This window comes from Oncorhynchus clarkii, chromosome 2 (genome assembly GCF_045791955.1).
Source record: "Oncorhynchus clarkii lewisi isolate Uvic-CL-2024 chromosome 2, UVic_Ocla_1.0, whole genome shotgun sequence".
In the NCBI taxonomy this organism is placed as follows: domain Eukaryota; kingdom Metazoa; phylum Chordata; class Actinopteri; order Salmoniformes; family Salmonidae; genus Oncorhynchus; species Oncorhynchus clarkii.
The window spans coordinates 35,469,714-35,758,071 of NC_092148.1; the positions used below are offsets into that span (position 1 = coordinate 35,469,714).

The 288,358-nt window shown below is 42.9% G+C and overlaps 7 protein-coding genes and 2 pseudogenes across 11 annotated transcripts; 5 read left to right on the forward strand and 4 right to left on the reverse strand.

Moving 5' to 3' along the window:
* Positions 1–7,251: 7,251 nt before the first annotated feature.
* On the reverse strand, positions 7,252–13,948 carry LOC139381088 (desmin-like). Its single transcript, XM_071124344.1, has 11 exons — positions 13,728–13,948; positions 10,945–11,070; positions 10,275–10,470; positions 9,925–10,044; positions 9,731–9,826; positions 9,099–9,233; positions 8,888–8,998; positions 8,599–8,709; positions 8,304–8,428; positions 7,613–8,152; positions 7,252–7,427 (listed from the first exon to the last, which is right to left on the reverse strand). Exons 1-11 carry the CDS (start codon positions 13,946–13,948, stop codon positions 7,334–7,336), a joined length of 1,875 nt encoding a protein of 624 aa, XP_070980445.1. The 3' UTR covers positions 7,252–7,333.
* Positions 13,949–26,611: 12,663 nt separating this feature from the next.
* On the forward strand, positions 26,612–67,911 carry LOC139367146 (ubiquitin carboxyl-terminal hydrolase 45-like). 2 transcript variants are annotated; one of them, XM_071105252.1, is made up of 18 exons: positions 26,612–26,901; positions 27,969–28,077; positions 28,347–28,516; positions 28,722–28,822; positions 29,124–29,224; positions 51,048–51,199; positions 52,733–52,828; positions 53,136–53,266; positions 59,237–59,324; positions 61,797–61,878; positions 62,105–62,196; positions 62,617–62,673; positions 62,809–62,934; positions 63,018–63,639; positions 64,607–64,704; positions 64,930–65,016; positions 65,238–65,385; positions 66,481–67,911. In XM_071105252.1, exons 2-18 carry the CDS (start codon positions 27,975–27,977, stop codon positions 66,609–66,611), a joined length of 2,385 nt encoding a protein of 794 aa, XP_070961353.1. In that variant the 5' UTR covers positions 26,612–26,901; positions 27,969–27,974; the 3' UTR covers positions 66,612–67,911. The 2 variants fall into 2 exon arrangements, with proteins under 2 accessions (XP_070961353.1, XP_070961342.1); XM_071105241.1 differs by having other exon boundaries at positions 26,627–26,901; positions 63,015–63,639.
* Positions 67,912–77,831: 9,920 nt separating this feature from the next.
* On the forward strand, positions 77,832–91,228 carry LOC139367150 (arginine/serine-rich protein PNISR-like). 4 transcript variants are annotated; one of them, XM_071105263.1, is made up of 12 exons: positions 77,832–77,901; positions 78,866–78,983; positions 79,093–79,275; positions 79,650–79,897; positions 83,481–83,643; positions 83,845–84,104; positions 84,298–84,450; positions 87,575–87,674; positions 88,319–88,372; positions 88,879–89,064; positions 89,153–90,428; positions 90,893–91,228. In XM_071105263.1, the coding sequence occupies exons 2-12, from the start codon at positions 78,896–78,898 to the stop codon at positions 90,921–90,923; spliced, it is 2,742 nt and encodes a 913-aa protein (XP_070961364.1). In that variant the 5' UTR covers positions 77,832–77,901; positions 78,866–78,895; the 3' UTR covers positions 90,924–91,228. The 4 variants fall into 4 exon arrangements, with proteins under 4 accessions (XP_070961364.1, XP_070961381.1, XP_070961372.1 ...); XM_071105280.1 differs by having other exon boundaries at positions 89,156–90,428; XM_071105271.1 differs by having other exon boundaries at positions 77,859–78,136.
* Positions 91,229–101,739: 10,511 nt separating this feature from the next.
* On the forward strand, positions 101,740–129,250 carry LOC139367166 (ubiquinone biosynthesis O-methyltransferase, mitochondrial-like). The gene is made up of 6 exons (XM_071105303.1): positions 101,740–101,997; positions 117,225–117,362; positions 124,056–124,155; positions 126,039–126,290; positions 126,997–127,156; positions 127,491–129,250. Exons 1-6 carry the CDS (start codon positions 101,825–101,827, stop codon positions 127,685–127,687), a joined length of 1,020 nt encoding a protein of 339 aa, XP_070961404.1. The 5' UTR covers positions 101,740–101,824; the 3' UTR covers positions 127,688–129,250.
* Positions 129,251–130,144: 894 nt separating this feature from the next.
* On the forward strand, positions 130,145–153,399 carry LOC139381094 (failed axon connections homolog). The gene is made up of 6 exons (XM_071124358.1): positions 130,145–130,608; positions 134,138–134,273; positions 134,507–134,703; positions 142,325–142,542; positions 149,800–149,916; positions 150,401–153,399. The coding sequence occupies exons 1-6, from the start codon at positions 130,349–130,351 to the stop codon at positions 150,751–150,753; spliced, it is 1,281 nt and encodes a 426-aa protein (XP_070980459.1). The 5' UTR covers positions 130,145–130,348; the 3' UTR covers positions 150,754–153,399.
* A 20,280-nt stretch (positions 153,400–173,679) lies between these two features.
* LOC139367177 (F-box/LRR-repeat protein 4-like) lies at positions 173,680–192,182 on the forward strand. The gene is made up of 9 exons (XM_071105315.1): positions 173,680–173,829; positions 178,311–178,590; positions 178,765–179,107; positions 181,263–181,599; positions 182,751–182,995; positions 183,418–183,631; positions 189,497–189,568; positions 189,715–190,027; positions 190,268–192,182. Exons 2-9 carry the CDS (start codon positions 178,437–178,439, stop codon positions 190,429–190,431), a joined length of 1,842 nt encoding a protein of 613 aa, XP_070961416.1. The 5' UTR covers positions 173,680–173,829; positions 178,311–178,436; the 3' UTR covers positions 190,432–192,182.
* Positions 192,183–194,972: 2,790 nt separating this feature from the next.
* On the reverse strand, positions 194,973–196,131 carry LOC139381097 (serpin B6-like; annotated as a pseudogene).
* A 25,262-nt stretch (positions 196,132–221,393) lies between these two features.
* LOC139381102 (POU domain, class 3, transcription factor 2-like) lies at positions 221,394–222,540 on the reverse strand. The gene has a single exon (XM_071124386.1). It carries the CDS (start codon positions 222,523–222,525, stop codon positions 221,395–221,397), a length of 1,131 nt encoding a protein of 376 aa, XP_070980487.1. The 5' UTR covers positions 222,526–222,540; the 3' UTR covers position 221,394.
* Positions 222,541–237,656: 15,116 nt separating this feature from the next.
* LOC139377300 (PC3-like endoprotease variant B) overlaps positions 237,657–288,358 on the reverse strand; it is a 139,241-nt pseudogene continuing 88,539 nt past the window's right edge.

Here is a 288,358-nt window from a genome sequence, read left to right on the forward strand (position 1 = left end):
AGGGCGAGATAGTGAGAACAATAACCTGTGGGCGATAAATTCAGGCCATGAACATGTCCTGCTAACCTCTGCCCTGGCGACTCTGGGATGACACTGCGCCATAATTGAGGGGGGTGGAGATGGGGTCTCTCTCTAGCCACGTAAAGGTATCCCACTGCTCCATTCTGTAAGGCTTCTCTTCTCCCAGCTTCACGATTCAACGAGCGTGAACGACACGCGAACAATTTCATCAATAGGCGTATGCAAAGTCCGGCTGTGCAGAGGGTTATTTATTAATGTTGCCATTTGTGACTGGTTCCCATCCACCCGGGAATAACGGGTTCGGCCTCCAAATCTCTCACACCAGTCGGGCCGATTCTCATTCGCATCCTGTGGCTCAATGTCGAAGTTCTCAAAGTGAAATTAATTATTCTCAGAGGGGGAACGGGAGACATTTCCTTTCTGTTTGCTAACCCTCGAAAAGTAAGGGTGAATCCCATTCCAATGCGCGCACTGAAGCACAGTGAACAGTCAAAGGCGAGGTGTCAGAAGTGAAAGCAGTGTTCGAAACAAATGAGATGGAAAATTAAATGAAATTAAATACCTTGACAGCCGGCATTGTCCTCCTCTTTTTAAACGACACATTAATTACATGGTCTCAGCTTTATTCGAGAACAGTATTGCGGAGTCAATCACAATAATCCACAAAACCTTACTCTCTTAACGAATTTCGCATCTCTTTAATGATTTCAAATAACGACCACTGAATAATTGGAACTTGAGCGGAGGAAGACGTTTTTATAGGAGTTGGCCTATTTCGCTTTGCCCGGGACCTCCAGATTAGAGTGCCAGCACTTCAATTTGACAATCCCATGGTAATGTGGGGTTTTGATTTAACAGGTTGGCCCTTAATGAGCCATGAATGTAGAGGGACAACCAGTGTTTAAAGCAGCGCAGTTACGGGGACCAATGCCCCACCAGGGAACTCAATTCATGCTCCTTAACTTCCCGAGAGTGCCAAGGGTTCAACACACATTCTCCTGGACCGGTTACAATACCATTTCAGTCCCACCTGACTCCCTGGAAAAATAAGTAGACCATACACTTAGTTCAGGCCTTTTCAAATAACCAAATCATTGTTCCATTTAAACTTAGCCTGGTAGGTAATTTTTCCCATGTATAATCAATCATGTGTTGGGTAGAGGGGGTAGCATTGCATCTTATGCACAATGATTATTATATTTTCTTACTTAACCTTCATTTAGATTGTCTCTTTGATGCTTATTGCTTTAACTTTAGCATGTTCAGTGTGATGAAGTGCAAAGACGAGACAAAGTTTCATACTTCATACCATCATCAGTGTCACATTATTGGCCCCATGTTCGGCTAACTGACATAATGACATTTTGTGAAATATCATGTCATTCTGGTACTTTTCCTCCACAATCACCTGACCTCAACCAAATTGAGATGGTTTGGGATGAGTTGGACCGCAGAGTGAAGGAAAAGCATCCAACAAGTGCTCAGCATATGTGGGAACTCCCTCACGACTGTTGGAAAAGCATTCCAGGCGAAGCTGGTTGAGAGAATGCCAAGAGTGTGCAAAGCTATCATCAAGGCAAAGGGTGGCTACTTTGAATAATCTAAAATATATTTTGATTTGTTTAACACCTTTTTGGTTACTACATGATTCCATATGTGTTATTTTATAGTTTTGATGTCTTTACTATTTATTTGCAATGTAGAAGAAATAGTAAAAATAAAGAAAAACCCTTGAATGAGTAGATGAGTAGTTGTGTCCAGACTTTTGACTGGTAATGTAATATATATATATATATATATATATATATATATATATATATATTTATTTATTTATTTGTTTGTTTATTTATTTATGTATTTATTTGTAATGTTTAAACAGGACAAATCTGAGGGGGCACGTGCCCCTGTGTCCCCTATGGGAGGACACCAATGGCATGGACTATAGCCAGGTCCACTGGGGGAACAAGTGCATTTTCATAAAGAGCATGCTTTAAAGAATGAGAGCAACGTATTTTCCTTTAATAATTTCACACTTCAGACATAGCCTATCCCTTTTAATGACAATATTACCATGATTATGTTTTTCACTTTTAGGAAATTCCACAGGCTTTATTTAAATGTACTTTTCCATCTAAAACGTGGAAAATGTATGCTGCACAAAGGGTGGACAAGTTGCTTTGCAGATAGGTGATGCGGGACATACGGACTCGGATTTGAACCCAGACTAATATTCAAAATCGCATTAAAGAGTGGCGAAATAAGTGGCAACTGATTCGACGCTGTTCATGCGTGCTCTCATTGTAAAACGCTCCCTTTTTAGAGGAGGGCTGCTCCATTTCAGCATTCAAAATCCTCCAATAAGTTTTCGCCGGGTTTTGAACCACATTTCCCTGACTTTAACTCACTTGTCTCGGTTGAGGAGACCCGGATAATGGGGTGTAAAGTTGTTTGAATTGAAAATTTGTTTCGGTGTACCTTATAAATTCATACCTTTTCTCACTCGACCGCCTCAGAATGAAACTGTCACTCTATTCGATTTTCTCTGCTGTTGAGCGCATTTAAGCACGAGCTCTATTTGTGAAGTTCATTCCTAGGCAAATGTATTCAGGGAGCGTTCGAGATGAATAGCGCGGCGTGTTAATTGGGATTAAGGCACTTAAAACAACCAAGAAGTGACAGAAATTCGCAGGTTTCAAAGAAGTCAAACGCTTGTCCTTCCAGCGCACTCAGAGCTTTATGTTTAGGCAATAATTATGAAATATTATGGCATTTTTAAAATGTTTTGTGTGGAATAGCCTATGCACGTTTTTCGCAGGATGCATGATGTGTAATGTGTGTTTTAGCCTTCTTGCTTCTCGTATGCACTATATGTAAATCATTTGAATTAGACATTGGCTGCTTATCAAAGGTAGGACTAAAACACATTCAACAAAAAAAGTTGCACTCACTTGCTGCTGTCTGCTCATTTAAAAAAAGATCACCACAAATTATATTAGGAAAATCAAATGTTTCCATGTATATATTTTCAAGATTTCCTTATTGCGGAAATACTATTGATCTCAATGAAGGTATAGAGGAAGTGAAAATAATATCATATATTCTTGGAATTGTAAATCAACAAGGAACGTGCATTTCAGTAGCCTACATATATTATATGTTATTATTATATTCTCATAGGTCTAATTGTTAGTTTAGTTTGCATAGGCCTACATTTGATTGATTTGACTGACATTAATTTCTTAATTTATCGTACAGGACTATTAACAACCGTTTTAATGTTGTGTCTGGCAAGTTTATAGCCTAAATTAATTAATCAATAGAAAAATCCATGAAGTCAATTGTTAAGGCATCATTTGGGGAGAAATATGAGTATTTACACAAATATAAGTGGGATCTTTATTTTTCATTCACAATGAGGACGATCTTCCTTGCTCGAGTAACAACTTCAAGTAACAACTGATAAACGTCAACATAGCTTACCTTTTCTCTATTAAATGCATTAGGCCTACATGGAATATTATATATTTCAGTTGAACATGCACGTGTCAATATAAGGGATGTAACAAGGCCTAATTTTAGGATACTCAAGTATTTTGTCTACTTCAGAGAAATTCGATAAATGTCAAAGTGCTTTTGCTTTTATTTGTCTATTTTTCAGACATTTCTCAAAGCCGGTCAAATTCGGGGGACTTTATTCCAATAGCATGATTTATAGGCCTATAACAAAGTTAGTGCAGGAACTTTGCATATGTATAAGCTACTTCAATTGACTAGATTTAGTCTACGTTTTCATTGCCGTTCTACACAATAACTGCTTGTTAGTGGACTAATATTTATGTTATGCTATTTATACTGAAAAAAGCTATGAAAGCAACATGCAACAATGTAAAAGATTTTACTGAGTTACAGTTCATATAAGGAAATCAGTCCATTTAAATAAAATCATTAGGCCTTAATCTATGGATTTCACATGAATGGGAAACCTTAAAAAAGGTAGGGGCATGGATCAGAAAACCAGTCAGTATCTGGTGTGCCCACCATTTGCCTCATGCAGTGCTACACAGCTCCTTCGCATAGAGTTGATCAGATTGTTGATTATTGCCTGTGGAATGTTGTCAAATTCCTCTTCAATAGTTGTGCGAAGTTGCTACATATTGGCGGGCACTGGAACAGGTTGTCTTAAACGTCAATCCAGAGCATCTCAAACATGCTCAGTGGGTGACCTGCCTGGTGAGTATGCAGGCCATGGAAGAACTGGGACATTTTCAGCTTCGAGGAATTGTGTTCAGATCCTTGCACCATGCGGCCGTGCATTATCATGGTGAAACATATGAGGTGATGGAGATGGATGAATGGCACGACATTGGGCTTCGGGATCTCGTCAGGGTATCTCTGTGCATTCAAATAGCCATCGATACAATGCAATTGTGTTCGTTGTCCGTAGTTTATGCCTGCCCATACCATATTCCCACCGCCTTTGACATCATCAAACGCTCTCCCACACGTCGCCATATTTATTTAAACATTTTTATTTTACCTTTATTTAACTAGGCAAGTCAGTTAAGAACAAATTATTATTTTATACACGTGATCTGTGGTTGTGAGGCGGGTTGTATGTACTGCCAAATTCTCTAAAACGAAGTTGGCTTATGGTAGAGAAATGAACATTCAATTCTCTGGCAAAAACTCTGGTGGACATTCCTACAGTCAGCATGCCAAGCACACTCCCTCAAATGTTGAGGCATCTGTGGCATCGTGCACATTTTAGAGTGGCCTTTTATTGTCCCCAGCACAAGGTGGACCTGTGTAATGATCAGCTTCTTGATATGCCACACCTATCAGGTGGATGGATTATCTTGGCAAACGAGAAATGCTCACTAACATAAATAAACATATTTGTGCACAACATTTTGGAGAAATAAGCTTTTTGTGCATATGGAACATATTTTATTTCAGCTCATAAAACATGGGACCAACACTATACATGTTGAGTTTATATTTTTGTTTAATATATATTCTGCCTGTGTATGTTCGATTTTGAGCAGACGATGGAATGTGCTTGACAGAACCATGGCTAGCTCCGGTTTGTGCCTGCGCCACATCAACGCATCTTGACGCAGAGGTCACTCGCAGGCCTCTGGCTCCTTCTTATGTCTTAATTATATTGATAATACATTGCATCCCATCATTTTGATGAAGGCTATTGTTCGCTGTTTTTCTATTTCGCAAGTCGTCCTACAAGATCCGAGTCTCCTTTAGGTTGGATGCACATTAAGTAGCGAACAAAATAGAATCTAATGACATGAATCAAGGCCAATCAAAGTCGAGAGAACGTCTGTCTGGCTCTTCCTCATTAGAGCGCGGGATTGACAGTTCTAGGTTCAAATAATCTCCTGTTCGCTTCTACATAGAAACAACAAGAGAGTGAGAGTCCTGTATACTGGATATTAATTGCGCCTGTGTTTCGATGGGATGAGTTTGTGGAAATGATGATCCAGGGACATAGGCGGCTATTGATTAATTCGATATATGCCTACACTATCTCGTGCATGATCCTGAATCATCCTGATAATTGCTGCATTAAAATGATTTGAGCTGGATTAGAACCTATAGCCTACACATATCCTACATTCGTATTTTACAAATGCATTTGCATTTTACTGTAGACCCAGCAGGTTTTTCTTTGCGCTTGGCTACATATGAAGTAACATACCCCCAACTCTGAAATTGTATTTACAACAATATAAATACAATTAGACCCGCCCCTAAATGATCCAAAAATGCTACATATTTTCGTTCATGATTACAAGTCACTACATTCACAAACGGCGTAATAAAATACACATTGAGAGAACAAAGCTGAGTATAAAATAAAATCCCATCGAGAGAACAAAGCTGAGTATCGACCTCAGCTACCACAGGCCTTGCTCTTCAGATAATTGGTATATTTTTATCTAATGTATATTTTTCTTTAGAGAAACAGAATGAGAGAGATGCATTGAGAGGTAAACACCATATATTATAGATTTTCTTCTATACCCATAGGCCTGAAAACCTTTTCACCTTCTCAAAAATCTTCAACATTTGAATTAGATTTCTCTTTTGTATTAAATACAAATTGACCTAAATTCATGGCAAAATACTCCTTATTATCCACAAACAGCAGCAAGTGTTTCTTTTCCTTCACTCCCACATTTATATTTTATGGGTTTTGAGGAATGGCAATGTCAAAACACTCCCTGCCTGTAGCCAAACCAGCAATGGGTCTCAGTTTATCTTGAACACAACTAGGTGAGGGAGGTCTCCCAGATCCACTGACGCTACAATTCAATTCAATAACACAAGAGCGCAGGTGCATTCGCATATATGACTAGAATCATGATACTATTCTGATATAGTACAACCTGTATTCTAATCTCAGTTGTGTTGTATTTGCGTGGATTGGTGTTGCATGACCTTTAGATGCTCCGATCTGCCTCATGTCCTCTGTGCTGTTGGTCCTCTCCATCATGGGACGTAGACTGTGTTTGGCATGTGCTGACGAGACCCAATCACTCCCGATCAGTGGTAGATAGAAAAGGTGTGGATATGGATGGAATGGGGACATGGGACGCCTGTGTGCCTTCGCTTCGCTGCAAGACCGAAGCTGTATGATGGCCCCTCGAGAGGATGTCAAGGGTGAAGGACCCCTCAGGTGACTCTCTTTCTTTACTCATTCCTCACGTTACCTCTACTTCACTCTCTTTTTGCTCTATTGCACCCTACCTCTCCACACGCTCATACAACCTGTAGGCCTAGTGTGCAGCGCAAGGACCACCTCATATATTCAATGTGAGTGGGAGAACGAGTGTGAATTTGTGTAACATGGAATGTGTGTAATTTAACCTCTCCACGGTACCATATTGATTGTGGTTTTCATTGTGCCTTAGGGGGATGTCACAAAAGCTTATATGGAAATGTGTTTCAGGGTAACATTTTCTATGATTCATCGTGCACAAAAACATTATGTAGCCTAATAACTAAACCAAACTAGACATAATGTAATGAATGAAACAGCAGACACAACAGGAATTGATTGCTGAGAGCTTTATTTGCTGCTTGTTGAGTAGCTGTGTAATGCACACAGAGGTTCTGAATATGTGGTTCAAAGGCACATCACAAGAGCCAAAAGGGTACTACTTGACTAGGTTGCAGGGTCATTCATGGTCTCATGTCTTGGTCAAAGGTCAGAGACCAGACATGAGCCATCAGTGCAAAGCTCCAGGGGCGTGAGGGGTTAAGGGGTGAGAGAAGGTTACATGGTCATTCACGCCTATTCCTCGTCGGAGTCATCGGCAGCGCCAGAGATTATGTAGGTTTGCTCCGTTGTGTCGCTTTCCAGTGTCTCATCCTCTGATTTAACTGTTCTAAGGGAAGTAAAAAAAAATGAACTGGTTGAATAAGTTTCTTTACAAAGACACAATGTGAAGAAAATGTTTTCTACTGTGTTAAACTGTGTTAAACATTCTGACCTAACAATGTTCTGTCCTAACAATGGTCAATGATAAGCCTACATTACTCTCATTATTGTTTAAGTGCAGGTTACTTTTACCTGATGAGCACCGTCCTCCTCTCCGTCATCTCCACTGCCTGCTCCTCGTGGGAGTACTCCATGGAGGCGCCGTACCCATATTCACCTGCACCATTTCCCATGCCTCCTCCATTGCCTCCAGGACCCATGGCTCCAGCACCCATGCCTTTAGCACCATTGCCTATAGCACCAATTCCTCCACCATCCATGCCTCCACCCATTCCTCCAGCACCTGTGCTTCCAGCTCCTAGGCCTCTAGCACCCACGCCTCCAGCACCCACGCCTTTGGCTCCAATTCCTCCAGCTCCCATTCCTCCACCACCCATGATTCCAGCTCCAACCCTGCCTCCAGGGCCATGGCCTCCTGCACCCATGCCTCCTGCACCCATCCCTCCACCTAAGCCTCCAGCTCCACCCATTCCTCCACCACTGCCTCCAGGTCCAATGCCTCTAGCCATGCCCACACTCATCCCAGTGCTCATGGAGCCTGAGCTGCTACTCATTATGGACATGGTCCCAACCATGGTTGTGAGTCGCAAGTCCTCACCCTCAATCAGCTTCCTATGAAAACAGAGAAAAGCCGTATCAATGGATCAGAATCAAGAATATGACATTACCACAAATTCACTCTTCTAAAGGTTATTTACATGCTCTATATGATCCTATCTAAATCCATTGCACTAAACCTGGCACCACCTGAGTGGTACCTCACCTGTAAGTTGTGATCTCAATCTCCAGAGCCATCTTCATGTTCAGAAGGTCCTGGTATTCACGCAGGTGCAGAGCGATTTTCGACTTGGTGGATTTCAGCTCCTCCTTCAGGGCCTCAATTCTTGCCTGTGATGTCAAAAGAGCCAGCTTGAGTTTGCACCTTAGTAGGCTACAGATGAAAGGTTCAACACCAACCATACATATGCAGCCTACTTGGATTTGAACTGTGTACAATCAATTCAGATATATTTAATGGTTGAGTTCTGTAGTAAACCGGACTGATCGAACATGCTCACCTGAAGATCCTCCAGCTCTCTCTTGTACTTTTCCTGTGCTTCACGAACTTGTGCCTCCAGAGCCTCATTCTTGGTCTTCAGAGCTTCTAGGCCACGCTCTTTGTTTAGGATCTTCAAAAGGTTAGGAAAAATACAATAAAAAATGCATTTTTCATTCACATTTTGATTGAGGAAAAATGTCCATTGCCATAGGCTACAACTCTTATTTAGATTTAGCCTCAGTAATAATAGTTAATTGGTCACATTTTACAACCATGTAGGAATATCTTCATCAAACAGCCTAACTTACATCCTTCTTGGCGCCAGAAACTTCTTCCCTGACACTTCGAACCATATCCACATGTTTTGTCGTCTTGTTGTTCAGGTCTTCAAATTTACTTTTATACCAGGAATCCATTTCCTAGAACATTTAGGGGCCATGAAACACATATTCTGGGGTCACACCTTGAAATGAATGACTGCTGTATGTATACCGTCCAGTTAATTATAAATAGGCCTACCTGTAGATTTTTTGCCGCAATTTCGTCATACTGAGCTTGGATTTGTTTGAGAGCGCCTGAGAGGTCGGGGAGGTCATAAGCGCTCTGGGCTGAGGAATGGGCAGCATATATCATTTTCAGTAGCTCTTCAATTTCCTGAGAAAGAAAAAAGGTTCAATTAAGTCCAGTGTAATACTATTTTGGGGTTTATATGGTCCCACCACCAGTGTTGTGTGGAGTTAAAACAACACTAATTGGAGTAAATATCCAACTCTCATAGTTGCTTAAATTGAATTCCACATATTGAAAAACACATACTGAAACAATATAAAAAAATCTACCTGCAACAGAGCATGCTGGGAAATATGACAGCGGCCCCTCCCACATATGTGGATAACTCCATAGATTTAACTGCCTGTCTCTGGTTACTCTTAATGGAGTTAAAAGTACTCCATCCCAATGAACTCCAGTTATCAACACAGGAAGAATATCACTCTCTTGAGGGTTAAGATAACTCCTAAGAGTGAATTTAACCCACATTTTTTTAAACACTGATTACAACTATCCTTGATTTACTGTTTAGCATTTCGTCCATTAGCTAGAGTTTGTACAGGTCGTTCCAAATCAATCAGTGCACGCTATACGGGACCTACCGCTTTGTGCACCCTCTGAAGGAATTCAATCTCCACCTTCAACTGCTCGAGCTGTTTCTCCAGGGCGATGCGCTGAGAGGTGGCTCTGTCCACATCCTGAATACCACATAGCGGCACACAATGGCGTCAAAGGCACTTTAATGTTTATTAGGCCATTTTGGCTAAGATTATACAGTGATTAAACAACCTCTCACCGGACGGAATGCTTCTATCTCCATCTCGACCCGCCTTCTCAGCTCAACTGCCTCCTCGTATTTGACTTTGGTTATCTCCAGTTGACCTGCCATGGCCTCTTTACCGGCTAAAGCTTGGTCCTGTAAACCAAAACACAGGTGAACCTTTATTGGGGTATAAAGGTAACAAGCCGATAATAAATGATAGGCTGTGTCAGCCATGTCACCATATTGGACACATTCTAATTGTCGCTCTCTTCCATTCTTTCTCCCTCTCCTCCTGTGTGTGTGTGTGTGATTTCTGTTTTCTGCAAGGTAAACAAGAAAAACAGGGATAGTGATGACGTGTGGATTAAGCCATTCCATCTCACCCGCTGCCTTCTCATCTGATCTGCAATCCTCTTCAGATCTCTCAGCTGATCCTCATAGAGTTTGCGCAGGCCCGACGGCTTCACGAACCGGTTCTGGATGCCGTCAATCTCCATCTCCAACAGCTTGTTCTGCTGCTCCAGGGACCGAACCTTTTTTAAGAGAATGACAATGGCAGGGTATGAATTATCATCAAGTTCGCCAGGGCCCCCCACTTGAATATGCTCGCTGCCCAAATAAGTGGGAATAATGAGCGCCTCTGTCTCCACAGCCAGAAGGCGCGTTTCTCCACTGCAGGCCTGTATGGCACACTCAAGCAAGCGTAGTCTAATCAGACAAATTCCATCAAATAAACATTGTTCCCCTACGTTAAGGGCGGCAGAATATCGCACAGATGTTAAAGAATATTGGCAGTGGCACTGATGCAATGTATCCGGCCAGAATCTACACACAATAGCACATGCATGTGTGAAGAACAGATATGTGTAGGCTATAGCTTACTAGAAAGTGGTCTCTCTCTCTAATTAGAAAAGGCACTAAACAACAAGTGCATCCCCATATGTTGCGTGAAGTAGTCTGTGCGCGCACACCTATTCAATAAGCTGTTTGTGTGCACTAGCCTTGGCGCCTTGTGTGTGAGCAAGCCTGGTGAGTGCTTACCTTCTCAATGTAAACAGCATCTCCTGCCGCTCACCACTGCGCGTGCTGAGGAATTCTTTGTTCTCGGCAGCAGATGCGTCCAGGTCCACCGGGGCCCCGTTGCCATAGCCCACACATGCCATGGTTCCCACATTCCCGCTAAAATGACAAACAGTTCAACACTCACCGCTTGACCTGGAGATAACTGACGTCACTTTGTTATTCTGTGAACATCAAGGCATAACGTAAACATTCAACGTTTTAAAGGTTATTGTCACTTGCACGTCATATCACAGCCACATGGTTGATCGATGGCCTGTCAAATAATATTTTATTCATTTCCAGGTGCCACATTTGTTCCTACTCTGATGTCAGATGCAAAAAAAATGTTTTGGCTGCGCTGAAGAAGTCTATATCCGTCCGCTAATACAGGACTAGTAAAGGCCAGTACTTCTGTGATAAAAAAAAGAAAATACTAAATGTATTTGTATTTGAGTGTTTAATAGCATTTATAACTTGAGTCTGATAATTATCTAACAATCTGATAGCCTAATACTTGCTTGATATAAAGTATGGTTTGCAGTTTCTTGAAATACTTTGCAAATGCAACCTACTTCTACGTGAAAATTGAAATGGTCCATTCATTCATTTTACTAGTCACGCTTATCCAGAGAAACTTACTGTAGTGAGTGCATACCTAGTGCATACCTATTCATACTTTTTTTGCACTGGTCCCCCGTGGAAATCAAAACCACAACCCTAGCATTGCAAGAACATGCTGTACCATCTGAGCCACATCATCACAAACCACTTGATGTCTCAGTGTACTCAATTACTGTATTGTGCATTGTTTTCCTTCATGGTGATGGAAAGTCTACATGTACAAACCTAGATGACCAGCCAATGCAGTAATGTACATTGACATTAACTGGTTTGTAAGGATGCTAATTTAATACTTCTCAAAAAGTGGTTGTTTTCCATGTTATTTGATCAAGAAAAATATGTAATTTGATGTGGATGTTTTGTGTCTTTGCCCATAACTTTTCACCTTTTGATGTAAATGTTTGAGGACAGGGTTTTGTTCTTTATTGATTCAATTGGAATGACAATCACAGAGAAAGGGAGAGGGCAGCAACTCTTACAATTCCAACTGTTGAATCCTTCAAAATACTGTTCTTAATTATATGACACTATTTTAAATAATTTTTTATACAAAGCATCATTTATATATATTTTTTTAAAATTCTGACTTTTCACCATAAATCCCGCAGCTATGGCCCACTGCTGTTACAAATTAAAATAATACATTTTAATAAAATAACTTTTTTTCTCATGGATATGAGCTATTTGCTATTTTGCGGTTTTTGAAATGTATTGAATTTAGTCTCTTACAATGTTTAGGCCTACCTACTTGTTTATTTATTGATACCTACAATTTATTGATACCTACAACCTACAATTCACAATAATATAAAGAGTTGTAAATGGTTTAGATGCTAGGCCTGTAGGCTAAGCTTTATGTAGAAAATTGACATAGGCCTTACTTTTTTGACAACTAATAGTTTCTCTATTAGTTTTAATCAATTGATGCCTTTGAATTGCATCAAATATACCTTTAGAAATAGGCTAAAGCTGCACAATAAGAAACAATTAAAACTGTGGTTTGTGTAAAAGAGGGGGAGGTGGTGGATTATACATTGTCTATGGTTCCACTATCTATAGCCTCAGAAGAGCAGTAAGGGCAGGGGAGGTACATACACTGTTGACAGCAACATATCATCTATATTGTACTGTAATAATTGCATGTATTTTGATGGTAATGTAACACGAGTAGTTTTCTGTAAATTCACAAATAGAATACTTGTGGTGTATCAGCAGTGTGTAATCTCACATTATCTATTTAAGATGTTACCTATGTTTTATCAACTGTATCTATATAACCTCCATTACCCACTACTATGCCAAACCGAACCATACTGTGCCGTACTGGGCTTGAACATTTGAGTATAGCCGCAGATGGAACAATGAACCGGATATTTCACTGGTTGTATAAATGTGTAGCATCCAGTTAGCGTTTCCACTCACTACCAAATATGGTGATGAAAGGGAAAGGGGAATACCTAGTCAGTTGTCCGCATTTAACCTAACCCCATTGAATCAGAGAGGTGCGGGGGGGCGCTGCCTTAATCGACATCTACGGCGCCCAGAGAACAGTGGGTTAACTGCCTTGCTCAGGGGCAGAACGACAGATTTTTACCTTGTCAGCTCGAGGATTCGATCCAGCAACCTTTCTGTTACTGGCCCAACACTCTAACCACTAGGCTACCTGGGAGAAGATGGAGAGATGGATTTGGGCAGACATTCCGCACATTTTCTCCTCGATGAAACATTTGATCTTAATACAGTTTTCTGTTTCCAAAACTAGAATCTGTAACAAACAGAGTGGACCACGTTTGGTAGACTTTATCTTTTGCCAAAGTTTCTAAAAAATGGCATTGTTTAGAAGGAGTGCAAGGGCCAATTTAGTTATTACACATAGGGACTTCAGAGAGTAGGCGTTCCCCAACTGAAATAAATGCTCAAATGCACCAGTAGGATCTCGCTAGCTCATGCTTGTTCTGTCCACTATAATAAATTTGCTCCCGTTGGAAACGGCAGGCGGTGGTCTATCTTGGGTTAGTTATAAAGATCTTTAGTATAGCCCTTGCAACTATGGTGGAGGCAGAACCAGGCCAGCTCAGTACAGCTCAGCTTGGCTTAGTTGTGTGAAAAGGCTGTTAGTGTACTAGGTGTACAGGGTGGAGTGAGCGTCTTACCCAGCCATGCGGGCGTTACGTGAGGTGGAGACGGTCCTTCTGCCCATGGTCTGGGCCTGCATTCTGCTGGCTCCGGCACTGGGCGAGTAGTTGGCTGACTGGTGGCGGTTAACTCTCAGGGTTGGGGATGGGCTGGACACCCTAACCTGGTAGGAGGAGGAGCTGCTGATGTCCTCAAAGTGGCGTCGGTAGGACGAAATCCTCTCAGGGCTGTGACTCATGTTGGCGGCTGCTCGGGTTTGCCTATGTATGGGTTTTCTGGAGGTGGTCAGTCTTCACCTATGGGACCTCTGCTGCTTTTGTTGTACACTAGCTCCATCGCCAAGGCTTTTTATACTCCACACGGCCTGGCTTAGCCCAACCCAAAAGCATGGCCTGGCCCAACCCAACTCATGAGCCAAGAACTCTGGAATCTCTAACCTCAGCACTACACTGGGCCAGACCTGCCACGACATTCAGACATCTGCCAGCAACCTGAGAGGATCTGAATAGGGGCTATGGAACAGAAAGGTAGATAGAACAGAGGCAGCACTAGCAGGGCCCATTAGGCAGTAGGCACGCGCAGCAGCAGTCACGGATGTAATCTGCTCTGATGTGGCAGGGGGCTTTAATTGCACGCAGAGCACAGGGGGTGACCCGATGAGGTCAGGCTGGCTTCAGAGGGACAAGGGGCTGCCTGAGATTTTACATAAATTAGTACTTATTACTCTGGTCTGTTTTTTACATTAAATAAAGGATATGCAGAATTATTTTTTGAATTAACTGCTTGAGAGAGAACCAGGGAAAATGAAGAAGCAGGGGGGTTTATCTGAAGTTCACGCTTGATGTGGCAGAAGGATGTGAATGGAATAAACGGTAGTCTGGTCTGGCCAGGGAGTAGCTCCTACTACAACACCTACAGTGCCTTGCGAAAGTATTCGGCCCCCTTGAACTTTGCGACCTTTTGCCACATTTCAGGCTTCAAACATAAAGATATAAAACTGTATTTTTTTGTGAAGAATCAACAACAAGTGGGACACAATCATGAAGTGGAACGACATTTATTGGATATTTCAAACTTTTTTAACAAATCAAAAACTGAAAAATTGGGCGTGCAAAATTATTCAGCCCCTTTACTTTCAGTGCAGCAAACTCTCTTCAGAAGTTCAGTGAGGATCTCTGAATGATCCAATGTTGACCTAAATGACTAATGATGATAAATACAATCCACCTGTGTGTAATCAAGTCTCCGTATAAATGCACCTGCACTGTGATAGTCTCAGAGGTCCGTCAAAAGCGCAGAGAGCATCATGAAGAACAAGGAACACACCAGGCAAGTCCGAGATACTGTTGTGAAGAAGTTTAAAGCCGGATTTGGATACAAAAAGATTTCCCAAGCTTTAAACATCCCAAGGAGCACTGTGCAAGCGATAATATTGAAATGGAAGGAGTATCAGACCACTGCAAATCTAAATTTGGGCGTGCAAAATTATTCAGCCCTCTTAAGTTAATACTTTGTAGCGCCACCTTTTGGGGTATGTCTCTATCAGTTTTGCACATCGAGAGACTGAATTTTTTTTTTTCTAAAAATTCAGTCTTAGGTCAGTTAGGATCACCACTTTATGTTAAGAATGTGAAATGTCAGAATAATAGTAGAGAGAATTATTTATTTCAGCTTTTATTTCTTTCATCACATTCCCAGTGGGTCAGACGTATACCTACATATTTGGTAGCATTGCCTTTAAATTGTTTAACTTGGGTCAAACATTTTGTGTAGCCTTCCACAAGCTTCCCACAATAAGTTGGGTGAAATTTGGCCCATTCCTCCTGACAGAGCTGGTGTAGCTGAGTCAGGTTTGTAGGCCTCCTTCTGCCCACAAATTGTCTATAAGATTGAGGTCAGGGCTTTGAGATGGCCACTCCAATACCTTGACTTTGTTGTCCTTAAGCCATTTTGCCACAACTTTGGAAGTAGGCTTGGGGTCATTGTCCATTTGGATGACCCATTTGCGACCAAGCTTTAACTTCCTGACTGATGTCTTGAGATGTTGCTTCAATATATCCACATACTTCTCTGTCCTCATGATGCCATCTATTTTGTGAAGTGCACCAGTCCCTCCTTCAGCAAAGCACCCCCACAACATGTTGCCACCCTCGTGCTTCACGGTAGGGATGGTGTTCCTCGGCTTACAAGCCTCCCCCTTTTTCCTCCAAACATAACGATGGTCATTTTGGCCAAACAGTTCTATTTTTTTTCATCAGACCAGAGGACATTTCTCCAAAAAGTACGGTCTTTGTCCCCATGTGCAGTTGCAAACCGTAGTCTGGCTTTTTTATGGTGGTTTTGGAGCAGTGGCTTCTTCCTTGCTGAGCAGCCTTTCAGGTTATGTCGATATAGGACTCGTTTCACTGTGGATATAGATACATTTGTACCTGTTTCCTCCAGCATCTTCACAAGGTCATTTTCTGTTGTTCTGTGATTGATATGCACTTTTTGCACCAAAGTACATTCATCTCTAGGAGACAGAACGCATCTCCTTCCTGAGCAGTATGACAGCTGCGTGGTCCCATGGTGTTTATACTTGCGTACTATTGTTTGTACAGATGAACGTGGTACCTTCAGGCGTTTGTAAATTGCTCCCAAGGATGAACCAGACTTGTGGAGGTCTACAATCTTTTTTCTGAGGTCTTGGCTGATTTCTTTGGATTTTTCATGATGTCAAGCCAAGAGGCACTGATGTCAATTAGCCCATCAGAAGCTTCTAAAGCCATGACATCATTTTCTGTAATTTTCCAAGCTGTTTAAAGGCACAGTCAACTTCGTGTATGTAAACTTCTGACGCACTGGAATTGTGATACAATTAATTATAAGTGAAATAATATGTCTGTAAACAATTGTTGGAAAAATTACTTGTGTCATGCACAAAGTAGATGTCCTAACCAACTTGCCAAAACTGTAGTTTGTTAACAAGAAATTTGTGGAGTGGTTGAAAAACGAGTTTTCATGGCTCCATCCTAAGTGTATGTAAACTTCCGACTTCAACTGTACATACAGCATCAATATATGTGTTCCCTATTACAACCTATGCACCACTGAAGTCAGGCTTCTCGAATGAGCTACACTTGGCCAGCACTGTATATAGAAGATAGCAAACCTTCTGCTGGCCTGCGTACTATACTCAGGATTTCATGGTTCCCACTCATTATTTTCTTGAGTCACTGCCAAAGTAATAAAACTGTCAAAGATGGTGACACTTTATTTTACAGTGATATTTCTACAATAATTATTGTACATACAGTGTAGGTAATGAATACTCAATGTTATACTGTACGTATAGCAGTAAAACGATTCACAATAAAGACCATCTCACAGCTGTTTACAAAAACAGTGGCGTAGTGTAGGCTTTGTTGTTGTTTGAACTGCAGATTACCCCTTTAAGTACAGCAAAACAATGGCTATTGATTGACACGAATAATCACATATTAAAGTGTTACCTCAAATACAGTACATTGGACTCCTGTCCTATAGGCCTTATGCCTGATCTGACAAACTGCAACATTGTAACATTGTAACACTTTTACGAGAGATTCACAGAGTTTTTGTTGGTAAGATTCTTTCCATTTAACTCAGAGCTTGCAGGCGTGTGGGATGTGGAGGAGTCTGCTCTGCATATCTCAGTGATGAGAACAGAAGCTAAGTATGCCCACAAGCGCAGTTCAACAACTAATCTAACTATGACATCACTCATCCATAACATATTCGCTCCATTGCACAAGGGTGCACTGTGCCCGGAGCCATATATAGAGAGATATACAGTACCTTCAGAAAGTATTCACACCCCTTTACTTTTTCCACTTTTTTTTGTGTTACAGTCTGAATTTTAAATGGACTACATTTAGATTTTGTGTCACTGGCATACATACACACAATACCCCATAGTGTCAAAGTGGAATTATGTGAAGAAAATTTTCCAAATTCATTTAAAATGAAAAGCTGAAATGTCTTGAGTCAATAGGTATTCAACTCCTTATTTATGGCAAGCCTAAATAAGTTCAGGAGTACACATTTGATTAACAATAACATAATAAGTATCATGGGAGCACTCTGTGGGGAAAAAATAGTGTTTAGTATAATTGTTTAATGACTACCTCATCTCTGTACTCCACACATATAATTATCTGCAAGGTCCCTCAGTGGAGCAGTGAATTTCAAACACAGATTCAATCACAAAGACCAGGGAGGTTTTTCAAAGCAGACATTGAATATCTCTGAGCATGGTGAAGTTCTTAATTACACTTTGGATGGTATCAATACACCCGGTCACTACAAAGACACAGGCGTCCTTCCTAAGGAAACCACTCAGGGATGAGGCTAATGGTGAGGCCAATGGTGACTTTAAAACAGTTTAATGGCTGTGATAGGAGAAAACTAAGGATGGATCAACAACATTGTAGTTATTCCACAATACTAACCTAAATTACAGAGTGAAAAGAAGGAAGCCTGTACAGAGTACAAGTATTACAAAACATAAAACATGCATCCTGTTTGCAATAAGGCACTAAAGGGAAACTCCAAAAAAATGGGCAAATATTTTTTGTTGTTGTCTTGAATACAAAGTGTTATGTTTGGGGCAATTCCAACACAACACATCACTGAGTACCACTCTTCATATTTTCAAGCATGGTGGTGGCTGCATCATGTTATGGGTATGCATGTCATCGACAAGGACTGGGGAATTATTTTTTAGGATAAAGAGAAACGGGAGAGAGCTAAGCACAGGCAAAATCCTAGAGGAAAACCGTGTCCCGTCTGCTTTCCAACAGACACTAGGAGACAAATTCACCTTTCAGCAAGACAATGAACTAAAACACAAGGCCAAAAACACTGGAGATGCTGACCAAGATAACATTGAATGTTCCCGAGTGGTCTGGTTACAGTTTTGACTTAAATCTGCTTGAAGATCTATGGCAAGACTTGAAAATGGCTGTCTAGCAATGATCAACAACCAACTTGACAGCGCTTGAAGAATTTTAAAAAGAATAATGTGCAAATATTGTACAATCCAGGTGTGCAAAGCTCTTAGAGACTAACCAAGAAAGACTCACGGCTGTAATCGCTGCCAAAGGTGATTCTAACATGCATTGACTCAAGGGTTTGAATACTTATGTAAATAGGATATTTCTGTATTTCATTCTCAATAAATTTGCTAAAATTCTAAAAACATGTTTTCACTTTGTCATTATGGCATATTGTGTCTAGATGTGGGAGAAAAAAAATAATTTAATCAATTTTTAATTAAGGCTGTAATACTAGACAACGGTTACTAATACTTTCTGAAGGCACTGTAAATTACTATGGCTCTGCATTGTCCTAGAGAAGACGTCAATTTGTCCAAAGATATTTCTTACTTTCTGTTTTTGGCTACGTACCCTTTCATGAACAGGGTTTGGGTCAATTCCATTTATATTCAGGAAGTAAACAGAAATTCCTATTCCAATTTGCCTCAATGGATCTCTATGCGAAAAACATGTAATTGGAATGACAAGTTACCTCCTGAAATGGTATTGGCCCCAACCCTGGTGATAAATTAGTTCAAGATGGCAATTCAATTAAACAGAGAATGCTGAGCCAGGAAAATTAAGAAGACACAGACATTGTTGCTTCTGAAGCAATTCTAAATGATCTGCCTCTCATTATTGGACCTGAATTGTGTTTATGGTGGGTTTTTAGTTGGATGAAGTGGAGAACCACTAGGTGAATAGATGCCCACGGCTATGTATTTGTGTACAAGGACTGATGAATTTGGCAACAAACTTGACACATCTGTCATTGATGACAAAGGAACTAGTGAATGCCTTCTGGAGGTTGTGTGGCAAATTCATATAGAGAGGTATTTGTTATTTGAAGTGGTTATTACATACAGTATAGCACCAGCTTTCTACATGGTAGGGATTAAGTTTCCAATACCTTTTTTCATAGCAGACAAATATCCTAATTTAATTCAGTTATATAGCATTTTATATGGTCATGTCTGTTATTTAATGAGAACATGTATTTCCCTAGTAAATAATGTTCTTTGCACCTTCTATAGATTTTGCCTAGTTTCCATTGCTCGATCCTCAGAAAACCTTTTTGACAATAAAAAGACACCGGTAAATCAATGTGTTTATTTCATTTCATTCAAAGCTAAATAAAATAGTTTATTTGATCAGTATATGCAGCACCAACCTACCTACCTACCTATATTATATCCAATAAATTAGCCTTCAACGCATGTTGTATTCACCAATGCTCATATTTACATCACAGGAGAGACCTGGGCGACGTTGAGTAGGCAAACATTATGGAATGTTACAGATAGAAATGTCACGAATGGATGTAATTCAATATTTTCCATGTCAATCAAGTTCATTGTATAAAGCCCTTTTTACAACAGCAGTTGTGTCACGTTCTGACCTTAGTTATTTTATTATGTCTTTGTTTTAGTATGGTCAGGGCGTGAGTTGGGTGGGTTGTCTATGTTCATTTTTTTCTATGTTGTGTTTTGCGTTTGGCCTGGTATGGTTCTCAATCAGAGGCAGGTGTCGTTAGTTGTCTCTGATTGAGAATCATACTTAGGTAGCCCTTTTTTACCTGTGTTTCGTGCGTGATTATTTTCTGTTCTGTGTTTTATGTATGCACCGTACAGGACTGTTTCGGTTTCATTTAGTTCTCTTTGTTGTTTTATTATTTAGTGTTCTGAGTTATAAATAAATATAATGAACACTTACCACGCTGCGCATTGGTCCTCCGATCCTTCTTACTACTCCTCCTCAGAAGAGGAGGACGAGAATCGTTACAAGTTGTCACACAGTGCTTTACCAGTTACTTGCCTAAATCCCAAAAAGCAAGCAAAGCAGAAGCGAATCACAGTGGCCAGGACTCCCTAGACAGAAAAAACCTAGAGAAAAATCCAGCTCAGGGGGTTGGCCCATCCTCTTCTGGCTGTACCGGGTAGAGATTTATAGTAAAGGCATTTAAGACCTGATTGTTTTTCAGTTCATAGTGTTTGTCAGACAGATGGATAAACAGACAGAGAATCATGTCTATCCTACACAATATATTTCTATCTGCACGTGTCACAATGTTGTGCACTGCTGAACGCAGCCCAGATACAATCTGAAGCCAAAACATATCGCCAGATTACCATATCAGCTACCTACAGTACCCTGCACAAAGTACAACATTAACAGTGACATACTCCACCAATTAAAACACTAATTTGGAGTTGATGATTAACTTTATACAACAGGTGGGTCTAATCCTGGATTGAGATCAGTTAAAACTGCATTCCAGCCGGTGTCTATTCCACAAGTTACCAGCGGCTAAATCTATGACGTTGAAAAGCCTATTTACTCTGTTCCATCTGACTGTGCAATCCACTGTATCATCAGCCCAGCCACACAATGTATACACTAGATCTACACTGTAAAAAGCATCTAGACATCATCTCCCATTTCTTTTAGACTAACAATTGGTTTTTAACAGTGGATATTTGTATTAACCTTGCTGTCTCTCCAACATTTGCAACATTATTTCAATATTGAAATTCAATCTCCAGCTATCCCATAGTAATGAACGTGTCGGGAGTAAGGACGAGACAAAGGCTGGCCGCTTTTCTCAGCCAGTCGAAATCACAAATCAGCATCATTTTTGATGGATATATACAAAGAAATGTCAATAGAAAAAAACTAAATGGAGCTGGTTTGCCGTCATTGCAGCTTCAGTTTGAAGTGAATGTTAGTTGGCTAACGTTTCACAGCCATCTCTTCTGAATAGTGGCCTGGCGAGAGAGCAAATACATTACATGACCAAATAGTATGTGAACACCTGCTCGTCGAACATCTCATTCCAAAATCATGGGTATCAATATGGAGTTGGTCCCCCCTTTGCTGCTATAACAGCATCCACTCTTCTTGAAAGGCTTTCCACTAGATGTTGGAACATTGCTGAGGGGACTTGCTTCCATTCAGCCACAAGACTATTCGTGAGGTCGGGCATTGATGTTGGGCGATTAGGCCTGGCTGGCAGTCGGTGTTCCAATTCATCCTAAAGGTGTTCGATGGGTTGAGGTCAGGGCTCTGTGCAGGCCAGTCAAGTTCTTCCACACCGATCTCGACAAACCATTTCTGAATGGACCTCGCTTTGTGCACGGGGGCATTGTCCTGCTGAAACAGGAAAGGCCCTTCCCCAAACTGTTGCCACAAAAATGGAAGCACCGAATTGTCTAGACTGTCATTGTATGCTGTAGTGTTAAGATTTCCCTTCACTGGAACTAAGGGGCTTAGCTCAAACTATGAAAAACAGCCTGAGACCATTATTCCTCCTTCAAACTTTCCAGTTGGCACAATGCATTTGAGCAGGTAGCGTTGTCCTGGCATTTGCCCAACCCAGATTCGTCTGTCAGACTGCCAGATGGTGAAGCGTGATTCATCACTCCAGAGAACGTGTTTACACCACTCCAGACGACGCATGGCATTGCGATCTTAGGCTTGTGTGCAGCTGCTCGCCCATGGAAACCCATTTCGCGAAATGCTTGTGCATCTAGTTCCGACCATGCAGTAATATCTAACAAGTAATCTAACCTAACAATTTTACAACAACTACCTTATACTCACAAGTGTAAAGGAATGAATAAGAATATGTACATAAAAATATATGAATGATCGATGGCTGAACGACATAGGCAAGATGCAGTAGATGGTATAAAGTACAGTATATACATATGAGATGAGTAATGTAGGGTATGTAAACATTATATAAAGTGGCATTGTTTAAAGTTGCTAGTGATACATTTATTACATTAAAAAAAATCATTATTAAAGTGGCTAAGATGAGTCAGTATGTTGGCAGCAGCCACTCAATGTTGGTGATGGCTGTTTAACAGTCTGATAGCCTTGAGATAGAAGCTGTTTTTCAGTCTCTCGGTCCCAGCTTTGTTGCACTTGTACTGACCTCACCTTCTGGATGATAGCGGGGTGAACAGGCAGTGGCTCGGGTGGTTGTTGTCCTTGATGATATTTTTGGCCTTCCTGTGACATCGGGTGGCCTAGGTGTCCTGCAGGGCAGATAGTTTGCACAACGAACAGTTCTTGTGCTGATGTTGTTTCCAGAGGCAGTTTGGAACTCAGTAGTGAGTGTTGCAACTGGGGACAAGCGGTTTTTACGCGCTACGTTTTTCAGCACACGTCAGTCCCGTTCTGTGAGCTTGTGTGGCCTACCACTTCGGTGGGGGAACCGTTGTTGCTCCTAGACGTTTCCACTTCACAACAGTTGACTGGGGCAGCTCTAGCAGCTCAGAACTTTTACAAACTGACTTGTTGGAAAGGTGGCATCCTATGACGGTGCCATGTTGAAAGTCACTGAGCTCTTAAGCAGTCATGGCAACGGAACATTTAGAATGAACGTCCATAGACAAAAGGACTTAACGACTGGGTCGATACTCTGGCAACCGAACTGAAAGAACAAACGACCAGCCGACTTGGGTAGTAACCCTAGATTTGTGTCGGGACTATATCTCGTGGAATAATTAAATAGTATGAATAAATTCATCAAAATAATGTTTCATGAAAATATGTCAATCATTATTTGAACATGTTGGTAACCCATTGTATACAAATGATAATGCCCTCGAAGCCGGTGTTTGGAGGATATATTAGCATGGTTTACTAATAATACCCGTGGCAATATATCCTCCAAACACTGGCTTCTCTGGCATTATCAGTTAATTAAAATGAGTACCCAATGTATTTGACAGTGCTCTTCTTGAGGCTGGAATGACATTTGGGTTTGCTAAAATCCATGTAATCGCTGCAGCAAGCCTCGAACATGCTTTCTGAGCCATGTCAATTTTCACCCATTAACTAAATCAAAGGTTTCAAAACGGCACTAGCGTATTGTTAAGCGTGTTCACTGCTCCAGCACGGTCGTTTTCTTCTTCTTCTTCTTTTGGTTTTATGACGAACTACACACTCAAAAGATGTGTTGTCGCCACCAACTGGGCGGGGGTAAAACATTTACAAAATAAAATTCAACCCCTCATCTCAGCCTCCAGTATTTATGCTGCAGTAGTTTATGTGTCGGGGGGCTAGGGTCAGTCTGTTATATCTGGAGTATTTCTCCTGTCTTATCCGGTGTTCTGTGTGAATTTAAGTATGCTCTCTCTAATTCTCTCTCTATCTCTCTCTCTCTTTCTTTCTTTCTCTCTCTCTGAGGCCTGATGACGACTTGCTGTCCCCAGTCCACCTGGCCATGCTGCTGCTCCAGTTTCAACTGTTCTGCCTGCGGCTATGGAACCCTGACATGTTCAACGGACATGCTACCTGTCCCAGACCTGCTGTTTTCAACTCTCTTGAGACAGCAGGAGCGGTAAAGACACACTGAATGATCGGCTATGAAAAGCCAACTGACATTTACTCCTGAGGTGCTGACCTGTTGCACCCTCGACAACCACTGTGATTATTATTATTTGACCCTGCTGGTCATCTATGAACATTTGAACATCTTGGCCATGTTCTGTTATAATCTCCACCCGGTACAGCCAGAAGAGGACTGGCCACCCCTCAGAGCCTGGTTCCTCTCTAGGTTTCTTCCTAGAAGCCTTCTGGAACCTTCTGGTTCTGGTATTTCTAGGGAGTTTTTCCTAGCCACGTTGCTTCTACACCTGCATTGCTTGCTGTTTGAGGTTTTAGGTTGGGTTTCTGTACAGCACTTTGAGATATCAGCTGATAGAAATAAATTTGATTTGATTTGAACTCTAAGCGGGAACCGAAAATTTACATAAATCCACACGCACTTCAACAAAAAAAGTAACAAACATATATACATTCCCGTCCCTTCAGTCTTTCAAAAACTAAAATACCCTACTCAGGCAAAGAAAGTATGGGTAGGTACATACTTGGAGTGTGTCTGAAAGTGGGCGTTGCATAAAAAAGTGGGTGGATCAACAGCCATGGGTGTAACATCAGTCGGTGGATCAACAGTGATGGGTGTAACATCAGCACTCCATTATTGGTTAGACCACCCATAGCCAGGTGCACCGTGGCTTAATGTCAACCGGAGAGAGCGGACCACCGGGGAGTGCCATCACTTACCCCTGGTTCTAGGGCTCCTTGTGTGCTTGCTTTCTTCTTAAGTTGTTCTTCCTCCCTTCTGCAGATCCAGAACCAGTCCCAACACCAATCCAGATCTATTGGCCGGTCCCAGCACCAGACCACGAGGTGCGGAGGAGGGAACAAACACCCGACCTTCACCCAGAGCAAGTGGACCACAGGGGAGTGCCACAATTGACCTCCAGGTCTAGGGCTCCCTTGTGTCTGCTTGCTCTTCAGGTTGTCTTTCCTCCCCTCTACAGATCCCGACCCAGCCCCAGGTTCCTGTTTTCTCAGAGGCCCACAGTCCAAGCACCAACCCCTGGTTTTCCAGCCCTGTTACAACCACAATTTCTAACCTGGCCCCAACACCAACCCAGCACCAACCCTGGACACAGCACTGACCAACCAGAACTGTCACCTTCATCCAGCAATTGCCAGCTCAACCCTTCCCCTCCCCAAAGACACATTGTGGACTGACTGACCTTTTTTTATTTAATGATTCCTTCTTTACTTTTGTTTGTTTGGATGACCATTTGGTTGGATTAATTTTAATTGATTACTTATAGTTTGAATTGTTGATTATTTTGAATTTTGAATTAATGTTGGACTGAATTTTTACTTGTTGAACATTTTAAACTGTAAATCATTTTGGAATAACTCTTGCTGCTGGCGATTCTCTTATCCACCTCTAAGCAGACAACACCATTCTGTATTCTTCTGGCCCTTCTTTGGACACTGTGTTAACAAACCTCCAGACGAGCTTCAATGCCATACAACTCTCCTTCCGTGGCCTCCAACTGCTCTTAAATGCAAGTAAAACTAAATGCATGCTCTTCAACCGATCGCTGCCTGTACCTGCCTGCCCGTCTAGCATCACTACTATGGGCGGTTCTGATTTAGAATATGTGGACAACTACCAATACCTAAGTGTCTGGATAGACTGTAAACTCTCCTTCCAGACTCACATTTAGCTTCCTATTTAGCAACAAAGCATCCTTCACTCATGCTGCCAAACATACCCTCAATAAAACTGACTATCCTACCAATCCTTGACTTCAGGGAAGTCACCCAACTAACTCATCCCCATATTGTTTTTTTTCTTCCCCTTTGCACCCCAGTATCTCTACTTGCACATTAATCTTCTGCGCATCTATGACTCCAGTGTCAAATTGTAATTTGCCTATGTGTGGCCTATTTATTGCCTTACCTCCCCAATCTTACTTCATTTGCACACACTGTATATATACTTTTCTATTGTGTTATTGACTGTTTTTTTATTCCACGTGTTTGTGTCGCACTGCTTTGCTTTATCTTGGCCAGGTCGCCGTTGTAAATGAGAACTTGTTCTCAACCTCTACCTGGTTAAATAAAAATGTTTACATAGCAGGTTAAGATAACTAATGTAGCAGGTTATGAGAATGAACGTAGCTGGTTATGATAATTAACGTGGCAGGTTAGGATAATGAGTATACGTTAGGAAAATGGTTAGGGTTAGGTTTAGCTAAACGTAGCTCTTCAGATGCAAAATCGTTCACTCCCAGAAAGTGTTCAACTGCAAAACAATCAAGTACCGTCCTTCTGACTAACACGTGTGCACGTGTGCAAAAGACAGAAAAGCGCACTTCTCAAATCAAATATGTAGTATGTTTACACAAGCATACGCTGATCATACATATTTTCTTAAGAATATAGCTCTATATTTTACTTTCCTTCCATCACAACTTCGCCTTTCCTGCTAGCTGTGTTTAACCTGAACGAGCCACCGTATTGCGTCACATGTTGACTTCAGCAATTTGACCATGTGACTTTTTGTGGGTTCAGATGCTAGATTTTGATGTTCCCGACAGTTTTAGAAAGTCAAGATTATAACTGAAACTGTATTTTGCGTTTTGGACACTAGCTACAAGTATTATATGGACTCCATTCGAGTTTCTTGTCGTGTATGACCTACAATAAAGTTATTAATCGTTTGAAATAAGCTACGACGCTACAGTGTGTTGACATATTAGCTAGCTAGCTAACCTGCTAGCTCATTGGCCAGTTTAAGGGCAAAATCAAAGAGGTGAGTTGTTTCATGTTAGCAACATCATATTTTTTAAATCTTCATATGCATTGTGGCATGCCAGCTAAGTAGCTAGTAGTAAAAAGCTTTAAAAACCGCGAACTCCCAAGTTAACTTGGCCAGCTAACGTTACAGTCTATATGGCGACCAATTTGACAGTACTAGTAGCTGTCACGTTAGTTAACTTGTCATGCACTGCGTTAGCTAAACGTCACCGTGGCTTGACTTGGTTTTATATTGTTATATTAAGTGTAACCCAGTTAAAATAGATTTGGAAACCTAATTAAACGTGTTGTTTTCTGTTTTTGTAGCTATGGCCTTCTACAAAATAGAGCTGTGTCATAATGCTTTTACATCATGTTGAAATTGATGACTTTATAAATTAGTTGAATGAACCATTGTCGACATCTTTACAGAACAAAGCAGATTTCAGCTATTGTCGTTTAGATTATTGTGTGTGACTGTGCCCTCCTAACGTTAGTTCAGACCAGGCATCATCAGTCTGGCCACTTTACAGCTTTTACCCACACTAGATTCAACTAATTCTAATTTTGGTGGCAATTCAAGACCATGACTATGTGATTCTTTGAATCTGGTGGTGTGTTGGGGCTGGGCTGAAACAAAAGCCTGCACATACAGCAGCCCATCAATGCCAGAGATGCCCAGTAAGTAAGTAACCTTGCACAAGTTAAAATATAGATATCCTGTTTCTGTAGCTTGAGGCAGGTTGTTGAACACGTATATCCCCTGGACATGACGCTAGTCTATCGCAGGTCCTTACCCCCAATCTATCTACTTAATGTGGGGTGCCAAGCAGAGACACACTGGGTCCCATTTTTACTGGCTTTGGTATGACTCGGTCAGGGATCGAAATCCCAACCTTCCAATCTCAGGCGGACACTCAAACCACAAGGTCACTGAATTGGTTAGAGTTGCCCAGCCCTATACTAAATCATGCAGCAAAGCTCTTAGATTTGCCTTCAATGTTTTCTCTTGGCCGGGTCAGTTTTGGGCACTGCTTAAAACCCAGAGTAGTATTGATATTCCTATGTTTCTCCAATCTACAGCTACAGATGCGGCTAAAGGATCCCTTCTCCTTGAAAGCTGCCGACATGACTAAGCGGACTAACAAGCCGAGGAAGCCTCGAGATGAGGAGTCGTCGGACGAAGTTAGCGGTAAGATCATGGGAAGCTCATGCTGGCTGTTGTGATGAAAAAAACATATGTTTCTATATAGGCTGCCTAAAGTTTAATTGACCCATTAAGTCTTCCGCATGTTCTGCTCTAGTAATGGCTAGTCCAATCATGTCTGATTCATTCTATGGCAGGGGATTCGTGTAGTTCAGATTATGCCTTTATTTGACATCTATTGTAAATCATGGTCATTAAGGGATTTGTAGATGCTGGGTTAGCGAGCAAAATCAATGTGACTTTGTGCTCCTCAGGGCTGACCTGCCAGCATGTCAGCAAGGCGGTAGACCTGAACTCAGTCAAGAAGGCAGTGACCTCGAGCATGTGGTCGATGTGTTCAGATTGCCTGAGGGAAAGGACTATGATAGATGGAGAGCCAGCCAGTGGCCACGACATCCTCGTATGCCTCAAGTGCGGCTTCCAGGTGAGCTTGGACTTTGAACGCTTTTATCTAAGGTGGGAGGATGAAGGTTTTGTCAGTATTTTGATGTATGAATTGCTGCACTTGACATGTGATCCAGAAATTAAACCCTGTTTGTTTCATTTGTAACAATCTGACCGGCAAAGTGTATGGATGGTGGTAGCCTATCTAAGAAATGGTGATCCAGTGATCTTTACCCCTTTCACAGGGCTGTAGCCAGTCAGAGAGCCAGCACTCCACCAAGCACCACCAAACCCTCCACCCTGAGTCCCATTGTATCACCATCAGCCTCGGCACCTGGAAGGCCTGGTGAGGACCCTACAGCAATACATGGAACATACAGATTATAACAGGACAACACATTTTTTTTTACAGCCATTCTGCCGTTCCAAATAGGCTGATATAGCACTATTCCTGTCCCTTTGTGTTCATTGTAGGCAGAGGATCTTGAACTGAAAAGTTATTTGAATATTAACGTTATGCCTCAGAATATTTCCAGTAAATGTTGTGAGCAGTAGTTATTCACACCACCTCAAAGGAATGACAATTCAGGATCAGTAAGCTGATGGCTTTGTTTGCTGCTCTCTCTATCTCTCCAATTCCTTCACAGGTGTTTTGAATGTAATGAAGAGCTCTCCACTCACTGCAATAAGAAGGCTTTGGCCCAGACCCTGGACTTCCTACAAAAGCACTCTGTCAAGGCAGCCTCAGGTAACACATTCAACACACCTGACAAGGCCACGGGTTGCCAGCCACTCAATGAAAGGTGATCAATTTTAGGTATATTTATGTGTAGACTAAGAGAACAGCAGGCTACCACCTGAAATGAAAAGGGGTGGGTAAACAGTGCTATACCGCACAAGGTGCTGCTACAACTCCCACTTCTTTTTAAATTGAAATATTGATGTTTCTTGGCTTTGACAAAAGCGCTGGACTGAATGAAGAATTTAATAAATGAGAACCGCTATCAAAAAAAAGCATTTTATCATTCTAGGCTAGAGCCTAGATTTCCAAGAAGCCACTTCAGCTTCCTTTCACTTCCATGTATTTTGAGTGCAATTACTATTGGTTTTCACAATATGTGCTAATACATAGAGATACAGGTTATTACTGAATGCAGAAACCCTCTGTGGAGACTCTTCTCCTCTACAAACTTACATTGGTGCCTGTAACTCCATTGATGTTCACCTGAAGATGTGGAGTTGATTGCAACACACCAACTCCCCCTGGTGGCCAAGGCCTTTTGGATTCCAAAATCTAGACACCTTTTTCTTTGCAGCTGTGGCCAATAACATTGTTAACTAAGGAAGTGCATCACTTCTTTCATGAATGATTTGATACACATCTAACTGCATGGGCTCTGATATGATACAGGAACGATGCGTTTTAGTTAGAAACGATTCGGTTTGATTAGGGGTGCAAATTAATGTGAAGCGATTCGATGCACTAAAATGTAATTGCATTTCTATTAGAATTAATTTCTGCTGCTGAAGGGAGCCCCATAACTGGATCTGTCTGAGGTTACTTCTCTAAGCTGAGTGACCCCCTCTCTCTCTCTCTCTCTCTCTCTGTGTGTGTGTGTCCATGGTGTGTGTGTGAATGTCCATGGTGTGTATAGGCAGCTGAGCCCAGACTGAGCATCTACCACCCCACTATCAGATTAGGGGTGGTGGAAATGTATACTTTTTGTCCCCCAACTTTTTATCTGAAATCACCATCACCAACTAATAAACTTGTCATTTTTACAGATTCCAAATGTTTTGAGCTAGTACTTTGTCAATATTTATATTTAGAAATTAGCATGGCATTTAGCCAATTAATATTATGCAGCTTTGGATTTTACTCTGTCTCGAGAGCGAATGGTTTAGACAAGGTTCGTCAACTAGGTTATATCTCGGGCCAATTTCTTTCCTGAGCTAATAGTCTGCGGGCCAGAACATAATTAGTATATAAGTATATTAGCACAATTAGTTGGTCTACACTACAAATTGAACAACATTTTTAACACATCTGATTAGTACATAATAAATTCAGTGACAATAACATAATAATTTTGATCTGATCACGCTCATAAAATACCCATGCCGCTATTCAATTATTATTTTTGTCTTTCTCTGTGTGTTGATTGGTGGGGGAAAATTGGTCTACGTAGCCTACTGTAGGCTACACTACTTTTCCTAATGTCAACATTTGTTCAGAACAATTAGCTTGATAGCAAGAGAAAATGTCGCTCTCAAAAAGTATCAAAAGAAAAGTGGATAATGAAAATGGAAGTTTCAGGGAAGAATGAACAGAGAGATGCGTTCATCTTACCATATTTTCCCAATGCCAAGCCAGTGTGTCTTAGTTGGAATGAAAATGTCGCTGTTTGCAAAGAATTCGATCTCCGACATCATTATGAATCTCAGCATAGAACTTTCAAAGTGGCCTTCCCGCCCCAGACAGAGGCCAGACACAAACATTGAAGCCTTAACTGCAAGTTACGCACACTGCTTTTTGGGCTGACGTATTCTGTCACTTAAACCGGTTAAATCTGTGGTTACAAGGAAGAGGGAAAACTGTTGTGGAAAAACTTGAGGCCTTTACTTCGAAGTTTGAGTTGTTCGATTTGGACTTGTCATCTGGAAGGCTACTGCACTTCAGCACACTGAAGAAACGACTGCACGCCGCAGTATTGTCACAGAGGTGGTGGAAGATTTCATCAAGCACCTGAGGGACAACTTCTCCACCAGATTTGAAGTCTACAGCAAGCCCAAAGATATCATTGCGTTAGTATGTGATCCTTTCACAGTCCGCCCAGGTGGAGACTTCTCCTCCCTTGCTAAGAAAACGATACTCTCGCTGGATGAGGCCTCAATTCAAACTGAGCTGATTGAATTCCAGACATCGAGCCAAATCAGGGATGCACTCAGTAGTGCTGAGTCCATGTGTGTTTTGGGTGGGATGCTCAGAGAAATACAGCACAATGAAGAAACTTGCATTTTATGTGCTAACAATGTTTGGATCGACCTATAATAGTACTCATTTTCCTCTATGTACGCAATATAGACTCACGACAGGGCACCGGCTTTCACATAAGTCAATCGAGGTCAAAATCACATCCATCTCACCCGACATCCACAAGATCGTGACCGAGGGAAAATACTTTTCCGATTGAGTAAGTAGCTTAGTGACCTATATGACTGTATTTAGTAAATACTAACATTATCGTGAGTGCTTATCCAGGGATATTTAGGTCTCAAGCTGACAGTATTTTCTGTTTGTTCTGTCGTTACGGGAACAGGCTATCCCGATACAGACATTCAGACGTTGCCTTTTTTTCTTTAAATTATTGTTTTTATTTATGCTACATTTTTGTCCTGTTAGGCCATATTTTTTGTTGTTGTTGTGAAAGATGCTGTTAAGCGTCATAGTCTAAGCCTACCTCAGCCATTTGTTATTTTACATAGGCATAGGCTCGGAAGAAATAGACTCCAATTAAGCCCCCTTGTTGTTTGTGAAGTCAAATTAAAATGAAGATTATTATTTAAATGAATTACTCGACTGGTGTAGTTTTTCTCTGTATGTTGCTGTGCAACACTTGTTATGCAAGTTAGCAATATTTTCAGCACCAGGCGCTGTTCACCTTCTATTGATTGCACTGCGGTTGCAGTTTTACGTTTCAGCAGCACAACAAAATGTCCTCATGAATTAGGTTCAAATGTAACTTTTTCATTATTTAGGTTGGGTAACTTCCTTCTTGGGACATTGCATTTGGGAGGTTTTGCATCTCGGGTGCGAGATTTAAAAAAAAATATATATATATATTATATATATTATTATTATTATTTTTTTTTTTATGAAAAAAATATTCATAATTAATTTGGGGGCCAGTTGGGGAACCCTGGTTTAGACCGTTCGGAATTTAAGCTCTGACCAATGAATGCCAAATGATTGCTGTCCTTTATGAAGTTACGCTGTTCATGTAAAAATGACCATATACACTGACACTTTAAAGCAGAACTATTTCTTATGATGAACCTGAACAATCTAAATCAAATCTGAATGATTGAAAACCCCAATTGGCAGTTGGATCGGAGTTGCTGCTTCCACTCCCGTAGGCTACACAACTCCAGTAAAACATGCAGTACAATTGTCTACAGCGCATTTGGTAACAATGACCTCTAACAATTTACATTGGTTGTCACTCAACTAAAACAGCACTGTGTACACAGTTGTTATCTGACAGTTGTATGTTGTATGAGAGGACGCAACAGATTTTTAAAAATTGTTTTTTAAATTTTTGTTATAAAACAATATGAGTAAAACACATCATTAGTGAAGGCGATTCTTAACATTTGAATGCGTTTTCTGACCGATGCATGCGTAATTTGGATCGGTTTGTACTGCAACAGATGCATTCATATCTTACGCATCAGTCCCCGGTTCAAATGTTTATTGGTGAGTCATTACATCCCTATTGTTAACCATCATGTTCCGTGTAGGTCAATAATCCTCTGAGAATGTTGCATGTAATAACAGAGGTATTACTGTGCAAATATGTCAACTAATAATTTGCCGTGGTTGCATCAGGTTCAAGAATGTTCAAAGCTTTGTTACAGCATATTTCTGCATTAAAATATGCACTGAGGTGTGTTTTTAAGTTGATGAAAGCTGTGATGACCTCCCCATTCATGTTGGTCAGGGCCACAGTATGGCATAACTGCTGACATCACTGAAATGAAAAGCTGCTGTTTGGAGGCCACACAGGTGGCAACAATTGAAAACTTGTGAAGTTGATTCATTGTACAGCTTTTTCTCCTATTGAAATGATATGTAATACGCAATTTGGTAAATTCTTTTCTGAAGGGGCTTGTACAGGATTCATTTCCTTGGAAATGTCTGTATTCTGTCTTTTCTGCACTCACCATGACTGTTTCATGATTCTACCTCTTCACAAAAGTGGTTTTGTAGCCTAGCCATGCGTATCCCAAACTGTACAGACCAAGCCAATTCCACCTTATCCCAGCCAGCTGAGCCATCCTCACCCAGGCCACCACATTCTCCTAGACCCCCGCCCCCATCTCCCATATGGTAGATTCACCTTCCTTGTGATGCCCTGTTTATTAAAGTTCCCTGGCCTAAACACTACCAACTGCCCTTACTGAGCTGCCCTATGGATGTTTCCTGCCTGTCCTGAGCCTCCTAGCTCTGCTGCTCCTCCTCCCGCCTGCCCCATGTTCATGTCCAAGCTTAGGCTGGTCCACCACAGTCAGTCAGGCAGGCTGTAGTGTTGCGGGAGTGACGCTCCAGTTCCCCGCCTGTGCCGCATGGCCACACTCATTAGTGACATTATTCGCTTGAGCGACGCTCCCCGGCTGGGTTCCCTGAAGAACAAGAGCAGCTGGGTGGGGTCCGGCCACTGAGCCCCCCCCCCCCCCCCCCCCCCCCCCCCCTCTCCCACAGTCCCTCCCACCTCACTGTGCCCCCTGTCCAACGCTGCATGTCTCAGCACCTCTGGGAAGGGCCTGTGGGGCATGCTTGTGGGAGCCAGGGTCCAACAACGACGACTCCAAAGTGCTGGAGATTAACAGCTGCAGCGCATTCCCAGGGATGAATACACTCAATGACTGTGCACACACACACACACACACACACACAAATTCCTTCAATTGACAAGCATTTCGCTATACCCACAATAATATCTGCTAAACACGTGTATGTGACAAATCAATTTTGATTTGTTTAGAATTGTATAGAATGTGTGAATAGGTACATTATGTATTTTTTTGGTATCTGAGTATGTGTTGGGCTTTACAAGTCTCTTCCTGTGTCTTTGAAATCACAGAATGGTGCTGTACCTCCAGTATTATTTCCCCAGCTTCAAGGGCACTGCGGTTTGAACATACCAGTATCCAATTAGATTCTCCAGTCCTCCTCTCACTTGCCTTAACAAAGCGTACAGGACTACACAGAACTGAAATTCCATATTGTTCCCTCATAAATTACTTTCACTCTGGTTGTGATGGCAGAGCTGGGCATTCCTTTTCAAGAAACATGGTGTTCTCTCTAGATAATTTCCTGTTACCCATCTACTCACTCAGTGGAATAGACAAACCCTGCGCGATGCATCAGTCACATGTCAATGTCCCTGATCCTTTGTTTTTTGATCAGGACCTTTGAGTCTGTGGGGGTGGCAGGGGTCCAGTGTTGAGGGGTCACAGTGGGTGAACACTGCGGGCGCCAACATCCCTTCCCCTTTACCTCTACATTACCTGTTACCTTTCTTCCCACCTGATTGTTCCACACCGGCTGGGAGAGAAAACAGGCGGCCATTGTTGCGGTGAAAATGGACTGCTGCTGTCAGATGGGGAGCTGGTGAAATTGCATTTCTGCTTGAAGGCCAGGTTTTAGGCAGAGTCTGTTTTTGTATTCTCCTTTTACCATAGACCCCAGGCACAAAAGAGCCCCAGCAAGAATTTTTCTAAATCCATAATAGTTTTGTACAACAACAGCTCAGGGAAGAAAGAAAATCTATTAACTGTACTCTCTCACCAACAAGGCCTTCAGCTCAAGTACCAGAGTCCCACTAAAAGGAGACATGACCTCAGGGAGCTAGTCTTCGGCTTGTAACACAGCTGGGGTGTCTTTGTGGAGGAAATTAAAATGTTTCCTTTGAATAGGCATCAGAGCTTGGTGCTCGCTGCGTTTTGCCCATTATTTTCTGCTAGTGAGAAATGTTTCCCCCTCTCTTTGTTATTAGTGTACTTGCAACAGCAAGGACACACACAATTGTATGGAATCTTTACTTATTACTATTATACTATTATATTTTTCTTCCACATGCCTCTCCTACATATACCAAAACCGATGGCTATACGTTTAATAGATTGCTTGTGCTTTTTGAGCTGATACATTTTAATTACATTTCTAAGACCAGCGTACACTCTCATAACGTCTCTATGACCACAATATTTCTGTATTTTATGGTCAATAGAATTTTTAGAAGTACAAGAACCACAGCTCGATTTCTAAAGCTGATGACATAGAAATGGGGATTCTTCAATACCAAACAAGAGAACCCATGTCAACTTTGTTAAAGGGGCAGTGCAGTCAATAACATGATTTTCCTGTTTTCTTAATGATATTTCACCACTATGAGGTTGAAATAACCTATGATAATGCCATTTTACTAGTGTAAGAGCTTTTTGTATTTGAATTTCAGCATGTTTAGGTGGGATGGAGTTTTTGGCCCCAGCATGACATCACAATCTGATCTGATTATTCTGACAAATAACCAGTCATCATTTATTTGCATAATGTATCCTCCTACTTTGAAGGGGTAAGCGGGGTAGAGTCTCTAAAAAACTCTAGATTAGAGTCTAGTTGATCCTATCTGCCAATCAGGGCTGTGTATGTAGAAATGTTGAAATTTGTATCGAACATACCGACGCGATCAGTGTGACGACCCTCCCACTCTGTCTGCCGAATTCTTTCTCTTTGCTCTTGTTTTCCTTAATAGGATGTCGGTGGGCGGAGCATGGAGGGACCTCAGAGAAATGGGACACACCTGGGCTCGGGTGTGTCCCAGGAAAATTCCCCCATTCGTTGGGGGAGACTCTCTCCATGCAGACACCTTTATAGATTTTGTTGTGGTATTTTTTTGTGGCCTTTTGGTTGTTTGCTTTGGCACCTTTCAACACGCACTTTATCACATTTATGCATGCAAAACACTCACTTACATTACTGATTACACACACTATTGTTAATAGTATTTAATTTACTTTATTTAATAAATATATTTTGTTATTCCTTGTCTCCACGTTGTCTCCCTTTTGTTACGAACTTTGAGCCGGTTCGTGACAAGTGGGGGCTCATCCAGGTTAATAAGGTTGGTTCCTAGACATTTTTGGCGTATAGCATTTTGTTGCATTATGAAGGACTAATACTAGTGTCGTTTGGCTTACTAGTATGTGTGTTGTATTTGGGAGAAAATGTGGAGTTAATGTTACATTCTGTAGGTGCTTTGTTTGCATCTTTTGTTCGTTTTTGAGTTTGGTGCCAAGTACTGGTTGTTTGTTTTTGGTTAGCTTGCCACTGCGGTGGATAGTTTGTGCTGCGTTGGAGTGAGTACATTGGTTAGTTTCCAGGCCCCTGTCCAGCCTGGAAACTCTTGCTCTACTCACTGTTGGGACATCGGTCTGAGGTGAGTACAATCGGCTGTGTACCTCAGCGGGAGATTTGGATAGGGTAGTGATACTCGCTACCCGGAGCTGTAGCCTTTTTCCCCTGTTAGGCTTAGCGACGTGTTTCATTTTGGAATACGTTGGGCATGGTTATTTTGTTTTATTTTTGTGTGGTGTCTGTGGACTGAGCAGTTGTCTCGGGGACACATCCGTGGCTTGGGGGAATCTGCCAGAATGCTAGGTGGTTTATTTCCTTGCCAGTGGGCTACAGTGCGTAATTACCCACCGCAAATCTGCACAAAGACTAGGGTTGAGTTATTGTAGGTTTTGGGGAAGGTCTCTCTTCTGTGGTGCCCAGTGTGATTGTCACTTCTCTTGTGGTCTGGTGTGTTCAGCAGAGGGGAAGAGCGAGATGATAGAGATATATATATATATATATATTTTTTTTTACATCTGACTATGGCTTTCCATCAGAGGAACTGTTAGAATTATGTACTTAAGAACAGCTGTTGAAGATTGCTGAACACTAGAAGGTTGAAATTAGTGATAAACGTCTAAAATATTCTATTAGGTTAATATTAAAGGCCAATTTGATGGAGAGTGGTATTCTTGAAGTTACCACTGGGGCAGCCTCTGCTGAGGACTTGCCGTCTCCCCGTAACGTTACAATGGCCGCTCCATCTGTTAGTCCTAGTAGTCTTCTACTAGGAAGACTAGAGTATGACCTTGAAAAATATGTAAAGGAATTGGAATTTAAACAGGATTTGGAGCGTGCTAAAATCAAGCTGCAACAAGAGTGGCTAGAGCTGGTTAGGGAAGGTAAGCTCTCAGGGGAGAGTTTGCTCTGGGAAGGCGACCCAGATTTACCTAGGGGTCGTTCCTATTTTGGTCGTGCCCCGGACACATTTGATATCGTTGGGAACTTACGGTTGTTGCCTAAATTTAATGAGAAGGAACCTGAGACATTATTTTTGTTATTTGAGGAGTTGGCCTGATTCTGACCCCACTTTAATGTTGCAGTGTGTGTTGACTGGTGAAGCGCAGGAAGCATATTCAGCTCTTGGTGTCGCTGACAGTGTCAGTTATGATAAGGTTAAAATGGCTGTGTTACAGATTTATGAATTGGTCCCTGAGGCTTACCGCCAACGATTTCGAACTTTAAAAAGGGATAATAAACAGACTCATGTTGAGTTTGCGCGAGAGTTACAGTTTAATCGCTGGTGTTCCACCTCTGCAGTTATGACTTTCCAAGGGCTGTGTGATCTGATTATGCTAGAGCAATTTAAGGACACAATCCCTGATCATATAGCCACGTACATTAACGAACGGAAAGTAAAAGACTACCGCTGCGGTTTTGGCGAACGAGTATGTTTTGACTCACAAAAGTGTCTTTGCAGAGCCCCATATTTGGAGTGAGTGGGGGCGTTTGGAGAGATTTGGGCCTCGTTCACAGAGATACTTTGGTTCACGGGCAGAGTTTCATTCAACTAGGGTTCAGCCTGACTCCCGTGGTAAATTTGACTTTGGTCAAGAGTGTCACTACTGTCAAGGTTCAGGTCATTGGAAAAACGGATGTCCTGTTTGCAGGGCTGGGGGTAAATTCAGTATGTGTGCTTACGTTAAATCTAAGCCTACGGCGTTGGCTGTGCCTGTTCCACATCAGTTCACTCCTGACATATTGTCTCGTGCTCAAGGTGATGTGAAAGTCCATATTGGCCCAGACTATTTACCTTTCATTACGGAGGGTTTTGTGTCTATGTTAGGGAGTAAGGCTCTAGTGCCAGTTAAGATCCTGAGAGACACAGGTGTCTCTAAATCGTTTGTGTTGGAGTCTGTGTTACCCTTCTCTGCTGAGACTGACTTGGAGGAATAGTGTTCTAATCAGGGGAATAGGTTTGAACACTCTGTCAGTCACATTGCTTAAACTGATGTTGGATTGTGGAGTGGTGAAAGGTGAGGTTGTTGTGGGGGGTGCATCCTTCATTGCCTATTGAGGGTATCAACATTATCCTTGGGAATAACTTGGCTGGTGAGCGTGTATGGCCTGTCGTTTATCCATCTCTAGTGGTTTCCACTAAGCCGTCATTTGTAGGGATTCCTGATGAGTGTGCAGAGTTTCCCAGAGGTGTTCTCTGCGTGTGCAGTGACACGTTCTATGAGCCGTGGTGACCTGGTTGCTGCTCCGGCTAACGAGAATACCACAAAGAAATCTGTCACTACTTTCCCTGTTATCCCGTTATCTGTACCCCGCTCTGGTCTAATCAAGGCGCAACGGACTGACCCCACATTAGAAGAGTTGCGTGACCAAATTGTGCTTAGGGAACAGTTGGGAGATGTCGCCCATGGCTATTTTCTGCAAGAGGATGTCCTGATGAGAAAGTGGGTGTCTCATGGTAGTTGTTTTCTGGGGGAGGTGATTAGTCAGGTTGTTGTACCAGTTAAGTTGGTTTTGACAACATCCCACAATGACGTTGCTGGACATATGGGTGTGAGGAAAACCTACAATCGCATATTAATAATTTTTTGGGGCCTTGATTGAAGAGGGATGTTGCTAAGTTCATCCAAACTTGTCACACCTGTCAATTAACTGGTAAACCTAATCAAGCTATTAAGCCGGTACCACTGTGTCCTATTCCTGAACTCAGCCAACCTTTTTGAGTATCTGATTGTTGACTGTGTTGGTCCTCTGCCTCGTTCTTTACAGGGTAGTACTTACCTGTTCACTGATGTGTCAGACCACTAGGTTTCCTGCTGCCTATTTTCTCTGGCCTATCACGACTAAGTCTGTGCTAAAAGCTTTGACTCAGGGATTCTAAACAGTGAGAGAAACTAAGGTCATTCAGAGTGATCAAGGATCTAATTTTACCTCTAATCTGTTTGGTCAGGTTCTCCCAACAGCTCCATATTAAACACAATTTGTCTAGCGCCTATCACGCGCAAAGTCGAGGAGCGCTGGAACGTTTCCATCAAACACTTAAGTCTTTGTTGAGAGCTTATTGTACTGAGATGGATTGGGAGGAGGGGTTGCCTTGGTTACTGTTAGCCGCTAGGGAGGTTTCACAGGAGAGCACGGGGTTCAGTCCAAGTGACCTTGTGTTTGGACATGGGGTTGCATGGACTTTTATCTGTTCTCCAGGATGACTGGAAGTCTCCCGAGCCACCTCAGTCCCTGTTATCTTATGTGTGTGATTTCCGGCGACGCCTGTACACCGCTGGTGAAATGGCTAAAGAGATGCTATCATCTTCACAGGAGAGGATGAAAGGCCTATTTGATCGGCGAACTGAGCCTTGTCACTTTAGTCCAGGTGACCAGGTTCTTGCTCTGCTGCCAATTTTTGGATCTTCTTTTCAAGCCAAGTTTCAAGGTCCATATATGGTTGTGCGCCTGTGCACTGAGCATTTAAATGGCAAAAGGTGGCTCAGGGAAATAAATGATAAAAATATACATTTTGAGTTATTTTAATGAAAAACACAGTGATGATTTAAAAATAAAATGAAAACGACTGCGTACAGGCTTTAATATGGCTGCTCCCACCTCAATCTTGCCATTCATACAAAATATATTGGTTACTCTACTATTGTTTCAGCGAAAACTTTAGCTTTCTAGTTACTGGTGTTATGTATTTTTTGTATTTAGAAAGTTGCTTGCCACAGTGGAACAGAATGTTGTACCTGGTGAAAGCTAATGTTTTTTTTCTCTTGACAAATAAACACAATTTGTACTATATAAATATTTCCCTCCCAGAAGAGACAAATACCATATCGTGCAATGCATTCCATTTATATAATGGAGCTAGACACTCTTTCTCTTTTTGACATTTTGGTTTTATGTGTTCAGCCCTTTTCATCTAGGACCTTCAACCCTGAGAAAACAATGTATTTATTCTCTGTGCCCATATACATGGCATCTCTCAAAGGATACAACTCAACTCTTACCATGTGACATGTTGGAGAACCCTGTAGTGTTACAAGTTGGCTAGATTTTCTGTTTTTGGGGTCCCTGGTCAACCCATAAGAACCTTGTTTAAATCCAGGGTTCCTGTTCTACATGTGATGTAGTGTTGGTCTACAGTCAGTCCAGTGGGCAATGTCCATAAGAAAAAATATTTGACCCTGGTGGTCCCTTTTTATGAAGCTAATCAAGGGTGCTTCTGTAGTTTTTCCCACCACTGCCCACTAATGTAGGCAAGCAATGTGGCCAGCAACAGCTTGGAAGGTGTGTGTGTGTGTATTTGCGTGTGTGTTTTGCATGTGTAGGTTTAACATGGCAGTGGGCTCTTTTGGCCTCAGATGGCAAGAAAGCAGGCTTTTCATGCCCTGCAGTCACAACAAATGTACAAATTAATAAGACATTTGGTGTTGCTCAGCCTTCCCCTTGACTGCCTGTTTACTGCTGAGTGACGAGAGCTGTCCTTGGCTCTCCACTACGGTCCCATTCTAAATGGTGAAAGGAATCAAACAAGTCTCTCTGATTCAATGTTTTAATGTGAAGACACTGCTTCATAGGCTTTTGAGGGAGTATGTCAAATGAGAGGTCATTTAGCTTGTCTGTTGATAAGTTAGGTTTTGGATATACATTTTTCTTTAGCCTAGCCCTATGCTGTGGCTGGTGTATTCAAGTTTTCAACCATAGTTACAATACTCTGCTCTAGACTAATAGCTACTGTAGTGATTATTTTATATGTCAACATCCCGAATATGTTTCATACAGCGCGTCAATCCAGTGAGTCTTGTAAATTCTATTTATAGTTCAAAATAGTTTGTGGTGTAATGGCGGTATATTTGATCATATGAATAATCTCTATCGTCTTGACAAGATTTGCAATTTATTTTGTGAACAATTGTTTTTTTTAGATTACACAGGCATTACAACAACAAAAAAAATAGCATTTTCCTCATTTTTAACCCCGCCACCCTAATCCCTAGCAACGCATACTATAAAAAATGTGACTCCAACGTAACCACGTCCTGAAAACAAGCCAACCATTTCCTTATATGAAGGTCATGTGGTGGCAACCAGTGCTGAACACGTTTTTTTTTTGGCAGCAGTCAGCCAAATCTTGCACTGTTTGTTATTCAGCTGCATACCTGATCCGTCATTAACAGAGGAATTTGTTCAAGGGGTACAGTTTTATCAATCGTGTCAGAGGGAATACCGTCCTCCAGAATTAATCAGGACAATCCCATGTCATATGTTTATAGTCTGTTTTGGAGTCTGTTTTGCATGAAATCTTACAAGTGTTGTGAAGTATGACCAATGAGCTTCAAATGTATTAACTGATCGTTTGGGTTCTTTGAGTGAAATATATTCTCCTAGACATTCTCCCAATCAACAGCCTCATCAGTAGTCATATCCTAAAACCCACGCTTTAACAATTGAAAGATCTTTCTGCTTTAGTAATTGAAGATGAGAGCAATTAACTGACACATCAGAGTGAATTTTTACATTCCCGTCCAATCACAGGAAGCCTTCCCAAACGCATACCCCATGGAGCAGATGCTAAGCTACAGGACTGTTTTGTTAGAACGGACTGGAATATGTTCCGGGATTCCTCCGATGGCATTGAGGAGTACACCACATCAGTCATTGGCGTCATCAATAAGTGGATCGACGACGTCGTCCCCACAGTGACCGTACGTACATAAGCCATGGATTACAAGCAACATCCGCACTGAGCTAAAGGCTAGAGCTGCCGCTTTCAAGGAGCGGGACTCTAACCCGGAGGCTTATAAGAAATCCCGCTATGCCCTCCGATGAACCATCAAACAGGGAAAGTGTCAATACAGGACTAAGATCGAATCGTACTACACCGGCTCTGACGCTCGTCGGATGTGGCAGTGCTTGCAAACCATTACAGACTAGAAGGGGAAGCACAGCCAAGAGCTGCCCAGTGACACGAGCCTACCAGACGAACTAAACTACTTCTATGCTCGCTTCGAGGCAAATGACACTGAAACATGCATGAGAACAGCTGTTCCGGAAGACTGTGTGATCACGCTCTCCGCAGCTGATGTGAGTAAGACCTTTAAACAGGTCAACATTCACAAGGTCGCAGGTCCAGACGGATTACCAGGACGTGTACTGTGACCAACTGGCAAGTGTCTAAACTGATATTTTCAACGTCTCCCTGTCTGAGTCTGTAATACCAACATGTTTTAAGCAGACCACCATAGTGCCTGTGCCCATGAACACTAAAGTAACCTGCCTAATTGACTACTGACCCTTAGCACTCACGTCTGTAGCCATGAAGTGCTTTGAAAGTCTGATAATGGCTCACATCAACAACATTATCCAAGAATCCGTAGACACACTCCAATTTGCATACCACCCCAACAGATCAACAGATGATGCAGTCTCTATTGCACTCCATACTTCCCTTTCCCACCTGGACAAAAGGAACACCTATGTAAAAATGCTATTCATAGACTACAGTTCAGCGTTCAACACCATAGTGCCATCAAAGCTCATCAATAAGCTAAGGACCCTGGGACTGAACAGCTCCCTCTGCAACTGGATCCTGGACTTCCTGATGGGCTGCCCCCAGGTGGCAAGGGTAGGTAACAACACATCTGCAACGCTGATTCTCAACACAGGGGCCCCTCCTGTGCTCCCTGTTCACTCATGACTGCACGGCCAGGCATAACTCCAACACCATCAATAAGTTTGGCAATGACACAACAGGGGTAGAACTGATCACCGACAATGACGAGACCGCATATAGGCAGGAGGTCAGAGACCTGGCCATGTGGTGCAAGGAAAGGACAACAACCTCTCCCTCAACGTGATCAAGATAAAGGAGATGATTGTGGACTACAGCAAAAAATGGATCAAGCACGCCCCCATTCTCATCGACGGGGCTGTAGTGGAGCAGGTGGGAGCTTCAAGTTCCTTGGTGTCCACATCACCAACAAACTAACATGGTCCAAGCACACCAAGACAGTCGTGAAGAGGGCACGACAAAACCTATTCCCCCTCAGGAGATTGAAAATATTTGGCATGGGTCCTCAGATCCTCAAAAGGTTCTACAGCTGCACCATCGAGAGCATCTTGACCAATTGCATCACCGCCTAGTATGGCAACTGCTCGGCATCTGACCATAAGGCACTACAGAGGGTAGTACGAACTGCCCAATACATCACTGGGGCCAAGCTTCCTGCCATCCAGGACCTTTATACCGGTGTCAGAGGAAGGCCCTAAAAATTGTGAAAGACTAGAAAGACCACCCTAGTCATAGACTGTTCTCTCTGCTACTGCATGGCAAGCAGTACCGGAGCACCAAGTCTAGGACCAAGAGGCTTCTAACCCAAAGCCATAAGACTCCTGAACACCTAATCAAATGGCTACCCAGACTATTTGCATTGCCCCTCTCCCCTCTCCACACCACTGCCACTCTGTTGTCATCTATGCATAGTCACTTTAATAACTCTACCTACATGTACATATTACCTCAACTAACCGGTGCCCCCGTACATTGATCCTGTACCGGTACCACCCTGTGTATAGTCTCGCTATTGTTATTTTACTGCTGCTCTTTAATTACTTGTTACTTTTATTTCTTATTCTTATCTGTATTTTTTAAAACTGCATTGTTGTTAGGGGCTCGTAAGTAAGCATTGTACTGTAAGGTCTTCTGTTGTATTCGGCGCTTGTGACTAATAAGATTTGATTTGAGTTTCAATACATGTATTTCCCCTAGATTATCGACCCCTTTTGCAGACCAGACTTGACTCAAATGCTTCAGTACCGGAAGTAACAGCCTGGTTATGCCACAGAGGAGTATGGATATGCCTCTTCCAGTTACCACCTATTCACTTCTCAACCCTCCTAAAATTATATTTTGTATTGAAGATAATGAGACCATAATATAACATGCATTTCTTGATAGTTATACCAGAAAATAACACATAAAATAACATATTGTAATCTAATAGGAAAAACGAGTACCTCCTCAATAGTTCTCCAAGAGACTGATGTAGACTGATCGAACCATGATCTAAGTCGGCGTAACTGGAAAAACGGTTGGTTATGCAAGTCCCCCATTTCCCTTCGGTCGTTGTAGTACCTCAAACAGGATATTTGGATGTTTGGAATGACAAAGGTATTTACGTACAGGTTTATCAATCCTTACCCAATAACCTAGTGGTGGAAAGAGAGGGATCATCATTGTTTAGGAAATGAATACTCATCTTTATGGAAGAAAACCCTTGTTTGTAAGGAAGCAGGCAACTTCTCCCAAATGTTTAGATCTTGTTCAACCTCTTTTGTAAATTTTCTCATAATTAAACTTCACCAAACCATGCAGAGATGTTTTGTGTATTAAAGATGCACTATGCAGAAATTGCTCCGCCATTTCTTGGTTGCTAAAATTCTAATAGTTTGCCTAATTTCAGTTTATGTGACAAAACAAGCAAGTATAGTGTAGAGGATTATTGTACCATCTAAACCACTGTGAAATATATTTTCCAATCACCAAAAATATTGTACGATCCAAAAATCGCGTACGATCCACGGACCATATCCATAAAATGCTTTCCCAAACCAAATTTCCTTAAATCCGCCAACAATACTGCCATTTGAGCCTGTCAAAAGCCCTTTTGGCATCTAGTGACAGCACAGCGCACGGTGTGTCCAACTGTTGTTTCATGTATTCCGTGCATTAAATTATGGACTTAGATTTGCGCTATTGAATTATTGCGATAGTAGCTTGTGTCCACAAATTCCGATATAAATGAAACCTTAATATGAATGCAACATTCAGGCTTGCCTGCTTTCTGGTCCAATTCCTTTAAGGTTTTTGGAGATGTTTAAAAAATATATTTTTTCATAAAGAAAGCAAACAATAGCAATTTTTTTTTCTCTCACTTGTGTGAAAAATAGCTGGGAGTTGAGGAGGACGTCAGCAGGAGGGGGGCAGACAGGGATCGTGATCGTTTAGTCTGCCCTGGGGACAAGCTCCACAGTGTCACTGCTGCCCATATTCGGTGGCTGAGCAAGGAGGGCCAGGTGGTGGTTCCCGAGCACGGCACAGTCAAGCGTGGGCACAGTCAAGCGTGGACACAGCGCATGCTGACATTTTGCCTTCCCCGACTGCTGCAGGGGGAGGAAAAATCTGCTTTTCCATATGCTTGTGCTCGTTGCACCCCTTTCCCGGGTCCCTGGCAGATGGCTCCCTGAACATTGTTTACCTTCAGTGGCAGTCCCAGATGAAGAGTGTATCCATTGGCATTCCCATTCTGTCCAGTTTTCCCCTGTCTTCTTAGCCAAGGAGCCGGTCGGAATACTCTCTCACACACACACACACACTTGTATAAACAGGTACATTCTCACAAAGCTACATACCCATCTCGTCACATATTCCCCATCGCTTACAGATTCCAGAAAAAAACGTATCGTATTTCTCTAACTTGTTCTCTCATTCTACCAGAAACTACCCTGTCCACACTTGTTTGCAGTGTGTTGTGTAGTGTGACCATATGGGCCCCTCCCTGATGTCTGTTTAGTTCCAGACAGACAGACCTCCAGATGTTTCCAGTGTGGCGGCTGGAGGGACAGATGCTTTTGGCTGGACTGGGTTGGACCAACACTCCATTCAATGGTCCCAAGGCGGAACCCCGCCCCACTTGGTCACCGAGACCATCACAGTGCCAGGCAAAGAACATCCATCTGCCATAAATCCGAGTAATTATCATCAATATTGGATGTTTGACATTCCCAGTCGACGTTTTAGCTGGATCACAAACTGATTCTGTGGTGGCAGAGTTGATCTAGGGGGGAGGGTAGGGGGGGACCATCCACATCCTCAGCCTGCCATAGTTACACACTTTTCCTGATCTCTGTTATGGGTTTACAAACTGGGTCATACTCAATGGTAGTGATTGGGGGGGGAGAGAATGATGATATTATATTGATATTTGACTAAATATACATTTGTAAAATATATTTATACTTGGTAGCGGTAGCTAGCGCTAGTCAGCTGTACTTGCACCAAAATGTTTCATCCTATAGCTTGTTCTTCATCTTTTTAAAGTGAGCCAACATGTTTTCAGTACTTATATTCTTGACTGATCAAAACTAATTTTCTCATGGTCTCTTGTCCCTCTGCAGCAGACATATTCTGTATAGTGAGCAATATGTTTGGAGCATCAAATCGCAATAAAATCACAGTATCGAATCACAATACATATAGAATCATGAGAATCGCAGGGAGAATTTCTTCAGGGAGCATGTGCAAGGCCTATGTGGGGGTTTTTTGAGGAGAGAAATGGTGGGCAGGAGGGTCGGTTGTTTTCACAATGAAAACTTTGGGTTAAGGGTCATGTCGTCCATGTCTCTCTCACCTTTCCCTTGTCATGCTGGGTGAGAGCTGGCTTGGGGAGCAGGGCAGCAGCAAGGGGTCCACTGCTAACTGAGCCGTCTGTCTGGAAGTGCTGCTGACAGATACCAGAATACATGGTCCTGAGACCTCAAGGTAGCTTAACCTCCTCTAACCAAGCACATGCTGGTTGGGTTTACTCATGGTACATGCAGCTATGGCAATCTCCATTTGATACCATTTATATGGTGAAATAGGTAGGTACTGCAGGTAGCCCCGTATCCTGTCATCCAAATAATAACAATGTCATATAATTATGGTCATAAAGATAATGTCACATACTGACATTGAGCACCTAAGATGATCACATTTCTCATGTCTTCCCATTTAGAAAATTTCAAATCAACAGAGAGAGACTGACAAAGGCATGGCCACCCACCTTTTCCTGTCTCTGGTAGTCTTGTAACACTGATTAAGGTACACATGAGAAGTGTGCGTTAATTCACTGTTAAGCAGCTTGCTGTCTCCCGGAGCATGAAAGAAAATGGATAAATTGTGTAAGTGGTGTGTGTTATGGGTTGGGGGAGGGGCAGGAAGGCAAACGGGCACAAAGGGTGCTTTCTCATCTCAACAGCCTTGGGTCCTCTCACTTGTTTTGTTGATTAATGCCTAATGTGACGGAACAGCACTTGTCTCTCCCTCCACAAATGACACTGATGACAACAGAATAAGAAAGGATGGCCTGTAACGTTTGGACTAGGTCCTAGCATGACAGGTATATAAAATCAAGCACACAGCCATGCAATCTCCATAGACAAACATTGGCAGTAGAACGGCCTTCCCTGAAGAGCTCAGTTACTTTCAACGCCGCACCGTCATATGATTTCACCTTTCCAATAAGTCAATTCGGCAAATTTCTGCCCTGCTAGAGCTGTCAACTGTAAGGGCTGTTGTTGAGAAGTGGAAACTTACAGGAGCAGCAACGGCTCAGCCGCGAATCTGTAGGCCTCACAAGCTGACAGAACGAGACCGCCGAATGCAGAAGAGCGTAGTGCGTCTGTCCTCTGTTTCAACACTCACTACCAAGTTCCAAACTGCCTCTGAAAGCAATGTCTGCACAAGAACAGTTCATTGGGAGCTTCATGAATTGAGTTTCCATGGCCGAGCAGCCACACACCATGCGCAATGCGAAGCGTTACCTGGAGTGGTGTAAAGCTTGCTGCCATTGGATGCCAGGAAAACGCTACCTGCATGCATGGTGCCAACTGTAAAGTTTGGTGGAGGGGACAATGGTCTGGCGCTGTTCTTCATGGTTCGGGCTAGGCTCCTTAGTTCCATTGATGGGAAATATTTATGCTTCAGCATAAAATTACATCATAGATGATTATGTGCATCCAACTTTGTGGCAACAGTTTGGGGAAGGCCCTTTGCTGTTTTAGCATGACAATGTCCCCATGCATAAAGCGAAGTCCGTACAGAAATGGTTAGTCAAGATCGGTGTGGAAGAACTTGATTGACTTGCAGAGCCCTGACCTCAACTCCATCGAACACCTTTGGGATGAATTGGAATGCCGACTTCGAGCCAGACCTAATCCCCAACATCAGTTTTCAAACTCACTAATGGTCTTTTGGCTGAATGAAAGCAAGTCCCCTCAGCATCTAGTGAAACACCTTCCCAGAAGAGTGTTATATCAGCAAAGGGGCGCCCAACTACATATTAACGCCCATGATTTTAGAATGAGATGTTTAACGAGCAGGTATCCACATACACTACATGACCAAAAGTATCTTCTGCGTGTGTTTTTGTGTTTGATTTCATCAAGACAACCATGTATACTTAATGATGTCAGATGTGTCAAGAAGAAGTACCTTATCACTCTTTCGCCTCTTAGGGGCCCGATTTGCCCTGTGTTTCAGTGAGAAAGGTTTCTGACTTTCCTAAAGTGTTTCTTAGCATTACATCCCCCTCGTTTTGTAGATAAGAATTTTGTAGAGAGATGTACTTAGTTTGTCTCAGCCAGCCATACCCCATGCTTTGAGTGTTAGACTAGTGCACAGAGCTGTCAGCCTCCTGACTACTCCCCAACTATAATCCCCCAGTCCCTGCTGGCCTGCTCTGCACTGACGACTGCCTCCCTCCTTGCTGAGTTGGGACGGTCATGGAGGAGTAACAGCTGGACCAGAGAGCCGTCTCTCCCTAAACAGCGGAAACTTCTCCAGCTGTCATCTGCTCTCTCCCACATGACCCATCTCTCCTTCCAGCTGCAGCCCTGGCCTGCCGCACTTTAACCCACTTCCACTGCAGAAGACCATGTTTGCAGTTTGCTCCGGTGTGTGTGTGTGTGTGTGTTTCTGTGTGCTGCTTGGAACGGGACTGGCCCCCACTAAGAAGCTACCCCAGCACATAATGGGTTAAATGCAACCCCTGGCTCCCTAAACATACTATTAGGCTCTGGTCTCACAGGAGATTGAGAGACACTTTAGGTGTTGTTTTTTCTCTGGCGACCTCAAAGAACTTGGTTCGTACGTAAAGTTTCAAAATGCCTTTGCTGCACCAAGCTACATCGATATGGACAAACTCTTTTGCAAGGTGACGCCATGCGAAGAAGAAAAAAAACGTGACACATTTTCACTGCACTTGACATACTAAACGAACAGTAAGTGTATCTTAGCTCAAACGTTTGTCAGTGCATATACAGTGCATTCGGAAAGTATTCAGACCCCTTGACTTTTTCCACATTTTGTTACGTTACAGCCTTATTTAATTATTTTTATTTTATAAAATCCCTCAGGAAAAAAAACAAAGCCATGAGGTTGAAGGAATTGTTCGTAGAGCTCCGAGACAGGCTTGTGTCAAGGAACAGATCTACGGAAGGGTAACAAAAAAATGTCTGCAGCATTGAAGGTGCCCAAGAACACAGTGGCCTCCATCATTCTTAAATGCAAGAAGTTTGGAACCACCAAGACTCTTCCTAGAGCTGGCCTCTCCACCAAACTGAGCAATCGGGGGAGAAGGGCCCTGGTCAGGGAGGTGACCAAGAAGCCGATGGTCACTCTGACAGAGCTCCAGAGTTCGTCTGTGGAGATGGGAGAACTTTCCAGAAGGACAACCATCTCTGCAGCAATCTACCAATCAGGCCTTTTATGGTAGAGTGGCCAGATGGAAGCCACTCCTCAGTACAAGGCACATGACAGCACGCTTTGAGTTTGCCAAAAGGCAGCTAAAGGACCATGAGAAACCAGATTTTCTGGTCTGATGAAACCAAGATTGAACTCTTTGGCCTAAATGCCAAACCTGTTACCATCCCTACGGTGAACTATGGTGGTGTCAACATCATACAAAGTACAGAGAGATCCTTGATGAAAACCTACTCCAGAATTCTCAGGACCTCAGACTGGGGCGAAGGTTCACCTTCCAATTGGACAGTGACCCTAACCACACAGCCAAGACAACGCAGGAGTGGCTTCGGGGCAAGTCTCTGAATGTCCTTGAGTGCCCCAGCCAGAGCTCGGCCTTTAACCCGATTTGAACATCTCTGTGTAGCTGTGTAGCGACGCTACCCATCCAACCTGACAGAGCTTGAGAGAATCTGTAGAGGAGAATGGGAGAAACTCCCCAAATACTGGTATGAAAAAACTTGTAGCGTCATACCCAAGAAGACTTGAGGCTGTAATCGCTGCCAAAGGTGCTTCAACAAAGTACTGAGTAAAGGGTCTGAATACTAATGTAAATGTGACATTTGCAAACATTTCTGAAAACCCGTTTTTGATTTGTCATTATGGGGTATTGTGTAGATTGATGAGGGGAAAACTGTAATCAATTTTAGAATAAGGCTGTAATGTAACAAAATGTGGAAAAAGTCAAGGGGTCTGAATACTTTCCGAATGCACTGTACATTTCACCTGCCTAATACTTGCATTTGAAAACGTCAAGTACTCATTAGTAATCGAATACAAACCATGAATCGAGTGCTCGCGTCCAACTCTAATCTACTGTTGAAAATGACAAAAACCTTGTATATAGGAGTAAAATAGCTTCCTTTTTGTGCCTTGCAGGAACAACATCGAAAATGATCAAGCTTAGAGAGGAGCCCAGCGACTATGCAGACCAGTCAAGAGGGAAGAGTCCGGTCAACAACAGCACACTGGTCCCGGTCAAAGGCATCAACAACCTAGGAAACACCTGCTTCTTTAACGCAGTTATGCAGGTGTGGTCATTATGAGATTGGTTTGTATGCCGTAAACATTGATGAGGCTGCTTATGAAATGCAACCGTATGGATAAGGTCATGTCCAAGAGAGTCTTTACCACGGGTGTACTAAAGGTCATTGCATACCTTAGATAACTATTTTTAACTTGTCAGTAATGTTCAGATCAACTAGCCCATGTCAGCGGACATTTTTTTGCGGAATTTGTTAGCCCATAGATATTTTTGTCATGTTTGAGTCACTCAAATATCACATGAATAAACCTTAGACATGGCAAAATGTATAGAATTGCAAGAGAATTTGCTTTAAAACTGCAAAATGTTCTCTGCACCCCATGACAAAATGTATAGAATTGCTGGAAACCTGCAACATTTTCTCTCCCTCAACAACCCTGGTCTAGGGAACAGTGTACTGTAAACATGGTGGCGGCTGGTCAAACTGGCATGTTGGGTGCTGCTCCTCCCGATAGTAAAATACCATAGCATACCAGCCTTGGGCTCCCGAGTGGCGCAGCATCTCAGTGCTTGAGGCGTCACTACAGACACCCTGGTTCGAATCCAGGCTGTTTCACAACAGGCCGTGATTGAGAGTCCCATAGGGCAGCGCACAATTGGCCCAGCGTCGTCAAGGGTTTGGCCGGTGTAGGCCATCGTTGTAAATAAGAATTTGTTCTTAAACTCGAGAACACATGAAAGGCTTGTATAAATGTCTTTAAAATACAGCAGTATAGGCAAGAACAAGTTATGCATATATAGTACAAGGGTATTTTATATGCGTATGTGTGACTCATCTATCCACGGGAGAATAGGACTGGTATGGAACACGTTCTCTATGTTCCAGTGTGTGTTGGCTGTCTAGTCTTGGGGAATTGAAACTTTCCTTCCCTTCCCCTTTTCCGCCATTTTGTTAATCACCTGGAGCTCTCTCGTGATTGAAACCAGACCGAACATTCTTCCTTTACATGTTTTTTTTCCCTCTCTCTTTCTATCCTCATTGTCTCCTTCAAAATTGCAATTTTGCTGGTGAAACAACATAATTGTCAGAGAAAAAGCTCACCCTGCTGATGCCATTGTGTCTTTTCCATAGCAACTGTCTTCATTGCCAGGATGTGACAAAACAACTGTCGTTTGAAAGGGAAGAAAGAGATGCTGCAGTAATATGATGGGACAATGGTGGCTCTGGGCAATCCCTTCTGTGTTTCAGTCACAGCTCATCGTTTCTTTGGAAAGGGCTTTTTTAGCATAATGATATTTAGGCTAACACCCGCCAGTTTCTCAGAATTAATAGAGATTTTTTCAATTGTAGACTCTCCAGTTTTACCATTCATTTTTTTTTTGCATTTGTAATTTTTAAAAATGTTTTATTCTTTTTTTGTGAAGGGATGATGAAATAGAAAGGAAGGAGTGCAGTAAGATGTTAATGCATGATTCTTGTAACTGATAAGAAATGATTCTGTCCTGTCCATGCAGGTGAAAAACTATGATGACTAAATTAATGGTAATGGATTAATAGTGGCTGATTTCTGTCCATCAGAATCTGTCCCAGACTCACATGCTGAACGATCTGATACAGGATGTGAAGGAGAAGGGACACAAGCTGAAGATCTGCCCCCCTGCCGAGTCAAATGTGGTACGTTCCACGCTCATGTGCTTGGTATAGTCCAGTCCACCACTATAGTATTATACTGTACATGGCACAGGAAGACACATTATTACTGTCTATATGGGTGGTTATTTTTTATATTAGCATAATAGGCTAATGTAAATAACCCTTGACTCATTGTAGCCCACCCCCCACGTCTCCAGTCATCTGTAGAATGCAGTCAAGCCCCTTCAGGCTTTCCATGGTAGTGCAACACTCTGTATGAAATGCATGCCTTGTCTAACATTCGTATGTTCTCTCGCTCACTCTCTCCTTTCCTGGGGTTGTCCTTCAGGGGGCGTTGATGGTGACTCTGCCCAGCCCAGAGCCCCTGACCTCGGCCATGTTCCTCTTCCTACACAGCATGAAGGAGTCCGGGAAGGGCCCTGTCAACCCCAAGACCCTTTTCAACCAGCTCTGCCAGAAGTAAGAAGCTATGTTCTGCATTCATCTTTATTTTATGTGTTGGCCGTCTTACAGCATTAGTGTTGATGGTGCCGGAACCCAGTATAGGCTATTGTATAGGCATGGGTGTTGACTTAACCTGCTTCCTGTGCTGGTCCATGCTAAAAGATTTTTAATGAAAAGAGCATATGAGTGCTTCCCTGTAGGGTGCAAGAGGAGGCACTACAGACCTGTAAAAGGTTGGCTAAAGCTTTCATAATTATATTCTCTTTCCTTGTGTACTAATGACAAACTTTATCACCAAGAGATATCAATAGTTTTTGTTACCATCAATTCTTCCTTCCCACTGCACAACATTGTAGAAACATTGTGCTGTGGTTGCGGCGTCGGCGAGGCATCAATGTTAGACACACAGCCTCATATGCAGACAAGCTGCCCTGCTCCCAAGTTTAGAGGTCAGTGTGCCCCAACTGGTCTGGCACTTCTCCATTGCTGTGACAACAGTCAATCAAACGGTACAGGCAGAGGCCACAGCTCTTACCTGCCCTGTTGTCAAGCTGCCATGGCGACCACTTCAGAGAAGAGGTTGTCTCAACCTGCTGGACCCTACCAGCACCTGGTCCATCCAGTCTTCAGTCCACCTTGCTCCCCAACGCTGTTCAACACTAAACCATTAACACCAACGCACTCCACACAGAACGAACAGTAGACCTCACTGCACAAAATGGCTCTGATGCAATCTGCTTCCATCTGCAATCAAAACAGCATGGCATGTCCTTGTTCTCTTTAACACGCTGCACCACCTGTGTTCGTGTTTGAACTTGAGGATAGTAAACCGTCTGAGTGGCCCGGCCAGCCCTCCCAGTTTCACATTGAACGCTTATGAACACGGTCACCTTTGAACATGCTGAACGGTTGGTTAGGTCTCTCTTTGAACGTGTGGTGAATGGTTGGTTGGCTCTTGTTGTTGGAACATGGTGAACGGCTGGTTTGGCCCAGGCTGGCCGTAGTGTGTGGGGCCTGTTGGGTTAGGTAGGACCAGGCTCTGTACAGTCGGCTCTGTCTGGGTGGGATGGGGAACGTTCGGGTGGCTGGAGCGTGGAGACGGTCGGCCGCCTGGGTGACTCTGGTGTGTCCCGGTACCCGGGCTTTCATCTGACCAGGTGTGTGTGTGTGTGAGAGCAATGACACCCCTCACCTGGTACCACCTCACCCTGCAGTGCATATGCACTCAGCCGGGCATACACATAGGCACAACACGCACGCATGCACGTACACGACACACATTCACCCAGTAGACCTCATTTCATGCCCTTCCTCATGCTCACTTGCGCATTACACGGACCCATGCCTTTATTCAAACCCTTCTTCCATGCAGACATTCACTCGACACCTACAAATGCACGTGCTACACACCTCATCCCGTGTTTCTACGCACACATATGATTTGCCATCGCTCTCCCGTCCTTCGCAAACAAACTCTACATCTCTCTCCTCATTCTGTCTGTAACTGCATGTCAGTGGGGCAGGGTCAAGAGTGGCTCCTCTATACAGGAACATTCTCCTGATGCTGATAATGATATTTCTCCTGCCGCGTGTTGACCTTCGGGATGGCTAAAGCCATATACACACTAGGCTGTGTGCGTGTCCAATCCTCGTCTTTATTTCCCGAGGTCTCCTAGCTCAGTGGCGTGTTGCCGGCCCTGACCTGAGAATGTGCACCCTAGTGCTTAACAACACACTGGTTGGTTAAACTGGCTACTTGTGTAGGACCCCAGTGTGTGTGTGTGTGTGTGTGTGTGTGTGTGTTCCATTGGTATTTAAGACAGATTGAGCCTAGTGTGTTGTTGTGTTCACCCTTGACCAGCTGAGTCACTCCCTGTCTGGCCTGCTCTTCTGGCTGCCCCACTATACCCAACGCCAGGCCCCCTGTGCCAGCTGGACGGGTCAGGCTCGGACCAGCGCCAGGCCCAGTGGTTTGGAGGGTCAACACCACACACACTGTTTCTGGTGCCAGTGAGAGACTCGGCTTTTACCCAGACCCACCACTAGGCCTATGCTGCTGTGGTGGGGGATGTGTGTATGGCGCACGAGGAAAAAGCTCTACAATTTATTCTGATAAAAAATGTTTAAAAAATTGTTATTTAAGTTTAATCTAGAGAATCTTGCCTATGCTTACACAGGAACACTTTTACCTCCCTTTTTCCTTACAATAGTGTTCAGTTATGAAATAATACACGCACACACTTGCACAAACGCACTCTGCGAACGCGCGTACACACTGACTGACTTTCTTTCATGACTTGTAGGCAATTTTTTAAAAACTAACCTGTGTGTAAGTCCAACCGCAGTAGGAAAATAGCAGGGTTCAACAATGAGCAGGCGGCCACACAAAGGCACATGGCCACACAGGTCTGAACATGCATGGAAGATCTCCTGCAGCTGAAGCGTTGAAGAGCAGGCATTCTCTCAAGGAAGGTCACATTCAGCTGGTCTCACAATGCCTGATATAAATCATGTCCACAGACCTTCAGCTGCCTATGCAAAGGCATTCATTATATTTCTGATGTTACTTTTGTCTGTCCCTGTGAGGAATAGTCTATATGTGCATCAAAGCTGAGATCGAGAGAATGAGAAACGGCTTCCATCTCAAGGCCATCAGACTGCTAAACAGCAATCGCTAACTCAGAGAGGCTGCGCTGCCTACATTGAGACCCAATCACTGGTCACTTCAAGAAATGGATCACTAGTCACTTTAAACAATGCCACTTTAAGTAATGCCACATTTGAATATTGTTTACAAATCTTACATTACTCATATAGCATGTATATACTGTATTTTATACCGTCTATTGCACCTTGCCTATGCCGCTCGGCCTTCGCTCATCCATATACTTATATGTACATATTCTCATTCACCCCTTTTAGACTTGTCTGTATTAGGTAGTTGTTGGGGAATTGTTAGATTACTTGTTAGATTTGTGTGTATTAGGTAGTTGTTGGGGAATTGTTAGATTTGTGTATATTAGGTTGTTGTTGAGAATGGTTAGATTACTTCTTAGATATTACTGCACTGTTGGAACTAGAAGCACAAAGCATTTCGCTGCGCTCGCATTAACATCTACTCGCCATGTGTATGTGACCAATAAAATGTGATTTGATTTGAAAAGATTCAATACGCTCATAAATGTAGGAGGGGGGGGGGGGAGCTGCATTCGATAATGTGGGTACGACAGAAGAGAAATAGACCTACACTTATTGAAAGGAATGTCGTTCATAATTGATTGCATGTGGCACTGTGACCCTGTGAATGTGATTTACATATGAGGCAGGGTGTTCTATGAGTCAGATAAGTGTTGATTTTTTTATGTTATAGATGTTTGTTTTTTTACATGCATGATAATGAGTGTTTTTACATGCTTATGCTGGATAGATACAGTAAGTGGCTTTTATTATGTAAATGTGTGTGTCAATGTGAAAGCGACTCAATGTATATGATTTATATGTTGTATTGAAAGTGTGTGTGTGTGTGTGTGCGCGCCCCTCTGCCTGTCGAGGTGGTGCAACGTGCCGGGGTTGCCTTGCGTCTGGTACTAACTCATCCGCTGTTAATTGTGTTAGCACCGCAGCTGTCTGCATTGGTCAGGGCCAGATTGGGAGCAGCGCTACAGGGCCCTTCTGCCTCTCTTCCACTGGGATGAGCTTCCAGACGGCGCCGTTCCCACTGATCCCATTGGAGCTGCTCGTCTGCCTCTCACCCGTCGCTGCTCTGTGTTCCGTTCCCGGAACAAAATACCCCAAGACTGCCTCTGTCTGTCTGTCTTTTAATCCCGACTATCACTGTGTGCCGACCAGATACTGTACCAGTCCGACCCGCTTTGTGTTTGAGCTGTTAGATAAGCAGAGTTGGGGATGAGTGTGTTTGGCATGAATACAAGACACGATTTGCTTGATAAAAAGCCATATTCCTACTGTAATCCCCATTGTAATGTCCATGTTTCATATAAGAAAACATGCTTTAAAACACTCATTTTGTACACGTTTGAAGGAAGATATTCCATTATGTTTTGGCATCTTTAAAGGGGATGAAATGAGGGACACGTGATTTTCCCCCCTCCCTCTGCCGCCCTTGCGTGTGGCAGAGAGAGGGCAAAGGGACAGAGGTAGAGAAGGGGGGCTGAGTTGGTCCTCTAGACCTCCTGCTCATGACCTGTGTTGGGGGCAGGTGGTCATTCGTCTCTCCCCCAGCTCCAGTCACCCATTCTGGGGCTTGAAGTCAACATCCATCAGCACATGGCAGAGATGATCCAGACTGTAGGCCCATCCACTCTGCTGCCAGTTAGAGGATGAGTACCTCTGTTCTGATTGGGTCTGGGAGCTCGCCAGGAAGAATGGTTCACCAGTTCAAAGGGGTAAATCGTTTGGTTTCATTTGCATTGCAGGCCAATCTGAACGGGTCATTGGCCTGTATGTAGAGATGATATGACATCAGATCAGGATGCTATACCTGGGACAATGAAGCCCCTACAATGGCTTTTAGGAGGTCCCATTTCTCTGTGGAGAGCTGCTCAGGAGCGTTATAAAATAGGACATACAAAAATGTAGGCTGACGCCCTTAGAACAAGTACCAGTATTCCGGTTATCCAGTGATCAAGACGTTTATCATTGTTATAGATGGTCAGATGCTAAACTGGTATCTAAGAGGCAACGAATGTACTTGCCCTCCTCTATGACCCTGTGCACTCAGAGAGCATTGGGTTAGGAGTGGTCAGTGGTTCTCTCAGGTCAGCTGCATGTTGTCCTGCCAGCCTGTCAGGCCAACCTGTTCTGTGGCTGACGCTGCCCAACAGGTTGTGGTGGTGGCTCTTGCCCTGGCTGCACATCTGTCTCTACATCTGTCCCTACATCTGTCCTGCTGTGGCCAGGGACAGGTTCAAGGAGAGCCCCCTCTACGAGCGCTGGGGCATGAACACGCAGGATGTCCACTGGCACAATCACCATACGTTTTCTCCCGTAGTTACATGTACTGCTGGGGAATGATAATGATGGGAGATATGTGTACTCTAGACAGTAAAGTGCTTTCTATTGAAGAAATACAGAATTGGCTTGCACAGTAGGCTGTTGATAAGCCCTACAGCCATTTTCACCTGCAATGTCAAATTTAATTTGCAAATACTTGCACAGGTCTTAAAGTTAGCTACGAAATGAAAGAAATTCCATCAAATAATCAATGTGTCATTGTTATAAGAGACGCCTTTAACAAAATCTTCTTTACTTGGAATCTTGCTTAACACATGAAGCCGGAAGAAGGTCGTGTGTGTGTGTGTGTGTGTGTGTGTGTGTGTGTGTGTGTGTGTGTGTGTGTGTGTGTGTGTGTGTGTGTGTGTGTGTGTGTGTGTGTGTGTGTGTGTGTGTGTGTGTGTGTGTGTGTGTGTGTGTGTGTGTGTGTGTGTGTGTGTGTGTGTGTGTGTGTGTGTGTGTGTGTGTGTGTGTGTGAGACCCTAACTGGTTTAATGAAAGCTGTGGGAATGAAACAATAGCTTCCTTTAAGCTGCAGAGAGGAAATTGAATGGATGAACCAACGAAAAGTCCTTGAAAAAAAAGAATGTGGCCTTTCTCCACTCTCATTGATGTCTCTGTATGCACTATTGATACATCTGATTGCTTTATGCATGTGGTTGATTGCTTTGTGCATGCTTGTTTGAGTGTGTGGGTGGGTGTTTGTGTACCAATGATTTGTGTTTGCCTGTCCTAGATTTACTCATTTTATCAACTATAAACAACGCACATGTGACTGGTCTAGCTTAGCGATAGAGCTGCCAGCTTCGGTCTGCTGTCCACCTCTAACTTTCATCCCTCTCAACTCGCTCCCTCTCTCAAGATCTCTGTAAAAAAAAAAAAAACTGAATTACGTTTACACGAGTGTGTGCGTATGTGTACACATTTAACATGGTTACTATGTGAGTGTATGTGTTCTGTCCGTCTCACCAGGGCTCCACGCTTTAAGGGCTACCAGCAGCAGGACAGCCAGGAGCTGCTCCATTACCTACTGGACTCCATGAGAGTAGAGGAGACTAAGGTGAGACTATAGACCCACGTTACAAACACCACATCCTTCTTCCACTCAGCCTAGTACCATGGCTCCGTCTCTGTGCCAGTGGCTGTGTTTGAGATCCAGACTGACCGATCTACAAATCGTAAAGAGTAGTTATTTAGGAAGCCTTTAAAAAAAAAATATATATATATATATATATATATATATATAAAAATATACTAATATATATATAAAAATATACTAATATATATAAAAATATACTAATATATTTTTCATGTAGATCAGTCAAGTGACTGAGTATGAGTATGATGACATAAAGCCATTAGTCTCTCTGTCAACGGTGTCTATGATAGCTGTAGCCAAGCTACATGTAGGGTGGTGACCATGCTAGTAAGAGTACGCAAAGAACAGGCAATGTTTTGATTGCAATTGAGGAGCAGGCTGTAAGCTTGTGGATGACATTGTGCAGGGTTTGGTCTTCGCCTTTGCTTCTCGGCCAGCCATTGTCTTTTAACCTTATGGTACCATATTTTCTGGCAAGTGCAGACTGCCCCCCCCTTCAGCAATTAGGGGGAGCCCAGGCCCGGCCCAGGGCTGAGTCAGTTGGCCCCTCAGCCCCACCAGCGACTCAGCAGCCCCAAAAAGAGAGGAGAGTAGCGGGTGTGGAGTGGAGTGGTCAGCCCGGGGCCTGGGACAGGGGGACAAGGGTACAGGCTGGGACTCCCCCCCCCCCCTGGTTCTTTTTAAACTTGTGAACACTGACAGTTGTGCCACTTACAGGACTTGCAAGTGGCACGACGGGCGTCATTGTGTGATCTGGGAAGCACGCAGCTGTGGGTCGCGCCATTGTGCTGGAGGGTCACCCCCCCCCCCCCCCCCCCCCCCGCGCTCCAATCAGGGAGTCACACGCACATACGCTTATATGCATTTGACATCTACTGTCTGAGGCAAAAATGTGTAATGGGTTCGCACTCAAACAGATTATTTTCACTGCATCAGGGATGGCGTAGACTGCATCAGGGATGGCGTACACAGACGTTTCACTGCATCATGCATTCATTATACATGCGCTGAAACGTAAACACACGCACATACGCTTATATGCATTTGACATCTACTGTCTGATGAATTTACAATACATTTACCTGCAAAAATGTGTAATGGGTTCGCACTCAAACAGATTATTTTCACTGCATCAGGGATGGCGTACACAGACGTTTCACTGCATCAGGGATGGCGTACACAGACGTTTCACTGCATCAGGGATGGCGTACACAGACGTTTCACTGCATCAGGGATGGCGTACACAGACGTTTCGGCTTTACAGCCTTCAGTGTGTAGATACAAATGCTGTTTTGAATTAAAATAAAATTGTAAAGAACTGCCGATGAGCAGCAGTTGCGTCTAATCAGGTTTGCCACTCATCTGCCATAAATTTACCTGCACAGCATACACAACCCAACAAATATTGTATACTCATCATTTTTTCGGTCTATGACACTTACACATTTTATTTACTCAAAACAGAATTGTAGATACACTCATCGTGTTTAGCTTGCACCAACTTAAATGTCCTCACCTGCATGGAATCAGCCCAAACAAACGTGCAATAAAACACACACACATACACTGAGTGACTGGCCATTTCTCCCATAGCCTGTCACCACCAACCTAGGAGGCCCAAGTGTTTGTTTTGATTGGCCATTTAGTATCAGAAGTCTAAATACACACAGTCAATTATCACCAATTAGCTGAGACGTTAGGTACAGTAATGCTCCCACTCAGGGCATGGCCTGTGCTTCTTGGCCCATCTTAATTTAGTTTACACCCCTCCAACCTTCCCTTCCTCACCCGCTTCTCTTACCCTGAGCCTACACACTACACGTTGGGGGATCCTGATGGGGATTAATTAGTGTGGGGCTCAGCAGTGTCTGACTAGGGAGAGGAGGGCAGGGGGGGCTGCAGAGCTGGGATTAACCAGGCTTTTGACCTAAATAGCCAGTCCAGTGCATGGGTCCGGGGACAATGGGGGCGACTAGTCGGTTACACAGACCACGGCCAATTATCTATTGATTGGTGCTTTACTGCGTCGGTGCCTCTTCTTCTACTAGCCGACACACTCAGTGACCATGTCACCTTCAATCACTGCCCACGGCCACGCCACCGAGACTGTCAGAGACGGCTGGCTGACACACTCCACACCAGCACATGCGCAGTGTACACACACAAACACACACAGGAGAAGTACACACACACACAGAGAGAGAGCGAGATACAAGTGCACATTCAGATGCTCTGGAAGAAGTTTGTATTTGTTTACTAATGTGTATTCACAAACACACTCATTTTTGTAATGGTTTCAGTTCCTTGGCTTCCCATGGTAGCTGTTATATGAATCACCCTTTGTTGTATAAAACCACCATTTTGTAGTCCTGCATTTTTCCATCTACTTAAGTTGCATTCATATGAGATCAATGTAGTGTTTGACATTCCCAGCGGATCAAAGCGGGCATTCTGAAATCCTTCAACAACCCCACGGAGAAGACTGCAGATGATGAGACCAAACGCCAAGTCAAAGGTTCCTGTTCCATTCTGACACTCAGTAGTTTTGACCTAAATCAATAGCGCCATCTTGTGGCAGCGTTATGTACTGTTCAATGGCTTACTATGGAAAAATACCTCAACCACAGGAGGCATGTTTCATGATTAAACATAAGGATTGATTAAAGTAAATTTATTCTGAATGATTGTAGCTGAATGTTGTTGTTTTTAGTTGCCTAACCTTTATTTCCTCCTTATCTCAGCATACGGGAAGGAGGGTGTGAAGATGAACTTTGTGGATCGCATCTTTGTGGGGGAGTTGACCAACACCATCATGTGTGAGGAGTGTGAGCATGTAAGTGATTCTTTGCCTGTCTATTCTGTTTATGGTTACTGGAATCTGGGTGTGTGTGTGTGGTCAACCACTGAACAGTTTGGCTGTATTCCTTAATACTTAAGGATTAATTATACAACTACAGTTATATTAATAAGATATGCAATTTAGCAGATGCGTTTATCCTAAGTGACTTACAATCATGCTAAATACATTTTATGTACGGGTGACCCTGTGAATCGAAAGCACAATCCTGGTGTTGTAAGTGCCATGCTCGACTGAGCCGTATGTTTTGTGTGTGTCATACACAGTTAAACCATTTTAAACCACTTCTCAATGAGCAGTGTTCATATTTCAGTAAGACTATAGTTGTTCCCAGCTGAAAGCCATGCCGTACTTTGATTGTGAGTGTTATGGGTGCCTGTCCTCTGTCTCCCACAGATCTCCACAGTGAAGGAAGCCTTCATTGACATCTCCCTGCCCATCATTGAGGAGCGGGTGAGCATATCTTTGCATTAGCTTTGCAATAGTGTCTAGTCCAGAATACTGCTTCTGCCATGTTGATTATATGTGATACGTGTACAGTATGTTGGTTTTATCTCTGTCTTTGTGTCATGTCCTGTTGCTGTTCAGATGTCCAAGCCGTCCAACCCGGGCAGGACTGGGAAGAGCAGTCGGGAGCAAGAAGCTCACGTCTCCCACGGTGACGAGATGCTTTCCGCAGCGCTCAATAAGAACAGCAGGAAACTTAGCGGACAGGTGTGTTCTTTGTGTCTGTGTGTAAGTGTAGTTTGAGTCAGTTGGTGAGTGTGTTTTGCTGACTGTGTGTGCCTCAAAAGCAGCAGCTGGGCCATAAGTCTCCTGGCTCTGTGGAAGAGAAGGGGGCAGACAGCCCCTCGGACCACCCCGAGGAAGAGTCCCCCTCCGTAATGGCCCGTGCTGCAGGAGTTTCCAAAATGGCCGCCACCAGCAGCCTATCTGATGGCAGTGAGAAAGACTCGGGCCCCCAGGACAGCAGCAATGACGCCGACAGCGAGGCCTCGGAGAGCGAGGGGACCCCACGGCACTCCTCGGGCCACAGCCATGGTGGCAGAGGGTCCACCCCTACCCAGTCTCCCACCCTGTCCGCCCTCTCCCCCAGGACCCAGCATGGTAGTGCTGTGGAGCAGCTGGTCAGTGCAGTGCATAAGTTTAACCTGGGACCTGATTCAGCGGACTCACCCTCTACACACTGTTCTGAGGACCAGGTGGAGCCCCAGCATCCTCAACAGTCTCCTCACTCCCACCACCAGGGGGCATTCCAGGCCCTGTCCCACAGCTATACGCCCTGCTCCAAGGAGTGCTCCATTCAGTCCTGCCTTCACCAGTTCACCTCGGTGGAGCTTCTGATGGGCAACAACAAGCTGTTGTGCGAGAGCTGCACGGACCGCCGGCAGAAACAACTGCGGAAGAGCACCTCAGCAGGTTAGTTAGAACACATACACCGTTTGATAGAGAACTTGTGCTGGTTTGAATTTTTATATTTGACCTATATTTGACCTTTATCAGTCAGTTAAGAACAAATTCTTATTTACAATGACGGCCTACCCCGGCCAAACCTGGACGATACTGGGCCAATTGTGCTATGCGACTCAATTGTGTTATGCGACCATTCACGGCCGGATGTGATACAGCCTGGATTTGAACCAGGGACTGGAGTGACGCCTCTTGCATTGAGATGCAGTGCCTAAGACCGCTGTGCCACTCAGGAGCGCTCGATAACCACTGTTGTTAAAGACAATTTGTTGAGATTCTGACCTGATAGTGACAGCAGTAGGTGATACGGAAATGTGTGGCTATTCGGCACCTATCCATGTCATGCATTTACACAGATATTCAAATGCAGACATTTAGGGTACGCTGACTTGTATCAGGCAGAGCAATCATGTATTTGAAAAATTCTCATTCACAAAGTGACATTGTGGTGTCTGTATGTGCTTACAGACAGTGGTGTAAAGTAATTAAGGAAAAGTACTTTAAAGCACTTTAAGTCGTTTTTTTTTTATGGAATCTGAACTTTACTTAACTATTTAGGTTTTAGACTACTTTTACTCCACTACATGCCTGAAGAAAATAATGTATTTTTTACTCCATACATTTTCCCTGACACCCAAAAGTACTCATTACATTTCCAATGCTTTGCAGGACTGGAAATGGTTAATATAAAGAATGTGAAATGATTTATACTTTTACTTTTGATACTTAAGTATATTTTAGCAATTATATTTACTTTTGATACTTAAGTATGTTTAAAACCAAATACTTTTAGACTTTTACTGAAGTAGTATTTTACTGTGTGACAGTCACTTTTACTTCAGTAATTTCTTATTAAGGTATCTCTTAGTTTTACCCAAGTATGACAATTGTGTACTTTTTGCACCACTGCATACAGAGAAGAAGTCTGACAAGGTGTACACCAGCGCTCGCAAACAGATGCTGATCTCTTCGCTGCCCCCGGTGGTCACTCTGCACCTCAAACGCTTCCATCAGGTTAGCATATTATTTCATGCATTATTGTACACATCTTTACGTTATTGTATAATGATATATCATGTTCATGTGAATAACGTTGTGTTCTCCTGTTTATCTAAATTGTTGTTGTGGTCATGGTGTAGGCTATTACTGTGTCTTATTGTGTGTTGATATCTTTGGGGTTGATTTGTGATTGTGTGTGTGTGTGTGTGTGTGTGTGTGTGTGTGCGTGTGTGTGTGAAGGCAGGGATGAACCTACGAAAAGTCAACCGTCACGTCAACTTCCCTCTCATCCTGGACCTGGCTCCGTTCTGCTCGGCATCCTGCAAGGTACTAACTCTTCTTCACGTGAAAACAGGGACAATATCTTTACTAAAAACCTTGAAATGAACTGAAATAAATATGGGTCCTCGGACACTGTAGCTCAAGTACTTATCAGTATTTGTGCTTGTAATGAATAGTTGAAAAGATAGCAATAGCTCAGATGCTCCTGTATCTGTCTGAGCTCTTGGCACTGCTGACTGTCTCATCCTGAGTTCCATTTTGGGCAGAACCTGGTGGCGGGGGAGCGTGTGCTGTACAGCCTGTATGGCATCGTGGAACACAGCGGGTCGATGCGCGGGGGCCACTACACAGCGTATGTAAAGGTCCGCTCGCCCCAGAGGAGAACCGAGCAGCCACAGCGCAGAAACCTGGCAGGTATAAACGGTCTCTTTGTCTGTCCATAAAATACTCTCTATTCCTTTACCGATTTTGTGTTAAGAGTCTATGTCAATACGTTTACTTAAAAAAAGATGTATATATCGACCAAAGCATCGAATTGTATGATTGTAAAAAGTATGTGTCTCCTGTACATACAAACTCACTGTATTTGTGTGAAGGCCTCACTCCGCGTAACCTTGAAGGCGGCATTTATGAGAGAAAAATAGTGTAGTGTATATAGATGTCCAGTGTTATATAGATGTATTTTCTCCTGTCCTTGCTCAAGGAGAGCGCCTGCCATTCAGCGACGCTCAACTGTAATGAAAATGTCTTTGTGACAGAGGTCTGTGTGAGTAGTTGTCCTCGCTGGTAATTAACTAGTATAGAACTTGAGGTGACATTGTCTCGGCAGCATTGGTGAGCCACCATAGAGGGGTCAAAAGGACCTCGATAACCACCGCTGTCGTCCACCATCCATCTCCTCATGTCAACACATCCCTTCTTACAAACGCTCTTCTTTTTTTCCTTTCATTTTCTTCTCACTGCTTCTCCTTTTCTCTTTCGCTTCAATACATGTTTTCCTCACCCTGCTGTTAACCTTCCGTCAGGTAACGGCTGAAATGCACTACGCGACTTTTGTCCTGTCTACGGGCTCTAACCATCAGAGAACCTCTGACATTTAACAATTGAGTTGTCGGGACACCGTAAGTGCCCTTGAGAGCCAAATCGAGTATGCGCTTATACTTTATGGGCTGTGGCACTATGTTTTACTACAGTTTGCTCCGATTTCCTCCGATTTCCAAAAATGCGCCGGGATCCTGTAGATCAGGTTAAAAACCTAATGTCCGTCCAGTTTAAGTTTAAAATAAGACTTAGCACAAACACTAAGTGTAGTGTTGTTACAATTATGAAATGTGCTTGGCCTAATTTAATTGTCTTACCTACATGCCAGTGTTGCTATGAACGTCTTTGTCCATGCCGCTCCTCACCGTTTCTGTGGTAAGCTAGCCACAGTCATTGGTTTCTCACAGTAATGGCTCCTAGAAAATCTCCATCTCTTCCCATTAACCACAGACCCTTACTGTGTTTCAGGTCCAAGGGAAGCAAGCAGTGCTACACAGGGTCAGTGGGTGTATGTAAGTGACACCAATGTCCAGACGGTGCCAGAATCCAGGGTCCTCAACTCTCAAGCCTACCTGCTGTTCTACGAGGAGATGCTGTGACTGCCAGAGCACGGAGCTACCCAACAATCGTTGGTCTCTCAGAAGACCGGGGAAGAGGGGGGAAAAAAAGAGACAGACCTGCTTTGGGTATACCGCTCTCTAAACTTTGACTCCCAAGAGCATGAAACATGGCAAGCACTACATGATGGGATTTGTAGGCCATCAGGGACATGCATTACATTGATGTATACTGGACTGCTCAGCATTGAAGGGTTACCACACTCTTCGTGTCTCGGTCCACTTACTGAACGTCCCCATACAGTTGCTCATACCTCTGTAGGTGAAAGAGACTGAGTGAGAAAGCGAAAGAGTGGCAGAATAGTATGTTTAATTAGCACAAATTATACAGAAAAAAAATGCTATGTTATTTATATTTTACAGCCTGCTGTGGTGAATACGAATTGTATTTTTTGTAGAACATGCGAATGTGTGACTATCATTAAATGGTGATTGCCAAAGAGTTTTTGGTAAAATAAATAATATAAAATGATGGAAAACATACACAAAAGACTTAAGTGCCAAAAGAATGTGATCTCAAACTATTCCTGAAAGGAGAGGTCCATAATGTGGCAGGCCATCCGAGTGTGTTTCAGACCAATACATTACTGTGTTGGTCGGCACTGTTCTTTTCAATTCTCTCTCTACGTTTGTGCACCGGTGTGCATATTTAAATCTCTAACCACATGTTTTCAAACACATTGCGATGTTTAACAAAGGGACATTACTACATATATGATTGCCAGCTCGCCGGACAATTTCATTAGTCTTTTTATCCCATTACTTTCTGCTGTAGTTAAACTAAAGGCCGTGAATGTGTTGATCAATCTTCAGATTCAAATGTGTCTCACCATTTATGTTAATCGTTCTGCAAATATTTTGGGGGGAATGAAATGGAGATATTTTATCTGTCGGTTGTTGGGACATTCTGGTCAAGTGAAGGATTACTTTAAGTAAAGATACGGTTTGATGAATTTCTTTCAAAACAAATAAATACTCAGTGCCTACACTCTAGGATTATTACGCTTCTGCATGTTAAGAACAAATAATTACGGTGAACACATATTTGCTTACAGACAGCTTGTGTGAAATGTATATGCAAAACCATGAGAATTTGGTGTTTTTTACCACAATACTAAACCCTATATAGATATGGTGCCTCAGGCTACAGTGTTTATCTTCAGGCGTTCTTTTCCTTCTGAAAATGTCATTCGATTTCAATAAGGAACTCGGTACACCGCTGGGTTATGTGAAATCATATATATCGAAGAGAATAAATCTCATTTCTGAAATGGGAAACCAACAAGGCTCAGCTTACATGTTCTTATTTTGGTTGGAATGTTTGAATCCTCTCCCCCCCCCCCCCCCCCCAAAGTACTTGATAGTGGATGAGTACGGCTGTTGTTTTCGCACTGAAATTTGTATCATCCCTCTTTACTGTGTGAAGACGGTGCCGGCCATTAGTCAGGGGCTGTCACAGTGAATCCCATAGTTGCCATATTCACTCTGTCGGTGGCGGCGATGTGCCATGACGGGTGCAAAGCAGCGCTGTTTTGAGAAACATGTCGCGAGCTGGTGAAGAGGAGGTGGGTGTGGAATCAGGAAAAGGGCAACGTCTAAAAGTATCCCATCTTCCACCCTCCTGGTCCCATACACTGTGACATCCCAATCACGCTGTTAAAACATTAAAACAGAGTGTCAAGCCACCCACCAACAACACAGCACTTTTTTTTAAATGTATTTTTAAAAGCAGGGGCCCTCGCTTGGGGACATTCTCTTGAAGGATGAGATATGATTTTAATCTCAGTTAATGAAAGGGCCTCGTCCTCTTTCCTCTGTCACGGTGGGACCGCTGCAGTGTTCATCTCTTACAACAGTACAATACAAAGGGACAGTGCTCAGGCTCAAAGTAACATTTAGTCACTGTCATGGAAGGCCTGCGTGGCAAAAATAGAAGTGTGTCCCCTTCAAGCTTGGAAGTGTATTGCCTTCAGGGCACTGGTCACATGATACCAATAGTTTTGTTTCTGACAACCATGTTCTCTGTAGGCATATGTGTTAGGCGACCTACAGTACATGGGTGTTTATTTTAGTCTATAGCGTTATTGTCTTGACTTGTGTTTCAAATGTTTATTTCCAAGGTTTTAAGACAATCGCAATACTGGACAGGATTCAATCAATTGAAGATAAGGGGTTTTCGGATAGAGCCAATGTGCTCTGTCCCAGACAGTCCACCAGATGGCTGCATGCACTGGATGCAGACAGGTGTTTGCCATTGGAACTGAACAGGACCGCGTGCAGTAGGAAAACATCCATCTTTTTAATAGCCAACCACAAAAATGACAGAAATGACAGGCTACAGATCTTGACTGAGATCAATAAGAAATGACCTGGTCTGGAATGCAATAGCTTAGGCCTACTGAAAGAGGGTAGACACACAGATTGTATAATATGACTTCCATGACTTCTAACCTGGAAGAAAAAACCAAAAAATACTTTCCAGTGGCATTGACTCTCTCGTTGATAAAGATCAGGCCAATAGCCTTATTTGACATCCTGTGTCCACTGGTTCTCACTGGGCTCTTTCCCGCTCTCTCTTTCCCCTCTGGTCATGCTCTCTATTTGGGTGCACTACCGAAACAGGGAACTGAATGGGGAGGTTCAATTCTAACTGTATGTCCATCTATAATTACGATATGAATGTATTTGTATTTCTAGACCCCCTTGTCCCCAGCTGCTTGCTAAATATTGCTAAATAAGTTCAGGTCCGAAAAATATTCATGCAATAATTATTGATAAATTACGTTTTTTTTTATTCCTTTAATGTTCTTGCCAAGCAATGCATGTTTCATCTTACAAACAACTGATGCAATATTTTATCAAAACAGTTCCCCCTGAAAATAGATTACATTACATTGTTTAAAAATATATATAAAATGTTCTAATGCAATGTTTGGACGTTTCAAGTAAAATCAGTTGTTTAGTCCATGAGCCAGACCCCCAAATTTGGACCTTCAGGCTAACTTGGGGTGACGATGTCTCATAGTGATTTACTTGACAGTCTATGGAAATGTGTGATAGCAGTGCAGCAATGGGAGCTTTCTCTGTGTTATCACTCTTTCATCTCGCCATCTTTTCTTTCATTTCTCCACTAAGACAATTCACTGTGTACAAATCTAATGAAAGAAACATGAAAAATAATATTTTCATATCATTCTTTAAAACGATGAGACAATTTGATTTGATTTAACCTTTATTTAACTAGGCAAGCCAGTTAAGAACAAATTCTTATTTACAATGATGGCCTACCAAAAGGCCTCCTGCGGGGACGGGGGCTGGAATTAAAAACACACATCACGACAACACTACATAAAGAGAGACCTAAAACAACATAGCATGACAGCAACACATGACAACACAGCATGGTAGTGACACCACATGACAACAACATGGTAGCAACACAACATTGCAGCAGCAAAACATGGTACAAACATTGTGCACAGACAACAGCACAAAGGCAAGAAGGCAGAGACAACAATACATAACGTGAAGCAGCCTCAACTTTTAGTAAAAGTGTCCATGATTGAGTTTTTGAATAAAGAGATGGAGATAAAACTGTCCAGTTTGAGTGTTTTTTTTGTTGTAGCTTGTTCCAGTCGCTAGCTGCAGCGAACTGAAAAGAGGAGTGACCCAGGGATCGGTGTGCTTGTGGGACCTTTAACAGGATTGGTGGCAAATCTGATAGCCGAATGGCAGAAAAACATTTAAGATTTTACCCTATGACAAACAATGGTTGTATACAAGTTATTGCTCACATATCCCCTTTCATCAGATATCATTGGAAAGCTTAGATTCCCAGCTATCCATCAGACACATTTTCAGAATGTTCAGGTCAACAGAAAGTTGACCTTGAGTCTAGGGTACATATCAGAATTACCTCTCTCGAAATTGCTTTAAAGAATAAATCCTGGTTCATTTCAAAATTAGTCTCAAGTGGTTCTGAAAGATCATGAAATGACCTTTGAAATTATACACTGCTCAAAAAAATAAAGGGAACACTTAAGCAACACAATGTAACTCCAAGTCAATCACACTTCTGTGAAATCAAACTGTCCACTTAGGAAGCAACACTGATTGACAATACATTTCACATGCTGTTGTGCAAATGGCTTAGACAACAGGTGGAAATTATAGGCAATTAGCAAGACACCCCCAATAAAGGAGTGGTTCTGCAGGTGATAACCACAGACCACTTCTCAGTTCCTATGCTTCCTGGCTGAGGTTTTGGTCACTTTTGAATGCTGGCGGTGCTTTCACTCTAGTGGTAGCATGAGACAGAGTCTACAACCCACACAAGTGGCTCAGGTAGTGCAGCTCATCCAGGATGGCACATCAATGCGAGCTGTGGCAAGAAGGTTTGCTGTGTCTGTCAGCGTAGTGTCCAGAGCATGGAGGCGCTACCAGGAGACAGGCCAGTACATCTACATCAGGAGATGTGGAGGAGGCCGTAGGAGGGCAACAACCCAGCAGCAGGACCGCTACCTCTGCCTTTGTGCAAGCAGGAGCAGGAGGAGCACTGCCAGAGCCCTGCAAAATGACCTCCAGCAGGCCACAAATGTGCATGTGTCTTCTCTAACGGTCAGAAACAGACTCCATGAGGGTGGTATGAGTGCCCGACTTCCACAGGTGGGGGTTGTGCTTACAGCCCAACACCGTGCAGGACGTTTGGCATTTGCCAGAGAACACCAAGATTGGCAAATTCGCCACTGGCGCCCTGTGCTCTTCACAGATGAAAGCAGGTTCACACTGAGCACATGTGACAGACATGACAGTCTGGAGACGCGGTGGAGAAAGTTCTGCTGCCTGCAACATCCTCCAGCATGACCGGTTTGGCGGTGGGTCAGTCATGGTGTGGGGTGGCATTTCTTTGGGGGGGCGCACAGCCCTCCATGTGCTCGCCAGAGGTAGCCTGACTGCCATTAGGTACCGAGATGAGATCCTCAGACCCCTTGTGAGACCATATGCTGGTGCGGTTGGCCCTGGGTTCCTCCTAATGCAAGACAATGCTATGTGGCTGGAGTGTGTCAGCAGTTCCTGCAAGAGGAAGGCATTGATGCTATGGACTGGCCCGCCCGTTCTCCAATTGAGCACATCTGGGACATCATGTCTCGCTCCATCCACCAACGCCACGTTGCACCACAGACTGTCCAGGAGTTGGCGGATGCTTTAGTCCAGGTCTGGGAGGAGATCCCTCAGGAGACCATCCGCCACCTCATCAGGAGCATGCCCAGGCGTTGTAGGCAGGTCATACAGGCATGTGGAGGCCACACACACTACTGAGCTTCATTTTGACTTGTTTTAAGGACATTACATCAAAGTTGGATCAGCCTGTAGTGTGGTTTTCCACTTTAATTTTGAGTGTGACTCCAAATCCAGACCTCCATGGGTTGATAAATTTGATTTCCATTGATAATTTTGATGTCAGCACATTCAACTATGTAAAGAAAAAAGTATTTAATAAGAACATTTCATTCATTCAGATCTAGGATGTGTTATTTTAGTGTTCCCTTTATTTTTCGAGCAGTGTATATAATTTAACCAACTTTCAAAGCACCAGCTACAACTATTGTTTAAAAAATTGCCCACATTGACATTAGAACGTTAGAAGCTTAGCCATAGAATTCCATGTAGTGGGGCAGCTGTTTTTGGATTGTAACTTTGGTGATAGATACACCACATTTCACACACACAGCTAGATTTGTAGATACAGGGCCATCATAGGCTCTGACAAGGCTAATGCATGTAGCGTATTGCAGCTCGATATACAAGTACAATCAATGTACAGGACACTATCGCAGGGCCTTGAACATATATTTCACATTGAAATTCAGTCTCAAATCGTCACTTGTTTGGGGTCAGACACTGCTGAACATCTGAGCAAAAAAATCCATGTTCATGTTCTCCTGGCTGGAGTGAACTCAGATGAGAATCCCACTTTTCAGTGTGGCGGTGCATCTGTGTGTGAGTGAGTATTGTCTGTAGCTTGTGAGGTGTGTAGACATATTCCCAGTATTTAGGGAATAGGGTATCATTTTGGATGCAGCCAGAGATTCTTAGTTGTGCACGCTTTTTAGTCCAGGACTAGGGAATATAAAACAGTCACTGTGGTCTTGAGATGACAAGGGTAGGCTATACTGTACCAGTGGAGTTTAGGTTGTTGAGCACCCTGGCAGATGCTCTGAGGAGCATCATCATGGAATGCTCACTACTCTTCAGCTGTTTTGAAGAGAGCACGCATGAAACCACTCTGAGACAAAGAGAATACAGAGACAAATAAGAATGCAAACAAAGAGAAGTGGAGTATAGGTGGAAAAGAGTTGCAATGATTCATTACATAATCAAATATTTTGGTTTTACCTTGGTGTGTGTAAACCCTTTCTCTCCTCTTCTAAGATGCTCCCTCTTTCCCACAGCTCTGTCTCCTTGTACCTATTCTCCGTACCTCTTTTATCCACACAGTTTATCTACACCCTGACTTATTTTCTCCGGTGTTCATTTCAAGTGAATATGTCTTAATCAGGTTCCACCACCATCTCCTCTTTATTGAAGTCCCCCCTTATCTCAGCTTGCTGGTCACCATAGCAGCACCCACCTGTAGCACGCGCTCCAGCAGGTATATCTCTCTGGTCACCCCCAAAACCAATTCTTCCTTTGGCCGCCTCTCCTTCCAGTTCTCTGCTGCCAATGACTGGAACGAACTACAAAAATCTCTGAAACTGGAAACACTTATCTCCCTCACTAGCTTTAAGCACCAGCTGTCAGAGCAGCTCACAGATTACTGCATCTGTACATAGCCCATCTATAATTTAGCCCAAACAACTACCTCTTCCCCGACTGTATTTATTTATTTTGCTCCTTTGTGCCCCATTATTTTTATTTCTACTTTGCACATTCTTCCACTGCAAATCTACCATTCCAGTGTTTTACTTGCTATATTGTATTTACTTTGCCACCATGGCCTTTTTTTTGCCTTTACCTCCCTTATCTCACCTCATTTGCTCACATTGTATATAGACTTATTTTTCTACTGTATTATTGACTGCATGTTTGTTTTACTCCATGTGTAACTCTGTGTTGTTGTATGTGTCGAACTGCTTTGCTTTATCTTGGCCAGGTTGCAATTGTAAATAAGAACTTGTTCTCAACTTGCCTACCTGGTTAAATAAAGGTTAAATAAAAAAATGTACCTATTCCAATACATACCACTATTTCCATCCTGGCCTCAGATGTATATCCTCTTTTCTTCAGTGTTAATTTCAAGGGAATATCTCTTCCAGTGTTGGGGAAGCTACTCTGAAAACATAGTTTACCAAGCTACCAATTACTTCACATTGGAAGAAGTTAGGCTACACTAATGCTACCCTTAAACATATATAAAGTAGTTAGATTTAGCATACCTATATCTGAAATGTCATAGAATACAAATTGCAAGAACCGATCACTCTGGTGTCAGATGTTAACAGAATGTGATATTTAGCCTATTTAACAAAACATGTTTCAATTGAGAATTAGGCAGGTCTGATGCAAAAAAAAGAATGGAAATTCTTGCCTACTTTACCCATATTTTATTTTTGGAAAAAAAAAATGAATGTGTAGTTCCAGTAGTAAGCTACACCACTACATGGCAAAAAAGTTAATACCAATATTAAAATTTTGTTCAATTACTACCAAGCTACAGAAAAATGTAATTAAATTACAAGTTGAACTACGTGTAGTTCACTACTCCCTTGTGATGTATATAAGGATATGAATATATCAATAGTGTGGAAATATTATTTTGGTATTCTATTGGTGTCTTTCCTATATATAACTTGTTTTATTTTTAATTGAATGTATATTATGCTGTTCGTCTTATTACTGTTCTGTACTTTGTCATATATTTGTATATTTTATGTTGATCCCAGGAACAGTAGCTGCTGCATGTGCAGTAGCTAATGGGGATCCTAATAAACTAAACTCCCCAACACTGCCTTCAGACCACCGGTGTGTGTGAAACTCACAATAAGATTCCACCTACTGAGTCCTCTCTCTCCCTGGGTATGCTGCAGTATCAACCTCTTAGTCTTACACATAAAAAGTTGCCCACTAGTTTAGTCTATATCCAATCACTTACTGACAATAACCTCCATGGCTGTGGCCCAAATGCCACCCTATTCCCTGTAGAGACAATGGCTGCGTTTACACAGGCAACCCAACTCTATTTTCTTAATTGGTCTAAAATATCTGATGTGAAAAGATCAAAATCAAATCAAATTGTATGTCACATTCCCTGAATACAACAGTGAAATGCTTACAAGCCCTTAACCGACAAAGCTTTAAGAAGTTAAAAAAAAGTGTTAAGTAAAATACAAAATAAGTAACAAATATTTAAACATCAGTAAAATATCAATATGCACATTTGAAGTCGGAAATTTACATACACCTTAGCCAAGTACATTTAAAAACAGTTTTTCACAATTCCTGACATTTAATCCTAGTAAAAATTCCCTATCTTAGGTCAGTTAGAATCACCACTTTATTTTAAGAATGTGAAATGGCAGAATAATAGTAGAGAGAATGATTTATTTTAGCCTTTATTTATTTCATCACATTGCCAGTGGGTCAGAAGTTTACATACACTCAATTTGTACTTGGTAGCATGGCCTTCAAATTGTTTAACTTGGGTCAAATGTTTCCGGTAGCCTTCCACAAGCTTCCCACAATAAGTTGGGTGAATTTTGGCCCATTCCTCCTGACAGAGCTGGTGTAACTGAGTCAGGTTTATAGGCCTCCTTGCTCGCATACGCTTTTTCAGTTCTGCCCACAAATTTTCTATAGGATTGAGGTCAGGTCTTTGTGATGGCCACTCCAATACCTTGACTTTGTTGTCCTTAAGCCATTTTGCCACAACTTTGGATGTATGCTTGGGGTCATTGTCCGTTTGGAAGACCCATTTGCGACCAAGCTTTAATTGGACTGATGTCTTGAGATGTTGCTTCAATATATACACAACATTTTCCCTCCTCGTGATGCCATCTATTTTGTGAAGTGCTCCAGTCCCTCCTGCAGCCAAGCATCCCCACAACATGATGCTTCCACCCCCATGCTTCACGGTTGGTGATGTTCTTCAGCTTGCAAGCGTCCCCCTTTTTCCTCCAAACATAACGATGGTCATTATGGCCAAACAGTTCTATTTTTGTTTCATCAGACCAGAAGACATTTCACCATAAAGTACGATCTTTGTCCCCATGTGCAGTTGCAAACAGTAGTCTGGCTTTTTTATGCTAGCCTTTCAGGTTATGTCAATATAGGACTTGTTTTACTGTGGATATAAATACTTTTGTATCGGTTTCCTCCAGCATCTTCACAAGGTCCTTTACTGTTGTTTTGGGATTGATTTTCACTTTTCGCACCAATGTACGTTCTTCTCTAGGAGACAGAACGCATCTCCTTCCTGAGCGGTATGACGGCTGCGTGGTCCCATGGGGTTTATACTTGCGCACTATTGTTTGTACAGATGAACGTGGTACCTTCCTGTGGAGGTCTACTTTTTTTTCTGAGGTCTTGGCTGATTTCTTTTGATTTTCCCATGATGTCAAGCAAAGAGGAGCTGAGTTTGAAGGTAGGCCTTGAAATACATGAACAAGTACACCTCCAATTGACTCAAATTATGTAAATTAGCCTATCAGAAGCTTCTAAAGCCATGACATCATTTTCTGGAATTTTCCTAGCTGTTTAAAAGCACAGTCAACTTAGTGCATGTAAACTTCTGACCCGTTGGAATTGTGATACAGTGAATTATAAGTGAAATAATCTGTCTGTAAACATTGGAAAAATTACTTGCGTCATGCACAAAGTAGATGTCCTAACCGACTTGCCAAAAGTATAGTTGGTTAACAAGAAATTTGTGGAGTGGTTGAAAAACAAGTGTACTTCCGACTTTAAATGTGCATGTAGGTAGAGTTAAAGTGACTATGTATAGATAATAAACAGAGAGTAGCCGCAGTGTAAAAGAGGGGTCTGGGTAGCCCTTTGAGTAGCTGTTCAGATGTAAACACATCCTAAGACCAGCACAACTGTGGTCAGACAAATTCAATTTCATAACATTCACTTTAAAATATTTACAATTACTCTACTAAATCAAATTTGTGACAAAATGTTACTTGGAAATGGCCTGTAATATGTACCAGACGAATGACATTACATAATTTCTGCAGAATTGTTTTAACCCTCCTGTTGTGTTCGTTTCATGTTAATTAATGATGTGTTCCCAGTCCAAAATCACCGCCCCATTATAGCTGATCATAAATCCATAACAATACATATATTATCACCTAAAGTTGTGTTCAATCTTTTTTATCAACTTAAGTTCTTGTGAACATTACAAGTTTCGAACTTATATTTGCAGTTTATGGCCTGTAGGCCTCATTGACCTGAGCTCATACAACTCGTTTTTGAGGAAAAAAAGCATAATGTATGGATTATTTTGACAATAACAAATACTCAGATGAAACATATTGTTCTATTTATCAAAGACTACTTTGTGTCAAAGTTTAACAAGGACTCTCTTCTCACCAGTGTCATGATCAAATATATGATCAAGAGCCTCACATATTGTTTGGTCATTGTGCTGCAACAGAATTAATTGTGAGCAAGGCCTCAAAAAAGCTTTATATACCAGAGTTGCTAGAAAAGTTCTATATATTATTGAAATAATGTTGCAATTATTTGTGAGAATGCCAACAGGTGTGATTCCCGTGGGGGCCAAGAAAGGGAGTGAGGTGTATGTGTGCTCAAACAGAATGCATGTGGGGGTCTGGGAGAGGAAGTGTGTCCATCTGATGAATGGGCATGCGCCTGAACTCAATTTTATACACTAATTGTAGTCTCACTAATTCATTTCTAATGACCGGTCATTTTTAACCGGGAACACCACGGGTGTACAAAAGTTAAATAAAACACTCAAAATGTATTTTGTGTGTTCAGATGTCCTGTGTGGACAAAGTCATGGAACCTTATGACAATCAGAACCTTATGACAATCAGATTAAATTAACTACATTTTTCAGAGAGAAAACTTGTAAATCGGTCCAATATGATATTTGGCCCTAATTTACTATCAGTAGGCCTACTTTTGGCCCCATAGAGCCCACAATGGTTTGTGACGAGGGTTGCCTCTGTGGCTGCCAGCCAGACTACTTCCAGGTCGTAGCCATTTTGAGTGCTCGACGGTGAAGACGAACCAAGTTGGAGAGGTGGGAATCGCTCAAGCGTGTTATGATGTTTAGTTTGTGTCCATTCTCCTGATGCTATAGTAGATGATGTTAGCTGCTGTTCTTTGAAGCAGTATTCCAAACTATAGCTAGCAATGTTTTTACTTTCCAACTCAAATCTTGAAAACAAGCAAACTGGCGCTAGCTAAGTGTTAGCCAGTTTAATTTCGCACCGAGCCCGGGGAATTTGGAAAACATTGACTGAAGAAGCAGACGAGTAATACACAATCTTTTATATAAACATGCTTTATATAAACATGCTCGCGTTATATAATTTTATCCACATAGATATCACAAATGTACTGCATGCAATGTAAATTAAATACATTTTTAGTATGAAGTGCAAACGTTCGCTAGCTAGCACCACCCAGCAAACATCCATAGCCAGCTGAGCTAACTTAGCTAACGAACATTCATGCCCCTAACTCCCGCTAGCTAACTAGCTAGCCACAATTACGCAGATCTCAATTAGCTTTCAAGGTTAGCAATTTAGCTGAGCTTTTTTTATTAGCTGGTTTCTGCACTGTCAATAAAAAGCATCTGCATCGATATCAAACTAACGTTACTTGTTTGATCCGAAGCCATTTCTAGCCGTTCTGATTTCTAAATAGCCACTGGCTACATAACTAGCTTGCTAACACATTTATTTATATTTATTTAACTTTGATATCGATGCAGATGCTTTTTATTGACAGTGCAGAAACCAGCTAATAAAAAAAGCTCAGCTAAATTGCTAACCTTGAAAGCTAATTGAGATCTGCGTAATTGTGGCTAGCTAGTTAGCTAGCGGGAGTTAGGGGCATGAATGAATGTCAGTTAAGAACAAATTCTTATTTTACAATGACGTCCTACCACGGCTATTCATCATGATAAGTACAGTTCATATTGAGAATATCATTATTCACTCACAGTACTGTCATATCATGCTTTTGTCCCACATTGGCAGGCTCCAGGTGTAGGAACTACAGGGTGAAAGATGTGGGACCAGGGTGGACAGCCCTGGCCACAATGGCCAATGAACCAGCAGCAGTGGATGCAGTCCTTCCAGCACCAGCAAGATCCAAGTGGGTGACATCACCTGTATGCATGACAGCTCAATCATTGCATTACTTACAATTTTACAAAATGACACCCTAAGCAATGCTTCTCTTGTTGTCTTTCTGTGTTGTGTAGGCCAAGTGGACTGGGCAGCACTGGCCCAGGCCTGGATTGCTCAGAAAGAGTCTACAGGCCCTACAGTGGACCAGCAGAACATTCATCCTAATGGACAGGACATCCCTGGCATGGATCCTGTGATGCCTAATAACCATGGCTCCTTCCAGGGTGACACCAATTTTGGCAGAATGTGGCAACCTGGTAAACTCTAAACATAATTTTCTGGGGATGGAGAATATCTAAGGCTTATGTCCGTGATCAGTTTTCTCACGTTGCAAGACCATCATGCTTGCTATACTCAGTATGTACATAATTTGTCTTTATATCTCAGGGATGGAGTGACGTTACCGATGTAGTCAAACAAACATGTCATGGGCGAATTTCACATCCACTACATTAACATAGCTGTGCCCCAATCGACTTAGTTCCCCTGCAGTCCAGTAGTTTAATGTTAGAATAGCATGACTGCAAGTGTACGTTTAGATTTTTGAATGGTCTCTTGTAACACAAGCCTTTTGGTGGGCTTAAAGAGATCCTAATGAACAATAACAATGCACATGTGTTGTTGTTTACAGAATGGGGGATGCATGGTCAGCCCCCCCCTCCTCCTCCCATAGACCAGGTGTGGATCCCCCCAGGAACAGGACCCATGGGGACTGGGCCTATGGATGTGGTGGCTCCCTCTGAGGACAGCAACAGCCAGGACAGTCTAGAGTTCTCTGAAGGCCACCACAGGGTCTTCCCCCAGAACAGCCACGGCTTCGGGGGTCAGCCCGACAACTACGCCATGAACCCAATGGTCATAAACCAGTTTGATTATCAGGTAAACACTCACACACCACACACTTACAGTAGAGTTTCATGGCTGCTCTGTCATTCAACTAGTTTGGATGGTTCTCATTGAGGGTGGTGAACTTCCGGCGCCGACAGAGATGGCCGCCTCGCTTCGCGTTCCTAGGAAACTATGCAGTTTTTTGTTTTTTTACGTGTTATTTCTTACATTAGTACCCCAGGTCATCTTAGGTTTCATCACATACAGTCGAGAAGAACTACTGAATATAAGATCAGCGTCAACTCACCATCAGTACGACCAAGAATACGCTTTTCGCGACGCGGATCCTGTGCTCTGCCTTACAAACAGGACAACGGAGTGGATCCCATGCAGAGACCCAAAAAAACGACTCCGAAAAAGAGGGAAACGAGGCGGTCTTCTGGTCAGACTCCGGAGACGGGCACATCGTGCACCATTCCCTAGCATTCTTCTTGCCAATGTCCAGTCTCTTGACAACAAGGTTGATGAAATCCGAGCAAGGGTAGCATTCCAGAGGGACATCAGAGACTGTAACGTTCTTTGCTTCACGGAAACGTGGCTTACTGGAGAGACGCTATCCGAAGCGGTGCAGCCAACAGGTTTCTCCACGCATCGCGCAGACAGGAAAAAACATCTTTCTGGTAAAAAGAGGGGCGGGGGCGTATGCCTTATGACTAACGTGACATGGTGTGATGAAAGAAACATACAGGAACTCAAATCCTTCTGTTCACCTGATTTAGAATTCCTCACAATCAAATGTAGACCGCATTATCTACCAAGAGAATTCTCTTCGATTATAATCACAGCCGTATATATCCCCCCCCAAGCAGACACATCGTTGGCTCTGAATGAACTTTATTTGACTCTTTGCAAACTTGAAACCATTTATCCGGAGGCTGCATTCATTGTAGCTGGGGATTTTAACAAGGCTAATCTGAAAACAAGACTCCCCAAATTTTATCAGCATATCGATTGCGCAACCAGGGGTGGAAAGACCTTGGATCATTGTTACTCTAACTTCCGCGACGCATATAAGGCCCTGCCCCGCCCCCCTTTCGGAAAAGCTGACCACGACTCCATTTTGTTGATCCCTGCCTACAGACAGAAACTAAAACAAGAGGCTCCCACGCTGAGGTCTGTCCAACGCTGGTCCGACCAAGCTGACTCCACACTCCAAGACTGCTTCCATCACGTGGACTGGGACATGTTTCGTATTGCGTCAGACAACAACATTGACGAATACGCTGATTCGGTGTGCGAGTTCATTAGAACGTGCGTTGAATATGTCGTTCCCATAGCAACGATTAAAACATTCCCTAACCAGAAACCGTGGATTGATGGCAGCATTCGTGTGAAACTGAAAGCGCGAACCACTGCTTTTAATCAGGGCAAGGTGTCTGGTAACATGACCGAATACAAACAGTGCAGCTATTCCCTCCGCAAGGCTATCAAACAAGCTAAGCGTCAGTACAGAGACAAAGTAGAATCTCAATTCAACGGCTCAGACACAAGAGGCATGTGGCAGGGTCTACAGTCAATCACGGACTACAGGAAGAAATCCAGCCCAGTCACGGACCAGGATGTCCTGCTCCCAGGCAGACTAAATAACTTTTTTGCCCGCTTTGAGGACAATACAGTGCCACTGACACGGCCTGCAACGAAAACTTGCGGTCTCTCCTTCACTGCAGCCGAGGTGAGTAAGACATTTAAACGTGTTAACCCTCGCAAGGCTGCAGGCCCAGACGGCATCCCCAGCCGCGCCCTCAGAGCATGCGCAGACCAGCTGGCCGGTGTGTTTACGGACATATTCAATCAATCCCTATACCAGTCTGCTGTTCCCACATGCTTCAAGAGGGCCACCATTGTTCCTGTTCCCAAGAAAGCTAAGGTAACTGAGCTAAACGACTACCGCCCCGTAGCACTCACTTCCGTCATCATGAAGTGCTTTGAGAGACTAGTCAAGGACCATATCACCTCCACCCTACCTGACACCCTAGACCGACTCCAATTTGCTTACCGCCCAAATAGGTCCACAGACGATGCAATCTCAACCACACTGCACACTGCCCTAACCCATCTGGACAAGAGGAATACCTATGTGAGAATGCTGTTCATTGACTACAGCTCGGCATTCAACACCATAGTACCCTCCAAGCTCGTCATCAAGCTCGAGACCCTGGGTCTCGACCCCGCCCTGTGCAACTGGGTACTGGACTTCCTGACGGGCCGCCCCCAGGTGGTGAGGGTAGGCAACAACATCTCCTCCCCGCTGATCCTCAACACTGGGGCCCCACAAGGGTGCGTTCTGAGCCCTCTCCTGTACTCCCTGTTCACCCACGACTGCGTGGCCACGCACGCCTCCAACTCAATCATCAAGTTTGCGGACGACACAACAGTGGTAGGCTTGATTACCAACAACGACGAGACGGCCTACAGGGAGGAGGTGAGGGCCCTCGGAGTGTGGTGTCAGGAAAATAACCTCACACTCAACGTCAACAAAACTAAGGAGATGATTGTGGACTTCAGGAAACAGCAGAGGGAACACCCCCCTATCCACATCGATGGAACAGTAGTGGAGAGGGTAGCAAGTTTTAAGTTCCTCGGCATACACATCACAGACAAGCTGAATTGGTCCACTCACACAGACAGCATCGTGAAGAAGGCGCAGCAGCGCCTCTTCAACCTCAGGAGGCTGAAGAAATTCGGCTTGTCACCAAAAGCACTCACAAACTTCTACAGATGCACAATCGAGAGCATCCTGGCGGGCTGTATCACCGCCTGGTACGGCAACTGCTCCGCCCTCAACCGTAAGGCTCTCCAGAGGGTAGTGAGGTCTGCACAACGCATCACCGGGGGCAAACTACCTGCCCTCCAGGACACCTACACCACCCGATGTCACAGGAAGGCCATAAAGATCATCAAGGACATCAACCACCCGAGCCACTGCCTGTTCACCCCGCTATCATCCAGAAGGCGAGGTCAGTACAGGTGCATCAAAGCTGGGACCGAGAGACTGAAAAACAGCTTCTATCTCAAGGCTATCAGACTGTTAAACAGCCACCACTAACATTGAGTGGCTGCTGCCAACACACTGACACTGACTCAACTCCAGCCACTTTAATAATGGGAATTGATGGGAAATGATGTAAATATATCACTAGCCACTTTAAACAATGCTACCTTATATAATGTTACTTACCCTACATTATTCATCTCATAGGCATACGTATATACTGTACTCTATATCATCGACTGTATCCTTATGTAATACATGTATCACTAGCCACTTTAACTATGCCACTTTGTTTACATACTCATCTCATATGTATATACTGTACTCGATACAATCTACTGTATCTGCCTATGCTGCTCTGTACCATCACTCATTAATATATCCTTATGTACATATTCTTTATCCCCTCACACTGTGTACAAGACAGTAGTTTTGGAATTGTTAGTTAGATTACTTGTTGGTTATTACTGCATTGTCGGAACTAGAAGCACAAGCATTTCGCTACACTCGCATTAACATCTGCTAACCATGTGTATGTGACAAATAAAATTTGATTTGATTTGATTGTCTCGCCCTCTGTAGCATGGGGCGGCTGCCACCTACGGCCCCACTCCCACAGGGTTCCACCCTCCATACTGGCAGCAGGGTCACCCACAGAACAGACGGGACAGGCCCCCAGGCTTTAGGGACCGCCAGAGGTCCCCCATCCAGATCCCCAAACAAGATGCTCCTGCTGCTGCCCTCGGTGAGCATCTTCACCAACACACGGGTACAAAAACGTCCTCATTAAATGGGTGGTGATCAGGATTTCATCCTTGGACACTTACTGCTGTAACAGAGGCACAGGCTTGCTTCAACTCTCTTTCCGTTCATACCCACACCATCCAAAATGTTGTATCTCACCATGTTTTGTATCTGAGTGTTGCTCTCTACTTTTCTTAATTAGCTTTCCCAGGCACTCAGGAAAACAGACACACACACACAGCATCCAATGACCTGGCACTCCTCTCAGATGCGGTGAAGAGGCGCACCCTGCCGGCCTGGATCCGAGAGGGCCTGGAGAAGATGGACAGGGAGAAACAGAAGAAGCTGGAGAAGGAGCGCATGGAGAAACAGCGTGCCAAAATGGCTAAAGATGAAGACAAAGAGAGTGACACAGTGGACGAGGGAGGCGATGGGCCTCGTTTACCCCGCAAGAGTAAATTTGTAAGCATCAATCTTTTTGTTTCCATGGTGTCATGAATCCCATTAATCTTATGAACAGAACAATGAGTTGAAAAATCCCCAAAATAATTTAATTATATTCCTGTAAAACTGTGACACTGGTGAGCTTTCAGGAGGTCCTGTTGTCGTGTCTTTGTATATCTGACCTAGCACCCCTTTCCCTCCCCTGTAATAGGACAGTGATGATGAAGAGGGTGATGAAGAGGAGAGGGAAGATGAGGACCGGGTCCTGACCAGGAAGCAGGAGTTGGCCAGCAGGAGCCCGTCACCTCCACTGGAGGACCAGAGCGAACCAGAGATGACCGAGGAGGAGAGAGAGTTCCAGCTGGTTAGTTTTGGCCTACAGCTACTATTCTGACACATTGGGGTGCGTGTAAGGCTGGGCAATATATCGAATTCTAATGAATGTTCTTGCGCAATATTCTAAATGCCTGTATCGCAAGAATCTACTTTTTTGTAGGCTACTCGTGTCTTTTTCTTTTTTAAATAGTCTCTTTTGCTCCTTCTGTGCTGTGTGCACCTTCCCATTTACACCAGATATCTGTATATAATGACGAGATGCTCATGTCTCCTCCCTAACAATGGGAATCGTCCCAAGGGCGGGAAGGCATGTGACAAGCTTATGTCTAAAGTAAACCCATAGTAACGCATTGGGCTGTTTTAGACAGATTTTGGCGAGAGCGAAACCGCTCGCTTCGCATCTCCCTCTGTGTTTACACACACACACACCAAGCCCCTCCGCCAGCCACTCACAACAACAAAGATGAGCGGTCACTTCTTCATCTCTGACAAACTGTTTCAACTTACTATTTGGATTTGAGGTTTGTTCAAACAGAATCGGTCATATGGACACTGAAACACATTGATACATTATTTTACTGTAATAAAGAAGTTAACCTATCTAACAATAACCTTTTTAGGTCTCAACTCCTCAAATTGCATGTAGAGCACACACTACTAAAATGGAAAATGAATGCTCAGTATGTAGGCGTGGCATTGCGGAATCACTAGCAGCATTTTAGCCAAATACCATTATACTAACTGTCTGTGTGTTTTATACATTTGCAATAAGCATAACACACTAGTTATATAAGGAATTGGCCATTTGTTCTCATTCTGAGAAATAAGGTATGCCATTCTCAACAAAATGAACAGGCTAGCACGCTGTTCAAACATTTGGAGACGGACAGAAGTGTGTTTATAGCAATTCAACTGTTCTGCCTTGTTAGCTAGAAAATAGATTAAAGTTAACTTGAAATAGAAAGATGAGCTAGCTACTCACTAGCACGTGGGCTTGTGCTTGAGAGATTCTTTGAGACCTGCGTTCATTTTCTATAATGCCTGCTGCATTATGCATGGTTCTGGTTAAATTTGTAACAAAAATGACATTTTAATAGACAGACTTGCACGCCAGATCAGTTATTATTGCAAGTTAAACTCTTGATAAAATATTTAAATTATTAGTGGGTTGTGGAAGGCTTACATTTAGCCTTAGGTATAATTTCACAAGCCATGAATTCATTAGATCAATGTATTGGACCTTTAATTGTGCAACACAGTTTATTTGGAGAAAACATAAACAAAAAACAATTAGATGTACAGTTGAAGTCGGAGGTTTACATACATTTAGGTTGGAGTCATTAACTCGTTTTTCAACCACTCCACAACTTTCTTGTTAACAAACTATACTTTCGGCAAGTCGGTTAGGACATCTACTTTGTGCATGATGCAAGTAATATTTCCAACAATTGTTTACAGATTATTTCACTTATAATTCACTGTATCACAATTCCAGTGGGTCAGAAGTTTACATACACTAAGTTGACTGCCTTTAAACAGCTTGGAAAATTCCAGTAAATTGTGTCAGGGCTTTAGAAGCTTCTGATAGGCTAATTGACATCATTTGAGTCAATTGGAGGTGTACCTGTGGATGTATTTCAAGGCATACCTTCAAACTCAGTGCCACTTTGCTTGACATCATGGGAAAATCAAAATAAATCAGCCAACACCCCATAATTAGTTTTTGTGGACCTCCATTAATCTGGTTAATCCTTGGGAGCAATTTCCAAACGCTTGAAGGTACCACATTCATCTGTACAAGCAATAGCACGCAAGTATAAACACCATGGGACCACGCAGCCGTCATACCGCTCAGGAAGCAGACGTGTTCTGTCTCCTAGAGATGAACATACTTTGCGAAAAGTGCAAATCAATCCCAGAACAACAGTAAAGGACCTTGTGAAGATGCTGAAGAAAACGGGTACAAAAGTATCTATATCCACAGTTAAACAAGTCCTATATCGACATAACCAGAAAGACCGCTTAGCAAGGAAGAAGCCACTGCTCCAAAACCGCCATAAAAAGCCAGACTACGGTTAGCAACTGCACATGGGGACAAAGATCGTACTTTTTGGAGAAATGTCCTCTGGTCTGATGAAACAAAAATAGAACTGTATGGCCATAATGACCATCGTTATGTTTGCTGGAAAAAGGGGGAGGCTTGCAAGCTGAAAAACACCATCCCAACCGTGAAGCTCGGGGGTGGAAGCATCATGTTGTGGGGGTGCTTTGCTGCAAGGGGGGACTGGTGCACTTCACAAAATAGATGGCATCATGAGGAGGAAAATTATGTGGATATATTGAAGAAACATTTAAAGACATTAGTCAGGAAGTTGAAGCTTGGTCGCAAATGGGTCTACCAAATGTACAGTGACCCCAAGCATACTTCCAAAGTTGTGGCAAAATGGCTTAAGGACAACGAAGTCATGGTATTGGATTGGCCATCACAAAGCCCTGACCTCAATCCTATAGAAGATTTGTGGGCAGAACTGAAAGGGGCCTACAAACCTGACTCAGTTACACCTGCTCTGTCAGGAGGAATGGGCCAAAATTCACCCAACTTATTGTGGGAAGCTTGTGGAAGGCTACCTGAAACGTTTGACCCAAGTTAAACAATTTAAAGGCAATGCTGCCAAATACTAATTGAGTGTATGTAAACTTCTGACCCACTGGGAATGTGATGAAAGAAATAAAAGCTGAAATAAATCTCTACTATTATTCTGACATTTCACATTCTTAAAATAAAGTGGTGATTCTAACTAACCTAAGATAAGGAATTTTTACTCTGATTAATTTTTTATGTATTTGGCTAAGGTGTATGTAAACTTCAGACTTCAACTTTATATATCGTGAATCGCCTAGAAGTTTGAAAAAATATATATATAATTTTTCGGCCATATCGCCCAGCCTTACGATGTTGTCTTTTGTTATACATTTTTTTCATTTGTTATAGAGCCCTGATGCTCAAATGGCAGCTCTGAAATTGGTGGCCCTGTTCACTATTTTCAATATGTAAGAACCATCCTATTCAAGACTGCAAAAATAGCCCTCTTGACAAACAAATGATTAACATTAACTAATGTCAGAGCCTTTTCTCACATTTCTCTCCAAAGATGATTGTGACTAAAACTCTGCTGACGGAAATCCTGCTGGAGGTCACCAACGAAGAGATCCAAACTGTGGCCAAAGAGACACACCGCAAAGCCACCAAAGGTCTGCTTACCCCCATCTCCTCGAGACCACGCATCATCTGTGCCTTTCACAAAGACATCATGTTTAAGCCTGTTTTATATAGTCTGAAAACGTCACTCAATTCATCTCCGTAAGTCAGGGTAATTGTGTGGCAAACTTGGAGTATTTTCAAAATGTGATCATATGCATCTTCGACCATTCTCTGCTAATGCAACGGAAGAAAAAGAAAATGGCCCTGGTAAAGACAGCCGAGCAGCTGGTGTATTTAAAACAAAACAACAGTAACCTAAACTGTTTTCCCTGGTTCCTGCTCCTGAAGGTCCTTCTGAATGACTGTGTTTCTGAACCCATTGACTTTATAAATGCTCACCTATAGATCAGATTCAAGTGACTTGTCCCTGTTTATCTGACACTAGTGCATTAGTACAGAGTGGTTCTGATCCCCCATTCCAACTGTCTTGACTTTGAATGTGTGTGACAGACTTTGTTTGTTAACCCCTTCTCTTCTCTCCGTTTGTCTCTTTTATTTTTTGGGGGCCAAAGACCGCTCTTGTGAATAGTGCATTATCTGTGCCCCCTTCTCTAGAGACTTCTCTATGGTGGCTGTCTCTATGGTGGCTCTATGTGTTTTAACATGTTGTTCCTGTTGTTGATGTGAATCAAAGCTCCTGCCAAACAGCTGGCACAGTCAAGTGCACTGACTTCTCTGATCGGCATTGGTGAGTTCCCCCTCTTTTCTTCCAGGCGGGGGGGGGTAAGAATCAGAGCTCAAACCCCTGTCCCCTCACTGCTTTAGTAGCTCAGAAGAGTGACTGAGGCAGCCGAAGGGAAGGGTCCACCTCACAGCTAGGGTTGCAAAATTCCCCAAACATTTCCAAAAATATATACTTTTTATTCCAGTTGGAAGGGAATAAGCTGTCTGAGGGAATCCTCCTACCTGGAATTGTTCTACTGGGATTTCTGATAAAACTGGGAATTTGGGGAACGTTTCTGAAATTTTGCAACCCTTCACAGCACAGTTTGAGTGTCTTAGCCTTACTAAGTAATTTCTTATCAGAACACTAAAGAGCATGCCATCTCACAGTAAGTGAAGTGTCAATGGGTTTCTAGTGTGTAGTTAAGTTGAAAACATAGACAGTGGCTGCGTCTTTGACGGGAAGCTTGGTTGGGTATATGGCTAGTTGCTGCGGTCTTGCTCAAAAAGCTGGGGGCTCTGTTGTGGCAGGTGGACTTGGTGACTATGGCTCGGACTTGAGTGAGAACGAGGAGGAGCACAGCGCCCAGGCGTCCGAGTCCTCTGACACGGACGAGGAAGAGCTGCACCACCGTATCCGGGAGAAGATAGACGCCTTCCGACGCAAGGAGAGGGAGCTGCAGGAGAGACAAGCGCAGGAGGCGCAGCAAGCACGTGGTGAGGGTACTAAACGCAATATCAATTAGCAGTGGTGATGTTGTCTTTGAGTTTAACATAAATGTTTTGTTTTCTGTGTGTCTCCCAGAAGAGATGGCGCTGGACAGAGTGAGCAGAGAGAGGGGGGATTATGACGAGGGCCAGTTAGAGAGCCTCCACAAACAGGAAGTGAGAGAGAGGGAGGCGGAACCCACAGCAGAGAGACGCAGATCCCGCAGTGAGACTGAGGTTATCAGCGAGGTCAGGCAGGCGGGCCGGGGTAAGGAGCGTGGCGCAGGGCGGGGCACCAGTGGTTCCCCCAGCAACGGACGCAGCAGCAGCTCCCATTCCAGCTCCAGCAGCGCCAGCAGCCAATCGTCTTCCTTCTCCTCATCATCCTCGGCCTCCTCACGCTCCTCTTCGCGCTCCTCCTCACCCCGGAGGAAGAGGAGGCGCAGCCGCTCCTCCTCACACAGGGCCCGTGTTGGTGGCCGGCGCAGCCACAGTCGCAGCTCCCACAGACGTCACGGAGAGCGCAGCGTCGACAAGGCCCGAGAGAGGAGGAAGGGCAGCCGGAACCACAGCGCAGAGCGCTTAACCCGCCACCGGAACCGTAGCCACTCTCGAGAGCGAAGGGTCAGCAGAGGAGGCAAGAGCAGGTCCAAGGACAGGGCCAGCCGCAGCAAGAGCAGGGACAAGGAGAGGGACAGAGACCGGAAGAGGAGTAGGGAGCGCAGGGACAGTCACAGCCGCAGCAAGAGCAGGGACAGAGACAGGAAGAGGAGCAGGGAGCGCAGGGACAGTCACAGCCGCAGCAAGAGCAGGGACAAGGAGAGGGACAGAGACAGGAAGAGGAGCAGGGAGCGCATGGACAGCCGCAGCAGCAAGCACAAGCAGAAAGCCTCCAGCAAGGATAGGGACAGGAAGAAAGACCGGAGCGGCAGCCACGACAAGAAGGAGAGAGAGAAGAAGAAGGAGAAGGAGAAAGAGTCAGATAGGAAGAAGCAGAAAGCCAAAGAGAAAGAGAGGGAAAAGGAGAAAGCGAAGGGAAAGGAGAGGGGGAAGGAGAAAGAGAGGGATAGGGAGGTGAGCTCTGTGGTGGCGGAGGAGAGCAACGCCAAATCCAAGAAAAGGAAAGAGAGCAGCGATCACACAGACCCTCAGGGTGACAAGCACTCCCATCAGGGTAGCAAGGCTAGCAAGAAGGGCTCTGCCAAATCTAGCAAGAGGTACTCTGACTCAGAGTCGAGCAGGTCCCCCACCCCCGAGCTTAGCAAGGAAAAGAAGTCTAAGAAATCCAAACGTAGTCGCTCAAGATCAACGGAAAAATCTCACAAGTCTGGTAAGAAGGCAAGCCGCAAAAACAAGTCTAAGTCACGATCAAGGTAGTATTCCATTTTTTACCATCTCTTTTTCTGTTGTATCATGTTGTGTGTGTCGTATTTGAGGCCTACTGCCCAGTAATATTTTTTTAGCACAACTTTCCTTGTTTTCTGTCAGGGCTCAAGGCTACCTTACAAAGTGAAATAATAAATATTTTCATGTGTTAAAAAAAGGAACCATTTGTAGCCAAGTTTCTGTTCCTCAGACTGTCTCCATAGTGCCCACTGTTGGCCATGTGCAGCATATCAATCCATTTGAGTGCCTTGTGTGAATGTCGTAACTGTTCTTCCCAAAGGAGAGTGACCAAGTTCATTTGGGAATCAATGCAATATATTGTCCTCATTATGAGCTGATGTTAACAGGGCCCCAGTGAGGGTGTGCTTATTTTGCCTGTGTGTCATTTTGCATGAGTGTGTGTGAGAGTAGTGCAGCACCATTAATGTTCCCCTTTGCGTCTCTGTTTCAGGTCCACGTCTCCCGCCAGGCGCAGGCGTTAAGGAGCGCAGGGCTCCCTGATCTGTGCACTTACATTTAAATTCCATGAGTTTAACAGGCTTGTCTCATTATAGAGGCAACGGTGTAGGTGAACTCTCCACTCCCCCCCACCTTCTATCTTTGTAAATATGTGATTTTTAAGTGCAAGTTGGCAAACAGGACATTTTGAATGCTAGGTTTTTGCCTTCTATCATGCAAAGCTCAGAGGCTTTGTAGTCAGTAGAATCTTGGAAAGATGTCATTTTAAAAAGCTTAACAGAATAAACGTATTAATGTAAATTGTCCAATAAAACTGAAATTATCCCTTGTTCTGGGTATTTTCTTTGTCTACTGTATAATAACTGTTCCCTGATGATGATGATGATGAACTCATCCAGGACTGCATGGGGGAAACAATTTATGTACCACACTAAAGGCATGACTGAAGTGTTGAATGTCACTCATTTGTTAGTGGAGTAGATGCATTTATTTTCAAAAATAAAATAAGATTGACATGTGTGCAACTGACTTTCAAATCATTACTTTATGATTTTTTTGAGGGTTATCATTAAACCTGCAGTAAATTGGATTGAGTGCAATTGATAACATGCCATTATTAATTGCGTTTAATTCATAATTTGGAATAGTCTTTTAGAAATTCTAATGGCAAAGATGAACATTTTTGTATTTCAGCTATATGAACACTACAAATTCACCATATTTTATATATACTGAACAAAAATAAACGCACCATGTAAAGTGTTGATTTGATGAGTTGAAATAAAAGCTTTTTTCTCTCATTTTTGTTCACAATATTGTTTACATCCCTGTTCATGAGCATTTCTCCTTAGCCAAGATAATTCATACTAGCTTTAAGCACCAACTGTCAGAGCAGCTCACAGATTACTGCACCTGTACATAGCCCACCTATAATTTAGCCCAAACAACTACCTCTTTCCCTACTGTATTTAATTTATTTATTTTGCACCCCATTATTTTTACTTTGCACATTCTTCCATTGCAAATCTACCATTCCAGTGTTTTACTTGCTATATTGTATTTACTTTGCCACCATGGCCTTTTTTTTGCCTTTACCTCCCTTATCTCACCTCATTTGCTCACATCGTATATAGACTTGTTTATACTGTATTATTGACTGTATGTTTGTTTTACTCCATGTGTAACTGTCGTTGTATGTGTCGAACTGCTTTGCTTTATCTTGGCCAGGTCGCAATTGTAAATGAGAACTTGTTCTCAACTTGCCTACCTGGTTAAATAAAGTTGAAATGAAAATTGAAATGAAAAATACACCTGACAGGTGTGGCATATCTAGAAGCTGATTAAACAGCATGATCATTACACAGCTGCACCTTGTGCTGAGTACAATAAAAGGCCACTCTTAAATGTGCAGTTTTGTCACAACACAATGCCACAGATGTCTACATTTTGAGGGAGCGCGCAATTGTCATGCTGACTGCAGGAATGTCCACCAGAGAATGTAATGTTAATACTGCCTTTTTGCCTATGCCCTTCCAGGTCCACACATGGCTGCACCCCTGCCCAGTCATGTGAAATCTATAGATTAGGGCCTAATTTATTTATATCAATTGACTGATTTCTTTATATGAACTGTTGCTCAGTAAAATAGTTGAAATTGTTGCGTTTATATTTTTAAGTATATATTACTGGCACAGTCCAATTTCAGCTTTATGTTATGCATGAAATATACAACAATGCAGTACACAAGATTTATATTAGCCTGAATTCCTGCAGATGGCGATATTGAAACGTTTAATCTTACCATCCAAAGGGAACGTATGCAGCCGGCTATACATGTATCCCCCGTGGACTGACCAGTTCATACATAACACTTTCTCCATTCAGCTGAAAACTATCGCCATCTGACAGTGTTTGATTTAGTGTTATATGTAATAGGGTTGGTTATGTTTCCACTTGCCTCTAAAGAAATGTGTATTTCATGTTCAAGCATTCTTATTGGTTAGTTCAACTCTTATGACAATAAGGTGTGTTGTGATCCTCCCGCTTGCAGATAGGGGGAGAACGTGAACGTCAGGTCTTCCCAGTATAAAAATGTGATGCAAGGGGTAGGTCACGTTCTGACTACTATTTTCTATTTTACAATGTGTACAAGTTTGCTGTACGTTACTGATTTATACATGTGTGGGTATATGGTACCTGTTAGGGATTGAGGGGCTTTCTGGGATGTGCTTTGGCATATGATTGCTGTAAATAAGTGTGTTAGCTAGCATACACCGATGTAATGGTCACATAAGCCACTGCTAACACAGTTGTCTTCATGCTACAGATTTTGCCATCAATACCGTTAAGCCCTGCACAACTAACGTGCTGTTTCCCATTTAACAACAGGTATTATATGTTATATAGGTACACATGTTATATTTTGTATTGTATTTTGTTCGCCCAGTATGAAAATGTGATGCAAGGGATTTTGCCATAGACAGCCATCAATATTAAGCCCTGCACAACTAACGCTGTTTCCCATTTAACAACAGCAGAAATAAATTATGCTCAACTGGGACCACTGGCAGAAGTGATTTATTTTGAGAAAACACAACGCATGGAGAGTACATATACATCTGTTACACTGGTGCCGTGACCCGGATCACTGGTTGCTGCGGAAAGAGGAGGTCAAAAGGGGGGTGAGTGTAGCCGATGTGAAATGGCTAGCTAGTTAGCGGTGGTGCGCGCTAGTGGCGTTTCAATCGGTGACATCACTTGCTCTGAGACCTTGAAGTAGTGGTTCCCCTTGCTCTGCAAGCGCCGCGGCTTTTGTGGAGCGATGGGTAAACGATGCTTCGAGGGTGACTGTTGACGTGTGCAGAGCGTCCCTGCTTCGCGCCCAGGTCGGGGCGAGGGGACGGACGTAAAGTCTATACTGTTACATATACACTATGTGGACACCTGCTCGTTGAACATCTGATTCCAAAATCATGGGTATTAATATGGAGTTGGTCCCCTCTTTGCTGCCAATAACAGCCTCCACTCTTCTGCGAAGGCTTTCCACTAGATGTTGGAACATCCAGCCAAAGCTCTGCAATGCGCATGGTGATCACACTGCTGACCACACTGCTAACGTCGCGTCCATGGGCGATGCAAAATGCTTTCTATTTGTGACGCAAGTCCCGCCTCTCATCTAGTTTTTTAGGAGCATGGGTGTTTGACATATGAACTGAGGTCCACACGCCAGTCTAGTTGGTGGTGGTAATGCACCTTAAAATTGGTTGCCAACCGTCCAAAGAAGAAGCTTGGAGGAGAGATTACTAGAAAAAAAAGTGGTTTACCCTTTTATCTGGGGCTTAATTGTCGGAGTAGAGGATCTTGTACATTTCAGTTAAAATAACAACCCAATGTTGATATCCCAGGACAAATTAGCTAGCAACAGCAAGCTACGTTGCTATAAATGTTTAATGCTTTTCGACCTGTCCCCAAATTAATATAGTTGGTTCAGAGTTCGTTATGCGCGCGATGGTGGCTTTCTGTGCTCGGCGTACCTGCTTCGCTGGGGTGCTGTTTCTCCTAGAAGTTTCCACTTCACAATAACAGCACTTACAGTTGACCGGAGCAGCTCTAGCGGGGCAGAAATTTGATGAACTGACTTGTTGGAAAGGAGATTACATGGCTGTGTGTTTGATTGTATACACAATGTCAGCGACGGGTTGGCTGAAATAGCCGAATCCACTCGTATGAAGGGGTGTCCACATACACAATATACACAAATGTATGTTCAACACCAATCATTATAATGTATAACCACCACCTTACAACAGGCTACGTTACAGTTGTTTAATCGTTGATATATTACTGAACTCAGTGTTGGCTTAATTGAGTATTTATACACTAATAATTTGGGACTGGAGTAGATTTAGCCAGGGAACCAGTAGCCAGTAGGAACTTTATATGCACAGCAGTGTTTCCACTCGAACAGTAAGAGAATGAGTACACCACGGTCACATTGACCTGTCTACCGAACACATAAATGTAAGAAACAGACATGTATTCAAAGAAGTTTGGACGTCTCATCTTAGGGTTTTGTACCCGCTGTTCAACAAGTGTGGTGAATGGCACTCCTACTTCAACTCGGACTACAGTCAGCTGGACTTCAGTATGTGAACATCACACGCAGTTTCTGGAGCGTCGCTCTCAAATGGGTTTCGCGCATGTGAGGTATGGTACAATTACATGTTAGTTTGCAGATGTGGTATGAGGGTCTTAGCGATTGCACGTGGACTCAGTTTCTCTAACTCCATGCTAACGGAAAATGGTTTCGTTCCAGGTTGTCTTTTTGCAGTCGTATTGAGCATCTCAGAAGGGCGCTGCGTGGGTTTTTATCACTAGACAAGAATGCAAACGGGAGGGGCCTACGTAAATAGAAACTAGTTTTCGTTGCCAAACGTTTTGCCACTGTGTGCACTAATTATTACACCCCAGGGTTGTATTCATAATTGCAAGCATTAGGAAAACGGATTATTCCAAATACTCTCCAGTGTTATGTAGACTGTTTAGCTTCTGTGTGTGCCATGCCCTACCGACAAGTTCACGACACGTCATGTAGATGTGGTGATCGCGTCACGTGTCAGTTTGCGTGTAACATGTTGACCAGACCTGACAATTTATGCACCAAACCGGCTGGGCGCGTGCGCTATCGTGTATAACTGTATTTTGTCCCCCTACACCAAACGCGATCACGACATGCAGGTTAAAATATCAAAACAAACTCTGAACCAATGACATTCATTTGGGGACAGGTCGAAAATTATTAAACATGTATGGCCAGTTAGCTTGCACTTGCTAGCTAATTTGTCCTATTTAGCTAGCTTGCTGTTGCTAGCTAATTTGTCCTGGGATATAAACATTTGAGTTGTTATTTTACCTGAAATGCACAATATCCTCTACTCCGACAATTAATCCACACATAAAACCACCAACCGACTCGTTTCTAGTCATCGCTACTCCTTCCAGGCTTTTTCATATTTGAACTTATATGGTGATTGGCATCTACACTTTCATAGTATTACCACTACAACCAGCAAAACAGTTTGTCTTTCAATCACCCATGTGGGTATAACCAATGAGATGCTTCTATAAACCAATGAGGAGATGGGAGAGGCAGGACTTGCAGCGCGATCTGCGTCAGAAATAGGAATGACTTCTATTTTAGCCCTTGGCAACCCAGATGCTCGTTGGTGTGCAAGCAGTGTGGGTGCAATAATTCAATAATATGGATTTGTACATGTATTTTGCGACGCTCGCGCACGCGACGTGTCCGGTCTGCATGTTAAAAACATCTACATGTGTTTCACACGTTAGTTTAAGGGTCTGTTTAGTTTATTATTAAAGATCAACCCATGAACGGCTTACAAACGTCTACATGATTTTGCAAAAAATATTTTTCATTGCCATAGTAATCTAATCAATTTAATTAGTCGATTTTTTAAAAATTTATTATTATTTTTTTATTTTTTATAAAATAGGGCTATCACCTCAATGCAAAACTTATTAGGCTAGTTGATATCGCAGCCAGCCATCATTGCTGTTTAGATATGCCTATTTCTCACATCAACACAGACGCATGGGCTTCTTTGTTGGAGGTAGCCCTATTCAGAAACAAGAGGTTATCAGACACAATCACTGTCACCATGAAATTCTTAGGCTATACATTTCTGTGGCGATGTCTTGTGGTTAAAAGCAGGGTTCAAATTGAGGGCGTGTTTGAGGATATAGGCCAAACCCTTGTCATAGAGAGGCAAAAAGCATATGCTACTACTTGTTTTCTTAGCCATAGGAAATGGTCCTATGGTCCAGATTATATAAAGCAATCTAGGCTATAACAATGAATAACTCCACGATTATTTCTGCATAGTCTACTAGCCTATAAGTCTTGCTCAGCCTCAACATCACAGGAAAATGATGGTTAATTAAATGCTCTGCAATTTAGAGATAAAAAAATTGTATTATTCAGGAGAATTCCATTAAATCAGGCTATTCATTTCAATGCAGTTGCGTTCTTACACATATCGTTAGACTAAACGGAACCGAAAACACCCCAGTCTGTTCTGATCACAGATCATGATGAAGCCTGAACATTTCAGCTGTTTGTCATCGATTTAGCCCACAAGCACCTACAGATTTGACACACATAAAGACCTTTATTTAATCTGGATTTGACAAACAAAAGCCTGATTAGGATCCTGACTTTCCATGTCATATTTGTTATCAATTAGGCTAAATGTATTCCTATTAATTTGCATATGCTAACCATTGCGATGAATGTTATGCTTAATCTTATGATTTTTATGAATAAACAGGCATCAGGGTAAAAAAATAATATAATTTCAATGCCCCTCCCCACACATTAATGTTGCTTACCTTACAGATCAAAGTCAGCCAATTTCCACTCTGTTCATATGCAAATACATTTGATTCATACACTGGCTTGTCTGGCTGGCATGTTTTAATTTTAAACAGGCCTTCCCTTATCTACACTGAAGTAATATTAGTCCTCTGATTTAGCTCATTAGTACACCCTTGTGGTTGAATATATCTAGTGTATGTCTTATAATACAACAATGTTGAACTAACAAATACCATCAAGGGATACGTTACAGTTTACAATAATGAACATCTTACGAAACAGCTGTGAAAACCAATCTGGCAATATTTTACATTTAAATACACAAACTTTGATACTTTTGTTGGTACATGTGTGTCGATTTACTTTCAGATTTGTTGTACACTCACATGGCAATCAGACTGAAATACTGAATTCTGGTGTGTGGAATAGAGGAGGTGGGTATTGTGTGGCTGGGAGGTTCTGCCGGTCACTTGTTTTCATCAGGTAGTCAGTCTTGGAAGAGGGAAACTGCAAAGTACAGGCGCTGCTGCTCAGCAGTGCTAGTGTTTTTAGCTAATCTGTGCATCTCACATTATGTGCCCAGTATGATAGTTGTCTTTCTCTTTCATAGCAAATAATGACAACATGACAATAACAGGAGCTGATGTAATGAAACGTTGGAGGGTGGTTGGTAATGGAGGAAATCCGGTGGATCCATGTCTGGGTATTAGGCAGAACCCCCTAGGTCATGGAGAACAGGATCAGAGTTAACAGAAAAGGGTAGGAGAGACTTAAAAAAGCAAACACACAGGTTAAAGGATTATCAGGTATGTAAAAATACAGTTATTGAATTATTTAAATGTCCGATTAGACATGCAATAATGTTAATGGCAGACGTCCTTTTTCCAGCATTTGGTCCCTTTTGATTCTTCTCTGGTGGCTCCTTTTTCTTTTTCGTTCAGTCTCACCTTGATTATAATATAAAATAAATTATATTATATTTCGTATTATTACAAATGTATCTCTTGGAAGGCCAGAAAATAAATGAACAGCAGACAATGTTTACACGGTCAAAACCCTTAGGTCAGATTGCTCAGATGAGAAAGCTACGGAAAAATTGATACTGTGAGATTTCAAAACGTTTAAAACCATGGCTAGAGAGAGACTGTCATCGAATACAGCAAAGAGCTGCTGTTTTTATGAGTGCGTTCATGTTTAAGTTCTTACTCGGCACTGTCAACACTTTGTACTCAACACTTTTTATAAGCCATAAAATGCGCGTTTTTCCTATTTCCGCTCAGTGCTACAACAAGCAGTGCAGCAGTAATGAATGAGTAGGAAAGTGTATCTATAGGCTTGCGTTTGCTATTAGTGGCTTGGGTCTTTTTTAATATCGAGGAATATTTAACTTTCTCTGTTCATAGGAGTAACAGCATGAATTTGTGTATGAGGCAGAAATAATGTGGTGCAACTCGAGTTTTGCCATCAGCAAAAGGTGTCCCTTTTTGGTCAGCCCACATAATCAGGAAAGGGAGAGTGACCATCAGATGCAGGCACACACTGTTGCCATCTAGTGGCCAATATCGAAATTGCACCTGGGCTGGAATAATACATTATGGCCTTTATCTTGCATTTCAAAGATTATAGGAAAAAAAGGAAAAAAACACTTTTTTTTGTATTTTTTGTACCTTGTATTATCTTTTACCAGATCTAATGTGTTATTCTCCTACATTTCTTTCACATTTCCACAAACTTCAAAGTGTTTCCTTTCAAATGGTACCAAGAATATGCATATCCTTGCTTCAGCACCTGAGCTACAGGCAGTTAGATTTGGGTATGTCATTTTAGGTGGAAAATTGAAGAAAAAAAGGGTCCAATCCTAAAGAGGATTTATTAAGTCATGTTAATAAAAAATCAGAGCGGTAGATCTCAGCATACATTTTGACTCAAAGTGATTTTGACTCAAAGGTTGATGCGCAATTGTCATGCTGACTGCAGGAATGTCCACCAGAGAATGTAATGTTAATACTGCCTTTTTGCCTATGCCCTTCCAGGTCCACACATGGCTGCACCCCTGCCCAGTCATGTGAAATCTATAGATTAGGGCCTAATTTATTTATATCAATTGACTGATTTCTTTATATGAACTGTTGCTCAGTAAAATAGTTGAAATTGTTGCGTTTATATTTTTAAGTATATATTACTGGCACAGTCCAATTTCAGCTTTATGTTATGCATGAAATATACAACAATGCAGTACACAAGATTTATATTAGCCTGAATTCCTGCAGATGGCGATATTGAAACGTTTAATCTTACCGTCCAAAGGGAACGTATGCAGCCGGCTATACATGTATCCCCCGTGGACTGACCAGTTCATACATAACACTTTCTCCATTCAGCTGAAAACTATCGCCATCTGACAGTGTTTGATTTAGTGTTATATGTAATAGGGTTGGTTATGTTTCCACTTGCCTCTAAAGAAATGTGTATTTCATGTTCAAGCATTCTTATTGGTTAGTTCAACTCTTATGACAATAAGGTGTGTTGTGATCCTCCCGCTTGCAGATAGGGGGAGAACGTGAACGTCAGGTCTTCCCAGTATAAAAATGTGATGCAAGGGGTAGGTCACGTTCTGACTACTATTTTCTATTTTACAATGTGTACAAGTTTGCTGTACGTTACTGATTTATACATGTGTGGGTATATGGTACCTGTTAGGGATTGAGGGGCTTTCTGGGATGTGCTTTGGCATATGATTGCTGTAAATAAGTGTGTTAGCTAGCATACACCGATGTAATGGTCACATAAGCCACTGCTAACACAGTTGTCTTCATGCTACAGATTTTGCCATCAATACCGTTAAGCCCTGCACAACTAACGTGCTGTTTCCCATTTAACAACAGGTATTATATGTTATATAGGTACACATGTTATATTTTGTATTGTATTTTGTTCGCCCAGTATGAAAATGTGATGCAAGGGATTTTGCCATAGACAGCCATCAATATTAAGCCCTGCACAACTAACGCTGTTTCCCATTTAACAACAGCAGAAATAAATTATGCTCAACTGGGACCACTGGCAGAAGTGATTTATTTTGAGAAAACACAACGCATGGAGAGTACATATACATCTGTTACACTGGTGCCGTGACCCGGATCACTGGTTGCTGCGGAAAGAGGAGGTCAAAAGGGGGGTGAGTGTAGCCGATGTGAAATGGCTAGCTAGTTAGCGGTGGTGCGCGCTAGTGGCGTTTCAATCGGTGACATCACTTGCTCTGAGACCTTGAAGTAGTGGTTCCCCTTGCTCTGCAAGCGCCGCGGCTTTTGTGGAGCGATGGGTAAACGATGCTTCGAGGGTGACTGTTGACGTGTGCAGAGCGTCCCTGCTTCGCGCCCAGGTCGGGGCGAGGGGACGGACGTAAAGTCTATACTGTTACATATACACTATGTGGACACCTGCTCGTTGAACATCTGATTCCAAAATCATGGGTATTAATATGGAGTTGGTCCCCTCTTTGCTGCCAATAACAGCCTCCACTCTTCTGCGAAGGCTTTCCACTAGATGTTGGAACATCCAGCCAAAGCTCTGCAATGCGCATGGTGATCACACTGCTGACCACACTGCTAACGTCGCGTCCATGGGCGATGCAAAATGCTTTCTATTTGTGACGCAAGTCCCGCCTCTCATCTAGTTTTTTAGGAGCATGGGTGTTTGACATATGAACTGAGGTCCACACGCCAGTCTAGTTGGTGGTGGTAATGCACCTTAAAATTGGTTGCCAACCGTCCAAAGAAGAAGCTTGGAGGAGAGATTACTAGAAAAAAAAGTGGTTTACCCTTTTATCTGGGGCTTAATTGTCGGAGTAGAGGATCTTGTACATTTCAGTTAAAATAACAACCCAATGTTGATATCCCAGGACAAATTAGCTAGCAACAGCAAGCTACGTTGCTATAAATGTTTAATGCTTTTCGACCTGTCCCCAAATTAATATAGTTGGTTCAGAGTTCGTTATGCGCGCGATGGTGGCTTTCTGTGCTCGGCGTACCTGCTTCGCTGGGGTGCTGTTTCTCCTAGAAGTTTCCACTTCACAATAACAGCACTTACAGTTGACCGGAGCAGCTCTAGCGGGGCAGAAATTTGATGAACTGACTTGTTGGAAAGGAGATTACATGGCTGTGTGTTTGATTGTATACACAATGTCAGCGACGGGTTGGCTGAAATAGCCGAATCCACTCGTATGAAGGGGTGTCCACATACACAATATACACAAATGTATGTTCAACACCAATCATTATAATGTATAACCACCACCTTACAACAGGCTACGTTACAGTTGTTTAATCGTTGATATATTACTGAACTCAGTGTTGGCTTAATTGAGTATTTATACACTAATAATTTGGGACTGGAGTAGATTTAGCCAGGGAACCAGTAGCCAGTAGGAACTTTATATGCACAGCAGTGTTTCCACTCGAACAGTAAGAGAATGAGTACACCACGGTCACATTGACCTGTCTACCGAACACATAAATGTAAGAAACAGACATGTATTCAAAGAAGTTTGGACGTCTCATCTTAGGGTTTTGTACCCGCTGTTCAACAAGTGTGGTGAATGGCACTCCTACTTCAACTCGGACTACAGTCAGCTGGACTTCAGTATGTGAACATCACACGCAGTTTCTGGAGCGTCGCTCTCAAATGGGTTTCGCGCATGTGAGGTATGGTACAATTACATGTTAGTTTGCAGATGTGGTATGAGGGTCTTAGCGATTGCACGTGGACTCAGTTTCTCTAACTCCATGCTAACGGAAAATGGTTTCGTTCCAGGTTGTCTTTTTGCAGTCGTATTGAGCATCTCAGAAGGGCGCTGCGTGGGTTTTTATCACTAGACAAGAATGCAAACGGGAGGGGCCTACGTAAATAGAAACTAGTTTTCGTTGCCAAACGTTTTGCCACTGTGTGCACTAATTATTACACCCCAGGGTTGTATTCATAATTGCAAGCATTAGGAAAACGGATTATTCCAAATACTCTCCAGTGTTATGTAGACTGTTTAGCTTCTGTGTGTGCCATGCCCTACCGACAAGTTCACGACACGTCATGTAGATGTGGTGATCGCGTCACGTGTCAGTTTGCGTGTAACATGTTGACCAGACCTGACAATTTATGCACCAAACCGGCTGGGCGCGTGCGCTATCGTGTATAACTGTATTTTGTCCCCCTACACCAAACGCGATCACGACATGCAGGTTAAAATATCAAAACAAACTCTGAACCAATGACATTCATTTGGGGACAGGTCGAAAATTATTAAACATGTATGGCCAGTTAGCTTGCACTTGCTAGCTAATTTGTCCTATTTAGCTAGCTTGCTGTTGCTAGCTAATTTGTCCTGGGATATAAACATTTGAGTTGTTATTTTACCTGAAATGCACAATATCCTCTACTCCGACAATTAATCCACACATAAAACCACCAACCGACTCGTTTCTAGTCATCGCTACTCCTTCCAGGCTTTTTCATATTTGAACTTATATGGTGATTGGCATCTACACTTTCATAGTATTACCACTACAACCAGCAAAACAGTTTGTCTTTCAATCACCCATGTGGGTATAACCAATGAGATGCTTCTATAAACCAATGAGGAGATGGGAGAGGCAGGACTTGCAGCGCGATCTGCGTCAGAAATAGGAATGACTTCTATTTTAGCCCTTGGCAACCCAGATGCTCGTTGGTGTGCAAGCAGTGTGGGTGCAATAATTCAATAATATGGATTTGTACATGTATTTTGCGACGCTCGCGCACGCGACGTGTCCGGTCTGCATGTTAAAAACATCTACATGTGTTTCACACGTTAGTTTAAGGGTCTGTTTAGTTTATTATTAAAGATCAACCCATGAACGGCTTACAAACGTCTACATGATTTTGCAAAAAATATTTTTCATTGCCATAGTAATCTAATCAATTTAATTAGTCGATTTTTTAAAAATTTATTATTATTTTTTTATTTTTTATAAAATAGGGCTATCACCTCAATGCAAAACTTATTAGGCTAGTTGATATCGCAGCCAGCCATCATTGCTGTTTAGATATGCCTATTTCTCACATCAACACAGACGCATGGGCTTCTTTGTTGGAGGTAGCCCTATTCAGAAACAAGAGGTTATCAGACACAATCACTGTCACCATGAAATTCTTAGGCTATACATTTCTGTGGCGATGTCTTGTGGTTAAAAGCAGGGTTCAAATTGAGGGCGTGTTTGAGGATATAGGCCAAACCCTTGTCATAGAGAGGCAAAAAGCATATGCTACTACTTGTTTTCTTAGCCATAGGAAATGGTCCTATGGTCCAGATTATATAAAGCAATCTAGGCTATAACAATGAATAACTCCACGATTATTTCTGCATAGTCTACTAGCCTATAAGTCTTGCTCAGCCTCAACATCACAGGAAAATGATGGTTAATTAAATGCTCTGCAATTTAGAGATAAAAAAATTGTATTATTCAGGAGAATTCCATTAAATCAGGCTATTCATTTCAATGCAGTTGCGTTCTTACACATATCGTTAGACTAAACGGAACCGAAAACACCCCAGTCTGTTCTGATCACAGATCATGATGAAGCCTGAACATTTCAGCTGTTTGTCATCGATTTAGCCCACAAGCACCTACAGATTTGACACACATAAAGACCTTTATTTAATCTGGATTTGACAAACAAAAGCCTGATTAGGATCCTGACTTTCCATGTCATATTTGTTATCAATTAGGCTAAATGTATTCCTATTAATTTGCATATGCTAACCATTGCGATGAATGTTATGCTTAATCTTATGATTTTTATGAATAAACAGGCATCAGGGTAAAAAAATAATATAATTTCAATGCCCCTCCCCACACATTAATGTTGCTTACCTTACAGATCAAAGTCAGCCAATTTCCACTCTGTTCATATGCAAATACATTTGATTCATACACTGGCTTGTCTGGCTGGCATGTTTTAATTTTAAACAGGCCTTCCCTTATCTACACTGAAGTAATATTAGTCCTCTGATTTAGCTCATTAGTACACCCTTGTGGTTGAATATATCTAGTGTATGTCTTATAATACAACAATGTTGAACTAACAAATACCATCAAGGGATACGTTACAGTTTACAATAATGAACATCTTACGAAACAGCTGTGAAAACCAATCTGGCAATATTTTACATTTAAATACACAAACTTTGATACTTTTGTTGGTACATGTGTGTCGATTTACTTTCAGATTTGTTGTACACTCACATGGCAATCAGACTGAAATACTGAATTCTGGTGTGTGGAATAGAGGAGGTGGGTATTGTGTGGCTGGGAGGTTCTGCCGGTCACTTGTTTTCATCAGGTAGTCAGTCTTGGAAGAGGGAAACTGCAAAGTACAGGCGCTGCTGCTCAGCAGTGCTAGTGTTTTTAGCTAATCTGTGCATCTCACATTATGTGCCCAGTATGATAGTTGTCTTTCTCTTTCATAGCAAATAATGACAACATGACAATAACAGGAGCTGATGTAATGAAACGTTGGAGGGTGGTTGGTAATGGAGGAAATCCGGTGGATCCATGTCTGGGTATTAGGCAGAACCCCCTAGGTCATGGAGAACAGGATCAGAGTTAACAGAAAAGGGTAGGAGAGACTTAAAAAAGCAAACACACAGGTTAAAGGATTATCAGGTATGTAAAAATACAGTTATTGAATTATTTAAATGTCCGATTAGACATGCAATAATGTTAATGGCAGACAGAAAAGAAAGGATACATGTCAATTTCTTTTTCTGTCAGTGGGGTTGATAAGGGAGGCAAGGGATGGTCCCTGGAAAAGATGGAGAGATGAGTTGTGAGAGAAACTCCAGGGTGGTGTCACACCTTAACAGCACCTACCTGGGTGTAGTTGAGGACCTGGTGGACTGTATATTCTTTAGGGTTAGGTTTTACTTAGCACTGCTTGTTCTCTCCCAGGTGCTTGTAAGGGCACAGATGACAGACCAGTAGGATTCCAGTTGAGGTTGTTTAATGACGCTGATTTACAGAGCAGTAACGGCACAGCACAGTGTATGGCTTGACAAGTGTGTTAACTAAGAGTGTGTGGTTCTGAAAAGTGGGAAATGAAATACAATAGTAAATGGCAGGTGTAGGCTTAATACAACCTCCAATTACATAAGCTATAAATAATGGCTACAGTTGGTTCTGCTGCACAGGGCAATACAACATGGCTGTGACTTTACTAATGAATGATCGGATGAGTGCAATTACACAGCAGTACTGAGCAGCACTATCATCCTCACACAACTGCACGAACTTGAATGTATAATGCATCCCCAAGGCTCATTGCTAACAAAATACCCACATAATCAGTATACATCCATATAACCACAGGGCATATAAGACTCTGAAATGCTAATGTTAAATGTCTGAAATGAGATGACAGAAACAAAAGGGTTAGCAAGCTTAGTTGCTTGCTCGCGGTAAACGTGCTCATTGGCATAACAGTGCGTCGACAACACATGGATTGTAAGAAATATGAACTCACATTTCTGAAAGACGCACACTGGCCTTTGCTAAAACAAACAATGCTAACTATATAGGTAATCACAAGAGATGGCTGGAACTTATCACGCCTTGTGTACTTTCTCTAGTTCACCTTAGAGATCGCCCAGCATGCTCTGCTCCACATCACTGGTGGGCGGAGCTACAGCTCTCCTATGATGAAGTAATATTTACTCTCAATAGTCTTTCCTACCCTGGAAGTGGCAGTTATTCAATGTGACCCAGTGGTTAGCTTTGAAATTGACTATTTGGAGAAACCCCTGGGCCAGTGTTGGTACTGCTGACAGCATGGCGATGCCACCCACCACAAGGTGGCAAATGCAAATTATTATCATCTGAGGTTTTTAAATTTACCTTAATGGAATAGACCCCAGCTAGGAGCACCAAGCTTTCCCGGGTCTCGTCTTTCGTCCTTTTTCCAAGCCAAGTCAATCGCCCGGATTTCGAAGCATTTGGTCCCTTTTGATTCTTCTCTGGTGGCTCCTTTTTCTTTTTCGTTCAGTCTCACCTTGATTATAATATAAAATAAATTATATTATATTTCGTATTATTACAAATGTATCTCTTGGAAGGCCAGAAAATAAATGAACAGCAGACAATGTTTACACGGTCAAAACCCTTAGGTCAGATTGCTCAGATGAGAAAGCTACGGAAAAATTGATACTGTGAGATTTCAAAACGTTTAAAACCATGGCTAGAGAGAGACTGTCATCGAATACAGCAAAGAGCTGCTGTTTTTATGAGTGCGTTCATGTTTAAGTTCTTACTCGGCACTGTCAACACTTTGTACTCAACACTTTTTATAAGCCATAAAATGCGCGTTTTTCCTATTTCCGCTCAGTGCTACAACAAGCAGTGCAGCAGTAATGAATGAGTAGGAAAGTGTATCTATAGGCTTGCGTTTGCTATTAGTGGCTTGGGTCTTTTTTAATATCGAGGAATATTTAACTTTCTCTGTTCATAGGAGTAACAGCATGAATTTGTGTATGAGGCAGAAATAATGTGGTGCAACTCGAGTTTTGCCATCAGCAAAAGGTGTCCCTTTTTGGTCAGCCCACATAATCAGGAAAGGGAGAGTGACCATCAGATGCAGGCACACACTGTTGCCATCTAGTGGCCAATATCGAAATTGCACCTGGGCTGGAATAATACATTATGGCCTTTATCTTGCATTTCAAAGATTATAGGAAAAAAAGGAAAAAAACACTTTTTTTTGTATTTTTTGTACCTTGTATTATCTTTTACCAGATCTAATGTGTTATTCTCCTACATTTCTTTCACATTTCCACAAACTTCAAAGTGTTTCCTTTCAAATGGTACCAAGAATATGCATATCCTTGCTTCAGCACCTGAGCTACAGGCAGTTAGATTTGGGTATGTCATTTTAGGTGGAAAATTGAAGAAAAAAAGGGTCCAATCCTAAAGAGGATTTATTAAGTCATGTTAATAAAAAATCAGAGCGGTAGATCTCAGCATACATTTTGACTCAAAGTGATTTTGACTCAAAGGTTGATGACTACTGCTATAGTACATTACAAGTAGTGTATTACAATGTAAATAATATTTCTTACGTGTGTATATTTTAATTTACAATTTAATTCATCCATTAAATAATTCTAGCACATCAAATTACGTTATTGTACACTAGCCTACTCCGCTATCGTCACAGTAAATAATATTGCCTATGTGCTTTCGACAATACGTTATCAACTCAATATCAACAAAATTATTATTTTCAAAAACCAAATTTGCCTTAACACAGTAGACCTAAATATTTCCTAACGATATCACAACTTAAATATAGCCTACTTACTCCTCAATTGGATCATGGACATCTTGATAATTATTTTCATCGTCTAAAAGGAAAATATCTGGTGCAGACACTCGAAAATTGCTTCTGCCACTTGTAAAATAGACAGTCTTTTTTTATGTTGCTGTCTAGCTCTCAAATACCGTGCCAGACTCTCACTCTATGAACGTTCACTGCTAACACTAAACTTAATCATTTTACATGTATAGTTGGTAGGGACATCCCAAGTATCCAGGTTTGCAAGGACCATGTGGGAAAACGGCTTTATTCGACTGAAGGGATATCCCAAGGATCCCAAATAGCACCTTTTGAACTCCTCTATTCTTCTGAAAGCCATGGACACGCACTCTTATTGGTTGTCTGATGTAGGCTACTGGGAACTGGTAACAACTGTCGTGGAAATTTCCTCTATTTACCAAATCATGGGAGCAAACCACACACACAAGTCAGAGTTAGTTATAAAAGTCCATCTTTAATTATATGAGCTCTATCACAACCCTGTGACTCTCAGATAAATTCAGTGTCTAACCATGAATTCTCTGAGAGCCCCCTTACAATGCAACTGAGTTCCTTTAATAGCAAAGACACACATAGTCAGACAGCATAGACATAACTCATCGTTCAGCTTTGTCTCCTTTCCCAAACCCGTGAAACCATAAACCAATCATCCATATCAACAGGCATATATCAAATTGTCATTTAGATACAACCCACTCTAAATACAAACTCCTGGACAAGCTCACGGAGAGGAGAATGATTCCAGACACTGCCATCTCCGATGGGAAAACTAGGGAGTGAACTGGCACACACACAGTGGAGCAAAAGATATGCTTACACATGATGACACTTTGACCTCACCCCTCTCAGCGGCCATGCAACTTAGTCTTGACGTAGAACAGATACTGCAACCCTGCCCACAGTATTATACAAAATACCATTCTGATGAGAATTAACTTACACACATTTGATAAATATAAAACATCTTACATATGTTACCAACAAATTCTGATTATCCCACGACATTCCCCTCTCAAGGGACTCAGTCCCTTTTGAAGAATCAGAATAGTAACATACTCAATATTTTAAAATTCAAATCCCCTCAATGTCAAATACCTTAGCTTATATGTAAGCTTTCTCCCTTCTGAAACTAAGATTACAACCTTTATTCTACAAGACAACCTTGCACATGTTTAATAACACAGAATAATCCATTTGAGGAAAATAAAACATATTTATGCTCTGTAAATTACATGAGAACCAGTGTCTAAACACAGGCCTCCTCACAACATATAGGACAGACATCCCTCTAAGTACTCAATATACTCAGGAATAGAGAATAGGTCATTGAAATCATTCATATTACAAATCATAAGTAACAACCCAACTATTTAGCAAACCAATATTTAGAATAGCACTCCTCAGTGATTCAAATTTGTCTTATCACTCAAAGTAAAAACCTCAATTTAACACACATCAATATTAGCAGATTTACATACAGTATAATTATCCCATAATTCTACTATTAACTTTTTTAATCATGATTTTAATACAGATCAGTATCTCAATGCATTCTTAATCTAAATTACTACAATTTACATGGTGTAGACCTCTTCAATCAATCTGATACCACAAAAGTATAAACAATTTTAATGGCACAGTTAGATTAAACCCCCCCCCCTCTCAGGCACGGCATCTTCTGGCATCTTCGTTTTTCTTCAAATAGCTTTACAGTTCAAAATGGACGGCCCATGATAATGTCCCAATTTCAATGTCTCATCATTACCACAAATGTCTTGTCCATTCGTCAACCAACATACCAGCATCATAAGAAAATGTCAGAACAGACACTCCAAGTGGACTCCTCACAGTATGAGAGAACCATGAAAGAAAAGCAGTTGATAGCTTAGATCTGATACTGTACACCAATTTCTGGCTTGGTTCTTTTCTCTCGGTAGAAGTGGTTAGGAAAGCCTCCTTCAATGCCTTTGTCTCTCTTCTTCAGCCAGTTAGAGGGGGTTTTGAGGTACACACACCATTCGGTCCAAATTATCTCTTCCATGCATTAAGATACCGTCTGATGTCACCCTTCATGATAACTTCGAAAGAACAGATCAGAACAACAGTTTAGTTCAGTTCAGTTCATTAAACTACATGATAAATGATTACTTTTACCAATTATTCTTAACACACATATCTAAACATATTTCACAGAGAATATCAACACATTCTATTGAAACTATTCTTTCAAACTGGTTTATACTCCCCATCTCACTGTCAACTCCATCGTAGAGCCCAGGATCAAGAAGTTAGACCTATACCCCTCGGGAATAGAACAAAACAAACACAACAATACAATACACTCAACAATACAATACACTCATTCACATATCACTTAAGTTGCATAACTTCAATTCAAACCCTCAAAAAACTGAATCCTCCCCCATGTTTTACACACATCTCTCCGTATGAGAGTAATGTAAAACAAAATGTCAGCTAACCTAATCAAATTAAAATCACTAAACTGAAGAGAAAAAAAAACAAAAACACTCCACAAAGAAAAATTATTTAACCCCTATGGTCATAGGAAAATAGACTTAAAGCAGCATACCCTTAGTTAAAAGCAATGCCCTCTTCACACTGGTCCAAATTACAAATATGGATTAAGAAACATATTTACCAATTACACAAATTATTTTGAAAGCAGTATTACAAATGACCATACATTTATTTTCCAAATGGCTTTCCAATGCGGGTGATCAAGCCACAACGGAAAGTCATCAGAAGGTCATAGGTCATACAAAACCCTCCAAAGCAGTGTTTTGCACTATATAAAACAATTTGCAAACAATAATCAACTAGTTCCAAACATTTTCGTATTTCCATGTTCCCAGAACATTCCTTTATCAAAAGAATTTGCGTGTGTAATGAAAAGTCAGAAAATAAAAACTCATTACAATCCCAATGTGGTGAGTGGCCCCTTCAATGTGGTAGTTTATGGCCCCAATTTCACTCACTCTCCCCAAGAGTATATTCCCTGGAAACATTCCAGAGAGACAGTGAAATATCCATTTTCCCGGAGAAAACACAATAACACTTATTATTCATTACACTACATGACTCAGAAACTCAAACTCAAACTATAAACCAAACCTAATGATAATTCCACTGTACCTCAAATCATCAATCATAAGTTTTAATCAAATCAATGTATATGCATGATAAGTTAAATCAACTCCTAAAAAAAACTTTTAATCAGCAACCCTAATAATTTCAATCTGTTGATATAAATTTAGTAAAAAAACAATTCTGATTTTTTTAAACAAATCTAAAATCCCTCAAGTCGGTGCTGTCTCATCATCGTAAAATAAAAATAAACTTAATTTTTTCCCCCACTGATATCCACAAAGGTCAATACTGTTCAGCACATCCATTAATGATCTTTCTTTAGTCTGTACAGGGTCTGAAGTTCCAATGTATGCAGATGATACAGTGATAAATTCATGCAAATAACAAACTACACAAGAACTCACTACTATAATGATTCAGATGACAAAATAGCTAAGAGACTCATGTTTACATCTCAATAAAATAAAACACAGTCTGCATGTTCCTCAAAAAACAAGTACTGATGTAAAAAGCTCCTGGTGGTATCTGATTTTAAGTGCCAAGGCATCTTACTTGATTCCAACCTTTTTTTCAAACAGCAAATAATAAAGGAACTCAAATACCAAATTCAACCTAGCTAATTTCCCAAAACATATGAAATTGTTTTGACTACACTATATAACTACTATAACAACACTATAATTAAAATCTATGATACTCCCCCACTTAACATACTAGTTTACTAGTTTGGCCCAAGCTTGCTTTTCAACATTCATACCCATTCAGTCTTCTGTCAACAGGTTGGCGTACTATTCAATCCAGCAATCACCTTTAATGACCTGACATTGTTCCACATAATGGAAACATACCATAACCTTAGAGTACGTGAACTTTCCTGCTCAAATTAACTGGTGTTACTTAAACAATCAAACCAAGAATCAATAACCATCAGAATCTATTCTCACAATATTTCATGATTCAGACATCCAGTCTCCCACAAATCTATGATGCCCACCTAGCGAATCAGCCTCTAGAAATACAGAAAAAAATGTACCTGAACAACGGTCAAAACAATTAGAGTAAGGTTATTGTATATTCAAACTAATAACGCAAATGTACGTTATTCTACAACAATCTACCTGCCTCCAGCAACTTTCCCTGACAATGAGCAGCCAACATAACAACCCACTCTCTTACATACTTTCAACTCAACTTTCCTATTTATTTTTCCCCCAGTTGGGCAAAAATATAACCCCTCTCATTTCAACGTTTTTCCTTACCTCTATCGTAAGATTAAAACCCCAACTTCATAACTCTTCTCTTTGCTCTCCACACTTATGAAATGTATCCTATTTCTTTAAAAATAACACACACAGCGCAAAAATTATAACATGCGTCAGTCAATCTATAAGAATGAAAAACATTTCCGTAACCACTTTCCTATCGCCATTCTCTCCCCGCTATCATTCAGAGTGTCTTTAACTTAGGTAACTGTCTTCTCTATTGATACAGTAATTTAAATACGACCCAATTCTCAATACATTATTCCAGCAGATAATTTAGTGAACAGACATCGTCTTGCATCAGAATTCGCTTCGTTATTATTTTAAATTGAATTAGCCTATCAATTTAACCTAAAAAATCTATTGAAAACGTTCAATTTATCTCTTATACAAACACCAGCGACCATAACTTTCCAGGCAAAACATACAACTAGATTATTTACAATCAGAAACTCTAAATTGAGCCAGCGCCGTGACTGGGAATGGAACTCGGGCCTCCCGCGTTGCAGGCGAGAATTCTACCACTGAACCACTAATGCTATTGCCAATAACCTAAATTCTCCGGATATAAACCCCATTTACAAAGTAAAATCAAAACACGTCATTATCGGTAATTCCCAGAAGAATAATAGCCCAATTTTAATGTACAAACGTTACTCCAGCTATGATTCTCAAATTCCAAATTACACATATTAGCAATCAAAGAATAAAATCGACAGTTAATGACTAGGAAACAGTAAAAGTAGATTATGTTTACTTATGCAACGTATTTCAATTACTTTACTACATCACTTTAATCACGCAATGATAATTAGCTTGATGGAAAACCTTAGGCTTTGTACAACATTATAAATTACATCGAGCATCCCTCGAATTCTCTTTAACTTTATGGAAAACAGTTTATTCAATAAATCCCGCAACTTCTCTCATACTGGGAAGAAAAATTATAACATGTTCAGACCTTAAGGGCAGTTTGATTTGAAATATTTCCCCCAGACGGAGATAATCCAATATGCGTTTTATAGTTACATCGTTAGGGTAAGATAACCAAAAGTGGACACACTCTAATCAGTTTCTAGAGCTCAATTTCCCAGATTTTGTAGATTATTGTAATAGTGCTTAAAAACTTCATCTTTATCAAATTATCCATTTAAGATATCAACTCAAAACCTATGTACGTCTACGAATGGGTGGTTTAAATTGTATCTAATCATTTTCAGCATTACTTTATACACACATACCATTTATCATAATTTCAAATAATTCACAGAATCCATATAAAACTTAAGAAATCTTAGTTACTCACACACTTTCAGGATCATCCACACAGGATTTGTCAGATTTTTCACATAGAACTTTTCTGACGTCCACACAGAACATCAAAAGGTTTGCCCACACAGAGTAAACCCTACCCCGCTCACACAGAACGGTCCGACTCACACAGAGTAACCCTACCCTGTTCACACAGAACGGTCCGACTCACACAGAGTAAACCTAGGGCATACCTGGCTAGCACATTTAAAATAATTGGAATTCACCACATCTGAGGGTCACTTAGACAAATCACACAGACGCACAGAATGAGGTCCTTCTTCCAATAGGGCTTCACCAAGTGCCGTGTTTCACCTAGAACACACAGACCCCCTGGCCCCTCACCCCGACAGACCTCACCAAATCCCCACTGTGATCAATTCAGTGTCAGGAGGGCTCTTGGTCACTGGCAACCGGACAGCGCAGAGTATCTTTTGAGTCCACAAAACCCCCAGATTACTCTCCTCTGACTCGGCCCTGCTTACGCCGCCAAGGTGCCTTCCTTACAAAGGAATTCACGCTCAGAGTATACGTAACAGGCATAATTAAAAAAAACTTGACTTCAAATCTGTGTGTGGTTCGCTCACCTTTTTCTTTAAAAAAAACTCAGTTCGAGATGTGGTATCCACTCGGCTCGCTTCCTCTTAGATCAAAGGTTGGTCCATCTGCTTCGTTTCCCGAAGTGTGGTTCTCCCTGAGATCCCAAGTTTAGGGGATCCCTCGTGCACGATTTATTTACCTAGATCATAGGAACGGTCACCGAGTGAAGATTCACATCCCCTCCTCGTCGCCAAATGTCGTGGAAATTTCCTCTATTTACCAAATCATGGGAGCAAACCACACACACAAGTCAGAGTTAGTTATAAAAGTCCATCTTTAATTATATGAGCTCTATCACAACCCTGTGACTCTCAGATAAATTCAGTGTCTAACCATGAATTCTCTGAGAGCCCCCTTACAATGCAACTGAGTTCCTTTAATAGCAAAGACACACATAGTCAGACAGCATAGACATAACTCATCGTTCAGCTTTGTCTCCTTTCCCAAACCCGTGAAACCATAAACCAATCATCCATATCAACAGGCATATATCAAATTGTCATTTAGATACAACCCACTCTAAATACAAACTCCTGGACAAGCTCACGGAGAGGAGAATGATTCCAGACACTGCCATCTCCGATGGGAAAACTAGGGAGTGAACTGGCACACACACAGTGGAGCAAAAGATATGCTTACACATGATGACACTTTGACCTCACCCCTCTCAGCGGCCATGCAACTTAGTCTTGACGTAGAACAGATACTGCAACCCTGCCCACAGTATTATACAAAATACCATTCTGATGAGAATTAACTTACACACATTTGATAAATATAAAACATCTTACATATGTTACCAACAAATTCTGATTATCCCACGACACAACACAGTCTAATTGGCTAACAACATTTAGATCCGTATACAGCGAGATACCATGCCATGAGGTGTTGAAGGAAAGACAGATTACCTACAGATTGGACATTATCTTTTCTAGGCCATTAGCGATAACAGGAAATACACAAACTGTAGGCTACACTATAGCTCAAGGTGGTTACGTTGGAGTGTCTGCTTGCACGGAAAAAGAGTATGTTTCTAACATTTATGGTTGAGATTTAATTAATATAAATATAAACTATGCACATTATGACTTTCATTAACACACGACGCAGATGTTAGGAAGGCGTTGGTGTCATGTCAGTCAGACGTTCAATGCTAGGCAACAGCCACATGGCTGTACAGTTGCCTAGGCTTATGTCTCTTATCACCCCCCATAGGTTTCCATAAAAAGTAGGAGAAAACGCTTATCATCTGTGGTAGACTAAGTGATACACCTCCGTAAGGTAATTTTTTATTTGCAAGGTGGTGTCATGTTTACCATTGAAGCTGCTTCACTTAACTCTTCCTCACTCTCCACCGCTACAGAGTTTAGTTAGCTTCTTAGCTAGCTGTAAAAAATGTTTATAATCGCCTTAGCCTATTTAGCTAGCTCAAACCAACTGATCTGCCACGATGGATATCAGAAATTGCTGTTTGCCAAAGTACCCAAACAAAGCCAAAAGAAGGAGAGTAATGAGCAGCAGCGCCAACCACTGAGGCCGCCGCCAAGCCTAGCGGCAATGATGGTGTCGAGCTCCACATGCAGAGCTTACCCACCCTTCCACAAGCGCCACCGGGATAACGGCTCCACAGCCCCGCCACCTCCGACTGTTCCTGATGCTCTTGGAACAGAGTAGAAAGCCCAGGTTAGCTTAGAATCCTGCCCAAGCTGCAGGTTTTCAATCCAAAAACTTTAATTTAATAGCAACTGGTTCATAGGAAGAGAGTGGCTGGAATACTCTGTTACTGCAGATGTGTCATTTTGTTTCCCGTGTCGAGAGTTCTGTGTTGGGGCCAATGCTAACGCAGACAAAGCCTTCACCCAAGCTGGGTATTCTAACTAGAAGCATGCTATTGATGGTACCAAAGGATTTGACACTGCTCGCCCAAGTATTTATATATTCTTAATTCCATTCCTTTACTTTTAGATGTGTATTGCTAGATATTACTGCACTGTTGGAGCTAAAAACACAAGCATTTTGCTACACCCGCAATAACATCTGCTAAACATGTGACAAATACGATTTGATTTGCTAGGCACGCATTAAGCAAAGAGCATTTGAAATACACTGTGAAAAGAAACAATTTTGAAGTGCTATGGGAACATTGGTGTCAACACTTTTTAGTGACTGGCAGCTGGCAAGAAATCTCACAATTTTGGTGATTGTGGACATCATTGACTTCCTTAATTCAAACCAGTAGCCACTGAGGGGGACATTGGACATAAGAGTTGAGTAAGAGGGTGGAAGTGGACTTTGTCTATGATGGAATATACTCTCCGAATGACAAGGAACTTGGCAAAGTGTGTTTAGCACCATAACCCACAACGCCACATACATGTCACACAATATTCAAAATGAAATCACAGGGCTCATGAGGGGGGCTACATCCACTTTGACAGATGTGTTCAGTCAGCACAGAAGAAGCATGCTACACCCTAGGAAAGTTTGACTAATCCAACTGGCATTTGAGGGGAAAGATTTTGGGTAGAATAGAATGATCGATTACTCATCGATTACTGAAGTTCCACAGAGCATCACAGAGGCTGAAACTCATCTGAAAAGGTAAACAATCTAGCTGGTTGGTTTTAATCAAAATCTTGGTTGTATAGCCAGCCAGTGGTGTCATTTCAGCAAATGGGTTTTCAGAGGTCTTTCTGTAGGGCGCTGTCCATGGTGCTGATAGAGCGCAGTGGCGATTTCACACCAACCTGTCACTTCTTTCAGCATTTAAGTTGCACTATTTTGGTAAGACATTCACATGGGCTGTTTGTAATGGGTGAATTACCCTATCTATCTTGTAGCCTATATTTATGACCAAAATAGCCTTGTTTAAGTGTGTAGGGCACTGTCCATTGTGCTGCTACAGTGCAATGGAGATAGGCTACAGATTTTGCACCAACCTGTCACTTCAAAAGCACTCAATCAATGATCTCGGAGTCTCAGCATTTTAACTTGATGTTTAATGTAGTATAGCATGATATAAGAAGAATTCAATATAATTCCAATGCATGAACACTCAAATTGTGTGCCCTCACTGCCCCTGTAGTCAATTCATCCTGCTGTTGGGTCTGGTGTGTGCACTAACGAATATGACTCAGGCATTGTGAGATCTACGTTGTGTAACTGCAATAGAGACGACCTGGGACGTCCCCAATGTCTAATACATGTCAGTATTTGAGTGCTTGGTGACAACTGTTTTGTATCTGTAGGATTCGCTCTGCCTCCAAGACCACTGTGGACCCAAATGAGGTGAAGAGGTTCCAGCTTCTCGCCAACAAGTGGTGGAATGAGCAGGGAGACTTCGCAGCCCTCCACTCAATGAATGACCTCAGGGTGCCTTTCATACGGTGCGTGTGTGTATGCCTATAGTTTATTCACCCAATTGCATATTAAAGATGCCACAATCATCCACCGATTTAGGGCTAATTTAGTAGTAGATTCCATGTGAGAGTCAGTTACAATTCTTCCCGGATCCACCTGTACCCGAATACTCGACTTGAGCGGGTCTGGCTCCATAATTCTAAATGAATGTCATGGGTCTGATATTATTGTCACGGGTCTATGGTATGTGTAATTTGAACTGACGTGTCCAGAAGAGCCCATACAGATAATGCATACAGATAAATTAGGATAATGCTCTTGCTTTTCACGAGAGTGGCGTGTGTACCTTGTTGTTGGTCAATCATAAATCATCAAAGTGGCAATAAGCTACAGTCATAGAGCCTATTTTTGCAACTGTAGGATGAGAAAGCACATGCACTGCAACCACAGTTAGCCTAGTTAGCTAACGTTAGCTAGCTTAACTAGCTTCTCCCGGTTTGATGCAGTTAAAACAGGTACTATTTAATCATTGCTATGGCAGCTATTAGTCTACTATAGCGAGTCGGTTGGTTGCTGTCTCCCTCCTCCCCGTGTCACTCACAGTACGGCCCGGCCCCTCCCCCACCTACTAGAGGGGCACCTCTCTGAGCTCATTGAAATGTCAGAGCCAGGCAGTACAAGTTATTGACAGACCCCAGTTACATTGAGACAAGAAGATCAGAAGTGAGAAATGCCTGAAGTAGGTGTGAGGTCCAAAAAATATATATATATACACTATATCACAGAAGTGAGTACACCCCTCACATTTTTGTAAATATTTGAGTATATCTTTTCATGTGACAACACGGAAGAAATGACACTTTGCTATAATATAAAGTAGTGAGTGTACAGCTTGTATAACAGTGTAAATTTGCTGTCCCCTCAAAATAACTCAACACACAGCCATTAATGTCTAAACCGCTGGCCACAAAAGTGAGTACACCCCTAAGTGAACATGTCCAAATTGGGCCCAATTAGCCATTGTCCCTCCCCGGTGACTTGTGACTTGTTAGTGTTACAAGGTCTCAGGTGTGAATGGGGAGCAGGTGTGTTAAATTTGGTGTCATCGCTCTCACACTCCCTCATACTGACTGGTCACTGGAAGTTCAGCATGGCACCTCATGGCAAAGAACTCTGAGGATCTGAAAAAAATAATTGTTGCTCTACATAAAGAGGGCCTGGGCTATAAGAAGATTGCCAAGACCCTGAAACTGAGATGCAGCACGGTGGCCAAGACCATACAGCGGTTTAACTGGACAGATTCCACTCAGAACAGGCCTCGCCATGGTCGACCAAAGAAGTTGAGTGCACTTGCTCAGCGTCATATCCAGAGGTTGTCTTTGGGAAATAGACGTATGAGTGCTGCCAGCATTGCTGCAGAGGTTGAAGGGGTGGGGGGTCAGCCTGTCAGTGCTCAGACCATACGCCGTACACTGCATCAAATTGGTCTGCATGGCTGTCGTCCCAGAAGGAAGCCTCTTCTAAAGATGATGCACAAGAAAGCCCGCAAACAGTTTGCTGAAGACAAGCAGACTAAGTACATGGATTACTGGAACCATGTCCTGTGGTCTGATGAGACCAAGATAAACTTATCTGGTTCAGATGGTGTCAAGCGTGTGTGGCGGTTACCAGGTGAGGAGTACAAAGACAAGTGTCTTGCCTACAGTCAAGCATGGTGGTGGGAGTGTCATGGTCTGGGGCTGCATGAGTGCTGCCGGCACTGGGGAGCTACAGTTCATTGAGGGAACCATGAATGCCAACATGTACTGTGACATACTGAAGCAGAGCATTATCCCCTCCCTTCGGAGACTGGGCCGCAGGGCAGTATTCCAACATGATAACGACCCCAAACACACCTCCAAGACGACCACTGCCTTGCTAAAGAAGCTGAGGGTAAAGGTGATGGACTGGCCAAGCATGTCTCCAGACCTAAACCCTATTGAGCATCTGTGGGGCATCCTCAAACGGAAGGTGGAGGAGTGCAAGGTCTCTAACATCCACCAGCTCTGTGATGTCGTCATGGAGGAGTGGAAGAGGACTCCAGTGGCAACCTGTGAAGCTCTGGTGAACTCCATGCCCAAGAGGGTTAAGGCAGTGCTGGAAAATGATGGTGGCCACACAAAATATTGACACTTTTGGGCCCAATTTGGACATTTTCACTTAGGGGTGTACTCACTTTTGTTGCCAGCAGTTTAGACATTAATGGCTGTGTTCAGTTATTTTGAGGGGACAGCAAATTTACACTGTTATACAAGCTGTACACTCACTACTTTACATTGTAGCAAAGTGTCATTTCTTCAGTGTTGTCACATGAAAAGATATACTCAAATATTTACAAAAATGTGAGGGGTGTACTCACTTTTGTGATATACTGTGTGTGTGTATATATATATATTTATTTATTTAAATGTATAGGGATGATACAAGGGCAGATGATATGGAAAGAGTTTATTCTGCCTCGGCAAATCTGAGGGTATTTCGATTGATAAGATATGCTATATTCTTCACAGCTAATCAGTGCATTATAATTCATCCAGACTGTAGTAGAAAATCCCTTTCCTTCCTGTTTGTGACCCGGCGGTGATGAGTCTGTGTTGACAGTGTGACTGAGGGATGTCAGACTCAACACTGATGTGTCTCTGCCCTCAGGTTGTTTAAACGAGGGGACAACAGCACTGATTTGGTTGGTTTAGCATCAGAAGCCTCCTTTTTTGGGGGGATATTATTTGTTTATTTACTTACGCTAGTGTAGCTTGGTAGCAGAAACCAGAAGGAAGCGTAGCGGTAGGCTACATGGTCCCTCATCAAAAGCATTAGAGTTGTGTGGTGAGATGGGCTGGATGGGTAGTGTTAGAGTTTCTGAAGGGCGTCCAGGCTAAAGCTCTCTCCCTGCAGCCCACTCAGGCTTTCTCTCCCGCTCTCTGTGCCAAGGCTGTAGGAGATCTAGTGGCAGGGCAGTAATGAAAGGGACACATGTGACTCCTCGCCCGCTCCATGTACATCTTCCCTGGGGGGACAGCAGCCAGAGTGTAGGGGATGGAGATGGGGGTCAACGGAGGGGAATGGAGATGGAGGGGATGGTGCTGTGAGATTCAAGTTGTAATTTAGCTGGGGGATTATGGGAGGGCAGCGTTTGTCCTGACGACTGTGTAGCCAAGGGGATTGTGACAGTAGGAGGTGTGGGGAAACATGGAGAGCACACACACAAACACACACAAACAGACGAGGGATAGGCAGGAATTTGACATTTTTTAACTGTTCGAGTTCTTGAATGGGAGAAAAAAAAATCCAGACGTGCAAAGCTGATAGACATACCCAAGATGACTCCAAGCTGATAGACATACCCAAGATGACTCCAAGCTGATAGACATACCCAAGATGACTCCAAGCTGATAGACATACCCAAGATGACTCCAAGCTGATAGACATACCCAAGACGACTCAAAGCTGTAATCGCTGCAAAAAATACTTCTACAAAGTATTGACTCAGTGCCGTGAATGTGAATGAGATATTTCGCAAATTTCCAAAAACATGTTTTCACTTTGTCATTATGTCTCAAGGCTTAAAAATCCTTATTTCAACTGTCTCCTCCCCTTTATCTACACTGATTTTAAGTGGATTTAACAAGAGACATCAATAAGGGATCATAGCTTTTTGTTAAACATATATATTTTTTAATTTAGGGGGTAGATCAGCTTTAATATTGTGGCTTCTATCAGTAATTCTCTGCATCATTTCCAATCCCCCATGTAATTTTTGGGGTGAATATACAGTACCAGTCAAAAGTTTGGACACACCTACTAATTCACAGGTTTTTCTTAATTTTTTAAACAATTTTCTATGTTGTAGAATAATAGTGAAGACATCAACTATTAAATAACACATGGAATCATGTAGTAACCAAAAGTGTTAAACAAATCAAAATATATTTTAGGCTCTTCAAAGTTGCCTTGATGACAGCTTTGCACTCTTGGCCTTCTCTCAACCAGCTTCACATGGAATGCTTTTCCAACAGTCTTGGAAGAGTTCCCACATATGATGAGTACTTGTTGGCTGCTTTTCCTTCACTCTGCGGTCCAACTCATCCCAAACCATCTCAATTTGGTTGAGGTTGAGTGATTGTGGAGGACAGGTCATCTGATGCAGCACTCCATCACTCTCCTCTCCAGCCTGGAGGTGTGTTAGGTCATTGTCCTGTTGATAAACAAATGATAGTCCCACTTGTCCCACTTAGCGCAAACCATATGGGATGGCATATCGCTACGGAGTGTGGTACCTATGCTGGTTAAGTGTGCCTTGAATTCTAAATAAGTCACAGACAGTGTCACCAGCTTGTCGCTCCGGTACCGCTTGCTGTGCGGTAGCAGAGAGAACAATTTTTAGGGCCTTCTTCTGACACCGCCTGGAATACTGGTCCTGGATGGCAGGAATCAAATCAAAGTTTGTCACGTGCTGAATACTTACAGTGAAATGCTTACTTACAGGCTCTAACCAATAGTGCAAAAAAATATATTAGGTGAACAGTAGGTAAAGAAATAAAACAACAGTAAAAGGACGGGCTATATACAGTAGAGGCTACATACAGACACCGGTTAGTCAGGCTGATTGAGGTACATGTACATATGGTTAAAGTGACTATGCATATATGATGAACAGAGAGTAGCAGTAGCGTAAAAGAGGGGTTGGGGTGATGGGTGGGACACAATGCAGATAGCCCGGTTAGCCAATGTGCGGGAGCACTGGTTGGTCGGCCCAACCTTGGCCCCAGTGATGTACTGGGTCGTACGCACTACTGTCATTGGAATTTCATAATTCCTTTGTGTACATTAATTAAACCACTCAGTCTATTTATAAGAATTTGTAAGATTCTTACTTGCATAAAATAGACAGAGATCAGTCTTATCAAAATTAGATAATAGTATTTATTCTCGGAGCGCACTCCCATGTAAACACGAACAACAGTTTATATACAAAACATGACGTCATAGGTTATAAAATGTCCTTCCTCCTAACGACCAGGACAAAGCAGGTTCAAAAATTTATTCCAACCTCCTAGCTGACACACACTATTATCAATATTAACTTCTGGAGTCTTTACCTTCATCCATCACTATTTAGAAGACAGTTCCAGATAATGGAAAACCCAGGAAAACACTCGCTGCCTTATCTAAACATCCCAGAGCTAAGTTGAGTCGGTTCAACCATAGGTTAACGATCCTTTCTGCTTACTTAAAACCCACAATCCATTTCCTCCCCAACCCAGCTGGAATGGTACTTATTATGTTTAATTACCCCCTGTTTCATGCTACACAATCCCTTCCTTATGAATTAACATTATTAATCAGATATAAAAAAACAGAGTAGAGTTTAATTAGTTATAGTTCTATTTAAAATGTAGATATTGTTTAGTCATTACTCATAAAATTCCTAACAACTACCCTCTGTAGTGCCTTGCGGTCGGAGGCTGAGCAGTTGCCATACCAGGCAGTGATGCAACCTGTCAGGATTCTCTTGATGGTGTAGCTGTAAAATCCTTTGAGGATCTGAGAACCCAGTCTCCTGAGGGGGAATAGGTTTTTTTGTGCCCTCTTCACGACTTCTTCCTCTTCCTCTTCACGTCTTGGTGTGCTTGGACCATTCTAGTTTGTTGTTAATGTGGACGGCAAGGAACTTGAAGCTCAACCTGCTCCACTGCAGCCCCGTCGATGAGAATGGGGGCGTGCTCGGTCCTCCTTTTCCTGTAGTCCACAATCATCTTCTTTGTGTTGATCACGTTGAGGGAGAGGTTGTTGTCCTTGCACCACACGGTCAGGTCTGACTACCTCCCTATGACATTTTGGCCAATGCATTAAAAATAAAAAACATACCTTTTATTTACATACATATTCAGACCTTTTGCTACCTGACTCGAAATTGAGCTCGGGTGCATCCTATTTCCATTGATCATCCTTGATTGGAGTAAATACAATTGATTGGACATGGTTTGGAAAGGCACACACCTGTCTATATAAAGGTCCCACAGTTGACAATGCATGTTGGAGCAAAAACCAAGCCATGAGGTCGAAGGAATTGTCAGAGACAGGATTGTGTCGAGGCACAGATCTGGGGAAGGGTACCAAAAAATGTCTGCGGCATTGAAGGTCCCCAAGAACACAGTGGCCTCCATCATTCTTAAATGGAAGAAGTTTGGAATCTCCAAGACTCTTCCTAGAGCTGACCGGCTCCTTTAGTGGCCCATCCAGAGCCTGGACTTGAACCCAATCGAACATCTCTGGAGAGATCTGAAAATAGCTGTGCAGCGACACTCCCCATCCAACCTGACAGCGCATGAGAGGATCTGCAGAGAAGAATGGGAGAAACTCTTCAAATGCAAGTGTGCCAAGCTTGTATCGTCATACCCAAGAAGACTCAAGGCTGTAATCTCTGCCAAAGGTGCTTCAACAAAGTACTGAGTGAAGGGGGTCTGAATACTTATGGAAATGTGATCTGTTTTTTTTTATGGAGTATTTTGTGTAGATTGAGAACAAACAATTTAATCAAGTTTAGAATAAAGCTGTAGGGTAACAACATGTGGAAAAAGTAAATGGGTCTGAATACTTTGAATGCACTGTATGGCTTTGGGGATGGGGTGGAAAGAGTGGTAGTGTGTATTCACAGTGTGACCTCTGACCTCTTTCAGGGATAATCTGTTGAACGCACATGGCGGGCGGCGCCCGGGAAAACCCCTGGCAGGGCTCAGAATACTGGACGTAGGCTGTGGAGGGGGGTTGCTCACTGAGGTAAAATGTGTATTTTTTTGTGTGTATGAATGAGATAGATATGCAGTCTGATGCTGCTGTGGACAACTGACTCCTATCCCCATACACCTGCTTGGAAATTCCATTTTTTTTTAAATTGCAAGCTATCAAATCAGATTTAGCTTCACTTTGAATGTAGCCTGTACAGTACAATTCTTCTGCTTGTGATGCAAACCTTTTCCTTGCTCTACCAGTTGCTAATAATATTTGAAATGTCAAATACATTCATATTTCTTCTCAATTTCACTGGTCAGAGTTTGGTGGAAAAGGACAGTTGGTCGTTTGTGTTTGATAACTTCACATCTACAAAGGATTGCATTTGTTTCCTTGCTCTTATTTGAAGTGAACTCATACCAGCAGTTTTGTTTTGATTTGAGGAGACAACTTCAGGTCTGATATAGCTCTCTATCACACAGACAGAAATACACACACACACACACACAGTCTGTTAGACTTTGGACTGTATGAGTCCGTCTCAGAGGATCGTGTAGTTAGGGGAATTATTTTCAGAAGAGATCAGCTGTGGAAGGATGGAGATTGGCTGCGGGCGAGCAGGCAGCACTAAGGTGTGAACACGGGTGTCAACAGCATAAGAAAATTGACTACCCTATCTCTGTACCCCACACATACAATTATCTGTAAGGTCCCTCAGTCGAGACGTGAATTTCAAGCACAGATTAAACCACAGAAACCAGGGAGGATTTCCAATAACTCACAAAGAAGGGCACCTATTGGTAGATTGGTGTAAATATATATATGTTTTAAAAGCAGACACTTTGCACATGGTGAAGTTATTAATTACACTTTGGATGGTATATCAATACACCCAGTCACTCCAAAGATACAAGTTTCCTTCCTAACTCAGTTACCGGCGAGGAAGGAAACTGCTCAGGGATTTCACCATGAGGCCAATGATATTAATGTCTGTGATAGCAGAAAACTGAAGATGGATCAACAACAATCGTAGTTACTCCACAATACTAACCTCAATGACAGAGTGAAAAGAAGGAAGCCTGTACAGAATCAAAATAATCCAAAACATGCATCCTGTTTGCAATATGGCAACAACAAAAAAGAGGAAAGCGGAGTAGCAGAAGTGGCAAAGAAATTAACTTTTTTCTGAATACAAAGAGTTATGTTTGGGGCAAATGCATCACTGAATACCACTCTTTATATTTTCAAGCATGGTGGTGGCTGCATCATGTTATGGGTATGCTTGTCTTCAGCAAAGATTAGGCAGTTATTTAGGATTTTTTTTTTGAATTATGGATTAGAGCTAAGCACAGGCAAAATCCTAGAGGAAAAGAAAATCCTGGTTGTCTGCTTTCCACCAGACACTGGGAGAAAAATGTACATTTCAGCAGGACCATAACTTAAAACACAAGGCAAAATAAACACTGGAGTTGCTTACCAAGAGGACATAGAATTTTCCTGAGTGGCCTAGTTAGTTTTGACTTAAATCCGCTTGAGGATCAATGGCAAGATATGAAAATCGCTGTCTAGCAATAATCAACTTGACAGAGCTTGAATAATTTTTAAAAGAATGGGGAAATATTGTACAATCCCGGTATGCAAATATGCTGAAGACTTACACAAAAACACTCTCAGCTGTAATCGCTGCCAAAGGTGATGCTAACATGTATTGACTCAGGGGGTTGAATACTTATTTAATCAAGACATATTAGTGTTTTACTTAAATTCTACAATTTTAAAATGTTTTTCTTTGGCCTTGATATAGGGATCATTGACAAAATTTGACAATTAAATATATTTTAATCCCACTTTGTAACATAACAAAATGTGTAAAAATTCAAGGGGTGTGAATACTTTCTGAAGTCCCTATGTATAAACTCACTTTCTCCCAGCCCTTGGGTAGACTGGGGGCAGATGTACTAGGCATTGACCCGGTGGCAGACAGTATTGGGACAGCGGAGGTACATGCGTGGCATGATCCAGACCTGCGTGGCAATGTGCGCTACCGTGCCATCACTCTGGAGGAGCTCTCTGAAAGGGGGGGGCAGGGAGCGGGGCAGTTTGATGCAGTGGTGGCCTCGGAGGTGGTGGAACATCTGGCTGACCTGGAAACCTTCACACTCTGCTGCAACCAGGTGCTCAAGGTGGGTCATGTGACTCGTCTCACATTCCACACACTCATGACTGTTCTCTCTGAGAGAACAGTCGCTTCATTGAGTTATCTGTGGTGTTTGGGTGTGCGTGATTTGTACTATCGACTATCTTTTGGGTTGACCTCTTTATCGGTCCAAGGGCCAGATGCCTCCAATCTCCTCGGTCAGTGTGTTGGAGGACAAATTAGTTGAAAGAGCACAAATCTTCCTAATCTCCTCTAATACCATTGCATCCAGATTCTCACTCTTTCTGGCCCAAATCTCTCAGCTGCTCTTTTAACACTGACCATCATAAATTATAATTTGTTCTGTACAATGTCATGTTTTAAAATAGCTTCATTGGTTGAGATGTGAACCAGCTCTCATCTCTCCATGTTAGTTGTGTGTACAGTCTCTGATGTGTTATAGATGAAGCATTCACAGGCCTGTCCCCTTTACCTGATCTTTCAGTAGTTGTTTTTTATTCTATTGCATTATCTATCAAACCTGTGTTGCTGCCTCTCAATTGACAATAATAGAGCCATCCGAAGCAACACACATCTGTTGGATCACATTCATTAGTGTACACAACAAAAACATTTTGCAACGGAAAAGGAAAATGAGCATTTCTTATTGGACCAGGTACCAATCTAGGTAGTCTCTCCTGGTGCCAAGTGAACGCAGCCCTGGGTTGTAACGGTCTCCCTCCTGTGTGCAGCCAGGAGGCTCCCTCTTCATCACCACCATCAACAAGACCCAGCTGTCGTACGCCCTGGCCATCGTGGCAGCAGAGGAGGTGCTACGCATCGTGCCCAGTGGGACCCATGACTGGGACAAGTTTGTCAGCCCCATGGAGCTGGAGCGCCTGCTAGAGTCCAGTGAGTCTGCCTGCTCTTCATTCACATGCTGCTACTTCTCTTCCTCACTCTCCTCTTAGCTCTTTCTACTGTACCTTTTGGTATTTTACTATTGTGCTGGTGCCGCTTTTTGAAGGCATACTGGTGTCTATGTTTGGCTGTCTCGTTCTTTCATTCTCACTTTCCAATAGAAGGTTGTGTGTGTGTGTGTGTGACCCTCTGTCTCTCGCTCTCTTTCTCATCCATTCTCGCTTTCTGTCTTTTCAATTGTCCCATTTTCTTATTTCTCATCTTCTGTCTCTATCCCTCTCTATTTCTCTCTGACCTATTCCTCTCGATCTCTACTCCGGCCCAGATGGTTTCCATGTGGAGTCTATCCGAGGGATGCTGTATAACCCTCTGTCAGGGGTCTGGAGCTGGACAGAGAGCACCAGCATCAACTACGCCCTGCACGCGGTCAAACTCGAGGAGGAACCGAACCTTGACGAGGACGACCCCGAAGACCCCACCGTGATAGTGGCCCAAGCTAAGGCCAGACGCTGGTACAACTGACTTGACCGTGGGAGAGAGTTGTCATAAGTGGTCAGCTGCAACACAGATCCTCTGATCTCTGAAGGGAAAGGCAATGGACCTGAAAAACACAAAGCATTTGAGAAAGTTATAGTTCAGTGCTTGATACAAATACATAGTGTTTTCTTTCAGCCAGGCCATGATTATTCTGTGAGTTCACAGCATAATGAGTCCCTCTGAATTGTGTGAACTGTTTAAGCTTTCAAGGCGTGTCATTACAATGTCATCTGTTATGGTAGAAGTGTTCATCACCATGATTGACATCTCAGGTCTCTGATTTACTATTGAGCAGGATGTTTTCTTCAAATACAGTCACAATGTCTGTTCATCAAAATCCATTGTATGGATGTTGTTTGTCTTGACATGCTTATTATATCCTCCATTAGGAAATGAAATGGTTTCCTTTAATATTCTCTGATCTGATGATTATTCCTCTCTAGTGTCATTTCACCAGTGTGAAGATATAGTCCAAATCAGTGATGTGGTGTTTCAGTTGTAAATCCTGTGCTGAAATTCAGGATCTGAGGGCTTTTTATATTAGAAAAGTCTTTATATTTTCTGTCCACATATTTCCTGCTAATCCCTGAAATATAGGAGGGGGAGATCAGGCTGCTTTTGGCCTTTTCTTGCTCTCTTTCTCTCTACTCTGTAGCCATGGTGATTTTGAGATTATAATTGGCTTCTGGCTGAACTATTACATAAGACCCAAACAAGCCTCCAACTAAAATCATGCTTGCAAGTTATTATTCAAAACAGACACAATCATTGTCCGGATGTTTCAAGAAGTGCAGTCACAGTAGTGTATTTGATCCTCCACAGATGGACTGTGTGTTTCTGTCATATTTTTCCGTTCGCCCTTATATGTAGACAAGGCCCAGGACTATGTGCTGAAATGTAAAAAGGTATATGTTTTTTTTTTACCCTCATGACACAAATGTTGTTATTCTAGTCACATGCCCCACCGGCTTCTAACAAATTGCATTTAAAAGCTGCTCATTTTATGTCCAACTTGGATTATGGGTCGATGTAAGCAGAATAAGATTGCTCTGCCATAAATTTAGCAGACCAGGATGAACATGTACAATTTGTCCAATTGTAGTCTACCTCCACTGACGTGAGCGCCGCTGGAGTGCACACGCTTGCAGTATGGCTGTGCAGTAAGGATATTGGATGTATAAGCAGGAAGCTATAATAAATGGATTATTGAATACGATTTCAGAACTACAACGAATCTGTTTGAAAAGCATTTATTCTGAGGTGCGATGCTGACCCCGAACCGGTTTGGGGAAAGCAGAGCGCATGGATACAGGCGGCACTGGGTTGGCACCAATAATTTATATATACACTTGATGACTGATAGGCCCCCATGCCTCCATCTTGGCACTCTCCCACCGTTGTAAAAAAATATATTTTGGAAGCTATAGAAATCCATTTATTAATGTATACATTACTGTTTGCCTCGTTTATTCTATTACATACACCGTAATGCACTTTTAAATTATATTATGTGAGCTGAACATAAACAATAAAAACATTTTCTTCCAAGTATATCTTTTTTTTAGAGATTAATGTTACGGTCCCCACTACAACAAAAAAATACTTAAATACATGTAATTTTGTTCTTAACATTAAATTGAAATACTGTAGAATTCCATTCATTCCTTTGAAGGACAGTTCCTACTGGGGAGTGACAATTTGCCCGACCGGTGGCTTCAAAGCCTCTCAATGGCCAATACATAGTATTAGCAATCCAAGGTTTATATGCATTGTTGGTTGGCACTAGCTCAAGACTGAGGGGTACCAGTGATGTAACTGACCTTACATTATAGAATTCTTACGAAAGCGCAATCCAGTTTTCAAGCAAAGTTGTTTCGCAATATTAGGTATTGTCCAAACAATCACAACGGAAAGCACATTGGTCGCATGTATTCTCCAAGATGAATGCCTTTTTACATTTCCGAAGTTACTGCAATGTGAGTATAACCGACTTTAGCTAAAGTAGCCAAAAGCATGCACCTGCTATGCAAGCACGTTGTTGTTGAACATGCACCAGTAGTTATAGCACTCGAAGAGTGTGTTGTGCATTCAATAATGGCTAAACACTAAGCCTAAATGTTGCTATGGAGATATTGCAGGACTTAGTTACAATGAATAGTGAAATTGCCCATATAACATTGCTCCAAGTAACAACACAATTGCTTAAACCATTTAATTAGCATTTCGAAATCAATGAAAATACAATGTATTTTACATATGTCTTTATAATCATGATATAAGGCCTGACCTATTGCCCTATATTAAAGCCTTAGTTTTTAAAATGATTTCAAATCAAAAACCGCATAAACCCAAACTATCCCCATCAACTTGTGTGGTGGTTTTGTTGTCATGAGGCTCAGATGTTAGGGAGGTACTCACAGTCTGCCACTAGTTTCCATTGGCACAGACAAAGGCTCCGAGGGCTGGCGGAGGATGCCGAGCTGGGGTGCGGGCACCATCAGGCCGGAATATGTATATTTCTAATGTTTGGCAGATAGCGTATATTAAATAGCATATCGCCATGCAACATAGGACTGTTGTGACATATTGATGAAGCCGAGAGTGGATTGCGAGAGAACGCAGGCGCCACGCGGCGATTGATAGAGTATGTGGGGGTCTGGTTTCGCCTCGTCCCGACCGTGTGTGGTTGAACTCGGGCGGAATCACAGCCTGCCCTTGGGGATATGTGGCTCCGACGAGCCTCACTCTCTATATGGCTATATCGTCGCAATCCCTTTACAACAGGACTACGGTGGGACCATGTCGGGATTGGGGTCGGATTCATGGTGGAAGAAAACCATCTATATCACCGGCGGTGCCCTCCTCGCTGCTGCTGCCTACCTATTACACGAGCTGCTCGCTATCAGGTAGGCTACAATGGCAAAAATATGCTCCAATGACACAATCTGCAAGGGTATTGGTTCACATGATCAAATGTGTGCATTTGTGTGATGCTTAGGCTGTGTTTGCGTAGGCTTAATCTACTATATTCACAATAATGATGAACTTTATAAAATAATTCATACCCTCGGGGATGGGCTGAGAGTGTGTTTCCTGGCGGTGCGCACTTGCTGTCACTTTTGAACAGCTGCTCTTGACATCTCTGAAAAACAGAATATTGCTGTCGTTTGTTTACATTTGTTCATATATTCGCGGAATCATCCCTTCCAGCACTGTAGGCTAGAATGTGCAGCTGTTTGATTATATAGTTCCCCCCCAAGGAGGCAAGGACAGGAGATGCAAAAATATTGGAATGTGGAAAATTACGCGTCAGGTTTTATGCCATATCCTGAGCGTAAATATGAATTTCTCTAGCACTGCAGCAGTGGTGTCAGAATTACTTTTACTAACCTCTCACGTGAGCTATTTTAAGATTTATGTTTAGTGAAAGCGGACGTTTGTAGCCTAATGTTGAATGAAATGCGTCTGTTTAATCTTTGAGGAGGAAGATTAATCCAGGCCTATTGTTAACATAATGAATGGCGCTCCTGTCCCCACACAGTCGTATCTCAAGCATTTAGGCGTTTTGAGACATTCTGTAACAGTGGCTCCATATAATCTGTCACAGGACTGGTTTTGCATTTCCTAATTTGGAAACATTGCTGAATCACGTCGCATAAACCTACTATTATCATGCTTCTACCATAGAAAACTAAATTTTGACTGTAAACCTGCAGCATGTCTGTTCTGTGCCATCCCTTTGAGTAATTATTCTCAAAGAAACTCCCTGTATCTACCCCTGAATACAATAGTGTTTCTTTTGCACGGTCCAGAATTTCCGCACCATAGAAAAATGGACTGCGACGTAGCCTGCGTCGTTTCGATGGTTTCAACACCACAGTTGTGTGGACAGCGACATTTTGTGGGAATGTGAGTTGTTTATTCTGTCGTAGACTGTCCTGCGCAAGACCATTGTACCGAAAACCTAGCCTATACATTTGATTAGCCAAAGTAGGCTATCATTTATACACATGCCATATTTATTTCCATAAATTCAAGTCGAATTTCAAGGTGTTACGAAATGGCTGCTGATGTAACTGACTTTGGATGGAGGCCATTCCTGCTCTCTTGGACATATGTAGGCTACAATTCATTACATTAATTTAGGTATGAACTAGAGTAATTGCAGGCAGCATGCCCCTGTACTGTAGGTTATGTTTAATTATTATTAATTATGTCAGTGTCAGTCACCCACCATTAAAAACTGTGGGGTGGAAATGCAAGGACCCTTATCAGATTTTCACAAGCATGATTAACCTCACAGGCCTTGATTTCAAGGGTAGTAGAGGATTGAAATAGAAGTTCGGACAAATCCTAGAGTTTTCTTTTTCCTGCTGTAGGCCCATTGAATACCATGGAGTCAGTAATATGATGAGGACTTTACCATCTCATTATCTATCTCATTATCTTAAAATTGTGTATTGTATCTGTGTATACTTGTGTGGACGAGTGTTTAGACTGGTGACTTAAATATAGTGAAGGGACTGGTTGTTCCAGGGCCATTCAACAGTAACAGAATTACACTTTGACTTAGATTACACACACACTTCATGGAAGACTTCCCTGCACCAAAAATAAATACCCATTTTGCAGTTGGCCTAGGCCCTGGACTTCTAGAAAAGAAGTCATTTTAAAATGTATGCCAACCAAAAACATTCATTTCGAAGTTGAACAAACCATACAACTCTATGCACAAAGACAACTTTGATCAATTTACACAGAACATTTCACAAAATCACATTTACTGGAAGAACTGTTCAGATGCAAAGTTTTGTAACATAAAAATCCCCCTCAGTTTTTAATGTGACCATGTTTTCCAAAAACGGTTAAATATCTACTCAGAATTAAGATTTTAAAAATTCTGCAGACAGAATGGGGTGTCAGCTATGACATGACACCTTGAGTTAGAATAGTTTTGTTTGTTATTGTACTACAGTTGGTGAAGTGGATTTACAACTGGTAATATAGTTACGGTAACTAAATTACATCATGGGTCCATGATCTGTACTATACAAAAATGGATAATTATGGATATATATACATGGCCTGATGACTCCTTGCTGTCCCCAGTCCACCTGGCCGTGCTGCTGCTCCAGTTTCAACTGTTCTGCCTGCGGCTATGGAACCCTAACCTGTTCACTGGAAGTGCTACCTTGTCCCGGACCTGCTGTTTTCGACTCTCTCTCTCTCCTGCTGTCTCTAACTCTGAATGATTGGCTATGAAAAGCCTACTGACATTTACTCCTGAGGTGCTCGCCTGTTGCACCCTCTACAACCACTGTGATTATTATTATTATTATTATTATTATTTGGCCCTGCTGGTCATCTATGAACATTTGAACATCTTGGCCATGTACTGTTATAATATCCACCCCGCACAGCCAGAAGAGGACTGGCCACCCCTCAGAGCCTGGTTCCTCTCTAGGTTTCTTCCAAGGTTCCTGCCTTTCTAGGGAGTTGTTCCTAGCCACCGTGCTTCTACATTTGCATTGCTTGCTGTTTGGGGTTTTACGCTGGGTTTCTGTATAGCACTTTGTGACATCAGCTGATGTTATAAGGGCTTCATAAATAAATGGGATTGATATATGAATATCCTATTTTCATGGTGCTGTATCCTGAATAGGTAAACAAATGTAGAAATATGCAATATCCTTCTTTTGCATATTTGGACACTGAATATTATTGTGTTGACCTCCACCCCCAAACAAAATCACATTTGGTTGGTCCGGACCAGGCCAAATCTGAAACCATCATAGACGTCTGTGTTTGGATTTTCTCATTTTGTCTGTCATAGTTGAAGTGTACCTATGACGAAAATTACAGGCCTCTCTCATCTTTTTAAGTGGGAGAACTTGAACAATTGCTGGCTGACTAAATACTTGTTTGCCCCACTGTATATATGCCTTAATTTCTCAAAAATATAGAGTCTTCACTTTTATTTGACAAACAATTTCACATGGTTCTATGAACTGCACATGTTGGTGCTCATCGGTCCTTGTATGGAAATTCCATCTGTAACACAGAGCTCAGGGAATTGAAGACTAGTTCCTCTCGCTGCTGTGTCACCATTATATAATAGGCACCAGGTGAGACCCTATCCTCCCAGTGAGATTACTAAGAGCCTGAAACAGAGATGTAACTAATCCTACTCTCTCCTCTCTGATCTCCTCCAATCAGGGCGAGTTATGATATTGTTCTCACAACACAAACTGACCTGGAAATAGCTGTACTGTTGTCACAGAAACGTTGATGACTTTTAAAGTGGCTGCCACAGAGATAAAACAATTGTTTTCAAGTATTTTATCTCATGGGGCTCCCACCTGTGTACTAGTTTGCTGTTGCCTCAGTATAGCACACCTTTTCAGTTGGCCTTTTTTCTCCCCGGGTGTTTTCTAGGAAGGAGCAGGAGTTGGACTCTAAAGATGCCATCATCCTCCACCAGTTCTCCAGGCCAAACACGGGGGTCCCCAGCCTCTCACCATTCTGCCTCAAGATGGAGACCTACCTACGCATGGTGGACCTGCCCTACCAGGTACAATAGCCTGTGTATGATAAAGTAGAACTTGGAAAGTAGAACTGGTTTCCTGCACACAGATGAAGCTTACATACCTGGACTAAAAAGCACTTTAAATGGAAATTCTCTTTATGCATGTTGTTTTATGTCCAGGGATTAATCTGAGTCTGCGAAACCAGTCCTACATATTCAGAAACAACTAGTGTGTCAATTTCCCAGTGCTGAACCCCATTCTGTTCTCCCCTTTGCAGAACTACTTTGATGGGAAGCTCTCTCCGCAGGGCAAGATGCCATGGATTGAGTATAACTGGCAGCAGGTGTCGGGGTCAGAGTTCATCATTGACTTCCTGGAAGAGAAGCTGGGCGTCAACCTCAACAAGAACCTCAGTCCCCAGGAAAGAGCCGTGTCCCGGGCTGTCACCAAGATGGTGGAGGAGCACCTCTACTGGTGACTCAGTCAATTAATATAACCCCTTGTTCTCCACTGCTACATTAGTGACTCCATGTATATCACAGCCGTTCCGAAATTGCTCCCTACCCTCCCCCTTGGCCCTTAACCCTTGATGTTAGCATGTCTGAAGAGTCTAGATAGGTACACTATATATACAAAAGTATGTGGACACCCCATTCAAATGAGTGGATTCAGGGATTTCAGCCATACCCGTTGCTGACAGGTGTATACAATCAAGCACACCGCCATGCAATCTCCATAGACAACTAGTGGCAATAGAATGGCCTTACTGAAGAGCTCAGTGAATTTCAAAGTGGCACCGTCATAGGATGCCACCTTTCCAACAAGTCAGTTCGTCACATTTCTGCCCTGCTAGAGCTGCCCCGGTCAACTGTAAGTGCTGTTATTGTGAAGTGGAACACAATTAGAAGCAACAACGACACAGCCGCGAAGCGGTAGACCACACAAGCTCACAGAACGGGACCACCAAGTGCGGAAGCACGTAAAAATGGTCTTTCCTCGGTTGCAACACTCCCTACCGAGTTCCAAACTGCCTCTAAAAGCAACGTCAGCACAAGAACTGCTCGTCAGAAGCTTCATGAAAAGGGTTTCCATGGCAGCCGCACACAAGCCTAAGAACACCATGCGCAATGCCAAGCGTCGGCAAGGGTGGTGTAAAGCTCGCAGCCATTGGACTCTGAAGCAATAGGAAAGCGTTCTCTAGAGTGATGAATCACCCTAACCCATCTGACAGTCCAACGGACAAATCTGTGTTTGGCGGATGCCATGAGAATGCTTCCTACCCCAATGCATACTGTCAACTGTAAAGTTTGGTGGAGGAGGAATAATGGTCTGGGGCTGTTTTTCATAGTTCGGACTTGACCCCTTAGTTCCAGTGAAGGGAAGTCTTAACGCTACAGCACACAATGACAATTTAGACGATTCTGTGCTTCCAACTTTGTGGCAACAGTTTGGGGAAGGCGCTTTTCTGTTTCAGCATGACAATGCTCCCGTGCACAAAGCGAGGTCCATACAAAAACGGTTTGCCGAGATCAGTGTGGAAGAACTTGACTGGCCTGCATAGAGCCCTGATCTCAACCCCATCGAACACCTTTGGGAGGAATTGGAATGCTGACTGCGAGCCAGGCCTAATCGCCCAACATCAGTGCCCGACCTCACTAATGCTCTTGTGGCTGAATGGAAGCAAGTCCCCGCAGCAACGTTCCAACATCTAGTGGAAAGCCTTCGCAGAAGAGTGAAGGCTTTTATAGCAGCAAAGTGGGGAACAACTCCACATTAATGCACATGATTTTAGAATGAGAAGTTTGCCGAACTTTGGTAATGTAGTGTATAAGCAGTGTAGTGGTAAAGTTCCCACCATATTGCCTCCATCTTCAAGATCTGCAAAGATTGAAGGGTTAGTGCCAAGGGGAGGGTTGGGAATGAATTTGGACCGGCTAAGGTCACTCACTATAGTATTCCCAAGTGGTCATCCACAGCTACATTACGGATTTACTTACAGTAAATGCCTGGGAGTCTACATTATCAGTGAGTCACTGTCGGGCATCTGTCCTGGTGAGGCTTCTGCTGGGAAGTCACTGATACTGCATCCCAAATGGCACCCTATTCCCGATATAGTGCACTTCTTTGTAAGGAATAGGGCGCCATTTTGGACCCAGCCTGATCCTTTCCTGGTTGGGGCCCAGGGAGAGGTAGTCTGATGAATGACACATCTAAAAGCATTTGTTTCTGTGCATGAATGTCAAAGAAAAGAGGAGGGAGTGCATACTTGCTCATCAAGCTCTTTTCTGCAATATTTACAGGGTGAGATATCAGTCAGTGGAGGGGGGGGGGGGGGGTCATAATATAGCTCTGCAGCTGTAGAGTAAGGGTCATTCATATGACTCTCATTTCCACTACCTTTCTCTCACTCTCTCTTTTCTCTCGGTTTTTCTCCTGTCTTCTTTTTCCCTTATCACCTCCTTCTCTAGTCTCTCTCCTCTTACCCCCCTCCCCCTCACAGGCTAGGTTTACTATTGATTACATTATTTATGGCTGTGCAGGACTATTGGGCTGCTTGCTGCTCTGTTTGGCCAGCTGAGGTTAGCAGCATAGGTTACAGCATGCTGAGATCATATACAGCTCTTCAGGCTGGTAAATTATTGATTGAAGTTGCTATGACAACATGGAGAGGAGGGCTGCTCTGTGACAGAGATATGCCCCAGGGCAGATTCACAAACCTTCTTTAGAAGACATTTCTTCTTAACTGCAATTTTTTCCTTAGCTATGGACTTATGAAGAAAGCTAAGCAAAGTTGATATTCCTCAAAGGTTGTTGGAAATTTCTTGCGCTATTCTGTATAGCTAAACCCTCGTCTTAAACTCAGGGCAGTGAGAGAATAAGATCATGAAAGCAATTGAACATGTTTTATTCACACAAACTTCATCTGAAAGTTTCAGTATTGATTATTTTAAACCCAAGAACATGTCTTAGAACAGTAATCTCTGTAGGAAATATGTTAACATGATTGCCATTACTAGCTAGATAGCTAGCTAAATTGGTTGCCTAGCAACAAACAAATTAAGAAGATATTTGAGAAGTTCGCAAGAAAATCATAACATCTAAAGATATTGTTGAGGAATTGCACTTACGAATTATCTTATGAACTTTTTTTTTTTTTCTTAAGAAGCTTCTTATGTTTTTGCGTAAGAAGTGTTTTGTGAATCTGGTCCCTGGTATGTGAGATTGTGCTTGTCACAATGTACGTGTACTGTATATTAGATTCAATGTTTGGTTTAGTAAAGATTGTCATTGGTCTTCCATTCCTATTGTGTAGAGCTCAAGTTGTTATAATTAAGGGCACTGCTTAATGGTATTGAAAGCATTTAAATAGTTATTATGATTTGATCTCAGGTCTGTCTGGTTTAGCCTCTGAAGCAAATTTTTCCCTCAGATCCTTTTCTCGACAGCTCAATCTTTTTTTTGACTAGAGAGCTGACTGTTAATTAATTATCACAATACATTCATTACTTTTGTCCTGATAACTGAAGGTGAAAGATGAATTCAGAATGTCTCTGATCTCCTTGCCTTAGAGTGTTGGAGCAAGAGATGGTATGGTAAAATAAAAAACAGCACATTATACAGTGGCAGCAAAGATGTTTTTTGGAACTAACCCAAGATAGACCACAGCCTGTCGTTTCCAATTGGAACAAATTAGTCTTAGTGGGCAGAACAAGCAAGCAGGGGGTAGATCCAAGCACGAGATACCGAGATCCTGTTGGCGCGTTCTAGCACGTATTTACATATTTCCGTTAAGGAACGCCTACTCTGTAAAGTGCAAGTGTGCAATAACTCAATTTGCACTTGAACTCCTTATAAACAATGCCATTTTTTAAAACTTTGGCAAAGGGTCAAATCTAAAAAACTTAGTCCACTCTGTTTGTAATAGATTCTAGTTTTGGGAACAGAAAACTGTAGACCTAAATTGGTTAACGAAAATCATGATAAAGAAAAATACCTGTTTCATTTAAGGATCAAAATATTTACAGCTGTACAATATGTATATATATAATAATTATATATATATACAATTGTGGGACTCCCAATCACGTCCGGTTGTGATACATCCTGGAATTGAACCAGGGTATATAGTGACGCCTCTAACACTGAGTTGCAGTGCCTTAGACCGCTGCGCCACTCGGGAGCCCAAAAGTTGGGAAGAGATTTTCGATGTAGCGATTCCATTGCACATGGTTTATGAATTGACACGCAAAAGACGACGCCGGATTCAAAACTTTGAATTGTTCAATTTAAATGATTATACAAAATTCTTGCAACCAATAGAATGTTATATATATGGGGGATACCACCTTTGCAGATTTTGCTGCAAGGTGGCAGAGTCATTAGATAATTTATTTTCGTACTGTCCAGATGTAGCTAATCTTTGGTCACAGATCCAGGAATGGCCAAAGAATTGAAACATTTACCTGGAGCTAACTCTCCAGATAGCACTACTGGGTGATTTGAAAAGTCTATCAAATCGATTAATAATATAATAATACTTTGTAAATTAAAAATAAACATTTTTGCTAAATCTGTCTCAACTATGAGAATAGAAAGTTTCATAACTTTGTGAAACATCACAGCCCAGTTGAAAAATATGGCAAATAGAAATCCAATATAGATGGTGTTAAGAGATAGATGGGAGGGGTTGAGTGAAGCTGAAGGGTGGGACTAATAACAAGATAACCAATGTAAAAAAATACTGTGTCTGAAAAATGTGTGTAGGTTCAGAAGTTTTGTTAAACGGCAGTTAAAAAATATATGACAAATAGAAGCTGGATGGTCTTCAGAATAGATGGGAGGGGTTGAGGGTAGCAGAAGGAAAGCAAACAAAAGATAACTATTGCAAAATAGTTTGTGTCCATAAAATGTATATAGTATGTTTAAGCTGGAATTAGAAGCCTAAGTGTTGTTGTTCATTAGTTCTCCCCAATTAGGGGAGCAGTGGTACGATTAGTGGAAAATATATTTTAAAAACATGTGTATATGTATATACAGTACCAGTCAACAGTTTGGACACACCTACTCAATCAAGGGTTTTTCTTACTTGTATTATTTTCTACATTGTAGGATAATAGTGAAGACAACAAAACTTGAAATAACACATATGGAATCATGTAGTAACCCAAAAAGTGTTGAACAAATCAAAACATATTTGAGATTCTTCAAAATAGCCACCCTTTGCCTTGATGACAGCTTTGACACCATCTATCAAGCATGGTGGAGGCAATGTGATGGTCTGGGGGTGCTTTGGTGGTGGTGGTAACGCGTGTCACGGACGTCGCAAGAAGCGGACCAAGGTGCAGCGTGGTGAGCGTACATATTCCTTTTTATTTGAATGATGTCGCCAACAATAAACAATACAAAACGACCGCGAAGCTTACAGGGCTAAGTGCCCTTAACCTTAACGGGCCAAAACATAGAAATAAAGAAACAGAAAATAAAACAGAATTCCCACCCCACATCACACCCTGACCTAACCAAATAGAGAAATAAAACGTCTCTCTAAGGTCAGGGCGTGACAAAGTGGGAGATTAGTACAGGGTAAAAGGGATCTTGAAGAAGGAAGGCTATCACTCCATTTTGCAACTCCATGCCATACCCTGTATGGCGCTTAATTGGAGCTAATTTCCTCCTACAACAGGACAATGACCCAAACCACAGCTCCAAACTATGCAACAACTGGTATTCTGTCTATAATGAAGTGGCCAGCACAATCACCGAATCTCAACCCTATTGAGCTGTTGTGGGAGCAGCTTGGCCGTATGGTATGTAAAGAAGTGCCGATCAAGCCAATCCAACTTGTGGGAGGTGCTTCAGGATGCATGGGGTTAAATCTCTTCAGATTACCTCTACAAATAGACAACTAGAAGTTCAAAGGCCTGCAAGGCTGTAATTGCTGAAAATGGAGGATTCTTTGACAAAGCAAAGGACACATTTATTGTTCAAATGAAAAATCCCTATTTATAACCTTTGTCAACGTCTTCACTATATTTCCTATTAATTTTGCAACTCATTTCATGTATGTTTTCATGGAAAACAAGGACATTTCTACGGTAGTGTGTGTATATATATACAGTGCCTTGCGAAAGTATTCGGCCCCCTTGAACTTTGCGACCTTTTGCCACATTTCAGGCTTCAAACATAAAGATATAAAACTGTGGGACACAATCATGAAGTGGAACGACATTTATTGGATATTTCAAACTTTTTTAACAAATCAAAAACTGAAAAATTGGGCGTGCAAAATTATTCAGCCCCTTTACTTTCAGTGCAGCAAACTCTCTCCAGAAGTTCAGTGAGGATCTCTGAATGATCCAATGTTGACCTAAATGACTAATGATGATAAATACAATCCACCTGTGTGTAATCAAGTCTCCGTATAAATGCACCTGCACTGTGATAGTCTCAGAGGTCCGTTAAAAGCGCAGAGAGCATCATGAAGAACAAGGAACACACCAGGCAGGTCCGAGATACTGTTGTGAAGAAGTTTAAAGCCGGATTTGGATACAATAAGATTTCCCAAGCTTTAAACATCCCAAGGAGCACTGTGCAAGCGATAATATTGAAATGGAAGGAGTATCAGACCACTGCAAATCTACCAAGACCTGGCCGTCCCTCTAAACTTTCAGCTCATACAAGGAGAAGACTGATCAGAGATGCAGCCAAGAGGCCCATGATCACTCTGGATGAACTGCAGAGCTCTACAGCTGAGGTGGGAGACTCTGTCCATAGGACAACAATCAGTCGTATATTGCGCAAATCTGGCCTTTATGGAAGAGTGGCAAGAAGAAAGCCATTTCTTAAAGATATCCATAAAAAGTGTTGTTTAAAGTTTGCCACAAGCCACCTGGGAGACACACCAAACATGTGGAAGAAGGTGCTCTGGTCAGATGAAACCAAAATTGAACTTTTTGGCAACAATGCAAAACGTTATGTTTGGCGTAAAAGCAACACAGCTCATCACCCTGAACACACCATCCCCACTGTCAAACATGGTGGTGGCAGCATCATGGTTTGGGCCTGCTTTTCTTCAGCATGGACAGGGAAGATGGTTAAAATTGATGGGAAGATGGATGGAGCCAAATACAGGACCATTCTGGAAGAAAACTCGATGGAGTCTGCAAAAGAAATGAGACTGGGACGGAGATTTGTCTTCCAACAAGACAATGATCCAAAACATAAAGCAAAATCTACAATGGAATGGTTCAAAAATAAACATATCCAGGTGTTAGAATGGCCAAGTCAAAGTCCAGACCTGAATCCAATCGAGAATCTGTGGAAAGAACTGAAAACTGCTGTTCACAAATGCTCTCCATCCAACCTCACTGAGCTCGAGCTGTTTTGCAAGGAGGAATGGGAAAAAATGTCAGTCTCTCGATGTGCAAAACTGATAGAGACATACCCCAAGCGACTTACAGCTGTAATCGCAGCAAAAGGTGGCGCTACAAAGTATTAACTTAAGGGGGCTGAATAATTTTGCACGCCCAATTTTTCAGTTTTTGATTTGTTAAAAAAGTTTGAAATATCCAATAAATGTCGTTCCACTTCATGATTGTGTCTCACTTGTTGTTGATTCTTCACAAAAAAATACAGTTTTATATCTTTATGTTTGAAGCCTGAAATGTGGCAAAAGGTCGCAAAGTTCAAGGGGGCCAAATACTTTCGCAAGGCACTGTATATATATATATCTGCAATATAAAAGCAGTTATTGAAACCGATGGAGGGTTTTCTCCCTGTTCTGTACTTTCTCTCTGCTTCCTGTCTCCCTGCCACCCTGTTTTAATGCCTACTGGGCTGCTAGAGGCCTACAGTGTATATCAGCCAGCCTGGATTCACCTGGTCAGTCTATGTCATGGAAAGAGCAGGTGATTCTAATGTTTTGAACACACAGTGTATGCGTTTCCATATGATTACACTATACTACAACTGGGTTAATAACCTGTATTATGTTTGTGTAACTATACAAGACAATAGCTTACTGCCAGTAGACAAGCTATCTGTGTGTTTCTATATAAGACTGTACTATAACCTGTATATTTGTGTTTCTATACAGGACAATAGCCTATTGCCAGTGGGTAGACAACCTGGAGGAGACCCAGAAGATGCTGCCAGTCACTGGTCCTCTCAGTGACATGCTAAAGTGGATCCTCGGCCACCTGAACAGCAGCATGGTGCAAAGGGAGATGTACGGCCATGGCATCGGACGCTTCTCCAAGGAGGAAGTCTACAAGCTGATGGAGAAGGACATGCGCACACTGGCCGAACTACTCGGTATGTATGGAGGGGTACAGGGGGGTGGGAGGTTAGGGGTAGACAGAGGGTTAATACCAAATCAACCCTTAGACACTACCTTTAGGCCTAGGCTCTTGTGTAGATATGAGAGGATCGGACAGGTGTAAGCAATATAGCAACAATTCTACCTGGCCTATCAGAGGGAAGAATGGAACAACAACCATATTACTTAAAGTGATCCAATCCTCTCAAATATGCACAAGTGCCTAGGTGGTAGGGACTAGGGGATGATTTGGGATTCAGGGAGAGACTAGGGGCAACTGAAGAACAACTGATGACGTGGCCAATTTCTTAATGCTCTCACAGTAATGTCAGAGTGTTGAGGAATTGGCTACTGATGATGGAGATATGAGGAACAAGGGTTAAGGAAGGCTTCCTAATGATCCGGTATCGATTATAACACGGGGTCATTTGAAGTTCACTGTAAGATATACTTTGTTGTGGGGTATGTCCTTTATGCACAGATCCATTTGACCCTCTTCCACTCTAGCGGTGAGATACTGTATGTGCACTGTGCTTCCAACTACAATATGTGTTTCAAATGTATTTTAGTAGGGAAAAGAGCAGAGAATGTCTATTGATTTTGGCGTAAAATCTTTGCAAGGTCGTATACTATTGTGTAATGTGTGCAATCTGAATTTACTTTACCGCTTTGAATATAACTACTATAACGTCAAACTGTTCTCCTGGTTGTCTGGGTGTTTCTCTGTGGGTATAATGGTAGTTGGTGTTGGTTGGTTGGTGTTGATAGTTGGTGTTGATAGTTTATTTTCTTATTGAATATTTAAAACATACAATATACTTGCAGTGAAGTCGTTCAACAACTACATCACATTAGTCATCTAACAGCCTCCCATTCAGAGCGCCACACAGAAGCAACCAGGGTCAATGCCCAGCTCAAGGGCACGTCGACAGATCTCCCACCAGCCCTCCAAGATCCCCCCCCCAGCAAGGCCAACTGAATATGTTTGAGTGCATGTATGGCACTATTTACGTGTGTGTGTCCGTGTATGTGCACATGTGTGCATTTGAATGTGAGTGTGTATATTGCATGTGTACAAACACCTACACGGCATCAAATACAAAGGGTGTAGAATGCTTACTTACAGGCCCTAACCAACAGTGCGATTTTTAAGTAAAACGTATGTATTAGGTGAACAATAGATAAGCAAAGAAATAAAAACAACAGTAAAAAGACAGTGAAAAATAACAGCAGCGAGGCTATATACAGGCAGCGGTTAGTCGGGCTAATTGAGGTAGTATGTACATGTAGGTATGGTTAAAATGACTATGCATATATGATAAACAGAGAGCAGCAGTAGCGTAAAAGAGAGGTTGGTGGGTGGTGGGTGGCGGGACACAATGCAGATAGTCCGGGTAGCCAATGTGTGGGTGCACCGGTTAGTCGGGCTAATTGAGGTAGTATGTATATGAATGTATAGTTAAAGTGAATATGCATATATGATATACACTGTAAACTTTTTACACTGTAAAAACACTGCCCCTCAGTGTCATTCAAACATACTTTTTGTTATGTTTTATTTTAACTTTATTTTACTTTTCTCTTTGACCGTCATTCTATCCCTCGCCCAGCAACTCCACTCCTACTTGTCTCCAATTCCACATCCCAACCCTCAGCTTCCCTCAGCCCATCCCACCTATCTCTGCTGGCCACCTTCTTCAGATTTCTATACACCATATACTATTTTGCAATCTGTATGGCACAGCTGTCAACATCCTGGTTCTCAAATTAAACTGGTATACTTTCCTATTTATGCTATTTTTATTCCTCCGCCAGTTTTGATCCTTTATATTGGGCAGACAGACCAGTTCCCTACCTCCTCCCGCTGCCACCTGCTTCTTCCATTTTTGGGGTAATGCTGTAATCAATTGGTTGTAATCTTGAATTGAGCCTGCTCGGCTTCCGACCGCAAGGCACTACAAAGGGTAGTGCGTACGGCCCAGTACATCACCGGGGCCAAGCTTCCTGCCATGCAGGACCTCTATATCAGGCGGTGTCAGAGGAAGGCCCTAAAAATCGTCAAAGACTCCAGCCACCCTAGTCATAGACTGTTCTCTCTGCTACCGCACAGCAAGCGGTACCGGAGCGCCAAGTCTAGGTCCAAGAGTATTTTAAACAGCCCTACCTGCATGTACATAATTATCTTAATTACCTCTACACCGGTGCCCCCGCACATTGACACGTTGACTCTGTACCGGTACCCCCTGAATATAGCCCCGCTATTGCTCTTTAAATATTTGTTTTTCTTAAACTTTTTTGTTGTTGGTATTTTCTTAAACTGCATCTTTGGTTAATACGGGCTTGTAAGTAAGCATTTCACTGTAAGGTCTACTACACCTGTTGTATTCGGCGAGTGTGACAAATACAATTGGATTTGATATGGGATGTGATGTAGTGAGAGTATGTATGATGTCTGGATAAGAGTAAGACTATAATGTGTTATGTCCAAATAAATAATAACCCAGCCAATTTGCATGGTTGAGTGTCTGTGTGTAACATGAAGTGAGAATAGCATTATTATTCAGGATGATACGTGTAATCCCTATCCTATCACCATCCTAGTTGCATCATAACTACCTTTTTACATAATTGTCATTGAATAACACATCCCAGCATTTCCACTGCAATTGACATTTCACATGATCATAAAAGAGACTATTGTTACAGGAATTAAATTCCTACATGTTTTAATACCCAATTAAAATTAAACACTCTGTCAATTCCTAAGAATTTGTAAGGCTCTTATTTGCATAAAATGGACAGAGACCAGTCACAAAATCAATCAGCAGGGTTTATTCTCGAGAGTACTGAACATGATACAGTTTACCACAGGTTATAAACTGAAAATGACGTCATTAGTTTTCGAACTGTTCCGTCTCTTCTTCACCCTGGTACAATAGCAGTATAGTTCTCAAGCCGTCCCACATCGTCTCTCCTAATTTAGATAATTTATGACCCGAGCCAAGGTCTGCCTGTGTAGATAAGCATTCTAGCCAGTCTGGCGATAAGTTCATTCATTTCTACCAAGGAACAGACAGTCATTGCTCTAATTCCTGATTATATTTACACACATTATATTCAGTACTAGGATTAAAATAAAATTCATACATCTATACACTAACATAATAGTATTCTGTTTAGTCAGTCCTGATTGAAATGTATACATAATTAGTCATTATTGATAAAAGATCCCTTATCAACCTTGCATTACCATAGAGGGCAGCAGGGTAGCCTAGTGGTTAGAGCATTGGGCTAGTAACCGAAAGTTTGCAAGTTCGAATCCCCGAGCTGACAAGGTACAAATCTGTCGTTCTGAACAACCAACTGTTTCTAGGCCGTCATTGAAAATAAGAATTTGTTCTTAACTGACTTGCCTAGTTAAATAAAGGTGAAATGAAAGATAGACAGCTTCACTACAGTACAAATGTATCCTGTACAATATTTTATTATTCCCCAATGTCCCTATTCTGATATCTTCCCCTTGCTTGTTGTAAACATAGATAAATATGTAGACAAAGACATATAAAAGTGTCACACCCTGACCATAGTTGGCTTTGTATGTTTCTATGTTTTGGTTGGTCAGGGTGTGATCTGAGTGGGCATTCTATGTTGGATGTCTTGTTTGTCTATTTCTATGTCTGGCCTGATATGGTTCTCAATCAGAGGCAGGTGTTATTCATTGTCTCTGATTGGGAACCATATTTAGGTAGCCTGGGTTTCACTGTGTGTTTGTGGGTGATTGTTCCTGTCTTTGTGTTTGCACCAGATAGGACTGTTTTAGGTTTTCTCACATTTGTTGTTTTGGTCTGCCTCTACTTCACCCCAAGAGAACCGTTACAGAATCACCCACCACAACAGGACCAAGCGTCGTGGTAACGGGCAGCAGCAGGAGAGGCAGCAATGTCTGGACTATACTACTTGGGAGGAAATAGACAGGTGGGCGGTCGACCCAGGAGGAGTGCCGGAGCCCGTCTGGGATTCGCTGGAGCAGTGCGAAGAGGGGTATAGAAGAATGGAGTTGGAGAAGCAAGCATGGCGGCGCGGTAGGAAGCCCGAGAGTCAGCCCCAAAAATGTATTGGGGGGGGGCACACAGGAAGTGTGGCGAAGCCAGGTAGGAGACCTGTGCCAACTTCCTGTGCTTACCGGGGGGTTAGAGAGACCGGGCAGGCACCGTGTTATGCTGTGAAGCGCACGGTGTCCCCAGTGCGGGTGCATAGCCCGGTGCAGTACATTCCAGCTGCGCGTATCGGCCGGGCTAGAGTGAGCATTGAGCCAAGTGCCATGAAGCCGGCTCTATGCAGCTGGTCTCCAGTGCGTCTCCTTGGGCCGGCTTACATGGCACCAGCCTTGCGCATGGTGTCCCCAGTTCGCCTGCATAGCCCAGTGCGGGTTATTCCACCTCGCCGCACTGGCAGGGCGACCGGGAGCATTCAACCAGGTAAGGTTGGGCAGGCTCGGTGCTCAAGAGCTCCAGTGCGCCTGCACGGTCCGGTCTATCCGTCACCACCTCCACGCACCAGCCCTCCGGTGGCAGCCCCCCCGCACCAGGCTGTCTCTCCGGCTCATCCTTACAGGTGCTCCCGCCTGTCCAGCGCTGTCAGAGCCTTCCTCCTCTCCAGCGCTGCCGGAGTCTCCCGCCTCTCCGGCGCTGCCAGAGCCTTCCTCCTCTCCGGCGCTGCCGGAGTCTCCCGCCTGCCCAGAGCTGCCGGAGTCTCCCGCCTGCCCAGAGCTGCCGGAGTCTCCCGCCTGCCCAGAGCTGCCGGAGTCTCCCGCCTGCCCAGAGCTGCCGGAGTCTCCCGCCTGCCCAGAGCTGCCGGAGTCTCCCGCCTGCCCAGAGCTGCCGGAGTCTCCCGCCTGCCCAGAGCTGCCGGAGTCTCCCGCCTGCCCAGAGCTGCCGGAGTCTCCCGCCTGCCCAGAGCTGCCGGAGTCTCCCGCCTGCCCAGAGCTGCCGGAGTCTCCCGCCTGCCCAGAGCTGCCGGAGTCTCCCGCCTGCCCAGAGCTGCCGGAGTCTCCCGCCTGCCCAGAGCTGCCGGAGTCTCCCGCCTGCCCAGAGCTGCCAGAGCCCCTCAGCCCAGAGGCGCCAGAGCCCCTCAGCCCAGAGGCGCCAGAGCCCCTCAGCCCAGAGGCGCCAGAGCCCCTCAGCCCAGAGGCGCCAGAGCCCCTCTGTCCCGAGCAGCTGCCCCTCTGTCCCGAGCAGCTGCCCCTCTGTCCCGAGCAGCTGCCCCTCTGTCCCGAGCAGCTGCTCCTCTGTCCCGAGCTGCCCCTCTGTCCCGAGCTGCCCCTCTGTCCCGAGCTGCCCCTCTGTCCCGAGCTGCCCCTCTGTCCCGAGCTGCCCCTCTGTCCCGAGCTGCCCCTCAGTCCAGTGGGGTCATTAAGTAGGGTCGCCGTGGCTAGGAGGCCACGGAAGCGGACAAGGTGGGGGACTAAGACTACGGTGAAGTGGGGGCCACGTCCAGCACCAGAGCCGCCACCGCGGACAGATGCCCACCCAGACCCTCCCCGATAGGTTCAGGTTTTGCGTCCGGAGTCCGCACCTTGGGGGGGGGGGGGGGGTACTGTCACACCCTGACCATAGTTGGCTTTGTATGTTTCTATGTTTTGGTTAGTCAGGGTGTGATCTGAGTGGGCATTCTATGTTGGATGTCTTGTTTGTCTATTTCTATGTCTGGCCTGATATGGTTCTCAATCAGAGGCAGGTGTTAGTCATTGTCTCTGATTGGGAACCATATTTAGGTAGCCTGGGTTTCACTGTGTGTTTGTGGGTGATTGTTCCTGTCTTTGTGTTTGCCCCAGATAGGACTGTTTTAGGTTTTCTCACGTTTGTTGTTTTTGTTAGTTATTTCATGTGTAGTGTCTTTATAAATTAAAGAACATGAATAACCACCACGCTGCATTTTGGTCCGCCTCTACTTCACCCCAAGAGAACCGTTACAAAAAGCTAGATAAACAAAAAAAAAGGTCTCAACAATTGAGAGGGGAGAAGAGAGAGAGAGATCAAGTGTGTGTATGTATAAGTCCGTATGTGTAAGCGAGCATGTAATTGATTGCGTGTGGGTTCATATCAACTTCGTAGGGTTCAGATATTTTTATAGTCCCATACTTTTTTTTTCGTAACCTGACGTCCCCGTAGAATTTAGTACAGCCAAGGTGTTATGAAGCTGTCTTGGAAGAACTGTCCCTCTATAAAGAGTTTGTCCAAAATGAGAACGGCACGCTTACCCCTCTCCCGCCTCTGCTCTGTACAGGATACAGCCTCTTGCGGCGTTCGTTTGCCTCCCGGGGAAATTGGTCATTGAGACCGAATTTCGTCCCTTTAAGCTCACTTCCCCTGCTTTTGATCAGCTCCTTTCATTGGCAGTGTTCAAACTTTGCGATGATAGGTCGGGGGCTCTTGATCTTGTCGCTCCAAGTCTGTGCACTCGGTGGAAAGCCACCTCATTTACAGTCTCTAGAGAGGAAGTTTCAAGGCAGATGGCATGAACTCTCTGATCGCCCCCTCTGGATTATTGGATGCGTCCTCAGGAATCCCAGAAAACATTAGATTTTCACGCACGCTACGGCTTTGTATGTATAGTAGTGACTCCCTCATCACCCTGTTTTCCCTGAGTAGACAATCCATGTTGGAATCGAAGGTTACCTTGGCTGTGAGTGCCTTGTTCTCTCCTTGGAGTGTGAGAATTTCACTCTGGCTAAACTCCGAACTCCCACGCAGCCCTGCTGATTCATATCGCGTGATTTCTGATGATGTTCTCAATTATATTGACTGACTGGTTCTGTATGGGGTGACTTTTCAAGTGTTGCATGGATTCCAGCAAGAGCACTATCCTCTTAAACGGTAAGTAAATCATCCTCTTTTTTTGTTGGGTTAGAGCTATTTTGTGAGTTAGCCGGATCTTTCCACGATGGAGTATGTTGTTCCTCCATAGCGTAAAGATGTTGATACTCGTCGATTTCCCTCCGGATCTCCTTAGTATCCAAGTTAACTCTGAACAGCAACCAGTTGTCTTTCCCACGACGACAGAAGATGTAATCATGAGTTGCAAAATACTCGATCCCACTTAAATACAAAGTTGCTTTCGCTGTTTTGCTTGTAATTTACAAGCTGCTCCGTGAAGAGTCTGAGGCACTCAGCAAGGCCTTTCTTAATGGTGTTCTCTTGACTGATAGTTGGTTGATATCTGTTACCGACCCCAGCTGTTCATCTGTCCTGCAGGAGATAAGAAGTACTTCATGGGGCCCAAGATGTCGACAGTAGATGCTGCTGTGTTTGGTCACCTGGCCCAGGCTATGTGGACACTACCCGGCACACGTCCTGAACAGCTCATCAAAGGTCAGTTCAATCTCTCAGCCTCTGGTTGAAATATTTTACTCATACTCACAATACCAAAGCATCATAATTGGTTGATTTTAAAAGTGTGAATTGTGATTGTGTTATTATGTTGTTATCAAGATTGTATAACAAATTATGTACCTAATGTATTGTTCTATAGATTTAAAGGCATGTGTGGAATAGGATACAATGGCCTCATTTTTTTTATCCAGAGGTGTACTTGCCTACTTCTTCCACTAGATGACAGTGAAAGACTGTAATGTGCAGTTCTGTTGCACATTTACTAATCATGGTTTCAGTCTTTAGAGAACAGAGACAATCAGAGACAAAAGACCAGTCTCTTTTAATTTTTCGTACTGTGCAAAATCTGACAATCAAAGTCTGAGTATGAAATCAGAGGACGCTCTGACACTGATGTACATTTTTCCTTGAGTACTGACGTTGGAACCTGTGCTTCCTCTATCCCCTGTCCACTGTGGTTTAGGCGAGCTCATCAACCTGGCCATGTTCTGTGAGCGCATGCGGAGAAAGTTCTGGCCTGAGTGGTTCGTGGACATAGAGGACGTGTACTATGACGGAGCAGACACTGACAGCAGCGAGGGCTCTTCCACAGGCCTGATGGACTTTGGCCTGTTCTCCCGGACAGACACCATGGAGGAGAGCGAAGCCTCTGACAAACACACACACTCACACACTCACTCCCCCGATACGGACCACTCGCTGTTCGACTCGGACGTGGGCACGGGCTCGGACAATGGGCCGCAGCTTAAGTGTGACCCTCCTAGTCCTGACCCTCCTAATCCTGCCCCTTCCAGTCCCAAACCTCCCAACCCTTGACCCATCCTTACCAAGGCAGGTGGGGTGGGTTTGGCTGAGGCAGTCAGACAGCCGGGAACTTCAAACTAGTCAGGGTGCTGCTATCTGGCTTGGCATCATAGAGCTGCGGAACAGAGAGGCACAGTTCTCGCTTCTCCTGCTGCCCCTCCCTCTCGTCCAGAGATCTGTGCCCACACATGGTGGCGCAGTTATATTCCATGATGACTGAAAACTATATCCTAACAATGTAATATCAGTGCGCTCCGACAAAACCGTGTATTTGTATGCAGAGCGTATAAATCGAACCCCGTGTTACATGTGTTACAATGTGATTTCCTCACCCCGAGTGAATGTGACATTGCCAATATGGCACTATCACAGACATTGCCTTATTTGTGTCAGTTGTCCAAGGCTACAGGCTAGTGTAATACGTCATGAGAGAGATTGTTGGTTGAACCAGTGAGTGGAGTGTCTGTCTATGGACTACAGGCAACATGGCTGTTTCTTTAGAAATGTAGCTAGTGAAAGAGAGACGACGATGATGGTAGCAGAAACATGAAAACACTAGAGAAAACTGAGGTCAGTCATTTTGACACATTGTAAAGAGTGATATATATAAAGAGTCTTTGACTTGGGTGGCTGCTCTAGTCTGTGTCTTACTAACGGTGGGCTATTCTACCAGTAGTCCTATGGTTTGTGGCTTGCTGCTGAGCATCAGCCATAATCACTGGCCTTTCCATCAACTCTGTGTCTAACTTCACTCTAGTAAAGGAGATTGGGATGCGCAAAAGGAACTGGAGATGGAACATTCTTGTCGGAGTAGAGCCGACTCTTGTATCTCACCACTAGAGGGTGCTGTATCTATACATTCATCCTGCTGTCTATTTAGCTCTATGGTCTCGAGTCCTGTCGGTTTCTGCCACTTGGAATGTTAAAGGCCCAATGAAGTCAAAACGTGATATTCCTGTGTTTTATATACATTTCCACACTATGAGTTTGGAATGATATTGTGAAAATGATGATAATGCCCTTTTAGTGTAAGAGCTGTTTGAAAAGACAGCGCTTTTCAGTCTGTTTTGGTGGGATGGAGTTTTGGCCTGCCTGGTGACATCAGACCAATAAGAATAGACCATTAAGAAATAGAGTTCCAAACCTGTGCCAATAACAGCTTAGCTTTCAGTTTTCCCCACCCTCACCCAGACCACTCCCAGACAGTCCTGCTTGAGAATTTGCTCTTTGCTAAGAAGCTGTTTTTCTTTCTTTTTGACCATTTTAATTGAAAACAGTCACAGTAAGGTACTTAAATATTACACAGAGATGATTTGATATTGAGATAAAAACAGCTGCATTGTTTAATGAAATAATAACAATAATACAATGCATTCGTTTTCACTTCAGTATTAACACCATACGAATACAGAAAGTAGCTGAAACAGAATGGAAAGGCCCGTTTGTAGCAAGTAGTGTTATCCCTTTACGTGTGTGTGTGTGTGTGTGTGTGTGTGTGTGTGTGTGTGTGTGTGTGTGTGAGTGAGAGAAAGAGACTGGAAAGATGATAGTGGGTTGTAATATGACTACATTACCAGGTATGATATAAGCCTTAGTGTACAGAAGTTATGAAAAGAGGGGTTGAATGTGAATTGTGAATGCAGATAGATTTTTGCTTTCTTTACTCAGTAACTCACAACTTATTTGAAAACAGTGCCAGCACTTTGTTTTTATTTGTGATTAACTTAAGTTTGCGATGTTTTATCGTTTGTATCTTTATTGCTCTCAAGGAGAGATTTTTGTTGCATGTTGTTTAAAATGGGCAAAACTAATGCACCTAGGACGCTGGGGATTGTCATGATAAGATGGTGAGGCCAAATGAATGGAATGAGACATGTACATAAATGACACAGGTCACTGGATGTCTGTGTGGTAGCTAGGCATTCAAGTTGAACTATTGATAGGTGTATCAGGATGACCTTGAGAGAAGATCATGTTTATTCGCAAAGTTGCAATGTCAAAGTAAATAGTTGTTTGCAAAGGCACATGGACAAAAGACCAAATAAAAGAGTAAATTGTCAATCTGCTAGGATTATACTCACCCTACCTCCCAATGATGAAACATAAAATTGAAAAACAATGGGGACCAAGACACGGATCTGTCTAAACTTTTTCTCAACTGTCCTTTAAGTGTCTTTTAATTAGACTTTTTGTGTCTGTAATTGAGCAAATATCTTTGAGGGTGTTTGATTGAATTGCATTGTCTTATTGTTGAAATAGTTTTATATTAGAAGTATGGGCAGACCAGACCTGCAATGAGAGAACAGCAGAGGAGGCGGCATCATATGGGGCAGAGCTGCCTCCAGAACACGATTCATCCCCAAAAAACGTCAACCTGCGTTATATTATGGGATGCGTTTTTACCATGCTACATATGGATAACTCATTATATCAGTGCGACTACTTTGTCAAGCTATATTAGAACAGTGTATGTCCTGTTAGTGGAAACATTACATTACAGGGAAATGTACATAAGTGTGATAAACTCATGAATTCACTGTAACATACTGACAAACTACCTATGGATGTTCAATTATGATAACCCAAAGGTGAGGTGGCTGTATGACTGATTACTCTCAATGATTTCATTAAACAATAGCTGTGACATTTAAAAGAAAAGGATCTGTGTATGAGTTGTGTTACTGTGTGTCTGAATGTTAGTATTTTATACTGTACATGTACTACATTTGCACATTCAGTATTTAGAATAATTAATTTCCCAATTATTTTCACCTCTAACATTTATTTGCTTGTGTGCATATATTAGTATTCTACATATTAGTACCCTATATTATTACTCTGCATTTATTGTGTGTGCTTGGGTCTGTGTGTGTTTAGCATGTGAGCCACAGTGTTTTCAATCAGGCTAACGAGTGGCAGGCATCCAGGCGCGGAGGCGGGCTGATTAAGGCTCTGCCAGGAGCTGGAGGCAAGGAGGGGTAAGAGGAGGAGAGAGGAGAGAAGGCTGGGGAGAGGGGGCTGTGTGGTGGTGCTGGGTTGGGGGAGAGAGAGCCACGGATCAGGAACCAGGATCCCCAGGGATGGAGCAGGTGCAGGCTGCGAGCGAGGCCTTTGGGCCCAAAGGGACACACAGAGCTTAAAACAATCTGCACAGCTCCTTTTTTTAATTTTCCTGTTCTGAAACATCCCACCTCTCTCACTGCCTCTTTTCTTTCTCTGTGCCCCCTCTCTTTCTTTTTCTCACTCTCTCGCTCCTTAGCCCTCTCCCTCTCTTTCTCACGCTTAACAGATCAGCACTCCACAAAGAGGGATAAACACAGAGAGGAAAATTAAAAAGGGAACTCCCCTGGCACACCAAAACAAATTAGAGCAAACAAATTACACTGAGTCAACACACAAACACTGGAGCATCTGTGGCTCTGGACTGACTGAGGGGAGCTGGTGGCGTCCTCAACCTCAGACACCACCATTACAGCCACCATACAGTACTGTACGCTCTCTCAAACCAATCCACACACTACACTCTCATAGAGTTACACTAACAAACTTTTACAGATTAACTCCAACTATTATATTTACAACAACAACAAACCAAAAAATTGTTGTTATACCATGAATGTGAATTCACGACTAGAGAATGAATCTGAGATTGTTAGCTCAGTATATTTAAGAGTACACAAGAAGTATGAGAAGTTAATGGTATGTTAGTATTACAGGGAAAAAATGTGTCGGTTTCAAAAAGTGTCTGTAAGGAGTGAGTTGCACAATTTGTGCTTGAATCAATGTGGGTGAATTAAAGTTCTAATATATGATACATATGTTATGAGATTTTATGATGCTTTTTAAGTAAGATTTCTGTCTGTACATTTCACTAGCCATGGCTAAATTCACTGTATATCAACATATTCAAGCATATTGATCTGTTCCACTGTGAGTATGAATGTGTGTGGTTTGATGGTTTTGGCTGGCCCTTCCCTTGGCCCTCTGGCAGTGGCAGTGACCCATCCATCTGCCTTCCACTGTCTGTCTGGGGCCCTGGGGGACAAGGGCCACTATGGCCTCCGGGCCAGCTGGTCATCCTCCAGAATCAGCCCTCATCTGCCAGGTGGGTCCCAGTGGGCCCCAATGGACCCCGGGACACGCCACAGTACCTCCACAATGAGCACAGTACCCCCACACCCAGCCGCCCGCCGCAACCCCCACAGGCTCAGGTGTTCCCCACAATGCCTGGGTTCAGGGGGACTTGACACCAACAGGTGGCACTGTTTTCTTTACTAATTACAGCTATATTTATTCATTGGCATGTGGAAGCTTCCAGATGACTTTGGCCGCCCCGATACGTGCCAGTGTCTCTCTCTGTGTGTGTGTGTGTGTGTGTGTGTGCGTGCGTGCGTGCATGTACAGTACAGTCAGAAGATTAGACACACCTAAGGTTTTTCTTTATTTTTACTATTTTCTACATTGTAGAATAATAGTGAAGACATCAAAACTGTGAAATAACACATGTAGAATCATGTAGTAACCTAAAAAGTTTTTTTTTTAAATCCAAATATATTTTTATATTTGAGATTCTTCAAAGTAGCCACCCTTTGCCTTGATGACAGCTTTGCACACTCTTGACATTCTCTCAACCAGCTTCATGAGGAATGATTTTCCAATAGTCTTGGAGTTCCCACATATGCTGAGCAGTTGTTGGCTGCTTTTTCTTCACTCTGCAGTCCAACTCATCCCAAACCATCTCAATTGGGTTGAGGTCAGGTGATTGTGGAGGCCAGGTCATCTGATGCAGCACTCCATCACTCTCCTTGGCCAAATAGCCCTTCCTAGCCTGGAGGTGTGTTGGGTCATTTTCCTGTTGAAATCAAGTGATAGTCCCACTAAGCGCAAACCAGATGGGATGGTGTATTGCTGCAGAGTGTGCCTTGAATTCTAGATAAATCACAGCTAAGGCCACCAGCAAACCACCATCACACCTCCTCCTCCATGCTTCACGGTGGCAACAACACATGCCGAGATCATCCATTCACCTATTCTGCATCTCACAAAGACATGGAGGTTGAAACCAAAAAACTACAATTTGGAATCATCAGACCAAAGGACAGATTTCCACCGGTCTAATGTTCATTGCTCGTGTTTCTGGGCCCAAGCCAGTCTCTTCTTGTCATTGGTGTCCTTTTGTAGTGATTTCTTTGCAGAAATTTGACCATGAAGGCCTGATTCACACAGTTTCCACTGAACAGTTGACGTTGAGATGTGTCTGTTACTTGAACTCTGTGAAGCATGTATTTGGGCTGCAATTTCTGAGGCTGGTAGCTCTAGTGAACTTACCCCTCTGCAGCAGAGGTAACTTTCGGTCTTCCTTTCCTGTGGCGGTCCTCATAAGAGCCAGTTTTATCATAGCGCTTATTAATGGTTTTTGCGACTGCACTTGAAGAAACTTTCCAAGTTCTTGAAATTTTCTGGATTGACTGACATTTATGTCTGAAAGTAATGATGAACTGTCATTTGTCTTCACTTATTTGAGCTGTTCTTGCCATAATATGGACTTGGTATTTTACCAAATAGGGATATCTTCTGTATACCACCCCTACCTTGTCACAACACAACTGATCGGCTCAAACGCATTAAGAAGGAAAGAAATTCCACAAATAAACTTTTAACAAGGTACACCTGTTAATTGAAATGCATTCCAGGTGACTAATAGTGGCTAATTTGAAGAATCTGAAATATAAAATATATTTTGATTTGTTTAACACTTTTTTGGTTACTACATAATCCATATGTGTCATTTCAAAGTTTTGATGTCTTCACTATTATTCTACAATGTAGAAAAGAGTTACAATTTAAGAAAAATCCTTCAATGGGTAGCTGTGTCCAAACTTCTGACTGGTACTGTATGTGTTTGTGTTTATATACAGTGCCCCCCTGAAATTATTGGGACTGTGACAAATGTTTTCTTCTTTTGTTTCTATACTCCAGAAGTTTGGATTTGAAATCAAACAATGACTATGAATTTAAAGTGCAGACTGTCAGCTTTAATTTGAGGGTATTTTCATCCATATTAGGCGATACATTTAGAAATTACAGCAATTTTTGTACATAGTCCCCCACTTTTAGGGGACCAAAAGTATTGGGACAAATTCACTTAAGTGTATTAAAGTAGTAAAAAGTTAAGTATTTGGTCCCATATTCATAGCATGCAATGACTACATCATAGCATGCAATGACTACACAAATGTGTTGGATGCATTTGCTGTTTGTTTTGGTTGTGTTTCAGATTACTATGTGTCACTTTTGCCATTTGTGCTCATAACTAAATGTGGCACTTGTACATATTGTATGAGCTATATGGAGTACCATAGAGGGTCTTCATGCAACAGAGTGTGTGTAATGTTTTGAGTAAGCACTTAGGTTTGATTTATAGACTGTCATGGTAAACCTTGAGAGCATTTTGCCACTCTGAGTCTTTCATACGTGGCTCTAGCAGCAGATCTAGTTGTTTCTCTATGTCGTTGGTCTGTGGGGATGTTTCAAGCAAGCACTAATATACTTTGAGGTTAGTGACTCTAATGTTGACTTCTCCTCTGGGAGAAAGAAAAAGAGGGCAGAGAGAAAGTGAGAGAGCAAGAAAGAGAGAGACTAAGAGTTCAGGCCTTTATACCCAGGCACAGAGCACAGACGGAGACACCACTATGGACCGGGCCCTATCATGGCTTCCCTTCTGTTGGTCCATTATCTCTCTCCCCATGCGACACTCCCCTTCCCTTCTTCCCTCCATCCATCCTTCCCTTCCCCTGGATGTTATCTTCAGCTGCTTATGCCCTAATACCCCAATTGTTGGGCTCTAAAAACAATAATTAGCAATCCCAAATGAGACTAAGGGGCAAATTTAACAGCTTTTTTCTCATGTTTTTTCCTTCTTTTTATCTTCTCTTTTTTTCTGAAGAGCAGAGGGATATTGGCAAAGCCTCTTTAAACTCTCTGGCTTTGCGGGGGATTATTTTTGTGCCGAGATCTTTTTGTTTTTTTCCTTCCTGGTTGTGGTGGCAGACACGCTAGGTAAACAGTTTGTGTCACACTTGATTGCGTTTGAGAAATTAAAAAAGGAGGAAATGATAATGCGTCGGGGATGGGGACACTGACACCGTAAGACCTGGGCTCTTTGGGGACCAATGGAACGTGCCTTGACAGAGTGGCCCTCGCGGCCAGAACAATGCCGGGACCCATCCTTCAGAGTACACTCCCAGTTCCCAGTCTCTAGCACTATCTACGCTAGACCATCTGTCTCGCGCTCTCTTTCTCTCCTCCTCTCCTCCTCTTTTCTTGGTCTGGAATGGCAGTGGATTTGAATGTGTTGAATGTGGCTCAATTATTCAGCTGTTTGCAAACACGCTGGCTGGAGGTGTGTGTGTGTGTGTGTGTGTGTGTGTGTGTGTGTGTGTGTGTGTGTGTGTGTGTGTGTGTGTGTGTGTGTGTGTGTGTGTGTGTGTGTGTGTGTGTGTGTGTGTGTGTGTGTGTGTGTGTGTGTGTGTGTGTGTGTGTGTGTGTGTGTGTGCTGCTGATATTGCAGAATTCCCCTGGTGGTGAAGGTCTGTGTCATTCAGAGCTCAAGTCTAGAGAAAACACATTCTCTTAATACTTGTCCTCTGTGCAGTTTAGTAAAGACTTTGGAGGTGTCTGAGGGTTTAAATGCACAATAGTATATTTCAGTCTCCATGATTTATACCGAGATGTTTCACAGTTGTGTTGGATTATAGTAGCCCCAGATGATTGGATGACAGTTTACAGTTTGCTTCTATCGTCAAAATGGTTCAGTAGTCAGACCCACTACAGTTGAAATGGTATTAAAACTCCACAGAGGGGTATAACGGGGCTCTCCAACCCTGTTCCTGGAGAGCTACCCTCCTCTAGGTTTTCGCTGCAACCCCAGTTGTACCTAACCTGGTTCAGCTTGTTAACCAGCTAATTATTAGAACTAGATGCGCTAGATTAGGATTGGAGTGAAAACCTACAGGACGGTAGCTTTCCTGGAACAGGGTTGAGAGCCCTGGTGTATAGTACAGTTTGGTATGAGGACCTATAGAGGGCAGTGTTTTACCACTGAGTGACCTGTTGGCTATTAAGCAGAACCCCGCTGACCCCATTAATGCCAGAGAAGACATGTGTAGAGGACTGTACTGCACTCACATTTAAATACCAACAACAACAAAAAATCTATGTCCAATCACAGTGCATTTATACCTATGTGTCTCACACACCTGGGTTGTATTCACTAGGCACTAAGACTAAAACAGGGAGGGACAACCTGTATTTGCCCAACAAGAAAATTGTTTCCATTTACCGTGGCAAATGTTTCTCTACGTGTTGCTACAGTGTGCACTACTGAATACGACACAGGTTTCTCTCCTTGTCTCCTGTCCTTCTTGATCTCTGATCTTATCTGTCTGGATAGAGTGATACAAAAAGAATGGCAAGAAAAATGATTCAATCTGCTCCAAGTCGTCTCAGATCATAGATCATTATATCAAACCTTGTTATTAGCTTTCAATGGGTGGTAACTCCACCAGTTATCTATGGACCTTTGGTTCAGGTCCGAGCCAGGGTGGCTTTACAGTACCCTTTTCACACTATGGTATCGTCCTGAAACGTGCTGTGAGAGTGCAGTCCAGTTCGACACAATCGTCTGGAAAAAAAGGAACTGGTAGGACCTTCTGTTGTCACCCCCACAATTTTGTTTATGTATTTACCATTAACACCACCTTCAGAATTAAATCTTGAATGCCTTTAACAATCACTTTTTTTCTCTCTCTCACATAAACAAATTTGTGGGGGGAAATTATTTGCATTCCGCAATTTCGTAGGAGGTAAAACGAGATACAGGTTACACAGCCATTGTACCTGTCACATATTGCAGTTCCGTCACGAGGGACCGAACCATATCAGTCTGCCTGGAGCGTCGCGGGCCTCCCCTAATATATAATCTGTTGTTACTCTGTCACCGCGAGGAGCTCGTTGAGCCCTGTGAGACGCTACAGAAATTCATTAATCTAATTAAATACGTCGTATTGCCCAAATGAGACGCTGCCCTGGCTTTGCTGCAGGATAAGTGCAAAGTAAGGCTTTATTCCACAAGAGAAGCATACAGCCGACTAGCACTAACGCTCACATGCTTCATTAAACTCTTAATGACCTATTGTTTCTAACTAGTTTGTGGTGTTTTAATGTGAATCTACAGGAGGTTAAATGTAATCTAAATTTTCTAATCTACTGGTCCATTACCAAGGAGTCAAAATGTTATTGGTTTTGTGAGTAATAAGACTTTAAATGGCACTGATAACACTCCCGAGGGGTAGTAGTGGGGTTTCAGCTGTGTAATTGAATTCAGCTTTTTTTTCTTTCTTTTTGGGGGAGAGAAAGGGGAAGCATTTTCTGTTGCGCTCAGTCACTCAGGTCGTGGAGTGTCTCTCTTCGGTTCCGGTTGGATCACACTCTCCGTGCTCCGCATCCTCTTCTTACGCCCGGGTCACCATGACAACCTATTCAGAAGAGCGTTATCTGAAGATGCCATAGGAGTGTGTGTGTGTGTGTGTGTGTGTGTGTGTGTGTGTGTGTGTGTGTGTGTGTGTGTGTGTGTGTGTGTGTGTGTGTGTGCGCGCGCACACGCGCATCTGTGTGTGTTTGTGTGTATGCACACACTTACAGTACATGTGCGCTAGTGTGGGTGGGTGGGTTTTTGTCCTATGCACTTCCCTGTGCTGCCACCTGGATCCAGATAAGCCAAAGGATTTATCACCCAGTGAATTGCCTTTGAGTGGTGGATAAAATGGCTCCAATACATTCTCACATGAAAACGCTGCGAGGTTAACGAGTGCCAAATTCACAGAGGACTAAATCTATTAGGAGTTTCATGGATGGAATCAATCAACATGCACCACTCTGATGCACTGATTTGTCATTTTGAAGCATTGCCTATTTGAATTCCAAAACACAATCTGCATGGAATGTTTCGCTTTGATTTTGATTGGCTCTTCATCAATGAGATGGAAGGAATTGAACTAATTCGATTTCTATCATGTTACACGTTTATTAGCACGGGCTGTCTGTAGCAGTTGACTGCTGTTTCTCACTCTGTTATGAAGCTGGAGTCTGTTTTCAAGTCTGTCATAATAGCAAAACAGCAGAATACTTCTAGCAGGGGTTATTGCACATCACCTATAGTGGGGTATTGGCCTATTGCTTAGTTTTAGTCTCATCAACAACTGACTTACACCTGTTTTCCAAATGTTGCAACCCTCCACATCCACATTCTGTTGTTTAGAAGTACAGTACTCTCTATTGTTGACATTGATCTGTTTTGACATAAAAACTTGTGAGGCACTGTGAGTGGAGGGGTTGCTTGCCACAGTTCATTCTAGGTAGCAAAGGATGAGGAAGAGGTAGAGGGGGAGAAATAGTAGTTAGTAGAAGATCACTGAGATTGAGTGATGATGAAGTGTCCAGTAGCAGGCCCTGGTTCACTAGAAATAGCCTGTTTTCATGTTAGCTCAGGCTTGTCCTCTCTGGGATGTGTGGTTTGGAAAGTGGATTACATGTTTTCCAATCGTGTTGGTGCAATATTCACAAGTATGTGGTGTTCACAACGCTTAGTACAAAACTCAAAACAGATCATCAAAAATGCAGTTCTTTCAAAACTCTAAGCACATTTTCCATTGACTAAATAAACACACAAAATCATACACATACACTTTTTCACCAAATGTAGTCAGTGTTTCATCTAGAAATACATGTTTCATATTGCAATACATGCTCATATAAAGTAATTGCTTTTCACAAATCAATGCTCATATTACTTTTGATATGATTGTCTTCTCATTTGTTAAAATAGATTTGACTTAATCTGACTGTTCTTAATTGATAATCACCTAACTATTGTGGTTAAGTGGTTTGTCTGGTTTGTCTGACAAACTGGTTTGTCTACAACAGATTTTGAGAACTACATAACGTAAATGTATGTTTTCATATAAACATTTTTTTTAAATCTGATATCGACAAGATCAGCTATGTACTGTATTTAATGCATCCCCTAAATGCTGACCACACCGCTTGCGTCAGGTGCACGAGCATTGCAAAATAAATGTAAACATCATTGCACCCACACTGCTTGCACCCTTCAACGAGCGTCTGTGTAGCCAGGCGCTAAAATAGAACTTGGTTCTATTTGTGACCCTTGACCCGGTGCAAGTCCCACCTCTCTCATCTCCTCAATGTTTTTTGGTAGCATATACCCACGTGGGTGAGATGAACTGAGGTCCACACTCCAGTCCATTTGGTAGTGATAATGCACCTTAATGCACCTGGTTGCCAACCACCATATAAAGTCCACAGAAGGAGAAGAAGCCTGAAGGAGGAGAGATGACTAGAAACTAACTTGGTTTACCCTTTTATCTGTGGATTCGTTTTCAGAGTAGAGGACCGTGTGCATTTCAGGTAAAATAGCAACCCCATTTTTATATCCCAGGACAAATTAGCTAGCAACAGCAAGCTAGCTAGCTAAATTGCCAGAAATGTTTAATGGTTTTCGAACTGTCGCCGAATGAATATAGTTCAGAGTTTGTTTTCACATTTCAACCTGCTTGTCCTGATCGTGTCTGGTGTGGGTGGACAAAATCAACATGTGCGCAATGGTGCACGCAGACGCACTTGCGCAAGCGGTCTGGTCAGCATGTTATACAGTACTTGTATCCAAAGTTGCAGTTTTTTTTTGTTGATGGGGGCGTTTCACACTGTTTTACTAAATTGACATTGGCCGATGCAGTACTGTAAAACTATAATATATGCCATTCACATAGCAGGCGTTTTTATCCAAAGTGACAACAGTGAGTCCACACATTTCTGTATGTGACCCTAGTGGGAATATAACCCACCACTCTTGCGTGTTGCTAGTGCCATGCTCTTACTAACTGAGCCACACAGGACCACTACAACACATAAGTACAATACAATATTGTAAAATACAATACATGATTACAATACAGGTGGAAGGTATGATCGCCATCCCATGAGCATGCCACCCTGCTCCAGGCCGTACATGAGGCATGCAATGGCATCAATACAGACCTATGTCAGGCTTAGATTTACCATGCCAGGTGCATGAACAATGGGATGTCGATGAGAACCTATGGACAAATGCTCGAGACAGGCTTGATGCAACCTAATGCCCGTTAAATGTTATGTTTCTTTCATTAATTTGATTTGTTTCATTTAATTACAGTACACCTATGTTGAAATTATATCTGAACAATGCATTTATTTTTGCATCAATGATTGTGAAATAGGTATTCAATGACGCCTTTGATCACACATGGGATAGAAATGATGGAAATGGGTAGTGCAAGTCTAAAGCAGTGTAATGTACATATAATATTCAAAGGACAATTTTGAAACATGTATCTTGCATTTTTTGCTATTGAATTAACTGGTTGTTAGAACATCAATGTTCTCATGGCATTTCACAGTAAACTGGATCAATGGTTGTGTGGTGAAAGATGTCTCCAAACAAAATGACTGCACAATATAAGGGTTTGAATATAATACTTTCTGTGTTACAATAGTTACCAGTTTATAGTTTTGTACTAAGAGTTTTGAAAATTCACCACAAAACTGTAATGTGTGTGTGTGTGTGTGTGTGTGTGTGTGTGTGTGTGTGTGTGTGTGCCTGGACACAGATGTCAGTTCAACGTCTAGTTTTGATTTACATTTGTTTGGGTTGTCAACTAACGTGAATTCAATGTGAACTCAACATAACATTTCACCCTGTCATTGGATTTAGGTTAGAATTTGGGTGAAAAAAAGACGACATTCACTTCCGTTGATGACTTTTTGCAAATCCAATAAGTTGTCCATGTTGATTCAAATCAAATCAAATCACATGTTATTTGTCACATGCGCCGAATACAACAGGTGTCGTAGACCTTACAGTGAAATACTTACTTACAAGCCCTTAACCAACAATGCTTTAAGAAGTTAAGAAAAAAATAGATAAGTAAAAAATGTCAAATATAAAATAAAAGTAACAAATAATAAACAGCAGCAGTAAAATAACAAGCGAGGCTATATACAGGGGGTATCCAGGAAATTGAGGTAATATGTACATGTAGGTAGAGTTAAAGTGATGACTATGCATACATTATAAACAGAGAGTAGCACCAGCGTAAAAGAGGGCTCTGGGTAGGCCTTTGATTAGCTGTTCAGGAGTCTTATAGCTTGGGTGTAGAAGCTGTTAACCTCTACAGGATGGGTGAGTCCCCCGCCGAGACTATTTAGCTAACATAGGCTAATGTGATTAGCATGACGTTGTAAATAACAAGAACATTTCCCAGGACATAGACATATCTGATATTGGCAGAAAGCTTAAATTCTTGTTAATCTAACTGCACCGTCCAATTTACAGTAGCTATTACTGTGAAAGAATACCATGCTATTGTTTGAGGAGAGTGCACATTTATGAACTTGAAAATGTATTAATAATCCAATTAGGCACATGTGGGCAGTCTTGATACAGAATTTTGAACTGAAATTGTCACATCTTGACCATAGAAAGCCTTTATTTTCTATGGTAGAGTAGGTCAGGGTGTGACTAAGGGCTTAGTCAGGTTTATTATTTCAATGTGGGGTTCTAGGTTTGTTTTTCTATGTTGGTGTTTGTGTAAGATTCCCAATTAGAGGCAGCTGGTGATTGTTGTCTCTAATTGGGGATCATATTTAAGTAGCTGTTTTTCTCACCTGTGTTATGGGATATTGTTTTGAGTAAGTGTATGTAGCACCTCTGTTGTCATGGTTTGTTGTTTCGTTTGTTTGTTTATTGTTTGTTTTGATAAGTTTCTCTATTAAATATTATGTGGAACTCAACATACGCTGTGCCTTGGTCCGACCATTATTACGAACAGCGTGACAGAAATGCAACGGTTCATTGTATCAGTCTAAAAATGTGCACATACACTGCTGCCATGTTGTGGCCAAAATTGTGCCTGGGCTGGAATAATACATTATAGCCTTTCTCTTGCTTTTCAAAGACGGTACAAAATTATTATTATTTTTAAAAATAATTGTTTTAATTAATGTAGGAGAATATAGCACATTATATCTGGTAAAAGATAATACAAACTTCAAAGTGTTTCCTTTCAAATGGTATCAAGATTATGCATATCCTTGCTTCAGGTTCAGAGCTACAGGCAGTCAGATTTGGGTATTTGGGTCATTTTAGGCGAAAATTGAAAAAAGGGGCGGTTCCTTTTAAGAAGCCCTTTTGGACCCCGACTTGCCTCTAAGGTGCCGTGTGTTGGCAGAGAGAACAGTATATGACTAGGGTGGCTGGAGTCTTTGACAATTTTTAGGGCCTTCCTCTGACACTGCCTGATATAGACTGTGTGTGTCTGTGTGTGAATGTGTGTGAGCTGTCATATGTGACACTGAGCAACACTCACTCGCTAGCTGTTCAGTTTTGGAAATATGTCTGGTTTACATTTCTCGAAGAATAAATTATCGTTAATTGCAATTATAAATTATACTTTAAAATGTACTGGAGTTTGTTTCAAGCTGTGTGGAGACCAGGGTTTCAGATAGGGGAGAACGAACGTGAAAAGTAGAGAAGTCGTATTATTGGTGAGGAAATAACAAGGCAGAAATGCATTTGTCTTGCACTGCTTCATATCTCTCTCTCTATCTCTCTTTCTCTCTCTCTCTCTCTTTCTCTCTCTGTTGATGGATGACAACCTTCCTGCTCAGTTGCCTTGTTTGTCTATTGTGGCGGAGCAAAGTGACCAGGGACAGACAGGAGCAGAAAAAAACCTCTCCCCAAGCTAATAAGCAGCATTATTCAAATAAAGGCTGTGTTGTCAGAGCAGAACAGTCTACAGCAGTGTACTCTACATCGCTTGTTATCTGAGCTGCTTCCTTCAGTGGACACAACATCCTCTTTTTGATTTTGCAGAAATGTACTCCATCTACCACGACTTATAGAAAAGTACAATAGCAACTTTTATGCTGGATACTACACTGACTGGTTCAACATTTAGATTTTGCTTGTAGAATAAACTGCTTTTAATGAAATGGAGTATAATGAATAACTACACAGTAATAACTAAAATAACCCCAGTGTTGTTAATACCAGAGTTGAACCAAAGCCACACCCACCATATCACAATTCCCAGCATGCTCTATTGCAGGTTGATTTTTCAAATTGTTTGTTTCAATATCTATATTTTTGCTTGTACATTGATTGATTTAATGTTAACATCTTCGCTAAGGATCTTACTTGGCGAAATCCACAGGACTGAAAATGGATGAACACAACAACCATGTCTCCGTCACTAATAAATACTGTCATGAGTGGTAACTCTACGATTCACTCGAAAGGCAAAATATATGCAATATATGCAAATAAGGCTTTACACTAAGCAGTGAGTTAATGTAATACTCGTCCATTGCTTATTAGGGTAAACACTCTCAGTGTCAAATTTAACACTGTCTGTTTTCATTTAACACAAGGGAATTTGCTGTGTAGTAAAGACGTGACACCTTAAGGGGGTGTGCTAAAGTATTTGGCTTACCAGGTTACAGTACTTTTACACCCTTACATTGTTGTCATACATAGTGTCCTAGATCACAGATGGCCACTGAGCTAAAAGCACATAAAACTACTTCAGGAACTGCAATTTCACACAGTTTGTCGATGGCAGTGATGCGGCACATGGTGAAAACCAGGAGCTTTGCTTTGCTTTCAATGGCTGCAACAGTTGACAGGAGGAGCAGTGGAGAAGAAAGGAGGAGAGAACTGGTCTTTGTAAAAGCTCATTTTGGGGGGCGGGGGGGGGCTTTGGTGGGTGTTAGAGGAAGCTCTTCAGACAGAGCCCCATCTCCGTCTGTCACAAATCATTTCTGCTCGGGCAGTGAGGAGAGGCGAAATGTCAAAATATTTGAATAAATTCCGCAGAAGCCTGTTGAGAGGGAGGAGGAGGGCAAAGGAGGGAAGAGAGGTGTATTGTTGTCAGTGGTGGGGTGGATAGAGGTGGCGGGTGGACGGGTGGCATTTGAAATAGCCCTCACAGCTGGAGGTGGAGAAATATGGACTAAATAGGAACTGGTCAACATAGTTGTATTATGGCCTGTTTTGACGACCATGTATCTGCCGTGTTTGGATATGACTGTGAATCTTCAGTATTAAACCTCTGTGGCTGTTTATCCACCCTTTCACTGATGTACCGTTATATAGCAACAACGTATTTTCTGGCTTCACCTTGCTAATGCCCTACCCCTGACCATTTGTCCATACCATTCTACTGACCACAGCCCTCCACTACCAGCTCGAGTGAGTCCAGAGAGAGGGAGAGAGAGGGTGACAAACATAATCCCCTCTGCGCAGCCATGTTAACCTTTTGGATGGGAGAACCTCCAGGAGTGTGTGGTGTGTTAGTTCACTGTGAGTAGCTAAGCGCCTGCTGTGAGGTTCGTGGTGTAGCGTGTGTCCTCTGTGTCTGAGGCTGTCATAGCGACGAGTCGACGACGCACTGCGTCAAGGCTGCTCTGCTTTACGGTATAAGAGCATCCCTGAGACCTTGAGAGGTGAGAGAGTTTTCCTGCACCAGGACTGGTGTTTACTGTAACCCTGGCTCATAGCAATAGAATGACTAGATAAGAATGCCATTCCGTCTACTCCATGGATGAATTGGGAGGATGGGAGATGCCCTGGTACACTGCATTTCTGAACTAAAAGGAAAGTAGGAGGGGTGATGAGACGATGTTGGGAGCTCAAAGGAACAATATATCTATACAATATTATAATTGTCAATATGGATCACACTCTGTGGACGGTTTATTGGGTTTAGACTATTAACGATGTTGCATGCAAGTACCCACCACCCCCCAAACTCAAGAAACCCCCCCCCCCCCCCCCCCCCCCCACTCAAGAGCTCATCATCGCTGACCAAATCCAACTGTGGGCTATTTTTTAACCTCTTTTGTTTTCACCATGAATTGTAATGGCTTTACATCACAAGCACTTTTGACTCTCCTTCCTGTTCTAGGCATGACATTTGAATGTGTGTGTGTCGACCCTGCCGTGAGCTGGAACAGTGCCAAGTTATACAGTATTTCATCAACCTAATGAGCTAATGTTTGGTCGGCTTCCTTTTCCTTTATACCCCCATTGATGTTCAGCTGTTAGGTGAAAAGTAAATGAAGAACAGGATCTGATAATAACAAAAGTCTAATGATGGTTGTTTGTTAAAGACTCTGAGTATATGCTCTTTATTCCGGGGTGCATTTAATAATCTCTTTGTTTAGAGGATCTCTGGGGTCTATGAGAAGTTGCAGGGTCAGAGTCTCCTCTGTGTGCCTGTGAACTCTTTAACAGTGTATTTAATTAGGCTTCTAATCAGCCACGAAACACAAAATAAAATGAAACATTCTGTGTCTGTTTACTTTCCACCCCAACCCACCTCCAATTTGCATGTACCAGGCAAAAAAAAAAAAAAACATTTATCGAAAGGAAAGATCAAGGTCATGACTTTTCTCCGCAACCAATTTCCTGAAACCAATGAAAGAGTTAGCGGTGAAGTTCAGTTGTAGGACGCGCACTGGAAAACAACAGCAGAAGGAGATGACAGCTCTTCGGCTATCTTGCTGTATTTCTTCCTGTGCTAATTATATTTGCAGATTCTGTCATTTAGACAAAAGCCTGAGAGCTTTTGTAATCAGGGTGAAATATTTCAAATGCTCTTTAGATAGTATTGCCAACCTTTAAAACTGGAGTCAAATGCTAGATATGGGATCAATTTGATTGGGAGGTTGGAATTTAAAACTTAATTAATGGGATTATATCTTATAAATGATTACAAATGATGGTTGGCTCTGATGAATGGTGAAAGGTATGGCCTAATAATAATGATTGTTTTATGCAAAGGCTATTGCCGCCCTCAAGTCAAAATTTGTTTTGTTCTTGGATTTGGACAAACCTTTACTAACAAAAGTGTAACTTCTGCTAAACATTCTCAATACACATTGAAGTACAGTTGTAGTCGGAGGTTTACATACACCTTAGCCAAATACATTTAAACTCAGTTTTTCACAATTCCTGACATTTAATCAGAGTAAAAATTCCCTGTTTTAGGTCAGTTAGGATCACCACTTTATTTTAAGAATGTAAAATGTCAGAAAAAATAGTAGAGAGAATGATTTATTTCAGCTTTTATATATTTCATCACATTCCCAGTGGGTCAGACATTTACATACACTCAATTAGTATTTGGTAGCATTGCCTTTAAATTGTTCAACTTGGGTCAAACATTTCAGGTAGCCTTCCACAAGCTTCCCACAATAAGTTGGATGAATTTTGGCCCATTCCTCCTGACAGAGCTGGTGTAACTGAGTCAGGTTTGTAGGCCTCCTTGCTCGCACATGCTTTTTCAGTTCTGCACACGAATTGTCTATAGGATTGAGGTCAGGGCTTTGTGATGGCCACTCCAATACCTTGACTTTGTTGTCCATAAGCCATTTTGCCACAACTTTGGAAGTATGCTTGGGGTCATTGTCTATTTGGAAGACTCATTTGCGACCAAGCTTTAACTTCCTGACTGATGTCTTGAGTTGTTGCTTCAATACATCCACATATTTTTTCTTCCTCATGATGCCATCTATATTGTGAAGTGCACCAGTCCCTCCCGCAGCAAAGCACCCCCCACAACATGATGTTGCCACCCCCACGCTTAACGGTTGGGATGGTGTTTTTTCGGCTTGCAAGCTTCCCCCTTTTTCCTCCAAACATAACGATGGTCATTATGGCCATACAGTTCTAGTTTTGTTTCATCAGACCAGAGGACGTTTCTCCAAAAAGTACGATCTTTGTCCCCATGTGCAGTTGCAAACCATAGTCTGGCTTTTTTATGACGGTTTTGGAGCAGTGGCTTCTTCCTTGCTGAGTGGCCTTTCAGGTTATGTCGATATAGGGCCTGTTTTACTGTGGATATAGATACATTTGTACATGTTTCCTCCAGCATCTTCACAAGGTCCTTTGCTGTTGTTCTGGGATTGATTTGCACTTTTCGCACCAAAGTATGTTCATCTCTAGGAGACAGAACACGTCTCCTTCCTGAGTGGTATGACGGCTGCGTGGTCCCATGGTGTTTATACTTGCGTACTATTGTTTGTACAGATGAATGTGGTACCTTCAGGTGTTTGGAAATTGCTCCCAAGGATGAACCAGACTTGTGGAGGTCTACTATTTTTTTTTTTAGGTCTTGGCTGATTTCTTTTTATTTTCCCATGATGTCAAGCAAAGAGGCACTGAGTTTGAAGGTAGGCCTTGAAATACATCCACAGGTACACCTCCAATTGACTCAAATGATGTCAATTAGCCTATCAGAAGCTTCCAAAACCATGACATCATTTTCTGGAATTTTCCAAGCTGTTTAAAGGCACAGTCAACGTAGTGTATGTAAACTTCTGAAATTCACTGGAATTGTGATACAGTGAATTATAAGTGAAACAATCTGTCTGTAAACAATTGTTGGAAAAATGACTTGTGTCATGCACAAAGTAGATGTCCTAACCGACTTGCCAAAACTATTGTTTGTTAACAAGAAAAATGAGTTTTAATGACTCCAACCTAAGTGTATGTAAACTTCCGACTTCAACTGTGGGTGCCCTTCTTTGCAAGGCATCGGAAAACCTCCCTGGTCTTTGTGGTAGAATCTGTGTTTGAAATTCACTGCTCGACTGAGGACCTTGTGTGGGGAACAGAGATGAGGTAGTCGTTCAAAAATCATGTTAACTATTTGCACACAGTGAGTCCATACAATTTATTTTGTGACTTAAGCACATTTCTACTCCTAAACTTACTTAGCCTTGCCATAACAAAAGGGGTTGAATACTTGTTGACGCAAGACATTTTTTATTAGTTTGTAAAAATGTTGATGTCAATTAGCCTATCAGAAGCTTCTAAAGCCATGACATAATTTTCTGGAATTTTCCAAGTTGTTTAAAGGCACAGTCAACTTAGTGTATGTAAACTTCTGACCCACTGGAATTGTGATACAGTGAAATATAAGTGAAATAATCTGTTTGTAAACAGTTGTTGGAAAAATTACTTGTGTCATGCACAAGGTAGATGTCCTAACCGACTTGCCAAAACTGTAGTTTGTTAACAATACATTTGTGGAGTGGTTGAAAAACAAGTTTTAATGACTCCAAGTGTATGTGAACTTCTGACTTCAACTGTATATCAGATTAAAAAATGCAAGGAATGCTCTTCTTCGTCTTCAGTCCCTTTTGTTTTTTTTCCCCTAGCATCTCCTCCTACAACCTCACTAAAAGCCTCCTGTGCCCTTGGTTGTAACGCAATAGGTGTATGATTTCAAGTGAGTGTGTGTGTCTTTTGCTGTGTTTCTGTGCCATTCCACTCACTTTCTTGACTTTTCCTTCATCTTCTCTTCTATTCTTCATATTGATACAGTATACACCTACCCTCCTCTATTATTCACTGCATTCACTGCTTTTCCCCGCACTTACACATTACCTCCTCTCTTTTCAACCTCAGTCTTTCTTCACCTTTCTTTACCCTCTGTGTTTGTAGAGGATACCTTGTGCAGCAGCCTGTGATGTGACTTCAGTCGAGCATCATGCTAGGGTGATGTGCAGCATACATTTGTTAACACCTGTTGGGATATCAAATGCATGTGAATAATAAACATGCTGGCACCTGGAAGTCAAGTTTCTAATAACTGGGACGTTTGACCGCTGACTTATTTGATGTGTGAAAAATCAAATATATATATAAATATATATATATATATATATATATATATACTGTTTTGACATTGTCTACCATTGTCTGTTTCTGTATTCAACTTCGATGAGGGTTGGTGAACATACTGAGTGCACCCTATCTATTTCTATGGTAAGGCATGGCATTGGTCAGATTCTATGCTAATGTCGAGGGGGATGGGCACTAGGCATGGCTGGATGTTCTATGCACCCCATGAGATGTTACCCCATGTGGCTTGACTAAGGCTGCCTGGGAGGTTGAGCATGGCTATAACAATGCAGAGTGGCTTCTCTCTCTACTGTCTGTCGGTTTCCAGGGGAAATGGAAGGAAGCCTGTGATGCGACTTCCGCTTTTGGACGATAACAAGGCTACACTCTCTCTGAACTTCTCCTCGACATTTACTGGATTGGTTGAACAGTGCAGAAGAGAACCTCCCCCGACAACCCCCCCCCCCCCCCCCCCCCCCAGAATGTGGGGCCGAATCGGGAGGTTGTACTCACTAAGCAAGCAGCGTGACGTCCTTTACAATGGTGCCGTGACCCAAACCTACAGTTGCGCTCAGCTCAACGCTGGGGTCGCTGTTGAGTAAGTTTGAGGGGTGAATGTAGCACATGTGGATGTGTGAAACTTTGTCCTCAGCTTGAAGTGTCCCCACTTGCCCCAGCGAATAGCCAGCTTGAAGTGTGGCACCGACCGGTAAGACGCTTCAGGAGGGTGATTACATGTTCTAGTAAGGCAGAGGTCCCGAGTTTGCGCCAGGTATTGGCCGAATCGGGAGGAAGTGGTACTCGCTAAGCAAGCCAGTATTTTACATTAGGTTAGTCTGACCCCCTCTTTAGCCTCTCCACAGAGGCAAGAGAGGGGCAGATTCATTATTTAACTAAGCTTCTGACAGCTGGGGCAAAGCACAGGGACAGAAATGAACTTTTTTTTGTGTTTGTGTCTATGTGTGTGTGGTCATTTGCATTTGTGTGTGCTCACCCATGTGTATATGCATGTGTGCACAGTGGGCCGGAACAAAGGCCTGACAGTAGACAGGCTAGGCGGCGGTGATGCCTAGAGGAACTGTCAATCACAGAACTGGCAGCCCCGGTGCCTGCTGGCTCCAAATCATCCCCCTCCTCTCTCGTTAACTCTGCAGCTGGATGGACACCAGCTTCTCCTCTGATACTCTCCTCTGTTCCAGTGTCTTGGTAATGTACCTCAGCCAGTGTCCAATGACCGCAGCAGTCTCAAAGCCTATTCTAGGGATAAGAAATAATCAAAGGAAATTATTACAATTTTTAACATATAATATAATTGAACGCATTGAATTGTTCTCCTTTCTAATTTTTGTCTGACAAGAAAAATATGCTAATCATGTCAATTAATTTATCATGCCAAATATATTTGGCTATTTGAATTGAAATCAAAGCTTCAAAGATAAAAAACGTTTTTGATGTTCATGAAAATGATGTATTTTTTTTTACAAAAAAAACCCAAAAGGTTCAAATTGATAGAAAGAGAGAAATGCAGCTCTGTTAGTCAAAGGTAATTAATCGGCTCTCTTCACCCACAAAGGACGCCTGCTAATGAGAGCTTGGCTTGTGATTGGCTGCTGAGGGTTCCGTAGAGACCCACTGCTCTTTTGTGGTGACAATAGGGCCTCAATGCACCAGAGAGACAAAGTGACTGGACAAGTCATTCATCTATGCAAATGCTAGCCAAGACATGACCATAAGCATCCATTAATCTCTCTCTCTCTCTCTCTCTCTCTCTCTCTCTCTCTCTCTCTCTCTCTATATATATATATATATCTATATATATATTTTTTTATCTCTGTGTGTGTGTGTGTGTGTGTGTGTGTGTGTGTGTGTGTGTGTGTGTGTGTGTGTGTGTGTGTGTGTGTATGTGTGTGTGAGTGAGTGAGGGACAGCCAACAATGCAGTCCCTCTGCCTTGAGAGGTCAGAGGCAGGTTGTGGCAGGAGAGTGCTCTGTTAGGAGAGGATAAATGTCACATCACTACATTCTCAGTCAATTCTGACAGACAAATGTTTTATTCACACTTTTTTACATTCCTGATTATAATCACACACACAACCAGAATAAATATATTTCCAGTACAAAAGACTATAATTCCCACAATGCTCTGCTTCATAGGCATTAATACTCGATGTAAACAGAAGTGAGAACAAAAGTCTGCCGTTTTAGGATTTCTGCTAAAATAATCTCAGATATGGAACAAAGACAGTCTTGCTATATGAATGCTTAGTTTGATCTACGGTTAACGTAAGTACATATTAAACCTTGTTATGTTTGTTTTTATTATTGAGTCTGCCACAGTAGTTGGTCGTTTGCTAGCTAGACAAATCATGCTAGCTAACGTTAGCTATCTGGCTACAATATCCACTTACATGTTATTCAGTTACAAACGTCACATTATCATGTCTTCTGAATATTAGATTAAGTGAGCATTTGCATCAATTTTAGCTGAAACTGGTTTATTTTTGGTCCACCATATGTCCAGATAATCACAGCTAACCTAGCCACATTCCTGGGTGATTAACGTTAATGTGTGTTCCATGGTTTCTCATTAGCTAGCTATAGTACATCACAAGAACAACTAATTAACGTAACAACAACAACAACAACGACGTCGACGTAACAAGCTATATCTGGCATTGCTGCAATGGCATGTTCTGTCGCTAGTTGACAGATGTTTGGGGTAGGGTTAGCTTAGCTAGCTATGTCAAGAATTTGTGGAAACTAAAGGGATTCTAGCTACAAAAATTGTATGGGGTTGGGGTAGGCCCACGGAGAGGGAAGTAGAGGAAAGATAATTTGACAAACATCTGTGAAGGAACATCTAAAGCTTTGATGTTTCAGCTCAACTTTTAAGTATTGTTTATCAATAATACAATAATTTTACTTTTTGGAGGTATTATCTATCTGGTGCTGAAATGTTTTTATTATTTTGCCAGTGTCTTTGCAAGGAAACTTGCTTTCCAATCTGTTGGTTTGAGACTAAATTCATGTGGTGGAGCAGGCTATAATTTATGATTGCTTTATGACATTGATATAGCCTAGGCCCTAAACCAAAGAGGAAGATTGTGTTATTGGAAAACCGAATGGTTAGGCAGGAAGTACGACAGCAGTTCTTCCTCATTTTAGACATGTAACATTAAGCCTAGGCTAGGCGTTTTTGTGTAACACTGAAACTACAGTGGGAACTTCGATAATAACATGAGTGGTGTGATCTCATTGGGGAGTGTTTTGTGTGCTATCTGACCAAAAACTGAGGGGTGTACTACATTTAGCATTTTAGTCATTTAGCAGACACTCTTATCCAGAGTGATTTCTAGTAGTGAGTGCATACATTTTCAGAATGTGTTTTCTTCATACTGGTCCCTGTAGAACCCACAGTCCTGATGTTGCAAGCACCATGCTCTACCAACTGGCGACACAGGACCACAGAATCAATAATTAAGCCAGCTATTTGGTTCATTAGAAAAGCTAAACTAAGAAATATGTTTTTGGTTGTTGGGTCAATCAGACCATGCCTATTTCAAGCTCATCTTAAAAAATAAAATGTAAATGTTTTTTTCAGAATATTTAGACAAGTTAGCTGGCTAACTCATTGATCTTGCTTTGTAGTATATCCCTCTCCTTGAGCCATTTGCTACTTACCTCCAACCAAAGTGACATAATCAGGACTAGTTATCAAGGAGAGTTAGCCCATTTTCTCCACTGTGTGGCAGAGTGGTACTGTAGCAAACATCTGTTTGTTGTGAAGAAACAGACAGCAAACCAAAAAACATACATACTGCTAAGGTAGAGAATAGTTTAGGGAGTAAATGTTATCTTAAGGGTTACATGGAGAAAGTCTGACCTCTGAAATGAAAATGGATGGCCCTCCCTCAAGCAAAATATATTTAACCTAAATCCTCCCTGAATGCTTTGAAAAACAAGTGACCCTCCCCTAAACCCCAAATAATAATTAAAACAATATGGATAGCAGAGAACATGTCTACCATTTGCCTTCACTTCTTTGAATTTTTTGTCCTGTTGGCGTTACATGTCAATGCAGAAATGTTGATAATGCTCAGGGCTGCGAGCCAGAAGGTTGTGGGTTCACTGTGGAGAAGAGTAGGTGTGGAAAGATCTCATTTATAGTAAAAACATTGGATGAATCTATCATCGTATTTGCTGGCTTACATTTGTCTGCGTGGGTAAGCATACTCTGTCTGGGCAGGCCTAACTTTTGCAAGTACCAAGCTCAGATTCCTAATTACGCCTCAGATTTAATTAACAGGGATAGTTTCTGTAAATTGTGTGGTATAAAATTACACAGAATGATGTGGAATTGCATGCCAAATCAGTGTGTCTTGTTTGCAACGAAACTGTCCATGTTAATAATTAAATCTGAGACTTCATTAGGAATCTGAGCTTGGTACTTTCAAAAGTTAGGCCTACGCAGACAGAGTATGCCTACTCACGCATAAAAATGTATGTTTTAACTGCTGGCTACTTTTCTTCCATGGCTTAACCCAATGAGAGAAGGTTACAAGTGTTTCCCTAAAACTGTCTGGGTTTAAACATATTTTATTGTACAAAAAGTGAGTAGCTTAATCAATTGATGGTGACAATTAGATTACTTCCCAAGTAAAGTCTAGTTTTTGTTTCTTTGGCTATAGAAGGCTTTTTAGCTCAGCCTCTGAATGTCAACTAAACAATGATATTCCCATATGCATCCGAGTCACGTCATTCCTCTGTATTTTACAGCTTGTTTCCAGCATAAAACATTGCGGACCAAAACGCTGTTATACAGTGCCTTCGGAAAGTATTCAGACCCCTTCACTTTTTCCACATTTTGTTACGTTACTGCCCTTATTCTTAAATGGATTCAATTTAAAAATCCTCAGCAATCTACACACAATAGCCCATAATTACGACGCAAAAACAGATTTTTAGAAATGTATTAAAAATACAAAAACGGATACCTTATTTACAGTAGTAATCAGACCCTTTGAGCTCAGGTGCATCCTGTCTTCCTTGAGATGGTTCTACAACTTGATTGGTGTCCACCTGTGGTAAATTCAATTGATTGGACATGATTTGGAAGGGCACACACCTACCTATATAAGGTCCCACAGTTGACAGAGCAAAAACCAAGCCATGAGGTCGAAGGAATTGTCCGTAGACCTCTTAGACAGGATTATGTCGAGGCACAGATCTGGGGAAGGGTACCAAAACATGTCTGCAGCATTGAATGTCCCCAAGGACACAGTGGCCTCCGACTCTTCCTAGAGCTGGCTGCCCGGCCAAACTGAGCAATCGGGGGAGAAGGGCCTTGGTCAGGGAGGTGACCAAGAACCCGATGGTCACTCTGACAGAACTCCAGAGTTCCTCTGTGGAGATGGGAGAACCTTCCAGAAGGACATCCATCTCTGCAGCACTCCACCGATCAGGCCTTTATGGTAGAGTGACCAGACGGAAGCCCCACCTCAGTAAAAGGCACATGACAGCCCACTTGGAGTTTGCCAAAAGTCACCTAAAGACTCTGACCATGAGAAGCAAGATTCTCAGGATTGAGGCAAAGATGAGCGGAGCAAAGTACAGAGAGATCCTTGATGAAAACCTGCTCCAGAGTGCTCGGGACTTCCGACTAGGGCGAAGGTTTACCTTCCAACAGGACAATGACCCTAAGCACACAGCCAAGACAATGCGGGAGTGGCTTCGGGACAAGTCTTTGAGTGGCCCAGCCAGAGCCTGAACTTGAACCCGATCGAACATCTCTGGAGAGACCTGAAAATAGCTGTGCATCCCCATCAAACCTGACAGAGCTTAAGAGGATCTGCAGAAAAGAAATGGGAGATACTCTCCAAATACAGATGTGCCAAGCTTGTAGCGTCATACCCAAGAAGACTCAAGGCTTCAACAAAGTACTGAGTAAAGGGTCTGAATACTTATGTAAATGTGATATTTTCATTTTTTTTAAATTTATTTTTTTATAAATTTGAGAAAATGTCTTAACCTGTTTCTTTGTCATTGTTTTTTTCCCCCAATCAATTTTAGAATAAGGCTGTAACCTAACAACGTGGGAAAAGTACTTTCCGAAGGCACGGTTTTAAGACGACAAAGACGGCCTCTGCTTTTTGACATTTTCTTTAATAAAAGGCAGGCTTATGGCACCCTCTCATACCCCCTCAATTTGAGTCTTGGATTTAACTTAACAGCCCTTCACTGACATGGAGGTAGGCTATTTAAAGAGTGCATGGTGGGTGGAGTAATTGAACAACCAAATCTATGGACATATCAGCCTATTGCCTAAATCTGTCTGTCAAACAGGTAGGCCTACCTTTTATTTCTTAAATAGGAAGAAATAGGCTCCAACACAAAGCCCTCTTGTTCAAATGAAGATTGAAATGAATTATGCAATTATTGATTGTGCCACAATGCTTCAAGTTTCAGAACCACAGTGGAAGTTACTTGAATCTGGCTTATTGTGAGGTCAAGAACTCAATAACATCATGAGCAAGAAACATTTTGTTTTTAATTAAATCTATTATTGTGATAGCAAGCTATAAAGTTGACTTCGATCCATTACTTAGACAGATACATTGGCTTATTTGTGATGAATTTGTCAAGAAAAAAAAGAATATGCCCAAGGTTTTACTACTAGCACTTGAAGATTAATGGGGAATCTTTTTCTGTCTTGCTTTTCTAACTCTTGCCTTGTGTGTCTTTTTGTCTCTTTCCCTAACCCACAGGTCCTGTATGTGGCTGGGCCTGTAGCCTGCGCTGTGTTGAGCACGACCTCCCGAGCCAGGCGGGCTTCTGGGGCCTCTTCCCACAAGCCACACCCAGCCCACTGCTCCCCTGACCCACTGTTCCCTATGCTAACCCTTCTGAGCATGTTTTACTATATCTGTCTGCGGCGCCGGTCCAGGAGCGGAACTCGGGGTGAGGCGCTGACCAGTAGGCGGGCCGTGGAGTCAGGCCAGCGGGCCACCCTGCCCATCAGCGTGGAGGTGGAACAGTATGCCAAAGGTATAATCTTTCACCTGCTATTGTGCCCTTGAGAAAGGCACTTAGTCCAACCCCTTAAAATAGCTCCAGGTGTGCTGCACTGGAGCTGACACTGTGCTCCTCCCAAAATGTGTGTTTGTGTGCTTTTGTCTTGTGGATTGGGATCAGATGGACTAACCTTATCCTATCCTATAGAGGTTCTGGACTTCAGCTCCCACTACGGCAGTGAGAACAGCATGTCGTACACCATGTGGAACCTGGCCGGCATGCCCAACGTCTACCCCAGCTCTGGGGACTTCACCCAGACGGCCGTGTTCAGGGCCTACGGGACGTGGTGGGAGCAGTGTGCCAGCGCACCTCTGCCCTTCCGCCGCACGCCCAAGGCCTTCCATAGCCAGGACTACATCGAGCTGGCCTTTGAGGAGCCCGTCTACCCCACAGCTGTGGAGGTGCTGGAGACCTACCACCCGGGGGCCATTGTCCAGATCATGGCCTGCTCCCTCAACCCCTTCTCTCAGAACCCTCCCACAGACGTCAGGTAAGGTGGTGGTGTGGGACTCGGGTTGTAGAAATGTAGTTTGACAAATCTTCTATTGTGAAATCTCTGCTTTTCATCCATAGCCACTTTCACACCTTCCCTATATACCACCCTCCATCCCACTGCTGGCTTGCTTCTGAAGCTAAGCAGGGTTGGTCCAGGTAGGTCCCTGGATGGGAGACCAGATGCTGCTGGAAGTGGTGTTGGAGGGCCAGTAGGAGGCACCCTTTCCTCTGGTCTAAAAAAAAAAGATCCCAATGCCCCAGGGCAGTGATTCGGGTCTTTCAAATGGGATGTTAAACGGGTGTCCTGACACTCTATGGTCACTAAAGATCCCATGACAATTATCGTAAGAGTAGAGGTGTTCACCCTGGTGTCCTGGCTAAATTCCCAATCTGGCCCACATACCATCACGGTCACCTAATCATCCCCAGCTTACAATTGGCTCGTTCATCCCCCCTCCTCTCCCCTGTAACTATTCCCCAGGTCGTTGCTGTAAATGAGAATGTGTTCTCAGTCAACTTACCTGGTAAAATGAAGGTTTAAAAAAAAAATATACCGTAAAACTTAAGTTAATAGCCGGGGTGTTCGTTTACTTCAATCTCTCAATACAACCGGTGCGTATTATGAGACAGGCTTCTATTTGAGTCAGTCGTCTATTTCCTTAATGCACACAGCGCTTGCTCAATACAATTTTGAAAAGACTACCACATTGTTTGTTGTGACCATTATAATAACAAATCTATCGCAGGTCAGACTTGCAAAGACTAAGCTGCCTATCATACACCCCAATTTCGCCATTCAGCACCATGGAGAGCGGTACCGGTAATCACAAGCCGTGTTTTCTTTTTGGTGGCGCCATGGCTAGCAACGATGACAGCATTTTTAAAGAATGTTTTTAATGCACATGACTGTAGGAATATCAAAGCTGTGTCCATGGTAACCTCAAACAATTCATTTACACCCAGCGTTTATTTGAAACAGGCGTTTATGTGCTGAAATTTGTGCCGATGCCCGGCTATTAAAAGGGACAGGCGGCTATTTGAGACACCGTTTAATTGGAGTTTTAGGCATCAGGATATGTAACAGACTAGCGTTTGTGTGTTTACAGTCAGTATTTGTGTGTGTGAGCAAATTAAGGACTGATTGGGCATAGAGTGAGTGTGTGCATAGTCTGTGCAAAAATAAAAATGTAATACAAGGTTCAATGCAGATAGTCCATGTAGCCATTTTGTTATCTGTTTAGCAGTCTTATGGCTTGGTGATAGAAGCTGTTCAGGAGCCTGTTGGTGTCATACTTGTTGCTCCGGTACCAGTTGCCGTGTGGAAACAGAGAGAACAGTCTATGGCTTGGGTGCCTGGATTCTTTAACAATTATCCGCGCCTTCCTTTCACACGGTCTGATATAGAGGTCCTGGATGGCAGGGAGCTCGGCCCCAGTGATGTACTGGGCTGTCCGCACCACCCTCTGTAGTGCCATGCGATCGAGGGAGGTGCAGTTGTCAAACCAAGCAAGGATGCAGCCAGTCAAGATGCTCTCAATTGTGGAATGGAGTTTTTCTATTAATTAGTTAATAGACCAATAAGATAGAGTTCCAAACCTCTCTGCCAATAACAGCTAGTTTTCAGTTTCCCCCTCTCCACTCAGACCACTCTGACAGTCCTAGAAAAATTATTGCTTGAGAAACTGCTCTTTGCTAAGAAGCTATTTTGTTTGTTATCAATTAAAATTGTCAAAAGTAATCACAGTAAGGTTCTTAATTGTTACCCATAAATGATTTGATATTGAGATTAAAACGGCTGCATTGGACCTTTTTTAAAGTCATGGGTGCACATTGTTTATGTTATTTTTTACAAATGGGTAGTCCTGGGACTCTAGCCCATGCCTGGCGTTGCAATCGCCATGCTCTAGTAACTGAGCTACAGGGGACCACAACAAAATTTGTGTTTGTACTCTATGGGCTGGTTTCCCGGACACAGATTAAGCCTAGTCTCGGAATAAGAAGCACTTTCACTTAGATTCTCCATTGAGCACGTTTTATTAGTTCAGGACTAGGCATAATATGTGTATGGGAAAACTGCCCTGAATGTCTCAGATTAAAGAGTGGTGAGTGCGTGTGTACCTCCTGAGAGGTGTACCTCTGTCTGTCCCCAGGTGGGAGGTGTTGTGGGCTGAGGAGCCCACCAAGGTGCTGACCCCCCAGGCCAGGCAGTTCTCCCCCAGCATCAAGCAGCTGAACTTCCCCACCAACTTGATCCGCGTGGAGGTCAACAGCTCCCTGCTAAAGTACTACACAGAGCTGGACGCCGTCGTCCTGCGTGGCCAGAAAGAGAGGCCCATCCTCTCCCTTTATAAGATGCCCAGGATCGACATCTGTGACCTGAGTGACAGTGATGAGGAGCTGTCTGACCCGGGAGCCTCCTTCCGACAGGCCGGGGATGGCAAGCACATTAACCTGGGGAATGGGTACTTCGATAAACTGCCCTACGAGGTAGGGAGTATACGCTATTAGACACTCACATATACTACAACACTCGTATATGGCTGCTGGCTGCATTTTCTGTCCACGAAACAGCAATAGTTGCAGGACAATTGCAAGATGCTGTTTTTCAAACAATTCTCGCTTTGGTTTTAAAGATGGACTATGCAGAAATCGCTCCGCCATTTCCTGGTTGCAAAAATGTGAATAGTTCGCCTGATTTCAGTTTGTGACTAAAACAAGCAAGTACAGTGTAGAGAATCATTGTACCATCTAAACCGCTATGAAAAATATTTTCCATAACCAAAAATATTGTATATTCAGCTGTTTGAAACTGGTGTACAAAACTGAAAGTAAAATATGCAGAAGTGAAACTTAATGGAAGCATAGAAATAGCACACATAGAACAGATATAATGCTTCTTATACTTGCTTTTAATGAGAATGACAGATCTATAACATGTGATATAGATTTTTTTATGTGAATTCGGTCGGGTCGCCCAAAAAGTGACATATTGCAGCTTTGAGTGTAGTCCTATCTACTGAAAATGTTTATGCTTAGGATATCTTGGGCAGTTTTTGCACTTTGCGTGGACTTAATTGGACAAAATATATCTCCAATAGACCTAAACATACTGGCTTGGACCCATGGAGATATTTGATATTATGCTTAGTAATTTTCATGTCATAAAGACATGTCATATTGTCTAAGACAAGCTTAAAAACACTGGCTATTCTCTTGGTTTTATGTACTACTCTCCAAACCAGTGTGTGTGTGTAATACAATATAGCTATTATCTGCTTGCTGATACACTGTGTTCAACAGGGTATTGTTTATTCACTGCACACATACACACATCTATTCTCTCTCTACCTCTGTCTTACTGAGAGAAGCACACATCCATATTGCACAAACAAGCAGATTTACTGCCACAAGAATATTGCTTTGTGTGTGTGTGCCACATACACTTTTTTATATTAATCTGCTCTTCCTGACATCATCCCGTCTGTTTACATTTGTCTTGTTTTCTTTCTTGCTTTCCTTATCCCTCTCTCTTCCTCCATTATTTATCTTTCTCTCTCCCTCTACCCCCCTCTCCCACCATCCTCCCTTCTCTCTTATTCTCTTTCTGTAATTATCTCTCCCTCCCTCTCCCCCTGCAGTTGATCCAGCTGATAGTCAGCCACCTGACCCTGCCCGACCTTTGTCGCCTAACCCAGACCTGTAAGCTACTCCACCAGCACTGCTGTGACCCCCTCCAGTACATCCAGCTGAGCCTGCAGCCATACTGGGCTCGCCTCAGTGACACCTCCCTGGGCCACCTGCAGGGCCGCTGCACCCTGCTCCAGAGACTCAACCTCTCCTGGACCGGCAACCGCGGAGCCCTCACCCTCACTGGCTTCAGCAGGTGAGTTATGGGATTGGGGGGCTAGAGGATCTGGACATTTGTGGTTCATTGGTCTCCGTCTTCAGTGTGGCATGTGTGTGCCCATTACTTCTGTTGATTTCAGGGTGAGGAGCCATCTGTGTAAATATTGGACTATAAATTGTACCTTTCTGTATTTTACTTGTGCTAAAATCTTTATTCTCCTGAGCCATTTACTTTATGTTCATATTCTTACCTTTTACTATTTATTGTTGTTGCATTGTCGAGAAGGAACCTGCAAGTAAGCATTTTTTAGTTGGACGGTGTATACCATGTGTATCCCGTATATGCAACTAATAAATCTTGAGACTGAAACTAACATAAAGTTGTCAAATCCGGAACTTCCCTGTTAATATTGTGTTGCCACAACACAGGTCTGACTTCCTCCCCCTCCTCCCCCTCAGCTTCATGAAGGCATGTGGCGGGAGCCTGGTGTGTCTGGAGCTGTCGTGTTGTCACTTCCTGAGTGAACCGTGTCTGGAGGTCATCTCCCAGACGTGTCCCGGGCTGCAGGAGCTCAACCTGTCCTCGTGCGACCGCCTCCACCCCCAGGCCTTTACACACATCTCCAAGCTCACCCAACTGCGCCGGCTAGTGCTCTACCGCACAAAGATAGAGGTACAGTGCCTTCTGAATGGAACCCTGGACTTATTCCAGATTTTGTTGTTACAGCCTGAATTCAAAATTGATTAAATAAAAAATCACCCATCTACACACAATACCCCATAATGACAGTGAAAACTTTTTGCAAATGTATTCAAAATCAAATACAGAAATATCTCATTTATATAAGTATTCACACCCCTGAGTCAATACTTTTTGGCAATGATTACAGCTGTGAGCCTTCCTAGGTAAATATCTAAGCACTTTCCACACCTGTATTGTGCAACATTTGCCCATTTGTTCCTTTCAATAATCTTCAAGCCATGTCAAATTGGTTGTTGATCATTGCTAGACAACCATTTTCAGGTCTTGCCATATATTTTCAAGTAGATTTAAGTCAAAACTGTAACTGCCACATTCACTGTCTTCACTGATTTTGCCTGTTGCTTAGCTCCGTTCGTTCCATTAGATTTTTTTTATCCTGAAAGACTCCCCAGTCCTTAATGATTACAAGCATACCACCACTATGTTTGAAAATATGGAGAGTGGTACTCAGTAATGTGTTGTATTGGATTTGCCCCAAACACAACACTTTGTATTCAGAACAAAAAGTGAATTGCTTTGCTACATTTTTTGCAGTATTATAGTAGTGCCTTGTTGCAAACAGGAAGCTTGTTTTGGAATATATTTATTCTGTACAGGCTTCCTTCTTTGCACTCTGTCAATTAGGTTAGTATTGTGGCGTAACTACAATGTTGTTGATCCATCCTCAGTTTTCTCCTATCACAGCCATTCAACTCTAACGTTAACTGTTTTAAAGTCACCATTGGCCTCGTGGTTTCCTTCCTCTCCGGCAACTGAGTTAGGAAGGACGCCTGTATCTTTGTAGTGACTGGGTGTATTGATACACCATCCAAAGTGTAATGAGTAACTTCACCATGGTCAAAGGGATATTCACTGTCTGCTTTTTTTCTTTTTCTTTTACCCATCTACCAATAAGTGCCCTTCTTTGTGAGGTATTGGAAAGCCTCCCTGGTCTTTGTGGTAGAATCTGTGCTTGAAATTCAGTGCTCAACTGAGGGACCTTACAATCTGTATGTTTGGGGTACAGAGATGAGGTAGTCTTTCAAAAATCATATTAACTTTTACAACCCAAGCGGCCGTCAACGGCCTTTCTTTAAATTACTGTAACGCCACGAACGGCCTTGTTTTTCTAACAATATCTCTGTCAATATTGAAAAATGAACTTTCTAACAACCTGTTGTCATATTGCCGTGGCTGTTGTCATCAACCGGAAACAGGGTATGCTGTCATTTTGACTTTAAAAAAAAAACTTCATTACTGAATATGACATCGCAGAAGCAGACATGACTTTTCACTGTGAAAGAGGCTTTATCTATGTTGGTTGGTGATTCGCACACGTCCTTGCACTTCGAAAAGTGATGATGTCGAGGTGAGTGAAATAAGTAAACAGCAGTTTGGTGTCTTCAATGTTTGATGCTGTGGAACTTGGGGAATAGCTCACAGATTAGTAAATCATAATTTGGTTGCACATCCGTGCCAGTGGTCAAGCTCGAATGATTGCTCTCTGTCTCATGGAAATAGTTGCAGTGTTTAACGTTAGCTGTATATAGTCAACTAACTAGTTGCTTGTTTTCTCTTGTTTCTACCAATGTAATTATACAGAAACTGCTTGCTATAGCTAATTAGTTAATCTGTCAGGCAAGAAAAGTTGTGTGTAGCGGTACATTTGGACGGCGCTCACGAAACGTCAACCTCAGCTGTCACTTTCACCACTACAGACAACCTGCTAACTAGCCACTGCAATGAAGGCTAGAGTAAATTGTGTTTATCTGTCGGTCTTAGGTTATGGTTTGCTAGGTGCAGATAGCCAGCTAACACGCTGCTTGTTTTGCCCCGTTTCTACCGATGCAGTTCATTTGGAAACTGTCCCAGCTTCTAACAAATCGCCTAACATTGGTGAACTTTGTAGTTCGTCTCAGGCAAGAAAGCAGGAGTTGATTTGGAGGAGAGAGAGAGTGTGTGTGCGTGCATGTGTGGAATGGGAGGCGTGTTGCTAACTTTATCACACAATTTATTATGGACACCCCTTATTAGGAAGAGTGTGTGTGTAGAGGAAGGAAAAGCGAGACGGGAAGCGAGATTATGTTCCTGACTACAATGGTATCCTATTTGTTGCTCCTCTCCTCTCCCTCTGTTACTGTTCCTCCAGGTCAGTGAAAGTGAAGGAAGTGATGTGGAGAGTCAGGGCTCAGCAGTAAAAGGCAGGGAGGAATAGGAGTTGTGAAGAGGAGGGAGACAATAGTAGAGGGAGAGGGGGCACACCCGAGAGGGTGTGTCTGCCTTATGTCCCAACATTCACCCTTGTACCACACAGCCTGGGCCTAAAGTGACAGTGGCATGGGTTTTGGAGTTGTTTTTAAAAGTAGTAGGAACTTCTATCTGTTCCAGAGCTTGTAATGGATTACAACAAGAACGTGGGCGGGGTTGACCATCTATTACAATGTTGGACGCACAGGTAGAAAATGGTGGACGTATGTGTTTTGGGGGATGCTCAACATTGCCATCATAAGCGTACATTTTATGGGGGATACTGCAAAGGCCCCTTCCCAGAAAACACAGGCGCTGGTCCCTGAAGGCATTCAAAATGCTGCTTGTGCATTCACTTTGATATTGCTACAGTGGCAGGAAGAGGGGAGACGGGTGTGGCACCAGGGTGTGTGGACCAAGATGTAACTCATTTGAAAGCAGGTGAAGTTTGAAGGGCACAAGAGTGGGTGTTTGGTGTGCATCCAGAGTGGACGCAGTGTAAAAAATGGGAGATATGTAGAAACCTCCTTTTGGGTGGTCTATGCCACTTTGCAGGATGGGGCCATTCATCTAGAAGTTCCATGTTGTAGGCTAAATGCAAACGCTAAAGTGACAGTGTGAAATATGAATTTGTCCTACAAGTCTTTTGTCTCTGAACAGTTGTTGTGTTTTGTATATTCTCTTTTTCCGTCTCTATCTAATAGTTCCGGCTCTGAATAGTTGTTTGCATTTCTACATTGTTACAGAAGTAAGAATCATTGTCAATCAAATGGACTACTTTGTGTGTGTGTTTTGAAATAGTTTCTGGATATTGTCCTCTGATCACATTTTGGATCATTTGATTTATTCATATGTAAATAATATTTATAAGTATGGGTTGTGCTTGGTACATTTTTAAGTGAGTAATTTAGTCAGATGTACTGAAATGTAAAACTCTAGGGTTTTTTGTTGTGTTAATCGTTTTTTGATAGTGTCTTTACACAATGGAAGACAAAATGAGTGTTATTCCCATTGACATGAATGTGGTGTCATAGTTTTAAAGAGCCCAACCTATTCGATAATAAGTTAACTTGTAATTGTCATTTTGTTCTTTGTTTTGGAGCTATGTCCGTTTGTTTGAAATGTGTGAGAATGAGCTTTATCTTGAAAATTGTCAGTAATCTACAGCAGCATTCTAGAATTTATATTGGGGTTTAAAGGGTTAAACACTATTGCACACCATGCAATTTGTGATTTGTTAAGCAAATGTTTACTCCTGAACTTATTTTGGCTTGCCATGAACAAAGGGGTTGAATACTTATTGACTCCAGACCTTGCAGCTTTTAATTTTTAATTATAATTTGTAAACATTTTGAAAAACATTCCACTTTGACATTATGGCGTATTATGACAAAAAATCTAAATGTAATACATTTTAAATTCAGGTTGTAACACAAAATTTGAAAAAAGCAATGGGGTGTGAATACTTTCTGAAGGCACTGTATGCTAAATAGGGATGCTAATCGGTTAGCCACCAAAAATGCATTTGACCGGTCATGCTTATCGGTCTGTAGGTTAATTTGCATAATTTACTGGAATTAAATTGGCAAGTGTGTATTTTCGTTAGCCATAATCATGCATCTTACTTATCACACGCGTACATCATACAGAGCCTAGTCTGAGGAGCGGAATGGCCTGTCAACTGTCAGACAGCTCGAGAGCAGCTCCTCAAAAAGCTGGTAGCCTACTGGAGTGAAACATCTTTTTATAAGCCCAGTCATTGCGTAACAAATAGCACACGATTGTATTTAGAATTGTTAACTGTTTTGATGGCCACACTTTAAAAAGAGTTACAATTTGTATTTCTCAACTCGTAATTAAAGCAAGCCTCCCATTTGCCATTCGAGTGCATTGGATATAGTCAACGGTAGGCAGGCTACTAGCGCGTCACTCACCACTTTGCAATGTAAGCATGAGGCTGTATTTTTTTTTTTACATTTACGTTTTTTTTGTTAACCTTTATTTAACTAGTTAAGAACAAATTCCTATTTACAATGAAGCCAAACCCTAACCCGGACGATGCTAGGCCAATTGTGCTCCGCTCTATGTGACTCCCAATCACGGCCGGTTGTGATACAGCCTGGATTCGAACCAGGGTGATGCCTCTAGCACTGAGATGCAGTGCCTTAGACCGTTGTGCCAATTGTTTGAAACCTGAAAGTTTTACTTCCCTGTAACGAGGAAAGTCTTACCCTGCTTCAAAGTAGCCTACTAAAAATCCAACCATAGAAGAATTGCCTCCACACTTCTATGAAGACTTCATGCCATTAAACAGCATTTCTCTCCTGTTCTACAAAAGCACGTGTTTTGTTTGAATTTAGTACTAGCTTTAGATCCAATAGTGTCCTCCGCAGTGCTTATAATCAGACTTCAAGTGTGAAAAGGCTTGGCCAACCGATGGTTCAATGGAACATTGTTTCATCTGCATTTTTCAGCATTACCGATGTTATTTTATATAGATTGTAAACAGTAGTGGGCCGAGTATCGATCCTTGGGGCACCCATAACTTAAGCATGATGCCGGCGCTAAGGTTGTGGATTCATTTCCCACAGAGATCACACACTAAAAATGTATGCACTCACTGCGTTGTCACTTTGGTTAAAAGCGTTTGCTGAGTTGCATATGCTCAGACAATGTTGTAACACAAGTTCTGCCTTATTTTTAGGCTAATGCACATGGGTATATTGGCGGTGTGAATGGGTTAAGAGGTAGTTGAGTTTCCTATTAGATGCATGACCTGTGGATGGCATCATTGTGGTTTACGTAGGACTAATTCTCTGCTGTCATCATTTGTAATGAACTCAGAGCTCGGGTCATTGTTCTCGCCCAGGCTTGCTACACAACCTTACAGAGCATTTCTGAGTGTTGTTTTCATGTTTCAGCCTTTTCCTAAGGCAGACACCATACCATAGTCTTTCCAGTGCAGTGAGGTTGAGGTCTAGGCTTTCAGGTTGTTTACTGCAGGCAGACTGAGCAGGCTGTGTGTGTGTCTGCAGTCCTATGTGTCATCCAGCCCTGTTGTCTGTCATTAAGCTGTCGCTGGTATAATTAAATAGTTCTCAGACTGTCAAAAGGTAAAGAAAGAGACCACAACATATACACACACACGTACACGTTCGAGATATTTGCTAAAGTACACGTCACGCACCCTCAATTGCCATTCAGTGGCATGTTGACAGTTCCACATTGAAATCTCACCTCTATCCCTGTCTTGCAATGGTGGATAGGTGATAAGCAAATGTATTCATTTACGTTTTTAAATGTTCTACTACCCTAATACTGTTGTTGTGTGTTTGCCAGACCAAGTCATCTTGGAGAGATATTGAATAACATGGGGTAGACCTGTTTTATTGTACTTTTTGAAGTGACACCTTTGACACACATTCCTGAGTCTCATTTTACTGTGTGTGTACAAAAAGGGGTGCAATCATCATATTTTGTGTGAGTTGATAGAAACTTAACTCAACTTCGTGACATTTTCTCTCTCTCGCTTTGTTTATGCTGCTGCAGCAAACAGCCATGTTGAGCATCCTAACGTTCTGCATTGAGCTGAGACACCTCAACCTGGGGAGCTGTGTGATGGTAAGATTCCCCCCACAAATGCACTTAGATAGACATTTCTAGGATCAGCTTAACTCCTAACCACAATCAAGAATCATGACAATTGATTCAGTTATTCTATGTTAGCTGACAGCCCTGAGGTCATCACCCCTATGTTCTCCTTTCAGATAGACGACTATGACGTGGTGGCCAGCATGCTGGCTGTCCGCTGCCGCTCACTGCGCTCCCTGGACCTGTGGCGCTGCAGAAACCTGACGGAGCGCGGCCTGGCCGAGCTGGCTGCAGGGTGCAGACTACTGGAGGAGTTGGACCTGGGCTGGTGCGCCACACTGCAGAGCAGCTCGGGCTGCTTCCAGCACCTGGCCCGCAACCTGCCGTGCCTGAGGAAGCTCTTCCTCACCGCCAACCGCACCGTGTGCGACTCGGACATTGAGGAGCTGGCTGCCAACTGCCCCGCACTGCAGCACCTCGACATATTGGGTGGGTACTACCTCCCCCTTTCTTTCTTAATCTATATCTCTTTCTCTTGGTCTCACACAAGTTTATATAAAGTCATTTTATGTTCACACCCGATATTTGATATCGTATTTTACTTGGAGCGTTTAAAACACAGTATTCACTATTATTTGTCTGTAATTGCCTATCTGATTAATCTATGTATTTGAGTGGTCACATTAATGTTGCTCACTCCTGTGGTATGTTTGTGTTGTTGATTGACAGGCACCCGGATGGTAAGCTCCTCTTCCCTGAGGAAGCTGCTGCAGGCGTGTCCTAAGCTCCTCCTCCTGGACGTGTCCTTCTGCTCGCAGGTGGACGCCCGCATCGTCCAAGAGCTCTGCGGACTCTTCCCTAACGTGGCCATCAAGAAGAGCTTTACCCAGTGACCTCACTCAGCCCCACCCTCACACAGGGGCAGTGACACAGGGACACCAGGGGGAGGTGCTAATTTAGACTAGCAGGGTAGAATACTACTGGATTTCCAGTGGGTAGAATGAATGGGCCTGATGGCTGAGAGCACTGAGGCCTATTGTAATGTGGACTGAATGGTTAGGAGTGTTGTGGTGCCCTAAGCATCAGCTGAACACCTCAGCCGCTGAATGCAAGAAAGAGTCTTAAGAGTAAAACTGGTTGAAATCAGGGTCACGGCTGCCAAAGCCGCTAGATTTCATCATTGGTCAGCCGGTAACTGACACATCTGGTGGCTGCTTGTCATCTGCCACCCCCCACCACCCTGTGACGCATTTAGTAAAATGGGTGACCTCAATGTTGCATCTGAATCTGAAATCTCAGGGTTTTTATTTTGTTTATATTGTTTTAATTTGTTTTATTTATTTTTGTCAGCGAAACATTTGAGTCCTGTTTGATTTCCACTGCCACAGTTTGTTCTGAGACAACAAAAAATATGGGAGTTCATAAAAATTTACATTTGGCACTGATACTGAGACAAAACATTTTTGGGGTGTATTTGATGTTGAATATTGTGCAAATTGTATGATTGTAAAATTATATCACTTTCCTTAATTATTTATTGATATTGTAGTATATTATTGCACATCTCCAATGCTATGAAGCATTTCCTTTAAACTGAAACAAAGCTATTGAGGAATAAACGCTATACAATAGGCTGTACTTGTGAGCACCCACATTCCCATACAGAGCATCTTCGCATGTGCATGGGAGGTCGTTTCACTCTCCTGCAAATGTGATAGTCGAGGGGCAACTACTGCGGAGTAGATTAGCCTCTCTTATCCCCTCTCTTCACTATCTTTGTTGTTGTGGATATCGGCCTGATATGCAGCTACTGAAATTTGTATAGCTGAATCTACCTTTATGCAAAACCTGAAGTTTCATTTTGAGCACATGCTAGCTAGTATGTGAAGTATTTTTGTGCCTTATATTCATGACTGAATGTGGTGTCCATGTGTGTCAGTGATTTGTAATGCTTTGCTTCCTGCCCTCTACCAAAGTTACTAGCAAATCCCAGGTCCCTCACTATAGCTTTATTTGACCAGTGAAGAAACCCATGCATATCTGTCATCTTGATTGACACATGCAAAGCCATATTTATTTTAAACAGAATCTTATCTCCATCTTTCAATTCCCTTTTTATTAAGTGGCAGTTATGTGAATGTCTGCTTTTTTGGTTACATTTTCTTTTATCTGTGGAAACGTGGTCTGGTCACACTCAAATCACTAAAGTAACCTGCAGAGGCAAACTATTAAAAAACATATTAATGTTAACACTCGTACAACGAACACACACACAACAAACGCACACAATCTGTCATCCTGCTACACAAATCTAGTTCCTCTCCTTTGTCCGGTCACTAGTTGACCAAAGTCACCACAATTTTCACATTGTAATGCTACTTTTATTTAAAGGCATTTATTTATGTGGACCTACTCTTTTTTGCAGTGATTGACCTTTCCCAGTTAGTTTTGGATGTGTGTGTGTGGTCAAACTTTGTGCCATTTGTAAAAACTTTAGTAATGTACCCTTAACTAAGTGTGAATGTCAGGTGTGGTGTCATCAAGACTCGCTGGCAAATAACCGCTCTAAAGTATTGAAAAAAGTTTGCACCTCTACTACGACAAAACTGGGTGCTTTAATTTTAAATAAACAGAAGGTTGATGACTGAGACTACATATTTATCCCCAACTGTATATCCATTGAAATGCCAGGTTTGATTGCCTTGTATTTATGGCTCATAGTGTACAATGTGCTGACATTACACCACCTTGTTTTGATCACTCTTTAAATAGAAAGGTGCCATACAGTGTTCTCTGGCTTGTCCCTTGTAGGATAATTCTTCTTGGATCCAGGTAGAACCTTTTCACCCAACAACGAACCCTAAAATGACTAGTTTCTTTACATGAAAAAGGTTTGATGTAGAACCCTTTTTTCTGAGGTGCCTTATCATGAGCGGTGACTCAACAGAAATAACTATATTGAAGGGTAGGGGTAGAGTCTTCTTGCCTTACGACTCAAACTGAATTTTTTTGCCGATGCTCTTTCGTTTGCTACGAACTTCAGTCTGAGATTGCCGTCATTGAAGTCGTTTGTGATGATGTCAAATTGAGGGGTGTTGTACCAAACAAAGTAATCAGTGATTGGATCACCTCTAACCAATCGGAGTAACCAAGCCATTGACACATTTTCACCCATTTACCCATAGGCTTTACACACGTGTGTTCTGGCTCTTTGCTCAGCCCATCGGTTTCTGGGACCAATCAGAACGGTTAGAATGTCCGTTCTAGAAATTGTCATGGAGTTACTCAGATCCAGACTCATTGCAGAGAAGAAACTAATGTCTGTGGGTGTGGCAAAGCATTAGGCCAGAGCAAGGAGTTTGGGTAGCCAGGCATAGGGTCATCTTGTGTTTTTGGAACAACTAGAGGCCATTAGTCAGGTTGACTGGAAGTTCAGCATTAGCCTTAAGCCTCTGCCGTTTTACTGCCTATTAATACTACAGGGAGAAGTGACATACTCTTGTCTCCTTAATTGCCTTTTAATAAATTGTTTGTGCCCGAGTTTAATGATGTATATTGTGGCCCTGTAATGTGCCCTAATGATGGAGAACGAGGCGGCTGCCGGTGAAGTATTCATTTGGACTGCCTCCCCGATGATTACTGATCCGCCACTACCACCGCTGCTGCCTGCCCCCCCCCCCCCCAGACAAGACGTGATTCATGGAGACTTTCTGCTCGATGCAGCGGCTTGATTTTTCGCTGTCATGCTCTACTATAATCCTAATGCATCCGTAGGGGATCCTCAGCAATTAGTTTAGCTTGTATTTGTTTTGCAAGAGCCAGGCCAGATGAATCTAGAAGTAAAAAGTCTGGATGAAATGATTGCCTCTTAAATGAAAAGTTCTGAAGTCAATTTTTTTTTAACCGTAAACAAGGAAGGAGCAGATGTGAACTCTCCCAACAGATGATGTTGAACTATTGTGGTTACTGCTGGTCTAACAAGCAAATATCTAAGCATGGCATAATGAGAGCTTTCACACTACTGAGCCGAACCAAACCAAGCTTGGCCTGGTTACGGATCCATCATAGTTGCTGGAACTAGGCGGGAAAGGATCATGTGAAATGAAAATATCTGAGCCTGCACAGGTCAGATCTTGTTGGCACACTTGCGTGAAAATGCAGTGCATGGGGTCAGTGATGTCACTGTTGGAAATTTCCCTCTGTCCAAGCTATAGTTTTTTCAGAAAGGTGGGGTTCCTTTGATGTTCAATTTATGGTTTTCACTAGTTACCACAGCCAGAAATGGGCTATATATGATTTTATGATATATAATACATGTTTCTGTAGGTTGCCAAACCTTTTGTAGTTTTTTTCAGACACAAATTAAACAAACAAAAAATGTTCAAATTCAGATTACTGACATTGTTATGCAACATAATTACATTATTAAACAATTCTGCAAACGTAAAATAACAGTATAATCTCTTGTAGGCAGATTCTGCGTGTAGACCAAAGAATCAGTTGGAACTGAATGGGATGCTTGAGATGACAAGCAGCAGAAGTTCTGCTTTTTTGTTATTAGGATGTTTTAGGATTGGGCGAAGGCAGTGCTTAAACTGCTTCAATTCAAGTGCTTTGCACATGGGAGGGGGGTTGCTTTGGCTTTGGGAGAAATATATTTAGATTCTCTTTAGCCGAAATCCGCATAGATGATGTTTTGACAGTGTCGGAGGTGGTGGGACTGCTTTTGAGCTGTCAAATCCAGAAGCGGCTCCCAGCGTTATACCTAAAGCAGACATTGCCATTGGCTGCACCGAGTCACTTTAATTAAGAGAAATGCCATACAACCATGTTTACAAGTCCGAACACTGGAATGTGAATTTGTATCTACACCTCGATTAGGCTGATAGAAATCGTCATGATCACATTTAATGATTTTCAGCATCATTATTTCTATATAGCGTACACTTTCACGTTCTGAACTTCCAACGCAAGTGGGGTGGGTGTGGCTTCGTGACAATGATCACAAGAGCAGCTCCTTGCCAATTTGACAATTCCAACACAGTTCCACCTCTTACACTGCCAAAACATCAGCTATGCGGGTGTTGGCTATTGCCGGTTAGCGCTTGATCTTATTGAATCTAGGCCTTCGTCTTTGCCGAAACTCTCAACTTCTAACACGTTTTGGCCCAGAAGTTAATCATGCAGCTGACCAAATTACACAATATTTTACTTCTGGGTTAACCGAGATTACATAAATTAACATAATTATTACAAATGACAACGTTGTTTACAAGGACGATCACCCTTAAGCATTGCAAAGTCCAATTGTATGAATTGGAATTCGTAACATATCTTTTTTTTGCAGGACGTAACATATATGAAATGAATGACGTTACACACAATTGTGCAAAATTTTGGGGGCCCGTTTATACAAAACCTCTGTAGCATCACTTTAAGGGGAGCAGTACCTGCCACAGAAGAGGATGTTTTGAGTATTGTTGTGGCGCATGAAGAACAGAAAGGGGTGGTCTGCTTTTAAGGTACGTATATTTAACATTACTGATCAGGGAGACCGCCTTGTGGCAGCTGCAGCCTTCGGTGCCTTCCTCATTCACCTCTACAAAGGCATCTCCAGGTTGTTGGGTGGGTGTTGGGTGACGTACCTGAGAAATTGCTCCTGAACTCTTCAAAGGAGTCCATCATGCCCATGCTGACCAGAACTGCTTTTAGGTCGCAGGTCTTCTCCATCTTCAATCTGGGGAAGTGCATATGTCCCACCTGGTCCATGCAACAAACGTATCATACATGAGCTCCCTCTCCAGCTTCTCCAGCCCAGTTTGTCCTCTATCTCTTCTGGAATCATGCTCAGATCACTCCAGAATCTAGCAGTTGACCTCAGGGATTAAGGTCAAGCAGAACATGCTCTCCTGATACATAATTTTCACTGGTTTACTCTAATTTCTTCTCACCTTGAACTGATCTTCTCTGGTGGATCTCTCCTTGAACTCCTTGCCTCACTTGCAATAAATGGCATTCACCAACGAGTTTTGGTTGTTGACAGCTCCCTTTTGCAACCGGTCCTGGAGTTTTCCCTCTGTCTTTTTATCCACCCAGTTAATATTAACCCTAGCTGCCTCTGCATTTGACTCAAAGTTGACAGACTCTAACCTGCCACCGTAGTACTTCCTAGTTTCACAGAGAAAAGCTTTTGTAAAGGCTTTGCCAGGTTCAGTGCATAGGGGGTAGTGCGTACGGGGACCAGACAGGAGTTTTCTGAACACCTCAGCTTTGTGGCGGGGCACGGTCTCTAACATCCGTGCGGCAATATTGCCCCTGGCCCCTTCAAACTGGCGGTTGGCCAGGCTCAGTGTGTATGGGGTTTGTCTTTGTTCAACTCAGGCAGGAGTTTTTTTTTAACCCATCATGGATGTCACCATCAGCTTTGTGGAGGTGCAGCGCCTCTGATATCTGTGTAACAGGATTGCCCTTGGCCTCAAGGAATACCATAGCCAAAGCAGAGGAGAGAAGATGTTTCCTTCGCTGTTCCTCTCACTGATCTTCTCGAAGAGATTCAGTGAGAATTTGTTGTTTGACACAGACAGAGATGCCATCGTAACTGTTGTGAGCGACAGAGAGGAACTGAAAATGAACTGATGTGAGATTTATAGAGCGGGCTGTGGTCTGGTGGAGAGGTGAAGAGGAAATGCGTTCAGGTCAAAAGTACAAGGGTGCCAATCTTTCTTTCAAAGCAAAGCCCACCGCTGGTGTGCATGGCCAAAGAGCTCTATGTTCATGTCATTGAACAAATGTAAACGCCTGGAGTTTGCTTAACAGCATTGGCACTTTGATTGGAACTGGTGGTATGGTCAGGTGACATGAAAATAGAGCTCTTTGGCAACACGCACCAGTGGTCGGTTTAGCGTTGAAATAAAGAAGCATAATAAGAAAAGAACCCCATACCTATTGTAAAAGATGGGATCTTTGATGTTATGGGTCCATGTTGGTTCCACTGGTCCTGGGGCCCTTGTTAAGGTCAATGGCATCAAGAACTTTACCCAGTACCGGGACATTTTAACCAAAAACCTGGTTGCCTCTGTCAGGAGGCTGAATGTTGGCCTCAAGTGGATCTTCCAGCAAGACCATAGCCCCAAGCACATATCAAAATCCATAAAGAAATGGTTAATTGACCACAAAATGTTGCAATGGCCATCTCAGTCTCCGGACTGGAACCCTAATGAAAAACTGTGATTTGAATTGAAGAGGGCAGTCCATAAAGCACAGAGGAAGGATATCCAGGATCTGGAAAGATTCTGTATGGAGAAAATGGTCTAAAGATCCCTCTTAATGTGTTCTCCAATCTCATAAAGCATTTTAGAAAAAGGCTAAGTGTCATTATTCTAGCAAGGGGGATAAAATAATATAATTGTTTAAAAAAAATGTAGCATACAATATAGCTAAGTATTTGTATTATTTTATATAGTCTTTTTTTGCTCATCTTTGGAGATAGGGAGAGAGATTCAACCTAACCTGCCCGAGGGAGGCCTCACCATGACAGTTGTCTGTGTATGTGACTTTGTGTCCTCTCTGATTACCCAGCATTGATTTGGAAGGAGACCAGACTGGGTGGGACAACAATGCATGTATACGATGTAAAGACAGACAAATTGCTAACATCATGCCTTTATTATTATTATATCCATTTTAGATGTGAGAATAAAAAAAAAAAAACATGTATATCCACCCCCTCCTTCTTTTCAGCACCATATGCTTTTATCTTGACAACTAGGATCATAAGAGACATTGAACCATTAAAATGCTGTTAATGTTTCTGTTGAGGAGACAGCCAGTGAGTGCTTCCCAAATTGCACCCTATTCGCTATATAGAGCACTGCTTTTGATCAGGGACCATAGGGCTATGATCAAAAGTGGGGCACTATATAGGGGATAAGGTGCTATTTGGGACACAGCCAGTGAAATGAAGGCATGTGAGATGGCCATGCTGAGGGATGAGCCGTGCTTTATGCTCTGTGAACAGGGCCAGCAATTAGGCTGAATAATTACGCGCTGAAGGGGAGACATGCTTCGCCCCACTGATCAGCAAAGTTCACGCAAAGTTATAATTAAACAATAACTTGTTTACAAATGAACACACAAACATTTGTGTACTTAAGGGCGCACAGTGTAGTTAGCTCAGATGCGTCTGAGTGAGGTTGAAAAACAACAATGTCAAATGGTGGAATTATGGGCGCTGGTGGAATTATGGGCGCTGGTGAGCCTTTGTCACGGTTATCTAAGGGAGAGAGAGAGGGAGTGAGAGAATCATCCCACTGGGCACAAACATCTAGTTTTGATTTACATTTGGTTGTCAACTGTGAATTCAATGTGAAATCAACAAAACATTTGACCATTTCATTGGATTTAGGTTAAAAGTTGGGTGAAAAAAAATACTAAATTCCAATCAGTTTCCCACGTTGATTCCCACGTCATCACAATGATTTGGAAACAATGTTGATTCAACCAGTTTTTGCCCAGTATTTGACTAAAATTTAATAATTTGAAACTTTTGCTTACATTTGTAAATGATCATGTCTCTCTCTCTATTATGTGTGGCAATACTTATGAACAGATATCCAAAATTAAAATCACTTGGAGCTGATTTCCTGGTGTTTTTACAGTATTTTATGTCCAACAATGAAAATTCGAGAAAAAAAAGTAAATTGGGGAACCCAATAGTAGGCTATGTACCTCGGGCATTTACACAATGATCTATACAGTGCCGTCGGAAAGTACTCAGACCCCTTGACTTTTTCCACATTTTGTAAAGACAGACAAATTGCTAACATCACATCATGCCTTTTTATTATTATATCCATTTTAGATGTGAGAATAAAAATAAAAAACATGTATATCCACCCCCTCCTTCTTTTCAGCACCAGAGCCTTATTCTAAAATTGATTCAATAAAAACAAATCCTCAGCAACAAGCAATAAGTTTTTTATTTTTATTTATTTATTTATTTTGAATTTTACCCCTTTTTCTCCCCAATTTCGTGGTATCCAATTGTTGTAGTAGCTACTATCTTGTCTCATCGCTACAACTCCTGTACGGGCTCGGGAGAGACGAAGGTTGATACACAACCCAACCAAGCCGCACTGCTTCTTAACACAGCGCACATCCAACCCGGAAGCCAGCCACACCAATGCGCCGGAGGAAACACCGTGCACCTGGCCACCTTGGTTAGCGTACACTGCGCCCAGCCCGCCACAGGAGTCGCTGGTGCGCGATGAGACAAGGACACCCCTACCGACCAAGCCCTCCCTAACCCGGGCGACGCTAGGCCAATTGTGCGTCGCCCCACGGACCTCCCGGTCGCGGCCGGTTACGACAGTGCCTGGGCGCGAACCCAGGGACTCTGATGGCACAGCTGGCGCTGCAGTACAGCGCCCTTAACCACTGCGCCACCCGGGAGGCCGAAATAAGGTTTTTAGCGATTCTTTTGCAAATGTTTTTTAAAAAATTAACAGAAATTCTGACCCTTTGCTATGAGACTGGAACTTGAGATCCTGTTTCCATTGATCATCCTTGAGATGTTTCTACAACTTGATTGGAGTCCACCTGTGGTAAATTCAATTGACTGGACATGATTTGGAAAGGCACACACCTGTTTACATAAGGTCCCACAGTTGTCAGAGCAAAAACCAAGCCATGAGGTCTAAGCAATTGTCCGTAGAGCTCTGAGACATGATTGTGTCGAGCCACAGATCTGGTGAAGGGTACCAAAACATTTCTGCAGCATTGAATGTCCCCAATAACACAGTGGCCTCCATCATTCTTAAATGGAAAAAGTTTGGAACCACCAAGACTCCACCACCAACACCAAACTGAGCAATCGGAGGAGAAGGGCCTTGGTCATGGAGGTGACCAAGAACCCGATGGTCACTCTGACAGAACTCCAGTTCCTCTGTGGAGATGGGAGAACCTTCCAGAAGGACATCCATCTCTGCAGCACTCCACCAAACAGGCCTTGGTGGTGGTAGAGTTGCCAGATGGATGCCACTCCTCAGTAAAAGGCACATGACAGCCCGCTTGGAGTTTGCCAAAAAGGCACTAAAGACTCTCAGACAATGAGAAACAAGATTCTCTGGTCTGGTGAAACCAAGATTGAACTCTTTGGCCTGAATGCCAAGTGTCATGTCTGGAGGAAACCTGGCACCATCCCTACTGTGAATCATGGTGATGGCAGCATCATGCTGTGTGGATGTTTTTCAGCGGCAGGGACTAGGAGGCTAATCGAGGAAAATATGAACAGAGCAGTAAAGAGAGATCCTTGATGGAAACCTGCTCCAGATCGCTCAGGACCTCAGACGGGCCAAGGTTCACCTTCCAACAGGACAATGACCCTAAGCACACGGCCAAGACAACACAGGAGTGGCTTCAGGACAAGTCTCTGAATGTCCTTCAGTGGCCCAGTCAGTGCCTGGACTTAAACCCGATCGAACATCTCTGGAGAGACCTGAAAATAGCTGTGCATCCCCATCCAACCTGACAGAGCTTGAGAGGATCTGCAGAGAAGAATGGGAGAAACTCCCCAAATACAGGTGTGCCAAGCTTGTAGCGTCATGCCAAAGAAGACTCAATGCTGTAATCGCTGCCAAATGTGCTTCAAGAAAGTACTGAGTAAAGGGTCTGAATACTAATGTAAATGTGATATTATTATACAAAATATATATGAATTAGAAGAAATGTAAAAAAAAAAAAACTGTTTTTGCTTTGTCTTTAATGCCGTATTGTGTGTAGATTCCACCCCCCCCCCCCCCCCCCCCCCCCCCTCAGTATAATCAATTTTAGAATAAGGCTGTAAAGTAACAAAATGTGGAAAAAGTCAAGGGGTCCGAATACTTTCCGAAGGCACTGTGTACACTAACTGACTAATAGAGGGTGCTGTGTTGAAGCCAACTTACCTTCATCTTGGCACTCCCCCATCCCCCTTTTTTTTGTTTTTGCCACGTTATTCTATTACAGATACTTTTAAATGATATATATATATATTTTTTTTTACAAATATATAAAGATTTTCCTTAAAGTATATTTTTTTGAGATAACTAATGTTACTATCCCCACTACAACAAAAAAACTACTTAAATACATGTCATTTTGTCCTTGAAACATTTAATAGAAATACTGTAGAATTACATGAATTCCTATGGAGGACTGCTTCTACTGGGGAGTGCCAATGGCCAAAACATAGCATCAGCAATCCAGTTTTGTACTGTATTTCAAGTTCTAAAAATAGCCTTATTCTAAAGTATCGTTTGGCACAGAAAGTGAAAAAAGAACACAGAGTTGAGAGAAAGAGAGAGAGAGAGAGAGAGAGGACTCTGTAATCATCAGTAATTTCTGCTCACCTGATATAGTCCAGCCGATAAGAACCAAACCTCAGAATGTTCCACTTCATGATATAGGTATCAAACTTGGTACACTAATACTAGATACCTTTAAGAACATATTAAAGATTGGAGGCAGCAGGGTGCGAATTATGAGGGAAGCCATGCTTCCAAATGAAACTAACACCCCCAACCCTCTGTCATGGTTTAAACCATGTATTTCTAGGTGGCTGCACAAACGTCTCCCTGTCCACTGCCTGTCCACTCAGTATAAAAATAGCCTTTATTCTAATGCATTCGATTTATCCGTTGATTTATCATTGTTTGCTTTTGTCAGTCAGCTGTTTAGAGAGCCGTGCCAGTCGTGGCCAGAAGAAGTCGACCATGTATTTAGCCTCATTTATTTTCTATCACACACAATTTTTTTCATTATCAGCTGATGATGATGGTTGCCAATATCACTAGACTACTAGCCTACAGCTAGACACCAATGTGCATCCAATCCATCCAACATGAATGACAATAGGCCTATAGTTGACTCTTTCGGTTAGAAGCATTCAATTTTACATTGGCATAGGCCTACATTATTTTGGGCTTGTGTGCCCATAAGAACTGTTTTCACAGGGAAACATAATGAAATAGGCAGAGTTACACTTGCATTTTCCAGATCTCCAAGATCCAGGAATTGTACAAGGTTCAAGTTCAATGTTCTAATTCAATTGTTAAATGCTTATAAATGACTAAGAACACTGTCATAAATGCCATTAAGGAAAGAAAGGTAGTGTTTTATGTCACAGGATCTGTGAAGACTCCAAGCATTCAACCCATAAATTATGGACAACTCATGAACTACGGTGTAAACATGTTTCGATTCAACTACCTGCTCTGCATGTGTTCATGTATGTAATATTGCCTCAGAGGGTAGGCTACCGGTAGTGGTGTAGGCCAAGTGGAGGGTAAACTCAGATTATCCACCTTTTTCAAAAAAATGCATTGAAAGTACAGGGAGTGTTACTATTTACACCCCAACTACCAATCAGAGTTTACCAAAACATTTTTTACCACTACATCACTGGCTACCAGTAGTATGAATTGACCATAAACTCAAAAAGTGTGCCTAATGACGTTCAGCGATTGCCATTGATTAGGGCTACATTAATTGATGTGTCATGCTGACAAATGGACTTTTTTTGTAGCCTGACAAGTCAAGAACTCCTGAAATGGGGCTGAAACTGTCACAGGGAAAACGAGATGGTCACCCTAGCACTTTTTGTGTTTGGTTAACAAATGTCTATTTCCATTCCTCAAATAGCTTGAGTGTACGTACATGCATTGCACTATTTGGATTATTTGGAAGTGGAGAAACACACCGGTAGCATACTTTTTGAAGTGATTTGTTTGACAATCAGACGAAAGCATCATGACTGGTTGTGTTCATGCCACATTAAAAGGTCATTCATTTGTATTATAAGGGCCATAACCCCCCCCCCCCCATCCCTTACATGTCACTTTAGGTGAATTGTCAAGCAGAGAGACCCATTTCCACCTCTACTCAAAGTAAGTAAAAGTCTAAACGAAGATGTCCAGCCATTGCAGATTTAACCTATTATACTCAGTAGTGTAGTGCAATATTTTTAGGTGCCTGAGCGTAAAAAAAATTAATTTACACCATAATTTCTCAATCAAAGTTTGCACCGTAGCCTGTGGAATAATGTCATTTTATGCGCATAAAACCCATCATCCAAATGCAACGTCTACCTATGCCGACACACATTGTATTTTAATATTTTAAATTTCCAACCTGTGTCTGAATGCCAACCATAACCATTTGATCTCAATCGGTTTCATGAGAATATGTATTTAGATCTCTTCTTGAGTGATGTGAGTAAATACTCTATGAGCGGATTTCAGAGCAGATGATATTAACGAGCTCTTGGGCGCCACTTTGGTTTTAGAAGAGGGGGGGACATAACCTAGCGGGATGTCTGGGGGTCCTCTCCCAGGGCATCTAAAGCTAATTTCCTGTATTTTTACACAATCCAATATGCCATCTCCATTTAGAACAAAAAGAAAGCAAAAATTCCCACAGTCATCAAGCTAGGTAAGAGATCATTACTACGTATGTTTAAGTGATTAATAAGACTGAACTAGATCAAAGGTATCTGAAAAATAAATATTGTGTTATTCCTTTTAACCAATACCCTGACAAATGAACAAACCTTCCTAAATAAGCCTATGATCTGGCCATAGTTTACTGCGTTGCCTAGAAATAGGCCTAAATATTGATCACTCATATTCAGTGGCGATTTTAGCATGTAAATCTATGTGGGGTAAGAAAAAAAAGTGGGATGCATGCCAGCAAAGCCACAACACTAAACAATACATTAATTGCACTCAAACGGTGCCCATAAACTGTTAGGGCCTACATAAAGCTATCCCAACAGCAGAGTCCAAACAGGCTATAACTATTCGACAGATAACTAGAGGCTAGAGCTGACCTAGCTGTAGAAGCTACTAGCTAGTGTAGCTTATTCCTTCACCTCAGTCGAGAAGGAATGACACATTAGCTAACATTACATGTCAGGTTACAATAATAGCTCAGCACTGCGAACAAACACTAGTTTTTTTCTGTTAAGTTAAAAATCAGTTACCTTGCCAGCTACATCAGTCAACTAAAGGGTAGCCAATTTCTGCTCTGCTTGCTTTTACAACTCGGTGAAAGAGCGCAACACATACACACTGAACTATTCCCAACTCTCCAGTGCTGGTCCAGCCAGCCTTCCAGAAGCTTTGCCTTCACACAGGTGGTCAGCCTGCTCTGTGGTTGCGGACTTGTGGACACAAGTGGTCCTAAATCTATCTGTCTGAACACTCCAAAGAGTCTACCTGACCGCTCGGGGGACAAAAATACAATTTCAGAATGTGGGGGGGACATGACCCCGTCCCCAGTGAAAGTTGCTCAGCTGAGCAAGCTACAGACTAGCCTACCTGTATTGTTTCCATCAGAGCATATTTATTGTTTGCCGCTCGTTGTTTCGTTTTGGCCGCATCATGAGAAAAAAACGCAACCATTCAGCACAATCATCCTTAAACCTCATAAGAAATGGCGTGGTGTTTTTGGTCATACAGTAATGTTATAGTATGCTATTATTTTCAGGCTGTTGTGCAGAATACTAATCATTCATTAAGTGATGTTGTGAGACATTAATTCATCGCTCCAGTGAGCTCCGGCAATACTACACCCTTGATTATACTCAGGTTTCCAAAATGACCACCAACCAGCTCCAAAGGGCCATAATGAACAGGATTCACATGGTCATATCTCAATAAATAATTGGTAGGCCTACATACAGCCCAATGATGGCTTAAAATATTTGAGGGGTTCTGGAGAACACAGAAAAATGGCCCAAGTTTGCCATATACTGTGTTGTGTCTTTGGCTATGCCGGATTAAGTGATATGACATGCTATTCTATATGACATGCTATTCTATAAAATAATTAATTAATATCACCTAATTGAGCTAATCATGTAAATGTAATTAACTAGAGAGTCGGGCACCACAAAATAATATTTATAGAGCTGTTATCTTCCGAATAAACTCTTAATGACCTAGTAATATTTTACATCAATAGCAGTCAATATCAATCGTCGTCTTAATTCAGTCTCATCTGAAAGTTGTAAATTCTTGGTCATCTGCACGAACCCTGGCTAGCAATTTGAATCAGCAATACAAAATTGGGTTTAATTATTTATTTACTAAATACCTAACTAATTACACATACACATAATTAAATCATAACTTGATTACAAATTACGTCATAAAGGAAAATGTCCCTAGCGGGCGGAACAGATATGACAGCTTGTTACACAAAGGAAAAGGGCTGGGTTTGAGTGAAAGAGCGGGAAGACGGAGGGACATAGGGAGAAGCTGTACTATTGTAAATACAGTATCTAATGCATTCTAAATTACCGCCCATTTGGAAAAGGAAAATGCAATAAATATTTACTCTGAGCTGCGCTTCGGTAGGTTGGTGGTAGATGGAAGGCCGGGTTGCCAAACCGAGTCCTTTGAAGACTATATCTGGTTGTCAATTGGACACGTTGTAGTAACGTCGTTGGGTGATAGACGGGATACTCTGTCTGTTCCTTCCTAACCCTCGTTGCATCTGCTGTTGCTAACTCAACGGCTAGGAGGTATCACTTCTGTAGTGAATAAGAGTTCAAAGTTCATACCATTCACAACAAAGCTCACGCTGATGTTAGCTTCATTCTGTAGTTATTATCTGAACCATTCTGACATCGGACCGTCGTCCTACATACTCGGAACAGGAGGTTATATTGTCGTCAAGGGCTTATATAGGAAGGGAGAGGAGGGCGTATTTGAAAAGTTGTATAGCCCATGTCCCTTCACAGCCACTGATTGTGCAGAGCCCTGTCTTATGAAAACCCAATTCTCACATTTTAGAAGCTAAAATCACATTTCATCTCATCACGAATAATTTCATATTCAAACATTTAAATTGAACAACAATTCCATGTGAATCAGATAACTCTGATGTGTAGACTTTCCACTGTAGAGTTTATGTCATCTTATCATTGATGAGAATGTCTCAGATGACAACCGAACTGACATCATATTCATTAAGTACCACCGCATATGTTCAATTGTTCGGATTACCAGAATATAGTTCATTTCCCCCCACCTACTGATGTTCCCAGAATCTCTATGTTAACCAAAGATTTTGCAAATGTAACCTCAGTAGGGTAGAGAGAGGAAAAAGGGGGAAAGAGGTATTTATGACTGTCATAAACCTACCCCCCAGGCCAAAGTCATGACAACTGTATATGTATTCTTTAAATATTTGGTAGGAAAGGGGTGAAGTGCCCAAAAATCTACCAAAATGACTAATTCTTAAATGTACTTTTATCTACATTTTGGAACTACGGACATGAAGCCATTTCAATATTACTCTACTTAAGTGATAATGCACTTGAAGCCGGTGTTTGGAGGATATATCGGCATGGGCGTTGTTAAACCCGAGACGAAGTCGAGTGCTGGCAAACTGTGCCAATATATTCTCAGAAGACCGGCTTTGAGGGCATTGTCACTTTTATACAACGAGTTACCAACATTTTCAAATAATTATAAATGTTTTCATTAAAAACGTTATTTTGATTAATTTATTCATACCATTTCATCCTTCCACAAGATAGCCGGTTGGTCGTTTGTTCTATTGGTTCGGTTGCCAGGGACGGGAACCAGTCGTTCAGTCTTTTTGTTCAGAAGAGCTAGCCAACAACACAGCTAACACAATCACCTCAAACTGATGCTGGAAAGACAGCAAACTAGCTGTTTTCCCTGCTTTCTATTGATAGTTTTGTATATATCCATAAAAAATTATGTTGATTCATGATTTTGACTGGCTTAGAAAAGCTGCCTGTCTGTCTCATCTCGACTCCGGACACATTCCTTACCATGGGACAGCTAGATATGAATTTGAATATTGAAACAATGTTGCAAATGTCGGAGAGACAGACCGCAAGGTTTATACAAATCCCCGCTGTTGAAAACTAAATGTTAGTATGTATAGGTATATTTTTTTCTCCCCTTTTTCTCCCCAATTTTGTGATATCCAAATGCGATCTTGTCTCATCTCTGCAACTCCCCAATGGGCTCAGGAGAGGCGAAGGTCGAATCATGTTCTCTCTGAAACATGACCCGCCAAACCAAGCTTCTTAACACCTGCCCACTTAACCTGAAAGCCAGCCGCACCAATGTGTAGGAGGAAACACTGGTAGCCTGCAGGCGCCTGGCCCGCCATAAGGAGTTGCTACAGCGCGGTGAGCCAAGTATAGCCCCCGCAGCCAAACCCTCCCCTAACCCGTGCACCGCCCTATGGGACTCCCAGTCACGGCCGGTTGTGAAACAGCCTGGATCGAACCCGGGTCTGTAGTGACGCCTCAAGCACTGTGATGCAGTGCCTTAGACAGCTGACCCACTTGAGAGAAATGGTGGTCTAAAAGAAATGTGAGATAATGTCTAGATACTTTTTGTAGTGGAGATCAAGTTCATAAATTGCCTGGCTGGTCTGATGAGACAGTGGATTGCACAGTCAGATGGAACAGAGTAAATACATACAGGATCCATTTGATTGTATTTCCCACACTACATTGAACATTTTAAGTCATCATTAGGCTTAATATGCCACTTACTAATTAAGATATGGCAAATTCAAATTACAGAACAGTAATTTTAGGGGACAGGTGTGTGTAACGATGGGAAGCAGGTGTGCTCCCTGACGCGCGGCTCCAGCCGCAGGACGATGCGGGCCAGGGGGACAGCCCTGAGGGTGAGGAGTGGACCGGTCTAGACGGCGGAGATGGAAATCTCTGACGATGTTGAGGTCCAGGATGTCGGCCACCGGGACCCAACAGCGCTCCTCTGGGCTGTAACCCTCCCAGTCCACCATGTACTGGAGCCGACCCCCACGATGTCAGAAGTCCAGGAGAGACCTGACGGCATAGATTATTAACTTCTCCAGGTCTTTCCTGGACTCCCGACGATGTAGGGGTCGGCTCCAGTACCTGGTGTACTGGGAGGGGTGCAGCCCAGAGGAGCGCTGTTAGATCCCGCCCTGACCGGCCTGGTTCCATTGATGTCCAGGGGAGGCAGGGGAGTGTCGCGGGGGACGGCTCCAGCCAGGGGACCAGGAACCACCAGTCTGAGTAGGGAAACATGAAAAGAGGGTGGATCACACAGATCCAAGATGGCGTAGCAGTAAGACGTTTTTGTCCAGTGTAAATATTCAGTTATTTTCATTTTTTTGTATACATTTCAATCTCTTTTTTCCATTTTCGGATTAAAAATATCTTCCTGCTATCCGCCTCACCCAATGTGGTACGGATCTGCTATTTTTTTTAGACCTTATAACTGGAACCTCCATCAGAAGCTAGCCATCAGAAGATAGTAGCTAATTAGCCATTGTTAGCCACTGCTAGCGGTCTTTACCTTTAGCTCAGACACCAGCCGTTTTACCCTGGATAATACCTGCCAGTCTGCACAGCGTGATATCAGCCCAGAGCATATCGGACTGCTTTTTTTCACTTCTTCACTGGATTCCTGCCACAAGCTCTGGACCATTACATCGGATCATCGCAGCTAGCTAGCTGCTACCGAGTGGCTATTGTGGTTAATGCCCTTGCCCAGAAGCAATCACCAGTTAGCTTAGCACAAGGCTAGCTTGATGCTATCTCTCGGCTAGCAAACAAAGTACACCAACTACAATACCTCTCTTGCCAATTGGCCTGGACCCTTTGTCAACTCGGAGCCCCGCCGATCCATCATGACTGGTCTGCTGACGTAATTCAGCCGATGTGCTCTCAACCTCTGCGTCGTGGATGTCGGTGAAGATGCATCTGCTAACCCCGGCCCGCTAGCTTTTCTGAACGCTGTGTCTCCCGCTCGCCTGGCGTAGTAACGACTACCGAACGGCTCCCTGTTTCATCTATTGTTGCTCATGATCACTCGGCTACACAGCTGATGCCTGCTGGATGGTTCATTAACACGGTACTTCATTTTGTTTATCTGTCGGCCCAAGCCTTGAACTCAGGTCCTGTGTGTAGCTAACTGACCCTCTCTGCCCATTCATCGCCATTTACCCGTTGTTGTTGTCTTAGCTGTTTACCCGTTGTTGTCTTAGCTCTCCCAATCAACACCTGTGATTGCTGAATGCCTCACTCTGTCAATATGCCTTGTATACTGTTGGTTAGGGTAGCTATCAATGTTTTATTTTACTGCAGAGCCCCTAGTCCCGTTCAACATGCCTCAGATAGCTACGTTGTCCCACACCACACACATGCGGAGACCGCACCTAGCTTAACTGGCGCCTCCAGAGATGCAGCCTCTCTCATCGTCACTCAATGCCTAGGTTTACCTCCACTTTACTCGCACCCTACCATACCCTTGTCTGTACATTATGCCCTGAATCTATCCTACCATGCCCAGAAATCTGCTCCTTTTTTTCTCTGTTCCCAATACACTAGACGGCCAGTTCTTATAGCCTTTAGACGTACCCTCATCCTACTCCTCCTCTGTTCCTCTGGTGATGTAGAGGTTAACTCAGGCCCTGTGTGTCCCCAGGCGCTCTCATTTGTTGACATCTGTAACCGTAAAAGCCTTGGTTTCATGCATGTTAACATTAGAAGCCTCCTCCCTAAGTTTGCTTTATTCACTGCTTTAGCACACTCCGCCAACCCTGATGTCCTTGTCATGTCTGAATCCTGGCTTAGGAAGGCCACCAAAAAATCTGAAATTTCCATCCCCAATTACAACACTTTCCGTCAAGATAGAACTGCTAAAGGAGGAAGAGTTGCAATCAACTGTAGAGCCTGCAGAGTTCTATGCCCAAACAGTTCGAGCTTCTACTTTTATAAATACAGTTGAAGTCAGAAGTTTACATGAACTTAAGTTGGAGTCATTAAAACTCGTTTTTCAACCACTCCACAAATGTCTTGTTAACAAACTATAGTTTTGGCAAGTTGGTTAGGACATCTACTTTGTGCTTGACACAAGTAATTTTTTAAACAATTGTTTACAGACAGATTATTATCACAAATCCAGTGGGTCAGAAGTTTACATACACTAAGTTGGCCTTTAAACAGCTTGGAAAATTCCAGAAAATGCCATGGCTTTAGAAGATTCTGATAGGCTAATTGACATAATTTGAGTCAATTGGAGGTGTACCTGTGGATATATTTCACGGCCTACCTTCAAACTCAGTGCCTCTTTGGTAGACATCATGGGAAAATCCCCAAAAATCAGCCAAGACCCCAGAAAAAAATTGTGGACCTCCATAAGTCTGGTTCGTCCTTGGGAGCAATTTCCAAACGCCTGAAGGTACCACGTTCATCTGTATAAACAATAGTGCGCAAGTATAAACACCATTGGACCACACAGCTGTCATACCGCTCAAGAAGGAGACATGTTCTGTCTCCTAGAGATGAATGTACTTTGGTGCGAAAAGTGCAAATCAATCCCAGAACAACAGTAAAGGACCTTGTGAAGATGCTGAAGAAAACGGGTACAAAAGTATCTATATCCACAGTTAAACGAGTCCTATATCGACATAACCCGAAAGGCCGCTCAGCAAGGAAGAAGCCACTGCTCCAAAACCTCCATAAAAAAGCCAGACTATGGTTTGCAACTGCACATGGGGACAAAGATCGTACTTTTTGGAGAAATCTCCTCTGGTCTGATGAAACAAAACTAGAACTGTTTAGCCATAATGACCATTGTTATGTTTGGAGGAAAAAGTGGGAGGCTTGCAAGCCAAAGAACACCATCCCAACCGTGACGCATAGGGCTGGCAGCATCATGTTGTGGGGGTGTTTTGCTGCAGGAGGGACTGGTGCACTTCACAAAATAGATGGCTTCATGAGGAAGGACAATTATGTGGATATATTGAAGCAACATCTCAAGACATCAGTCAGGAAGTTAAAGCTTGGTCACAAATGGGTCTTCCAAATGGACAATGACCCCAAGCATACATCCAACGTTGTTGCAATATGGCTTATGGACAACAAAGTCAAGGTATTGGAGTGGACATCACAAAGCCCTGACCTCAATCCTATAGTAAATTTGTGGGCAGAACTGAAAAAGCGTGTGCGGGGAAGGAGGCCTACAAACCTGACTCAGTTACACCAGCTCTGTCAGGAGGAATGGGCCAAAGTTCACCCAACTTATTGTGGGAAGCTTGTGGAAGGCTACCCGAAACATTTGACCCAAGTTAAGCAAATAAAAGGCAATGCTACCAAATACGTATTGAGGGTAAGTAAACTTCTAACCCACTGGGAATGTGATGAAAGAAATAAAAACTGAAATAATCATTCTCTCTTCTATTATTGACTTTTCACATTCTTAAAATAAAGTGGTGATCCAAACTGACCTAGACAGGGAATTTTTATTCGGATTAAATGTCAGGAATTGTGAAAAACTGAGTTTTTGCCTGACCAATTTGCCCTTTAAATACACCTCTGATGTTTTCAACCAGGATCTCAGTGATCACTGCCTCCTCGCCTTTGTCCATCATGGTTCCGACGGTCAAACGACCACCCCTCATCACTGTCAAACGCTCCCTAAAACACTTCTGCGAGCAGGCCTTCCTAATGGACCTGGCCCAGGTATCCTTGAAGGAAATTGACCTCATCCGGTCAGTAGAGGATGCCTGGTTGTTCTTTGAAAGTGCTTTCCTCACCATCTTAAATAAGCATGCCCCTTAAAAAAAAAATTGAACTAAGAACAGATATAGCCCTTGGTTCACTCCAGACTTGATTGCCCTTGACCAGCACAAAAACATTCTGGGGCATACTGCATTAGCATCGAATAGTCCCCGCGATATGCATCTTTTCAGGGAAGTCAGGAACCAATATACACAGTCTGTTAGGAAAGCAAAGGCTAGCTTTTTCAAACAGAAATTTGCATCCTGCAGCACTAATTCAAAATGTTTTGGGACACTGTAAAGTCCATGGAGAATAAGAGCACCTCCTCCCAGCTGTTCACTGCACTGATGCTAGGAAACACTGTCACCACCGATAAATCCACGATAATCGATAATTTCAACAAGCATTTCTCTACGGCTGGCTATGCTTTCCACCTGGCTACCCCAACCCCGGCCAACACCTCTGCACCCCCCGCAACAACTGGCCCAAACCACCCCCTCTTCTCCTTCACCCAAATCCAGACAGATGATGTTCTGTTAGAGCTGCAAAATCTGGATCCCTACTAATCAGCTGGGCTAGACAATCTGGACCCTCTCTTCCTAAAATTATCTGCCGCCATTGTTGCAACCCCTATTACTAGTCTGTTCAACTTCTCTTTTGTATCATCTGAGATTCCTAAAGATTGGAAAGCGGCCACGGTCATCCCCCTCTTCAAAGGGGGATGTCTAGAGCCAAACTGTTACAGACCTATATCCATCCTGCCCTGCCTTTCTAAAGTCTTCGAAAGCCAAGTGAACAAACAGATCACCGACCATTTCAAATCCCACCGTACCTTCTCTGCTATGCAATCCGGTTTCTGAGCTGGTCACGGGTGCACCTCAGCCACGTCCTAAACGATATCATAACCGCCATCGATAAAAGACAGTACAGTGCAGCCATCTTTATCGACCTGGCCAATGCTTTCGACCCCTTCAATCATTGTATTCTTATTGGCAGACTCAATAGCCTTGGTTTCTCTAATGACTGCCTTGCCTGGCTCACTAACTACTTCTCAGATAGAGTCCAGTGTGTCAAATCGGAGGGCCTGTGTCACGTCCTGACCTTAGTTCCTTTTTCATGTCTTTATTTTAGTTTGGTCAGGGCGTGAGTTGTGGTGGGCATTCTATGTTTTGTTCTATGTTTTCTATTTCTATGTGTTTGGCCTGGTATGGTTCCCAATCAGAGGCAGCTGGCTATCGTTGTCTCTGATTGAGAACCATACTTAGGCAGCCTGTTCTCCTACTATGGGTTGTGGGTAGTTATTTTCTGTTTAGTGTTTTTGTTGCACCTTACAGAACTGTTCGTTTGTCGGTTTGTTGTTTTTGTTCAGTTTTCATCTTTATTAAAATTATTATGAATACGTACCCCACGTTGCACTTTGGTCCTCTTCTCCTTCTCCCGACGACAATCGTTACAGAACTACCCACCACCAAAGGACCAAGCAGCGTGGAGAAAGGGAGTCCTGAACAGGTGAGCAGCGCTATCTGGAGTATGAGACAACCTGGGAGGAGATAGAGAAGTGGTCGGTCGACCCTGGGAGTGTGCCGGAGCCCGCCTGGGATTCTCTAGAACAGTGCGAGGAGGGATATCGGAGAATGGAGTTGGCGACACAAACAAGGCAGCGCAACAGGCATGAGAGGTAGCCCCAATGTTTTGGGAGGGGCACACGGGGAGATTGGCGGAGTCAGGCAATAGACCTGAGCCAACTCCCCGTGCTTACCGGAAGAAGCGCAGTACTGGTCAGGCACCGTGTTATGTGGTCAATTGCACGGTGCCGCCAGTACGCGCTCATAGCCCGGTGCGCTATAGGCAAGTGCCATACGAAAGTGGGCATCCAGCCAGGGCGTGTTGTGCCAGCTCAGCGTGTTTGGTCTCCGGTACGCCGTTTCGGCCAAGGGTATCCTGTGCCGGCGCTACGTGCTGTGTCTCCGGGGCGCTGGGAGGGTGCAGTTCGCCCTATGCCTGCTCTACGCCCGTGCCGGGCGAATGTGGGCATTGAGCCTTAAGGGAGAGGTTACGAGTGGTATGCACCAGATCTCCAGTGCTCCCCCAACATTCGGTTCAACCCGGTTCAACCTGTGCCTGCACTCTGCAGGGTCCGGTTTAAAGTGGTCATCCAGCCTGGAGGAGTGGTGCCAAGGCTGCGCTCCAGTGCTCCCCTACAGCCCGGTCCATCCGGTGCCTCCTCCACGCACCAGGCCTCCTGTAGGTCTCCCCAGCCTGGTGGGTCCTGTGGCAGCCCCACGTACCAGGCTGTCTCTCCGTCTCTTCCCTCCAGATTCTCCCGCCTGTCCGGCGCTTCCAGAGTCTCCCTCCAGTCAGGAGCTGCCAGAGTCTCCCTCCAGTCAGGAGCTGCCAGAGCCGCCCGTCAGTCAGGAGCTGCCAGAGCCGCCCGTCAGTCAGGAGCTGCCAGAGCCGCCCGTCAGTCAGGAGCTGCCAGGGCCGCCCGTCAGTCAGGAGCTGCCAGAGCCGCCCGTCAGTCAGTAGCTGCCAGAGCCGGCCTTCACTCCGGCGCTGCCGGAGTCGCCCTTCACTCCGGCGTAGCCGGAGTCTCCCGCCTGTCCGGCACTGCCGGAGTCTCCCGTCTTCGGGGCCCACTGCAAGGGTCCCCGGTCCGAGGTCGGCGGCGAGGGTCGCTGCTCCTAAGGCGCCACCTAAGTGGGCCAAGACTAAGGTGGAGTGGACAGATACCGCAGACAGATACTCACTCAGACCCTCCCCTATGGGTTTAAAACGGACTATCATACCGATCCTTGACTTCGGCGATTTAATTTACAAAATAGCCTCCAACACTCTACTCAGCAAATTGGAAGCAGTCTACCACAGTGCCATCCGTTTTGTCCCAAAAGCCCCATGTACTACCCACCACTGCGACCTGTATGCTCTCATTGGCTGGTCCTCGCTACATATTCGTTACCAAACTTACTGGCTCCAGGTCATCTATATGTCTTTGCTAGGTAAAACTCTGCCTTATCTCAGCCCACTGGTCACCATTGCAACACCCACCCGTAGCACGAGCTCCAGCAGGTATATTTCACTGGTCATCCCCAAAGCCAACACTCCCTTAGCCGCCTTTCCTTCCAGTTCTCTGCTGCCAATGATTGGAACTGAAAAAAATCACTGAAGCTGGAGACTTAACTCCCTCTCTAACTTTAACTTTAAGCATCAGCAATCAGAGCAGCTTACCGATCACTATACCTGTACACAGCCAATCTGTAAATAGCACACCCAACTACCTCATCCACATATTGTTATTTATCTTCTTGCTCTTTGCACCCCAGTATCTCTACTTGCACATCATCATCTCCACATTTATCACTCCAGCATTAATGCTAAGTTGTAATTATTTCGCCTCAATGGCCTATTTATTGCCTTTACCTCCCTAATCTTCTACATTTGCACACATCGTACATAGATTTTTCTATTGTGTTATTGTACGTTTGTTTATGTGTAACTGTCACACCCTGACCATAGTTTACTTTGTATGTTTCTATGTTTTGGTTGGTCAGGGTGTGATCTGAGTGGGCATTCTATGTTACATGTCTAGTTTGTCCAGTTCTATGTTCGGCCTGATATGGTTCTCAATCAGAGGCAGGTGTTCGTCATTGTCTCTGATTGGGAACCATATTTAGGTAGCCTGGGTTTCACTGTGTGTTTGTGGGTGATTGTTCCTGTCTATGTGTTTTCACCAGATAGGCTGTTTAGGTTTTCGTTACGTTCATTACGTTCTTTATTTTTGTAGTGTTTGTATTGATTCGTGTTTTACGTTTGTTTATTAAAACATGGATCGAAATCGACACGCTGCATTTTGGTCCGACTCTCCTTCTCATACAGAAAAGCGTTACAGTAACTCTGTGTTGTTGTTTGTGTCGCACTGCTTTGCTTTATCTTAGCCAGGTCACAGTTGTACATGAGAACTTGTTCTCAACTGGCCGACCTGGTTAAATAAAGGTGAAAAAAAGTATTTTTTTAGCTTGTCTGGTAGGCTCGCGTCACATTGTAATTCACGACTGGGTTTCCCTTTCCCTTTATATGAACTGTAACTCAGTAAAATCTTTGAAATTGTTGCATGTTTCATTCTATTTATGCTGGCAGTGGTAAGTAACCACATACAATGTAAAGTGATTTTAACTTACAGCATAGATTCAATCAGATCAAGCACTAACCAGCGATAGCCAACACCCACATAGCTGATATTTTGGAGGTGTCTGAGATGCAACTGCGTTGGAGCTGTCAATTTGGTGAGCAGTTGCTCTTGATCATTGTCATGAAGCCACACCTGTCCCACTCCCATTACAATTTCAGAACCGGAAAGTGTATTGGCCATATATAAATAATGACGCTCAAATACAAAATCATTAAACAAAATAATAATTTCTATCGGCCTAATCAATGTATATTACTCATCTCTCATTCCAGTGTTTGATCTTGTAAACAAGGCTGCATGGGATTTGGGGTTTCTCATAAAGTGACTCAGTGCAGCCAATGGCAATGTTTGCTTCAGGTATATTGCCAGGAGCCTCTTGTGGATTTGACAGCTCTAATGCAGTTCCACCTCCAACACCGTCAAAACAATCTCTACGCAGATGTCAGCTAAAGCAGATTTGATTCAATAGGGCCCTAAGATTGCTTCATTTGATTGTTATTATGAGGCCTATAATACATTATAAATAGGCATAGGCTACATAATGAATGTTAAGTGGCCTACCTAACAGGATCCCACTACGAAAGACCAGTTATGTTGCCTGATGAGTAGGTGCCTTAAATTGTTGAGTTTGTTAATGTACCAAATATTGAACATTATGAAAGCATGCCTTAAGAATGAAATGAGCAGTAGGCAATATGTAAACCTATGTCCTTATCAATTTAAAAGGTTCTAAGAAAGAATGTGCTCCATGTGTAGGCCTAGGATACACTAAACTGCCCCGTCTAGGCTATTATTCCGCCAAGGACTCGCTAGATGGCACCAGAGGATTGACGCTGCGCAACTTCAGCTGTGTGCGGCGGATAAGCACCATGCAGAACCGTGCAGTGCGCGAACCTAATGGGAAATTTCAAGCAACCTAAATAAAGAGGAAGGTGTAATTAACATGTCGCAGTATTAATTGCATCTGCAAGTGAACGAATGAAGTGCACAAGACCATCGTTTTTTTGTTATAAATAAATATAGTTCGGCGTTGCTTCTGTGAGGGTCGAGATAGATCAGAGGCCGGTGCATTTCATGCAAAACATTGAAATGGCATTGTGGGCTCCTGCACACTTTCCTTTGGAAAATGTGGTCTTATTCAAATAAAACATGTTACTGGTATATGCAAATATGCTCAGTAAAGGCTCAGTAAACAAACCAAGGCTATGTAAACAAATAATAATAATAATAATAATAATACAACAAATAATGACACTGCAATAATAGTACATGTTCATACGCCTACAAATGTGTCACGTTAGGCTAGGATATGCAATTTCCACAAAATTCCCAAAAGAAGCCCCTATGCAATAATATTACATGTTTACAGGCCTACAAATTTGTCACGTAGGCTATCATTTCTTTCGTAGGGAGTCTTTGAGGCAGCCTGCAGCGAAGTCCATCCAAATGTATCAATCAGGTGTTAATGGTGGATTGGCACTAAGGAGTCATGTAACCATAAAGGTATTAGGCCATACAGCATCGCGGTACAGGGATAATGACTGAGCGCATTTCGTAAGGAAGGCCTTGCTTTAAAAGGAAAGCTATGCTTATTCGCCTTAAAATGAACAATTTTTACTGTTGAACGCAGATATTTGCTTTTGCATTTCATTACAGTTAGTAGCCTAGGCCTACCTATCAATATCAATACTATTGAAGTTACATTAGAGCCGGTTACATTATTAACACTTTCAAACCATCGATGATAGATATACCTTCCACCCTTTCACATCAAAACGTTATTGAACTTGTGAAGCATGTGTGGGTAGAAAGACTGATACGTATGATTGGTTCAGATTATCATCATATGATCGCATGTAACAAAAGTTTCTCAAATATTGCAATATAATATGGCATTTTGATTTGAATGATTGGATTATATTATCCCCCAAAATGTTGAATAAACATTGTTTCCACATAATTTCAATGAAATGACGTTGAACCAAGGTGGAATAGACGTTGAATTGACGACTGTGTCCAGTGGGGCTGCTCTCCGATCAGCTTTCAAATATTACCTTAGCACTATAATTATTCTACAATACTGACGATGGATCAGCTCCTATGGATATGACCACCTTTGGCTGCAAATATTGAAGCGACTTATTCTAAATGCTTAGGTCTACCCTATAATAATGCACAAAATCAATATTTGGCACATCATCCAGCAAATGTTGTTCGATATCATGAAATATATTGAGGCGAATATAATTAAATTGAATGAACATCAAATTGATTTCAATGTCATTTAAATATATAGGCCTACGTAGCCTATAATGTTGCCTTTCATTTGAAGCATGCATCGTTGTATTATTCATTTGTTTTTAACAAATGCAAAGACATAAGCTTCATAGGCTAGCCTATTTGTAGTCGCCTACGTTCTGAACGTATCCGCAGTCACATTGAGACCGATGAACCTCTTGATTATGTGTTTAGCAGAGATCTTCTGTGTATAAAGTGACGCGGAACGGCAAAAAAAAAGCATCTAACGACGCACCTAGATGTTCTGAGGCCGTCAATAAATAACGAGTGTTATTTTGTGCAACTTTAGTAAAGATGGTTTTGGGAAACAGTTCGGCTACTTTATACGATTATTCTAAAGATGATCTTAACGCTACGAAGGCTCTGAGAAGCCATGCCCTGGTCTGGGTTGTGACCACAGAGTTGGACAGAGGACTCTCAAACCTTGATTATGTTTTGTTAATTCTAGGCTACTGTCTGTACTTTTTGCCTCAATAAATGTCATGATATCTAACAACATGTGCGGAATGATTTGCCAAATCTTGATTAAGTCCATTATTGTAGGGTAGGCCTACGCATTTAAAATAAGCCATCTCAATATTTGCAGCCATGGGTGGTTTTATCCCTATAGGAGCTGATCCATCATCAGTGTTGTGGAATAAAAGCTTGTTTTAGCATGTGCATCGCCATTGAGAACTTTCACCATTTTGAAGTAGTCAACATGATTCCATCCAGGTGATCAGGAGGGATAAACCAATGAATTATAGTCATGCGCAAACATTGGCAGTAAATCACCAACCTTGGCTTCATACCTGTACAAATAACACACCACAGGTGGCAGTGTGCACCCTTTCAGTTTGTTTGCCAAGTCATAAAAGTAGTAGAAGAAGAAAATGGACAACTTCAAAATGGAGGAGTCCTCAATGGGCTGCCAATAGCGCTGCCCACTGAGACGCCATAATAGGACTTGTGATCGATAGAGGGCAGTTGTATTATTTTGAACCCATGTTCGAATGGATTCATTGACCCTAACCTATACGTCCACAGAGCTCAATGGTGTTGTGGTCCATTTGACCTGTGGAATGGACATTCAAACATAGGCCTAAGACTACAGGGTGTTGAGGGTGCAGAAACAAAATAGGCCTATAGTCTATATTTTCCCTATAGCCAAGGCTCACCACCTATTTGCTCATATTAAATATTTTTGTCTAGTCAGTAAATATGAACGAATGCACAGAAATGTCATAGCTGTCGTAAAACTGTAACTTGCATTAATTAGGTCTTAGCATTTGGTTGGCATAATACAATGCGCCATGGCCATGAACTGATAAACATTCAAATCTTATTGTTCTCAATTTCAACATGGTATTAACCAACTCCATGCCTCTCTTCTTGCAAACCCCAAAAGGAAACATATTCGTCATCATGACGTTATGACTACGAAAAAACCTTTGATGAGAATACAATAAAAAAAGATGGTGGGAAATAGCCAGAAAGAGCATATTCCATGTTAGCTTTAAATAAATATACATTAGATCTCGACATTGAAAAAAGCTTTTTAATATCAACCCCATTATTTAAAAATGTGCAAGTCTTTGTTCATGTCATATCAACTGATGAAATATTACCTAAACATATTTCTATCACCATCTCTGCGTGTTTAACCCCCAGATTTATCCAGATCAATTAAAAGTGAATGTGAAAAACGCGGAAAAAAACAAAACAAAAAAAACATCGAATTTGTACATCCCACAGTTTGATTTTCAGAGAATTGTAAGATTGGTCGATTAATTCAAGCTACAGAAGAAATATGATCAATGCCATGACCTTTTTTCTTAAAAAAAAAAAAAGTAAGATTAGGCAAGCTGCTTCCAAATGAGAAGAACACAAGTCCCTGGATACAATTTGCATAAAATGAAACAAAGCTACGGAGAACAAGCCATATGGTTATCAGAAAACATGTATATACACGTAGCATTGACGGTATAGGCTATGGCAATCCTGCTGAAATAAAAAATACTATCTCTCCCCCCTTATGACTAGCCTATATTCCATAAGCCTTTTCGATGGCATGTATATATCTATTGTACTTTGTGTCATCTATAAAAGTCGTTATAGAATAAATTACAATCTCAACAACAAAATAATAAAATTAAAGTATTTGATAATTATTCCCATATCGCAATGATACCAAAACAAAAGAAGATGGCAAGGATAAAATAAAATCCTCACCTATGATAAATAATAAAATAATAATATATTATTCTTATTATTATTATCATTATTATGTGGTGCCAGGTGACATGTTTTTGACAAAAGGCCTACGTTGTTTTTAAAAGTTGATATAAAATGTAGGCTACTTAAATATCTATTTCCTTTTGTAAAGGAATAATACATCTTTTAAATAAAATATATTTCAGCGAGCATATCGCCTTCCTTTGCCAATCTGTGGGCTGATTCATTATTTAGTTGCCAATCAATTAGAACATAATTACTTAAAGCATATATTTGATTCAAAAATATGTCAGGTGGACATTATTGAAAGCCAATGACAGGACAACATGTGAAGTCAATTCTGCCAATCCAATTGAATTCACATCAATGAAATGCCTCTGAATTTAACATAAAATGCGTCTCAAACACATTACACTGCAAACAACAAACATAATTTCAGCTACAAATAACTTTAAATAAAAATACAAGGTAGGCTATTGAAACCTAAAATTGTGTCAAAACCATTTGGAATAAAAAAATAAACAGCTAAAACCTGTTTTTGTTTTGAAAACACCGAAAGAAAAAAAGTGCCTCAGTGAGAAGGAACTAAGCCATGACTGTTAAGTTATACAATATTTACAAAATTGATCACAATGTTCTGTGAAAAACTTGGTGATATATCTTGCTCTAGAAAAGTGCCAGGTTTCCATCGCCACGTAGCCCTTTCGTGACCTGACTGCTAGCTGCTGGCCGCGTGGCGTGGAGCGGAGCTCAGTGTTGGCAGCCTTTTGTGTTTAGAGGTGCTGATATCATTGAGAGAACAGAGAGGATGATGTGTTCTTGTGTGCGTTCAAACGGAATATCAAAACCTTACGATTTATGTGGTATCAATTATTCAAGGTCCTTCGAACCGCTCTTGACAATAATAATAATAATAATAGGGATATAACAAGTAACAGGCAAAATAATAAAGCTTTGGCCCATAATAATTTGCCTAAACGCCTCAAAGCAATGTTGAATGTCAAAACTAACTAGAAAAATATGACTGACAGATTATCAACCCTCACACATTGCTCAGCCGATGCTCAACCCCAGCTGCGTGTCTGGGACAGAGAAATGGCGTTTAGGCTATATTTGTCGAATGCAGCTCTGAAGACTTTTCTTGTCGGACCCACATGTCCAGAACAAAACAATGATGATTACGCAGCGCCAGGTGTTGAATACACAAGAAAAGTCGGAACGTAAACCATTTTAGCTAAGAATCTCGAGGCTAGTTTAAAACGATAATTCCCTTCACGCCAAATATTTTTCACAATAGGACTACACCTTGAAACTGCGTCGAGTCACATTGCAAGGCATATCCTCGAACATGTGTTCTCTTAGCTCTTGAAGAAAACAATTTCCACCCCATTGCTAATGATATTTGGGATTTGAATGGTATTCAATGCAGATATTGTGTAAGTAGCCTACTCATGCCATAGGCTAGGCTATTATTATACATAAAACACCCACTATCGCTCATAGTCCAGTGAAATATATATCATTTTCAGGATAAATCAAATCAGGAAAAGTCTAATAGTGATCCGTTATTGTTCATTGAACCGGTGTTTGGACTCCATGATGTGGCGGTGTGTCCCCATACACATCCTCCGTTCCAGGAAGCGGTCCACCGGGAGGAGTCATCCGTTTCTCTTTCTGTCTCCTGTTACAAAACCAAACCCTCACCACCTCTTTCTCCAGCTGTAGACCGTCCGCCAGTGAAGTAATTTCCGCCGCTGCGGGTTTAGGACACTTCAAGAAATGGGTCTCCAAAGCCCCTTTTACGCTTACCTCGATAGAGGTCCGTTTTTTCCTTTTCCTCCCCTGTGCAGCGATTTTGTCCAAGCTGGTTGGGCTGCCCGAGGTGGAATCCGCTTCTTCCAACCACTTGTTCAACAAAGGCTTGAGCTTACACATGTTTTTGAAGCTGAGCTGCAGGGCCTCGAACCTGCAAATAGTGGTTTGGGAAAACACATTTCCATACAGCGTTCCCAAGGCGAGTCCAACGTCAGCCTGAGTGAAGCCCAGCTTGATCCTCCGCTGCTTAAACTGCTTGGCGAACTGCTCCAAGTCGTCCGAGGTCGGTGTATCCTCGTCCGAATGGTCGTGGTGACTCTGTTGCTGGTGTTGGGACGCCTGGTGGCCGTGGTCGCTGAGATGCGGGCTGTGGTGGTCTTCGTGTGCGTCTCTTAGGTTGTGGTGATGCATCCCCTGTCCGCTGCCTGGAATCAGGCCGTTGACGCCGAATCCGGGCTGTGAATAAATAAGGCTCTGGCCATTGGATGTTGCCATGCTGGGTATGTGGGCTGCGGTAGTTCTCCACGCTCGGGCGTCGTGGTGGTTCCCATGCGACTGGTGCACCAGGTGGGGCGGTCGCGGCTGGTGCTGGTGCTGCAGGTTGTTGGAGCTGTGCATCTCGTCTCTGGTGCCCTGCACCGCGGGTTTGATGTCCTGGTCGCCGAGAGGACTGGTTGACCACGGAGCTCCCTCTCCGTGCGACAGTGCCGTTATCCACTGGTGCGCGTGGCTGAGCGGGTGACTGTTGCTCTGCAATGAGTAGTCACTCTGCAACAGGGTCTGCGCGTCCCTGTACGCCGATGCTTGCTGCATGCTCCCGGGCTCCGAGTGCACAATGGATGCGCTGGAGGTAAGGATATTGTAATGATTAGACGCTGTGGTCGCCATGACTCTCGGAGCCGGACTGATCGCTCTTATTAAAGGAACCTTGCATTTGACAGTTACTGTTTTGCCACAGGCGTCTCCCAGGCACTCTGCCAAGTGGACTCAGCGGCGCGCACCTGCACCCCGCCTCGTCCCGCTGTTCATTGGACAGAAATGGCTGATGGACGTGGTTGCTACTGGCAACATCCCTCTCATTGGACGTTGCAGTGTCTCAACAAACACTACCCCTTTCTAGAGAACTGCGAGTTATGCTGCGGCACCTCTGAAACTTGAGAGACCGAGTGCCGCATGGAAAAAGGAAAGGGATATGCACTGGCCGAGATTTTCAATGGAACTGTAAGGCATTTACTCATATTAATACGATAATGTTTTAAACCAATATATGAATATCGTGATTGCAGCTGAGCTGCTTTTGTGTAATGTATATATGAATACAGCTCTAAATCTTCGTCTATTTATTTTGAGTAAATTGTGTTTGTATTTTATTGTATTTTATTATACGTTTTACTTTTTCAGACATGAAATGTTATTAATACTTACAATAATTGTGTGGGCATTGTCATATTTTGGGCGTTCAGTGTTTGGGTCGAAAACTTTTTTTCTTCAAGGATAAAGTTTTGTTTAAGGTAGGCCTATAGCTGCAGTTACATGTGTTAATTATGTTATTAGGTTTATACTATGAGATATGAAATGGATTCCTTGATATTGAATAGCCGAATGAGAGTAACTGAGACTTATTGCGATGATCAGTACAGGTTGCATTGTTGAACTTAATTGTAGTGCTTAATTATTTTTTTATGGCCAAAACTGCATGGAATGAAAGCATGTTTTACTGTGAACCTGTATAGATACATGCTTTGTACCACCGACAGTACTTTGAGTGTGCATCTGTTTGTTCTGGATCTGGATCTGTTTGTATACAATGTCGGTGATATAATGCCATTTCCCTCTGCATTACATATGCTCTACAATACTGGAATGTATTGTATGACAATACAAATATAAGTCTAAGTACAATAATAATTCAACAGAATCAAACTAGTCTTGACGCCATGAACATATGAAGGTATAAACCTTCAAATAATAACTTTCAGTAATAGGCTACTTATGACTCAAATTGTTTACATCATAATCTAGACATAGCAGTCTTGTATAAAAAAAAAAACACAATTTGTGATAATATATTGTTTAATAGTTGGAGTATGCATTTAAAACAGGAATGCATAATGTCCAACTATGATGTCATTGTTGTTTTGGACTCCTTTTGTGTGTGTGTGTGCGTGTGCATGTGCGTGTGTGAAACGCTTCCATCTCAGACCTATGAAAATTAGGTCTGAAATGGTATGAGTTTTCAGATATTTGTTTGGGAACTATTTTATTTGGTTTAGGTTTAGTATAACAATTTGGTGATGTAGTTTGTAAATACCAAATTGAACATGTTTGGATTATGGAGAACTACACTAAATCAAATCAAATTGTATTTGTGACATACACATGGTTAGCAAATGTTAATGCGAGTGTAGCGAAATGCTTGTGCTTCTAGTTCCGACAATGCAGTAGTAGCCAACCTAACAATTCCACAACTGCTACCTTATACACACAAGTGTAAAGGGATAAAGAATATGTACATACAGATATATGAATGAGTGATGGAACAGAACGGCATAGGCAAGATGCAGTAGATGGTCTCGAGTACAGTATATACATATGAGATGAGTAATGTAGGGTATGTAAACATAAAAGTGGCAGAGTTTAAAGTGGCTAGTGATACATGTATTACATAAAGATGGCAAGATTCAGTAGATGGTTTAGAGTACAGTATATACATATGAGATGAGTAATGTAGGGAAGTAAACATTATATTAAGTGACATTGTTTAAAGTGGCTAGTGATATATATATATATTTTTTTTTACATCAATTAAAACTGGCCCCTCATCAATTAATATACCACTAATATATAACGTCTACGATAAAACTAAAAGTTGGACCACCACAACAATGTCAAACAATGACTGTAATTAATACAGTTGTGCGTCACAAGGCAGATGCATAAAAGGCCTATGGAACAGAAACAGGAACAGAAACGTTTTTTTGCGACAACATTTAAAATATTTGAATAAGCATTGCATCTGCTTAGGTGATTTTAGCTGTAGGCCTAACTAACTAACTCTAGCCAAAGTTTGCATACCATGATTCAATTGCGCCTACTCAAGACACGTTCCACAGTGGCTAAGAAGTGAACGTCATGCGGAAATGCATTATAAGGACGGTGTTGAATTTGGTTATGTAGGCAAGACTAGTGTTGTGTTGCCTAAGTATACTTTTCAAATCGAAACCATAAAAAGTATGATCTTTGGAAATGTAGCTTTCAATATTCCACTTAATTGGTTCAAATGTAAGGAAAATAAGTAATAAATACATTATATAATAAATAGTACAATGAAATCAATATTTTATGTCTGAAGTAAACCTATACACAGTGTCTATACAGGGTTGGGGAGTATCTGATTTACATGTAGCCTAATCATGTAATCTGATTACAAAAAACGAACTGTAATCACTTATGATACCAGCAAAAATATTGTAATCGCATTACAGATACTTAACAAACGCAATTATTACCTATTGTGTTACTTTTAAATGTCTAAGGGATGTTTGCAAAAAATACATTATGACACCTTCCAGTTTTTCCACTGACATTCAATTTATCTTAGAAAAAAGGCGCAAGTTTAAGTTTGTTCCACCTGAACGAGTCTGACCCAAAGTCAAAGACCACTATGATGACACACCAAATGCTTTTCAAGGGTTATTTTTGTCTTCTTCTTATGCCTCTTAAAAGGAACGTACCTGAAAGTAATCAGATTGTTACTGAGTTTGGGTAATCCAAAACTTATGTTACTGATTACAATTTTGGACAGGTAACTGCAGGTAACAGTAACTGTAACGGATTACATTTAGAAAGTAACCTACCCAACCCTGTGTCTATAAGCCTAGTCATAGCCTACATTTATGATTTGAGATTGTAGGCCTATAGGCGTAGCAGGCCAAGTAGTCTACAACAGGACTCTCTACACCTGTTCCTGGAGAGCTACCGTCCTGTAGGTTTTCAATTCAATTCCAGTTATAAATAACCTGATTCAGTTTATCAACCAGCTAATTACTAGAATCGGGTGCGCTAGGTTAGGGTTGGAGCGAAAACCTACAGGACGGTAGCGCTCCATCTACAATAATAAAACAGGAAGTACTTTTTTTCTCACTTAGGCCAAAATATAAGGCTAAAATGTTTCTTAGAGTGGGAGTCGACTGGCTGATGTTTAGTCGGTGAAGCATCAAGGACAGAAGTACATACAAGCGGCTTAGTGAGATCATGCCTCAGTCCGTGGCGTGATGCGCAGGTGTCAAACCCGCCACAGCTGCCGTCCTCTCTCCCCCTCTCTGTGCCGCTCAGGGATAGGCTAGGACATTGTCCAAAGAGAGACATTCTTGTCGCACCACTGCTGGTTGCCATAGAGAAGAGTAAATGAAACAACAGAGCTCACGTCACAGCTACTTTCGCCCCCTCTTCTTGAATATCTAAAGGCCTATTTAAAGGGGCCCTCTGGCGGGACAAAGGCTGGAGGGAAAAAAGGAGGGAGTGGGTGTTATTGGGAACGTTGAAGGAGAAGGGATGAGAGGGAGGGAGTGAGATGGAGAGAGGAGTGAGAGAGTTTCTGTGTGTGCCTGAGAGAGTAGTTACGATAAGGCCTATAAACGACATAAGGGGTTAAAACTGGCCCCACTTCTCCATTCTCAAACTTTTGTGCAAATTTTCAGTCACAAATATTAGCCCAAACTACCCGCTCTAATCATCTTTGATAGGTTAGATTATTATCAGTCTAGGGTGCAGACCAAAGACAATAGCCCTCTGAAATATCCCCAATAAATATATGAATATTTTGGAGCATGGAATTGATCACCAGAACAAATAGGCATACAACGTGTTCAACCGTAAGTATGGACAAACAGTATGAATATTTGTTGGGGGAAACTGAAATAGAATGAAATCGAATATGAATTCAATTCAATCGAATATTAAAGAAGGTAACGATCAAAAATCTAGCCTCAACAAACCCTCAATTTACATAATAAAGGCACATAGGCCATTTAAAATAGGGACCATTATTGGATAATCGAAACAATCTTTCATTTAGCGTGGGACAGTTTATTGGTAACCAATTGTCTGATTAGTTCAATACACAAATATAGGTTCTGGATACAACCAAAAAGGGTTATTTATATTACTTGCTTCATATATGGCACAGACAAAGTTTCTATATAGAACCCCTTTCTAGGGTTCTTCTTCACTGAACCAAACTTGGTTCCACATAGAACCCTTGGACTCCACTTCTAAATAGAACCTTAAGGGATGCCATATATGAAGCAAGCATAGAACCCTTTTCGGTTTTATCCAGAACCTTTTTTTCTAAGAGTGTAGATTAACAATCTTGGTTGACTGAATGGCATTATGCACAGATTTGTGCATCCATCCATTATACCAATAGGTTGACCTGAGTATTCTCTTGACATGTCACAGAAAATAATCCTTATTAATATATGAATATAAACATAATCAAATAGACTGTGCATACCACACAGTGCCAATATGAAAGGATTAAAGTCCAAGCACAAAAGTTTCAAGGCATGGTTCACTAATTCATTTTTTAAAATATCATCATTGTGGCGTAACACTGAAATCACCCAAATCAAAAGAACATTTGTGGTAATTAGGGCTGTAATTCAAGGAATTACCACATCGCCACACAGGCTTAAATAGTCGTGTTGGGAGAAATGCAAAGCACATTATTTTAATGGTGTAATATGCAAACTATGGGTCGTTCAATTACATGGCTTAACAACGCATAAATGATGCGAGTCTTGTTATTTGGACTGCGGGGTCCGTGGTAATTCGGGGGGGGGGGGGGGGGGGGGGGGGGGGGGGGGCAGGGCAGTGTGCTTTCCCATACAGTAGAATCTATTCCTGTGCTCTAAGAGCTGCTGCCAAACATTTAAGGGAATAAAAATTAACGATGGAGAATCTGAGCGTTAAATTAACAGTAATTATATGACCCGCATGCTGTAAAGTTTCAATTTTTAACGGTCTAATTAGGTAACTGTCTCCCCATACATCAACTCGTATCCCTCTGCGAATTTTTCACAAGAACTCGTTTGTGTTCAAATGCTGTGGGGAAAATAATTAAATTTCATAAATGGTTCATGTAATGAAAAATCTAATGATGAGTTCGTTAAAGATATGTTTTAAAATCTTCAATTGTTCCACACACTACATTGATTCACGTTTAGAGAGTAGGCTTATTAATGTACACAACTGCTCTTTTAACCAGGAAGACCCATAACCTCACTTTATCTAGCCTACTATCTTACTATTTCAGCAAACAATCTCACAAATGGTCACCCGGATCCTCAAAGTTCTTCGAAGAACCTTAGGGTTCTTGGCACTGAAAATTTCCCCCAAAAGGTTCTTCCAACAACCCCATAGGAGGTGAGGTTCATCAAGGAACCTCCTTAGTTGGTGGGGGTTCTTGCAAGAACCTAACTGCCCAACTGAAACATTTGGATTTGAATTTGAATTTGAAAGGACTGAACTGAACTTAACTGGACTTAACTGAAAAAATGTAAAGATCTCCTCAATTTAAGGTAAGGTTTGTCCCTTGTATGATATACATTGATATTGTTTTATGATGAGATCATCTAGCTTTTCGTATTTGTTCAAATCTTTCTAAAATGGTATGCAGGTATACAGAGGAGGAGGCATACAAAGGTTTGTCAATTGGTATTGGTATGTTATGTAGGTCCTCCCCCCTTACCTCTTCAATGAATATCCCATAGGCCTCATGATGGACAAGGTTTGTGTATGAAAACCATTAACAGGTTCACAGACCTCTGATGAATTCAACAGGAAACCTGTTCGATCACCATCCACTGCAAAATCATTCTGGCTATGAAGAGAGAACATCAACACATTAACATTAACACGCCAAAGGATATACCCATTGGACTTGGGGCTCTGCTGGGAGTTTACCTCACATTTATATCTATTTTTTATTCTGCTTTGCTGCTAAAATCAAAAATAAATCAAATCAAATTGTATTGGTCATGTACACATTTTTAGCAGATGTTATTGCAGATGTAGCGAAACACGGACAACTAAAGTACTGTGTTGTTGTTATAGTGATGTGTATTAATAATAATAATAATAGGGGAGTGTGTGGGGGGAGGGTAGTTAAATGTACCCCTAAAGTTTCTTGAAAGGTTGCTAGAGGATCTATTAAAAGGGGTTCTTCGAAGAACTTATAGGGGTTCCCCCACAGGTTCAATTTGAAGAACCCCCTAAAGGACACTCCGGGAACCTTTTGTTTTTAGAGTGTAGGATGAAGACAGACCTGTAGGCCTCATAGAAGAATCCCTCACTTTGCATTATGTAGATGTTACCATATTAACATTCATGACGTGCCTGTGACCACATCCTGTCCCTTCCTCCAATTGTACTGAACTGGAGGAAATATTACGCCTATAAGTCTTGTGCAAAAGGTTAGAAATCAATAGAAAGGATTTAGACTAGATACAGTCATTTTTTTTAACATGTAGGCCTACAGGTAGTCTGATATGTAAAACCACTGAAACATGTCTTTGAAAACCGTAGCTATATCCAGACCAATATCACACTGCATTGGACCGTTGCTACCTTTCAGTGGTCAGGCTATGTCACCATGCAGAGATGAATTAACTGCATATGCTTGCTAGCTTTTTTTGCAAGGTAATTACATACCAGTACATTACTCAACTGGTAGTGTAGGCTACTTGTGTAAGGATTGGTGTGTATGAAGTTGACCCATTCTTTCCCTATAGGTCTTACTTATAGTCCATTATGTAATTGGTGTATGTATCAAATGAAGCGGGATTGACAGGTTGCGTGAGAATTAACAGTGTGCGTGTGCATATGAGTGAGAGAGAGAGAGCGAGAGAACGGAAGAAAGACAGAAAGAAAGGAGTGTCGGAAAGCGAAAGAGAGGTAGAGTAGGGAGAGCATGGAGAGTATTAATTGTGTGTATTGTGAAGGGCTTGGCAAAGTATGGCTCTCGAGGTGCTGGGGAGCGAGCCCTTCACATGTCGGTGTGATCAGAGCCAAGCTCTCAGGCTCCTGTATTCCAATGCAATTAGGCCCCTCAAAGGCCTGCTTAAAGCTGCACCCCTCAGCAAGCAGAGTCCCAGTGGTTCGACTCTATTGTGGTGGGAGGTGTATTCTGTCCCTCTTTGAACCTGGATGAGACCACCCCAGTGAAGAGAAAAAGGGAGGATTACCCAATGTCTTCTTCTCCGGAAGTCCACTGATGAGCTGATCTTTAGACTAACTACCCCCGATAATAAGATGAGTTGTTCCTAGAGCTGTGGATGTAGTTTTCGATAGTGCCATTGGCGATTTTGTTCGTTGAACTTTTTAGGTATTTTTAAGCAGTAGTTGTAAAAAAAAATAGTTAGTAGGTATTGTTAGTTGGTAAGTTGTTAGATCGTAGTCTAGTAGTTCAGAAGTAGTAGTTTCCTCCCACCATAACAGTCAAATAAGTCAACAAGTGGTGTCTAGGCCTACCACCTCCTCCACATTGGCAGCGGAATTACAACTATCTCAACGGCATGCTGTTCTAAAATAAAACGTGCCATGCTTCCACTGAGATCTCTTGGCCCTATTTCATCATGTCTTATTCCCCAGAAAGCATTTAATGTAGATTACCAACCTAACACTCCTCCCGAAAAAAAAAGAGAAAAAAAATCTGGCACATAAACACCTGCATCGCTCCTCAAAAGCATCAACAGATTAGGGAGGTAATCCACACAACCACGTCTTTGATTCTAGGATTGGCAGACAGTAATGCCAAGCATAATGCCCTGTATTATTTCATACCCTCCCAGCACGCCAACCTGGCACAAAGCATTTCCTTTTCAAATCTTTTGCCGGATGCGCTTTTGAAGAATTCTTCACACACATCTGGTATGGTTCTCTCTTCCCTGTCAATGCATTATTACCCTGTTAGGTGATCCTATTAAAATGAAAGGGAAAGGGAGAGATGGAATCAGAGGTTGTCCTTATAGTTAATAGGGTGTCTAAACTAGAGGGTGAGGAGCCTCCCTTCTGTTCCTTCTTTCTCTGCATAGAAACATGTGTGTGGGACAGACAGAGTGTGTGTCTATGTGTGTGCATGTGTGAGAGAGAGTGAGGGTATGTCTTTGTGAGTGTGCATGCGTGTGCGCGAGATCTCACGGTCCCATTGCTCATGTGCGGCTCGATTAGCCCCACGTGCCTCGTTCGTCAGACGTGGAGTCAGAGCAGATGGTTGGTGATGCGGTGTTACCATGCGGCTGCGCTACGCGACGCTATTCTAATTGAAACATCAACGTAGCCGTGTCAATGCGGCGGAGGTACTTCACAGCAGTACCATGGTAAACTGGGAGAAAGATCTTATGATCACAAACCACATCTTGGGAAATAAACTTTTTGATTGTATTTCTTTTGTTTTGATAAATGGTTTGATACTGTTGTTTAAATCAAACAGGCCTACCTTGATTTTGCTGTTATCAAAGGTGTGAAGATGGTTGTCTTAGACTTCACCTTAATAAAACAATGTATCTCACTCCACACTGCCCAACTTGTGATTGTATTGTCTTATATAAGTACCTAAACAATGGTCCCCCCCCCCCATTACAAGCGTAAATTGGGGTCCTGAAAACACTGAGGATATGAGCCAACCAATTACTTGTTTCTCTGTGTGTGTTTTTTTATGAATTGATCAAAGGTTGAGAGCACTCAAATTGCTATTATTATCATGGATTATCATGTGGTTATTTGAGATCAGTCGAGGACAGAGAGACATTAGACAGCTGAAATGTAATTTGTTGTTTGTCCAACCCAATGAGGAATGACACAGTCAGTTAATGAGAATGTAATTCATTTCCTGAGATGAATTCACACTTCCATGAAGTACAAAACAAAAACACAAATGCAACTTTCATAAACCTTTACAACTTTGGCAGGAAGAGTCAAAATAGGAGGTGGATATTGAGAATTGTGCAGAAGCATTCTTTTTTTAAACAAAAACATTTTTGTGTAAGAGTGTGAGAATGTATTTTAAGCACCAACCTCATCCTCTCATCCCCCTCTTTAAGGCTATGTTGAAAATGTCTCTCTCTCGCTCCCACTTTTAGGCAAATGTAAACATACAGATCCCATAGTTCTCTTTTACAGTCTCTGTTGGACCAGGGCTGAGATATGCTGTTTCAACTGTGCCCCTGCCCTCACTGCCCGGTGCCCCTCCTCCTCTGCCCCTGCCCGGTGCCCCTCCTCCTCTGCCCCTGCCCGGTGCCCCTCCTCCTCTGCCCTCACTGCCCGGTGCCCCTCCTCCTCTGCCCCTGCCCGGTGCCCCTCCTCCTCTGCCCCTGCCCGGTGCCCCTCCTCCTCTGCCCCTGCCCGGTGCCCCTCCTCCTCTGCCCCTGCCCGGTGCCCCTCCTCCTCTGCCCCTGCCCGGTGCCCCTCCTCCTCTGCCCCTGCCCGGTGCCCCTCCTCCTCTGCCCTCACTGCCCGGTGCCCCTCCTCCTCTGCCCCTGCCCGGTGCCCCTCCTCCTCTGCCCCTGCCCGGTGCCCCTCCTCCTCTGCCCCTGCCCGGTGCCCCTCCTCCTCTGCCCCTGCCCGGTGCCCCTCCTCCTCTGCCCCTGCCCGGTGCCCCTCCTCCTCTGCCCTCACTGCCCGGTGCCCCTCCTCCTCTGCCCCTGCCCGGTGCCCCTCCTCCTCTGCCCCTGCCCGGTGCCCCTCCTCCTCTGCCTCTGCCCGGTGCCCCTCCTCCTCTGCCCCTGCCCGGTGCCCCTCCTCCTCTGCCCCTGCCCGGTGCCCCTCCTCCTCTGCCCCTGCCCGGTGCCCCTCCTCCTCTGCCCCTGCCCGGTGCCCCTCCTCCTCTGCCCCTGCCCGTGCCCCTCCTCCTCTGCCCCTGCCCGTGCCCCTCCTCCTCTGCCCCTGCCCGGTGCCCCTCCTCCTCTGCCCCTGCCCGGTGCCCCTCCTCCTCTGCCCCTGCCCGGTGCCCCTCCTCCTCTGCCCCTGCCCGTGCCCCTCCTCCTCTGCCCCTGCCCGTGCCCCTCCTCCTCTGCCCCTGCCCGTGCCCCTCCTCCTCTGCCCCTGCCCGTGCCCATAGTCTGCCCTGCGTGCCGTTGCTCTGCTGGTTCGGAGAAGATCCTTAAGGTGCATCTCTCGGACGTCCACGGCGACATCATGCAATAGCTGTATCCTTTTCTGAGGTGGTGAGGACCTGGTGACTCCGCCCACGCTGTCATGGAGTTTATGCATCATCCCAAGATGCTCCACCCCCAACACTGGATCTGCTCCCTGGAAGTTCTGCACGACAATGTCTACCTATGGTAACTGGAAGAGACCAACAGCAAACTCCAACATGGCAGAAATAACACACACAAAACACAATGAGATATATTGTGGATAGTTGACCCAGCACATGCAGACAACTACAAATACACAGAAGACAGCGCACACACAAGAAATACTGTATTATCTCTGGTAGTTGGTCACCTGTGGAGACTGATTCCCTGTAATGGACTTATGGAGAAACCAGTTGGTCTTCACTTTATCCCTGAGAGTGTTCCACATGAGTTTCAGGTGGGAGTTGGAGGTCTGTTCCATCGGTATCATCCAGATCCAGGGAATTGAAGGACTGCACCGGATGGTCAACCAGTTTGGAATTCTAAAAGATAAAAAATAGACACATCCCAAACATGAGACATGGTGGTAAATAAATGAAAGACATTCAGAATCCAGGGAGAACTTACTGGTATGTTTCAATGGAATAGAATAAAAGTGATTAGAATAGGATAGAATAGAATGGATCTGTATTCATCCATTACAACAGGGATAATGGCTTTTCAAACACTCACATAAACTACACGTGCACTGAAGCATTTTAGTTCCTTGTAACAGAATTAGTGAAAATAAAACCCCAGCAGGGGATATGAACAACTGCAAAACAAACGTTTTTTTTAAACACAGAGAGAATAACCTAGAGAACTACAGTAAATGCCATCGTACCTTGTTTTTGGAACACAGTAGAACATGTACAGTGGTGTAAAGTACTTAAGTAAAAATACTTTAAAGTACTTCTTAAGTAGTTTTTTGGGGTATCTGTACTTTACTTTACTATTTATATTTTATACAAATTTGACTTTTACTTCACTACATTCCTAAAGAAAATTATGTACTTTTAACTCTATACATTTCACCCTGACACACAAAAGTACCCGTTACATTTTGAATGGTTAGTAGGACAGAAAGGACTGTAAATAAATAAAAAAACTAGAAAATGTGGCCGCCTGCTTTGCTTAATACAAGGAATTTAAAATTATTTATACTTGTACTTTTGATACTTAAGTATATTTTAGCAATTACATTTACTTTGATACTTAAGTATATTTAAAACCAAATACTTTTAGACTTTTACTCAAGTAGTATTTTACTGAGAGAATTTCACTTTTACTTGAGTCATGTTCTATATGTAAAATGTATCATTTACTTTTACCAAAGTATGACGACTGGGTACTTTTTCCACCACTGCCAAAATAGTCCAAATAGAAATAAAACTGAACATAAAATCGTAGGAATGTTTGAACTTTAAAGTCAAGCACATCACTTCCATTTAAAAATAACCTCTTGCGATTTAAAAATGAAAAATCTGTCGGCAAAGGTTGGTGAATGTGATATTTGGGTAAAACAAAAATGTTGGTGAGGTGGAGGATTTGAACCGGAAAGTTCATAGTGGGGAGGCGCTGATTCCGCTAGTTCACATTCAGCCACATATGTTAATTCTAGAAATTGTTATGCTTGGCATCTTACCTAAAAAACACTGGAGCTAGTTACACACATACAATATTTTCAAAATACATATTTGAACCACATTGACATACATGTTCACTTATAGAGTAATTATTATCCAACATGTTCTCGCCTGGAATTTGAACTCTCAACTCCTTGCTTCATGGCATGCCGATCTTCCTGCCACACCACCATGTCTGTGTCAATTATCAGTTCATTTGACTATTCTCTCGTCATTGGTTTGGTTTACTTATTTAAGCAATTGTCGGTTTTTCTGTATAGTTGTCTAATATTGGTGGGGCATATTACTCTGTTTTTAATGTTACTCCTTAATCACTATGATAAATAAAATACAAATTATTGAGTGTACATTTAACAGAGCTTAGATTTACTTTCAAGTGCAAAGTGTAGCAACACAGGTGAAATCAGTTATTGACACAGAAATGGTGGCGTCGCAGAAAAATTGGAATGCTGTGACCAAGAGGTTGTGAGTTTAAATCCCAGGTGAGGACATGTTGTATACTAATTACTGTATAAATGAACAGGCACAATGTACTCGCGTATGCCTCCCGAGTGGTGCAGTGGTCTAAGGCACTGCCTCGCAGTGCTAGCTGTGCCACTAGAGATTCTGGTTTGAGTCCAGGCTCTGTTGCAGCCGGCCGTGACCGGGAGACCCATGGGGCGGCACACAATTGGCCAAGTGTCATCCGGGTTAGGGGAGGGTTCGGCTGGCAGGGATTTCCTTGTCCCATCGTGCTCTAGCGACTCCTGTGGCAAGCTGGATGCAGTGCATGCTGACACATTTGCCAGGTGTACGGTGTTTCCTCTGACACATTGGTGCGGCTGGCTTCCAGGTTAAGCGGGCATTGTGTCAAGAAGCAGGGCGGCTTGGCTGGGTTGTGTTTTGGAGGATGCACGGCTCTTGACCTTTTTCTCCCCCGAGTCCGCATGGGAGTTGCAGTGATGGGACAAGACTGTGACTACCAATTGGGGAGAAAAAGGAGTAAAAACATAAAAAAGCACTGTGTGTCACTAACTATACTGAACAAAAATATAAATTCAACATGTAAAGTGTTGGTCCCATGTTTCATGCGCTGAAATAAAAGATCCCAGAAATGTTCCATATGCACAGAAAGCTTATTTCTCTAAAATGTTGTGCACAATTTTGCTTACATCCCTGCTAGTGCAAACACAATGCAAAAGAAGTCTCAAGTTTTGAGGGAGCGTGCAATTGGCATGCTGACTACAGGAATGTCCACCAGAGCTGTTGCCAGAGAATTTAATGTAAATTTCTCTACCATAAGCCGCTTCCAACATTGTTTTAGAGAATTTGGCGGTATGTCCAGTCGGCCTCACAACCTCAGACCACGTGCAACCACGCCAGGCAAGGACTTCCACATCTGGCTTCTTCACCTGCAGGATCGTCTGACACCAGTCACCCGGACAGCTGATGAAACTGTGGGTTTGCAGAACCGATGAATTTCTGCACAAAATTGTCAACCTCACCAGGGTCTTTACCTGACTGCAGTTCGTTGTCGTAATCGACTTCAGTGGGCAAATGCTCACCTTCGATGGCCACTGGCATGCTGGAGTAAAGTCCTTGAAATTGTTGCATGTAGCTGTTGATACTTTTGATTTAGTTCCACAGCCATTCTTTTGTAAAATTCCACAAAAAACATCTAGCTGAATGAACATTAGAAACAAATTGAGTAAACACATACTTTTATGTTGGCTGAATATTTTTCCTAAGTTTTCTCATGTTTAATGCTCACTTAAATTCAAGTAACTTAATAATATTTCGTTGAAACTAGATTTACTTTTGACTGGGTTTTCAAGACTAGTTTCAAGAAGCCAGTAAAGGCTTCTCTTTCACACTCCATTCAACACCCCCCCCCCCCCCACAAACAAATACACGCACGCACACACCAGCAGCATACCACCATATACTCTCCTCACACTAATTTCCCCAATGGATGAAACCTACAGCAGTCTTAGCTTGGTATCGCTCTCTCTGTCCAGAGAAGAAGAGCCGTTAGAGGAAGCTGACAGAGATGCTTCTTAGAACCGTCCCTCCCCCACTGTCACCCTGGGACAGTAGAGGTCCCCTCCCTAATGGATCAAACAAAGGACATCATTTGTAGGCCAAGTCTTTTTCTGAGCCCCCTCTCCTCAGCTCCGCATACCAATCCAATACAGCCCAAGGAGAAAACCTCAGCGCTAGCGTTTGGACCGGGGGTTAGAAGGTCTGTTTACTCTCCGTCAAGCATCGATTTATTATTTTCTCCAATTTATTTCTCCTCCACGCCTCTGCAATCCATTCAGATCAGCCTCTGGGGGGGAACAACCCCAGGAAAGACATTGTCTTCCCAAGTGAACAAGCCCACAACGTAGCCGAACACTGACACAACTTATCTAGAACACAGATAGAAAACGTGGGCCATCTACACTGACTGACAGTTTAGACTGAAACATACTTCACTAATGGAAACCTAAGGTTGTCTCCCTCTGTGACTGGCTACCTACAGAAAGGCAGGAAAGACACCTGGTAAAGCATTGGGCCAGTAACTAAAAAGTTGCTGGTTTGAATACCTGAGTAGGCAAGGGCCCTTGAGCAAGGCAGTTATCCCCCAACAACAACTGCTCCCTGGGCGCTGATGACATCGATTAAGGCAGCCCCCCACACCTCTCTGATTCAGAGGGTTTGGGTTGAATGCATTCAGTTGTGCAACTAACTGTATCCCCTTTCAAGTACATTGCCTTTGAATTTCCATTGAATAATAAACAGTGCAATCTGTGGCCTCATACCATAATGTATATTTTGTAAATGATGGTAATCATGAACCACCAACACACAAAACAACATTCAAAGTGAGGTAACACTACTCCACACACACACGTAGACGCGCGCAGTTGCTTGAAAGCCATTCGTCACTCTGTCAACGTGAGCAACGCCTGGCACATCCTTACACCTGAAGTTGATCAATGCAGATTTGTCCAGGGGAAATTGAAATCCATAGGAAATTAGGCAGCGCCAGTGATTTATTGTAATAGTAAATCACTGTGTGTAATGTGTACGTGAGTGTGCGCGAGAGTGATTGTGTGTATGTGCCAGTGTGTGCAAATGTGTGTGTGTGTGTATGTGCGCGTGTGCCGTATACCTTGCGTTGGCGCCGGACGGGGATGTCATCAGTGCCCACCTTCCTGTCTCTCTCTCTAGCTCAAAGGCCCACTGGATCAGGTCTTGAAGTGGGTCCCTGTCCCAGACGTACAGCCCCGCCCGAGGGACCGGGTGGTATGCCCCCATGGACAAAAAACTCTGCAGGGGCTCTAAGAGAGTGAAAAAAAGGGAGGGGGGGGGGGGGGGTGCACAGAACATCATTATGTTGTATGTGTGTTTATACTTGTGTGTGTGAGTGCATGCATGCATGCTGCTTTGTGGGTGAGAGAGAGAGAGAGAGAGAGAGAGTATGCTTGTGTGCGTGCCTATAAAATAGACACACAAACACACAAACATACATATGTACAAGAACGTATATTATGCATACATGTGTATGACTAAAGGGTACAGGTTATGAGACTGATTGTGACAGTTAAAGATTCGGCCCTTGCTGATCTCAGGTACACCGTTCCATCCTGGCTTGTTTTGTCCAGATTTAATAGCTTTTTTTTAATGGGGAAAAAAGAAGACAACAAGGCGTTCCGACACAGCGGAGGCAGCGTCTAATGGAGAGGGTGTAATTGTGAATGGAGGCATTCATCTGGAGAGGTGGCCCATGAATCGCTCTGCACAATGCCCAGCGCCAGGATGCTCAGATCACCATTGCTCACACACACATGCATTCACACAAACGCGCACACACAAGCACGCACGCAGACAGACAGACACACATACGAATGCTCAGATCACCACTGTTCAGGGGAGGAGGGTAATCACACCTCCACAGAGAGAGCAGGGAGAGGAGAGGGGGAGGAGGAGAAGAGAGACAGAGACAGGAGGAGGAGGAGAGGAGCTGGTGGGGAGGAGAAGAGGAAGGTAGACTAGAAGAGGAGGAGGGGGAGAAGGATAGAAGAGCCTTGAGAGACAGGGGAGGAGTAGATAAGAAGAGAGGGGAGAGTGGTGAAATTGATGTTTCCTACCATTTGATTTGGGTGAGAGAACCCAGGAGGCATATCAGATAGAGAGCCAGTGCCTATACAAATACACACACATGCATGTGTATGCACGGGCGCATAAGCACACGTTCGTGCACGTTCGTGCAAGCCTTACAGACACAACAAAACACATACAGTAGCCTATTGTACAAAAAGCTAAAGAACAACACAAACATATTTAAATGGCTTAAAAATGCAGTAAACCAACAAACAGTAAAGCATCTCCCACACACACACACACACACACACACACACACACACACACACACACACACACACACACACACACACACACACACACACACACACACACACACACACACACACACACACACACACACACACACACACACACACACACACACACACACACAGCACACACACACAGCACACTTGTCACTAGCGCAGAGCTGCTACTATAGAGGAACATCAGGGACAAACAACTCAATTAAACACACCGTCCCTGTTCAATTACTGCCACATAATCACAGCAATTTACTTTCCCTTACAACACACAACAAGCACGCAGTGAGAGTGAAACACAAGCAGAAACACCCAGACAGCAAAATCACAAAGACAGCATCTAGCTGGTTTCATCCTACACATGGAAGTGTGCAGCAACATACCCGTTTTCTTAACGCAGCAGCATATTGTACAGAGGGAACACACACACACACTCACACGAAGAATGACTGTATTGAGTGGCACTGACTAATAGTTAACTATACCTAATGAGGGCTGTAATGATGGTCTATTGTAGCATCTTTAACACCATCAATCTCATCAAGAGGTTAGCTGTTGGACTGACAGGCACAGGGTTGCAGATTCGAGTCCCACTTGGAAAGCCCTCAAATTCACTGCAAATGTACAACTCTATGATATCCTTGGTGATGGAACTGCTTTTGTGTGCTTTGTGTGTTTGTGTGCGTGTGTGTGGATGTGTGTGTGTGTGTGAATGTGTTTTTGTGTATGTGTTCATAAAAGTATGTTTTCAGTCTGCAAGTGTTTGCGCAGGCAGATCGCTCAAGAGTGACTTCGAAATTGGAGGTCTATTCATGTCCCGGGGACGTCAGGAAATATCTTCAAAATCGGCCACTAGGTGCAACAGGGAGCGCTGTTCAAAGAGGCTTGGATTTTGCTAGGCTATTGTGAATGAGGGTAGCGGATGGGCATAATCCCATGACTGGATTAGAAGGTTGCGTGTTTGATCCCATTGCCTGTCACTCGTTTTGAATGGTTATGTTCTAAACTTATCCCAAACCTTAACCCTTACCGTAGCCATTCGGAATGACTGCCTAAACGTAATGTTTTAACCCTATCCAAAAACCTTGACCATCTAAATTTGACGTTTGGAGCAACTTCGAAATTTGACGTTTTGAGAAACATGGATAAATGTCTAATTATGCAGTGAGGCTGAGAGCTTGTTGTGTTTTTGCGTTCCTAGTTCAAAGTGTGTCTTCACACGGACAGCAGATGGACTAACAGCATGAACTACAGCTAGATTCAGGAATGAAGAGATGGATAGAGAGTGAGGAGGGAGGGAGGAAGAGAGAGAGTGGGAACAAAAGAAGTGGTGGGCAATGAAACGGCTTACGTGTCTCTGTCACAACACCAGCTCCTACCTCTTAAACACGGCCCCTGGCCTGAACGGCCTGGTGTGTGTGTATGTGTGAATGTGTGCCTGTATGTGTGTGTGCGTGTGTATGTGTCTGTATGTGTGTGTGTGTGTGTGTGTGTGTGTGTGTGTGTGTGTGTGTGTGTGTGTGTGTGTGTGTGTGTGTGTGTGTGTGTGTGTGCGTGTGTGTGTGTACAGTTGAAGTCGGAAGTTTACATACACTTGGGTTGGAGTCATTAAAACTCGTTTTTCAACCACCACAAATTTCTTGTTAAGAAACTATAGTTTGGCAAGTCAGATAGGACATCTCCTTTGTGCATGACACAAGTCATTTTTCCAACAATTGTTTACAGACAGATTATTTCACTTACAATAGTATGCAAGTATAAACACCATGGGACCACGCACCCGTCATACCGCTCAGGAAGGAGACGTGTTCTGTCTCCTAGAGATGAACGTACTTTGGTGCGAAAAGTGCAAATCAATCCCATAACAACAGCAAAGGACCCTGTGAAGATGCTGGAGGAAACAGGTACAAAGTATCTATATCCACAGTAAAACGAGTCCTATATCGACATAACCTGAATGGCCACTCAGCATGGAAGAAGCCACTGATCCAAAACCACCACAAAAAAAGCCAGCCTACGGTTTGCACCTGCACATGGGGACAAAGATCGTACTTTTTGGAGAAATGTCCTCTGGTCTGATGAAATAAAACTAGAACTGTATGGCCATAATGACCATTGTTATGTTTGGAGGAAAAAGGGAGAGGCTTGCAAGCCGAAGAACAACATCCCAACCGTGAAGCACGGGGGTGGCAGCATCATGTTGTGGGGTGCTTTGCTACAGGAGGGACTGGTGCACTTCACAATATAGATGGCATCAGTCAGGAAGTTAAAGCTTGGTCGGAAATGGGTCTTCCAAATGGACATTGACCCCAAGTATACATCCAAAGTTGTTGCAATATGGCTTATGGACAACAAAGTCAAGGTATTGGAGTGGACATCACAAAGCCCTGACTTCAATCCTATAGAAAATGTGTGGGCAGAACTGAAAAAGCATGTGCGAGCAAGCTGGCCTACAAACCTGACTCAGTTACACCAGCTCTGTCAGAAGGAATGGGCCAAAATTCACCCAACCTATTGTGGGAAGCTTGTGGAAGGCTTCCCAAAACGTTTGACCCAAGTTAAACAATTTAAAGGCAACGCTACCAAATACTAATTGAGTGTATGTAAACTTCTGACCCACTGGGAATGTGATGAAAGAAATAAAAGCTGAAATAAATAATTCTCTCTACTATTCTGACATTTCACATTCTTAAAATAAAGTGGTGATCCTAACTGACCTAAAACAGGGAATTTTTACTAGGATAAATGTCAAGAATTGTGAAAAACTGAGTTTAAATGTATTTGGCTAAGGCGTATGTAAGCCTCCGACTTCAACTGAATGTGTGTGTGTGTGTGTGTGTGCATGTGCGTGTGAGGGCACCGGGAGCTGATACACACTGAGGAGGGGGCTCCAGGGGTCAGCCGGGGTCACTCAGTAATTACACATCAGACTTCCCCTGGTCACCACCTGCCGCAGCGGCCAAGAGAAATGACTGCAGTTATCACAGAGGGGAGGAGGGAGGGGAGAGGTTGAAGAGACGGATAAGAGGGAGAGAGACGTACTGTAGAACTGACTTCACAACAGTCACTGTACAGCAGTGGGGAAATGGGAGTGGACTCACAGTTGGTATGAGGAGAGAGAGACTTTCATGATGGGTGATAGAGAGCGGACAGACTGACGGACGCAAGAACAGAAAAACGGACGGACGGACAGGCAGACAGAATGACGCACACACATACACAAACACACACACGGATGCCTCGTACCGTGTAGGGAGGGCTACCGCTGCCTCTTCTGAGCTAACCCTCACACAGCGGCCCACTGTCCCCTTGTAGTCTGTCACCTGGGGGTCCGGGACACAGCACTGTTACATACACACCCCGACTGTAAACAGTCTAACTAATATCAACACTTTACACACAGAAACACTTAGTTAATAGAGAATTTATACTGAACAAAAATATAACATGCAACAATTTCAAAGATTTTACTGAGTTACAGTTCATTGAAGGAAATCAGCCAATTGAAATAAATAAATGAGGCCCTAATCTATGGATTTTACAGGACTGGTCAGGGGCCCAACCCACCCAGTTGGGTGAGCCAGGCCAAGCCAATCAGAATTCGTTTTTCACATTTTAGAGTGGCCTTTCATCATCCCTAGCACAAGGTGCACCTGTGTAATGATTATGCTGTTTAATCAGCATCTTTCATTTTTGCAAAGAAGAAATACTCACTTACAGGGGATGTAAACAAATTTGTGCGCAACATTTTAGAGGAATAAGGTTTTTGTGCATTTGTAAAAATTTGGGGATCTTTTATTTTGGCTCATGAAACATGGGATCAACACTTTACATGTTGTGTTTATATTTTCGTTCAGTATATATACACAGCATTTCTTTACAGCATTTAGTTTGATGTCTTTACAGAATTCCTTTAATCTAATCTTAATAGACCTATCTTCACCGTAGCACTCTGTCAATGTGTATAAAGATACACATGTACTGTCAGGTACTAGGCCCTAAGGCAACAATAAGTCAAACACTCACAAACAGTCCAACACATTATAGCCCAGTCAATTTGTGTGGCATTGACCACACTGGCCGTGTTTTTGTGTGTTGACGGTGTGTGTGTGTTTGTTGAGTGAGTATGCGAGGGGAACAGAGCCCATTCCCAGCAGCCCCCAGCTGAGCGCAGCATTGATTTGTTGTTGGTAAACAAACAGTGTGATGCCACAGGTGGGTCGATAGCCGGCCGTCCATGGCTGAAAGGAGAGAGAGGAGACCATGCTCTAATGTAGAGCCGGATCGCTTTCTGACACCAATAGTCTCACAGGTGAAATGGAAACACAAATTCCAATCAATTCAATTGCATTTCAATTTGAATTAAATACAATTCTATTCAATTCACTTTTATTTCCCTGACAGGGCACTTTATGTGTGACTTTATGCGAAAACATATTTATAACATCACAATCATAGATCGTATGGATATGGAACTATGATTGATGATTTATAGGTGATGATCAGTATATCTGATTGGTTTGTTTGTTTGGTCTGTCTGTGTCTAACAAGAGATTCTTTGTTGGATTTGCTGTAAATGTCAAACGTCGTAATCCCCTGTTGTCTGTACAAATGTTATGGGACTAGTATTTGTGTATTAAAAATATAAAAACATATGTGAAATTGCATGTAAAGTTGTATATGTAAGAGATAAAAATGGAAAGTGAGAGGCAATATAATTGACTAATACTTTGAGACAAAACAGAGTGAGAAACAGCTACATTATAAGAAATAAAGGCGCCTAGGCCACCTAGGTCCAGATTTCCGCCTTTCTTACACTCGCCTTTCCTACGCACTTCTCAGTAGTTGGTATTCAGACTTACGCATGAGGGTGCGTAATGGGCTTTGCAAGCGTGGTTCCCTTCCACGCTGAATAAATGTAATTGAACCGCTGGATTTTCTCGTGCTGCATAGCTATTTTCAGGTTTCTCCAGAGATGTTTTATCGGGTTCAAGTCCAGGCTCTGGCTGGGCCACTCAAGGACATTCAGAGACTTGTCCCGAAGCCACTCCTGCGTTGTCTTGGCTGTGTGCTTAGGGTCGTTGTCCTGTCGGAAGTTGAACCTCCACCCCAGTCCTGAGCAGGTTTTCATCAAGGATCTCTCAGTACATTGCTCCATTCATCTTTCCCTTGATCCTGACTAGTCTCCCAGTCCCCGCCACTGAAAAACATCCCCACAGCATGATGCTGCCATCTCCATGCTTCACCGTAGGGATGGTGCAAGTTTTCCTCCAGACGTGGCGCTTGGCATTCAGGCCAAAGAGTTCAATCTTGATTTCAACAGGCCAATCTTGTTTCTCATGGTCTGAGAGTCCTTTAGGTGCCTTTTGGCAAAATCCACATGGGCTGTCTTGTGCCTTTTACTGAGGAGTGGCTTCCGTCTGGCCACTCTACCACAAAGGCTTGATTGGTGGAATGGTTGTCCTTCTGGAAGGTTCTCCCATCTCCACAGAGTAACTCTGGAGCTCTGTAAGAGTGACCATTGGGTACTTGGTCACCTCCCTGACCAAGGCCCTTCTCCCCCGATTGCTCAGTTTGGCCGGGCGACCAGCTCTAAGAGTCTTGGTGCTTCCAAACGTGTTCCTTTTAAGAACGATTGAGGCCTCTGTGTTCTTAGGGACCTTCAATGCTGCAGAAATTTTTTGGTACCCTTCCTCACATCTGTGCCTTGACACTCGGAACTCTACGGACAATTCCTTCGACCTCATGGCTTGTTTTTTTGCTCTGACATACACTGTCAACTGTGGGACCTTATATAGGCAGGTGTGTGCCTTTCCAAATCATGTCCAATCAGTTGAATTTACCACAGGTGGACAACAATAAAGTTGTAGAAACATCTCAAGAATGTTCAATGGAAATAGGATGCACCTGAGCTCAATTTCGAGTCTCATAGCAAAGGGTCTTATTACTTATATAAATAAGGTATTTCAGTTTATTATTTTTAATAAAGGTGCAAAAATATCTAAAAACCTGTTTTTGCTTTGTCATTATGGGGCATTGTTTGTAGATTGACGAGGAAAACAATTAACTTGATCTCTTTTAGAATAAGGCTGTAACGTATCAAAATGTGTATCTTAAGCCATCCCTTTAAATACGGTGTACCTTTTAGTTGGAGTTTTGTCGACAGGCTCAATAGAATATATTCAGAATATGAGACATCAATGAAAGAAAGCCATCTAACTATGTGCATATTTGGTTAGGAAAGTAGTTATGAATCATAAAAAAAACAGGTTTGTCGAGCCTTAATGCAGGAATGATAGAAATCAGTGGTTTGATTAATTCTGAATATTGCCACATTCCGTTCTTTAACCCAAGGTAATGTTGGAAGATTAGTGTACATAGAATTATCATAGGGAGAATAGTGTACAATAGTAGGCTATACCCTCATCTATTGCCTGCAGTAACCATGGGACCGTGTGATGACACAGCCAAGCATTGACCATTGTGTCGGGTTCCAACTGTAATGGCTTGGTCTGCGCTTTGCTCCATAACGATTAGATTAAATTAGCTTTCATGTCTTTTTTTTATATTATCAACTGCTACTAATGATCCTCAGCAACAACCACATGTCCGTGACAGCTTGTGCAGAGGAAGCAAATGCAGGTAAACTAAACAATGTCATTAAATGGAATGATAATGTAGGCTATACCAGCTAAAGGGAACTAACAGTAAATTGGCAGTTGAATATGTCTTCTTATTAGGCCTACTGAAGGTTGATACTGATAGTGGCTAATATTTAACATGATAACTGCATGTTGGCGCAGCATTTCATGAACTTTACTGTGGGAAAGTTGATATGTCGATATGCTTCAGTTTGCTGCATATGACTGATTTCACATTTATCTCCAGCGATTATAAGGTAAAATATATTTAAAACAAGTGTAATATATATATATATATATATATATACACAATTCCCTTATCCAAATGGATTACTCATTTACCTAGTTCTTATCAATAGCTCTTTTCAAATGGTAAATTACAGTGCATGGAGAATGGTGATATTTCTATCCGAAAAAAATAAAGTAGAAGCTCTTTCCACTTGGAACCGGTAGGTTGGCTAGACCTTATTCACGGTTTCCTTGTGCGTAAAGGTGTTGGAATATTAGGGAAATAAGTCAAGATCAGAATATGCCTATCTGTAGACACACCTCCACCACACCTTCATTTATTCCATCTCCACCCAAAATGAATAGCAGGTGAATAGCACACTATTCTCATGCTTCAGTTCAAGGTCCGAATACGCATAGAGAGAAAAGTGCATAAAACGGGTATTACATTCCATTTACCTGTACTTAACTCAGGTCGGAGTGGGGGGAGATTACAAAGATGTAGAGAGGTATAGGGTACATAGAGACAAGGAGATTAGAGATGAAGCATCAGAGATCATAAGTGATAGATAGACCAAGAAGTAGTTGATTGCTGGAGATCAAGAGTAAGACAAGGTAGGAAAGACTAAAAAGACAAGAGAAGACGAACCGCGTGTGAGTGAAAGACAAGGTGTGAAAAATAACGAAGAGTAAGACAGAGAGAAGGAGAGAAATACACATATATACACAGAGAAAGTGTGTGATTGAGTAAAAGAGATAGAGAGAGAGAGCGAGAGAGGGAGGGGGGGGGGGGGGGTGCTGTGGAGGATGCCAGCAGAAGTCTTGCTGGGCTTACATATGTAAAGCAACGGGGGACCAGCAGTGTGTGAGACTGGAGGTTCTGGCTGAACCCGAGCTTCTCTCTGCTCCCTCTAATGCATAAATCATCCACAACAGGGCCACGGTGGCCGCTCAGCACCCTGGGAGCCCCCCCCCCCCCACACACACACACACACCACAAATGCATACACACAAATACACACACAAATGCGGGCACATATACACACACACACTCAGTGGTACCCTCAGCCCGACCATCTGCGATGCGGTGCCAGTGGGCGATATTCACATGGAGGGCCGCTCCCCCCAAAAAAGAAAAATAAATAATCACAAAGGGGCGGTTGGATCGCTTGATCTCCCCAAACTAATTATACATGCAAATGCATGCAAATGCATGCACCTTTAGAAATCCACCTTGGGCCAGAGTGAGTGTTTGTGTGCTTGTGAGAATGAATGTGTATTTGAATGTATTTTCCAGTACATGTATCTACTTTATAACTGTTTGTATGCCATTTGTGTTTATGGAGGAATTATCTGGGTTCTTTTGGGGGCATAGAAGGAGGGAATTCAGATGTGCCACCAGAGATTGTATTAGTATTATTAGTATATACAGAGCATTCGGAAAGTATTCAGACCCTTTGACTTTTTCCACATTTTGTTACGTTACAGCCTTATTCTAAAACGGATGAAATGTATTGTTTTCCTCATCAATCTACACACAATACCCCATAATGACAAAGCCAAAACAGGTTTTTAGGCATTTTTGCATATTTATAAAAATGAAAATAAACATATATTTGGATTGGAGTCCACCTGTGGTAAATTGCCTAGTTAAATTAAGGTTAAATAAAGTAAAATAAAACAATTCAATTGATTGGACATGATTTGGAAAGGCACACACCTGTCTATATCAGGTCCCACAGTTGACAGTGCATGTCTGAGCAAAAACCAAGCCATGTGGTCGAAGGAATTGTCCGTAAAGCTCAGAGACAAGATTGTGCCGAGGCACAGATCTGGGGAAGGGTACCAAAACATTTCTGCAACATTTAAGATCCCTAAAAACACAGTGGCCTCCATCATTCTTAAATTAAAGAAGTTTGGAACCACCAAGACTCTTCCTAGAGCTGGCCACCCGGCCAAACTGAGCAATCGGGGGAGAAGGGCCTTGGTCAGAGAGGTGACCAAGAACCTGATGGTCACTCTGACAGAAGCCACTCTTCGGTAAAAGGCATATGACAGCCCGCTTGGAGTTTGCCAAAAGGCACCTAAAGGACTCTCAGACCATGAGACATTTTCTGGTCTGATGAAACCAAGATTGAACTCTTTGGCCTGAATACCAAGAATCACATCTGGAGTAAACCTGGCACCATTCCTATGGTGAAACATGGTGGTGGCAGCGTCATGTTGTGGGGATGTTTTTCAGCGGTAGGGACTAGGAGATGAAAACCTGCTCCAGAGTGCTCAGGACCTCAGGCTGAGGCAAAGGTTCACCTTCCAACAGGTCAACGACCCTAAGCAAACAGCCAATACAACGCATAATTGGCTTCGGGACAAGTCTCTGAATGTCCTTGAGTGGCCCAGCGAGAGCCTGCACTTGAACCCAATAAAACGTCTTTGGAGTAGAGGTCGACCGATTATGATTTTTCAAATAAATGATGAAACATGTTCAATTTGGTTTAAATAATGCAAAAATAAAGTGTTAGAGAAGAAAGTAAAAGTGCAATATGTGCCATGTAAAAAAGCTAACGTTTAAGTTCCTTGCTCAGAACATGAGAACATATGAAAGCTGGTGGATCCTTTTAACACGAGTCTTCAATATTCCCAGGTAAGAAGTTTTAGGTTGTAGTTATTATAGGAATTATAGGACTATTTCTCTCTATACCATTTGCATTTCATTAACCTTTGACTATTGGATGTTCTTATAGGCACTTTAGTATTGCCAGTGTAACAGTATAGCTTCCATCCCTCTCCTCGCCCCTACCTGGGCTCGAACCAGGAACACATCGACAACAGCCACCCTCAAAGCATCGTTACTCATCGCTCCACAAAAGCTGCGGCCATTGCAGGGCAAGGGGAACAACTACTTCAAGGTCTCAGAGCGAGTGACGTCACCAATTGAAACGCTATTAGCGCGCACCCCGCTAACCAGCTAGGCATTTCACATCGGTTATACCAGCCTAATCTCGGGAGTTGATAGGCTTGAAGTCATAAACAGCTCAATGCTTGAAGCACACTGAAGAGCTGCTGGCAAACGCACGATTGTGCTGTTTGAATGAATGCTTATGAGCCTGCTAGTGCCTACCACCGCTCAGTCAGACTGTTCTATCAAATATCAAATCATAGACTTAATTATAACATAATAACACGCAGAAATACGAGCCTTCGGTCATTAATATGGTAAAATCCAGAAACTATCATTTCGAAAACAAAAAGTTTATTATTTCAGTGAAATACGTAACCGTTCCGTATTTTATCTAACGGGTGGCATCCATAAGTCTAAATATTCCTGTTACATTGCACAACCTTCAATGTTATGTCATAATTACGTAACATTCTGGAAAATTAGTTTGCAACGAGCCAGGCGGCCCAAACTGTTGCATATACCCTGGCTCTGCGTGCAATGAACGCAAGAGAAGTGACACAATTTCCCTAGTTTAATATTGCCTGCTAACCTGGATTTCTTTTAACTAAATATGCAGAGTTAAAAAAATATACTTCTGTGTATTGATTTTAAGAAAGGCATTGATGTTTATGGTTAGGTACATTCGTGCAACGATTGTGCTTTTTTCGAAAAGGTGTCTTTGTTATGAAGAAATAGTCTTCACACAGTTCGCAACGAGCCATGCGGCCCAAGCTGCTGCATATACCCTGACTCTGTTGCACAGAACCCAATAGAAGTGACACAAATTCCTTAGTTAAAATAAATTCATGTTAGCAGGCAATATTAACTAAATATGCAGGTTTAAAAATATATACTTGTGTATTGATTTTAAGAAAGGTGTTGATGTTTATGGTTAGGTACACATTGGTGCAATGCCAATGCTTTCTTCGCGAATGCGCTTGTTAAATCACCCGTTTGGCGAAGTAGGCTATTATTCAATGATAAATTAACAGGCACCGCATCGATTATATGCAACGCAAGACAAGCGAGATAAACTAGTAATATCATCAACCATGTGTAGTTAACTAGTGATTATGTTAAGATTGATTGTTTTTTATAAGATACGTTTAATGCTAGCTAGCACCTTACCGTGGCTCCTTACTGCACTCACATAACAGGTAGTCAGTCTGCCACGCAGTCTCCTCGTGGAGTGCAATGTAATCGGCCATGATCGGTATCCAAAAATGCAAATTACCGATTGTTATGAAAACTTGAAATCGGCCCTAACTAATCGGCCATTCCGATTAACACTTGAAAACAGCTGTGCAGCAACGCTCCCCATCCAACCTGACAGAGCTTGAGAGGATCTGCAGAGAAGAATGGGAGAAACTCCCCAAATACAGGTGTGCCAAGCTTGTAGCGTCATGCCCAACAAGACTCAATGTTGTAATCGCTGCAAAGGTGCTTCAACAAAGTACTGAGCAAAGTGTGTGAATATTTATGTAAATGTTATATTTCAGTTGACATAATTTTTTTTTTAAAAGATCAATAAATGTCTATAAACCTGTTTTGCTTTGTCATTATGGGGATTTGTGTGTGATGAGGGAAATCAATATTAGAATAAGGCTGTTACATAACAAAATGTGGAGAAATTTCAGGGGTCTGCACACTTTCCGAAGGCATAGTACATCATCTGTCAGCCATGACAGCCACACTGTTGTAGGCTAAACACACTTATTGTATTACTCTAGCAGTTAGTTCTCTATCCCAGCTCTTTTCAGTCGACTGGGAATAGGGACCTCTCCTCTAAAAACTCTGAAGCCGAGCCATAGTGCTATGATGCCATGCTACCATGCCATCCGTGTGGGCACCAGGGGCTGTGGTGTGCTGAGTGGGCAGAGAGGGGGCAGTTGTGAGCTAGAGGAGGTTGAGCAGGGGTGTGTGTGTGTTTGTCGCTCTGTGTGTGTATATGTGTTTGATATCAATGTGCCAGTGTGTGTGTGTGTATACGTGTGTCTCTGTGCGTGTCTCCATGCATGGGTACTAGTCTTTATTGTTGTAGAAACCAACACTAAACAAATCAATTGGGTCTAAATTGTCATACTGTACTTTTCATTTCCTATGTGACGTTACCTCAGTTTCACACTGCAGAAGGGCAACAGTGTTCTACTGAGCAGGGATATATTCATGTACACTAATGTTCCCACTCCAGTGTAAACAAACCAGCCAGCTTCCTCTGCCTCCTCTGGGCTATTACAGAGGCGGGTTATAGATTGGGCAGGTTGAGAGAGAGAAAGGAGGAAGAGAGAGAGAGAGAGAGAGAGAGAGAGAGAGAGAGAGAGAGAGAGAGGAGAGAGAGGAGAGCGAGGGAGAGAGGGTGAGAGAGAGAGAGAGAGAGAGAGAGAGAGAGAGAGAGAGAGAGGGGGGGTGAGAGAGAGAGAGAGGGTGAGAGAGAGAGAGCGAGGGAGAGAGAGGGTGAGAGAGAGAGAGAGAGAGAGGGTGAGAGAGAGAGAGAGAGAGAGAGAGAGAGAGAGAGAGACACACAGTGTAGAGTATATAGAGAGTGGAGACAGAAAAAGAGAGAGCTCAAAGAGAGAGAATGTGCTCAAACGATGAGAAAAAAAGGGGGGAGAGTAAGGAGAGAGAGAGAGAGTGTGAGCTCATAGAGAAAGAGAGAGAGAGAGTCTACCATGTCTTACAGCGTTTACTGCCCTGCGGTGATATCCTTCAGCGTGCTGGAAGGTCACGGCGCGGAGCCTTCCTTTTTCTCTTTCAATTCCATCTAGCTCTTTCACCACCATGTTCTTTGACAATTGTCATCATGACAAATCAATAAAGACTATCTCCAGTCCTTCCAGAAACACCCCTCCAGCCTCCTCCACACCCTCCACTGTCCTTGAGTAAAACACTGATACAGGAGATAGCTGTGTTAAATCCTTACCTAGTCTGTGTCTTAAGGCATCCCTCTCTCTGTGGCCAAGTGTGTAGTGCAAAGTGTGCGTTGTATTCATATTTGTGTTCATGTTTACTGTAAATGTGTGTGTGTGTTGTTTGTTTGCTAAGTTACAGTACGTTTTTGCGTGTTGAGTGTGTGTGTGTATGTGTGTATGCATACAAACAGTATGTGTTGTCTGTCGGCTGACTTACAGTAAGCTGCTGTAAGTTAAGGGCAATAGTTGTGTTGTGTGCTGTGTTTGCTGATTAGCAGTGTGTTAATAAATCCTCTTTGGGCAAAGGGGAAGTAGTTTCACGTTCGGATGAAAAGTGTGCCCAGAGTATGACTGCTACTCAGGCCAAGAAGCTAAGATATGCATATTATTAGTAGATTTGGATAGAAAACACTCTGAAGTTTCTAAAACTGTTTGAATTATGTCTGTGAGGATAAGAATCCAACCAGGAAGTGGGAAATCTGAGGTTTGTAGTTTTTCAAGTGATTGTCTATCCAATATACAGTGTAAATGGGGTCAGACTGCACTTTAGTCTTTAGAACATTGTTTCAGGCTTCTACTGTGAAAGGGGACCGAATAAGAGCTGTTTCAACCAGGGGTCTGGCTGAAAGCCTTGAGTTGTTGATCGCATGCGACCGTGAGCACTAGCTCCGTTCCCTTTCATTTCTAAAGACAAAGGAATTGTCCGGTTGAAACATTATTGAAGATTTATGATAAAAACATCCTAAAGATTGATTATATACATCGTTTGACATGCTTCTACAAACTTCAATGCAAATTTTGACTTTTCGTCTGGACTGCTCGCGCCTTGTGCATTTGGATTGGTGAACTAAACACGCAAACAAAAAGGATGTATTTGGACATAAAGATGAACTTAATTAAACAAAACATTCATTTATTGTGGAACTGGGATTCCTGGGAGTGCATTCCGATGAAGATCATCAAAGGTAAGTGAATATTTATAACGCTATTTCTGACTTTTACTGACTCCACAACATGGCTTGTTTTGGTGGCTCAGCGCTGTACTCAGATTATTGCATGGTGTGCATGGTGTGCTTTTGCTATAAAGCTTTTTTGAAATCTGACACAGCAGTTGCATTAAGGAGAAGTTTATATTTAATCCTATGCATAACACTTCGATCTTTCATCAAAGTTTATGATGAGTATTTCTGTAAATTGATGTGGCTCTCTGCAAATTCGCCGGATGTTTTTGAGGCAAAACATTACTGAACATAACGCGCCAATATAAACTGAGATTTTTGGATATAAATATGAACTTTATCGAACAAAACATACATGTATTGTGTAACATGATGTCACGCCCTGACCTTAGTTATCTTTGTTTTCTTTATTATTTGGTTTGGTCAGGGTGTGACAAGGGTGGTGTGTTTAGTTTTTGTATTGTCTAGGGGTTTTCTATTCTAGGGGTTTATATGTCTATGGTTGCCTACATTGGTTCTCAATTAGAGGCAGCTGTTTATCGGTGTCTCTGATTGGGAACCATATTTAGGTAGCCATATTCCTTGGTTTATCTGTGGGTTATTGTCTATGTATAGTTGCCTGTGTCAGCACTAGTGTTTATAGCTTCATGTTCATTTTATTGTTTTGTTAGTTTGTTTAAGTATTCTTCCTTTAATAAAGAGGAATGTATTCTCATCACGCTGCGCCTTGGTCTCCTCGTTACGACGAACGTGACACATGAAGTCCTATGAGTGCCATCTGATGAAGATCATCAAAGGTTAGTGATTCATTTTATCTCTATTTCTGCTTTTTGTGACTCCTCTCTTTGGCTGGAAAATAGCTGCATGTTTTTTGTGACTAGGCGCTTACCTAACATAATTGCATGGTGTGCTTTCGCTGTAAAGCCTTTTGGAAATCTGACATGATGGCTAGATTAACAAGAAGTACACCTTTAATTTGGTGTTTTGCACTTGTGAATGTATGAAAGTTTAATATTTATAGTAATTTATTTAGAATTTCGCACTCTGCCATTTCAGCGGATGTTGTCGAGGCGGAACCCAAGCATCGTCAACTCCCAGTGTTAATGCGTGTTGAGCACTGTGACTCTAGCCTGTGTGTCGCTCTGCTGTCTTCTCTGTGTCTCCACAGCGTTGGGCCTGAGTAATTGGTCACAAAGGGGACAGTAAATCTGCAGGAGGACGTGAGTGTGTATGTATGTCTGTCTGTGTGTGTGTGTGTGTGTGTGTGTGTGTGTGTGTGTGTCTGTCTGTCTGTGTGTGTGTGTGTGTAGGGAGGGGGAGGTCCCTTTCCTCTTGCCAGCTTTTTAAAAATTATCTATAAACCTCCAACTGTTTACAAGGCCTGATTCCCATTTGACCTACACATGCACACACACACACACAAAACATGGGACATTGGCGTGAACAGAGGTTAGTCTCAAAAGTGTTCATTTAACTAGATTAAAATGATTTATATGAACACTGTCGAAGTGATGAATGTAACCCTTTCTGAGTTAAATGTACACTCGTGAATTTGCTGTGTGAGGTGAATTTAAAGTTCTCTGTGGGTGTAAACATGGTAAAGGACTGCAGCTAACCTTGAGTGTCCAGACGCCGTGAGGATGTTCACCCCAGGACTGAATGCTCATCAGGGTCCAGTTCCTCAGGCCAGCAGCCGAGGGCTATGGAGAGGTCACCACGACACACACTGCTGAGACTCACCTTCACCTGGCATGTGTACTTGAGTATGAGAGCGAGGGAGAGTATGTGATAGAAAGAGAAAGGGACAATTGTGTGTGTGTATGTTTGAGAGAGAAGGATACAGACAGAGAGAGAGGTAGGGGTGTATTAGTATTAGATGAATGACTTAAATAAACAGATGAAGTGTACACCCACCCGCCCCCGTTCATCTCACACAGCACATCTGGTGTGACAATGGCACATCGCAGAGTGAGCTGCTGCCGAGCTTTTAAAGACTGACAGCCTGCCCCTGTTTACAGCACATTCCCATGGCAACACATCCATCAATCACACTTGCAGCGATGCCCTGACCAACGCTTTCTGAAAGGAGAAAGCAGCCAAAAAACAAAACCTTTTCAATTTACATACTGACACAAACGCATGCAAGCAAGCGTGCGCATACACCCCCCCCCCCCCCCCACACACACACACACACACACACACAGTTAGGGGAAGTGGTGTCTTGGTAATAACATTTGAACCTGTCTCTCTGACCTGTACATGCTCCAGCGTCTTGACCTCAGTGTCCGTCCCCAAGCAGCCTGCTGATTGGATGTTCACACTGACCACTCCCCCAGAGGGCAGGATCCTTCAGAGAAACAGTCACCATCACAACCATCCACACAGTTGTCAATCAAATGTCAACAACACACAAACCTGCTGCCAGATACCTCACCTGGCTGTTTTTAATCGTTTTGTTTTCTTTACTATTTCTTTACTTTTAATTTGTGTTTTCCCAAAGTACAGAAAACATCATAAAGTATAGACATCTTGTCCCATATATAAATTCTTAGCCTTCCTGCCCCTCCTCTGCACCAATATGTTTTTAAATGGATGCTATAGAATTGTGACAGCACCTGATGGGGTCAAGAGGGACTTCCTGTGTGCACTTCCTGTGAGGGGCAACAGCCTGGAACTGTAAGGCTTGCTGCACCATCAACCCTGCATCCAGAACCCCAAACACATACCTGAGACAAGGACCATCTGTATCATCTGGTATATCACTTATATATTGCTTTTGTGTGTCCATGTGTACAGACACCACTCAGTCTTTGTCGGAGTAGATTTTATTCTAATGTGCTTTAATTGATGCAGCGTTATGTGGTGTGTGAGGTGTGTGAATGTGCATGTTAAGGTGACTGTGAAAGCTTTTTTAGAAGGTGTGTGTGTGTGTCCTAAGTGCATAAGGAAATGCTCGTGGGTGTGGGTGCACCTGCTCTAATGGTTCCATATGAGGAGGCAACAAGTCATTTTCAGGAGGATGATGTCCTCTGACACAATCCCTTCCTATTCTGTCCGGGGAGAGAGAGGGCTGCTGTTGGCGCTCCTGTAATTGTGCTCGACGATTGATTCTGAACGATGTGCCGTTCATGGACTGTAATCAAGCCCCATTATTCACTCTTTACTGCCACGATCAGGCGGTCGCTACACAATGGCTTTCCCTTAAACAGCTCTGCCTCATTCCCACCCACCTCTATCTCTCTGCGTCTCTCTCTCTCCTCTATTCCTCTTTACCTCTGTCCTCCACCCATCTATCACTCTTTCCTACGCCCCTCTATCCTCCCAGACTGCCTTCACACCAAACCCTCCACCTCTGTCTCTCCTCCATCCATCTTTCCCTCTCTTGCTTCTCCACCCCTTTCCCTCTATCCTCCAACTCTCCATCCCTCTCTCCCAGAGACGAAGGCTGTAGTAATCACGGTTGTTAGGCCGAATGCTGCCGTAACGCTCCCACAACATTCCCAGTGGTAACCTCAGAGGGTGACAAAGAGCTCGTAGTGTAATTAACATCGCTCCATCATTAATCTGCAATAAGTGAAAGTCATTAGTTTGGATGACGGGCCTCTCTCTCTCTCTACCTCTCTCTCTCTACCTCTCTCTCTTTACCTCTCTCTCTCTCTCTCTCTCTCTCTACCTCTCTCTCTCTACCTCTCTCTCTCTCTCTACCTCTCTCTCTCTCTACCTCTCTCTCTCTCTACCTCTCTCTCTCTCTACCTCTCTCTCTCTCTCTCTCTCTCTCTCTCTCTCTCTCCACCACCATTTCCATCACTGCAAGAGACAAGAGAGAATGAGGACTGGCAGGGAGGTCCGGAGGACTTACTGACTTTTAATATGCGTAGGTGGTGGGCAAGGCGCTGTACACCCTCAGCGTCAACGTTAGACACATCATAAGCTTAGTGGAAGTGAAGGGGCATCAGTGGCAGGGGGAAGAGGGGTCTGAGAGCATGGCAGGGCACAGGTGAATGGTGCTCTATAAGCTCCCAGTGCCAAAAATGTTAGGGGACCTCTTTCTCTCTATGAGGAGGTCTCATTAGTGAGACAAAAAGTCAAAGTCACCTTCTATTGATCATTTACATTTTCCTAGATATGTCTCCTTGTATAAAGGGATGTGCGCTCCGTCAGTTCAGTGAGTGATAGGCCCAGTGACTGACGTCATTTTGCTGCCCAATCTCCCCGCTCTTGCACTCTCTCAATTCAATAAATGCTTTATTGGCATGAATGGATGGTTGCTACGGTTGCCAAAGCAATAGATATTAAGTATTTAATAAATGAATAATCTTTCTCTCTCTCTACCCCCACATCTCTCTCAGCTCTGTCTATCTATCTGAGGGGGGACCACAGAACCCCGTCTGTGTCCCCAAAAAGCAACAACAGGCTCAATGGACAGAATCTAATCCCACACTATCACCACAGCTGAATCACCTGCCACAACTCATCATGCTACTGTTATAACGTGTACGCTAAGAATCAGGAAGCAAGTACAGTGAGTGAATTCAATAAATAACAGGACATAGAATAAAACAAGAAACACGAGCAGCGTACAGACATGAAACAGAGTCAATAACGCCTGGGGAAAGAACCAAAGGGAGTGACAGTTATAGGGGAGGTAATCAGGAAGGTGATGGAGTCCAGGTGAGTCTCATGAAGCACTGGTGCGCGTAACAATGGTGGCAGGTGTGGGTAATAATTAATAAACTGCCAATGTCGAGTGCCGGAGAGGGGGAGTAGACGTGATAATACCCCCTCCCTGATGCCCGGCTCCAGCCGCAGGACGCTGACCGGAGGGACTGTCCCAATGGTGGCAGGTGTGTGTAATAATGAATAAACTGGCGACGTCGAGCGCCAGAGAGTGGGAGCGACTGTAGTCGTCTGGGACAAGATCATTTGGGTTCATTTCAATACTGTGGGCAATATTTACTGTGGGCAATATTTACACAAGTACTTTTAAACAGTTAAACTTAAACTAGCAGGTTTAATCTTTGATGTATGACAAGTCAAATTCAGGATAAAAAAAATTGATGGCAAAGACCCATTGTGCTATTGTAGGCCTGTCTTCCATCCATCGTGTCCTAACACCCCAGTGTGTGACTGTGTGAGCCGTGCTTCTGCTCCCCCTCATAAAACAGAAAGTGTTAGCGACCGGGGCCTGTCACCTTTCTCCTGTTTAGTGATTAAATATACCTTCCTCCCCCTTGCCCTGAACCGGGCGCTGTGCAGCTATTAAATCCCAAGCTTCAATAGATCGATCAGGGTTGGCCCCAACTCCACAACCATAAAACTGTGCAGACATATATCTGATAGAAAAAGCAGTAGGAAACAGGTTTACCCACTATAGAACATGATGAAAACGACATAGTTTATGTCCTGCCACGCCAATAAAATGCTACAGCTGAACTGAGCTGAGTCTATTTCCAGTGAAACTCCCCACTCTGCCATCAGATGAGATCCCTCGACTAACAGGGGGGATATAATACACTGCATCGGAAGAATCACCCGACTCTAAAATAAAACCTGAGTAAAATGTGTTTTTCATACCATACATTTTCACTTATGCCAAATTTTATATACATGCATTTTCACCTTTCTTGAAATAAATGATTAAATCAGCAGCAAAACAAACAAACATTATTCCTATTGTATAACCATTTGCATTTCTTTCACAAGTCTTAAACGAAAGGGTATGAATGCAAAAGAAAAATCCCAAGAGCTAACATTAAAACTAAACTTACAAAGTGCAAAATGTATATAAAAATCAACAGATATACCATATGCAGGCAAACTAGATATCCCCAGCCTCCAATAACAAAACAGTCATGTGACCCTGTGATTCTGCCTGCGCTGTATGGTCCCATACGCTCTATTCAACCCCTCTGGTTCCCCAGTCTGAGTCAAGCTGACGAATGAGTGACAGGCCATCTTCTGTCCACCCAGCACGGGGCATGTTAAAACCCTGACCCCCTCCAGAACCCTTCCAGACCAATCTGCAGCCTCAGATTCTCTGCATCTCCTTTCACTCCCCAGTGGCAAGTTCTGCCCTCTCACAACTCTCCTGTTATTTTTTTATCTATTAGGACTCAGGCCTCTCCCCTCACAGTCTCTCCATGGCCCCTCTTTGTAACTGTCGAGGAACCCTTTCATTTTTTGTTCCCCAGACAGTCCTACCCAGGACAGGACCATTCTCTGTTGACATTCACACCATCTGGTTGTGATGGGGGGAGGTGATTCCACACGCAGAATGTGAACTCGTCACGCACTTTTGAGGTCCGACCCTCACTTTCCTTCTGCAGTCGGTGTCTAAGAAACATGGATTTGTGAGCCTAATTTAACTCCATATATCACAACATTGTAGAAACACAGAACTAATGACTGGTAAGGTATACAGTCCTCTTGCCCCCCCCCCCCCCCCCCCTCTCTGCAGTGGTACGCACTGCTAAGTCCTCAATAGAAGTGTCACTAAAGAATCACTCAAGCTGGACTAAGCAGCTGCCTTTGAGTTAGGTCATTTTCCCAGGAGCGCGGGAGAGTGGGGCATTGGCAGGACCTCAGAAAAAGGACACCATCTGTTCTCCCAGTGAAAAGGTTGGTGACACCTTCTGTGGTACCAACAACCCCTAATTAAGTGGCCAGGAATGTGCCAGCGGCAGACCATGTGATTGGTGGGTTCGGCCCCTGCTTATCGCCGCAGTGACACGGCGAGCCGCCACTCCTCACCCTCCTCTCACCCCCTCTCCTCCACACATCTGTCTATGTATGGCAGGTAACAATGACAAAACACCGGCAGTATTATATGCTTGATCCGACTGCTGCACAGACTCTTTCTGTGGTTTTACAAGCTATTAGCCTAGATTATTATGTTTTTTTTTTATCCGTATGTATCATGATTCACAGCAGTATGTGTTTAATGCAGGATTGGAGGTCCTGACAAATCCCACAGTGATCAAGCATCTCCCCGAGCTGTACAACAACACACATACATTGATTTGATTAACTTTGGACTTAAACGAAATAACAAATGGACAAATGGAAATTCCACCGATTTTCATCTCACTTACAGCCAAATACCTCTCTCCAGAAATGTTCCTAATTAGGCTTATTAAGTAATTAAGACAAGAGGTCTTAATTAAATCGGTGCCACTGGGACCTACACAGCGCAAGGCCTTGCCATAAAACACTTTCCTCCTTTGTTGGTTTTAAATGTTAATTGTGAGACACAATACAATTTATTGGACTGAAATATTGATGGTTTTCACAGCATTTGACACCCCTTTTAGGTTTCCTTTAAATGGCTTTTGGAGATTTATTAGACAAGTGTCCATCTGACAGTCAATTGCAGAGGCAACAATAAGTAGTGTTAAAACCATTCTCCTGAAATGTCAAGTGAATTACCTTGCAAAGAGTTAAAAGTTTAATGAAATATCTGGCAGGAGAAAATTATGGGTTTGGCACAGGCCCTGGTACAGTCTCTTCAGAGAGAGAGAGAGAGAGAGAGAGAGAAAGAGAGGGCAGCAAAATGACCGTCCATCACTGGGCCTATCGCTCAAAGAAACAACAGTGTAAACATCCCTTTACACAAGGAGACTTATCTAGGAACATTTTAAGGATCAATAGCAGGTGACCTCATTCTTAGCGTTCAACATATTTTGATTTGTCGCCTGAGTGTTAATTCAAACACAAATTCAAAGTGGGTTTGAAGATGAAACTCTGGGGGGACGCTTTTGTTGGATGCACACCAAACCCCGGTCCCTCGGAAGGCTGGGGCCCTCGTGAGTGAGAATAGTGCCAAAAACTTGGCAGAAGATTCCGTTCAAGGTCCCAAGAGTTTTTTGTTTGTTTTTGTTGCTGAGCAAAGTAACTAGTCCTTGATACCATAGATTAGAACACATCTGTCATCTATCGTGTAGTACATGAGCATCAAACATAGTTGAATCTCTCCTTTTTAGTTTATTAAAGTGTCTGATACCCACAGTCATTGGTCTGATATGGAGTTTTTTTTTACCATGGGGCATTTGGGGTTCATTAGTCCATATAGAGAATCATATACTCTTGTTAGCAACTCTCTCCATCAGGCACTTTTAGGGACTTGAAACACTCGGGACAAAGTTATTGGGTGAATTTTGCTCCCTTGGTTATTACTGGTGGAACTCTAGGGCAGCCATATATCCTCAGATTCTGTGTCGACTAATTGTGTGATATCGCAAATTAACTCTGGATTGGGGAAAAAAAACAGGCCACCTTATTTTGAAATTTCTTGTATTTTTCTCTCCCTCTAGCAAAACATAAAAATTGCAACTTAGCATGAATTATACATTAGTGGGGGTGGAGAGCACGGGGTTCCTCTCGCCCGCAGCGCTGTGGGGGTGGGGTGGGTTGGGGGTGCAGACGCTGTCCGCACGCCTGCTGCACACCCCCGCCGAGAGAAAGCCCCCCCCCCCTCCCGCAGGAAGTGCAGCGCTCCACTTCCCCTGTCCCTCTGGGCACAGCTGTGTGTCAGACACAAATCAAAATCAAATCAAAGTTTATTGGTCGTGTAAACAGTTTAGCAGATGTTATAGCGGGTGCAGTAAAATACTTATGTTGCTAGCTTTTAACAATGCAGTAAAATGTCAAACAAGTACACAAATAATACAACTATTTAACGTTTTAAATAAAATGTCAAAATCAAGAAATGTAGGAACGCATCCAAAGAACAACCCAAGTAGCACTGTAACAGTAATCCAAATGCAATCTATACATATATACACACGATATGTACACAATATATACTAAGAATGATATGTACAGCAGTAGATATATTAGAGTTAGCTTTGTCTATAGTGAGCTATAGTATATAAATAAATAAATATGCAATGTGTATAAACAGTGTAACTAAAACGCTATGTATGGTAGTAGAAATATTAGAACGAGATAAATCGAGATTACAGTCTTTAAATACAAACAGTATGTACAGCAGTAGCTACATACGATGTGTAAACATGATTAAAGTGACCAGTGTTCAATGACTCTATGTACATAGGGCAGCAGCCTCTAAGGTGCAGGGTTGTGTACCGGGTGGTAGCCGGCTAGCAACAGTGTCTAAGGTGCAGGGTTGTGTACCGGGTGGTAGCCGGCTAGCAACAGTGTCTAAGGTGCAGGGCAGGGTACCGGGTGGTAGCCGGCTAGCAACAGGGTCTAAGGTGCAGGGTTGTGTACCGGGTGGTAGCCGGCTAGCAACAGTGTCTAAGGTGCAGGGTTGTGTACCGGGTGGTAGCCAGCTAGCAACAGTGTCTAAGGTGCAGGGTTGTGTACCGGGTGGTAGCTGGCTAGCAACAGTGTCTAAGGTGCAGGGTTGTGTACCGGATGGTAGCCGGCTAGCAACAGTGTCTAAGGTGCAGGGCAGGGTACCGGGTGGTAGCCGGCTAGCAACAGGGTCTAAGGTGCAGGGCAGGGTACCGGGTGGTAGCCGGCTAGCAACAGGGTCTAAGGTGCAGGGCAGGGTACCGGGTGGTAGCCGGCTAGCAACAGGGTCTAAGGTGCAGGGCATGGTACCGGGTGGTAGCCGGCTAGCAACAGGGTCTAAGGTGCAGGGCAGGGTACCGGGTGGTAGCCGGCTAGCAACAGGGTCTAAGGTGCAGGGCAGGGTACTGGGTGGGGCCGGCTAGTGATGGCTGTTAAACAGTCTGGAGAAGCTGTTTTTATTATTATTGCGGTCCCAGATTTGATGCACCTGTACTGTCTCCACCTGCTAGATGGTAGCAGGGTAAGCAGGCCGTGGACCGAGTGGCTGAGATCCTTGATTATTTCTTTGGCCTGTGACACCGGGTGCTGTAGATGACCTGGAGGGCAGGCAGTGTGCCCCCAAGGATGCATTAGGCTGACTGCACCCCCCTCTGGAGAGCTCTGCGGTTGCGGTCGATGCAGTTGCCGTACCAGGTGGTGAAACAGCCCAACAGAATGCTCTCAATGGTGCATCTGTAGTCTTAGGGGCCACGCCAAATATCCTCAGCCTCCTGAGGTTGAAGAGAAGCTGTTGCACCTTCTTCGCCAGGGTGTTGGTGTGGAGGGACCATTTCAGATCCTCAGTGATGTGCACTCAGAGGAACATTAAACTTTTGACCCTCTCCACTGTAGCCCTGTTGATGTGACACACACACACACACACACACACACACACACACACACACACACACACACACACACACACACACACACACACACACACACACACACACACACACACACACACACTCAGAGGGGTTGGGCTAAATGCTGAAGACACATTTCGGTTGAATGCATTCAGTTGTGCAACTGACTAGGTATCCCCTTTCCCTTCCCCTACTCAGCCCACTTTATTTACTGACCCATCAATCAAATACTTTGGGTACACAAGCAAGAACATATATTTCTTAGGTCAGAAGCCACATTTAAATTCAGTCACATCCAATGTGAAGAAAGAAGACTAGCTGATAAAGTTGACTGTATTAAGGATAGAAATTGGATCGTCTCTGTGTTTATCCAACACCGTCTAATTCAATATAAACACCCAATCAGGAATCAGGGTCAGAGGTCAAAATCACATCACCACACTGGCCCCCATTCTCATACTCCTGCTGCTCATTAAGCCTCCTAATCAACAAGAAAGCCAGCATATCACACACGATGCACATATACACATGCACAAGCATCCATACGCCCACCCATGCATGAGCACCCATGCATGCGCACACACACGCACACACACACACACACACACACACACACACACACACACACACACACACACACACACACACACACACACACACACACACACACACACACACACACACACACACACACACACACACACACACAGGACTTCTCCTTCCTGTCTCCCTCACTAATTAATTAACAATTACACCTATAGATTCTTTCATTCATAGGAAATTATATTATTTTGGATCCACTCATATATTATTACATTAAACGATCGTTCTATTAAAAGTGGGATTGAATGAACCATATCTTTAATTACCTTGCCTCTCTGTAGCAAAACACATACAGTTCAGAGGCTCAGAGTAATTGGCTTGGAGAAGATGTACAAAAAAGCAAGAAGAAAAAGGTCTCCATAATTAATACATCTATCAGGCTGGCCATGAGAGTTAGCAGGGTAGAGCCGCCTCTGGGCCGGTTTTACAAGTCGTCAAGGGAGAGCTCAGACTCTGCCCTGAGACCATGGATTCTCCATATTCATCTGGATTTTATAGACCACGCTGAGTTGTGGCGGTATCTATAAATCGTAGAGACCGTAGAGACACCAGTCAGAGTGTAGCAGTGCGTGTGACCTTGTCTGTGTGGTGTCCTATAGGTGGGCTGCTTGCCTGCGTGTGTGTATGTATGTGTGTGTGTGTGTGTATGTCGGTGTGTGAGTGACGCGATGGCCAGAGGCCCTGATAATCTTTATGATAAATCACCTCAGTGCAGCCTGCCTCTACAAACATAATGAATGACAGCTCTAAATACCTGGGAGGGTAGCAGGGTGGTTTAAAGACCTCCAGTATTCACCGCTCCAACCCGGGACCCCAGTTTCCCTGTGTAAAAGAGCAGCAACATCCAAAGCCTGCAGTCTCAAATTGCCATTCTAGCTCAGTCTCAAGGCACCATTCTGGCTCTATCTCATGTCACCATTCTGGCAGCGGTTCAAACCTCACATTGGCTCCCATTCAGGCTTCGTGCTGGCTGGGTTTCAAGGCCCACACTGGGCTGTGTGCTTCAGCCTCCATTGTGGTTCTATGTGGCTCTGTTTCAGGCAGGGCCCCTTCAGTTTCAGCACCCTGGGTTGTTGGCTCCCTGCCCGCGCAGATCAGTGGGAGATCCCAGCAGAGCCCTTTGTTTGGGGTGGCACTTTTTTTTTCTTCTCCCACTCCGCCTGTAATCTAAACACCTAAAGCATCTCACGCTCGACAAATCGGCTCCACAGACAATGGAGCGGCACAAGACAAATGGCTGGAGGCGGTTCAAACCTCCGGGACTGATGGCATCTGACCGGGCCTGACCTCCCAAAGGTTAAAGGCACGTTCACTTACAAAGCAATCAATTATCGGGGCTGCGTGGCCCCTTTTAACGAACGCTCCCCTCCCTCGCATCGACAGCCACACTCCGAAAACAGCAAGGCTTATTAATGAGTAACGCTACTGTGGAGACACCTCCCAATCTACAGTACAGGGTGTGTTGCAGTTTCACAATTACAACACAACTCTTAAACAAGCTATTTTTTGCCTTCTCTCTCTTGTGTATCTGTATCTGCCTTTCTCTTGTTCTACACACTCCGTTTTCCTCCCTGGGCTCTCTCTCTCTCCATCGGTATCTTTCTCTTTCTCTGTTTCTCTCTCTCCTCCTCCGTATTTCTGTCTGTGTCTGTATTTTTTTCTCTCCCTCGGTTTTCCTCGTGGGCTCTCTCTCCACGTCTCTCGTATCTTTCTCTTCTCTTCTCTGTTCTCTCTCCCTGATCTTTCTATCTCTGTGTCTGTAGTCTCTCCTGGTTTGTGTTGCCGGGTTTGTCCTGCTAGCTGAGCTTGGCGGGCCCCTCAGCTGTTCGGCTGTGTTAGTAATTACCATTTCATTAAGAATGACAGTTTCGGGGGGCTGAAGCACCATTTCATCAGGGTCTCGTGGGAAAGGCGCTTGCCAAAATTTTGTGCGTGAACGGCAATTATCTCCCTATGTCTGCAATTCACTATTTTGTACTTAGTTGCTCGACGACAGCAATGAAATTCTGAGCAAAAAATGTGTCTAGGACGGATAGCATACAGCAGAGGCCATTCCTGGTTAGCTCAATAGCTTAGAGGTATTAGACTAGAGATGGAAGAGCTGACTGAAGAATGGCAGAGGGTGCATCATACCCATGTGAGCAAACAGAAATGTTGTGCACCCACAGCAGTAGGTATGTGTCGTCTCTTGTCACACAGCTAGAACTGCATTATGCTTGAATGCAATAGTGCAGTAAGGGAGGCTTCTGCATGTCCTTGTGGGTGTGCTTTTAGCATGTGAATATGGGCGCTAAAGTTTCCGTTTACATCCACTGTGTGTGTCAGTGTGCGTGTGTTTCGTGTGTGTGTGTGCGTGCGTATGTGCACGCGTGCATGTTTGCGTGTGTACCCACGTACACATGTGCCACTCCCTGAGAACCAGGGAAGAAAGAGCTGGGTGTGAGTTATAGTGACAGGATTCGGAGCTTGTCTGCTGGAAACTGGTTCAAGCTCTTCTAATTGCATGTCTACTCTGAATGATGGGACACTTAATTCTTACACATTCCACACAATTGCTTTCCACTAACACGGGACAGGGAGGGAGAGGCAGGTTCCGGGGCCATATGGAGAGGGACGTGGGGGCCAGTGAATAAATGGGATATCCCCAGCTCATCCCTAGATCCAGTCAGGGCGATGAAAGAAGCAGCACTAATGAAACAGATTCCCACCAACACCCCAGCCGACTGCATGCACCACGAGATGGATAGCTATATGTGTGTATATTTGCGTGTGCGTGTGTGTGTGTGTGTGTGTACATGCGTGTGTGCGTGTGTGTGTGCTGAGTCCTGGCCAAGCAGTGCATGTAAGCCAGAGGAGCTGCAGGGAGCCTGCTTATTGACGTGACCCTGGAACCTCCAACCCTACCCTCAGCTCCATCCTCCATCCACAGCCCCACCGGTAGCAGCAGGGAAGGTAGACAAGTGCAGCCCTGCTCTGCAAATGCATTCACCAGTCAGCCCTCATCCAAGCAGGCAAAGCACTTAATTACTTAAATTGATCATTATTAGCTTCAATTAGAGAGGGACACTGGGGGGAAAACAAGGTCCTGATTCCTGCAGACAGATCACAAGCAGAGGTGAGGTGGCTCAACTAGCCTCCAACACACATCCTAAGCCCTAAGCAGGGGTGGAAGATGCATCCTCGGTGGAGCTGCAGTAGAGAGTACGGATAGGAGAAGGACCCCACTCTCCCGCCCCTCCACGGTGCCTGTGTTTGTGTTTCTGGGGCGCTGGGTGACCTTTGACCTCGGGCTAATGAGAGTGATAACGAGGATTAAAAGGGGGAGACTGGAAGGTGTCTGCGAGGGGGTTTTAAACAATTACACTCGGCTGCCAACATGCCTTTTCCTCATGACTCAGGAAATGACAGTCTCTCTCTCCTTTTCTGGCCAACACAAAAGAAAAAGGCTTATGGAAAATAATACATTACCCTGGGCCACATTAACTTGGATGTAAATCGCTGGGCAATTATGTTTTAATAGGCCTTTAAGAGAATGAGTAATTGGGGGTGATGCTGGCGAGGTTGATCATGGTAACCCATCTCTCTCCCTCTGTGCCCAGCAGAACAAGCCCTGGCCATTGTGTGTCGGTGGAGTGGAAGTGTGTGTACAGTATGTGTGTGCGTCCATGCAGGTGTGTATGTATATGGGGTTGAAACCTAAATGATATACAACTGAAATGTCACAGGTGGGTAGAGAGCGAGAGAGTGGGGTGGACGTGTAGGGGGCTTGGCCTGAAGCATCGAACATCATGACATGACATGAAATGTGTTTAGTCTTTTACTAGCATCAGAACTTCCCTGAATTACATAATTATATCCTAGATATTAGGAATATATAAAAATATGGTCCACTAGAGATTATCCAGATCTGTTTCCATTCCTCAAAAAATGACCTTATTTTCCTGCTTTTGGTTCTATTCCCTACATCGGTTCCAACCCACAGTATGTTTTTGTTAGTACGTGTGTGTGATTCAATCGTCCCCCTCCCCTGTACTTGCTCCTAAACATTGATGAGCCTGAAAAGATGAGCGTGAGCCATACAGAGTGCCCTCTGACCTCTAACCCCTGGCCCTAGACAGTGACCTGTGGAATATCAATGTGTGTTTTGGCCATCCTGGGCTGCTGCTGGGTGTAGAGGGATCAGAATCAATGTGAGGAGAGATCACTATAGACAGACCCACCTAGTGGAACACTAACTAATGAGACTGGCCAAGAACACTCACACAGCAGGGCGGACAGCAGGGAGGACAGAGAGCAGAACAGAGAACAGGGAGTGGGGAGGGAGGGAGGGGAGGGAGGGAGGTGAGAGAGAATTTAATTGTTTCCTTCAAAGAACAAGCTAGTCTGGTACAGAGGAGTCCCCCGGAAATCTCATATGCAGTCTCTAGTAAACTGTACTAGCACAGTGATGAGGTGGCACACATTTACATTGAGCCAATACACACAAGGTGTATCAAATACCATTAGACCTGATCATTTCAGATTCTTCCAAATTGTGATGTAATTGTATAGATATTTGCATGATTTCACATTAAAGCTTCACATTTCCTATTTGTCATTGATTTAGATACTCCCCTTCTATAGGACGTTTTAATAATCACCTTTACCTCTGATTACCCCCCACTCACAATTATATCAATACCGCATGTTTTTCTTTACACTACAGGAAATGGTCAAGCAAACCTAAGTACTTCTGGATGTACTGTATCTGTATAATCACCTCAACATAATTCACAACAAAACAAGACCATATGCACATCCGTTCCACTCGGGGACCCACCAGTCACAGAGATGTGAATTCTGATGTCATTTATCAAACTGCTCACTTTCATCCATTACTGTCAACACTGTGAAGGCACTTAAAGGACTACTTTACCACAACGGCCTGTGAGTATGCAAATTTAGCAGACTATATTTCAGTACTTAAAGAACTCTCCGTGTTAAGTTTTCAACCAAGCTTCTCGTATAATTCTCTTAGGTTTCTGAGGCAGGCAATTTGCGCAAACATCAGGAGTTTCGTTTCAAAATAACCAAGCTACAGCAAGAAAATCTGTTTTATGTTGTGGTAAGGCAACCTTCCAGCCCGTAACCCCCTTAAAAGTGTGTCCAAATGACATGAGTGTCAGTTGTACACAAGCTCCTTGCAATACAGGCCCAGACCAACCCACACACACAATGAAACATTATTCTCAGGTTGAATTAAATGAGACTTGATACTCAAAGTACCTGTCAATAAATCAACATATAAGACACAGCTTGAACTTTTTATTCTCATGTTCAAACTGTTGACAGTGTTTCTATGGTCTGCATCCTGTCCTCTATCCTAGATATTCCTGTTCTGTTGTCAGCATGGTTCTTCTGTCTGTGTCAGGGTCTTTTATAGCCCCCCCCCCTCCCACACACACACACCTCCCAGTCCCCCCGCCCTGTCCCTCTCCAGCTGCTCTGTCACCCATGTCGCCGAGGGGACAAGGAGAACGTGGCGTTTCCCCTGGATCAAAAATTTACGAGCAATTAAAAGGTGGGCGATATGGAGCATCCATCAGCCGGTGCCTCTGCCAGGATGGGTGAAGGGGCCGCAGTAAACCACACGCTATATACTTTTATATCTGTTTTCTCTCCAAAGAGGGAACGTTATGGCAAAATGATGTTTTTACGGTCCACAGTTCGGCAGGGATGGAGAAATCTTTCATGAAACGCTGGCTTGGAGGTCACAGCCCGAGGGAGCGAGGGAAGACAGAGAGGGGTGTTTTGCGGTGTGCTGTGTTGTGTGTGTTTTGTATTGATGTGTATGCCTGGTTATAAGATACAAAACAAGGAAGATCTTAGTGTGTGTGTAAGAGATATGTACCATCCTAGGGTCCATTAGTTACTATGGGAAGAGTGACCTGATTACCCTGTAGTTGTAAGAGGACACAATTCAATGATCCTCTTCGTTCAAAGACACACACACACTCACACAAATGCACGCATTAGCATACAACACAAATGCACACACACACACACACACACACACACACACACACACACACAGAAAATGCAAGACACACGTAAACACACACACGCACATAAAAATGCACACACAAACAAATGCACACACATGGACACACACATGGACACACACATGGACACACATGGACACACACATGGACACACACAAAGATACATTACCACTAATACACAAAAATGCACACCAACTCTCATGCATCACCACATTCTCTCTCTATTTCCGTCTCTCACTTTCTCTGGCTGTATGCGACAGGCCTAGACTCATTTGCATCCTTAATTGCATTGTAATGTACTTTTAATTTGAAAACGGAGGCAATTAATTATTTTGATATGGAACAAAATGCCGCAAATGTAAACATTCTAATAGTTCTCCATGAGCGGAGCATCATTTTTCAAAAAGGGGGATTGGAATCTTCTCATTTTTTTCTTTCTTTTTTTATATTTTGAATACTATTTCGCTGCTCATTCTCCTTGATATTCACTTTGTCTTTGCAGGGACGGCACCATTTCTTTGATCTTTTCTCTCAATTATTTTCCATCCAATCTTCCACGATGTAATTACAATAGTTTTACCTTTTCTATCCAGAGATTAAAGGAAATGAAGCCTGTTTGGACGTGCAGTGCTTTGGACTATATCTTCCCCAAGTGCTGACACACCCCGACTTGCTATTTCTGGGTCAGACACTTCAAGTGAAGATACTAACCAGAGATACATTTTTCCACTGTCAACTACATGATCAATAGGTGTCAGTGTTCAAAGGAATACAAAGCTGTATGAGGGGGTGCCAGAGCAGCTTCATTTGTATGGACCTGGGCTTGCACTGACACTGTTACTCTGTCAACATGATAAACCCATTTCACAATGAAACAGGATGGATCCATGTTATTTTTTGCTCTTTTTCTCCAGCTCCATCACTCTCTCTATTTCTTCCCCCTCCCTTCTTCCAATCTCTGCCCCCTTCTCTCTCCTTCTGCCTCGCTCACTCTGCGCCTCCTTTTCCGCTTCCTCTCTCTCCCTCGCTTTCTCTCTCTTGCTCCAGAGGGGGCAGGCAACTCACTGACATCCCAGCAGGCCTAGCAACAGACAATAAATGATGAGTGACAAGCCTTTAGACCAATAAAAGCGCTGCCATATTTCATGCACAATAAATCTGATTGCAGATTGCGCTGGCGTGTGGCGGCTGACATGTTTATTGTCGCCGTGGCGATGGGAGCTGGGGGTCGGTCTACGACATCAGTGTTTCTAAAGCTCCGTAGTCTATATGGAGGTCACACAGATGGAATTCTGGGTATACACTCGCCCCCCTTTCTCCTCTACATCAACCTCCTGTGAAACAACTATTCCATCGCAGCCCTAGAAGCCATGCAGTTGCTCCTATCACAACAGCCATCTGTCCTCAATACAGTACACACATGTCCCCAATGAAACCTTTAGCCTACCTTGTTAAACTAAACCACAAACTACGCGTACACGACTCGTACACAACACATACACATATATCATGCACAGAAATACACCTCCCGACACAGCTATAACTCAGCTATAACCCCGGCAACCGTTCCTGAAAAGTAAACCGATCCTCAGAGAACCAGAGGGGAAAAACCCATCCCAGATCCCACTCCCTACCCAACGGACTTCCTTACACCTGAACCTCTTTGCGAATACTCCTACAGTTGCCATCTTTAATGTGTCGTGTGAATTTGTGGTGTTGTTTCTGCTTTGTGAACCATGTTTTTCAATCAGCTTTCATATACTTTACCTTCGTAGAATAAAACTGTTCTTGACCTGAAGAGAAACATGTTTACGTGAACGAGGCAATAGCCAGCATCATCACACTCTCCCCTAATTTCTACTGCAACACGATATCTCCTCTTAGCCTAATCTAAAGATATGTTGTATTTTATCCCCATCTCCTAACAACTGTACCCATGTTAAGTGACCCTAAACCCATGCACTGCTCCGGCGGTCTTTATCCCCGCAATGAACCATTAGTTGTAATTACTGAGAACAGAGCAACAATGTGATCAGGGCATTACCCGTCCTCAGCCACATCACCCAAATTGATGTATTTCAACAACAACTGCATTGTGATGTGATGAATCATTATAATCTAATGAATCTATTCTTCTCAGAGAAACAGGCGGGTTATAATCTGTTTTACTACATGTCGCCGAGAGAGAGAGCGAGAGGAGGATTAGACCAAAAGAAAGAGAGAGGAAGGAAGGAGAGAGAGAAAGAAACAGTATCGAGGCGGAGACAAAAAAGACAGATAGAAGGAAAGATAAAGTACAGAGATGACGGGAGAGAGTGACTGAGATAAGAACAGAGGGGAGAAGGGGGAGAGAGTGACTGAGATAAGAACAGAGGGGAGAAGGGGGAGAGAGTGACTGAGATAAGAACAGAGGGGAGAAGGGGGAGAGAGTGACTGAGATAAGAACAGAGGGGAGAAGGGGGAGAGAGTGACTGAGATAAGAACAGAGGGGAGAAGGGGGAGAGAGTGACTGAGATAAGAACAGAGGGGAGAAGGGGGAGAGAGTGACTGAGATAAGAACAGAGGGGAGAAGGGGGAGAGAGATTTCGAGAGAGAGAGAGAGATGAGGAGAGAGAGCAAAAATACTCTAGACTGATTGCTGCAATGCCATTGCCCGGCTGACATTGTAAAGGCGTTGTAAAGGCGTTGTAAAGGCGTTGTAAAAGCATTTATATGACATCTGTAGGGAGTCTGCCGCTTAAAGCCTCACTCATTTTTTTTTTTTTAAACTAGGCAGGTCAGTTCTTATTTTCAACGACGGCCTAGGAACAGTGGGTTAACTGCCTTGTTCAGGGGCAGAACGACAGATTTTTGACCTTGTCAGCTCGGGGATTCAATCTTGCAACCTTTCGGTTACTGGCCCAACGCTCTAACCACTAAGGCTACCTGCCGCCCCACATTAGGAGAGAGGGCTTTCATTTTCCTGAGCCCTGCTCGGTGCAGTAAATCATAGCATCTATACAAGCTCAGACACACCCGTCAGACACATGAATGGTGACACTAACAACGCTACTTCTGCCCTGCCAAAATAATTTATTCCCAAGTCATAAACGGGTGTCTGTTTTACAATGTGGGTGTAATATCAGTAGCATTGTGTAGTATCTGCGGTATATATATATATGTTGTCTGTAGTGTAGGATGTGTTGTGTAGGGTACAGGTGTTGTCTGTGGGACTGTTTGGCTGTAGCATGTGTGTTTTCCATAGGTGTGTGGTGTATGTAACATGTGTCCCTAGTTCGTATGTGTGTGTGTGTTTCTGTGTGTGTGTGTGTGCATGCGTCAAATCATGTTCATGATATGTCAATGGTATGTGCGCTGTTTGTAGGCTTGGGGGTAATGTGTTGGGGGTAATGTGTTACAAAAGTAACATGTTACGTAATCAGATTACTTGTATGAGTAACGGAGTAAAGTAGCGTTCTTTTTTAATATTGGGTAATATTGTTACAGTTACTTTGTCAACTAATGCATGCGTTACTTTCAGAATCCTATCTCTACTGGGCGCGTTTCCATGATCCGATCTCAACTTAATTTAGTTCTCGCAAGCGAGCGGAGAAAGGCTGTTTAGAGAAATGTCATGACAGCTACCTCCATGAAAACGTCTAGAGGATAAACCTCTGCTCTTTGCCATTGATTGCTTCTGTGATAGTGGCAAGTGTGTCATCTATACGTCTCTATGGGTCCATGTTCGTGCGCTCTATAACCAGAACTGGAGGCTCTAGAGAAAGACTTTGACTGAAAAGATAGTAAATCTGTACAGATCTTTGGCTTACAGCATATATGGATAATTAAGCAGCACTTTCAGAGTAGCACAGGAAAGCAGTGCCACAGATGAAAAGAGAAACCAGTTATCAAACCTGAGTTAGTAAGTAGCTCGCCTTACTCCCCCCGATAATCAAACAAACTATCAGGAAAGTAACACAAAGTAATATAGCGCATTAATTTCCACACAAAGTAATATTGTTAAGTAACATGTTACTTTTGTTAAACGCAATGAGTAATATGTAATACATTACCTTCCCCAAGTAACTAATCCCAACACTGGCTACAGTGCAGTATATGTGGAATATATGATGTGTGTGGTGTGTTTACACCGTGTGTGTAACTAGTATCTGTCGTGGATGTGGTACCCTGCTCCGTTGACACTCCATCCTGGCTCTTTGGGGTCGGGGACCTTGGCTGTCATGGCGATCAGATGCTGCACATCCCTCCATGTCAAGTCAGGACTGGGAAGATAAAGACGAATATCATCAAATACATGAACGTACAATTTGTGTATTTGTACACTGCATCAAACCACAGCAATAAGCATCCATTCCTTTGTGACACTCCTGATATTCCCTTATGATGAAATCTAGAGGGAGTTGAACATACACAAAAACACACGTAGGCTATACACGATTTGGTATGAAACACATGTATATTTTGCTTAGCATAGAAAGGGGACACACACATGAATAAGTGCACATGATTTGGGCCTGCCATTGTGTCCATTACTGCATGTCCTCTACAAGTAAAATCATCTGTTTAAGTAATTTCAAGCTTAATAAATTTGGCGAAAACTATGAATTCAACAAAGTATATTGGCGACGTTAACAAAGGGGCTGGCGGACAGAATGAATGGAGGATACTTTTAATCCCGAGCAGGGTATTCTAATACAGCAGACTCAAGTGTCATGTCACGCAATATACTAATGGAATCCAATTAAGACCTTTAAACTGCACAGAGAGCTGGAGGATATGAGCTCCGTTTTCTCTAACAAAAGACCAAAGGGTCGTCAAGGAGAGCCCTTCTCAGGATATAAAAAAACATAAAGGAAATTGGGTTTTCTCCCTTTATCCTCATTATTGCTGGCTAAGAAAATAGACTTGAACGGAACGTAAAAACCGTGTTGACCACCCATTTCCAACATAAAGTTGTCGGGCTAAGTAGCACCGGTGTCGGCTTCGACAGCCAGAAGAGAAGCTGTCCTGTTTTGCTACGCAAAAGCGCAACAAAGATTGATTCAAGGTAGTTAATGCGGTTGTGGCGACGCTGTGTCAAGCTCACATACTGTGACACTTGATGTCCTTTACATAACACGATCAGCTTGTAGCTACACTGTACTATGTCCAACACTCTTCTCCAGAGCGACTTACAGTCATATGACAATCCCAAGGCCATGGTTAATATAAGAGCATCCGTAATGCGTCACCCATTTGTGGTGCTGGAAGACGTCATCTATGGGCAGGAAATATCATTTCAGTCTCATATAGGGGGCGGGGAATGCTTTCAAAAAGCTTTCCTTTACAATAGACAACAAAACAAACAAAAAACTGGCAACCGGCAAGTGCAACCGGCGAGTGCTACGGTACACCATAGGAGTAATACCACTAATAATAGAAAATATCCCAATTTTTTTATATTTTTTTAAAGGAAAGCACAGCACAATCAATTATTTTAAGCTTTGATTTCAAAGGGATCCAGAGTGGGGAGCTGGGCTTTGTACTTTTGAACTGCTGCTCACAGTGTGTGTGTGTGTGTGTGTGTGTATGTTCTGTAGTAAATATAGGCAGTGCTGTGGCGTGATTCGGTTAGCGTGCACCCCCTCCACCCCCCACCCCTCCGGTGAAATCAGAGAAGCCCCCCCCCCCCGGCCCCGACTGGTTTGCATAAAGCCAACTAAATTACATTTGCTTTGCTAAATCAAAGCCTGTATGGTATTCCAAGCTGCTCTCTCTGGGACAAATTACTTCAAACGGCCTCCTTTGTATCATAACAGAATTTAAAAAATCAGCCCAATCAGCGCCTCTCCAAAACCCTCGACTCGGGAATTAATTATTGAACCCTGGCGCGGGTTTCTCTGTCTCTTAGCACACAGTGACACAGATCTATTTATTTGGAAAAGGGCATTTTGCTCTTAAAAACACACTATTGGCTGGGAACCTGATTTAATTTCTCTCTGTCTATTTGTTGGTCTGTTTTCTCCCTCTCGCTCCCTCTTTCTTTCTCTTTCTCTCTCTCCCTCTTTCTTTCTCCCTCTCTCTCTCTTTCCTTCTCTCTGTTTTGGCACCACATCTCTGTTTTCCCCCTACAGGCATGAGCAGGGTTTGGGCCACAGCAGAAACAGCCTCAGAAAGCTCAGAGTACCTCCTGGCATTTTACCCAGGACAGCCAGAGACAGAACTACTAAATATGCCCCAAAACCCCCCATAGCAGCCACCCTCTGTCCACTTGCCAAGCCCCACAGACCGTCCCAAACCCTGGGCAGACGTCTGAGTGAGCGAACACACAACTGTTTACAAATCCCCAGTTAATAGGATCACTCCTCATTGACTGCTCTGATGCGTTTGATGTAATCTATTAGCTGTATGATAGTCAGTGTGCTGGACAGATCAATAACCCTGGCCTTCTTATTACTCCACTGTGTACTGTTACTCCTCTTTACTGCTGCTGGTTAGGAATAGCATGCATGTTTAACGGTGTAGGGTGTGCGTGCGTGCATCTCTGTGTGTGTGTGTGTGTGTTTGTGTGCGCGCGCGCGTGGTGAGTGTGTGCAGGCCTGCGCGCGTGTGTGTTTACGTGTGTGTCTGTGTGTGCATGTGTGCATGCTGGCGAGTATAGGAGCTGTGAGTGTTTGATATCTGTAAGAGCTATTTCCAAGCGAATGTTCTGTGTTTATTTTTTGCCCGCTAATAGAGGAAGATGTTTCGTGTGAATCTGTGTGTGCATGCTGGAGTATATTGCTGGTGCTGTGTATACTTGTGCGTATGCATATGTGTGTGTGTTTGTTCTGAGTGAGTGTGTGTGTATATGTTTTCGAGTGTGTCTCTAGCTAGTAGGTATAACTGTGTTTCCAATTAAGTTGAACCACAGGCCGGATCAATGCGGCCCCTCTGTGTGTAGGAATGAGCAGCCCTGGGCCCTCGGAGCATGCCCACGAATAATTTATCACACACACAGGGTCTGGGCAGGGGGAGAGTGGGGAGGATGGGGTGGGGAGGGGGAGAAGGGGGGAGAGCCACAAGGACGGAGTGTCCAGCCTACAGGGGGAGGCTATGCAGAGAGAGAGAGAGAGAGAGAGAGAGAGAGAGAGAGAGAGAGAGAGAGAGAGAGAGAGAGAGAGAGAGAGAGGTAGAGGTAGAGAGCAAGAGAGGGATTGAGCGATGACGAGAGAGATAGGAAGAGAGAGCGAGAGAGGGACAAGGTCAGGACCCACAGGAATAAAATTGTCCCTGTTAAATCATTTACATGAAGACAGAGCAAATCAACAATAAACTATTTTATTTCTTCACTGGGGAGTCTACAGGGAGGAAAAGAGTGGAAGGGAAACAATTAAAACTAGGGTAAGTACAGAGGTTAAGGGAAAGAAAGGGATAAAAGTGCTGATATATATATAGACTTACGCAAAGCACACATACAATAAATACAGTGATCAATATTTCCTATTTTGAGCAATGACTGAGGGGTATATCTGTGTGATAAGTGTGATGCTTTTCACTCAGAAGGATATGATCCGTTAGAACACGGCACTCTAGCCTGGACTTGACTATCTCATTTTAGGAAGCAAACGTATATTCAGCAAGGGTACACATCGCATTAGGATCTTCTGAAGAAGCACATCAGACATTACAGGAAAGAGAGAGAAGAGAGAGTCAGAGAGAGAGGTGAAAAAGAGAGAGAGAGAGGGGGGGGGGGGGAGAGGAAAGAGAGAGAGAGGAAAGAGAGAGAGGAAAGAGAGAGAGAGTGAGACTACATACAGTCACTTACACACATCAACACACAGTCCGACACACATCCACACACTCATTAACTACACAAATCAGCACTGCACTGGTTGTATTTAAAGGAGATCACAGGCATGCAGTTATTGGACGAGGCCTAATTGATAAAACCATTAGTAACACTGCAGATAACAGATAGGGAGAATCCTAGTCTGCGCACAGTCACTCCAAATGGGCTCACTTAGGCTTAAAGTACGCCACATTAAAAGATTATGGCCAAACGTGGAGAGTTCCTATGACTCTGGCTCCCATTTCTGGGAGGATTAATAGGGGCAAAACGAAGACAGAGCAGGGAGAGCAGAGCAGAGATGATGAAGATCCTGTCTTTTAGTGTGTTTCTGAGGTTGTGGGTGAGGTCCAGGGACCGTTGCATGTAAGGCCCTGATAATACGCAAACCACACATAATACCCCAATCATCAGTTTGTGTCTCAGGGAGTGTTTGAGTTGAGACCAATTAGAGGGTGCTGTCCCCACTGAGAACCCTAGCTGATTACACACTACATCAACCCTATTGAGCACCCTGCTATCCTGCTCTCAGTGGCTCAGACAGATAGACAGACAGGTGAAGATGGACAACGCAGAGCGGAAGAGAGGAGACAGACAAAAAAAGAAACAGGGTTGGAACAGACAGAGGAAGGGGGAGAAAGAAAGAGAGGGTGAAAAAGTGGGGTGGAGGTGGAGAGGTGGAGAGAGAACGAGAGAGAGGTAGAGAGAGAGAACTGTCAGTTCACTTACACCGGTCTGTGATTGGAGCAAATTAAAAGATCATTTGTTTGCGCTCATGTGTCTGAATACGGGACCTTTCCCAGAGCGGGGCTGGCTGACCCCTGGCTGAGCACTGGCCACCGGGGTTAATGAGGAATCATCTCTCACACACCATCTTCCATTAATAACCTGACCACAGAGTCACACCACATACTCACACACAGACAGAGTGACGGGAGATGCTTTAGTCTCACCACTGGCCAGGCCATCATTGTAAATAGGAACTGGTTCTCAACTGACTTGTCTGGTTAAATACAGTTATAATAGAATACAGTAAATGTAAGGGTAGAGCGTGGGGTTGTCATTGGTGATGGGAGACTAGAGTGGTACAGACAGACTCTAAGAGTGTCGGGAGCGGGTAAAAGAGAGGGATGATTGTCGGGAGCGGGTAAAAGAGAGGGATGATTGTCGGGAGCGGGTAAAAGAGAGGGATGATTGTCGGGAGCGGGTAAAAGAGAGGGATGATTGTCGGGAGCGGGTAAAAGAGAGGGATGATTGTCGGGAGCGGGTAAAAGAGAGGGATGATTGTCGGGAGCGGGTAAAAGAAAGGGATGATTGTCTTCAGCGGGTAAAAGAGAGGGATGATTGTCGGGAGCGGGTAAAAGAGAGGGATGATTGTCGGGAGCGGGTAAAAGAGAGGGATGATTGTCGGGAGCGGGTAAAAGAGAGGGATGATTGTCGGGAGCGGGTAAAAGAGAGGGATGATTGTCGGGAGCGGGTAAAAGAGAGGGATGATTGTCGGGAGCGGGTATAAGAGAGGGATGATTGTCGGGAGCGGGTAAAAGAGAGGGATGATTGTCGGGAGCGGGTAAAAGAGAGGGATGATAAAAGGTGGACTGAAGATGGAGGGAATGAACAGAGGTTGAGAGAATTAGTGACGAGGCAAAGTAGGCAAAATGGTGTTGAGAATGTTAAAAGATTGGTACAGACGTACAGAATATTAAAAAGCTGTAAAACTGATGAAAGGATGGAATGAAGTATGTGATATTTACATAGAGGGACTAAGGTAAAACTGGAAAAGAGATTTGGAGACACATTGAACCAGGTGAAAAGGGTTGGAGAGTAGACAGAGATAATTATTTTCATTGTTTTTTTTGTCCCCTTTTTTTGTACTCTGTTTGTGAAGTTGTGGGTGTTATGACAGTACTAATGTGTGTGTGTGTGTGTGTGTGTGTGTCAGTGCATGTGCTCTGCTCAGCTCCATTAAGACGTGAGGGAAATATCAGCCCTGTGATGTGATATATAGAATAGGCTGTGTGGTGCAGGTCATACAAGCCCTTAACCAGTAATGTCCTGGGAGTGCAACTCCCCCAGGGGACCTCCGGTCCATTTTATAGCCAAGCGGGCGAGACTGGGCCGGCGTGGCATGACAGGTGGAGCGGTAAAGCCCTGCCCCAGGCTCATCAATAACACTGAGGAACGGCAGCAGGCAGTCGCCACGGACAGCTACAAAGTTACAGAGCTACAATCACGACTAGGGCCCAAGTCCACACACCAATGCAGTGCAGAAAGAGTGAGAGAGAGAGAGAGAGAGAGAGAGCGAGAGAGAGAGATCAGGAAATGAGGAAATACACTATATATATATACACAAAGTATATGGACACCCCTTCAAATTGATGGATTTGGCTATTTCAGCCACACCCATTGCTGACAGCTGTATAAAATCAAGCACACAGCCATGCAATCTCCATAGACAAACATTGGCAGTAGAATGGCGTTACTGAAGAGCTCTGTGACTTTCAATGTGGCACCATCATCGGATGCCACCTTTCCAACTAGTCAGTTCATCAAATTTCTGCCTTGCTAGAGTTGCCCCGGTCAACTGTAAGTGATGTTATTGTGAAGTGGAAACATCTAGGAGCAACAACGGCTCAGCCGCAAAGTGGTAGGCCATACAAGCTCACAGAATGGGACAGCTGAGTGCTGAAGCACCTAGCATGCACAAATCGTCTGTCTGCTGTTGCAACACTCAATACCGAGTTCAAACTGCCTCTGAAAACAACGTCAGCACAATGGGTTTCCATGGCCGATCATCTGCACACAAGCCTAAGATCACCATGCGCAATGACAAGATTCGGCTGGAGTGGTGTAAAGCTTGCCGCCATTGGATTCTGTGGAAGCAGTGGAAAAGCACAGAATGATGAATCAAGCTTTACCACCAGGCACTCCGACGGACAAATCTGGGTTTGGCGGATGCCAGGAGAACGCTACCTGCCCGAATGCATAGTGCTAACTATACAGTTTGGTGGAGGAGGAATAATGGTCTGGGGCTGTTTTTCATGGTCGGGCTAGCCCCCTTAGTGTCAGTGAAGGAAAATCTTAAAGCTACAGCATACAATGACATTCTAGACGATCCTGTGCTTCCAACTTTGTGGCAATAGTTGGGGAAGGCCCTTTCCTGTTACAGCATGACAATGCCCCAGTGCACAAAGTGAGGTCCATACAGAAATGGTGTGGAAGAATTTGACTGGCCTGCACAGATCCCTGACTCAACCCCACCAAACACTTTTGGGATGAACTGTGAGCCAGGCTTAACCCTCCAGAGTACAGGCCTCGGTGTAACGTTCATTCCTTTGACGATAAACGCAAATCCGACCATCACCCCAGGTGAGTCAAAACCGCGACTCGTCAGTAAAGAGCACTTTTCGCCAGTCCTGTTTCGTCCAGCAACTGTGGGTTTGTGCCCATAGGCGACGTTGTTGCCGGTGATGTCTGGTGAGGACCTGCCTTACAACAGGTCAACAAGCCCTCAGTCCAGCCTCTCTTAACCTATTGCGGACAGTCTGAGCACTGATGGAGGGATTGTGCATTCCTGGTGTAACTCGGGCAGTTGTTGTTACCATCCTGTACCTGTCCGGCGGGTGTGATGTTTGGGTGTACCGATCATGTGCAGGTGTTGTTACACGTGGTCTGCCACTGCGAGGACTATTAACTGTCCGTCCTGTCTCCCTGTAGTGCTGTCTAAGGCATCTCACAGTACAGACATTGCAATTTATTGCCCTGGCCACATCTGCAGTCCTCATGCCTCCTTGCAGCATGCCTAAGGCACGTTCACGCCGATGAGCAGGGACCCTGGGCATCTTTCTTTTGGTGTTTTTCAGAGTCAGTAGAACGGCCTCTATAGTGTCCTACGTTTTCATAACTGTGTCTGTAAGCTGGAACATGCACCGTTCCGCAGGTGCATGTTCATGGATTGTTTTGAACAAGCACGGGAAACAGAGTTTTTAAACCCTTTACAATGAAGATCTGTTAAGTTATTTGGATTTTTACAAATGATCTTTGAAAGACAGGGTCCTGATAAAGGGAGGTTTCTTTTTTTTCCGACTTTATTACTGCCAGGTATGTATATGATTGCCATAGCCTGAGGGACACCCCACGAACATGAATTCCCTGAAGTTTTTACATTGTAGATAATGTACAAGCAATACATAGTGTAACCATGCACATTTTGTTATTCATTTATTAGCCATTGTTAATCTTATTAAATGAAATGTATCAACCAAAAACGACAACAGTAGTGATTATACAGTATGTAGTATTATTATTACTACTACTACAATGAACTATAATTATTACATTTTAGTAAACACTCTTACCCAGAGCGACTTACTGGAGCAATTAGGGTTAAGTGCCTTGCTGAAGGGCACATGGACAGACTTTTCACCTAGTCATCTCGAGGATTCGAACCAACGATCTTTGGGTTTACTGGTCCAGCGCTCTTAACTGCTAGGCTACCTGCCGCCCCACTACTGAAATAAACTGTATTTCATTATCCTTTATTCATTATTTACTGAAACACTGTACTACAATGTTGCTTTGGCAATATCTCCAAATTGTACTTGGTGCCAATAAAGCCATCTATATTTGAGAGAGAGAGAGAGAGAGAGAGAGAGAGAGAGAGAGAAAAAACACTTGCACAAATAGACACAGAGAGAAAGGGAGCTACTTGAACTTAGACATAAAGATGGGAAACTAAGACCGCTAATAAATACAAAGTGAACTACCTAAACCGCATGGAATGCAGATTAAAAACCGATAGTGGAGAAAATGACGCAACAGTTGAGTAAGGTTCAGGAGGGGAGAGGAGGACCAAGGCTTACTTGTTCTCCAAGACAAGGGTCAGAATCTCAGCCGCGATGGGTGCAGCACTGGATGTCCCCGCAAAGTCGGTGACACAACCGTCCCCTAGATTGGACACTGTCACCTGCAGAGCACACAGCAGAATACTGTACATTTCAGTTGCAACTTAACAAATATAGTGGTGTACACACACAACAACAATAATGTTCCATGTGCAGGGTATACTCTTAGAAAAAAAAAGGTGCTATCAAAAACCTAAAAGGGTTAGGAGAACCATTTGGAGAACCCTTTCGGTTCCAGGTAGAACCCCTTTTGGTTTCCATGTAAAAACCCCACAAATGTGTGTACATCCCTGTTAGTGAGCATTTCTCCTTTGCCAAGATAATCCATCCACCTGACAGTTGTGTCATATCGGGAAGCTGATTAAACAGCATGATCATTACGCAGGTGCCCCTTGTGCTGGGGCCTATAAAAGACCATTCTAAAATATGCCGTCTCAAGTTTTGACGGAGCCTGCAATTGGCATGCTGACTGCAGGAATGTCTACCAGAGCTGGTGCCAGAGAATGTAATGTTAATTTCTCTACCTTAAGTCACCTCCAACATAGTTTTAGAGAATGTCTGTACGTCCAACTGGCCTCACCGTAGAACTCGTGTGGGCGAGCGGTTTGCTGATTTCAATGTTGTGAACAGAGTACCCCATGGTGGTGGTGGGGTTATGATATGGGCAGGCATAAGGTACGGACAACGAACACAATAGCATTTTATCGATGGCAATTTGAATGCACAGAAATACCGTGAAGAGACCGTGAGGCCCATTTCTTTGAAGGTATCTGTGACTAACAGATCTAATACAGATCCATATCTGTATTCCCACACGTGAAATCCATAGATTAGGGCTTAATGACTTTATTTCAAATGACTGATTTCCTCACACAAACTGTAACTCAGTAAAATCTTAGAAATTGTTGCATGTAGCGTTTATATTTTTGTTCAGTATATTTCTTTTAGACCATGCACCTGGGACAATTGTTGAATGTGTGTACACTCTTTTTTTTAACCAAACAAACAAATTCACACAAACACTCTGTAGTTAGCTATTTTGCTCTCGGGTGAAGAATTCAGTGAAGTCACACGTGAGGGTTACTAATCTTGTAACGGCGACCAGGGACTATTTCTCTCTCATTCACTCACTCTCACATACAGTGCCTTGCGAAAGTATTCGGCCCCCTTGAACTTTGCGACCTTTTGCCGCATTTCAGGCTTCAAACATAAAGATATAAAACTGTATTTTTTTGTGAAGAATCAACAACAAGTGGGACACAATCATGAAGTGGAACGACATTTATTGGATATTTCAAACTTTTTTAACAAATTAAAAACTGAAAAATTGGGCGTGCAAAATTATTCAGCCCCCTTAAGTTAATACTTTGTAGCGCCACCTTTTGCTGTGATTACAGCTGTAAGTCGCTTGGGGTATGTCTCTATGAGTTTTGCACATCGAGAGACTGAAATTTTTTCCCATTCATCCCTGCAAAACAGCTCGAGCTCAGTGAGGTTGGATGGAGAGCATTTGTGAACAGCAGTTTTCAGTTCTTTCCACAGATTCTCAATTGGATTCAGGTCTGGACTTTGACTTGGCCATTCTAACACCTGGATATGTTAATTTTTGAACCATTCCATTGTAGATTTTGCTTTATGTTTTGGATCATTGTCTTGTTGGAAGACAAATCTCCGTCCCAGTCTCAGGTCTTTTGCAGACTCCATCAGGTTTTCTTCCAGAATGGTCCTGTATTTGGCTCCATCCATCTTCCCATCAATTTTAACCATCTTCCCTGTCCCTGCTGAAGAAAAGCAGGCCCAAACCATGATGCTGCCACCACCATGTTTGACAGTGGGGATGGTGTGTTCAGCTGTGTTGCTTTTACACCAAACATAACGTTTTGCATTGTTGCCAAAAAGTTCAATTTTGGTTTCATCTGACCAGAGCACCTTCTTCCACATGTTTGGTGTGTCTCCCAAGTGGCTTGTGGCAAACTTTAACAACACTTTTTATGGATATCTTTAAGAAATGGCTTTCTTCTTGCCACTCTTCCATAAAGGCCAGATTTGTGCAATATACGACTGATTGTTGTCCTATGGACAGAGTCTCCCACCTCAGCTGTAGATCTCTGCAGTTCATCCAGAGTGATCATGGGCCTCTTGGCTGCATCTTTGATCAGTCTTCTCCTTGTATGAGCTGAACGTTTAGAGGGACGGCCAGGTCTTGGTAGATTTGCAGTGGTCTGATACTCCTTCCATTTCAATATTATCGCTTGCACAGTGCTCCTTGGGATATTTAAAGCTTGGGAAATCTTTTTGTATCCAAATCCGGCTTTAAACTTCTTCACAACAGTATCTCGGACCTGCCTGGTGTGTTCCTTGTTCTTCATGATGCTCTCTGCGCTTTTAACGGACCTCTGAGACTATCACAGTGCAGGTGCATTTATACGGAGACTTGATTACACACAGGTGGATTGTATTTATCATCATTAGTCATTTAGGTCAACATTGGATCATTCAGAGATCCTCACTGAACTTCTGGAGAGAGTTTGCTGCACTGAAAGTAAAGGGGCTGAACAATTTTGCACGCCCAATTTTTCAGTTTTTGATATGTTAAAAAAGTTTGAAATATCCAATAAATGTCGTTCCATTTCATGATTGTGTCCCACTTGTTGTTGATTCTTCACAAAAAAATACAGTTTTATATCTTTATGTTTGAAGCCTGAAATGTGGCAAAAGGTCGCAAAGTTCAAGGGGGCCGAATACTTTCGCAAGGCACTGTATATACACACCCAATGCTCCTCCAAACCTGAGGGGTATCCTACGAAAGCAGCTTTGAGGAGTTAGCGAGGTAACTCGGAGTTCAACTCGGGAGTCATACGAAAGTGGCTCACCTTTGAGCTAGGTACATTTTTATGGCGACGAAGCCTTCAGAACTAACCTGCTCCGGGGCAGGCTAACACACGGCTACTCCACTTACCCTGAATTGAATGGCTGAGCCACAAGTTGAGGACCAATGAAACCATAGTCCCTCCCTCTTGCAAAGACTATGTCATCATCCCATTCACTTGAGGAAGACGACTGAATAAATATTTTATTATTTCAACTTTTTTTTTTTGTGTCTGTTAAAATATATCGCCTTACACATTTAGCAATGACAGAATGCATTTTAAACTTCACACACAGTAAAACTTTTGTATGGCTTAATAAAATGATGCTATCGACATCAGTGGGAAAAACGGTGCTTGTGGTTGTGCATTGATAAGCACACCAAAATAGGCATTAACGATAAATAATCAAATAAAGACTGCACTTTTAAAAGCCTATTTCACAACATAGCCTGCTGAATTTGCACGATAACTTTCCTTTCATTTAGATTTTGGCACAAAGATAAGTGTGGCACTGACTCACACATGGACTGATGTTTCAGCATTGTCTCAATGAAGAGTTGAGCATTCCACTAGCCATGTGCAACATGCACACGCAGTTACAAGCCTGCTACAGTTAGTGGCATGCGGACAAGCAATATCCACCGTCGTTGTACAGGATGAAGCCTGAGCTGAAATGTGACGCTAATTGAAGCCGGTTAGCTTTAGAAAACCCTGAGTAAATCTAGCTTGCTTCGCCGGAAACACCTCTGACCATCAATGTGGTGACTGACTGAATGCCTCAGGGGAGTAGACTGGAAGTAGCAATAGTCACAGTCACAGCCAGTGGTAGGCGTTACTGGGTAATATTCGACTGTTAGTCTATATCCATGGAGCTGAGCAGGGCATACAGACATGTTTCTTTCCTGGCCTTCGACTTTGTCACACTCCTGAACTGAGTGCGCATCAACACCTCTCTTCCTTCTCTCATTCACTCTTTTTCTCTGCCGCTTCAGCCGCGGTGCTACGCCTCACCTCCAATTAACACTTGCGATTGTGTGTGTGTGTGTGTGTGTGTGTGTGTGTGTGTGTGTGTGTGTGTGTGTGTGTGCATCCACACATATCTGCCAGCCCAGGTCAACTGTGAGGCCGCTATAAATATAACACCAGTTAACAGGCTGCTAACAGGAGCTAAAGAGCAGGGCTGCACTCACTCTCACACAGTGTCGAATAGATACACACGCACACGCACGCACGCATGCACGCACACACACACACACACACACACACACACACACACACACACACACACACACACACAGACACAGACACACACACACATATACACACAGCATCAAATAGATATACACGCATGCAAGCATGCGCACACACACCCACACACAGAGAGACTTACTAGGGGAAGTGTGTTTCCCAAACTGGCTCCAGTTAGAGTGACAGCCATAACGGCAGGGCAGGGCTCACCTAAAAAGGCGGGCTTGCCCGTGTGAGTGACAGCCCCAACGGCAATGCTGTAGACTCTGTTGATATAGCCGTCTGCTCCACAGTGATCGTTCACCAACCCACCATTACCAGACGCCCACACAAAGATGCTGCCTACCTCGCCCCTGTATTAAGGTGAAAGAGAGAGGAGAGGGGAGTTGGTGGAAGGATCAAATATAATAGAATGGAATAGAATAGAATTACATTGAATAGAGAAAAGCGAGTATGCATGTGTGCATGAGTTTGTGTGTGTGGACGTGCATGTGCATGTACAGAATGGGTGTGTGTATACTTGCGTGCCTGCATGTACTTTGCCTGTGTGTGTGTGTGTGTGTTAACCTTACCTTGCCCAGCCTCAGTGCTTTCTGTGTGAGAGTCCCCGGCCATTTCCTGTCCGTCGTCCCGCGGGCCTCAGCAGCACACGTACACATCAATGAAGTCGTTGTTGAAGATCAGAGATGTGGCCACTGAGTCCGTCACCGTGCTGTCCAGAAGATCGATACCTGGCCGGGTCAAAGGTCAGAGGTCATTTTGCAGAGGGAAGAGGTCAGGGGTAACAGTTCATTCCAAGGATTATTTATTACTGCTCATTAATTATGATGCCGATCCAGCTCTGTGAGTTGGTTTGAACAGCTGTTGGCTTTTAGCGTTATAGAGTGACACTAGAATCAAAACAATGATTTTCAGAGGATATTCTTATTCAAATATCCCAATACATTTTCTTGTTGACGCATACTTACTCTCTGGACTGTACGGCTGTATTATATTAGTCATCCTCACTAAAAAACGTATTACAGCACATCAAACCGAAAATGAGATGTTAAATTAGGTCTGTATGGCTCAATAACACACACACTAATTAGATTGATTTCTCTCATCACCACTTGTGTAAACTCTAATTCACAAATACAGCTGAACATCAACACCTAAACTGGCTGCAATAGACGTATTGATTACTGGGCTTTATGGAAGAAATGCACTGCAAATTCATTGTTCTGTTGTGGATACGCCCGTGGTCCCTTTGTCATCATTATCAAGCCTCAGCACTGTGATTCACTTTAACTAGGTCTGCCTCCCAAAAACCACCCTATTCCCTATTTTTTTTTTGGTGCACTGCTTTTGACCACGGCCCATCAAAAGTCGTACGCTATATAGGAAATGGGGAGCAATTTGGGACTCATACATTATCTCTCCAGCTGATGTCACAACCAATCACTGGCATTGCATTACCCTGTTGTCATTGCCTTTTATTGAGCCATTTCCATTACATTTGATGTGTGATTGTCCTCATAGTATGTTATCACTGCCGTGCTACATATCATATAATTTGTCTGGCAATATAAACGCGTCTCTTCTCTTCTTCACGAACACACGGTTACTGTGTTGTTCATTGTCACCTCGCCTAGCGTCTCCTATACAGTCTGATTGAACCCTATTCTTTATGTTGTCATTAAGGCACGGCTTAAATGATATATTTCATTTGCTGTAATATTATTTTCGATTTCCGAATGGCATACTGTAAGGCGACGATATCGCGTCTCACAGACAATGGACATTTGTCACAGTACCGCGCAATCATATTACACGTACATATTATAATAGACGCATATTTGAATCTTCGCATACAATCACTTCTGCCGGTATTTTATTTTGATAGATCACATTGGCATTGGACATGGGCTGTGTTGTACTCCCCACCGATCCTGGCGTTGAAAGCCATGCCCACGCCACAGTAAGAGCTGTTGGCCTCCATGGCCACTTCCCCTCCACACCTGGTGCCATGACTGGTGACAGATGAGAGCATTATGTCATGCACATACACACACACACACGTACACACAGAAACGCGCACACGCTCTCTCGCGCACAACATAAACGACTGCATCTCTACACAAATGTAGACAAATAACCCATTCCAAAAATGAGGAAAACAAAACTAAAAAGGAAAGACGACTGCAAATAGTGAGAGATGACAGAGGTACAGGTAGA

What these genes read in the sequence shown, in the direction of transcription:
- LOC139367166 (XM_071105303.1), top strand. Translation starts at nt 101,825, where the DNA reads ATGTATTCAAAGAAGTTTGGACGTCTCATCTTAGGGTTTTGTACCCGC. An exon ending in ATGGGTTTCGCGCATGTGAG is followed by an intron (nt 101,998 to 117,224) that starts GTATGGTACAAT and finishes TTGTATCTGTAG; the next exon opens with GATTCGCTCTGCCTCCAAGA. An exon ending in GCTGCAACCAGGTGCTCAAG is followed by an intron (nt 126,291 to 126,996) that starts GTGGGTCATGTG and finishes TCCTGTGTGCAG; the next exon opens with CCAGGAGGCTCCCTCTTCAT.
- LOC139381102 (XM_071124386.1), bottom strand. Translation starts at nt 222,525, where the DNA reads ATGGCGACCACAGCGTCTAATCATTACAATATCCTTACCTCCAGCGCA.
- LOC139367146 (XM_071105241.1), top strand. Translation starts at nt 27,975, where the DNA reads ATGCGGCTAAAGGATCCCTTCTCCTTGAAAGCTGCCGACATGACTAAG. An exon ending in GACCAAACGCCAAGTCAAAG is followed by an intron (nt 61,879 to 62,104) that starts GTTCCTGTTCCA and finishes TCCTTATCTCAG; the next exon opens with CATACGGGAAGGAGGGTGTG. An exon ending in ACAGCGCAGAAACCTGGCAG is followed by an intron (nt 65,386 to 66,480) that starts GTATAAACGGTC and finishes ACTGTGTTTCAG; the next exon opens with GTCCAAGGGAAGCAAGCAGT.
- LOC139381094 (XM_071124358.1), top strand. Translation starts at nt 130,349, where the DNA reads ATGTGGGGGTCTGGTTTCGCCTCGTCCCGACCGTGTGTGGTTGAACTC. An exon ending in CACGAGCTGCTCGCTATCAG is followed by an intron (nt 130,609 to 134,137) that starts GTAGGCTACAAT and finishes GGTGTTTTCTAG; the next exon opens with GAAGGAGCAGGAGTTGGACT. An exon ending in GTGGAGGAGCACCTCTACTG is followed by an intron (nt 134,704 to 142,324) that starts GTGACTCAGTCA and finishes GTTTCTATACAG; the next exon opens with GACAATAGCCTATTGCCAGT.
- LOC139367177 (XM_071105315.1), top strand. Translation starts at nt 178,437, where the DNA reads ATGCTAACCCTTCTGAGCATGTTTTACTATATCTGTCTGCGGCGCCGG. An exon ending in GGTGGAACAGTATGCCAAAG is followed by an intron (nt 178,591 to 178,764) that starts GTATAATCTTTC and finishes CCTATCCTATAG; the next exon opens with AGGTTCTGGACTTCAGCTCC. An exon ending in TCTACCGCACAAAGATAGAG is followed by an intron (nt 183,632 to 189,496) that starts GTACAGTGCCTT and finishes ATGCTGCTGCAG; the next exon opens with CAAACAGCCATGTTGAGCAT.
- LOC139367150 (XM_071105263.1), top strand. Translation starts at nt 78,896, where the DNA reads ATGTGGGACCAGGGTGGACAGCCCTGGCCACAATGGCCAATGAACCAG. An exon ending in TGGCAGAATGTGGCAACCTG is followed by an intron (nt 79,276 to 79,649) that starts GTAAACTCTAAA and finishes TGTTGTTTACAG; the next exon opens with AATGGGGGATGCATGGTCAG. An exon ending in AGGAGAGAGAGTTCCAGCTG is followed by an intron (nt 84,451 to 87,574) that starts GTTAGTTTTGGC and finishes TTCTCTCCAAAG; the next exon opens with ATGATTGTGACTAAAACTCT.
- LOC139381088 (XM_071124344.1), bottom strand. Translation starts at nt 13,948, where the DNA reads ATGAGTCACAGCCCTGAGAGGATTTCGTCCTACCGACGCCACTTTGAG. An exon ending in ATCAGATGAGAAGGCAGCGG is followed by an intron (nt 10,045 to 10,274) that starts GTGAGATGGAAT and finishes TTTGGTTTACAG; the next exon opens with GACCAAGCTTTAGCCGGTAA. An exon ending in AGATAGAAGCATTCCGTCCG is followed by an intron (nt 9,827 to 9,924) that starts GTGAGAGGTTGT and finishes TGTGGTATTCAG; the next exon opens with GATGTGGACAGAGCCACCTC.